Here is a 288,358-nt window from a genome sequence, read left to right as displayed (position 1 = left end):
ACTCTAGATTCCAATATGTAACTCTGGAACCTCCTCACCCATGTGTTACCTTACAGGAATGAAGACTTTTTAAAGAGTCGGCTTACTCCCAAACATGCATCCTACAAAATGCCCTGCCCAGACTAGCCTCTCTCTTTTCAGTTGGCAGAGATCTGCCCTTTCCTACTTATTTTCTGTCTAATACCAAGTGACTCAAGTGGGAGTCATGACCAAAATAAAAACTCTTAGCACATAATTCAAGATTTGAAAGTATCTTGCGCCAATAGAAGCGACCAGGATTTGTGAAATCCTCAAGTTGACGTTCAATAGGCCCCTGAATCATGTTTATCCACTAGAGATTTCTAAGTCAATTGCCCTAAGACATGCTCTGAGTTTCCTCTAGTGAGCAAAAATCTTGTTCCATTTGTCATCACTGTCTAAGGGAACGAAATATGCAAAAAAAAGCTGGTTATAAAATTGCTCTTTACATGTGCATTTCTGCATTGGAATGATTGTTTCAAGATTGATTGAATTCAGATTTCTTCCCCAAATTTGATGGAGGCTCTAAGTGGTTCAGTTCTGGAGAATGAGTTGATTCACATTTCCATCTTTTTCTCTTTCAGGATTGAGTTTTTCTTACTGAGACATTTTCTTAGGATTCAAAGAACAAGGAAGTTAATTGTTCCTTTGCACATCTAGGCAGTCTAAATACCACACGGACAAATGGCTGCTGGCACTCCTCTGTTCTTTCTGCATCTCAGAGCTGTCACCCCCAGAAGCTTCTGGTAAGATTTCCATGGAGTTTCCAAAAAAAAAAAAAAATCTGTTTGGAGCCTTCAGAGGAACTATCTGGTCTTAAATACAACCAAGAACGAGACACTGAAAATCCAGAAGCAGAATCTAGGGGTGAAGAATCCTACACAGGGCTGGCCTGTCATCCAGTGATGCCTGGCTCTCAAATTATTGCTCCTTCATTACCTGCAATTCCCCCAATTCAGCCGATGAATTCAGGGACTTGGGAATTCAGAGATAAATAGAAAAGGGCCCTTCTCCTTGAGACCTCATGGTCTATAGGGAAGGTAGGAGCTTTGAAATAAGCTAACACTGCCTGAAGGAGGTAAAAAGGTATCACTGAGGTGATCTGAGAGCTAGGTGTTGAAGGCTGAGGAGGAAATTGCCCAAAACAAAAGAGAAGGCTGACTAACCGCATTTACAAAGGTAAATGGGGCTTATCTGCTGTGGCAGGAGTGTGAGATCTGGAGAAAGGTGGGTGTTGCAATGAGGCAGGCAGGTTGTGCGGGGTCAGCAAGGCCGGTCTATTCAGAAACCGAAGGATGAAGTCCTACGAATGGCAGCAGTTTGATGGCTAGACTGGGGTAGGGAGATTTGAGACGGACAGGGACCAGATGTGAGGTTTTTGCCATATCTCAGTCAGTATTGATGACGGCCAAAACTAAGGCACTGACAGCAGGATTGGAGAAAAAAGAGCCACGTTTCAAAGACTTTTTTCTTTTTCTTTTTTTAAGGTGAAATTGACATGGTTGGACGTGGATGATGAGTGAGAAGCCCACACAAGTTTTTAGTCTGGGGGACTAGGCTGATGGACTAGTTCCAAAAGAGGTCTCTCTCCCCCCACCCCTTGCCACCCCCGCTCTCTCTCTCTCTGCCTGTTTATGTCTCTTAGTCTCTCTCTTAGTCACTGCTCTTTCTGTATACTTCTATTTTCCTCCATGAAACTCTATCTCTGTCTTTGTCTCTCACTCTCGTGTTGTCAGCTTCTCTGTACACCTCAGCTTCATTCTCCTCTTGCTAATGACCAATTTCTTCACCATCCACATTCACTCTGCTCCCTGGTAAGTTCAGATCAGATGTGTCTTTGACTTTCCTTAGCCCTCCTTCAATCCCATGAACTCCTGTTCCTCTCTATTTCACTGTTCATTCCACAATTTGTTCAATGTTCTTCACTCAAATGGCCAACAGAATCTAATTAGACCAGCTCTTCTTTCTATGTTAGTTCAGAGATTTATTCAGCCTGGTTGCATATCAGAATCATCTGAGGGACTCTGAAAAAATACCAATGAATCGGCTCATCTGAGATCATGGAATCAGAATCTTTGAGGGTGGAAAGCCCAGCACATGTATATGTCTCACAGTTCCAGTGGTGACACTGATGCACAAATGGGACTGAAACCACTGCCATATGACAAGTCATAGTTAATAGTTCACAGCCAAGACTTTGGGTCTGGCGCTTATAATTATTCCAGTGTCAGCTGCGGAGAAGGAAGATGAGGTGGGGGGGTCACACTGTGCCAAACTTGGCCGTCCAGGGGCTGTGAGTAAAGAGAGGTCCTCTTAGAACCAGCACCATGAAATGTGTTTGCTGCAATAGCCTCTTGAGGGGTAAATGCTACAGCATACAATGGCAATGCCTCCGCATCGGTTCCATGGTAGAATGCAGAGGAGGGGTCTCTAATCTAGAAGGGAGGAGGCAGTTCCTGGGGAGGTGACACTTCAACTGAACTTTAGGGGAACACAGATAAGTAGTAAGGTGAAGAAGAGAAATAGGACCATAGGCAGATGAGAATATCTGAAACATACTCAGTGACTTGGGGGCAGGATGGCATTATAAGTTCATCCATTGAACATCCTCGGCCCCATGTTGCCTAACCCCTAATAATGTCTCAAAAAAACTCCTTATTTCTTTACTCTGGAAATGATTTAAGTCTCTGCCAAAACTTGAAAGGATGTTCAAGCCAGAATATGGTGAACTGTGAGAAGATGGTGAGAGATTAGAATGGAGAGTTATGCAGAGGCTCAATTGTGAAACTTGGTGGTCAATTTATTAGAATAGTAGCTACGATGTATTAAGCAACTACATGCCGGGAACTTCATATACATCATTTCATTTCATCTTGACAGATCCAAGAGGTCATTATACTCATGTTATACATACGGAAACAGAGACGTAAGTGGCTTTTTGTGACTTGTCACAGTCACAAAGCTGGAAAACTGCACGGCTAGAATTTGAACATAACCATTCAACTTTCTTGGCCTTTAAATTTACAATAAGGGAGGGGGAAGAATGGCATATCTGGAAGTGAAAGAAAAAGACACAAGTATTTATGTGGTTGAAGATATTGCATAGTGGGATCATTTCAGCATTCAAGTGGTTTAAATTATTCTTAATTATATTCATATAGATAAATGTTATAAGTATTTGCATACTATATTTTTGTTCTTTTTAAACATTATAGTAATAAAAAGAATAATTTCATTAAACAAAACCTAGTGTGCATGCTCAGAAGGCAAATATGTGAAAGGGAGCCTCTCAGAGCACTTGGAGGCAGGAGGTTAAAGAAGCATCAGCATCCTCTCGTGTCTCAAACGTCTCCCCAGAACCCAGGAGTTCTCTAGCTCTAGACTATGGCCCCAGATAATTTTCTAGAATGCCATATATGGGTTACAGAGGTGTATCTTTGCCATGGTGGAATACCGTGGCTGTGCAAAAGGGCTCTGGCAACTTCGCAGACCTGCACCTGTGTTGCCATGGGTGTTCCTTTGACCTAGAGGAGGGCAGAACCAATCCCAGGCCTGGGTCAATGCCCATTGCCAGGGAAGCCACCTCTTTAGAGAGGCCCTGACTTTGGTCCTTGGAGGACACAGAAGCAAACCGTGAGGTTAAACCTTATTTATTGTGGATGGGAGATTGTCAACACTGTTCATGGTGAAGTCTTCAATTAGACATAGCAAATGATAATGTCACCCAGGGACAGTGCCCTATTTTCTTGTTTCAGAATTCCTTCCAAGGGAGAGGCAGGACACATCATAAAGTGATTCACACATGTTCAAGCATAAATCATTGTATTGCCAGCCCTAAATCCTTGCACTTCTCCATGGGAAGACAGCACGCTACGATTGTTACAGGACAGGGGCCTGGCCCTGAACAGGCCTGCCTAGGGCCAGCTGGTGGTAGTGTGGTCTTGATTTCACGGAGGAAAGATTTTGCAACATGACTCCACATGACTATGAGGGTACCTTTATTAAAGCCAGGGACAGTGAAACAAGGAAGGGCTTGCCACAGAAGAAGTGACAGGAGAGGTTAGGCAGGGCTGCCTTAGCTCACTGGGAAGTCAGAGAAAAGAGGGTTTGGGGACAAGATCAAGGGATTAGCCTGGGACAAGCTGCCAGCTGCACATTGCCTTAGAGTTTAGAAGACATGTACCTGTGGGAAAAGAAGTGGAGGACAAAGGGAAAGGGAATAGTGAAGGTTGATCCCCAGAGGGAGAGTGTGTTAGCTGGGTCCTTTGTCTTGAGGCTTTCATCTCTTTCTTGTAGTAGGAATCTTAGGGGAGTTTTCAGGGGAGGGTTCAGCAGAATATGCATCAGTTTTCCAGGTGTGTCCTTTTATGGTTGTGGCCTTTACTGATTGGTCGGTGACAGGGTGGGAGGTCTTTAGTCATTGCAGTTGGTCTTGACTTCACCCACTTGGTTTTGCTGCTTTTCCGGGCCTGGAGCTGGAATTGAACTGAGGCCTAGATGTTGCCTCTAGGGAGGTGACCTCCTGTATCTGGCTGTAAATTGCTCGGCCATTGTGTTCAGCTGTCTGTCTCAGTTTTTCTATTCCACTTGCCAAGGAATTTTCCTAGCTTCTTACTATCCTGTCTCATGGTGACTGCTGTCCTGATTTGCTGGGACTGAAGAACCTCTCAGGAAATAGGATTTTTAGTACTAAAACCAAGAAAGTCCTAAGAAAACCAAGATGAATTACTTACCGTACCACAACCCAACACACTACAAAACTGTAGGGTGTTAACTGACCACATTTAGGGCCAGATGCTGCTTTGGAGCTCACAGAGAAGAAATCACTTTTTCTTTTCTTAAACCACCAAGTCAAAGCATTTGTGTTGCAAATTCAACAAGTACACTCATTGTCTCAACGCAAAGAAACAACTGTGTAAACCAGTTAAACATGCTTGAATATTCATTTACCACTTATGATTGTTTTTTTATGTGTCCACTTGGCTTAACCACAGTAGCCATATATTTGGTTAAATATTATTCTAGATGTTTCTGTGAAGATATTTATTAGTTGAGATTAACACTTCTATCAGTAGACTTTGAGGAAATTAGATTAGCCTCCATAATGTGGGTCTCATCCAACTAGCTGAAGGCCTGATCGAATAAAGACCATGTCCTCCGATGACAAGGAATTCTGCCCACAAGCAGCCTTTAGACTCAGTTTGCTGCTTCTCTGAGTCTCCAACCTGGTAGCCTGCCCTGCAGAATTTGGGTGTCTATCTCCACGGTCCTGTGAGTCAATTTCAATTCTTTCAATTCCTTAAAAATAAATATAAATATCTCCCTTCCTCTCTTTCTCTCTCTCACACATACACACCCCTATTGGTTCTGTTTCCTCAGAGAACCATAATATACAACTAATACATGATTTACGTAACCTCTTCCAAAAAAATTAGTTTTATAATTACCAGGAATGATTTTTAAAAAAAGGTCTTACTAGAAATTAATAACCTGATATAGTTGTGTGTTTGAACCTTTAGGTTTAGAGGGATTTTTCAGCATTGCCCTAGAATTTGGGCAATAACTACTTTTCATTCCATAAATATTTATTGCATTCTCCTATAGCTAATCACATACTTGTTTATTTTGAATATAAAATTAATTTACTACATGAGCAGAAACTGCGGGGGTACTGGGTAGGGAGATCCTTTATAGATACCCAGCTTAGGCCATTGAATCTTCACTGGTCACAGAGACTGGATTCTTCTTGACTCTTTGGGTTCATTGTCTCTACCTTCTGAATCCCAAGTACAGCCCTTTTCTGTAGCCCCAGCAAACCTCAGTCCAGTGGCTCTCAGCGTAGAGATTCCAATAGTAAACAAAGTTCTTGTCTTCCTTTCCTCCTCTGCTTTAATTCAAATTTAAATAAACCAATATGCATTTATACTTTTCTTGGAATCTCCCCATCTTGCTTTTCTGGGTTCTTCTGAGAGATAAAGTTGAAGTTTTCTTCCTTTTATCCTGTACATTGCTGTATGCATGTTTTGTATGTGCACACATACAAGAAAATGTTTGAGTTTATATTTAACACAAACATAATGTACAAAGGTCTTCTCATTTTTTTCATTCCACATCCTCATTCTGAGGTAACTGATCTAGTTGACATGAGGTTTCTCCTCTCCTCAATAACTCTAAATTTCTTGGAGAAAACTAGGTGAGCTAAGCCTTAGCCTTGTTTCACGTCAAGAACACTTTAGATTTTTAGCTGATTTACATTCTCAGAGCAGCATGTGCGGTCTCTTCTTGCTGTTCCTAGAATCAATGTTGGAATCAGAAGAGGCTCCCAAATCACTCCACCCTCTGCCTCCTCCCCTGATCTCAGTGCAGCCCTAGTTATACTTTATAATGGCTTACTGTTTGGACTGGTTCAACAGAAAAAAACCTTGATTCTTCTCTTGATGCTTGTAAGCACCGTGACAGGGTCTGAGAGTGGGCATCATGCTGGCAACGTGATAGTTGTCGTTTCACAGGCAGCAAAACAAGAGGGGAGGAGAGGTCTGTCCTGATGCCTCCCTGGGGCTACTCAGATCTGCTATCTTGACTTTATTATCTGTATGAGAATTAGTTCTTACTTTTCCCAGAAGGAGAAGAACAAATATACTCCTTCGAGGTAATGGTCAGTTGTAATCTCTAAAAAAGCTAACAGTTAGAAAACCAAGCTATAGCCCTTGCAGCTGCAGCTGATATTCATTATTTTCTTATCACAAATTTTAGATTTTCTTTACTTCTGGCCAACATTTTGGTATGGTTTGGCTGCTTGCCTTGTGCGGTGACACAGCCTTTCATACATGAGGGGTTTCAGCCCTTAGCTGCTTTTTTTTCTTATCAAGTATTTTTTTTTTTTATGGAATTACCCTTTAAGAGATATTGTTAAACACTGAAGAACTAAGAGAAGCCCCAATAAATCCTCTGGTTCTAGAAATACTCCTGTCTGTAGCAGAAGTCCTCCTCCCCAAGGGAATCATTATCAATCATGCTTGCTAGTTAAGTAACTCCTTTATTTTGGCCCGCTGGTTCACTGGCATATGGTGCCCAAAGAGGCCAGGCGCTAGTTGTCTCTTCCAGTTCAGTGAGACCTATGGTAGAATAGTTTCCACCTGGGAGGTAGGCCCTCTAATCCAGCAAAGACTAAGGTTGTAGGGATGGGAATCTCCAATTCTGCAGGTAGCTCCCTTGGAGTTATGGTGCAAAAGTATCAGTCTTACGAGGTCTGTCCAGAAGGTATCCAACCATGTAATATGAAAAATAGAGATATGTATTAAAGAAGATACAAGATACAAGAAACATTGTACATGGGACAATGACGCCTCAGCCCCGTTCAGAGTAGGCACCTTGGGACCTCACACAGTTCTCCCAGTCGCCATCAGCTGCCCTGTTGTATTTTCCTGAATCTCATTGACGACCTGAAATCTCTTCCCTTTCAAAGGTGATTTTAGTTTTGGGAAAAGCGAGAAGTTGCAGGTCACCAAATTGGGGCTACAGGGGGGCTGAGTCACCTGGGTGATTTGATGTTTCACCAAAAACCTCTGCACAAGATATGATGCATAAGAAGGCATGTTGTCTTGATGAAGCTGTCAGTCACTGGTTGCCCACAGCTGCAGTCTTCTGCATTATCCGAACAGTTTCCATGGAGGAAGGTTCAAGTTTAACACAAAATATGATGCAGAGTCGCTGCTCTGCTAGCTCATTTTGAATGTGACAGCCACAGAGTACTCATGCTCACTCAACAGCATCTACTGCCCCCACAGTGTTCACACATGTGCATTCCAGTCCACTCTCCTTGGCTGCCAGGCTAGTCGATGTAATGCAAACTGTTCTTGTTATATTAACAATGGCTGGATTTTTTCTGGACATATTTGTATATCATTAGAGACTCTCTTTCTTTCCATCTCTCCTTCCTTCCTTCCATCGAGTCAATCACACTATAAAAGATAGCACCCCAACCCCACAATGTGTTGTCCCTTTGCTGGCACATTAGCTAAGACTTCTATAGGCCATTCCACTGTTCTGTCAAGCTAGTTACTTCTGAGTGAAAGCATACATTTTAAAACTAGTGACCTCGATAGCCACGAGCCTGTTGTTGCACTTCCTTTGCTATAAAATCTTTTGCTCTGAGGAAACATCATATGTATGATGTTGGTAGATCAGACATTCTGCAGATGCTTAGATGGTGGCGTTGGCAGAGGTAATGTGGGCAGGAAAGGCAAACTCATCTTCTACGGTATCAAGTTAGGTAAGTATGAATCACCGCCCTTGCTAAGGTGCAGGGAATCTGATGTAACTGACCTGCTGACGCCTGGCTGGCAGATCTTTTCAAGATTGGGGCCATATCAAAGGTTCAGCACCAGCCTCCGATCCTGGCAGGCAGAGAATTCAGTAGCAGTTGTACCTAAGGCAGCCTTAGAGAGAGGGAGCCTGTGTTTTTTGATCCATGCTTCGTTTCTTTCCTTGCACCATGGCTTCGTGGGCCCATTGCACAAGCATTGGGATGACTTGGTAAGAAGCTGACTGATACTCATTGTCTATTTGATTGAACTACGTATGAAATTGTTGTTTCCTGGTGGGCATTAACATGTGATAAAAGATCTGTATGCATTGTGTAAACTCCCATTAGTCTATGTACATACATTGCTGCTAAACATCCTTGTTCTGTGTCTTCGTGTCTCGTTCCTTTTGTGTCCAGTTCTGACAGTTGGAGTCTATTATTTTCCACTGCTCAGTAGTCAGTATATATATATATATATATATATATCTCCTTTCTTCAGGCCACTTCTCCAACATAAAATGGATAACCAAGTGTATTGTGCTTGAATCTGCCGAATGGGAGGATTTTTCTTAACCACTTTCCTTCAGGGTCAGCTTTCATGCAGCAGAAGTTATTTCTGGTTAGCACCAACATACTACACCAACCTTTTCATGAACCAGGCCCAAGTCCTTTCTCCCTTTCTCTGTCTGTTGGCCAGAGAGTCTGTTGGGAATCCCCTGTGACTTCATAGGTATGGATTAAATGACAGGAACTGGTTCAACAGAGATAAGAGAATTGAGCTTAGGCCACCTGTCCATGTAATTTACTCAGGTGTTCTGGACTGACTTCAGTTCAATCCCGAATGTGCCCCTACTATTATATAATAGGTTGTAGTCATACCCATCTGGCCTTCTGACTTGGTAGATACGATAACAGCTCATGATGAGCCGCTCTATTTCATAGTCACTTGATGTTCCACGATGAGGATTAAGTTTTTATTTGTGACCAGCATCATATTATTTTCCAAATAGAGAGATGTTGTCTGCCACAAAAGATAAGTCTTTACTCCAGAATCCTAAGGGTCTGGGCTATGATTTTTCTGAGAGTCTTCTAAGAGATTCCACACAGCATTCTTACCTACACATAACTTTATGAACTTCAAACAAGTGAGTCATGTGGTTCAATTAGCGGAGCCCTTCTACTGCAGTCTGGGCTTGCTACAGATCCCTTTCTTCCCCTGGGCCACATTTGAAACTGGCCTTTCTATATAAAGATACAGACACATAAAGCGAGAGAGAGAGAACCCAACCTTCTAGCTGGCTGGCTGTCCATCTCACTCATGGGGAGGTCCTGATCCATTACCCATCACCAGGGATCCCTGAGGATCAGGGCAACCCCAGCCAGGTTGGTCTGAGATGTTACATGATTGTCAGCCTGCAGGCTGTGGGGCAGATCTTGAGAACAAGTATCCTCTCACAGGGTTTCAGATAAAATCATTACACTGTCTCAGAACAAGTAGAAGTGTTTCTCCTGGGGTTTGAGGCAGGGAGGGACTGTTTTTGCTAACTGCAGAGCAGGGACATTTGGATATTCACGATGATCAGGCTTGTCCACTCAAATGTCCCCATTCCATATCTCAGATTCCTACTCTTTCTCTAGCAGAACCCTCAGTTGGACACAGAAACACTTTGAGGCTGTGCCTTTGTCTCCTTTGCAGGGTGGCCACTTTATAACATGCAATCCTGGATACGATTTTCTTCCTTCCCTGCCACACAGCTGCAGGAGACAAGAAAGTTTTTGAAAGCTGCCATAGAGGCCCTCTGGTTTTCATAACATGCTTTAAGTGGGCAATTAGCTTCTCCAAGTCTGTTATTCCTTTTTCACAAACCTTCCAATGCCATCAAAAGCAGCCTCCCCATAAACACTTTTAATTATCATTTTCCCTTTACTAATCAAGTACAGCAGCAACCTGATATGTCAATACCTTGCCGTTGACTTGTACCACATGCCAATGAAGCCCAGGTGAATGTTTTAGCAACTGTGACATCACTGCGTGCCAGGGATTTGGGACACCCAGTTTGCCACTATAAATTGGGATAAAAAATTCTGCCATGAAAGTCTGCTTTCTAAGGGTACAACCGCTGCGTCAGCCTAGGTTCTTCAGAGGCAAAATTTTATGTGCTAACACTTTGTTGCAGGGTAGAATCCCAGGGGAGGGGGGGGAATGAGTCAGGGGAGTGAATAGTAACAAACACAAAAAGGTGCAGGACCACCCAGCCAGAGCCTCACCACAAACAGTCTTGAGAGGAGAGACTGTATGAAAATAACTGCACCTTGGAACAGGCTGTGCGGGAGGAAGAACAAGCAATTTATGAACATGGGACTTCTCATTTCTTGTCTACCATTGGTCAAAGTTTACCCTATGGGGGCAACTTCCCCCTGCATCTGAATCGTCTTGACACCCCCTCTAGGTGGCCGCCAGAGCTTCTGAAGGCCCAACCCAGGCAGCATGTGGCCACAGTGGTCTGTTTTCCTTAGCTGATCGTGCATGTTGAAGCTTCTTAGCCTATGGGGACAACCCGAGCAGCAGCCAGACCTTAAGGCCATGACAATGGGAAGCCTGTGCTAGGACCTCCCTAGTTAGGGAAGAAGATTCACAGCCAGAGCCAGACTTCAGAAAACAGGCGAGGACTGAGTGGGCCTGGGTGGCATAAACTGTGCCTGGTATATTCATTTGCCTTTCAGGGAAATAGAGCTTGATGTTAAGCCCACCTCTCAAAGGTGTAGCAAGTTGGTGCTCTGCCTCGCTTAATGAGAACCTTTCCTCATTTCAGAATTTCATAGACTCAAGACTGGACAGGTCTGTGCAAATCATTTGGGTCAGCCTCCATATTTTTCAGAGGAGAAGCATGAGATTTAGAAAGCTTAAATGACACTCTCAAGTGAAAGAGTGAAAAAAAGAGGCAAGACTGACCACCTGCCTCCAATCTAGGCATCCTTCCATAATGTCACACTGATAAGGCAGGTGGAAGGGTGGGTTTGTTTGTTGGCACCCAGCTTTTGCCTTTATCAAAGTCTTTTGAAGGTATTAGTTTAGTGAGGTAATGTCTAGAAGCTGTTTAAAGAACATTGAAGGAAAGATGTTTTGTAATTTTGAAGTGCTATTGTTGGTTTTGGAACAAAAATTCTTTAAACAATACTAGCCTGCCTTGTTGGTGAATCAAAGTGAGTGTTATAAAAATCAACATTTCCAAAGGCAAGACTTCCACTTTGGTCATGAAATAGAGTATGATACAGAGAAGGAAGTGCAATAAATAAACGTGAGTGTGTCAGATGGAGTTATTGGCTCCCTTTAATTCTAAATCGATTATGGTGAGCAACTCCCAAGGACTGGTGCAGAGGTCTTCTTCCTATGTCCTTATGTTCACACCAAAGTGGAAACAGTACTCTGTCCTTTTTAGCACAGCTCTGTACAGGGTTATAGCTATAAAAAAAGGTCAATATGCACCTAGAGCAGAAACCCTGTCATTTCTTAAAAATAAACTTGTTTCTAGCAAATCTCGTTGCTTTGCCCTGATGGACTCAGTAGTGCAGCAGCATCTGGAGATCCTTGCCCTCCTGACATGTGCGCTGACGTTATAAAGGCCTGAACGCCACCTTCTGACAGCCTCAATTTCTGGAGCTACAGAAGCTGCCTAGGATGTACGGATCTTCTTTCATTTTTTGTTCCAAATCATATCCTTGGAAACTTCCTGTTTTTATTTCCTGAATGAAAAAATTTAAAAAATAATTCTTGTTAAAGTCTGTTTCCTATCATGTCTTAAATTAGCCTGGAAACAATTTGTGTGAGTGTCTGCCCAGCTCTGTGGGATGAAACCGATGAGCTGGCTTCGAAGCTCTGTGAGTGCACGCCAGCCACGGAGCACCCTGGCACTGACTTCAGATGCTTTGCCAAGGGCAGAGTTTCACTTCTGATTCCATAGCAAACCAAACCCTGAATGAGAAGACAGCTATAGACAGGAGGGAAAATGGTATCTTTTTAAACTGTTGGCTCTTCTCCTTTTATCCGTTTACACGATTGATATACAACAGGAAAAGTACAGATTAAATTCAGCAAAGTGTGAGAACAAGCACAGGTAGTTTCCAGGCAAGGCTGTCTGTTGCATCAGCAGTGCAAGCAAAGCATTTAAACTCGTGTTCTCACCGCAACTCGTGAGCACCAGAAGAGGATGCTCGCTTCCAGGGCCTGCCAGGTGCCACTCTGGGTGCCAGGAACCTCCCTTGGACTGGACATGAGAGTGCACTCACTTTTGAGCATGTTGAGTTGCCTGTTTCACCCCTTCAAGATTAGGAAAGGCTATTATGCTTCTGTGACACCATGATGCTGACGACCGAGAAATATATAATCACTCATTTCTTTTGTTGTTTCCTGAATTATGCAGGGTATTCTCTCCAGTGCATTCTACTTTGGAGCCTTTCTGAAAGGTCTGTTACCTGCTACCCAGGGAAAATCCATTACAGGCATGTGCGAGTGGAGCTGAAAAAATAAGACTTTACCCATGAAAAGATGCTGAGCAATGGCTATGCAATTGGACCCTCCCTCCAAGATTGTGCTTTTCTGGCTTTTTCTCCCCTTCTTTTTATATTGAGGGAGCTTGTTGAATGCAGAGAGGTGCAGTAAAAGCTGGAGACATCCAGGAGGGGCAATGTCCAAGTCTTTGGTAGGTACTGGAGGACTTTCTGCCTCTCCTTAAATATACGGCCTTAGTAGAATGATTTGAGAAACAGCACAAATGATATTCCTGGGTGTATCTCTGAGATTAGAATGGATATGGTAATCTATTGTCTCCAAGGGCACACTGAGGCTCTCCCCCTCCTATGTAAACCCAGGTGCAGAATAATCACCAAAACTGGGAGCAAGAGTGTTCATGAGCACTGTGCACTAGGATAGATGAACTACATCTACCCTACATGAATGTACAAATTCTACATGAATGTACAAATGCAAAACTACAGGATAATGGCATAATGAAGATATTGCCATTGTTACTAGCTCCTCACCTTATTTATATGTACAGGAATTGTATTATCAATAAAATACAAATCCTTTAAAGAATAATATTCTAAGAAACAAAAGTTCAGATATTTCTGAAAGCATATGCAAGAGAGCATTATCATAATACAAAAATTACAAAAACTAAAAATAAATTAAATTATGGCATATATCTTAAAGGCACACTATATTCAAGTTACTGTTGAATGGTGAGTTATAAGTAATCTTTATTTTATTTTCTTAGTTTTATTTCTCTATTTTATCTTATCTCCAATTCAATACTACCTCTATGATAAAAACTAAAATTGTTTAAAAAATGTTTCTTTGGGTATGATAGGAACACAACCTGAGAGTAAACATACAAATATCTGGAATGGTCAGAATTACCTTTAAAAAAGATTGGGTTAGTTTCCTGGCATGCGTTAGTTTGGGTGCTACTCCATCAACAGAATATAGGTGTACATACATATTTTTTAACTGAGGTAATTATAGATTCGCGTGCAGCCATTGTAAGAAACAAAGCAGAGATCCCTCATACAGTTCACCCAGTTTCCCCCAATGCTAACATCTTGCTAAACTATAGAATAATGTCAAAACCAGGATATTGACATTAATACAATCTATGAATCTTACTCATATTTTCCCAGTTTGCTTGTGCTCATTTATGTGTGTGCACATACACATGAACTTGCTTGTGTGCACGCATATATTAAATTCTACACAATTTTGTCCCCTGCAGGGGTCGGTGGCTGCCAACACCAAAGGATCCCTTATGGGGCCCCTTATCACCGTACCCACCTCCCTCGCACCACCTCCCCAATCTCTCATTCCTGGTGACTTCTAGCCTGTTCTCCGTTTGTAAAGGTTTGTCATTTAAAAAAGTCATAGGAATGGAATTAGAAACTATGTAACCTTTTGGGTTCAGCTTTTTTCACTCAGCACAAATCCCTGGAGATTCATTCAAGTAGTTGCAGCCCTCACAACCGCCTGTTCCTTTTTATTACTGAGTAGTATTTCATGGTCCATATGTGCCAGTTTTAACCATTCCCCTGTTGGACACCTGGATTGTGTCTCAATGTGGGCTATTACAAACAAAGCTGCCATGAACATTTGTGTATAGGTTTTTGCATGACCATATATTTTCATTTTTTCTGGGATAAATATTCAAAGTATGTAATCATATGGTAGTTGTATATATATATACTTTTTAAGAAACTTCCAGACTGTGTTCCAAAGAGACTGTATCCCTTTACATTCCCAAGAGCAATAGGTGAATCATTCAATTTCCCCACACTCTCCCCGGCGTGTGGTATTGTCACTTTTTTATTTTAGTCATTCCGATTAAGTATGTAATGAAACCTCATTGTGGTTTCAATGTGCACTTCCCTAATAGCCAAGGAAGTTGAACATCTCTTTCTGTGCTTATTTACTATCTGTCTATCCTCTTTGGTGAAATGTTTATTAACGTCTTTTTGCCCCTTTTCTAATTAGATTGTTTATTTAACTCTTGAGTTTTGAGAATTCTTTACAAATTATAGATACTAGCCCTTTGCCATATGTGTGATTTGTAAGTATTTTTCTTCCAATCTGTAGCTTGTCTTTTCATCCTCTCCACATGGCCTCTCATAGAACAAAAGTTTTAAGTTTTATGAGGTCCAATTTGTTGATTTTTTCCCCCTTTTGTAGATTGTGTTTTGGGTGCCAAGAATTCTTTACTTAGTCTTAGGTCATAAAGACTTTCCATGTTTTTTCCTAAAAGTTGTATTGTTTTATGTTTTACATTTAAGACTATGATGCATTTTGAGTTCATTTCTGCGTGAAGTGTGAAGTTTAGGTCAAGACTCTTTCTTCTTTCTTCTTTTCTTTTGTGCTTGTGTGCTTATGACGTCTGATTGCTCTAGCACCGTTTGTTGAAAAGGTTATCCTATTTCCACTGAACTGCTTTCACACCTTTGTCAAAAACCAGTCAGGTACATTTGTGTGGGTCTGTTTCTGGGTGTCAGTAGTGTTTTGACTCAACATCTACTTAACATGGAGAGATGGAGAGTGAGAGGGACTACTTCACTGTGTATGAAAAAAAGAGGAGTCTCTGTGGGATTATTAGTGTCATAGAACCAAAGGGAGAGTCATTGGGTTAGCACAGAACCTGGTGCACAGAGGAAACATCTGCATGGCAATTGCTGAAATATCAGGCCTGAGCTTAAAAAACAATCACTCTCGCTTCAGGCACACTGCAGAAGGCCGTGGTGCATCTCCTGCCTCCCTATTTTCACTGCATTATCACTTGAAGACTCCTGATTTCTCACAATTTTCTGCTACTGAGAATCAACTACTAATTTTTAGGATATCACTTTCCGGTTTCAGTGTTTGCCAGAGGCTACAATTACCACCTTCAAAGTAGTGTTTTCTGCCGTTAACCCCTTATTGCCCCTGTATTTGCAAGTGTCCAGACAGGTGGCTGAATGGGATGCCTCTCTGGGCTTTTCCATGCCAAGAGGGAACCATGAATCTAGGGGACCCTGTGACTCATTTTCTAGAAACCTAGCCCTACTCACTTTACCTCAAGCAGGCACCTCACTGTATTTTCTCTGAATCAGTATTATTTACATGAGTTTGTCTTGAACTTCTTCGCATTCTTTGTTCATCTAAAAAGATGGTTGAAGAATAAAATGACTATAATCTGGAATCTTCTCCAGCTGTAGTTGTTTTACCTTTACTCTCTTTACCTTGCTCTCAAGAATTTTCCTCCTTTTTATCAGAATATTCTATAACATGGATGGGCGCACGCAACAAACACTTAAGATTTCTTAGGGAATAGATCACTTCTTTCTCCTCCTTCTCTGTGAGACACTCATGCCACCTAGTCCTTTGACATTTCTCCGCGGGATCCTCTTGCTTTCCTGTTAATGTATCTCACAACATACATGGGGTAAAGCCTCTCCCTCTCCCTCCTTTCATGACCTCTTCCTCCTTATATTTTAATAAGATTTTTCTGGTTTTTCTTTCAGTGGGGGTGATGAGCTATAATTTTGGTAGTTTGAAATATTTATGAGGACTGAAGTACATATTTCCATTATCAGTCCTTGAGGCTGTTGGCATGGAGAAGCTGTAGGTGGACTAACAGAAGTGGAGTGTCCCGTGTAATTGGTTGGCAATGCATATTTAGTTTTCTCTGGTTGATCTTAAGTTGGAAGCGGGAGCAAAACTGATGAAAGCTGTCAGATACCAATCAAGTCCTGACCATTTGGAGTTGATTCTTGCAGGAATACTGTTTGATTTCATGGGCTGGTTGCTGGAGATAGGAATCCAAAGATCTGGCCTGGTTACTATAGGTAATAGGTGAGCTTTCTAGGCTGGTTGCTGCAGATTGTGGGTTAGACTTCTATTTTTATATATGGAATCTGACCATTGTTCATTTGTTTAGTCAGTCTCTCAAGAGTTTCAGCAACTTGGATGAACAGATAACAGAATTAAGGTTCAAACTCATGGTACAACAAGAGTATGAATTTAACCACCTCAATATGCTGTGTCCATGGAAGGATCCCCAGGGAAAGTGTGGCAGAGACAACCAAGTTGATAGATATGGTTGCATTTCAGCTAATACCTGCTGGTGTACAGTGTGAGTTGGTTACCAATCCAACCGCCTTCCTCCTTCCTAACCAAACTCTGATTTTATTCAGGTATTAAGTCCCTTTGTCATGAAGCAGGATTGCTTCTGGGAATTGATCCTTTCTCCAATTCCAGAAACCCTCATTTTCTAAGCCAAATAGTGTGTGACATCAAGGTCACCTTCTTTTCTCCCCACTCAGTCATGAACCTATGACTGAATTTGACCCAGAAAAAACAGAAGAGAGTGGGTGGATCTCTCTTTCTAGGTGGGTGGCAATCAAGGAACAGATACACACCCTTTGCCACTGGCTGTCCATGACCGTAAGCATGGCCACCCTGAGGTCAAATCAGTGCTGTGGGTAACAGACTCAAAAGGCAAAAAAACCCTGGGCTCTTTGCAACACCAATGAACCACTGACCTAACCAACCAATTCTTCAGCTGCTCTTGTGACTTCAGTTACACAAAATAATAAATTTCTTCATTGGTTAAGCCAGCTTCAGGTGGGCATTCTGCTACACAAAGCCAAAAGCATCCTAGTACACATAGCAGCCTAGCAATAAGTCTCTCCCTTCACACTCTGTCCCAGGTTCATTAGTAAAATCTCTGGACATTCACCAGAGCAAAATGTTTAACAGCCACTGCACCGGACCCAGAACGCCTGCATTGGAAGCCAGCTCCGCCTCTTTTTAACTGCTGACTTTGGGCAAGTTGCTTAACTTCTCTATGCTTCGCCTCTTTATCAGTAACCTGGAGATAATGATGATGCCTAACTCTCAGGATTGTGGTAATTATTAGAGCCAAAGTATGTCAAGTGCTCAGAACAGTGCTGGAACATTATAAGAGCCATAAAAGTGTTCTTTATTGGTACTATTGTTAAAAAGTTACCAAATATCCCTTAACCTTTCTTTCTTCCAGAATTTTAAAAATACCCTTTCTTTTTTACTGTTTAAAACATTAAATTATTTCCATTACTGCAGCCAGTGAGTCCAGCCCAACGTTTCCCTCTGCCTTAAATGCACAGCCAGGTCCCCGCGTCCTGGAGCAATCACACAAGCAGAAGCCACTCGCCTCATTTCTCTGCCTGCCTCAGGGCCTGAAGATTGATCTTTCAACTCTGCATTGAACACACTCACTTTTGCTTTCACTCTGCCTCTTCTAATGCTTTTTTAAAAATGATCCTAATAACTGTCTTGTCAACATCTTTTCTTTAAAAATTGTTGATAAGCCACCACTTGAAGACAACATGTTCTAAGGGAGCTGACACTAGTCTATTCCTGATGCCAGCACTGTTCTCGCTCCCTCTAGGTGGGGAAAAGAGAAACTTCTACCCAAGTTCTTCCTCTGTGCTGAATGTTTTCACTATTTCTTGTATGATACCTTTCTGTTATGACACATACAGAAATTGGGTGATTACTTTTTAGAGTTTTGTATCAGTCAGAATAAACTGGCTTGTATATAAATGACAAATAAGACCCCCATTTTGTATGGTTTAATGTTACAAAGGCCTGTCTTTCCCTTCTACCTACATGTCCTCCTCAAGCAAGTGGGGATGAAGGAGTGCTTCATGTCAAGAGTTAGCATACCTTTCCTTAAAGGGCCATTTGGTAAACATTTTAGGTTTCCAAGTTACATAGTCTCGGTTGCAACAACTCAATTGAAACTTGAAAGCAGGCATGCTTCGACAAATAAGTATGACTGCATTCCAATAGAACTTTACTTACAAAAACAATCAGCCAACCCAAGGCCTGTAGTTTGCTGACCTCTGCTGTATACCATCCTCACTCCAGGAACTCAGGCTGGTGGAGTCTCCATCATTTAAATGCCACTCTTCACAGGCGCAGGAGGAACAAGGATCATGGAGATCCACGCGCCAGCTCTTACATGCTTCACCTGGAAGTGACCCGTATCACTTGCTCTCACATTTTGTTGACCACAGAAAATCACACAACCACACCTAAGTTCCTCTGACGGAGGTGGGGAAGTAGTCCTCCTGCAGGCCTGGAAGGGGAGAATCAGGAACTCTGACAGCAGAAATGTCTGTCGCATATTGCGTCATTCTTTTATTCATCTCTCTGTGGCTGTATTTTGCTGAGTTTTACATTCCTGGTCGAGGAAATGAGTTATAAAGCTATCGTTTACTCTGTGTTCTTACAGACTTATTACTCAGCTTCTGTGTAAACTGGGCCTCTTTTCCTCCTTTTCTTGATTTTCTTGTCCAGCCTTTAGGCTTGTTGTTACTCAGCAACTAGAGCACTGAAGAGCCAGAGGGAAAGTGATATATAAAATGCAAATTTGTTCACCCCAGATGAGGTTCCTGGACCTTGCACCACCACCTAGGAAAGTCCCTTCTGAGGACCCATTGTCAGACTTGGGGTTATAGAAATTTGCCTATTATTGATTAGTATCTACTTGACATAGTCTATTCAAAGTAACCATTCTGTGATGGACAGCTCTGCGTATTAGAAGAGAGAGAGAGAGAGAGAGAGAGTGAGTGTGTGTGTGTGTGTGTGTGTGTGTGTGTAGGAATGAATATTAGAGAATCAATTTGGTCAACTTCTTGAACATAGTTTCATCTATATCTCATTACCACCTTCTTTCCTTCTATTTCTTCTTCACCTTTTCTTCCCCTTTCTTCTTAATGAATCCTAATGTTTTTGGAGATTCAAAGTTAGGTTGGAGAGAGTGGGAGTTAAGAGTAATTTTGGGAGGTTAAATATCCCTTGCCTGTGTGCTTAATCATACCTTCCTCCAAATTTCTTTCTCACTCATCCATTCATCTATCCATCCGACTGCTAAATGAATATGCACTGTTTGCCAGGACTTCTGCTAGGTGGGTAATGGAGATATAAGTGTGAATAGCAGCAGCAAAGCCTTTGCCCTCAAGGAGCTGAAAACTTTTGTAGGGGGAAAAAAAGATAATTGATACGAGACCCGAAGAATCCTGGAGGTTGGGGATTGCAAGAGAGCCTGTGGTGGGGCCTTCCACCTCCGGGAAGGTAAGGCGTTCCAGGGCAGAGTTCCTGTTACTCTGTATGAATGAAGGCACTATTAAGGGATTTTATTCAAATGCTCTTGTCCTTTAACCTTTGCTTCCATTGTTTATGCTACTGCTATCTTTAGCTCTGTTTGTAGAATCTACTTTCAAGCCAGCAAGTGCTCAGTAGATTTCCCATTTGTAATAGGTTTCTCATTTACCTGGGTTTGGCTTAAAGATCAAATTGCCTTTAGGCCTATTCCTGATCGTTGCCAGAAAGAGCTGGCTCTTTCTCTACCCATTTGTGTAAAGCATTGCTCAAGTGAGACTTTCACACGATTTGAATAGAAGAACTAAAACTTTCCAGGAAATAAAAGGAGCAGGAAAGGAATAATTTCTTTCTTTATTTTGTCATCTCCAAGGCCCGAGATTGAGGTTATATGTTCTCTATTATTTTGTGTTTTTCTTTTTTTAATTTTTTATTTTGTAGGGAAATACATATCCAGTTGAAATGCTGACTAAATAAAAAGAATAGAATACTTAAATGTAAAGGAATTTTAAGAAAATAATTCTTACATAAAATCAGCACAATATTCAAAACAACAGAACCTTATACAGTGTCAACTCATTTACTCTCAAGCTAGAAAAATGTGTTATTCCATAATACAGAATTTCCAGAAAACCAGCTCCTTTTGCTTGCTCTTTTGTGAACAAATTTTATTTTAAATTAAAAAAAAACTAAGATATTTGGCTTTAAAATATTTCTATGATATTTTCTAGCACTTAAACCAAGCATAATTTATTCTGTTTTGGATGATTCCAAGCATAATTATTAATTCAGATGATCCTAGTTTTCCATAGGCTATTAATGCCCTTGGAGCCTACTCTAAGAAGTCTAGGACAATTCTTCTTAATAATGCTATACTTTAAAAGTTTTACATGACAACTTCTTATAGGTTTGATTGGTTGATTGTTTTCTGGTTTCTTGGTGTCTCTTTCATTGTTAGGGGTATCAGACCTCCCTTCTCCCAGATACCATGTATCTGCTTCTGGTAACCACAAAACTAACCATTTATTACTTTTGATTAGTTGAGCATATATGTTAGTATAAACTTGGATACATATAACATTTAGAACAAAAGTAACAGTGTCCAAAACAAGAGAGTATTGTAGAACAGAAAGAGATTGTCTACCCGGCACCTGCAAAGGCAAACACTGAACACCTGCATTTGGTTTAGACCTGGGTCTTGTGCCCCTGTGCCCTTGAGTGACTTGGTTCTCTAGGTGACCTCATGGCCACTCACATACTCTTCTGATGAATTGTACAGGAAGGATTTTAACTGATTTAGCTGTACCTACAAACATGACTTTTGTCATGAAGCAAATGTGGAAACAGCCTTTAGCTCATTTCTGGGCTGATCAGCAGATACTATGTGCTGATACAGCTTTGCTGGTTGTTCACAACTGCCTTACCAGGTGTCAGATATTTTGAATATTTCCCCTCGTAAGGATTAGATAGATCTTCCTCGTTATATACCAAGGTCTCCCTAATGCAAGGTTCCCAGCCCTCCTAGGAGGACGTCCATCCCACATACCACATCCTGCGCCTCAAGCGGTGGACCGGAGCAGGGGTCAGCAATGCCCAGCCAAGCCTGCATCTGCTGGGACAGAGGATGCAAAGGTGTTTGGCTTCTACATTTGACATAATCACCATTGTTCACTCTGTTTTTACTTCAGCATCTCAGCCATTCCTGGCCTCAACATGTTCACGTGGAGTTTTAGCAGCAGGAATAATACATGTTTTCTTGATATCCCATTAGAAGTAAAAGGTGAAATAACAAACATGGCATAGGAATTTTCCTTCTGTACCCTCCGTAGGCCTCCAGTTCCACTGTGCACGCTGCTTGGACTCTCACATATTACTGCAGGAAAAAGTCTGCTAAATGCTGTGGGTGGAGTTGGGACTGTGTGGCAATGGCTGACTTTCAGTCCCTGCCTTCAGGTGCTTACAGTCCAGTGGTGGAGATGGTGAGGAGCCACGATGATGATGATGACGATGATGATGACGATGACGATGATGAATTTTGCCCTAAATCCAGCTTCTTCTGTGGAGGAACTTGAGTCGAAGTAGGCAGAGAAGAGAAAGAATGGGTGTCTTAGTCTGCTCAGGCTGACATGTCAAAGTGCCATGGATTAGGTGGCTTGAACAACAGGCATTTATTTTTTCATAATTCTGGAGGCTAGAAGTCCAAGATCAAGATTCAGATCAATTCATTTTTGTGGTGACTGTTCTCTTCTGGCTTGCAGATAGCTAGCTGCCTTCTTGCTTGTCTTCATATGGCATTCACTAAGTCTATGTTCTGCAGGGGGAAAGCTGGCAAGTTATTTGGTGTCTCTTCTTATAAGGGCATTAATCCTTATGACCTAATTTAATGTTAATTGTTTCTTTATTCCAAATACAATCACAGTTGGGGGTTAAGGCTTCAACATATGAATTTGGGGAGAGACACAAACATTTGTTCACAACAATGGATTTGAGATGAAACACCTGGAATGAGCATTGGTCTCTCAAGTTTCATTCTTGATGTCTGGAAGATTTAATCAAGCACCAATGAGTTATTCTCTTCAACTATGCCCACGGGCATCACTCCCCACCTCCTAGCTTAGATCCTCAGCCTCAGAAGCTACTTCCATGGGAGGATGGATGATACTGGGAGTCCTAGAAGGAGCCGGAGTTAATACCTAAGTAGGGAGTTGGAGTGGCGGCCTCCTAATTGTCCTAATTGACTTCTTAATTGCCTGTGCCATGTTGTTATGACCACATTTCTGGAGCTAAAACCAGGGCAGACTCTGGATTCAGATAAAAGTACTTACAACTTAAATTTCTCCAGACAATACCTAGTACAGTGTGTGGTTGCTCTCGGGTGCGTGCAGGACACAGCAGGAGAAAAAGAGAACTCTGTACAGGTAAAGAAGTAAGGGAAAAAGAAACCTGGCTGAGGAGGAAGATCTAACTTTTTTAAAATTATTTTTTATTTTCAATTACAGTTTACATACATTATTATATTAGTTTCAAGTGTACGCCCCAGTGATTAGATATTACATAACTTAGTAAGTGATCATCCCAATAAATCTTGCACCCATCTGACACCGTACATACTTATTAATCTATTATTGATGATGCTGCACTGCATATCCTCATGACTATTCTGTAACAACCAATTTGTACTGCTGAATACCTTCACCTTTTCCACCCATCCCCTACCTCCCTTCCCATTTGGCAACTGTTAAAATGTTCTCTGTACCTTGGATTCTGTTTCTTTTCTACTTGTTTGGTTTTTTTGTTTTTTAGGTTCAATTGTTGATAGATATGTACTTCTTGCCATTTTATTATCCATATTTTTGGTCATTTTCTTAAAGAAGAGCCTTTAACATTTCATATAATACTGGTTTGGTGGTGATGAACTCTTAGTTTTTTCTTGTCTGGGAAGCTCTTTATCTGGTCTTGGATTCTAAATGACAGCTTTGCTGGGTAGAGTAACCTTGGTTGTAAGTCTTTGTTTTTCATTACTTTGAATATTTTTTGCCAGTCCCTTCTGGCTTGCAAGATCTAACCTCTCTCCACGGCTGTGAGAAGGAGCTGAGGTTCACATGTATATACTCAGGCCCTGCATGCTTGCTAAAAGACATCTTTTCTATGCCTCCCCTGGCCCTCAAGTCTGCTATCAGGGTTCCCCCAACTAGATCTCCCATGTCTCTGTGTGTGTACAGATACTGTGGGAATTTCTGTTCTCCCCATCCCTCCCCTCGTGGGTCACGCAGACCCACATAGTTCCCTTGGAAACAGGAGAAGCAGGTGTGGTCAGGAGAAGCAGTGGGCTGAACTTTGACCTCTGAGGCCTACATGGTAAAGCTTTCCAGGGCCCTGTTTCTGGATAGAGGTTGCTAATGTTTCTGTAAGTCCAGAAAATGTGTAACCTTCCAGGTCTGCTCTGTAGCATGACTCCAGAGGGTACAATTCACACCAGAGTTTACATACATGGTGCTCCTGGTTTGTGTAATGCACAGCCTGAGTGACCTTTCCTCTACCCAGAGATTCCCTGGTCCCAAAGGAATCAGTTACTGCCCCATCATTGCCAGCAATAACAGGAATGAAAACAGGGCTAAAAATCTCAAGGCCAAGATTTATTCATGTGATTGTGCAAAAAGTTTAATTTTTCCATATCTTTCTTTTTTGCCCTAGTACAAACCTGGATATTGGAAGGAACTTATGTTTTCACGGATCTCCAATCATTAGATTTCTTTTAGCTTTGCCTTAGAAATGTAATTATTTATTCCAGGTAAGTGCTATTTTCACTCCCTTGAATGTCTAAATCTCCTCTGGGAAAAATAGGTTAATGATTCTTCTATTTACCAAACTGACTTGATTTAGTCTGCAGTGGACCCAACATATGCAAAATTATTTAAATTAGGGCTGAAAAGTACAAAGTGTCCCTGAAGCTCTCAAAGCAGCAAAAAATATTTTTCCTTAACTATTTAAAATCTAGCAGTGGGTGCCGCATGTTAATATTCAAGCACGTTTAAGCCAGCAGTACTCAAAACATGCCTCCTGGAGGAGCATTCTCTAGGAACTTGTTAGAAATGCAAATTCTCCATTTCTACTTCAGACCAACTAATCAGAAACTCTGGCAGTGGGGCCCAGCAGTCTGTGCTTTAACAAAATCTCCCAGTGATTCTCATCATTGCTCACTTTCGAGAAACAGGCTTCTAGGTCCAGGAAAGTGATTCTCAAGTCTCGGTTGCATATAAGAACGCCCTGGGGAGCTCTGAAAAATCTGATGCCCAGGCCACACCCCAGACAGCTCAGAATCTCTGGAGGGTGAATGCAGGCATAAGTACCCTAGGGGATTACAGTGTGCATCTAAGGTTAAAAAGCACTGCTTTAGGAGCAGTAATTCTCAAATTTTCTCCTATATAAGAATGACCGGGAGTGCTTGTTAAATACACAGGTTCACCCTAGCGATCCTGATTCAGTAGCTCCACAGTGAGACCTCCAAGAATTTATATTTTTAGTCAATTGTTCAGGTGATGCTGTTGCAGAAGGGCCATAGACCACGCCATGAGGATCATGACTATTAATCCCTGGATTGCTTAAAGGACCTTGAGGGAGGGCTATGCTTCTGGGTGGGAATTAAGAAGCCATAGCGTTGAAGATTTAAAGTTGTAGGTGAAAGGAATTCATCTTATGATTGCATGGAAGAGGTTTGGAAATAAACTGCAGAGAGGCATGAGGCTATTTCATGATAATGCCCATCGATCATTGGTGGTTTTTTTTGGTTTTGGTTTTGGTTTTTTTTTTTTGCTCTTGGAAGCTAATGAGTTCTCTTAGTAAGCAAATGATAATAGGAGACTGACCAAATAGCCTCTTCGATGGCATGGTCCTGTGTTGGGAGCTCGCACACCCTAGCAAAGCGAATCCACAAACCAGGAGCAGGGCAGCAGCATGAAAATAACATACTTTGGAGTCAAGCAGATCTGGATTGGAATCTGGGTGTCACCACTCGCTAGCGACGTGACCTTGGGCAGGTTACTTAGCTCTCTGACTCTGTATTCTGATCTGTCAAATGAGGATACTGATACTTTCCTCACCAGGTCATTATGAAGATTAACACAAAAGCCACTTGGCACCCAGTAACCTCATAACAAAGGGTAGCTATTGTTATTCTGCTAACCATTTATCTCCTCAAGGTCTGTTTTTTAATTTATTGTACCAGATGTCTGTCCTGTAGTTTTGACATCCTGAGAAATTCTTCCAGCTCCTTTGCATAGACTGCAGAATTCACAAGCAGAGACATGAAAACCTGTGATTGTCTTTAAAACTACCTAAAAGCAACTATAGATGGATAATCTAGGGAAACTTTTTAATAAGCCCTGTGCTTAAGTCCTCCAAACTATTCTCCCAGAGCCTGGTAAAAAGTTAACTTGGGGGTGTGTGTGGATCTTAAATACTTTCCCAGATGTGTTTTAATTATATGTTTATAAAGAGTGGAGTCCATTTTTCACTGTGGTAGCATCCAGGATCGATGCTGCTAAAGAAAACTTTAAGTGATTTGTATTGTTTCCTTATTCAAGAAAGCTTTTTCTAAATTTCTTCTGATAAGCCTAACAAAAATAAAAGAGAATATGGTAGATGAAAACATGAAGAATTGAAGTTGGGGAAGAATTCAAGCAGTCACCCAGTTTAGGTCTGGAGTTTTAGACAGAAAAAGTCTAGCCTGACGCCTTCGTGATGGCCTGGGGCAGACCAAGGCTCCTGGCAACCTAAATTCCTGCCTTCGGAGGAAACTGCTGCATTCCTCCCACCACAGGGTAAACCCGGTTCCTCCGCTGGGTTTGGGGTGGGGAGCAGCTGGGATATCACTCCCATCATGATTACCCCTCATAGACTTGAAGATGCCAGTTGAGTCATCCTTTTTTTCTTTCTGGGGAAAAAAAATCCAGTGCCTTAAACCTTGCCTCATAAGCTCTGTTTTCCAACCCTTTAATCATCTCCTCTCTGTGAGCCCTGGCCATGTTCCTTGCTTCCCTTCTCAGCTGTGGCTCTCAGGACTGGACCTGGTCCATGGATGAGGACCTGCCCTTCTGACAGCAATAGGAAAGCCCCTCTCTTGCTACACTCACTAATAAGCCAAGAAAGTAGTTGACAGTCATCCCCGCACACATCCCAGGCATTGTTCTACAAGGTGTGGGAAACTCTGCTGTCCCCGCGGCCAGGCAGGGACATAACGGGAGGGGAGGGGACGGTGTCCAGTGAGAGCGTGCCTGCAGCCAGGCCAAAGCAGCGGCCCAGCTTGGCTCCAGTGGGCTCTTGCCCCGCTGTTACTAGGACTTCTGAAAAAATGTTTAATTTATTTTCTTTCTTTAATTAATTATTAGATTAAGATATAAGTGACATATAACATTATATTAGTTTTGGGTATACAACATAGTGATTCAATATGTGTATACATTGTAAGATTATCACCAAAATACGTCTAGCTAATATCCATTCCCATACATAGTTACAAAAGAATAGTTTTTCCTTAGTGATGAGAACTTTTAAGATCTATTTTCTTAGCAATTTTTAATATGCAATATAGTACCATTAACCGTAGTCACCACACTGTACATTACCTCCCCATTACTTACCTATTTTATAACTGAAAATTTGTACCTTTTTTCACCCATTTTGCCCATACCGCTATTGTTTATTTCTGTTTTTATTTTATTTTTCCTTTTATTCTTATTATTTCCTTCCTTATGCTTACTTTGGGCTTAATTTACCATTCTTTTTCTAGTTTCTTAAGATAGATGCTTACATCATTGATTTAGGGCTTTAAGCATTTATACTATACATATATTTCCCTTTAAGCACTTCTTTAACTGTGTCCCACAAGTTTTGATGTTATGTTGTCATTTCAATTCAATTCTAATATTTTCTTTTTTTATTTTACATATTTATTTTTTTATTGTTCAAATACATTTGTCTCCATTTTCCTGCCACCATTTTTTCCTGTCCCACCCACCCCCACCTCCCACCCTCAATCCTTCCCCACTTTGGCTTTGTCCACGGGTCCTTTATACATGTTCCTTGACCTGAGCCTTCCCCTTCTTTTCCCCATTACCCTCTCCCTCCTTCCCTCTCGTTACTGTGGGTTTCTTTTTCTTCCAGTGTTGCTGGTTATATTTTCCTTACTTGTTCGTTTTGTTGACTAGGTTCCACTTATAGGTGAGATCGTATAGTATTTGTCTTTCACTCGCTAGCTTATTTCGCTTAGCATAATGCTCTCTAGTTCCATCCATACTGTCCTGAAATGTAGTAGCTCTTTCTTTCTGCTGCGTAGTATCCCATTGTGTAAATGTATCGTAGTTTTTTGATCAGCTCATTTATTGATGAGCTCTTAGGTTGCTTCCAGCACCTGGCTATTGTAAATTGTGCTGCTATGAACATTGGGGTGCATAGGTTCTTTTGAACTGGTAATATTTTCTAATTAACTTTTATTTTTTCTTTGATGCATGAATTATTTAGACATATGTTGCTTACTTTCCAAATATTCTGCATTTTCTAAATATTTTCTGTTAATGATTGGTAACTTAGTGTAACTGTTGCTAAAGAACATGTCTTCTTTGATTTTAGTCATTGTAAAGATGAGGCTTTTTTTGTGGCCCAGTATATGATCTTTCTTGGTGAATGTTCTGTACACACTTAAAAAGAATGTGCGTTTACTGTTTTAGAATGTATTGTTCTGTGTCAGTTTGTTTGGTGATACAGTTCAGGTCCTTTATATTTTTACTTATTTTGTGTCTACCAATCAGTTTTATCAATTACTGAAAATACAGTATTGACAAAATATATAGATTTGTCTATTTTCAGTTTGTCAGTTTTTTCACTGTATGTTTAAGTTCTCTTATTAGTTTTATACACATTTAGGATTTTTATGTTCACTTAATGAATTAATTCTTTTATTATTATGAAATTTCCCTCCTTATCCCTCATAATGTTTCTTTTTCTGCAATCTATTTCATCTGACGTTAATATCTCTACTCCAGCTTTCCTTTGAGTAGCGTTTAAATGGCGTATCTTATGTCATCTTTTCACTTTTGCCTTGCCTATGTTTTAGTATTTGAAGTGTATCAAAAACACCACAAATAAATGTTGGCAAGGATGTGGGGAAAAGGGAACCCTTGTGCACAGCAGGTGGGATTGTGAATTATTGTAGCCATATAGATAGCGGTAGAGAGGTTCCTCAAAAAATTAATAATTGAACTACCATATGACCCAGCAATTTTACTTCTGGGCATTTATTCAAAGAAAATAATAATGCTAATTTGAAATCATATATGAGGGCTGTCCAGAAAAAGTCCAGCCATTGTTAACCTAATGAGAACAGTTTACGTTAGTTACATTGATGTAAACTGGCAGCCAAGGAGAGTGGACTGGAATGCGCATGCATGAACAATGATGACTTCACTGTACTAGTCAGTGGGGGTGGTAGACACCATTGGGTGATCAAATGTACTGTGTCGCTGTTGCATTCAAAATGACTGAGCAAGTAGAGCAACATATCTGCAACAAATTTTGTGTTAAGCTTGAACATTCCTCCACAGAAACCATTCGCATGATTCAGAAGGCTTTTGGGGACAATAAAATGAGTGCAACACAAATAAAAGTGTGGCACAAATGCTTTAAAGATGGTCTAGAATCTGTTGAAAGTGATCCATGTTCTGGAAGGCCTGCAATAAGCAGAACACCCGAGAATGTTGAATGTGTACAGGCTGCAGTCAGCAAAGATAGGAGACCAACAGTGCAAGAACTAGAAGCAAGCAGATCTGGGGATTCCAAAACTACTGTGCCTGAGATTTTAAAGCTGGATCTTAACATGAACCATATCATGGCAAAACTCGTTCTGTGGCTTCTGGTACCAGAACAGAAGGAAGATCATGCTGCAGTAGCTAATGACTTGATTCAAACCACCAGCAATGAAGCAGATTTCCTCAAGAAAGTCATAACCAGAGATGAATCATGGGTGCCTACTTTGAAGGGGACTGAGGCGTCATTGTCCTATGTACAATGTTTCTTGTATCTTCTTCAATAAATGGGTCTATTTTTCATAGTACATGGCTGGATACTTTTTGGACACAGCTTTGCATGCACCCTTATGTTTATTGTAGCATTATTTACAACAGCCAAGGAATGGAAGGAACCTAAGTGTCCATCAATAGGTGAATGGATAAAGATGTGGTATATATATATCAACTATTCCAAAGACAGATTGCTGAAACCAAAGGTTCACTTAAAAGACATATAAAGTAAGAGGTTTTTGGAAATCTGCCTTCCGTGGTATCTCTAAAATGAGAAATATAAAACTGTTTGTTTAGTTTATTGATATAAATAGTTTGTATTTTGACCCGTGGGTTGGGTGCTGGTGGTTCCCTATGGTTTCCTGGGAACAGGGGATAAAGCAAACTCATACACTTTTCTTCCTAGAAGGTCTGCTCTGTGACTTTTAATGCTAAGTAAATAAAATGTGCTTTTGAGTGACGTTTAACGTGTGGTACTTTATGATCCTACTAAGCAGCTGAACCAATACTTGGATCTCAGTTTTTTCACTCCAAAAACAAGTCCTTCCTTCTAGGCCATAATGTTTTTTAATTCACCACACCCAGACTTTCCCCAAATTTGTTTTTAAACAAAAATCTCACCATCTTTTTGTAATTTGTCCATACAACATTGCTATTGTTTTCGGAGTAACTTTGTTAAAACCCAACAATTTGAGCAATACTTGAAAATTACAGTTAATTTAAGGCTGTCTTTAAGGGGAGATTTTTAACCTTAAAATAAGAAGTTGAATTAGCCAGTTTTATTGAGACTAGAGCAATTAGCTTGTAATTTGCGGTTGGCTCAAAACAGCCACTCCTTGGAAGGGGAGCCTCGGTACGGCTCAAGCCCTCACGCTGACCTGCATTAGGCAATCTGAGCAAAGCGGGATGGCTTGGGAGAAGCGTTCTCCAGCCAGGCGGCCTCTATGCTATACCAATTAGACTTGGAAACTGGTTTGACTTGCTGGATCAGAAAACAGCCATACAGCAGACGGGTTTTTTTGGTTTGTTTTTTGGTTTTTTTTTGGTAAGTGATCACACGTGAAAATATAGGTGGAATACAGTAATTGTCAGGTTAATCTAAGTCATCTTGTGAGGGTCAGTACCCCCTCCAAGTCCCTAGACATTCAATTGAACAATTTCTTTAATTTGAACCAGACTGTTTGCTCAACTAAGTGTTCAGCAGACTAGGAAACCCGGTTTGGGGGAGACAAAATATCTTGAATAAATTAGCTGTGTTTATTAGTGACACAGTTCAAATAGGTTCCAATGGTTTCTCATGCCTCTACTTGGCTGTGGTCTCTCAGGCTATTTAATTTAATTAAACTAACATTAATTTGGTGCCTATTATATAGCAGTTCTGTACGAGGCATCCTATAATGTTGGGTTAGTTCTTAACAGAATAGGCAACTTGGGAAAATCTCAAATAGGTTATAACGAGGTCTCCTGTGTTATTCTGAGAAGGAGATACTATTTGTCTCCAAAAAACTGAACAGATTAGGGAAAAGAAGGACAACGTGGGTCACTGCAAATGGAGAACTTGAGGGGAGTGGCTCTTGTTCTGACCTCCCCAGAGGAAATCTAACATTCTGGAGGCTGGAAACCTAGAGCAGAGAGAGGTGTGAGGTTTGGGGATCTAGGGAGGTAAGAATCTTAGGATCTACTGTTCGATGCTAGATGAGGGCCTGTGACTTGATCCTAACAGGATTTTATGGCCACCTTAATGGGTTGACACAGATTTATTCTGCATCCCTGTTCCCTCCACCATTGTATTTGACTATGTACTTCTATTCTGGAGTTTTCCTATTTGACTAGGAGAGTTCTGTTTTGTTTTCTTTCTTTCTTTTTTTTTTTTTTTTTTTTTACCCTCCTGATGATTGATATTGGAAAAGGGAAGAATGAGGCAGAAAGCAGGTAGATAAGCTGACAAAATGATAAAACACAATTTTAATGTTTAAATCAGAAGAACAAAAAGCTGTTTATGGGTTGTCCTATTAGTTGGCATTAAAGAGTAACACAGATGTAATGAAAATCTTTGAACCCTATATATATTTGATATTAGAGAGTGGGGGAGGGAGGGAGAAAGAGAAGGAGCGAAACATCAACGTGAGAGAGAAACATTGATTGGTTGCCTCCCCTAAGCACCCTCACCCGGGACCAAACCTGCGACCCAGGCATGTGCCCTGATCAGGAATTGAACCAGTGACCTTCCACTTTGCAGAATGACGCCCAACCAACTGGGCCACCCTGGCCAGGACTTAACCCAATATTTTATCCAAAGAGATCTTTACAGAAAGTCAGGCAGTATTTAGCTCAACATGGCCCCCCTGGTTGATGGAGCTCGTTTATATGACAACTGTTAAAACCATGCTGTCTGGACTCAGCGAAACTCCGTCCCAGTGGGAACTTCTCAACGCCCTTGGCATGAAGCAGTGAGTATGCCTACAGAGAGGGAATAATATCTTAGGTTTGCATAGTGCCCTTTTCCTCTTTCAAAGATTTTCTTATCTCTTCAATCCTGAAACTGTGTCATTTACTAGAATCCATTGTTAGTTTTTTGTTTCTAATGATCATTTGGCTACCATTCTGTAGACTGTGTTGCTGAACTAAATTTTAACTAAGAATCTTAAGGTAGAAAAGGACATTTGGTGATCTTTTAATCTGGGACTTGGACTGTGAGATCTCTAGAGTGCTTCCTTAAATGCAAATACCCCTTGGAAAGGTTATGTTACTAGGTAACAGCTTAAAATGTAATTGTTCACATCTTTACTTTGATTGGCAGTTACTTGAAAAGAGAGAGAGAGAGAGAGAGAGAGAGAGAGAGAGAGAGAGGAGTTTTAAGGTGTTGAAGGAAGTTAGCAAGGAGAGGAGGCTGCCTCCAGGCAGGGAGGGAGCCTTCACCGGGGCAAACACAGATAAATCCCACCTCTCCAACCTCTTCTCTCACCAGCCCTCCCCACAAAACTGCACGGTTTGCTGACAGGGTCCCTGCCTTCTCCTGACAGAGTGCGTATTGTGTTCAGTTTATTTGCTCAGTCACCCTACTAAGTCTGTCCCTAGACTCTAAGTGTTTTGGGTGTAAGGATTCTTGTCTCTCAGCATTGTTTTCCAGCCTTTCTCAGCCTATAGTAGAGACTCAGGAAATGCAGAACGAATGAAAACTTTAATCCATTATTTTATGCCTAGTTGTAATTCTTAAGCTTCTCTCTGATCCCATCCTTGTTTTCAAAAGGAAAGACTGGAGCATGACAGATATAGAAATGTTTATCTTTGTCTTACTCTCCTAGAAGATAAAAGTATCCAATTTCCCTGTGAGATAATAAAAATAATAGATACATAACACTTACTGAATGTTTACTCTGTGCTGGGTACTGGTCTGTCACTTTATACAGATTAGTTTATTTTATTCTCACCACAACCCTCTGAGGTAAATGCTGTTATTATCCATTTTAAATGCCATTTTAAAAATAAAGAAACCGAGGCAAGGAATTTAAGTCTCCTTGCATGTAAATCATGCCTTTCTTACTATAAAAAAAGGAAAAAAGTGCTAAATGACAATGACAAAAAAGTTTCCTCTATTTGTTTTTTATCAAACTTCAGTGTAGACTCAGTAAAAATAAATGCAATAAAAAAGGCAAAAGAATTCATCCCTGAGTGCTTACACATGGCATTGCGTAACAATCTATTAACAAGTTCCTGAAATCCACATGGATGTGGAATTATTTTAAAGGTAAACATTAAGGATCCAAGATAGCACAAAAATCTCTCCACCAGGTGGCACTAGTGCCTCTAATTGAGGGGGCGTGGGTGGGCCCGTTTCCGATTGTGCTGTCAACACCCCCACCCCTCACCCTGGTAAAGAGATTCAAACACTGTCCTGGCAGTCAGTTTCCTAGGCCCACAGCTTTGCATCCAGGGCTAATTGTGGAGCTGTTAGACACCCACCAGTGCACTCTGCCTATTTTGCTGTAAGAGGAGAAAAGTTCTCAGGTTCACAGTGTGGTGTAGTGGATAGGTGCAGGTCTGTTTCAAATCCAAATTCAAATGCAGGTTTCTTCAAATCCCAACCGTACCAGTTACTACTTGTAGGACCTTGTGCAAGTTACTTAACCTTTCTGTGTCCCAGAATCCTTGTCTGTGAAACGGGGACAATCGTTGTACCTATGTCATTCTGGATCACCTGTTGTAACAGTGCTCTGCTCAAGGAAGGCCTGAATAAGTGTTTACTGAAATGGAATTAATAATGTGAACTTACAGCAGCTGGGAACTGAAATGCAATCAATATTTTACTTGACTCAGAATATATCATCAAGGAGACAAACTTGAGTTCTAGTTTTAAATGCTAATGGGAAGCTATGGCTACTGTAAGGTGGTCATTAGAAGAAGAAATAAAGACTTAGCATCCCCAGTGAGCTAGCCACGTCTCCACGTGCTGCGGCTGAAAAGATGCGCAAGGCAGGTACTGCCCTTGCCCTCATTAAGCCTATAGTCTAGCAGGGGAGATAAACATTAAACAAATAATGACATACAAGTAAACAATTACCGATGTGCAAAGTGCCAGGTCTCACAGGATAAATTTAACCTCGACTGGGACTGAGGGAAGGCTTCAAAGAGGAAGGGGGCGTAAGAGGTAATCAGGTAATGAACCGTACTTTGCCATACATAATGCGCTCCTTTGTGTAATGCACACCCGCATTTTTGGCCCAAACTTTCAGGGGAAAAAATCTTTTGTTTTAATTTTTAATTCTTTTTTTTTTACATATTTATATTTAGATACTTTTTTGTATTATGAAGGAATTTTAGCATTTATTTTTGAACATATTATGGTTCAAGAAATTTTATGTAACAAATAATTACAAAACACAAGAACAGGTACAAGGAATTTCAGGTACTACCCATGTATAATGCACATCCTTATTTTTCCCTCAAAAATTTGGGCAAAAAGTGTGCTTTATACACGGCAAAATATGGGTAAGCAAATAAGAGGGTGGATAAGACAAACACCATATGATTTCAGTCATATGTGGAATCCAATGAACAAACTGTACTAACAAGCAAAAGACTTAGAGAGAGAGAACAGGATGACAGCAAAGGGGGAGAAGGTAGAGGGGGAGGGACTGAGCAAAAAGGAGAAAGGACTCACGGGCATGGACAACGGTGTGGGGATTGAGGGGAGGAGGGGCGTATAAGGGGACTAAATGGTAATGGGAAAAAATACAGTAAAAAGAAAGAAAGAAAGAAAGGAAAGAAGGAAGGAAGGGAGGAAGGAAGGAAGGAAGGAAGGAAGGAAGGAAGGAAGGAAGGAAGGAAGAATTCCAGAAAATGAAATAGCATTTGCATAGGTCCCTAAGTGGGAAGGAACCTGCTCAATTCAAATGACTGAGAAAATTCCAACACAGCTGAATGGAAGAAAGAGCGGGACAGAGAGGCTAGAAGCTGGAGAGGCTGCTGCCTCCAATAGGAAGACAATAGGAAGCATTAAAGATTTTAAATAGAAAAGTGACATGATCAGATGTGCATTTTTTAAAAGGTCTTTGTTGCAACTGAAATGAAGAAGCTGGATTGAGAAGGTAAGCTTGGTTTGGGGGAGACCAGTACAGAGGCTATGGTATTATTTTAGCCAAATGATGAAGGCAGCCTGAGCCAGCGTGGCTGGAAGTGAGAGACCCTGGGAGACACTTAGGGTGTGCAATTTTTGATTAGATGAGTGAGAGGGAAGAGTCAACATTTCTGGCTTAAACAAGAGGATTGAAGTGATTGCTATATCTCAAGGAAGAGAACATTGGAGATGAGGCAGTTTTGAAGGAAAGTTCACATGTTTGTTTCAGGATAGTTTAAGGCTTGTAACAAATACTCAAGAGGAGCTGTTAAGAAAGTACTTATATGTGTGGAGCCCCCGCCCCCCCAAAAAAGATTGCGGTTGTTTATGTAGTTTTAGATGTTATCAGCAGACAGATATAAATGGAAACTATGATGAGACCTTTGAAAGAGAAAGTAAAGTGTGAGAAGACAAGATGTCCTGGGACAGCACTCTAGGGAACCTGACTATTTTCTAAATTGGTAGAGATTAGGAATCAATCAGTAATGAAAACAGAGGAGCATCAGAGGTAAACCAGAAGGCCCACTGTCCCTCCCCTCCCCCAAATGATTACAACAGAGTTAGAGGTCAATGGCATTGTAAGCTACTGAGAAGTCAGGGAAGCTGAGAGCTAAAAACATGTTCTTTGGATTTAGAGACAAGGGGGTCATTGGTAACTTTGGTGGGATCAGCATCTATGGCATGTTGAAGGCTGAAGCCAGATTGCAGTTACTGAAAAGGTAAATGAGAGGTAAGAATATCATGGTAACATACACTAAAAACATTTTCTAGAAGTTTGGCTGGGAAGGCGAGGTGCAGGGGAGGGCTCTTTTTAAAAAGGGGGAAACATGAACAAATTTAAATGCTGATACAACAAAGCCTGGGGGGGGGAGGGGAGAGAGAGAGATGTCGAAAATATACCAAGAGAAAGATTCCTAAGAAGACAGCAGGAGTAGGATCTAGAACAGAGGAGGAAGAAAAACTTCCCCAACAGAGGGACAAGGGGGAGACAAACTCAAGAATGTTGGTAGAATTGGTAGAGGAGGTTAGTATAGTTTCTGTGTAATGCCTGCGATGGTCTTTCAAGTACAGAGGATGTCATCTGCCGACAATCAGGGTGGAAGCGAGGAAGAACCTGAAGTTGTCCAAGTGGAAACTATGCAAGACGAGGACTCCAGTAAGGTCGCTAATCATGGACTTAAAGTGCCACAAACAAGAAAAGGCATGTGATTTTCATGAACCAGAGGTTATGTGGAGATGGTGAACTATTGTATTAATTCACTCACACTTTTTTTAATACATCGGCTTTGGGCCAAACTCTCTGCTAGGCACAGGGTTCTGCTGGACAGATATCATGCAAGAAACACTAGAACAAAGTAGTTTTGGATATTAATAAGATAATGACTAAACGAGGGGCCACCAAATCTTAGTTTGTAGGGGAGAAAAAGCTTTGATCTCTTAGGTTCTGTGCCTGGGTCTGAGATTAAACTGACAAATGACAGATCAACAAAAGAATAGCACACAAGTTTTATTTGCCGCTTTTATTTTCACGTGGCACAGGAGCTTTCATAGAAAAGAAATGAAGACCCAAGAAGCCGGTAGGCCTGAGAGCTTATATACGATTTCAACAACGAACAAATAAATTATGGAGATGTGACAAGACAAAAGAAAAAGGGTTTGGGGCTAGGGGCAGTAAACTCTGGGTAAAATGACTAGGACAGATATAGGGGAACTAATGGATTATGACTTATAGTAGTAGGTCTGTTTGTGCAGATTCATCTTGTCTCCAGTGATAAAAATGTTCACCTTTTCCTAGTACAGAGAAAGCATCTTTCTCATAGGAACTTCATGTCCTGCTTTTAGGTAGAAAGGGGAAGGTCAGAGAGCCCTTCTTGCATCTTCTGTTTATTAAGTTGCCTTCTGCTCAAAATAATCAATGTGCAAAAGTAGTATATTTTGGGGTGTCATGTCTCATCCTCTGCAGCTAGAGAGGGAGGAAAGTGAGGGAAAGAGACCTGATGAATATGTAGACCGTTGAGTAAGAAAGCCACAACAGGGCCCAATGAAATGAAATAGTGGGTGTCCTGGGAATTTGCTACAACCAAGGAAGAGTAGGGGCTGTGGCCAGAGACTGAGATTTATGAGTCCCTGTCTTGCAGTGGTGGTGTGGCTCTAAGCACTGGTGGCTGAGGTAAAGGAGAGATGATGTCACGGCAGCCAGAGAGATCTTTTTAAAATGCAAATTTGAATGGCATACCCATAAAAACTTTTGGTTGTTTGTAGGAAGAAGATTTTTAAAAAGTTCTTAGTACAAGCTGTAAGGACCTGTTAACTCCTTCCGGTTTTGCCTCAGGGTGCCTCTTCCCAGCCACTCTGGTCTTCAATCTCGGGGCCTTTGAAAATGCTGTTTTCTTGACCTGAAATGCTATCCCCTTGTCCAGCCCTTAAATACTTCATCAAGCTAACCTTTAATCTATCGTTAATATTTATGTGTCAGCTTAATATCACTGCCTCAAAAAGAGCCTTCTTTGTTCTCAGACAAGTTCTAGGAACTTTTCCTTCACGGCAATTATTACAAGTTATCATATACCTGTAATTTTTTTAAAAATTATGTTTGTGCCTCCTCCATGAATTATAAGCCCCATGAGAGTAGCAACTATGCATGCTTTGCTTCTTATTGTATCCCAGCAACCAGCACTGTATTTAGTACATATCAGGGGCTTAATAGATATTTGTTAAATGAGGGGATAATTAAGAGATTAAGTGACTTGCCCAAAGTCATTGATTAGATTTTCTAAGAATACCAATATACTTATAAAATGTGTTCATTAAATTAAATGCCTTTGTGACATTTCCATGTATGTCACCACAGGTGAATGACACCAATACATGACTAATGGCAAAGAACACAGAAACTTAAAGAGACAGTGATATAAAGCAGGAGGTAACCCAGCAAGGACATTTGTTACCCAGAAATCCTCTCTGGAGTTTCGTGTGCAGAATGAGGGTTGTGACAGGGCAAGATGCTTGCCTTTTCATAGTCACAGGAGGTTTTATTATATTCTGATCTTGCCTTTTGCCTACCTGTTGTGGAAATTCTAGCTTCCTGTCTATTAGGAGAAAGTAGCATGTGCAAAACACCCCCGGCATGTGCCTGAGTACTAACTGCCAGACTGAGTGAGGTCAGTTTCTCAGGAGCATCCCTCAGCAGACCCCAGCCCTGTCTGAGGTCTAGACTTGCCCGTCTCCTCCTTTACTGTCTTGAGCCTTCATTTAAACAATTGGTAGCAAGATACTTTGATCTTTTACTTGAAGATTTTGTTTGCGTATTTTCTTGTAACCCTGTGGCCCTTCTGCCATTTCGCATGCAGAACATGGGCCACCCATTGGCTAAGAGAATAAAGAAGTGCACTCTTGACTTCTTTTCAAATGTATAAAACCTACAAGGAACAAGGTATTCTTGGGTGAAGTTAATGGACTTGAGAGAATACACAATAATGCGGGAAGAAGAGTTTCTGCCTCAAGGAATTGCTTGATGAGTCAAGAGTGATAAGTTTCACTGAGTGTCAAAGGTGAAACAAAGTACATGAACTGTTAGTTTGTTCCTAGAAAAATAAAAGAGACATCTCCCCTGCACCCTACTCTTGGATGAGAGACAACAGGAATTTAGGTAAATGAGGTAACTAGCCTTAGTTGCAGGTGGAGCCCGAGGAAGCTTTAAGATGTCAGCATGGACATGGCTATGGAATTTGTCTGAATTCATGGGCCTAAGGCTCACAGAGCACCTCAAGCCCAACTTGATGTGGCTCTGAGGAGGGATTCCAGTTTGTTCATGAAGCCCACAGAATTGCTGAAGGCCCTTGGACAGCCCTCAGGCCCTCGTCACCCCCACTGCCCAGTGACAGAGTGAGGCCTCACAAGGAGCTTTAGTAGCCAGGACAGTCACTGACTTAAGGGGCCCCTTGGATGGGAACGTGGTACATCCAAGCAGCCATGTGGGTAGCCCGATCCCTGAGGGCCAGATGAGACAACAGATCTCAGTGATGTCAGCTGGGGCACCTGCTGTTCCATCATTCTTCCTCCCATCCTCTTGGCCTCCTCCAACTTACAGCTGATACCGTGAACAAGGAGCAGGGGCCGTCTTTGGGTTGTCTAGGGTTACATTTCTGCTACTTGGAAGAATCTGAAGCTGATATCAATTGTAGACATTCACTATTGTGTAAATTTTTAAAATGTACCTTTTTTTTTTTTACTAAGAAATAAAACTTACATCTCTTGCACGCTTGAGTTGTGAACACAGAAGCTATTCTATGCACATATTGTTAGTTTTCCTTTCCTGTGTTGGTGTCTAGTCTGCAGAGCGTGACTGCAAGATATTGAAGGCTGGAGAGTATCCCCTTCTGCCCTCTTTTCTTTCTACTCTTTGTACATAACAGGCTCCATTGTAGAGAGAAAACCTAGGGAACAGTGTTTGCATAATTGTTTCATTAACACATTTGCTAGAGGAGAGGATCAGGTCTCTCTCAACTCTGACTTCATTTGTAAGCTGTAGAGGTTCCCCCAACATTCGTTTTCACAGTATAAGATAATGTATATTTGTCAAGCACCTACCACGTGCAAAAACATATTCTGTCTGCCTCTTCCTGGGGCTGCAGTCCTTGTCTGTAAGGAGCTTGTTGTTACCGGAGATGCAGATGAAGTGTAGCTGAGTGAACTGAGCATGCATTGACTTCAGGACAACACCGAGCAGGTTTTGTTTCCTGTTATTAAATATATGTATAATCTGATGCTAAAAGCAACAAATATTTATTTGAGAAAACCTGTAAAATTTAGAAGTAAACAGACTGATTATACGCATAAACTTGGAGCCCTTAAACTTAGAAGTAGTCAGTGTTAACCTTTTTGGTATGTATCCTTATTAATACATTGTACAAATGTATCATGATGTGTTGGAGTTTGCTTTTTAAAGAAATTACTGATATACGAGTGCGCGCGCGTGTGTGTGTGTGTGTGTGTGTGTGTGATTTTGCTTTCTCCTTAAAAGGGAATGGTGGAATTGAGAGTTTCAGTAACCAAATATATTCAGTGACAAATATAGTAATTTGAAAATGCATTGCAGATTAGAAAAAGTTGAAAATTAGGTTTTTGTTAGCTGGGTGGGGTGTAAAATAAAATGTCTACTCAAGTCTAATCCATGACATATCCATGAAAATAGCGCCGTTGCCTGAGTCGAATGTCACCGCCATCTGGAGGCCACCTCCCATCTTTCCTGGGCAGACTTATCTGGCTAGTTCCTGTGTGCTCCCAGGGTTTCGCTGTCTCTGTTTAATAATATACTCATTATTTTAATAAAACAATATATACTATTATTTCTATATTATATTTTAAGGAGGCAGAATAGCGTTGCGGTTAAGAACACAGAGTTTAGATATAAGCAGCCCAAGTAACAAATTCATTTGTTAGCTATGTGACCTGGGATGAGCTGTTTATCCTCTCAGAACCTGTGTCCTCATCACACCAACTTAATAGAACTGTTGTGCGAGGCAAGTAGGAAAACATTTGCAACACGGTGACCCATCCCAAGACACAGTCAATAAATAATAGGTATAATTATTTTTATTACAGAACTTGCCATGTTGCTTTGCAATTCCTGGTTTCAGAATGCGTTCCTCTCTGGACTGTGAACGCCTAAACAGAAGGAAGGCCTGGAGTCCCGCCTCCTGCCATCCAGCCTCTTTCCCTCCTAGCAGAGCAGCTCATGAACAGTGACCAATCCCTATGTATTTGCTGGAAGATTCATAGTTATGGAAAGTGCCAGATCAAATGATTCCCTCTTACCACAAGGAATTCTATATCTTTACTTAGATTTTTAGAACAAATTCTAACGGCAAATCATTGACTCTTATAATCAGTATTCAACGGGGTTATTTCCACTTTTAATACAAACTAACATTTAATGAACATTTACTAAGTGGCAGGTTTTGTCCTGGTGTTTTACACTGTACTTAAGACACTTTATGGGGTGGGTATTGTATCTTCGTTAACAGATGAGGAAACTGAGGATCAGAGAGGGTGCTGTGAATTCTGTAATTTCTGAGATATTGTTAGGGTCCTTTGAGCTAAGTCCTGGCTCTTCTTTCTACTACTGGAGCACCTTGGAGGTCAGGAAAAGAAACAACCATATCTTTTTTCTTTCTCTTTAGTAAAATATTTTATTTATGTTGCAATCTCTTTTTTCTTCTGGAAAAACAAACAACAGAAATTTTTGCTTTGTTCATAATTTTACCCCTGCTGAGGCCGAGGGAAGGGTCTCTCCCGGCAGAGCCCTGCTCCAGCATGCAGATGAAGGTTACAGTGCCCCGCTGAGAGTCCCAAGCAGTAATTATTTTTTTAAGAGGGATTTGAAATAGACTTTTCATACATTAAAATAATAATAACACTAATTCATATCTCATCCCTGGGTATAAAAACAATTAAATCACCTGTGAAACCATAAAACTGGCAATAAGCTAAAAAAGAATTGAGAGTGGAAGGCATTAAGAATTTTTTTTAAAAGCAGATTTCCTCAAGGAGAATATTTTATCCCACATGATCCGTGGTGTTGTGTTATGAAGCTTATCAATTATTTGTTCATGTCGCCTACATGAATGAAAGATATGTTTTAAAAATAAGAGAAACCTTGGAGTTATTTTACTTTAAGGAAGCTGATTGGAATCTTTCCAGATTCTGCATTTGTTCCTATTGACCAGAGGTCTTTTGACTTGGGAAAATATTTTTGTTTTCCTCCCCCTGTTCTAAATGTTCTACAAAGACCTGGGTTAGGATGGGAAACATTTTCTGTGTCCCAAAGGAGTCCTCCAAGTGCTTGAAAGAGAAAGCTGAGCTGAGCGCTGAGAGGAACCCTTCAAGCAGGGGATAAAGATGCCTCAGAATAACTTTTTCAAACATTCTATGCATACTTTCTTCATTCATAGTAACATTCACCATATGATAGATCAAATGTGATTCTGGAGAGCATTGTATTATTTTTTCTTCACATATATCATAAATTATGCCTAAAAGTCATATTTAAAAGAATAACGGCATGGTGCCTAGCATATTTATTCTCAGTAAACTTTTCTTAAAAATTGATTTAGGAGAGAGAGAGAGAAATACCAACTTGTTGTTCCACTCATCCACGCTTTCAGTAGTTGACTCTTGTGTGTGTCCCGACTGGCGATCGAATGGGCACCCTTGGCTATGTGATGACATTCTAACCAACTGAGCTACCTGGCCAGGGCATGTATTTATTCTTTAAAAAGTTTCTTTAGGTTTACTTTCAAAATTAGGCACAGAAATAGCAGACATCACTATATTAGATCAAAATCAATTGTTATTCTTCTCTAAGGAAGTAAATAAAAGGAAAGGGAGAAAAGGCTGGGTCTCTGAAATAAGAATTCTGCCTTATTTTTGCTAACATTTCCATAATAGTAATAACCTAAAATATGTTAAATAGAAAAACCAATTCCATCTAATGAAACTATTCTCTGATGTACTAATAAGAATTCACATGTGGAATGTGTAGTTAATTCTTAAACCAATTTAATCCTACAGGCACTTGGTACCTGCTTCAGCAGAACTTTCTGTAGTGAAACAGGCAGTCCCTTGTGGGAAAAAAATAATTTGACAAATACACGGTAATTGTGGAACTTTGTCCCGCAGTTAAGGATGGGATAGCTTCTGGACTCAACTCTTGGAAGGAGATAATATTCTGAATAAATAAAGTGAGTAATAGAGTGTATTAACAGCGGTGAGATAATGCCTTCACTCAAGGCACATAGTAGGTACTCATTAAATGCTTGATCCATAAATGATGAATTAATGTGGGAGAGTACTGCTAGTTGCTTAGGGTCATAAAAGTTGTCATTTGGGACACTCCCAAAGCAATGAGTCTCATTTCATCCCTCTTCTTTCCTTCCTTCATCATCTGTGGGTACCTGCCATGGGCTAGGGTCTGTCCTTGGGGCTGGGAGTACATCCGGGAATAGCACAGATACAGCTCTTACAGAGCTGACATCTTAAAAGACGGAGAGCAAAACAAACAGAAACCCTGCAAACAAGTTGGTAATCTCAGGCAGAACAAGTGGTTGTGCCTTCGGTCCTGCCTGCATTGCGGTTAGGCCATGCCTCGTATGAAGAGCAGCAAAGAGGGCCTCTTTTTGGAGCTCCTGTCCCTGCCCGCTGAGCTTGGGGGCTAATTGGCTCGAACTTCATCATCTGAAGCTCTTAATTAAAAAACAGAAATCAGAAGAGGGCCACTGCACCTGGGGGTGGGGTGGGGAACTTGACGGGGTAATAACCAAATCTCTTATGTCGTCTCTTTAAAAATGCTCATTTAGGCATGTTAGGCCTTAGTTTACTAGGCTGTGTCTGCCACCAAAATAATCAGACTATTTAAAGCAAACAGGTGTCTTTGGGAAAAATGAATAATATGACTGGTTCTCTAGAACAGTGATTATCATGTAATTCTCTTGTCTTTCCTCACTGCCCCTCCTCCCCACCCTTTATCACCACCTTCCTCTCTGTTTTGTCTTATGTAATTGAGTGACAAACAGGGTCTGGAGCCTACATTTTCACTATGTCTCGCTAACATCATCTTCCGATACCAATTTCCACTTCATTTGTGGCTCTGTAAAAAGGGAGCTATGTCCTTCTAACTTTCTCAGTTAAAATAGCCATAATTTGCTTCTTATGTATGAGATTTTTTTTTCCCCCTGCCATGCAGAGGGAGGGAGCTTAATTCTTGTTTCATCTATTGCCTACAATTCTGCTTCAGGCAAGGCCTTTAAAGTATGTACACATGGTGGAAGTTTCTAACCAAGAAATTGACTTCCAGCATCACATTTTAATTGCCCAGGCTGTTGAATTAAAATTCACACATAATGCTTGGATATTATCGCACAGCTAGTGTTGAATCTATCCTCAGCGGACCCATTGTTGCCAAGTATGAACGATTGTTAGCTTTCCTATGAACCGGTGTGACTGGATCCTGAAGAACAAGGCATGGAAAGGAGCCAGGCTACAGGCACAGAAGGACTGCTCATCCCCTCGTTGCTCCTCTGGGCAGGACCATGCTGAGTTGGATAACAGCCGGGAAGCCAGACAGCTGTAAGGGAGAAAGCCCAGGTGGCCCAATTCTATGCCATGAGAATGGAAGAATTGCTGTCAGAGTATCTAGAAGTACAACTCCAGGCCCTGTGGTATAGTCATGGCAGTACTGGGAACACCTAGAAGCAAGAGACTTCTCAATCAGAAGGGAGGTGGCTCTTAATGGAAGAAGGATGTTTGGTAATCTATGGATTAAAAACAGAATGTCAAGTGTTACTTACAATCAAAAGCTCTGCCACTAAATTAAGGAAGACCTTCACACATGATCATGCGGAAAGAAGCCTTTTGACCCTCGCTGAATAGCACTGTTGCCGTGTCCCCCAGAATAAAACGTGTATATACTCTGAAGAGACAACAAAATTAATTTTAAGGTTGCACCAGATATTGGTGAATGTATTCATGTGTTAATCAAAGTTTCCCCTCACCTCTTGAGTTCAGGGTTATATAGTATATGTGTTATCTATTGTTGTAAAAAAAAAATTATCCCAGCTTAAAACAACAAACTTCGCCCACAGAGTTTCTGAGGGTCAGGAATCAAGGAGCGGTTTAACTGCATGTCTCCCATGGGGCTGCAGTTGAAATCTGGGCTGGGGAGCACAGTCATCTATGCCTCACTGAACACTCCCAGGATGGCTCACTCACAGCCACAGGCAGGAGGCCTCAGCTCCTCACCACAGGGGCTTGTCTAGAAGCTGCTCAAATGCCCACCTGTCATGGCAGTGGTCTTCTCCCAGAGGGAGTAACCCAAGAACAAGGCAGAAGCCACTATGCCTTTTATTATTGATCATGAAGACACACATAATCACTCCTGTCATGTTCTACTCATTAGAAGTACGTTATTAAGTCCCGCCCATAGCCAAGTGGGAAGTGGACATGAGATTCTACCTTTCTGAGGAAGAACTGTTGAAGAACTTTAAACACCTACACGCAATGTCCCTCCAGGATGTCAGGAAATGTTGTACACTCAGGACCAGCTACAAGATTTATGGAGTCCAGTACAAAATAAAAATGCAGAACTACTTGCTTAAGGATTATTAAGAATTTCAAGACAGTGACAGCAGAACATTAAGCCAAGTGCAGGCCTCTTCCAGGTGCCATGCCCTCTGCTGCTTCCCAGGTCACACCCACGAAGCCAGTCCTGAGTACAGTGGCTAAGAGCAAGGGCTTTGAAGTCAGGAGTGTGACTCCTAGCTCACTGCTTAATGATTGTGTAACTCTTGGGAAAATTACTTAATCTCACTAAACCTCAGTTTCCGTTTCTCTAAAATGGGCATGATTAATTTACCTACCACTTAGGGATTTTGTAAGCATTAAATGAAATACAGAGCCTGGTGAACGTAGGCCCTTGAAAATGTATAGATACAATAACTACCATTTTAAGGAGCTTTGAAGGTAAAGAGAAAGGAACCATTAAACTGATAATTCAGACTGATTATTTATTTAGCTGATGATCACAAACTCCTTAAAATCAGATTAGTATCTCATACTCTCTGCAGTACCAACATCTCTCTTCCTTAACATGGACTGATATTTTCATGAGTTTGAAAAATGTAGCCTGTTAACCACAATAAGAATAGCTAAGAAAATATGTTTCCGAAATGGCATGTTTTCAGCATTTGAAAAGGTAGGACCAAAGCAATTATTTTAACAAAACCCATATAAGAAGATCAATGTTTCACTGACTCTGTTAATAGTAGGTATTTATCAGAACCTTAGAAATGGTTGCTATGAACTACTTTCTATTAATAACTCAGTTGATGAGACTGAGTATTAAATGGGAATTTTCCCACAGCAATATCTCTTTGAGAGGCTCAAAACACAAAAGCAAAAACTAAAACTATTCCTGGATAAGGTCTTAATGCTGCTGGCAAAATGATTTTGTAAGACACTTTAGAGCTTTAGGCAGGCTTTCTGCTTTCCTTCATACGCAGCTGAGCAAGGGCCAGGGAAGCAGACAAGACATCAATCAAGTGGAATTTGTGCAAACTCCAGCCCAGAGCTTAGGTGTGCTGTGCATAGCTGGTGCTCCTGCTACCCTGCACTGGAGGTTCCATTTAACACTCAACAAGTGGCCCTCTTCAAAAACTGTTAGCTGTTTCCACATGGACCTTCTTCTACTAAGCTTCTAACCAAAGCGTGCTGTTGGGCCAAGACACCTTTGCTCATCTGAAAAAAATCCCAAGTCCCAGCTCATGAAGTGGAGTCCATAGAATCCAGGAATTTAGCTCTGGAGGCTTTAATTGCTGCTGAGCAGTGCCTGAAGGAGAATCGATGCCAGGGGGACCTCTTGCTGATTCTGAAAAGACAGTCTCATCAAGGAGGTGCTGGTTCCTTATCTGCATGAGCAGATAAACAGGAAACATTAAGAAAAATAGTGCAAATTGGATTCTTTTCATAAACACATTAACACTGCAAAATAAACAAGCCAGGTGTAAGTGTGAATAGATTTTTTCCCCCCACTTGACTACAGGCAGAGCTGTGCTCTTCACAATAATGTTCCATTTCTCAAGAAACTTCTTTATTTATTCCCCAATCCAGAATTAGTTCCTTAATTTGAAACAGCCACAAACAAATATTACTGAAGAAATCCCCTGGGCTCTCTTCTCCCACACCCTCTCCCCCCACACACATTTTTTCTGCTGCTTTGTTTGTTCTCCACTCTTTTTGCCTTTGGCCTCCACACAAGGACCTGCCGTGGTGTGGCTTTTGGAAATCCATTCATAAGTCTCTTGAAAGATAGCTAAATTCTATTTTGACAGGAAAGAATTAAATTCACATTAATTTCCATCAATGATGTATTAAATCTAAACAAACTTCAATAACATCAAAGTATGGGTTTTAGCACCATACTGCTTTCTAAGGTTGCTGGCAGCTCTGCAATTCTTCTGCTGGCCTTTCTAGTGGCCACTGTACAGTAAGGATGAGTGGAGCCTCTGATCCGAGCAGCTGCTCCAGCTGACTTGGAGAGAGATCCCTTTCCTTCTCTTCTATCTCTTCTCAACTTCCAATCTTGCCACCCCTTTTTTTCTTTTCTACTTTTCTTCCTTTGACCTTTGTTCCCTCCGCTTATCATTAAGGAATTCCACAGCATGCAGCTTTCCTCTGCAGACTCATCTCAACACCATCTTTGTAAAAAAGAATGTGCTGATCATTTGTCTGATCGCTTGGGCCTTTCCTCTGCTCTGCTCTTTGTCATAGGGGACTGCATTTTCCAGCTTCCTTGTGGTCTGGCTTCCACATAGGCCGCGCTGATGGGAGGCATTGGCTTCGGTGGAAGGCGGGGGGTGAGAGGAGGAGAGAGCCAGGGAGTTTCTCCTCCTCTCTTTCTGTTGAGTGGTTTCTCTGGACATGGCTGCTTCTCTTCCATGATTCCAGCTGCTTTCAGTTAGCCCCTTCCTCTGTGGTCTCGGCGTCTGCCAGGAATCCTCCCTCTGCGCTTCTGGCTTCTCTCTGATCATCCCGTCTTCCCCGCTCTGAGAATACCACCGTCCCTCTCCAGCTCTGAGAGTAGGAGGGCAGGGGGCAGCAGGGAAGTGAATAACTTCCGACTGTTGTTAATCTTTGGGTTACCCCCACCAGCCGGACTTAACTCCTTGGTTCTGGTTCTTCCATCACATATATAACAAGTTCCTGTATTAAATTCCCTCTGTTTGAAATACCTACAGTGGTTTCTTTTTTCTTAACTGAGCCCTGACTGAAATGGGAGGCTCAAGATTATAAGAAGAACAAAAAACAAACAAACAAACAAAAAGATTATAAGAAGAACAAATGACAGGAGCTTCGGGGTTGGTGACCACGTGGAGGTGCTGGGACAGAGCCTGTGCTTGAGAAGGCATGGGAGCCCCACAGCACTTGCCACTTGCCTGGTTCTATGCAGCCCTTCACCTGGCCGTTCCGGATCCATGTCTTTCTATAATACACTAGTAATTTAAAAATCAATTTAAGAAATTATCACCTCCTCTGAGCCTCTCAAATCTCAAGTCTTATGAAGTCTTCATAAGCGAAATCCAGATGAAAACAAGTCCTCAGAGAATGGCATAGTCATAAGATGGAATGAGCCTGGGCCTCTAAACTGCCACGTCGAGGAAGGCAGCCTACTGAGCAGTGACACCGTCTTCAAACCGGCTCAAGCACAAGAAAGAAACTGTTAATTGAATTTGTGCCAGTACATTTTTGGATGGCTGTTTGTTACAACAGCTCTATTAGAGGAGAATGTGAGTTGTAGGTGAAGAGATAATCCTCAAGCAATAGTTTAAATATTGAAAGTTTAATTTACATAAATAATACTCATGTGATATATGTATTTTAATTGATTTTTGGACTGATGAGGTTATCAAATTCACATGTGGTAATGGATTCTTCCTTGTGCATAACTCATTCAGCCATGTAAACATGTTTAGACTAATGTGTTAGTAGTCCTGCCAGTGTTGAAAAAGAAGCACAAAACTCCTGGACACAAGAGGTTAATTGTAATTTAGATGAAGGAAGACAGTAATGGGAAAAGGAACAATTAAAAAACAAAAACAAGAAAGACCGGCAACAACAACAAACCGCCAGAGCAACATCCCAGTTCAACAGCTCTCCGGAGTGGAATGCTGTTATGCGTGGTCTTATTCTGTGCTTCCTTTTGGGTGTTTATTCACACATTAAGCCTTATAAAATTAACAGATATGTGGATGAAAAAGGAATTCTATGGAAAGATACCTCACAGGGGGATCTGATCATAAATTCCTAACTAGGCAGGTTGCAGTGGATAGTCACGCCCCAATTATACAACTTCTTTAGTAAAAGGTTTACCTTTGCCTTAAGCAAGCAGCATCCATTGTTCTACGAATCTAGGTTAACACAGCTTTGAACTGCCTTCTTTTAGACCCCTCCTTCTAAAGTGCGACCACCCTCCAAAGAGCACATAAACTTGTTAGCCACCCTGAAAACTAATCCCTGCCGTGCTTTCTCCCCACTTCCCATCATCTTCCTTTCCTCCCTCCTTAATTCCAAATGCATAAAAGAAGCTTGCAAACTGTCACTTCTTGGGAGCACTTATCTCAGTCAGTTGAGATCTTGCTTCTAGGCATATTCTCTGACTCAAACAAATTTTTATAAAAATTCTTTAGAGGTTTGGATGTTTCTTACGTTGGTAGCTAGCTTTCAAAACCCAATATCAAAGGTAAGTTTGGGATAGAGACACTCATATGCATATTAGGTAGCAGCCGAGGAATGAGCAGCCAGAGGAGAAATAAAGCAGGGTCCCTCATCATTACAATCTAACAAAGTACTTAAAACAGGAGGCTAGAAACAAAAGGCAGACACACCCAGCAGTCCTGAGCCTGGTCCAGTAAGATTGCCACATGTTCCAACATCACAGGCAAAACTACGATAGCAAAGGAAGAGAGGAGCCCTTGAAATTCTGTATGTATTGTCTCTTGTAGCTGGAAGAGAAAACCTTTACAACTGTGTATTGACCCCAAGGTCTGGAGGGGAAGAGGAGGGGAAACCTAAACTAAAGTATATAACCTCTGATCCCCAGTAGTTGGTGCCCTCAGATTAGCTGAGTGCCTACTTGTGCCCAAGAGTACAGAACAAACTTACAACTTTATTTCCATGTGGCCAGGTGCTCAAGTGTATAGAATAAATGTACTAACACCTTTATTTCCTCTAGACAGGGGGCATTCAGACGAGCTGGGTGCCTGCTTGTAGTTTCATGCTCAAGTATTTTTCATAAATAAACTCGCTATCTCATCTCCATGCTGTGTGTGTGTCTTTCATCTGAATTCTTCTCTTGTAAGCCAGATGAGAACTGAGGAGGGGCAGCCCCCTGACTCGGGTCTCCCCAGTGACTGAGAGCAGGCTGGCAGCTCTGGGAGTGAGGGCGTGGGGGTGGAGGTAGGGGAGGGTGTATGGGGGATAAACAGTAATGGAAAAATACAATAGAAAAAATAAACTACTTAAAAAAGGTAAGTTTGGGATGCACATGGGGGTGCACTAGGGGAACAGGAGGAGCATTTCTTCCTCTCTGCACCTGGGGCACATTGTGGCTTGCACTCTCCTAAACATGGAGAGGATTTTCTGCCCTTACCTTACTAATGTACTTTGCAGCAAAATGTTCCGTGAGAATAGTGAGTGACTTCTTCATTCCCATCTGGGTGGGCATGTCCCATCTGCTTTGTACCACTGCCTCAGGACCCCTTTCATGTGGTTTTGATCATCACTGTGTTAAATAATCTTCAATCTCACCCGAGAGTAACGCATCCTTGTTAATGCATTTGGGAAATATTTGTTATAGAGCAGTGGTTGAAACACTTTGAGAGTCAAAGTCCTTTTGGGAAAATCCCCAGGCTGGTCAGAGCCTTCTTTCCAGAGAAATATGCACCTGTGCCACAACTGTGAGCATGTGCACGTGTGTGTGCGCGTACGCCTACGCACGAGCGTGCTCACATGCACAGACGGTCCCCTACCCCTGGCCTTGCCATGTAGTCCTTGGTCACATATTATTCTTCCATCCATATCCAGGATGCCTGGGTATTGTCTATATATGTAACTATAGTTTTATAAATAATTTATTTTCTTCCTGTTTACCTCATTTTAGATGAGAAATTTAACTTCAAAATGCAACATCTGTCAGACACTCTTTGGGAAGATTCTTCCTTATTCTGGACTTATCCTAAGGCAAATAGTTCCATGTCTTACTTTTGTTAAAAGATTTCTCTATAGTGATATTAAATGTTTCTGTACATAAAACAGCAATTTCCTCCTGCTGTTTTGAGATATCTCTCTTTCTTATTGGCACCACATGAGATAAAGTTCTGTGGGACAGAGATTTATGGAGTGTTATTGTTGAATGTATGTGTATGTTGCTTTCCTGTGGTGAAAGATCCATGACAAAAGACTTCCTTTTGGGGATTGATTTGGGGCCCTAGTGTAACATGTATCCTGTAATAAGTCACAGCAGATGCTGCCTGTTCAGTACCTACCATCCCTTGTGGGTTCCAGGGTGGATAATTTTGTTCATTCCTTTGGCCTTTGCTATGGTTTGTCATGGACTGGACTCATGTTCATAACTCTGAGAAGTGTTCAGCTGTGAAATAAGTACTGAAAAGATAAAATGCAATCGATCCTGAGCCACTGTGATCTTTCAATCCAACGTAAGCAAGAAATAAATGAAGTGGCCCAATAAATCTTTTTGAGTTTAAAGGTTCACTGATTAAAAATATTTATGGATTGACTGGGCAGGAAGATTAGGAAAAACATATGTACTGACTCTGAAGTAGTGATAGAAACCCTTATGGAACATTAGTGATAAGCTGAGTGAGGTCAGTCTAATGTATTTTTTTTTAAAGAAACAAGAATTCATTAACATTAGGGTATGAGTGCCTATCCAGAAATATAAGAAATGTCAGCTCCAAGACTGATTAAGAAATTAAAAATTGGCTTTCTTTTAAACATTTGTTGCTATTTGTTGTATTTGAGCTTATTAGGAGAGGATAACACTAAAGTTCTTGAGGCTTGCTGTAATTCTTGAGTGATAGGAGCTATCCAAGTCCATGAAAGAAGATACTGAAAGTGCTTTGTACCAATTCATTTATTTATTCATTCAACATGCATTACTGAGTGCCTACTAAAATCTGGCACCTATGTTAAACATAGGGATAAGGAAATGAGTAAGACATAATTCTGCTCTCAAGATTGTCTCAGTGTAGTGAAAGAATCTGATAAACAAGCAATTTGGTTATGGTTTGATATATCTATGACCGAGAAGCAGAGAACTGAAGAAATACACCTTTTTTGTTTTGTGGGATCAGGAGACTTCAGAGTGGTGATGCTTTCCAGAATGAGAAGGCGTTGGCCAGGCATAAAAGGTATCTCAGGCAGCAGAGATAGCAAATGCAAAGGCAAAGGTAAAGTCTTAAAAGATCAGGAACTGAAATGACTTGGTGCAAAAGGCCTGGATGGGGGCATGGTGAGGGATGAGCTGAAGAGGGAGCACAGGTCACATATGTGCAGCACTGGCAATGAAGACAAGGGCTTTAGGGTAAGAAGTCAAGGGCAATGAGTATGCCGAAAAGAGCATGAGCACTTGAGGTAGCCAGGGATTAGGATAACAACAGATCTCCCAGAGAGATGGAATTCAGAAAATGACAGGGAGAGGAGTCTAGAATGGTGTCTACTTCTGGACTGGGCAACCGGATCGATGGCGGTGCCCTTCCCCATGAATAGGAATGAAGGACATGCAGTGGGGTTGGCATTGGGCAGAGATGAAGATTTCTCTTTTCATCTTATGCCTGAGACCCCTGCGAGTTTCTCTTCTGAATATATTGAGTCAGAGGCAGATGTTCAGTAGATATTTGAATATATAGAACTTAAAGTTTAAGAGATACAAATCCGGGAGTCATCAGTAGTTGAAGCCTTGTATGTGGGTGCAATTAGGAGAGGGTTGATAACAGAACCTAAGGTAACTGACATTTAGTGGGGAAAGGTAGAGACAAAGGAGCAGTAACATTGAGGAAAAGCAGAGAGAGCATTTAGAGGAAAACAGGAGAGGGCAGCAAACAAAAACCAACAAAGAGTGCTCAAGAAGGCCACTGTAAGATCACTGAGGATGTTGGCAAAATCAGTTTTAATGCTGTCATAGGAGTAAAGGGTTGAGGTATGAAAGTAGACAGAAACCATCTATTAAGTTTTCCAAAACTTGACCGTGGGAAAGAGTTTTAAGACCTGGGCTGCCTTTTCAATAAACATTAAAATGCAACCTTATTGCCTCAAAATTCTGATCAGATAGAGCCCTCTTTCCCAGAGGATCCTAGCTCAATCTTCTGAATATTTCCACCCACCAAGCAGACTTTTTTCTAACTTTTTTTAACTTGCAATTTTTTTTTCCTAAGAAGATATTTGTAGCCAAGTATAAAACAACATCCACTCCTCGGGGCATTGATGGCTTACCACCCATTGAGGCTCAATGTTGTACTAATGTAGACTGCACCTGGATACCTAAGCATAGTGATAGGGGCAAGGGTTATAATCTTTAAATTCCCAACTTAATTTTACAAGCAAGGAATCATGGATGAACTATTACTGAATGGAAACCAGGTAGAACTAAGGTGTCTGCAATAACAACTAGCCTCAGCAACAGCTAGTTTGCCGGGACTTTGAAGATTCCATGTGTAAGTTCTTACGCGTACATAGTGGGCCAGCCATTTTTGAGGGCTCTGACAGACACGTGTTCCTGGCCTCCATCTCTATAGCTCTACTCAAAAATCTTGACTTTATTCTCTCTTCAGCATTAAGACAAGGCTTTCACATTGGTCCAAGAATCTTAGATGCATTACCATTGGGAGGTTGTGCCTTCACAGCCGTCATTCTCCTTTGAGGTGGCCACCACAGCCACCCAGCAGGCTGGCGATGGAGGGACTTCACCCAGCACTCCTACTCAGCGCTTAAGCCTCTCACAGATGGCCCACTACCTGTGGGCCCAAGACTTATGAAATGGAAGGAAGATCCTCTTTCCATTAGAGTGTGCAATCAAGAAATGCAAGAGTCTCTCATTCAAAGCTAATTCTCTCTGTGGGTCTTTAGCATAAACACTCGCTCAATGGGAGCTGTTTTTCAGATTTGCTAGTTTCTAACATATCCTGATGGAAAAGATCACCAACTACTGAACTGTTCTCATGGAAAGGTATTAGAAAAAGTGTGCAAGCAATATTTATTTATTTTACTAGGGCCAATTCAGAAAAATAACCAAAATTTTTTTACTGGCTACATGTTTTGTCCAAGATAAAAACAGCTTTATTATGGTTTCCTGATTATAAAAACACGTTTATTATTATAAAAATTTGAACATTGTATGAAAAAAAGTAAGTATAACTTGACATTCTAAAGTCCATAGGAGGCCACAGTTTAAAAGACAACTCAGTTTCTTAAATGTCTCAGTTTGACATTGTTGACTGGAAAAATGTCAATCAGTGTCTTTTTGTCATTAAATTTTTGAATACTTGGAATTTCACATTTAAATGTTTGAAACTGAGGAAAATACAGGCAGCTTTTAAATCTTTTACTTAGACTTGAAATCCTGGACAGCACTGTGGCACTTGAACCCATGTTGCATGCCAGAGAGCTACACAGGTTTGGGGCAGCATGGGAAAGGCTGGGTGGGTGGGGAGCCCCAGGGGAGCCTGGGAGCAGCAGCAAGGCCCTCATGGCCTATGGGACTTGGAGGACATTTATAAAGGAAGAGGGAATTATATCCATGGGAATGTGCCAAAGACCTGAAGCTAGACCCTACATTCTAGAAAATTCCAGACCCTGACTGGCATGCTCACCTCCCATCATAGCGATGAGGCCAGCACAGGACCGAGTAGCCAATAAGTACACCTTGATGTAGTTAAAGTGTCCTTTACTTCACTGTTTGTCCCTGGGGTAGTTGTGCCTGATTATAGGCACTAAAATGGAAGGAGTCCCCAAGGCTGTGCCTTTTCCTTAGTCAATAATCTAGAGCAATTAAAGCACCAATCAAAATCACCCAGTGGGACCAAACGCATTAGGCACAGAAGAGCTCATGTGCCAGAAAATAAAAATTCTTTTTCTCATGTCCAGGCTAACTCTGAATGGTGTTGACTGCTTTAGGGTGATAAAAAATCATAAAGGAACTGAAAAGTTGTAAAACATGTTTTCCATTTTTAAAATTTTATTTATTTATTGGTTTTAGAGAGAGAGAGAGAAAGGGGAAGAGAGAGAGAGAAACATTGATTTGTTGCTCCACTTATTTATGCCCTCACTGGTTGCTTCCTGTGTGTGCCCCAACTGGGGATCAAATCCATACCCTTGGTGTATGAAGATGGTGCTCTAACTGGCTGAGCCATGCAGCCGGGGTACAAGCTTTCCATTTTGTTGGAAGTGTGGACTTGTAGAAGCCTTCAGGAGTCTGCAGGAACCCTCAGGGAGCAGAGGGAGTTTTAGATGAATTCAGAAGAGTAGAAATTTTTGAAGCAATTTACAGACCCAGTGCCCTTGAGGGGAAAACATGTGATTCCCCTGAGCTGTGTCACAGTCATCTCGGGTCCAGGCCCAAGACTGAGAGAGAATTTGTAAAGCTCCCACTTCCTGGGAGGAAGATTGGGGCAGGTGAGGGGCGGGGGTCTGGCAAGAGGACTCCAGAGAGTCTAAGAGTGAAGTATCTGCTCCCTTCTCTTAGCCATATTGGCAAGGATGGATTTCAGGAGAAACAGCCACATTTTGTCGTGTCTGATGGGAAAGAAGGTTATACATATTTTCAACAGAAGTCACACTTGCTTTGGGAGTTGGGTGGCTTTTCAATGTCCTGGCTCATGTGGTCTGCTTTTTCCTTTGCATGAGGTGAGCTGTGCCTTGGTGCTGCTCTCTCTAAAGTTTTTCCAGCTTTATTCAGAGTCGAAGTAGATCACCACTGTGACTGCATCAGCAAGGACTTGCTTTTGTTCGTCTTACTATGGAAAGGCTTTAAAATTGCTCTAAGATCCATCTAGAAATAATGACTGAGGTTATAGGGCAGTTTGATTTACCTAAAATAATAGTAATTTATGAAACTTGTTCATCGGCTCAGCAATACTTATTGAGTACCTTGTATGTTTCTAGGCTCCAGGGACACAACAGTGATCTGAGGAGACAAACATCCTGCCCTCATGGAGCTTCTCATCTTACATCGAAAATTGTCAAGATTAAAAATTTGCTGAAACAATGAGTAAACCTGCTACTAAGCCTTGGTTGATATTTCCAAGTTAAATTTTAGTTTATTTAGTCAGTAGTCCCTGAATGTGGATTTTATGCAGCTTGGTTGTTAATACATTAAAATATTTTTGAGGTACATAATTAATCTTTCTCTATCAGCATTTTCGTGCGCTGATGCCTGTGATGACTGCATACACCAGACTCAAAGAAATGAACATTTAGTTTTAGGGTTTGAAGCAGAAACAGAATATTACTTCACACATTTGCTAAATTACTCGTCATTTGGTGTAGACAGCCAGTATGTTTTTCCTTTGCCATATTTGCTTTTTCATATAGTCCTTCCTGGGTCTCCTCAAGCAACGAGATGACAAACTTCCCGGGTATCATTAAAAAAATGAAAATACTTTTCATTTATTGGAAATATTGGAAAATAACTAGTCATTGTTTAGGTTGATTTATTATTTAGCAGCAAGGTTTTGCCATAATGGCACCAACTTGCTACAGCTTGAGAGGAAATAAAGAAGACAATTATTTTACTAGCTGAAATGACAAAATGCTAAATTATAAAATGTCAGGGGGGAAAATTTTAGGCATTTTAAATTTCTTTTCAATAGGTCTATCATTTATTTGAGGGATCAGAGTGTTCTGAGCTGTAGGCAAATGCATTTTGTGAAAAAAAATTGCACTTGTGTTTCACTGCCCCATTTTAGTGTTCAATTACGTGGTTATGTTTTTATAAAGGATAGTTGTTTTTTATTTTCATGTAGTCTAGTACCAATAAAAAACCCTAATTAGTGAGCTCCTCTAATTCCTCTGTTTTTATCTTCAAAAAGATTTAGTGACTTTTCCTGCCTCAGAGAAATTCCATGTTTTTAACCTTCTAATATTTTTGTTTTCATTTATCTGCAGTTTTAATAAAATTCATTATATTTTTTATTGAGGTATAATTGCCATACCTTATATCAGTTATAGATGTACAATGTAATGATTTGATATTTGTTTATATTGCAAAATTATCACCACGATAAGTCCAGTTAACATCCATCATCATATATAGTTATAACATTTTTAATTTTTTTTCTTGTGACGAGAACTTTCAAGATCCACTCTCCTAGCTACTTCTATCTACACATTTTGAAACACTTAGAGTAAGAGTTGTGATAATGTTACTGAGTCCCGGAGGTGAAAATGGTATTGAAATTTTTTTATAATATCTAATTTGAATTTCAAACAATACTTTAAGAATTAATCATTTATTTCCAAAGCACTCTTTAAATACAGAAAAAAGACCTTCTTTTGCATGAAACTATTTAAGAAATACGAATTCAGTGGTACTACATTTGGAGCGCTATTCTAAACTAGAAGATAAATACTGAAGAAATAAGACAACACAGATGGCCCTCTGTAGTTGCACTTTTTGCATCCTTGGATTCAACCAACCATGGATTGAAAATATTCAGGGAAAAAAGTGTTATGTTGTTGCTGACATGTACTTACAGTTAGGCCTAGGATGGTTGTGTCTGCACTAAACACTTACAGACTTTCATTTCTTGTCATTTTTCTCTAAACAATACAGTACAACAAATATTTACATTTTATTAGGTACTGTAAGTGATCTAGAGATGATTTTAAGTACACAGGAGGATGCATGTAGGTTATACGCAAATAATATGCCATTTTATATAAGGACCTTGAGTTTCTGAGGGTTTTGGTACTGGAGGTAGGTCCTGGAACCAATCCCCCAGGGGATACCAAGGATGGGTGTACCTGTTTTTGAAGACAAAAGGAAGAAAAAAGAGCTCACAGATTAAATAAATGGTCGCAGATGTGAGAGGAAGTAGTGAATGTAGCCTTGAGGTAAGAGATTGGGCCTGAAGCTAGGCTGACTAGATTCACATCCTAGCTCTAATGTTATTACTGACGATCTTAGGCAAGTAACTTAACTTTGCCTGTTTCATCATCCATAACGTGGGATAACACAGTAATAATACCCTTTTCTCATTAAGCTATGGTGAGGGTTAAATAGGTTAACATACACACAGAGCATATAGCATACTTTCTAGAACACTGTAAGCTCTCTAATATTCTTATTGTCATGGACTTAGCGTTTTCAAGCTGAATTACTCCTTAATTCTAGAGATCTACCATTAGTTGGAGAGGCCAACATTTATAAGAGAATGACCAGAAAGATTTCATAAACTGGAGCAAATTAATACGGTACTGCAAGGACGTGGCATCAAGATGTTTCCATAGTAACAAAAGCAGAATGCAATTCAAGAAGACAGTCAGGAATAGGTGAGAACTGACTTTGGTCTCAAGGATAAGTGGGTGAAAATTAAATGCTTGTGTAGGTACCTAAGAAGAGAAAAAAAGGCAAAAACAAAGGCAGACTTTTTACACATTCAAGATGATGTGCAATAGCTAAGGACAAGAGAGCATGAGACTTCTGGCTAAATTTCTAAAGCTAACGGCAGACACAGCCAGTGAGAAAATATAAAACGATGACTACCAGGCATTATTTTGCTCTCTACACCAAAATGAGGCAGGAGCAGATCATGTGGTCCTTTTGTTGGTCTTTTCCCCAATGTTGAATTCTTTTTTAAAAAAGATTTTATTTATTTATTTTTAGGGAGAGGAAAAGAGAGGGAGAAAGAGAGGGAGAGAAACATCAATGTGAGAAACATTGATCAGCTGCTTCTCCTGTGCACCCTGACCTGGGATGGAACTGGAAACCCAGGCATGTGCCCTGACCAGGAATTGAACTGGTGATCCTTTGCTTTGTGAGACAACGTTCCAACCAACTGAGCCACAGCAGTCAGGGCAATGTTGAATTCTTTTAAACATTTTTTAAAAGGACTTAAGTGATATAACTAAGGGAAAAACACACCCCTACACATTTAATGGTAATCCTCTTCCTGGGACACACACAAATGTTCTATATTTCCCCACAAGGGTGGCAAGATTCCCCTTGTTTTAATTGAAATCATTGCACGTTTTCATCGAGGTAAAACACACTGCTTACATTCATCACTCCTACAGGTTGATAATTTGTTTTTTTGCCCTAAAATCTTAATAGTCTTTCTGTTTCTTCATATATACTACTTCTTCCAAACAGAGTGTAAAAGTGCTTTTGTGTTGGTGGAGTTATTATCTAGTCTTGACAATTATTAGAACAACTGTAATATACTTCTCTTAAATTTAAAAGTTGTTGATTGATTGACTTTTGAAAAGAATGGCCAGGAAGGTAAAAGTATTTAAAAACCTCATAGTATGTCTTCAGAGGTTTGGATTTTGAGATTTATGAAAAAAAGTAGGTTAATGGTACTTTTAAAAGAGAAGCATAGCTTTGGTATAGAAACATATTTGGCTTTCTAATAGCTCTTGGCTCATTTTCTCAGTGTTTATTAGGATGAGTTTAACAGTTTCTAGTATTTTCTTTTAAGACCTTGTGAAAAAACAGGGAGAAAGCCTCAGATGTCCACACTATGCTATGTCCTCTAAAGGCAGAATGGTTCCAATATAACTAACTTCCCTATGTCTTTCTTGGGGTAGGAGCTGCAAAACCTTCCAAAGACCAGCTCTATCAATAGTCTTACTCAGCACATACTTGTCCCAAATTTTTTTACTAAAACTTGGCCTTCTTCCAAGATCAAAAGGTTATAGAATTCTCCCGCTCTTTCAAACCATTTGTTTACATTTTGTATTTGTGAACCTGCCATTTGAATTTCTGCTATTTTTGTAAAGCTTGACTGTACAGCAGAAATCACAGGCTCCCTTATTGCCAAACTGCTATAAGCAGTCATTTGGAACCTGACATCAGATGGGCAAGACGGAGAAGCGAGTCTAACAGGTGTAGGCAGGTAGCAGGTCCACATACTGTCTGTTGTGAAGGCTGGAATCTCCAGGCCTTCATTAGGCTAGGTTATCAAGGTCTGAGGTAGTGGCCTTGATTGTGGTGGAGACTGTGGAATCAGACTCCCAGAGTTCAAATCCCAGCTCTGCCATTGTTCCCCGTGTCTACTGCTATGTAATGACTATCCTGAAGACCATTTCTCTTTACTGTTTCCTCTCGTTTCTGGGCACTGACTAGGCTCAACTAGCTTTTCTCCCTGGGTCCCTCGTGCAGTCTGGTCAGTCAGTGACTGCGGTGGAGTCATATCAAGGGCTAACTCACATGACTGGCAGTTCACCTGGCTGTAAGCTGGGTCCTCAGCTGGCACCAACAGGCAGAACATGTCCTTCCATGTGTTCTGAACTTTCTTATAGCATGACAGCTGGGTTCCAAGGGTGAGTGTCCCAAGAGGGAGCCAGGTAAAAGTTACAACTACTTTTACAACCTAGATCAGAAGTCATGTAGCATCACTTCTGCTCATTCTATTAGGATCAAGTCTCTAAGTCCAGACCATATTCAAGAGGAAGGCACTTATACTCTACACCTCAATGGAAGGAGTGTTAAAGAATTGGTCGACATGTCTTCTAACCACCATAGCCACTTATTCGCTGGAAGACCTCTGTACTTGGCTTTCCTGGTCTGTAAAATAAGAAGTATGAGAGCAACTTTCCTCCCAGGATTTTGTGAAGATGAAAGGAAAAGGAAAAAGTACCTGGTACTCAATGTGTCTTAGCTTAGACTATTATCCTGCGTTCTGCACATCTGAATCGATGCTTGTTGGTGCCACTGATGATAGTATAGTTCCAAACAAATACAGTCTGGGGAATTGCCACCTTTCCAAACTCTACTGGTGGCAGTTGACAAATCCCAGTGCTGGTGGTTCTTCTGCCTGTGGGAACAGAGTTACTATATATGGTCTGAATTCTTTGGTTCACCTCATTTTAGTGACTGTTTCCAGATATAGGTCAGTCCATTTAAACCTGGCCCATTTATGGCAATTTATTTCATTATAGGATAAAGTAGTTAGAACCATGAGTAATAATTACTGTGCCGACATCGCTTTTAACACCTTAGTCAAGTAATCCTCAACTCACCGAGTGAGTAAGTTTGTACAAACACCCCTCCCTCCTGGGGGTGAGGAAACCAGGACTTGGGTCATGGGGCTTGTTCTAAATTCTGCAAAGAGGCAGGAGGCCGGCTGAAGTAAGGAGCTAGAGGTCCTCATTTGCTGGCCCCTTCAACACGCCTAAATAATATTCAGATTACTACCCCATCATTGATCATTACCCAATGCCGTTAATACACTATGTTCAGATATATATGGTATTTGAAATTTCTTGAAACTTATCTTTTATTTCCTGTTGACAGAATTGGCCAATGTCTACTTACCATGTGAGATTAAGTGGGTTAATAGGTAGTAAAAACCGTGTGAGTAAAAGCACACTTTGCTGCTCAGTACACTTTTTTTCTCTTTTGATCAAATTAATATTTTATGATATTCTTGGGTATTCAAACTTTTTTATCCGGAAGAGGAAAAATTGGGATCATTCCCACTCTTCCCTGGCATTTGCCGTCCGCCACCCCCAGCCTGGCTTCTAGTTGGCATTCCCTGCCCCTGGCGCCCCAGTTACTGTATTACAGTCAATCAGGGAGTAAAAAAGGTAGGACAGTGCCTTCCGTGGGGGCTGGGACGGACGCCTCCCCTCTCTCCTTCCCGTCCCATCTAGGCTAGCCCCCGGGTGCGGAGGCTGGTCCGCGTTCACCGGGGGGCGCTGTGCAGCCGGCACGGGGAAGCCGGAGGTGAGTCGGTTGGGAGGCGGTGGCTCCGGATCCTGCCAGCGCGCAGAGGGGCGAATCCCAGACTGCAAGGTCGCCGCCCCCGCCCCTGGGCCAGCCCCTCCGCCCGCCAGGGAGAGGGGAGTGGCCGGGCGCCTCCCGCCGCAGCCGAGCACTCCGCAGCCGCCGAGCACTCTGCAGCCGTGCGCGCACCGGAGCTCTAGTCGAGGCGCCTGGAGGCGGTGACTGAGCGCGCAAAGGGCCGGCAGCTGCGGGACAGCGCCCGCCCAGCAGCCTCCGCTGAGCAGCCGCCGCGGGAGCCCCGCAGCTTAGCCGTGGGCACGCGTTCCGGAGCGCCCCCAGGGAGAGAGCACGACGAAGAGGCAGAGAGGCTCCCGGCGAGGTAGTGCGAGCTCTTTCCCTCTTTCCCCGGTCTTCTCTGTTGAGTCTGACCGCGGCCCTCGAGGGGCGGTAAAGCGTGCGCTCCGCGCCTTTGTCCCTGGGGTCCCTGTGGCTCCGCCACTACCCCCGCGGGTCAGCGGGATGTGCAGCACTTTCTCCTCCGGGAGAGGCAGCGCTGCGGCGACAATCCGCGCACAGTGGCGGTCGCGCAGGGTGGCGGTGACTCCGCAGTTGCTTCGGGGGCTGGTGGGAGAGAGAGGGCTTGTAAACTAAGTTCTTCTTCTTTGCCCCATTCCCGTCGTACCTGTGGGCAAAATGTAATCCTGATCTTCCTCGTGTCCACCCACGCCCTGTCCATCTGTCTGGCCCACAGCTGTTTCCTGGCCCCCTGGTTCTATGAAAGGGCACGGGGTAGCCTTCTCCGGGAAGGAAAGGGGAAGAACAATGGGGAGTGGGGTTCAGGTGCGGCGTGCCCCGGCGGCGGCGGCGGCGGGGAGAAGGAGCCCAGGACTCGATGGGGCTTCCTGCGCGTGCAGCTGCGCTCCTCTCCTTTGTTCCACCGCAGCGGAGGGGGTTGCCCTGGGTCTGGTTTCCTGCCCAGGACGGGATTGATTCACGGTCCCCTAGAGGGAACGGGAGGGGGCGGGGCTGGAATGGAAACCAGATTAGGAACGGGAGTCCTGGAAAGTGCTGGAGCTGAGAAGAGGGTTGGGAAGTGGGTGATGAGGGTATATTGGAGAATTAATGAGAACACACATTTTGTATAAGGGTCTTGTGGGTTTCTGGAGTTTATTTGTGATGCTTTGTTCAGGCTGCGGGTGAGCGTTTCTTGCTGCAACAAGTTGTGTGCTTCCCTGAGCTCTAGGCGCTCGCCAATGTTGGTTTGCTGAAATCAAATCTTGTTAGTTACAGTGGAAGACGACGTAAAAAAAAAAAAAAGGCAAACTATGAATCAGGGTATTTCCGTATTCTGCGTGTGCCTGTGGGTCTGCGTGTGCAGCTCTTGGATACTGGCTCGAATGGGTAGGAGGCAAATTTTAAAGAATCGATTTCGACGTGAAATAATTTTCTCCATTGTAATATAGTATAGTATAACAATTTTCCAGGAATGTTTGGGGGGAGAAACCACCAGAAAATTAGACATTGCTAAATAAATGAATCAGATTATGTAATACTGAATTGAAATACCCTTTTCCAGTCTTTTCTCAGAAAACACACCACACCAACGTTTGGGTTTTGAATTGAGGAGCCAGACTTTTGTGTTCTCTCCCAATGTGGGTCATCTGAAATAAGAAAGAGAACACTTCCTGTTTTGGAGAGTGGGAATTTTTTTGTAAGGGGAGGTAGAATTAAATGTAATATGTTGGGCATTTGTCAAGTGACCCTTTTCCTAGATTGGAATCAAAAAACCCAAGAGGATTGGCCGACCTGGGGAGGGAGCCAGGGGAGATTGAATGATGAGCGTCTTTTTGAATGGGGTATTCCAAGCAAAACTGTTTTGGGAAGAGGCTGACATTTCCAAGCATTCATGGTTTGTGCCTATGGGACACTGATGGAAGGATCCCAAAGTCAGACTGAAGGTTAGAATTACTGCGGATAATTTCGGAGACATTGAGTGATAGTCTGGCCACAGGCAGGGCTGGGAAATGACCCAATGCTACCTCCTTGGCAAGACTGAGGGTCCACCTGTAAACCACCCCATTGGCCAGTCATTTTAGGGCGAACCAAGTTTGAAAGCCTCTTAAGCCTGGAAGGCAAATTAGGAGCTTACTTTAGGGGAAAAAAATGTTTGCTTGCCCACTAAGTGGTAATGGAAAAGAGCTGTACAAGCTGTTGCTGAGGTTTTGTCTTTTTCGTGGGGGATGTGGTGAGATTTTCAGCTGAAATGCAGTGGGACTTGTCCTCAGAAGCCACTGTGATGTGAAGTTGAAGTGGGATGTTGTCCAACCAGCAAGCCGGCAAAACGTTGCGCCACTGGCAGTCAACAGAAGGAGACTTCTCTGTTATTGTCGTGTTGCCATTTCGGACTTTTCCTTATGCTGTGAATTGTTTTGTAAAATATAGCATAATTAGATTCCTCCCAAGTACTCACTGAACTTTAACAAAATACAAAGCAAACACTGTTACTATCACTGGAGACAGGAATGGGGGATCCTCTGAAATAGGTGGTCTCTGGCCGCAGGCTGTCCGATAGCTGCCCTGTTGTAGGCTGCCTCCGCTTCAAGGGATGGGATGTCATGCAAAGCAACTAAGAGCTTCTGACATCAGTGGGGAAGGAGTGGGGGTTGGGGTGGTGTTGTTTTAAGAAGGGATCCTCAGATTATAGGATCCATGTGTTTAACATTTGTCTTCCTTTTGGGTGAGAGTCTCCTTTTTTCTTTTTCCTTCTACTATTTTCAATAGCTGGACATTTGGATTTTAATTAAGTGGCTTAATAATAATTGTCGCTACCATTTAGTAAGTGTTTACTATGTACAAAGGGTTTTACAAGTTCATTACTCTATGAATCCTCACAACTTGATAGAGTGGGTATTCTCTCTCCATTTCACAGTTGAAGCCCAAGAAGTTTAGTAACTTGACTCTTCCACCCTATTATGTACATAGCTAGTAAGTGGTGGAGGAGAGATTTGAATTCCCATCTGTGATTCCAAGGTCCATTCCTTCTAAGTATACATTGTATGATATGATACCTTTTAATTATAGGGAACAATAGCTGTTTGATTAGCCCTTTGCAGGTTTCAAATCACTTTTGCATATATTATCATAATGGAGTCTTCCAAAAACCACTGTGAGATCAGTTTGGAAGGCCAGACTAGTGACATCACAACTCTTCAAACTGTGTTGTTAAAAAGCTTTGTACTGTGTTATGGCCTGTGTGAATAAGCTTTATGTGAATGAAACTTTATGTTAAAGAATTAGGCTGCCAACAGTTAAAAATAAGTTCATTTTTGGAAACATTTAAAAGTGGTGGAATTGAGTAGATCTTTTGTAGCGTTCAAGCATTTTATATTTATTGACATTCAGTTAGCCCTTTTTTATCTTACAGCCTTTATTTGAGCACCGCATTTTACTTCTTTACTGAGCTGTAATGCCAGTGTCCTTTTAGAAGAGAAATAAGGAGGGAAGGAATGTGATTATAAAGAGGAAATGGGACATCGGAATTGGAAACATACGCGGCAGCAGCAGGCCGTGGGTTTTCCCAGCACATGCTTTTTGTCCTGGCAGCCAGTCGCCTTTTACAGAAGACATTCTTCCTTAGGAAAGTGTCAGGGGTCTTTCTTTATAATATCCTCTGAGATCATCATATTTCTGAGCTCTGTGGGAACATACATTCAGCAGGATTTCTGTGCTCATCTCTTCCTCACAAGGGGAAGTGAATGAGCTTAGGCATCAATGGAATTGGTATCTGTCCTTGGGGGGAAAGGAGGGTGGTGCTGGGCAGAGGTCCCTGACCTTGAGTGACCAAGTACAGGGGCAAAATGCATCATAACTCATGGCGTCATCAATTGTTTATGGATTTCTCAGTATGTTGCTGGGCAAAGGGAAAAGTCAATATTGACTTTTTTGTTTCTAAGATAAGTTCTACCTTTACTTGTTTAATCATTTCAGGCTAGGACTCCATTTGGGGTCTTCAAGGTTGCGGGGTAGGTGCAGTAACTTTTGTCTCGTCATACCAGTACAGTACCCTCCACTGCGTATTTAGAGATGCAGAAACGAGGTCTACTGAGTTCTGATAGGGAGCACGATCCAGCTTCCCAGCTGAGAAGGATGAAGGATGCTCACCATTGTCACACTCTTCCAGCCTCTTGTCAGTTTCTTTTCAGTTGTCAGTACCTTCTTCATTAAAAAGCAATGAAGGGAATCTCTTGTGCCTCCAAGGATAGAATAGGTCAGAACGGTGCGCCCAGAAAGTAGATGCTGGTGAATGAAGAAAACAACCATGAGAGCTGTGGTGACCTACAGCTCTTCCCACGCCAGCACATGCTGCCTGCCGGCACAAACGCTGAACGCAAACAAAAGCAGGAGAGTGGGAAGAAACCCAACTCAATACTCACTCCTTCCTCATCCTTCGTTTCATTTTCCCCTACCTCTGCTGGTGCGGAAGGGCTCAGGTCTTTGAACGCTGCCTAGCTCTGAAGGTTGGATTGCCTAGGATGCTTGGGAGCCTCCTCCTGGTGTATTCGCTGCACCAGGACAGAGTGGAGGATCCTCTTTTGGACCTGGAGGATGTATGTGTAAGGTGCAGTTCCGTGGGAGAAGGTGTTGAATGATGTGGCCGGCTCTGGCGTATGGCAAGTCCTTGGAGTCTTCCCGCTTCCTCCCCTGCACACCTGCCAGTGTCCCACCCTCATCCTGTGTTCAGCGTGGCTGTTGATTCAACCCCACTAAGGCTGTTCATAGACTGCAGACATATTTGCATTGTGGACAAGAAATGCCAAGTCCCCAGAGAATGAATCATTCATATTTTTATATGACATTTATGCTACTGTCAATTAAGTATTGGGTGCTTGTGAAACTTGCCCACGGCTGGTGGAGATCAAATCCAAGACTGTGTGCTTTCCAGAACAACGCATGGTCTCATGGTGCAGTGTTCTTTGAGGCTTTGGGCCACTTTTAAGGAGTTAGATTTAAGGGGCCTCCCTCCTGCCTGGCTGGCTTCCTTTGTCACCTGGGATTCAGGGTTCTTGTGGGTTTCCTTGGCAAGGCCAGAGCTGGGAGAATTGACTGAATGCTGCTGAGTTCCTTCTTCCTTTCTGGATCTTGTGCTTGGCTCCCCCATCCTGCATCCGTCATTCCCCTTCTGCACGTCGGGGAGACTTGTGAAACTAGTTTCCACTGCGAGCAAGAGACTGAGAGCCAGGCCTGCTCAGTGATCTTCCCAACTCTCTCCTGGTCACATCTTCCTCTTCGGGATTCAGATGGTCAGATGGGAGCTTTCAAGGGGCTTGTCTGACCTTTGGTCTTCCTTCCACCTAAGTGCAGTTTGCTGCGGGGCCTGCAATTGGAGCTCAGGGTATGTGGGTGAAATGGTGCCAGAGGCATGGCAGAGCTGGGCTTAGGGAATGGGGTTTTGTACAAGGAGAAAAAAGGGTTGGTATGAATTTATACTCTTAGAAATTGAGATCTGGAGAGAAGTGAAAATTGACATTCTTCCTTCGCGTATCAAATAAAAACAACTCTGAGCTTCTAAAAATATCAGGTGCCTGACTTTCCTTGATAGCTGGGAGAGGCCAAGAGGAGGCCAGGTCTCCCTGCCTTCCCAGGACTTTCCAGCCAGTCCTGCGCCAACTCAAGAGCCTTTGACATTACATTCATTTTGCTGTGTTAAAATGAAAATACAGTTCAGAATTGTACATTACAAGTTTTTAAACTTGTTTTTAAAAAAAGGAAAGAATTCAATATCCTTGAAGAGATTTTGGAGAACTGAATTGAAAGGACAATGGAACAGATTGTTAATTATTGGCTTCGTAATAGTGTGTGTGCACATATCACTTGCCTACTCATTTTCACTGGTTTCATGAAAGCGTTTTTCACACACTTTAACCAAAAAGAAACCTCTCAAAAAAACTTAATTGCAGAATTCCTGCTGGCACTACTTACATTTTTCCAGTGTTCACCTTCTCTCTCCTCCCTTAGTGCTGCTTCCTTTTAAATTACATATTATTATTAGACCCTAGAGCTCTACTCACAATGTTCCGATTGCAAATATGCTTGGTTCCTAGCTGATCACTTTTTTCCCTTGAAAGTGCTTCTAAAGGATCGTCACTATTTTATTCATGTTAGAGTCCAACCTAAATGCTTTTAGGAAAAGCTTAATTTTTATAAACATTGGTCTCATGCCAATTCGCATGCTAGTTATTTTGCAGTCCCCTAGCAGTCTTGCAATTTGTAGAGCGCAGTTTTGATCTGCCTCTCATGTGGCGAGCCATCGAGGAAAAAGTTCTCACTTGCTGAAATCTTCAGGGTGTTGAGAGGCATTCATTAAAATATATGAACTGCCACTTTGAGTGGGATTCAGGAATCTGCTTTTTGCAGAAGCAGAATACTAAGTATTCTCTGACGTTGGGGGCGGGGGGCGGAGTAAGACTTGATAGCTATATAGGTTTCAGGGATATCTCTTTAGCATCCATAGTTATATAATCTCTTAAAAACCCCTCACCCATATATTTAAATCCATATATTCAAATTCTTGAATTGTTTATTTTTATCCTATATTCTATTCATTTTACACCTTCTTTAAAGGTAGAACTTGAGTATTCATTGGTATTTTGCTTTTTGCAGTGTAGAGTGTTCCAGTTGAAAGGGCCTTAGAAGTCACTGCTGTAACCCTTTCATTGTGTTTAAGACCTGCTCAGGCTCATAAAGCTAACTTGCCCCTAACCAAGTCTTTTAACTTTTTGCTCAGTTTTCTTTCTGGGGGAATAATTCATGGTCTTCGCAAACCCCTCTAAATCCAAGCTTGGTACCCATTACCTAAGGGTTGATCCTCTTTTGACTTCACTGTGCTGATAGCATTGCTATCATTATCATCACTTTGGATTTCAGAAGCATTGCCTACTTCCCTATTTAAAAATATTGAATAATTTTTTTTCTTTTATTGATTCTAGAGAGGGGAAGGGAAGGAGAAAGAGGGAGAGAAACATCAATTGGTCACCTCTTCTTGCACCCTGACCTGGGACAGAACCCGCCACCCAGGCATGTGCCATGGCAGGGAATCGAACCGGCAATCTTTTGGTGTACGGGATGATGCCCCAACCACCTGAGCCTGACTGGTCAGAGGACTTCTCTCTCTCTTTTTTTTTTTTTATGATCCGTGCATCCATCCAATCAGTTGTTGTGTTTGGTTGATTGTTGTGTTTTGTTTCCCAATCCTTAAGCGTGTTTCTGGTTCAGACCTCTAAAAGGCCAGGTTACTGGAAGGTAGCATTTCCCAAAGTAGGTTGTTCCATGAAAAGTTAGTAGGTTGGAAAATGCCCCATAAAATTAGTGGATGTTATGTAAAAAAGAGTTCCTTGGCCAATTAGGGGTTGGTTAAACAACATTTTAAAATAAGTTTCTTTGCAGGAGGACTTCTCACGATCTTTCCTTTGTGACTGTGCACTGTGAATCTCCAAGAAGGAGAGAGAGTATTCACACGTCCCAACTTACGTGACCATTGGGCCACTTTTTGGGGGGGATCATTATGTAGAAAATGCCGCTGAGTCACTTCATTGTACCATTTCTAGATGCAGTGCTCTCTGATTTTCTGTGGGACTCTGTATTTTATGTCGGTCACACCGAGTTCACTCTCAGATATGTCTCAGGGAGTTTCACCTCCGTGTTGTCCTGGCTTTTCCCTTCACCTGGGGGCCGCCCCCCACCTGGCACCCCCATGCACCTTCCGCAGTCCAGCTTTGCTGCCGCTGTCTCCATCTCCCCATTTCCTGCTCTTCTGAATTAGAGCACTTACCGTTTTATGACTTAAAAAAGGAGAAAATATTCGAAAGTCAAAATATTGAAAGTAACATTGTACACCCAGTATAATTAAGTTATTGCAGTTTACACAAAATGCCATTTTCTACATTTGTGTCCCTCGATGCACATCACATGCTTCTCTTCCTTCACACAGGGTCTTGCATGTGGCTTGTTTTTTTAAAATTTTGTATTACTGGAATTACTTCAACCTCTTTATGTTTTCATGGCTTCCCATCCACAACCTAATGTGCCGCCTCATGTATTTAGCCCTTTTATGTCCTTCAGTGGCATTTTATAGTTTTATGTGTAAAACATTTTACATCTTTTGTTAGATGTGTGCCAAGGTGTTCTGTAGTTTTTGTGGCCATCGCGAATGGAATTGTTTAACACATTTCTGATTGGTGTTGCTAGCATACAAGAATGGGATTGACTTTGTGTTTGCTTATAGATGATTCTTTTTTTTTCTTTTTCTTTTTATTGTTCAAATACATTTGTCTCCATTTTCCTGCCATACTTTCCCCTCTCCCACCCACCCCCACTTCCAGCCCTCAATCCTTCCCACTTTGGCTTTGTCCACGGGTCCTTTATACAAGTTCCTGGACTTGACCCTTCCCCTTCTTTTCCCCATTACCCGTCTCCCTCTTCCCGTCTTGTTACTCTTGGTTTGTTTTTTCTTTCAGTGTTGCTGGTTATATTTTTCTTGCTTGTTTGTTTTATTGATTAGATTCCACTTATAGGTGAGATCATATGGTATTTGTCTTTCACCCGCTGGCTTATTTTACTTAGCATAATGCTCTACAGTTCCATCCATGCTGTCATGAGGTAGTAGCTCTTTCATTCTTTCTGCTGTGTAGTATTCCATTGTGTAAATGTATCATAGTTTTTTGATCCACTCATTTACTGATGGGCACTTAGGTTGCTTCCAGCAATTGGCTATGTAAATTGTGCTGCTATGAACGTTGGGGTGCCTAGGTTCTTTTGAATTGGTGTTTCAGGATTCTTAGGGTATAATCTCAGCAGTGGAATTGCTGAGTCAAAAGGCAGTTCCGTTTTTAGCTTTTTGAGGAAATTCCAAACTGTTTTCCACAGTGGCTGCACCAGTCTGCATTCCCACCAACAGTGCACTAGGGTTCCCTTTTCTCCACAACCTCACCAGCACTTGTTTGTTGATTTGTTGATGGTGGCCATTCTGACCAGTGTGAAGTGGTATCTCATTGTGGTTTTAATTTGCATTTCTCTGGTGGCTAATGATGATGAGCATCCTTTCATATGTCTTGGGCCCTGTGTATGTCCTCCTTGGAGAAGTGTGTTTAATAGAAGATTCTTGATTGATGAAGTTCACATGTCAGCTTGTGTTTGTTACTGGAGCCTGAAGTTGGGTGGTTTTTCTAATAGAGCACGAACTAACAACCTGTAATGGAAATATCACAATTCAGTACACATAGGCAGGGAAGGTAACATTTAGTTGTTTAATGCATTCATTTAATCACTCATCAACTGTTTGGGTGCCTCGTGTATGCCAGGCACTGACTGTAGTAGGCACTGAGTCTTCAGTGGTGACTAGGGCAGATATGCTTTCTAGCCTCGTGGAGAATGAAGGCAGAAAAACATTGCAGAAATGAACACAGTTATGATGCACTTAGGGGTTGTGATAGATGTTATGAAGGAAAAGGACAGGAGGTTGTGAGAATAAGAAAGAAGACTTTAGACTAGGGGCAAAGAGAGGGCCTGTCTGAGGAAACCAGCGTCTGTGTTACTGTCTGAAGGATGGTTCTTGCTAGAAGAGGAGAATGGAAGAGCTTTCCAGATGGTGAAAATGGGCCCAGGATCCCTGAGGTGGGGCTTGCTTTTCATGGTAGCTTGATGGAGATTTTAGTAATCAATAACTTAAGTCATTACTTCTTACCAAATCATCCTAATAGTGGTATTTGATAGTGTTTAAATAATGATGACATGAAAATATTTATTTTTGGTCAGTACGTACCTGCTCAAATGAAACTGTCTTGAGTTAAGAGAGAGTGGCCTCTATGATGTAGCTTGAGTGGGACAACTGCTCATCCCCCAGGCCCTGCTCTGCCCTCCAAGTGCTGCCGTTGCCCCTCATACGGTGGCTGCCAGACACAACGGTGTCCTGGGCTCTGCACTACTGGGCTGGGGCCTTGCTCCCAGGTCGGGAGAAGCCCTGAGCGGGGCCGCCTTAGCACCTTCTCCCTATGGCACCTTTCTCAAACGGTCATGAGGGCTTGGGTGTGAATGGGGTGGGGTGACGGAGGGGTCCAGTCTGAGTGACACACACTGTGGTCCATGTAGAATCGCTGCTCCTTGGCTGAGGCTTTGCATCTGAGCTTGGGTCTCTCTTGTGCTATGATGAGCCCTCGTCTCAGGGGGAGGTAATGTGGTGCAGCGGTCATGGGCTGGGCTCTGGAGAGAGAGTACTGGTTTTGGAACTTGGCTATTCTGCTTAGTGGCCCATGTTCTTGGGCATGGGACTTAATCTGTCCCTGCTTCCTGTTTTTCACAGCAACATACAGGTAATAATAGAGGCTTCTTCTTTGGGTTATAATAGGGATTAAATGTGTTAACACATGTAAGTGCCTAAAATAGTATCTGGCACAGAGCAAGTGCTCAGTGTAGATGTTAGTTTCCATTCAGCCTTTCCTGAAAATGGATTTCTGGGTTCCTTCTTCCCAGTGCAAGATACTCAGACCTGTTCAAAACCACACAGTGCATATAACTTATGAGTTGATATAGCACTCCAGTTACTCCTGAAAAATATGTAGGAAGAAAGAGGGCAAAGGAATAAACCAAAATTTTAACAGCAATTGTGTTAGTATCGTAGATCGCGGTGACTTTTACAAATCTTATGAATAAAAGGCCAGGTTGGCAGTTGCCTAAGTGGCTTACTGAAGTGGGGCAGAAGCGGGTAGGGCAGCTGGGGCCTACCTGTTCTAAGTGCATGCAGAGGTGGCCTGTATGCGTATAGTTGCAGAAATGCAACCTTATTTCAAAGTTTTCAGCAGAAGTATCCCAAAATGTTAGAAGATGAGCATGTGGCTTCTTGTGAAACTCTTCTATCTTTGCATGTTTCTTTTACCGTCATTATTTTTCCTCTTTATTTCTCCCTGCTCTCCTGGAGTGGGCCGCTCTCCATCTGTTACTCAGCCTCCTTGGCTCTTCACGTACTCCCCTCCCCCTTAAAGTCCCCTCCTTTCAGTACCCCATCTTTCTCCTTTACTTGCCGCCATGCAGAAATGATGCACGGGCTTCTGCATTCAAAATAAAGAATATTTTCTTTTTAATTGTAAAAATAAATGAACTTTTTACCCTCAAAAATCTAAATTAAGTTGCCTTTTATTTAGTGACACTTGGAATGAATGAATGAAAGAATGAATGAACGAACTTAGTAAACTCTGGGGGCCTGTGACCTCCTAAAACTGCCAGGAATCCTGGGGGATTGGGAGCCTGCGACACTGAGGAGACGCTAAGGTTAAATTTTCCCTCTTACCCTATTTTGCTCAGGGTTGTCTGTATTGGTATCATTTTCTTATGTGTCAGAATTTTAAACTTTTCCAAACTAGAAGAACAGAATTCTGGAAAATTACCAAAATATGTTTTTAGAAAGAAAACTTTGCCAAATCTGACACATTTCCTCAAAAGCCCATTGATTTTAATTACTTTTTAAAAAACTTCAGAGAGCTTTCCAACTTTCCTTTTATGCACTTCCTTTTGTCTAGTTCTGAGTGAAGAAATGGACTTTCCAGCTAAGTTTATTTTATCTACAGGAACTTTTTCTTAAGCAGTGGCAATCTGTAAGTATCTCAAATTAATACTGACAAATTTCAAGGAAAGTATGACAAAGATCTTGCCTTTGTCAACAGAAGAGCCATTTACTTGGGAAAATTACTAATTTCAATGAAATTTCACAGTTGAATATAAAACGCAGTTGAAGGGATTTAAATAAGGTGATGCCTTCCTGTACCTTATTCCATAATTTATGATGTTCTTCATCTCCCACCACAAATGCCTAATTTGAACATAACAAATATTTATGAATGCTCTTTCTCTGCTGCAGTAGAATCTGGGTTTATAGAATGTATAGAACTAGGATTTAGTATTTACTGTCCAAATGGATTCATCATAGGAATCATTTAAATTATAAACAATATGCACACCACTTTTGAGTAAAGTAGCAGTTGCAGAGGGTCTGCCTACCCTAGACTGCTTTGTCAGGTTTCATCAGCAACCTACATAGGTGTGGGCATGAGATCTTGTATTACATTTGTGGCTTCTGCCTGTTTCATTTCCCATACATCGATATGTGGAGGAGGAGAAATTTATTGGATTTATCCGAGGCATGCCAAGGGTAGGGCATGAGCAGTGAAGAAATAATGGTAAAATTGTCAGCTCCACCTTAATACCCATTATTTATTGCCAATTTAAAAGACAAACAGAAAGGTATAGGTAAGAAGGTAAAGGAAACATCATTTTACATCCTCTAGAGGTGACCTAGAAACCAACTCCTGGACTCTAGGATGGCACAGTTGACAACTCCTCTCCTTCTTGGATGGAGAAAATGCCCCTCACTACCTGGCAGTCAGCAAGCCTGTTACGCATTTGATATAGAGGCCACTTCTGTGGTTCCTCTTCCAGCTTTTACGGTTGCGTTCTTGGCAGCTGCTTGTGCGTGGTGGTGTTTTCCTCCTAAAGCAGTTAGTAACTGTGGCTGATGTTGGGAACCTAGTTGCACAGTCACGCAGCTGTTTATGTGTCCAGTTGGATTTCTTGAAAAAGTTAATCCGTTTTTAGGATCTCATGCTGAGGGCTACAAATATAATAGGATTTGGGGAGGCTTTTATTTTGTGGGAGTTTGCATTGGATGTTGCAACAGGTATATCGTGGAGGTGGAGTGGCATTTGAAGGGAATTCTATAGTAAACTTCTCATTTTTCTTAAAAGCAACCAATTCAGAAAGTCCAAGATTACTAGAACTCTCTTTTGGATTGTTGGTATTAGAAAATCATTTTAAGAACATTACAGAAAGTTTGGGAAATGGAGCTAAGAAAGATACCACTTGAGCCACTACTCTAAAATGTCAACTATGGTCATTTCTAAATGTTCCTTTCTAAGTGTTTTATATGTATGGTTTAAAATGATTGTAATCATAGAGTGTATATTTTTCTTTAAATCTGATAGTTATATATTATTCCATTGAGTACCATAATTTCCTTAAACATCCCTTTATTATTGGGCATTTGGGCTGTTTCTGTCTCTTTGCTGTTGTATATAATACTGCGATGAATTTTTTTTACATATATGTTAATATATGTATACATATATCCGTTATATGTATACATATGTATATATGTATATACATACACACACACACAGTCTTTTCCATGTTTTGGATGACTTTCTTGCAATAGATTTTAAGAATGAGGTGATTGTGCCAGAGATTGCTGTGAATATTTTATGTACTCCTCTTTGATCAGGAGGTGTATATTGTGAGTGGATTGGCGGGTCAGGGAAAGTTTCTGGCCTGCGCGTGACGTCGTGATATTGAGAATGGCTGGCACAGTCAGGCCTGAAGGGGATGGGATATAAGGCCCCCAAGCAGAGAGTGAGGTTCAGCAAACCTTTGAAATGCAGGGCCTGGACCTGAGGGACAAGCCAGCACCGGAGGTCTCGAGGTTCTGAGGACAGGATCACCAGCATCTACCTGTGGTTCCAAGTTGCTGTGAATGTTGTTAGCAACGCTTATAGGGTGGAGTGAGGATGGAGGAAGGTGGATGATAGACTCCTGGGGAATGTTATTTTGTGACCAGAAGAGGAAAGAAAACTACTTAGGAAAACAAGGAGTGATGGGTGTAGGAAGCAGACAGCCAGGAAGAAGTGGCCACTTGGAAGCCAGAGCAGGAGAGAGGTTCAAGGAGGGGGTTGCAGTAGGCTGTGAACAGATAGTGACATTTTATTTGAGGTTGTTTCAGTGGCATGTGCCAAGCAAGCTGAAGGTGCCTAGGAGGGTTGGCAGCTGTTGAAGATAATTCTGTCAGAAGTCTTAGCTGTGGAGGAAGAGAGAGAAGTAGGTAGTTGGTAGAAGGGGTCGTAGATGGTATATTAGATTGCGAGGGCAGCCATGATAGAGCACCACACGCTGGGTGGCTTTAAACAATAGGAATTTATTTTCTCACACTTCTGGAGACTGAACGTCCAAGATCAGGATATCAGCAGGTTTGTTTTCTTCTAAGGCTTCTCTTCTTGGGTTGCAGGTGGCTACCTTGCTGTGTCCTCAGATGGTCATATTGGATTAGGGCCCACCCTAATGGCCTCCTTTTAACTTGATCACCTCTTTAATGGTCCTGTCTTCAAATATAGTCATATTCTGAGATACTGGGGATTAAGGTTTCAGTATATGAATTTTGGGGGGACACAGAATTTGGGGGGGGACACAATTCAGGTCCTACCAGATGGACTGTAAGCCTGTTGACCTACTTGGCTTTCTTCTTGTTTCGTGCTCCCTCATCCTTCACACTGTCAACTGTCTGCTCCTTTTTGTCACACATTTGTCCCTTGCCTTTGGTGACCTGTGCTGTTCAGGTCTCACCTCTCATCTGGTTTCTCGGCATCCAGCTTCTGCAGGGTTTGGGCCTCGGCTCTCTCCTCTTCCTGGAATCGCTCTGTCTGTCTTCCGCTCCTTGTCAACGATCATCACTCCTGTGGTAAAGTATTCTTTCCTCAGGCGTACCATTTGTGTCAGGTGAACTCTGTAGTGAATTTTATTTGATGATAAGACTGAATGGTTTTGTAATCCTGTCCTCATGGTTGCTTATCTCATAGTTTAAACATACACACATACACATACACACAACATAGTGGGAACAATGATTTAGGCCAGGGTTCAGTAAAACTTATATTTGAGTTTACCTCATTTCACAGATTAATGTTTTTCTCTCTAGAGTTTGGTTTGGGGTTCCTTTCTTTTCAAGAACCTATCTTGGTTAAAATAAGTCTGAGTGGTGGATAGCCATCCCAGTTGAGCCCCGGGGCAGAATTATTGTAGTGGGTACAGTATTACTGCCTTCCTTCTGCAGATATGTTTGTTGTTGTTGTTGTTTTTAAATTAAAGTTATGTGGAGGTTAAGGTTATCCTATTTGATGCTGAGGAAGGAACCTTTTCAAACATGGTATTGGTGAAGAGGTCAGAGTTGGCTTGCGAATATATGTTATTTAAACTACGGTTGGTTGTTTTGGGGTCTCTGGTGTATGTGTGTTTACATGGTGTTTAATAGTCTGTTGAAATATATCAGTATGATATCTACATAAAAGTTCATGTTTTTATTGAAGAGGCTATCTGATTTCTAAAAGTACATAAATTATGGATAGAGTTACTATTTGTTTACCTAAAATAGAAGCACCCAGATTTTGTTGGGCAACCTTGAGAGGAATATTTTTGTCTGTTGACAATGTTAAAGTATGTAATTTTAAAATATGAACCTCAAATTCAGTTTTTAATAGTAACTTGTATGTTTATTCTTTCTATCTTTAAGAGGCAGGTTATTGAAATAACATGTGACCTTGTACTCTTGACTATGTCTGGTTGTGGGTTTGAAGTGTTATTTTTGTGCCTTTTTAAAAATGACTTAAGCACTTCTGACTGTACATTTGGGAAAGAATAGATGTGGTAGTTGGATATAGTTTTGAAAACCAACCAGATTTTTAAGCTGGTAATATAGTACTATTCATTCTTACAGTTGTTTAGGCTCACAGCTTTAGTAAACTGTACAAGCTCTTAGTGACCTCCAGGCTTGCTGGATTAGTTGGTGTTCTTTTCCTGAGTAAAACATATCAGCTGATGCCCATAACACACTAAATGTTCAAAGTTATATGAAAGCTACCCTGTAATGTGCTCCTGAGTTTGTGTTTGCACCAGTGGAGAGCAATGCTCGCCCAGACTCAACTGGATGTAAGCCAAACCTGTTTAGAGCAGTTTTATTTATTATATTTAATATAACAATTTTAAATTTGTGTGCAAAAAATAGTAGTTTCTCTGAAAATTCACTTGAATGTTTTGGAAACCACCTGGTAAGTTTCTAAAAATGATTATAGCTGATTTAGGTGAGGCTGATTTGGGAGATCATAAAATAAAAGTATTTACACTAGTATTGTCAGTCTTTCAGGGTAGGTAGGCTAAGTTGTGGTCATGGAAAACCTGGGGATCTTAGTAGCTCAAAGCAGTAATCCACCCTTGCCCTGTGTTCACTGCAGGTCAGGTAGGGGCGTGGCTCCATGTTGCTTTTGACACTGGGAGGGAACAGCACCCTCTGGAACACTGCGGAGGGAAAGGCTGCTGTGAAGCCCCACGCGGCCCTGTGCCTGAATTCAGCAAGGCAGGGCTGTAGGGTCTTGCCAGAGAGGAGGATCAAGCATTTGTTAAGAGTTACACAGGCTACCCCTGTCGATTCCCAGTTGTCTTGATAGTCTCACCCTTCTTTAAAGACATTGGACCTGGAGGATGCCGCCATGAAGATGGTTTATAAAAGAAAGACCCCTGGGCACTACAGTCAGTGGACATGCACTTAAAGAAAAAGCCTCAGCACTACAGCACAGGAGCGGCAAGCACATGTATGTTTACAGGGTTTAATTTAAAATAATATGTGTAGGGCCCTGGCCAGTGTGGCTCTGTTGGTTAGAGTGTTGTCTCGTAGACTGAAAGGTTGTGGGTTCGATTCCTGGTCAGGGCACGTCTTAGAAGGCAACTGATAGATGTTTCTCTCTCACACTCCCCCTATCTTTCCCTTCTCTAAAAACAATAAGTGTCCTCTGGTGAGGATTAAAAAAAAAAATGTGAAGGTATGTACCATTCTTTTTATGACTTCCAAATTTATCTGGCTTTTTGAAAAACCAACCAGCTAAGCTGTCAATCCTTATGTACTTGGACAAGAGAGCCTCTTTAGTTTTCTTAACCCTCCTATCTCTCTTAGACCCTCCATCAAATTATTCCTCACTTTTTATGATAGAATCATCTGTTTTTTTCTCTTCTTTCATTTCTACTAGTCTTACTCTAGTTCGAATTCCTGAACGACTGAATTTGTGCCCCAACTGGGTTCCCTGCTGCTATCTTGTACGGTGCCTTTTACGCATTTAGAAGAAGGTGCCCTTCAGGGTAAACAGTCCTACGGCAGCTCGACTGGAGGTCAGGCCACATCCCCAGAATGCAGTTGGCCGGCCCACTGTATGCAGTGCACAGACAGAACAGCTGCACAGAGCAGTCCTCCCGGCTTCTGGTCACTCTCTCAACTAATTCAGACTGTCCCCTGGTTAAACCTCCTTCACATTTTTTGTTGTCCCTATCCTTGAACAAAAAATTTTTGCGGCGACTCCCCATTATTTATAATGCCTGTCCTCAACTTTATTTCCCATCAGATTAGCCATCACCAGTGACCCTCTGTCATATTTGTCGCCCTCCGGGCACGCTGCCGTCAGTGGTGACTGCAGCGCAGACCGAGAGATGGGCTGTGGAATGCTTCCCTCCACGCGCCTGCACTCCCACAGCTGGGCGCTCCTTGGTGTGCACCCCCAGCCTTGCCTCAGCTTACCCCTTCTGCCAGCTTCAGGGCCCGTCAGCTCCCCGCACCAGCTATCTTCTGCCACTCTGCCTCGTCACTGTCTTCTGAATATGTTTAATCTTGTTTCTTTAAAGTTCTTTTCTGCTTAACCGCCTTCTACTCATTCTCGAAAAGTTAAGAACAAGTTCCACCCGCTAATTTGGCCATCCTTATCTGATCTTCCTATATCATGATAATAGTTCTGCCTGTAGCGATAAAGCTCAGTTGCTGTTCCTCTGTTTGAGGTGAATGATCTGCCCTATGTGGGCATTTGTTTTATTAGTTACATTGCTCTTAAGTATTTTTTCTCTCCTAGGTAGATAGCTAATGCCTAGGTAGATGTGTCTCTAATTCTTTCTTCCCCCGTGCCTGTGCACAGCAGACGCACAGGTCAGAGCAGCAGTAGTCTGGGAATAGCAGAGACTTCCACGTGATTAATCACGTAATACAGTCTGGGTGGAAGCTGAGGTTGGCTTCCTGGCCACAGGTATTGATCTCCTTTCCCCTTCTTATCTGTGTGCAAATTATTTGTTGTACTTAGTGTATTCTCCCTGTCACAACGAATGTTTGTCTCTCCCTTTCACATGAACTGAATGCTGAAGTTCTAGTTAAATCAGTGGAAAACAACAATGGAGAAGAACAGTTGGTAAGCAGTTTTAATTTCTAAACTAGGGGGCCTTATAATTATGTCATTTAAAAAACTCTATGGTTTTTATGTATCTCTCTGCCTACCTACCTTACCTGCTGACAGACATGAGAAAGGGTGGATTGTACATTTTTTTATGCCGTTTAATTTTACGATTTACAATGTAATAATGTATTTTGAAAACCTTTTTGTTTTTTGATAAAGTACTTATAGAAGGAAATGAACGTTTCTTAATCAGGCATGACAATGTAGTTCAATATTGAATATTTTATTTCTTACCAAACTTTCCTTGGGGAAATTTATTGTGCGATTCTATACATGGTCAAACTGATTAACTTTAAAAATTGATTTTTTGTAGCTTTACAGGTTGTATGCTATATTCAAAGGAGAAAATGTGTGTGTGTGTGTGTGTGTGTGTGTGTGTGTGTGAGTGGCATTTGTATGTATCCTTATATAAATATAGGAAATATTGCTGTATCTTACAGAACTTTTGGAATTAGCAGAACTCTTACTCAGGTTTAGTTAACATTTCTAAATTTAACGAAGTAGACATACATCTTTGTAAACATTTTAATTTGTGACTTAAAAGGATTATTTAGTTATGGCATGCCTTATAGGCGATTTGCTGTATAGTATGTCCTCATAAATACTTTAGAATATGTTTAAAGATATGTAAGAGATATATGATAGTGCATTTGATTTTAAATTCAGTAATGCTTCCAACATTAGAAAAACTGGAAAATAATGGGCCCAGAAAATACTTCCAAATTCTGATACGATCATTGATTTTCATCAACTTGGTTGAAATAACCCACTGTGTTTAAGCTGTTTTCTTTAAAAATTCTTTTTAAGTGACAATGTAGTTTTGTCTTCTCAATTTATGTTATCAGTGCCTTTTTTGGGAACATCTTAGCTATTTTTGTTTGATCAATTCTCAGCTAATAACCATTCATGAAATCTTAATGTAAGCGTATAAGCACCTCTCTCTGATGACACATGTATTGGACCTCTGAATTTTTATTATCTGAAGAACTTTTTCTGAAACACGAGCACAGAGGCATTGCTGACGATGCACTATTGAGTAATGCATGTTTTTCTCTTCTGTGGTGTAGTTTACTTAATTTCAGGTCCCTTTCTGCTTTCATAACTAGATGAATGTATTAAAATAGCCAGCGCCATTTGCAGCTGACCATGTAGTTGTAAACACACAGAGAACACACATGTGTCTCAGTGCCCTAACTTAACTATCATTCTGTTGATTCTGTACATTTCTTTCTGTGCTGTGTATGGTTACCCTTAACAGATTGGTTTTTTCCTGATGAGGTCAGAATCGAGAGAGCTGCCTTCCTTTACCTCTGAGTAACTCATTTAGAAAGATTGTCGCGGACTGGCATTTTTGGTTTTTAACAGTTTCTATAACCAGATCCAGGCGGCATGCTCACCCCCAAATGAAGGAACTCAGTCTTTCCAGGGTTGAGCATTTTTTATTAATTCAGTAATGATTAAGGACGCTGGGACAGGATTGCAGGAGATGATGTAATTGACCTCTTTGTGAGGAAACTGAGGCTCAGAATTGGCAGTGTGCCCAGGGTCCCCCTGTAAGCGACCTGCGGAGCTGAGTCTGCAACGTGGATCTGCTGGCACTTTCTCTGGAGCCCGTGGGGTAGTCATTCCACCCTCTGTGGCCTGTTGCAGAACACAACAGCTGATGTATCCCTGAGACACACTTGCTGCCTTAGCCCAGACAACAAGGGTGTATTAAATTCATTGTATTTTCCGCCATTGTCATGGAAAAGAGCCTGAATGATTCTTCTTTTTAAAAAAGGCGGGGGGGGGGGGCAAAAGGTGACAGAATTGAGACAACTGTAATAGAATAAACATGACTTAAAAATTAAAAAAAATAAAAAACTTATCAAAAAAAAATAAAATGTAGTTCTGCTCTGGTCTATCCCAGGCTATTTTATGTGAATATCTTAGTTCAGTTAGTTGTCTTCAAAAACCAGTCCAGAGGGGCCTGCAGAACTGACAGGGACAAGAAACCGTATGTGAGTGCTTACTAGGGGAAGCCACTGTACTTGGAATTACGGGGAGTACCGTGAGAGACTGGATGGTCTGATCAAGTAGAAGACCATCGGTGTGAGCACGGGGCGGGGGCAAGGGTCAGGAAGACTTTGGTGAGGATACTCGTGGCACGAGAAGGGGACCCTCTGATTCACACATCTGTTCATTTGGAAGGAAGTCGGCTTTCCCCTGGTGGCTGGATTCAGTTTAATGATCATAGGTCGTATTTGGTGTCTGCACGCTGGCCGGGAACAGCCAGAGCTGTTGGGTGTGCCAGCTACGTTTGAGCAATTTTACATTCATCTAGGTGTTCCAGGGTCTTGGGTTTGCCAAGCTAAACACATCCGACTTCACGGAATTTTAAAAATCTGCCTTGAGGGAAGAAATTGAGGAGTCTATGGGTTATAATTAGCACATTTCATGTCCCAATTAACAGCTGAGTTTGTGTTTCTGGCTATAACAGTGGTTTATAGTTTTTGGCTACCTTGCTCTGCAGGAACTTATAGGCCTTTTCAGACATTAGCTCATTAATTCTGCCACCCAGTGTGAGTGGGACAGTGTGACCATGGGTTCTCCCTAAAGCTGGGGCTGCTTGCTGTTCACTCTAGACCTTTGAGGATTTTGGCGGGCGAAGAGTGCCCAACTGTCGCGGGGAGGGGGGGTCTCAGACCAAGTCTTGGGAGTGGGTGTCGTGCCCTGACGTTGCCCTGCACTTTGACAGTTGTTCTGCCATGACCCTGCGGAGCTTCCTCCGGGGTGATGACCGTGAGGCCGTGCTTTTGGCTGCATTTCCTCCTCAGGGCGTTGAACCCCATGGAATGTCTGTTGCACATGAGACAACTTTCTGGGTTATTTACCTGGACACATTTGTGGGGAGACAGCACACGGAGAGTCAGGGCTCTCTTCAGGACCAGATGCAGAGATGGCGTCAGAAGGGAGGGAACCAGTGAAAGCCGGAGAGGCAGGGGTTTTGCTCTCTCAGTCGGCCTGTGTAATAATCCTAATAATGGATTGGAGGTTGTCATCCCTGGGTTTTCAGGTCAGAATTCTCTTGGATTTGAGTTTGGGTCTGTGGTCCAAAGCTTTTGCTGTCCCATATCGGGGTCGATCAAAAGGGAATTCTCTCTGTAAGCTTTTGCTACAAAACTTCTATAGAAAATGACCCGTTTCCAATGTAGAAGTGAAACTTCTCTTTAAAAAACTGGGAGGTATTTTGAAAAGTTTGGTGACATAGGAATTAGATTGAAGGGTGGTGTGTATAACATAATACGTGTGAAAAACTATTCCCAGCCGGGTCAGGAAAGCTTTCTCCTTGCCCTGGCTCTTTGAGAAACCAGATGTGCAACACCTGGGTCCATTTCTCTCTGTGTTAAAAGAAGGTTTTGCCTGGGATCCTAAGATATTTTGCTCAGACACTAGAAAGGATAGTTTGTAGTTTATAATCCAAAACCTTCAATGTTGTCATAGCAGCACTGTTATTTTTGACTCAAAAATCCTTCTTACTAGTCTAGATAATGTATTTGTCATATCCACAGTTGGGAAAAACTCTTTTTACCTGTCACTTTAATGAATTGTAAAGTTCTAAATGCGATCTTTCAAATCTAATAACTGGCCTTGCCCGGGATTGAAGGCAGCCCAGCTCCTGGTCGATGGCTTTGGCTGATAAGGCCAGCCTTCCCACACCTGCACAGAACAGGCCTTGACATTGACACCGGGGGTTCCTCGCCCCTCCCGGCCCACGCAGAGACTCCCCCTGGGTAACAACCAGAATGTTGCGTAGACTGCCTTTCCTGTTCACAGAGCCTTTTAAGATTGGAGTCTGCTTTATGGCTTACGGGCTTCCATTTGCTTTTAGCTGTTTGTTTTCACTCCCAGTTCAAATCTATTCCATTTTATCATTGCCTGGTAATTTAATGCCCTGTGTATCATCCAGAGTTTGAATAACTTCCCGTATGGAACTTGCCCAGGAGTGGGCTGACTTTCCCCCGCTAATCCAAGATTCTAACAAAAGCCATCCTACCAGCAGTCTATTAAATACTCTTAACAAAAAGCTTTAGAAAGAGGGGGAGACGCTCAGTATGTAGTAGCTTTAACCATGGAATAAAGGATTGGAAAATCTGATAACTGTACTTTGTGAAGTAAATGCCATGAATAAGTTTCTCTAAGGAACTGCATGGCGGGGTCCAAGTATAAACTCTGGGGAGCCCTGCAACACCCTCTGTGTGGTTCTTTGTGGCCCGCTAGCCCCTATTCTTTTGAAACCATGTAGCTCTATTCAATTGTTCTGAAGAATGCAGTTTTGATTCCACTTGCCTTTTAATTGATAAATACTGAGAAAGTTTCTTGTCTTTTTGTTTCTAGCCTGAGCCTTTCCTGATCTTTTATGTTCTTTGTGTGTCGTCTGAGACTCTCTAATTATTCTTGGTCAGTTGTGATCTGGAGGGAAGCGTAGAGATGATGGAAACAGTCCTGGAAGGTCGAGTGGCCTGTGTTTCTAATGCGCACCCATTCATTGTTCTCCACACCAGAGTCCTGTGTGCCAACCACTCGCCTGTCGGGGGGCCTTCGCGCATGGAGAACTCAAGCCTTCTCAGGGCGGGGTGGCGGTGGCTGTGGGGGTGGGTGGAGGAGACAAGCGAACTATGTTTTGCTGGAGGTGTACTGGCTTCCTCATGCTGCCTATGAGGAGTGTCTGCTTGCTGGTTTAAGTCATGGGGTATTTGTTTAAAAGAATAGAAGCTCAGCTGAAGCTCTTGAGCACCTACAACTTGGACCCACCTCAGGACCTAACACAGCTTTTCTGTCCCACGAAGTCCCTCATCACTGCTTCTCTCTGTGCATGTGTGTTTCCCACCTCTCCTCAGACTGGCTTCCTCTCACCTGAATGATACACCCTGTCCCCTTGATCTTTGTGAACGTCCTGGTCCAGTGCTCTCAGCCATCTGACTGGTCTCTGTGTCCTTGTAGGCTGGCATTGTTTGGGCCAGTAAACACCCACAGCCCAGTTAGCTATGTCCTGGTGGAAGCAGCCATTGGTGGCCTTGGCATAATTGTGTGTCATGTGAGGTTTGCCTTAGAAGGTGGGGGGAGCTTCGCCAGGGAAAGATGAGACTGAAGAGGAAGACTTGAGTCAGGTTGTGCAGCCATGTGACCTGATAAGGAATTTTTAAAAATTGTGGTAAAGAATATATCACATAAAATTTATCATGCAATCTTTTTAAGCGTACTCTTCAGTGACATTAAGTACATTCACATTATTGTGCAACCATTACCAGCATTCATCTCCTGAACTTTTTCGTCTTCCAAAAGTGAAACTCTGTACCCATAAAACAACTTCCTGTTCCCTCCCCCTCCTGCCCCTGGTAACAACCATTCTGCCTTCTATCTGCATGAGTTGGATTACTCATATAAGTGGGGTCATCTGGTATTTGTCCATGTTTCATCCATGTTGTACATGTGTCAAGATTTCCTTCTTTTTTAAGGCTGACCAATATTCCATTGTGTATATATATCACATTTTGTTTATCCACTCACTCATTGATGGATTCTTCAGTTGCTTCCACCTTATGACTATTGCTTTGAATGTGGGTATCCAGGTATTTGTTTGAATCCCTGCTTTCGTACCCTGAAGTAGAATTGCTGGGTCCTATGGGAATTCTTTATTTCATTTTTTTGTTGCTGTTGAGAATCTGCTATGGCATTTGAATATTGTCTTAAAGGCACTGGAGAGTTATAAAAGGATTTCAAGCCAGGCTTAGCTGATCGGATTGTGATTTAGAAAGGTACCTGGGATGGTCCGGTCATGGACTGGGGAAGAGGGGCTGGCAGAGGCCGTGGGGCCAGGCAGGGCAGGGAGGCCACGGTGAAGGCTCTGGCTTCCCAGGTGAGACGAAGGCTGAGGGGTGCGGTCACACCGGGGAATACAGGGAAAGGGGGTGGAAGTGGGGTAACGAAGGTGATGGAATCAATGAAAAGATCCGCTGTGCAGGGAAGAAGCAGGAGAAAGGGAGTGGCCCAGGATGAGAAACTGGGTCAATTGTGACTTTGCGGAGGTTTTTTTTTTCTTAAATATTTTGGTATGGGATGGTAGAAGATACAAGTTTTGGACATGTTTTCAGATGTTAGATACAGCCCTGTGGTAGAGATGATTGGTGGGCAGACTGTAGATAAAATGCATTGCTGATATGGGGGAGGAGATAAAGGAAAGAATAGAGAGGCAGAGGGCCATGCAATTTGGCTGAGTTTGTAAGTGTTGGGATATCGGTGGTGTAGTTCCATAGTGTCACAGCTCCTGTGGCTCTAGTTCCCATTCCTACCTTAAGGCAGAGATATATGCATCCAAATTGATAAAAGCAGAAATCATGGCCAGTTCATTGGTTAATAAAAATCAGGTTTCATAAGGATTCTAATGAATCCAAAGGATTTTTTTTGACTAAAGCGTGGATGTGTTCAATTTGGCTTATTTTCTTTTTTTGCTACATTTGTCTGATTTTTTTTTTTTTCTATAGTGGACATGTATTTCTTTTCATCATTAAAAAGATCACTTGAAATTTCAAAAGTTGCTTATTTTGGCTTCGTGACTGTCTCAGGCCTGTGAGCCCCTGGGGGTTGGAGTGGGGTTGGGGAAGCACCCTGCTTATGCCTCTTGTGTCCCTAGCACTTAACACAGTCCCGGAGACCAACAGGACTCGCCGTAAGTGGCGGTTGAACTCAGTTGAATGGAAATTTAATCTAACTGCTCTCCAAGATGAGATTTTGTGCTGCTTTAAAAGATTTAGGAAGGAAATTCCAGTTTTTCTCAGTCACTTAGCTCATTCTATTAGGGACTGAATTGCATCCTATAGACTTGGCCCCTCTTTTGCCTTTGTTTTGTCATCAGGATTTGCCAAGATTTATTTTGTTCATGAAATCTTGCTACATTGGCCCCGTTTTCTTACTTAAATGTGTTTCTCATGTTATTCTTAAAAGCATCAGTGATCTCATCTTTGGGAGCCAAATAGCTCAATTCTGTTTCCTGTCCTTTGTTGATAATATTATGTTTTTAGAGAAATGGATCAAAGTGGCTTGGAGCTGCAGTCATTATTCTGCCTCTGGTCGGCAGTGACAGGACCAGCCCACCCCTGGCAGCTGTGAGCCTGTGCTTTATTGAATGACTCACTTGTCAATCGTAAATTTGCATGCTGGTTTTCCATTGTGTTTCTCTGAATGCCTACCTTGTGCAAAGAGGTTGTGCACTATGCCTTTGGGGAAATAAAGATGAATAAGGTGCGACTCTTGACACCAAGGAGCTGGTTCTGTAGAAAAGGGGCTCTGAGGCACACAGGACCTGCACACAGGGAGGTTAATGAGGGGAACTGCAGCAGAAAAGAACAATTGTTGGTATGCTAAGAAGTTTTCCCGAAGGTGGTATCTGATGCATCGTGTTAATGACCTTTCAATGGATGTGAAAGCGTCCTCATTTACAATTATCAAAGCAATAGTTACCTGCTTTCATTAAGTTTTCCTGCAAGGGTAGCTTTTATGACTTTGTGTTGTAAAAGTGCCTTTGAATTTAAAAGTATGGTCACAACTTAATATTGATTTTTGTAATCACTGCAACCTCATGTCTGATTTGTGAATGCTCCTTCTAATTCTACAGTAAAACTGTTACAACTTAAAAAGCCGTATCTGTTCTCATATGGGGTACCCTGAGAACTTTGAAGAACATGGGAGACCACCAGGGGCTATATTTCAGCTTAGCCCGAATGATCAATTTGGAATAGCTTTTCAGGATTGCTGTTTTGATATTAAATAATAGAATGATCTTGCACTTCACCTGGGTGTGCTGCTGTCTCATTGAGCACCTCCTGTGTGGGACTGTTGCGTTGGGAAATGCTGGTCTTAACATTCCTCAGCACAGATGACATTGATGGGGACTTGTACTTTAAGGTTGGTGACTGGGGTGGACTACTTATATTTAAAAGTTAGATTGTAGATGGCCATTTCAAGATGGTATAGGATGTTTATGTTGCATTCTTTTAGATTGTGAGCAATTTTTTAAATGATGCTTTCAATATTTTAAGTGGTATTTTTACACTTAAAAAATGCAAGTGAACAAATTGGTGTACATTGAAATATAGGTAGTAGATGGGGGAAAGACTGTTGTGATCATATATTTTGAGTTCTGTTGTTGGGACAAGCAGGTGGAAAGAGCTGGGGCAGCCATGGAGTCCTCTAGCCTCAGCTGGTGGGCTGGTGGTTGGCTGAATCAGCACCCGCAGATAAAGAGACCCTGCTTCCGGGCTCCTCTGTGGTTCTTTCTGAGGCTCCCCCAGTATTTTGCATTGCTTTCACCAAGGTTGGGAGAAAGAGGTTAGGTTGTACATAACAATGAAGATCTAACAGTGGTATAGTACTGTATATTGGGCGCTGTACTTAGTGTTTACAGCAGTTAAGGATCTTGGTTGCTTGCGGTGTAGGTACAACGTTGAGACTTGGAATTGTGGAGAGGTTGGAAGACCAGGAAGGATACAAAGTTGGAAGATAGGCAGGAACCAAGGAAAGGCTGGAGGGCTAGGCAGCAGTCTCCCTAGCAGAAGCCATGCTGCAGGAACCATCTGGTCTTCATGCTGCTGCTATCGCTGCAGTGACTACTGAGCCTCACCTCTAGCCGTCACCACTGGATTTCATATTCATCCAGGGCTCCAGGTCCCAGGACGATGTGGTTGGCTGAGTATAAGCCACGTTGCTGGGGGTGGCACGAGAACAGATCTCACTGCTTTGAATTCTGTAAATGGAGTTGGGCACTATTTCTTACTAGATTAGTTGTTATCACAAGGTTACTGGGGACTCCCGGAAAGCAAGATTAAGTGCAAATAGGAACAGAACTGTATACTGGATAATGTCCCCTTTAAAAAAAAAAAAAAAGACAAATGTCTACTATGGCTCTCCCCTTTGGCTACCCGACATTCACTTACATAACACCTTTCTTACCATACTTATGCTTATGAAAATAAAATGCCCCAGCCAATGTGATGCAGGTCTCTCTGCATGGCCGGACACATAGCCTCCCCTCTTCAGAGGTTCTATTCTTTGAGATCTCCTTTGACCATTGTCTTCTGTGCCATAACTAAGGTGAGCACAGGGAAGACGGCTTTGTCAGGGGCTGCAGTGTTTTTAGCAGTCTTTTTTTTTTTTTTTTTGTTCTAATGACTGGTAGTTCTTGGGGTTGATTGTGTTAAGGGTCAAGCAATTGTAAGTCACTCACTGTCAGCCAGACTTCTTTTTTGGCAGTATAAATCCTTTAAAAATGCTGGCTTTTAAGGTTTATTTGCTTCTATCGGCTAGTGACCCAAACCAGAGATACTGCCAACTCCTGAGCCTTTGAACCCAGAGCTTGTCTGAGAGCTCGTCTGAGAGCTTGTCCCCTGGCAGTTGGACCTGGCCTTGGGGCTCCGCAGGGCCGGCACAGTTAAGTGTAAGAAGCAGTAGAGTGGGTGACGCCTCTCCTGATGTTACATCTTCACGGATGGTGGCAATGCTTTCCCTTTCTCAGGCCACAAATAGTTGGCGTTCGGGATAGGTCACATCTGCCACCTCTGGGCAGGAGGACTTCTCTTAACAATGCCATATGTTCTCTCTGGCTTTCCAACAGGCCAGTTTGACAGCGTGCTTGTCTTTTTCTTGTAATCCTTATGAAATAGCCAGCCCATACTCTGGTATCTGAATTTGTCTGGAATTCTCTCAAATTGAAGGCACAAGGCCCACGTCATAAGACACAGCAGGTCATGGTTTAATCACCTGTTTTATTATTAAGTATCAAAAACGATCATCTTGCCAGTCCCAGATAGTAGGTCCTCATGCCCTCTCTCCGGTGGCCTTGGCTTAGTCAGTCTGTGCTCTTTAACATATTGCTTATACCATTCTACTTCTTGGTACCAGATTCTATTATTAGGTAAGATGCTTTCTGTTACAAATAGCAAACAATTCAACTCAAACAGCTTCAACTATAAGGAGAATCCATTGGCTTCCTTGACTGAAAACTTGAGAGCAGTCGGCTGGGCTTCAAGGGCAGTTTAATCCAGTGGTTGGTGAAGTCGTTAGGGCTCTAGCATGAATTCTCTCCTCGGACGTTTTCTTGCCCTGCTCTCTCCCATGTGTTGCTGTCCTCCTCCAATTAGCCCTCCCGTGACTGCAGACATGGTCCCAGCAATTCCAAGTATCATGTCTGTAAATCATGCCATCCAGAGAGAGATGGGATCTTGGTCCTAATATTCCAGGCCTCAGGCTCAGTTATGTGACCAGCCCTGAACCGATAACTGTGGCTTGGAGATAGAAATGTGTCACTTTTCTTAGTGTAGATCACGTGCTACATTCCTGAAACAAGGAATAAAGTTGGCTTCCCTAGAACAGCAAGGATTCCCATGGGGGTCTTGGGAAGGAACGGTGTTCCCATCTACGTGTCAAGCAAAAGCATCTCCAGGGCTCTACATGCCTTCTCATTTAATTTTCCCGTGTGAATTCTTCTGAGAGTTTACGGAAATCTCGAGTTAGCAAAGGATTTCTGACAGTATTCTTAGGGTAAACATTGCTCTTTCAGAGAAGAAAAGTCAATTTCTTTCACTGGAGCAAATATACCAACTAATTTCACTGAGATGTCCAAGTAAACCAAACCAAGGCTGGCGATAGTAGTCACAATAAGGAAAATAAGCCCATCTGTAGGAAGACAGAGAGCCTGTACACCAACTTCTCAGCTTCCCATTTTTACTCTGAGCGTGAGGGCGGTGCCACCATTTCTTCCCCCAGATGCTAAGAAGAGAAATGCAACAAACGAATCTGTACTTGAATGATCTAATGAACGTTGGTATCACCTTTTCAATTGGTTTGTTTTATTATATTTTGGTTTGCAACAGAGTTGTGTTCTCAGAGTTTTCTAGTTTTACTAATTGTCTGTAACTTACTTATACTGATTGCCTGTAACTCAACATTTGTTTTGCCCTCTTCCCCACTTTGGGATTGTAAAGTTGGGATAGAAGTGTAAAAATTAGTACCCATGCAGACCTGCTTGAAATTTATATTTGAAAAGATGGTGAAGCAGGTTTAATGACAGAGAAAGACTGGCTGCTTAATTATTGTTACCTGCAGTGAACTGTTGTCTTTCTGCAGCTGTTTCCATAAATAGACTTCAATGTACAGGAACTCCCCCCAGGGCAAAGAGTTCCTAGTCAGCCTGTTTGCTTAATTTAAATTGCTGGTTTGAGGTGGTTATTTTTGAAACCCATCTCAGGTTGACACCCCCCCTTAATCCCTAAGCCTTCTTCTCTCATCTGCCAAATTATATGTAATGAATCGCAGCTAGAGCGTTTTTGGCATTTCACGAGTCTGAGAACTTGAAATTTGATTTAAATGTTAATTTATTGTGACAAAGGTTGGGCACTCATGTTCCTATTCCTGTGCAAGTCTTTCCATGGACTTGGCATGGGACCAGGTCTCTCCCTGGTTTCCACTCCATCTGCAGAGAATGGCAAGGCCCCCCCCCCCGCCCCGCCCCACTTTTTGTTTTAAAATAGAGTCTGGCCTAGTTCAAAGTGCATGGAATGATTCTTAGTGCCACTGTTGTTGGGTTTTAGCTGTACCTCAGGCTATTTATTCCAGGTATAGTTGGCATGAAAGTAAAAAAAAACCCCAAAACCCTTACATTAACAAAAGAGTTAACTCTGTTTTTCTTTAATATTAAATATTATTTACTAAATTATAGTAATAATTTAATGTAACATGAATATTAAATATTATTTAATATGAATATTAAATATTATTTAATATGAATGTTAAATATTATTTACTTTATTAAATAAAGAATATTATTATTCTTACTGGGTTCTTTTTGTGTATGAGAGAGCCTCTGCTTCTTCTTGGTCTCTCTTTTTGGCTTTTCAGTGCACATGTAAAAGTTTTTTAATAGGATCAGAAATTACATGTTTGTGAATTCATATAAATCATTATTAATTAATATGAAGATTTACATAATTCCCAACCTTTCCTGGTCCTCCTAGCCCAACTGAATGTAGTTTCTGTTGTTTATCAGTGACCTAGTAGACTAGAGTAGGAGGATGTTTATTTAAATCGCTAAGTTTTAAGGAAGTGGACCAACCTTCATAAGATATAATATGCCTGGGTGACTCCATAATGGAAAGAATTATATGTACTTTTCCCTCAGTATAGGGTACATGAATATACATGAATATTCAGTGCATGCTAATTTTATTTTGCTCTTTTAGTTGTGTATCTGTTGGAATGAGAATTAAGAACATTGAGGTCATTCTTGGCAAGTTCCATTATATAGGCAACCTCTGATTTCCAAGTGGGTTGTGCACTTTTCTTTATAAGTCAGTGTTGATGCCTGAGTGAAATTTTCCCCATAGGTGCGGTGTTCTAAGTGGTGATTGAGTTCTTTAACATTAAATGTAATGCATTCTTAAGTAACCATAAGCAGTATTTCTTAATCACTTTGAGCTTTCTTATCTTGAAATGAGGATAATGATAACAATAACTATCTCACAGAGTTATTGCGATGGTTAAATTAATTAATGCATATAAAGTTCTTAATGCACTGTCTGATCTGTGGCAAGTACTCAGTAAATGTTAGGATCAGTTTTCATACATTATACCCTGTGGAAATGCATTCTGGATGTCATCACGGAACACTGGGGGATGTTCTGAGGGAAGCAGGCTCATGTACCTTTAGGTCTGACATTGGTTTGCAGGGTTTGGTGGAAAGTGATGGGTTGCGGTCTCTTGCTAGAGTTCTTAGCTTCTGACGGGGGAGAGGGGAGGGTCTAAAGAGCAAAATGAAGACCCTGGCTTCCTAGTGGCTCTTTCTGTACATGGACTTGGCCTAGGACGATGGACTAGGAGGGAAGGATATTGGTGGCAGCAGGTTGGCAAATGGGGCTTCTATTGGCGTGGCAGTGACTTTAACCACCTCAGGCTTCTCACGTAGGTTGTAGGGAGGCGAGGTTATAACATATGTGAGACAGGTGACAGCCATTTGGAACTACCAGATTTTATTTCTCCAGTGGTGCTAAGAACACATCTGAAATAGTTTTGCTCATTTAAGTTGACCGTTTTCTTATCTTTTCTGTAGTTGGAAACTATGGCCAAAATGGAGGTGAAAACATCACTGCTGGACAATATGATTGGAGTTGGAGATATGGTTCTCTTAGAACCTCTCAATGAGGAGACCTTCATCAACAACCTTAAGAAGCGCTTTGACCATAATGAAATATATGTGAGTATGCACTAAAGGTCATGTGTGGGGTTTAGACTTTGTATTTTGTGGCAGACTCTCTTTTCTTTTTTTTAATATTTATCAGAGTCCAGAGGTATTCGTTTATACCCACAGAAGGAGTTTTGTGTTTGCTCATTTTGGCACATGAGTAATACTGATTACATGAGTAATACTGACTCAAGTGAGTCTGCTTTGCATATGGTGTGTATAGAGTGCCAACTGTGTGCAGAGTATTTCACTAGATGTTGGGGGCTTTCTACAGCAAGCAAAGGATACTTACTTTCTCCTTTCTGAGGACCATATACTGAGGAGTAGTTTTAAAATCCATAAGCACCTTCTTGGATGCCTTTGTGAGATTAGCAGTGTAATATTTGAGAAGCTGCTCATTAGAATGCAAGGCAAGGAACTGTCAATAGAGATATGAACCGTCTTGACCTTTGTAGTTAGTAGAGACCGGAGCAAATGACCAAATAAACAATATGTATTTGGTCCCTGGAGGTTTGGGAATAGTCATGTATGTCCTGCTATACAAAAGTATAATGTCATATACAAAAATGAAAACATATAAATATATACAATAATAGAAATTATACATTGTTGTAAAAATTCTTTATAGAGGATTTCACACTATTACTCTATCAAGTTCCTTAAGTATATTTAAAACATGAGTAAAAAATACATTTGTATTCAATTTTTAAGGAATTTGTATAAAGCACAGAAATTTGCATCTGTTCAGGTAGAGATGTATTGTTAACTCAACCAAAGAAATGGGGCATTGGTTCCCTGTACCAACAGCTGAGAAGGAAACAGGATGGACTGGTTGGAAGTACGTAGTTGTACTAGATTTTGCCGCACTTCCAAGTTCTTCCCCTATTTACAATGTGTCTGTGTCTGGAGATGAATGGGGTTATTGGGACATGCATTATTGTTTTCTATTAATATGGGGGCAGACAGTGGGAGGAAATGTGAGTAAATAATAGGAGAGGTCATAACTGATAACAAGTGAGATTAGTTATAACTTTTGTGGAACTAATATATTTAAAATTTATGCAAAACCATATTATTTTATGTCACATAGAGCTTTCCTTTCCAGATAGGCAGTCACGTTTCAAGGATAACTTTGGATAATCTCTTAATAAAAGTCATCATCTGGGAGTTGATCTATTGAACTTTCTCACCTTTGTTGATTTATATTGTTGGAGGTAGAGGGCCACTGACAGTAACAGGAAATATGTGGATACTGCTTTTGGGACATTAATTTGATAATTGGATCGGAATCAAGTCGAGGGATGTTATGTAAAATGCTGCTGAGCAGGGGAGAGGTATTGTTTGGTTTGGCAGCGAGGCCTGGAGTCACCTTCCCTCAAAGTACAGCAGTTCAGCTTTCAGGTGGGAAAAACTTACTGTTCTGCAACTTTAATTCGAGGTATGGTCTGATATCAAATAAAAGGCAGGCTTTAAACATTGGTCTCTGAGATGGAGATAAGGGGAATCAATTATATCGTAACTAAAGTTGCTGATCGTTTTTCTTTTTGGCTCTAAGAAGCCCAATTCACTTCTAGATGAATTGAAAATAGAATGGAGAGTAGAACATTACATGCATTCAAATACCTGATTTGTTGTGCCCACTAGAAATAAAACAATCCCCTTTTTAACAAAATGCCAAGTGTTAACATTCATGAGTCTTTAGCAGACAAAATGTCTGGTTTCAGCCTTACATAATTTTATTTTCTAACTATTTTAGGAATGCCCTTTCTGGTGTAAGACAAAAGCAGAAAGTTGCTTTCTGTTTCCAGATATTCATATCGATTAACGTTTTCCATACTATGGGACTATCATTTCCATGGGATGGGCGCCTTCACTTTGTAACTTTAAAGAATCATCCTATTGGAGGGTTTGGTATTCTCTAATTTTAAGCAGGCTTGTTAAGTCAAGTATGTATTGTTTTTGTAATTAAAAAAAATACCAAACAATAAGTTTGATTATCACACCTCTGCAACCTCACATGTCATATATACCGCCCTTGGGAAATCTGTTTTTGACTCTTATTCTGACAGTAATTTCTCTTTTGTTTTCCTTTGTTCATGGGTTGCTGTAAAATTGCTTAGCCTGATGCCAAAGGCCAAGTTAGTATGATGTGCAGTATTTTACTGTCTGGTACTTCACTTTGTTTTTTAATTCTTTCTCAGAAAACAAAGGTGTAGTATTTTTTAAAATTTCTTTTATAGTCTCCTATGTTTGTTTTATTCTATAGAAGTGAGTGGTGGTCCATGATGACGCATCAGATGAACACGTTGAACAGTCATAGTTTTAGAAACGATGGTTGATAGGATGGTCAGTGAACAGAAGGGCCCTCGGCTTAGACTTCTGAACTGGCAAAGATCCATGGCCTTAGCAGCCTCCTGTGAACCAGCTCCCGGTCATGGGGTCTTTGTCCTTTCGTCCTGCCTTTTGTCACCCTACTTCCCCCATATCTAGAGATAAGAAATAGTCCCTACTCTCATAGAGTTCTCACAGGGGATTGCTTTCCCTCTCGGTATGAATTATCAGCTCTTTAGAGGATTCATAACCCTTAGTAGATCTTTAGACAACTGAACCTGGAAGTAGAATTCCCTGTGACCTTCTCATATACTAAACTTGAAGCCCTGGGTAGGCCACTTGAGCCCCATACACTCTTCAGACTACTGACTCTGGCTAGGTGACTGGAATGCGCTGAGTGGCTTAAGACAGTGATGTCTATTCCTAGCATTTGGGGAGGGCCAGGTTTCGTCCAAAGTAGATGAACTGTGTATAACGGGGTGGATACCCAACCAAATATATCTCTGAGCATATTAGGAAGAAGAAAAGAGGGATGGATGCCAGGGAGGCCGCCCCCTGTAAGCCCCTCACAGGCCTGGGGGGACTTTTGTAATGAAATGGCTTCATTGATGTTGGTACCGCCCTGCGGGATATGCCCCCTGAGGAGCATTTATCGTTTGAGTCCTAGGCTTCAAGTGCAGCCACAGGTGTGCTCCTCGCACGTGTCACTGGAGAACCCCTGATGGCAGGGATGCGTAAAGGGGCGCCTTAGGGGCTCTGGGCACCGTTGGTACTCATTCACTTTAGGAAAATTTTGTTGAAACCTTTGCTTCCAAAGTAATTCAGAATTTTATTCTCTTCTTTAATGCATATGGGTTTGTTTTAATCTAATCTACTCCTGCAGCCCTTTTTGAAGTAAGAAGTATTTTTGGTGCTGACAGGTTAATTTGGTTGCTTTCTATTGGAATTGTCAGGTTAGGGACCAGCTAGATACAGCGGTCTGAATGTGCCTAATTTTAGGATCTTAGGTTAATTGTAGTTGTAAGAGGACTGCTTTGAAAGTGTAGTTAAAATTACCTTAATTTTAGAAGTTAGTGCTGAATTTGGATCCCCGTAAGTTTGGCATCAGGTACTTTTATGGAAGATACTCAAGCGTGTGCTCCATGAATACTTTTTTTTTTTTTTTTTTTTGCACAGAGTTGGGCCACAAACTTGTTTTATAAGCCCTGAGCTGGTTCCTAACCCAGGCAGAGTCTCTAAATCTGGGGTAGTTCCAGCTGTTGACATGCTCTTTGCAGTAAGGGCTGTGCAATGGGAGACGAAGGAGGGTCAGGTGAGAATTGATGGAGGGAATGTGGACCTACGGGGTAACCGGCAGGGTCAGGACTCTGTTTGCTTTTACTCCCCGCTCTTGGCAGCAAGCAGTTCAAGCTGGGGCCAGCTGCAGGACGTGCCGTTCAGTGGAGCAGCCTCTGTGGTGGGAAATGCTCGCTGTGACATTCCCCAGTCAGCTCTGCTTTTCTGTCGTCTTTCTGTCCTTTGTCAGACCTTCTTCCGGCCTCCACCCCCACCCCAGCCAGATGGAGCGACGGCAGGATTTCATGTGAACTTGTAATGTAGGTGACCCAGCCAGACATGGTGCTGTTTTTAGGGTGGCTGGTCAGGACTGTGGTTCTGTTCAGGAACAGGAAAGCTGCAATTTAGGCGAGAATAAGGCCCATGGCAAATTTGGAAACAAAAGGACCAAGATGTCTGTTCTCTGACAAAGTATTTTTGGTGCTGCTGAGTAGATTTAGTTTGTTTTCTATCTGGTTGTCAGGTTGGAGATCATCCAGATACAGAGGTCCGAATTACTCCAATTTTAGGATCTCAAACTAATTGTAGATGTAAGAGTAACTGCTTTGAAAGTCTAGTAAAAATTGTCTTTAATTTTTTGATTTAGGATCCCTGTAAGGATGGGATTAGATGCATTTATGAAAGATACTCAAATCATGTACAATATATTCGGTTTAAAATATTGCAAAGTAAATGAAAATAATACCAGGTAACATTTATATATTTATTTGATGTTCCAAAAACACTTTGTGCATAGAAACATGAAAATTCCTACCTAATGGGTATAACATCTATTCCTGGAAATTTGGTATAAATGGTGTCTTAGTTTTCTCTAGATGCATAATAAATTGTCCCAAACTTAGCAGCTTAAAATAATGTACGTTTGTTGTCTCACTGTGTGGGTCAAGAGTTCGGGCGTGACAGAGCTGAGTCTTCTGCTCAGGGGCTTTCCATGCTGTTGTCTCGGTGTGTCCACCGGGCCTGCCGCCTCAGTGGAGACCAGCTCCTTTTCCAAGCTCTCGGGGTTGTTGGCAGAGAGCCGGGGTCCCTGCTGGCAGGGGCTGGAATACAGATGTCCAGATTAGTGCTAGTCCTGCTACCCAGATGGTCTCTGTATTTTTTTCCTTTTTAAAATTTTCTTTAAAAAGTTTTTATTTTTTTTAAATTGCAAAAGTAACAAATGTTTTTGGGAAAAAACATTCAGTTAGTAACAGGCATACAAAACATACAAATGTAATTTCCTTGCCTCACTACCTCAGACCCACTCCCAGAAGTAAGAGTTGTTTCATAGAGTGGTGGGTAATCTTCCAGATTATGGAGATTTGATTAAAATTAAACCTAAAAAAGAAAATAAACGTTTTCTTGTGGAGTTGGAAGGAGGAGGAGGTTCTGCTTTATCTGGATGGATGAGCTTTTGCCCAGAGAACCCAGACCCAGTCAGGCTGGAGTGAAACAAGAACCATCTTAACTGCTGCCTCCCATCCTCCTAGACCAAGTGGGGGAAGGAGGGGATCCCCAAGCCGGTGAACGGAAACACCGAGCCGTGATTGTGTGTGAGTGGTGTGTCAGAGCGGACTCGGCCTGCCCGGCTCATTGAAAACACAGAGCATTAAGGAGACACAGAGAACAAATTATATATGTTTTCAAGAGTGTATCTTTGGTGTTTGGAATGGAGACATAGGATTAGCAGGCTTAGATAAAGCTGGTGAAAGATAGCAAATCATGAGACTAAAGAGAAATGTTGTGTCTAATTTCTGAATACACTCTGTCTCTTGAACAGTTTTATAATATTTTACAAAACAATCATTTTTGGTGATAACTTGTCAGTTTCAACACATCTAAGCTCTCTTGAAACTTTTGGTGTTTGAAAGATTTCTTCCTCTTCGAACTTGCAAAGGGAACACACATTCATCTGTTATTTACCACGTGTAGAGTTGTTTTTATCCTGAAGGCACTTGTATTTGAAATATTTATGTAATATTTGTAATATATCAGTTTAAATGTTCTGGGTGAAGCCATATCTGAAGTTTGATGTGGAGGAAATGGAGACCCGACTTCGGGCCTGCAGAAGTGTTAAACTGCTGCCGGCATGATGGGCGCTAAGAAACAGAGACCTGAGCTCCGGGCCTGGCTCTGCCCCTCACCCTCTGTGAGACCCGGGGTAGGTGTCTTAACTCCTCCAAGACTGTTTTCTTATTGATAATGTTATAACATTAAGTCCTTATTGGTATAGTATATGTTTTTCTAAGCATTTTACATGTATTTGTTCACTTAATTTTTACCAGAGTCCTATGCACTGTAGGTTTTTGAGCTATCTTCATTTTACATGTGAGGAAACAGAAGCTCAGAAAGACTAAGAAACTTGTCCAAGGTCACACAGCACGCAGGTGATAGAGATGGTATTCACACCCAGGAAGTCTAGCCCCAGAGGTCACACTTTTAACAATAGTCCTTCTGACTTTATATGGTTGCTATGAGCAGCAAATGAATGCTACTGCTAACATGGAAGCATCCTGAGTCTACGAAGTGCTGTTCAAAATAATTGGGTATGATATTGAAGACAGTGTAGGTTTGGAATAAGGCAGTCTCAACAGCCCAGACAGATAACTGAAGTGTTCATTAGCGTTCCTGCCATATGTTGAGTTAAGCATTCAACAACGCAGTGGCTTGAACCCATGTGGCATGGAACAAGTGAGTTCATTTCTGAAGCCATAGGCACGCACTCGTCAAAAGCAGTAACTATTGTTAGGATGAGGTTCCCCTTCTGGAAGGTAGGAGAAGATCGTAGGAGAGTGGTCCCTGGATGGAGGTGATTGAGAGCTGCATGTGGTTCTTTAGGGGCACGAAGTAGAGGGGGCGAAGGGGCAGCAATTCAGCACAAGGGACGTGTGGCCACCTTTGCCCTCTTTTTTACACATGCATCGTTTCTGCTGTTAAATCTGTAGTACAGGTAAATATTTATGGTAATCCCAATTTCTAAAGAAACTCTTTTGTTCGTCACACTCTGTTTTGGAGGGAGTGGGGGGTGACTATACAGTGTGGCATAGTGGCAAATGCGTGGGCCTTTGGCACACAGACCGAAGGCGGAATCTTGGCCACTCACAAACGCTGTGACCATTGTAAATAACTGAGGGTCAGTTGTTTCCATTATAAAATAAATATCACAGTGGTTAGCATCTTCGCCTGGTGTTTGGCACTTAGTAGGAGTGAAGTATGTGGTAGGTCCATGACTATTTGAAAAACTTGGAAACTCAGAATGATTTTTCTTCAAGATTTCAGGCACAGGTTTTCTTGTAACTAGATTTGCTTTCTCTTCCCTTCCCCGACCCACTTGTCTTTCCTCTTTCTTTTTGTTTTTCCTTACCCCATCCTTCTTTGGTATTGTACAGATTTCATTTTTGTTGTGTTACCACTTTCAGTTAGTCACACAATATTATTTTCAAGACTTCTAGTTGCTAGTATAGTTTTAACACAGGACCACTCTGTACCTTAGTTACAGAGAGTTTTATTGGGTCCAGAGAATGGTACATATTGTCTCATTACAGAGTTGATCTCAACAAAGATATAGCAGTGTTGTGTTCCCCTGCTCTAAAATAAAGGCTGCCTGAGGTGCTATTTTTAGCCAGTTTTTCAGCGTGGCATAGAGCTCATATATAGTTCTTTAATTTGTAGCCCGCAATGACTGGCAGCCCAGGAACAGAGGATTATAATATAATGGTAGTTGAGGCCTGTCTCGAACTAGCCTGACAGTGACCATGCCTGACAGGCTTGCTGGCCTCCTTGGCAGCCACGGTTTGCAAGACCTGGTCCATGGGTGGGCTCTTGACCTAGGGCCAGTGATTTATGGTAGAGTGTTGATTAAAAATAAACAAAAAAAACAGTTAGATGTTTGAGTCTTTCCTCCAACTTTGAATTGAGAAATACTGAAAAAATAAAAATAAAAATATCAGTGGAAGCAGATGCTGGCCGTCATGACTTCTGAGGCCGTGGTGAGCCACATGCAAGGAGAAACTATGTATTTGTCTTTGAAGGAGACCAGCTATGGAGCAGAAAGTGAGAACACCTGTTAGGGGCAGGCCCAGGAGGAGCAGAAACACGAGCAGGGGATATGAGCACATTGATACTGGAACTGGAAGGGAAGTCTTCACACACCTGCGTGGCCTGGTCTGTAGCGCGGCCTTGCACCCATACTTTGGGTCCCAGCTCTTCCTGGAGCCCCATACTAGGTTGTTTGGGGGTTCTTGTTCATCGCTACAGTGTAACTTTCAGTATTTGATGTAACCTGAGAACATCTCTGCGCTGCGCGGCTGAAAGAGCCTGACCAAATCACACTTTTCTGGCATCGCAGGAGTTGGTGGGATACTAACTCTGCCACTAATTGTGAGACCTTGGGCAATTTCTAAAACCTTCTAGTGCCTTCCGTGTTTTCCTCTGTAAAGACAGGCAATTATTAGTTATGTGTGTGCGTTTGTGTGTGCATATATCGCATAGGTACATTTAAATATCTTAATGCTAATAATTTAGTCTAAAATGACATCAAAGAAATATTAAAGAATGTCTTAAGCCCTCCAAGTCCCAGCCTCCAAACCGTGCTACTGTCACTGGTGAAGTAACAACAGTTCGAATCCCGGGTGGTCGGGACTTGGGTAACAATAAGCCTTCCCATGGCTGTACACCTGCATTGACTGCCTTGACCGAATTTAGAAGTTATAACCATTTAACAGGCAAGCAGCACACTTTTCTAAGAGTCTTCTGTATGCGAAACATCGCCTTAGGAAATATAAGATGCTCCTGCAATCTGTACACCTGGGATGCTTATAATAGAGCTTAGGAGGTGAGATTTTTATATCGTAAAGTGTAAAAATTAGAAGTTGACTGCTCAAGCCTCAAAAACAGATGCGAGAGGACGTAAGGAATTCTGGGCTAAATGAGTCCATAGCTTTCTTCTCTTCCTGTCTAAAAGTGGGCCTGGGGTTTGAAAGCAGGAAAGGTCACTGTGAACCTCAGGGGCCCAGGAAGGTCCCAGGGAAGTTGGAGGGTTTAACACGGCTGGGAGGACGACATGGTTCAGATAATGTTCCCTGAAAGAATTGCATGTAAGATTTTAGGTTTTAGGTGATCTCTCTCTCTTTTAGAAGAAGATTTTGCTAAGACTGTTGTATCCTTCAAATGTACTTTTTTAAGCATAAATCGCCAGAGACTCTAACCAGATACGTGTACACCCAGGTTCACTGCGGCATTGTTCACAGCAGCCAGTAGGCGGAAGTAGCCTACAGAGGGCTGAATGGGTAAATAAAATGTGACATATAGACACAGTGGAGTCGTCTTCAGCCTTAAAAAGGAAGGAAATTCTGGCACATGCTACAACATGGATTCAAACACTGTTAGAGGCACAAAGGCCTACCCAGTGACATTTCAGACACCGGGGATGGAAAAGCTTTCCCAGAGAAAGGCCGCCTGTGAATAACAGCCTGGAAAATAAGAATGGGCTCAAATCGTAAAGAGCCTCCTGTGTCAGGGTGAGGAGTCTGAGCTTCAGCCTGAAGGCAGTTTTGAAATAAAAGGCAGCGTGTGGGGCAAGAGGGTTAGATGATAAAACTGACTAAACTAAGGCCAAGTCATCTGGACTTAAGAGTTTTTGAGGTCAGATTCTATGTCATAAAGTATTAAGATGCTTCACATGTTTTGAGATATCATATAAACCTTGGCTGCAAGCTGTCTGGCAAAGTTTTTCAGTTTTGCACAAACTTGGGCACATTACTTGACTTCTCCAAGTCCCTGTTTCCTCATCTGGATCAGGAGGGTGATCCTGGTTCCCCCCATGTCTAATTCTGAGGATTGAATGAGAATGTGCGTTATAGCACAAAACTCAGCCCCTGACACACAGCACACAGTCCCTAAGCATTACCTATTGTGATGATACTCACTGTGGGGCTCTCTTGGAGTCTCTTGCCCACTGTAAATAGCCAAACCAGGACTCGAAAGTCTATAATATGTTACTATCTCAGCTAAATTCATAGAGGAGTCCTGTAATGTCAGTCTTACAAAATGGTCTTTGGGTACAGGGAATTGATGAGTTATCAGATGAGCACCTGAGGTACATTTTAATGAAACTACTATTAAAAGTCTAGACTACAGAGGAAATAATAATACACAATAAGCTAGGGGAACTTCAGAAATGACAGCATATGCTGTTCACTTCAGGAGGAGGAACTCACCCTGTTCTGGGGTCTCAGAGCCTGAGAATATGATTACAAGACATCGTGTGCCATAGTGTTTTTATTAGGCATCTGTAAGATTTCTCAGATTTCCCCAAAGAGGGTTTTTAGCCTAATTGGATTTTAAAGACACAGTTTGGTCAACCAGATGCTTTGGTTGGTCTTTTAGGCACAGCTCAAAATTGTGAAAAACTGCCTAAGTGAAATTTTAGAAATGCAATGTTAATAACCCATTTAGACTCTTATCTGGGTCTTATATCTGAACAATGTATTTCAGTATGTATACCTCGCATCTCCAGTCTAAGAACATTTTTGTGGCTTTTCATATTTGTGTATGAAAAGGGGCTATGTAAATATTTAAAGGGGAAAGAAGGATAGAAAAAGATGGACCAACAGTGACGTGAGCATGCTTGCCTCATTTGAGCACAAAACCTGGCCCCTGGGAGTCCTGACGGTGAAGGCTGCAAGCAGTGGTTTTCAACTCTGATTACATGTTTCCTTGTCTGGGGAGACTTTAGATGATGTGAATGCCTAACCCCTCCCTGGATTGTTGAAATAGAATCCCTGAGGATGGGTTTGTGGAAGAACTTTCTTACAGAATAAAATGCCTGGTCTTTGGGGTATGTATCTTAGGGGCCTTTCTTCTGGGTTCTGAAATGTGGTCTGGAAACTGAGGGTTGCTGGATGCACGTTCCCCAAGAAAGACTGGTTTTCACTGTCATCATACTAGGAATACTCAAGTATTATTTGGTTAATCACAAGGCATCTGCTCTGGAATGCTAAAGATATCTGAAATATGAAGACAGAGATTGTTTTGACTTAGGAATGTTTGTACATTCTTGTTTTAATGTTTGCCCTTGAGAAGTAAAAGATAAACTTGCTAATTGAATGTGCCATTTTTCTAAGAAAGGTAGAACTTTTCCTCTCCTTCCTCCCTTTTCCTTTTCTTCCCTGTTTGTCCCCTTCCCGTCCCTTTCTCTGCCTGAATGTCATAGGGCAGTGGGAGTGAGGGGGCTTCCTTCTGTCATGGTGGTGGTGTGCCTGCGCCCGGGGACATGGGGTTGCGAGTGTGGAGGTGCTGAGCTAGGGAGGGGCAGGGATGGTTAGGAGGTGGGTTACACATTGAGTAGGAGTGAATCAGTACACTGATTTAGCAAACACGTACATACATACATACATACATACAAACGTATGTATGTTCATATGTATGTACATCAATCCCTGACAAAAGATTTAATCTGGTATTGCAGGTAACTTACATCGAGGGTAATGAGGGCCAGACCACATTTGTCTCTGTTGGAGAAGGTAGATAGGACCTAAACAGTAGGTCCTTTTTGGTGTGATCAGCTGAATGGAACAACATCTGGATTCTAGTGGGAGTTTCTCAGTGGGTCATTTAGGACTTAGAGACCAGGTACCAGAGTGAGCACAGCCACGGCATTGGCCTGGTGGGAATGAACTAAGCTGCCAGAGGCCTTCTGTGCGCTCTCTTGGTACTGGCACCATCTGAGCTCGGGAGTAGCTCATTCGTGCTGGATATGGTACATATCAGCCTCTTATTTCCAGTTGAATAACGCGTGGAACTCTTAGGGATAAGAGGTGGATTCCTTTTGCTGCTCCCTTTTGTAAAGGTTTACAATATTTTTCTTCCTGTTTTTTTTCTCTCTACATGTTCAGAATAAAAAGGACACATAATGACTAGCTCCTTTATGCATGTACTTGACTTTAGGAAGCTCTGAGTCATATCTCCAACTTTTAAATTCCAAGAGCTACTTAATGAGTTAGTTTACCACACTTTTGAGACATGATATAATTAAAAATACCTACTTTAAATACATACAGTTGCTTGTTTAAAAAATGGAGTATATCATTTATAAGTCTAAACATTAATTGATGTAAAAATGAACTGCCTGGTCACTATTTTGAACAGGAAGTTTAATCTGGTACTGCAGTTACTTACTTGAATGTACCTGCCTAAAGCTAGAATGGAACTCTATACTTCACCCAGCCGATCAGCCGCTATCAGGAATGCCTTCTGAGTCTCAGGGAAAGGAGGGCTGTGACTATGAACATTTGAATTATCAAGTGGCAGATGTGGGCATATTTAAATCTTTAATCCACAAAGAACCTTCAAGGAAGAAACTCGTAAACAGCAAGGGCAGGTATCATAATAAAAGACAAACCTGCTATAAGAGTTCAAGATTAGAGCATACATATCTGGAACATACAGTGGTATGTAGAGATAGCATGGTTTCTTTCACTGTTTGCTTATTTAGATTGATAATGGTTGTCCTGCCTGACCCCTTTTCTGACTTGTTGAGTTGTGTTGGTGTATCAGTGATGGTGCTGTGTGACCGCCACTCCCACCCCATTAACGTCTTAAAACAACAATCATTTATTTCTTCATTCTTCATTCTTTATGGCTTCATTCTTAAGTCTGACAGTTGTCAGGCTATGCGGTTCAGGGCACCTTGACTTTCTTCGTGACCTCTACAACAGGTTAGCACAAGCCCATTCATATGGTGGCCTCTAGCCACAGTAAAAAAAAAAGAGAGAGAGAAAGAGCATGAGCAAGCGCAGGATTCCTAACATACAAATGCTTTTCAAGCATCTGCTTGTTTCTTACCTTATAGTGTCCCTTTGGTTGAATCAAATTGTATAGGCAAGTCCACGTTGGTTGGTCGGGAACTAAACCTTATCTCTTGATAGGAGAGTAACAGTCACATTTCAAAGGGATATGCATAGAGGATTGGGAGGGTTTGTTCCAGCCATCTTTGCAAACGGTCTTTCACTGGACAGAGAACCAGGGGGAAAGCATATAGTTTAAGGATTTGTTGAGTGGCAACACATGGCATGCAGGTTTAATAAAATAGTAGGCACTATATTTGGTGTACTTGGAATTATATTTACTAGGAGAATAATTATATGAGAGTCAGTGGTTTGTACCACCCACTTTGTTAGTGATGAGTGTGTCCTTTGCAAGTCAGTCGTTTGGTTAAGAAACAATTATGGGTTGTCATTAATGGGTCGGACCTGTTCTAGGTGATAGGGAAATAGCTGGGGGGAAGAGTACATGTTATTCAGTATGTATAAAAGTCATGAGTAACAAAAGTGATATTGGGTTTGAGGCAACAGCTTGTTCTCTATGCAAGAATGCCACAGAGGCAGATTTTTATCAAGAATTTAAGCCACTCTGAAGTTTGGTTTTAAAGAGGAATGTGATAATTGGTTTTTCTGCTAATAGCAAATTTATATTTTGATTACTGTATTCAAGAAATTACCTAATATGGCAAATTCATGTACTTTTCCTACTAAGAGAGGCTCATCTTTTAATCAATAGATATTAAAGATAGAAGTAATCATTGTATTTTCATACCTGCCAATGTAGCTAATAATAGTAAATTAGTTAGAAGCAATTCAGTCCATTATTCAGTCTCTAGCATCTCCCATCTAGTTGCCCAGCTGGGTTGGAGTGTGAAGAAACCCAGAGGAAGTCTTGTCTAAAAGGAGTAAGTTAGGAAACTTGGAGTCGTTTTTTTGGGGAGTGGAGAGTCATTTCTTGTCAGGCCAGATTAATTGGGTGCTAGTGATAGAACGTCAGAAATAAATGCAAAAAATTGCATGGGAACTGAGGGTTTTTTTCTTCCACAGCAGCACTCTGTTCTTGATAAGTTTGTGTTCTAATAGAATAAAAGTGCATATAAAATGACCAGTTTTCTAGTTTTGGGAAAAGTTTTTTATAATTAAAATAATTGTGAATTATTGTTTAAAAAAAATCAGTGGACCATTTTCTACTTTTCTGCTTTCCATTCTGTTTCATTTTCTGGAAAGATATGACAGTCTCCTTGAATTCATGGGTGGCAATACTGGAAAAACTTGTTGCTTTAAAAATGCCACCTTTTGTTGCAAAACACTGGAAAGGTGGGGAAGATAGAAGTGACCTTATCTCTTTCTTTCACTTTTTTCTTTAAATTTTTTTTATTCTCTATTTTTGTTAGCACCCCTCCCCAAGTGACAGTTAAGTGACTTTTGCTTGTGGTGTTGTGCTAGTCTTTGTACAGAATGATGTAAACCAAAACTATTCTCACGGCCGAGTTTAATATTGAAATGGAAAGGAAGAAAAGTAGTGTTCTGTGGCGTGGGAGGGTATCTGCTAAGTTAATAGCCTTGATGCCTTCGAAAGTACATGTAAACTCTGCAGTAAATTTAAATTTGACATTAAGTGTACTCTCCTTCAGAAAGTACATTAAAATTCTGATAGCACAGCACGGTAGATATAATATGAAATTGTTTGCATGCCCGAGAGATAACTGTAGCTCTAGTAGGGAATTGTATGTGGTCTGAGCCCATTGTAGAGACTGACAGGCTTGTGTAAGGACAGTGCCAAAAGCCAAGGCCCTATGGCTGTGGGTAGGAGGAGGGGAAGCCCTGGGTTACCGTGAACTGAAACAGGAGGATGAAGCTGAGAGAAAGAAACACTGATTCTCACTGGAGTCAGAGAGTGCACAGCTCTTGCTCACACTACACAGTAGTTGGTGACCTAATTTTTGGCAAGTGTGACAGGGCTTTGGAGAGCTCTTAGCCAGGATCATAAATTAATCTAGAGATTTTGAAAAGTATTTTCACTGTATAAACCTATGCTTTCCATTTATTAGGAAAATGAATAAACATTATTGACTGTCTTCAGAGGTGTGTTCTTGAAAAATATAAAATGAATGGTCAAATAGAACTAGTATTGTTTTTTAAAAGGATGAAACTGTGCGACACTAAGATTTAAGGTGTTAAAATTCATACTGTATACTAATGGGTATGTTTACTCTTTCTTTTATAGACATACATTGGAAGTGTAGTTGTCTCCGTTAACCCATACCGGTCATTGCCCATTTATTCACCAGAGAAAGTGGAAGATTATAGGAATAGAAATTTCTATGAACTGAGCCCTCACATGTAAGTACAGTATTCAAGCATTGTTTTCCTTTCACTCCAAAGATGTGTAGTTGACAGATGTGTCCAGCTGTTTTCTCCACATCCCAGGAAAATGCTTTAGCCATTTACGTTTAATTAGATGAAGGAATGTAGAAGTGAATCGTCATGCCTGATTTAGATTTAAAAAAAACAGAGCATTTGTGTCAGGCTCTGTAAGTTCTGAAATATTTGGGTTCAGTATGTGAAATATTTTCTGTTAAAAATTCTGTGTAAGTAGCAGCTGCTGCTAATTATTTTTGCAAATAAAACAGGAATGTGCATTGTTTATTATTTTGAAGAGTCCAAGCAGCATGTTCCTACCCTTGTTGGATTAAGAAAGATCCCAAGTGTTGGACTGTGTAATGATTTTTTGAGCAAAAGGAATAAATAATACCTTCAGTTTATAATCTTCGCAGACATTGTTCATCAGATGTGTACATTAGGCCAGTGATTTTACCTTCCCTGAACTTAGTCGCTTGTTTGATTTTTTTTTTTAAAGGTCACTTGTTAGTGTAAACAATTCCTGTAAATAATAACTTACAATAATTATGTAGTGCCAAGGTTGAGAAACCCTGAACTAAAAAGTGAGATAACCTTCAGAGTTTTGTTGTGTCCTAGCAGAAAATAATTTTCTCTATATCATTGAAGATGGGCTCTATTAATTTTTATAGAAAATAAAATCCAGTAATTAAAGAACATCTATACCACAGTCCAGACATTTATTTTAGTTTCTCTTCTCAATGCAGTATACAGTGACAGTTTGAGGCGGCTTGGAACTCCAGGTTTAAGTAATTTATGAAGATGATTATTAAAAACTAAACACTATATATTTTACCCATCAAGCGGATTCTGATTATTCAGTTTACTTCTGATTTTGCAAGTGATTGTGTTTCATTTTGCCTTAACAAAAATAAAGTCTGAAATTTGTTTTACAGAGTTATTCCTATAGTTAAGTCCCTGCAATGAAATACTTTATTTGATGTCTGGATATGTATTTTAAGTTCTAGGCCTTGAAATTTCTCAAAGTAAGATGCTTGGATCACCTGTGTCTGAATACCCCAGGAGCTTATGAAAAATCTAGTTTCCTAGGCCTTACCTCTAACAAGCCAGGAATCTGCATTTTTCACAAGCTTTCCAAGTGATTCTTATGTACATGAAAATTTGAGAACATGCTGTCTTAGATACTTATTTACAAATGTTTTTCTTAACTGCATACCACATGTTGATCTTTTACAACAGTAACAGTAATGGCTTGTATTTACTGAGTACTTACTATGTGCAGGTACAACATTGAATAATTAAATGTAGTTTAGCTCCATTCTCAAAATAGTCCTGTGAAGTAGGTACTATAACAAATGGGGAAGTGGCCACAGGTTTATCCATAGCCACACAGCTCATTGGTGGGGAGCTGGGGTGTGAAAATTGTTACCTGCTGTGCCTCTCAGCTGGAGCGTGACTCCCTCATTTTCACGTTAGGGCCTCTTACTCTGTACTTCCATCCCACTGCCTTGGGTTGTGTGTGTTCTTGCACCCTGGAGCCTCCAAAATGACCTCAGCCATGCCTGAGTTTACTTCCCGAGACTGCAGTGCCATTCCTCCACGTGCAGCTTAAGTCTTCACTCTGGGGATGCTGAGACACACAATATAACAGACATCTGTTCTAGACCATGTACGTTCCCCACCCCTGAGAGATTCCTATAAGAGGCTGCATGCTACTACCACCTTAGTTCACCCTCCCCCCCAAGGAAAACAGTCAAAACCGGCAATAAAATAAATTCTCAGTGTGCTTAGGATAAAGACAAAAGCTTTTACCATGGCTGTAAAACACTGTGCACGGGGCGCAGGGGATCGTTTCACCTAACGAAGCTGAGTTTGCTGGTTTTGTATCACAGCCTCCCTGCGCATCTCACTTTGTGTTCTCAGCCCTCGCCACACTCCTTCCTGCTGCAGCATCTTTGCATGTTCTGTGCCTTCTGCCTGGAATGCGTTTCCTCTCCCTTTTTCTCCAGGCAAACCCTTCCTTTCTTTCTAACTCAGGTTGCATTAGACCTCCTAGGGGAGAAACTGTTCCTCACCCCCTCCCTGCCAAGGTCATATCTGTTGCTCTTGTTACAGTTAAAATTGAACATTTCTTTATGATATAATTTGATTCACGTCAGCTTCGCCTGCCATGCCAGCTTTTGCTCACCGTGATATTCTTAGCATCTGGAAGTAACTAAGGGTTCAAAATATATTGAACAGGACTTGGGCTGAGTCCCAGCTTTTCCATTTACAAGCTATGTAATCTAGAGCAAATTACTTGAAAAACCTTCAGCTCAGAAATTAAGTAATTTGCTCTGTTCAATGGGAAAATTATAAACTCATAGGATTTTTTGTGAGAGATAAATATCTAGTAGAGATTTAGGTGATATGGTTATCTGGTATATGTAAAGTGCTTAAGTTGGAGTCTACGATAGCCCTGTAGCAAAGGATACCTGTTGGTGTGATCTGTGATAATTATAATAATTGTAATAATGAGATATGCGGAATACATTTCAACATTCTAACATGCTAATTCTCGCCATTTTCTACTCCAGGGTGGGACATTTTCCACTTCCTTTAATGCATTTTCTGCGTCATTCTTTGTGAATGTCCCTCTTTAACAGTTTCTAAAATAGGTTCCCTGCTAACACCCAGCCCGATGTTCTCAAATAGGAGTTTTGCAGTGTAATAGGATGAGATGACTTTAGATGTTTAATGCATTCTAACCATAACTGTTTTAAGAATTTGGTTCCAATTTAAATAAAAAAGAACTTCAGCGGCTGCTCAGACCAGATACAGGGTCTGGCACAATTAGCGCCCCTTTTTTATTACAAAATCTTTTATTACAAAATCATAAGCATGTAATTCTGTAACATAACAATATCACACCCAAGCACACCATATGACATTGTAGGTGAAATGTTCAAATTAAAACTGTAAATTATTACACCCATATGTTATTACCCTACCAGCCACATTCAAGCAGGCGTTACCTCTGCCAGACCCTGTACTTTGGAAATTTTGCCAATTAATTTACTCCAGATTACATTGGGAATTTAATTTGACCTGCTATTCACTGTTAGTCTGCAAAAACATCCAGATATTTCTCTTGTAGTTCACCGTGTTTTTGAAAGTGGCCAGAAATGATTTTTCTTTAGGTTTTAGGCAATTGAAAAATATTTACATTCCACGTAAACCTGTGACTTTCAGATAGTGGATTACAAATACACATGAGTAAAATGAAAATAGACAGTGTTTTTTAAATATATTCTTTAATAGTTAAACATTGTCATACCTCTTCTGCTCGCGTCTCCCCTGAAGTCCTATATCCCTTTTATGTTTGGAGCCACACGTTGAGTGAGGTATCATTGGGTGGCATCCCCAGAGAAATGAGGGTCCGCTGGGTGGCCTGTGTGACATTGTTTGCCTTTTTAATTGTGTAAGGAATGTCTTTCCAGTGCGATCTTTAAATTCTTTACACATGAGAAACGTTTTTTATATATCCCAGGAAGACTCAGTGCCCTTCAGACGACTCAGTAACTGCATTCAGGAAGAACATCCATAGGAAAGAATGATAGGGGTGGGGAGGAGATAAGGGAAATAATTGAACTGTTTAATCTTCCTGCCCTCAGGATAACACCATGACAATACACCTTTGGATATTTTAGTTACTAAATCCGCTGGCCTTTTGTTGGATGATTGCCCTTTGACCTTGTAGCACTAGATACAGTCTACCACCATCAGATGGGTCTTCCTAAAATCAGGTCATGATACTTCCCTTCTCAGAAACCTTCAAGGGCTTCCTATTACTATTGGAGTGAGCTCGAAGTTGCTTGGCTTAGTGTCCAGGCTCCCCACAGTCCCCCTTGGCTCTCGGGCTCTCCTCTCCAGTCGCAAACACCAGTAGGCTCCTTCATGGGACCTCCTCTTGACTCATAGCCTTTCATGTCTTTTCTGCCTGTTGCACCACCTACCATCTGTACTGTTAAAATCCTGCCAGTCTCCTGGGGTCTGTCTGAAAGGCTTGATCAGCCCTAGCCTAACCCACACGTGACTTTTCCTGCCTTTGAGTTACTGGAGCCACTCCTGCGATCTTAGGTGCCATCTTTCCTACTGGTGTGGTCAAGTGTGTTTCAGTATCATCCTCTTTAACGAGGAGGAAGCTTCTACAGGTCAGAGACTTTATCTTGCACATCTCAGTGGCTCTCTCAGTTTTCTCTTAAGAGCTCAGTAACTACAGAAGAGGTTTTAAATAATTTTTTATTACTTTTTACTATTATCTCCAGCAAGTCAGTGAAATCAAATTATTATTGGTACAGACTTTATTCAAAACCTTGTGCAATATAATGAGAATTCTCTCTTTTTTATAATACAGTACGCTAAAATATTATTTTTATGGTCTTCTTTAACACGGAGTGTTCAGGATCAGTTTATTCATGATACAGAGTACTTGCCATCTAATTATATGAAGTGTCCGGAGAGAACATGCTGCTAGAAGGAAGAGAGGTGGCCTCTGCCAACAGTTCCTCCTGCTGATCACAGACCAGGAGTGCGCTGAGATGTGTTCCTTAGATTAGGATATAATGTGATGGCTTGTAGGCATTACAAGCACAATTTGAAGCAAGCAGTCTTTCCATTTTTGTAAATGAAAAACCCTGCAACAAATTTTAAAAACTGAGAAAAATTGCTTATGGCTTTGAAAAATTTCTGATTATTCTTACCTGAAAATGGGGAAGTAGCCCTGGCTGGTGTGGTTCAGTGGATTGAGTGCTGGCCTGCGAACCAAAGGGTCACTGGTTCGATTCTTAGTCAGAACACATGCCTGGGTTGCGGGCCAGGCCCTCAGTGGGTGTCACCCAAGAGGCAACCACACATTGATATTTCTCTCCCTCTCTGTCTCCCTCCCTTCCCCTCTCTAAAAATAAATAAATAAAACCTTAAAAAAAATAAACATAAGAATGGGAAAGTAATTAATGGGAGGATTTGGATGGTGCTCATGTCAGTGGTCAGGCATGAGCCTCCATCTTTAGGGGACCTCTGGCCCCTAATTTTGTGCCAAACTGATTTTGCAAGACCACATGCTGTTGGCCATAGAATGGTGTTGCTATAATTCTGGTGTGTTTTGAGTCCTTGTTAGTCCTGTTATCATTTTACTACATTCAAGGTGAACCAGAGGAATGTCATAAAGAACGTTTCTAGTTATATCTGAAAATGCACAAGAACTCTGGTTGGGTGACAGAGCTGAGGATAAGGGTCCAGGGCAGAAGATCCAGATGTTGTCCCTTTTGTGTTATCTGAATTTTTTCTACAGCAGAGTTGACGTTCATTGTATAAAATTTTATTTAATTTGAGAACTCTTATAAAAGCTAGATCCTGAATTCTCAGAGAGGTTGCTTGTATAACTGAGTATGAAGGTGCTTTCTTAAGGAGTGAGTGGGGGTGGGAGAGAGAGATGATGTGATGTGATGTCATGTCACTGAGACTTTTATATTATTTTTTCATTTCCCTTTTGGAATAGGTGAGCCTTGAATCGATTCGGTATCTCCCAAAAAACACTTGCAGAAAAGAGTTTCATGCTTTCCTATCTAGGGTTCATTCTACTCATTGCTTTAGAAAATTTACTCATTTACTGGGCAAATATTTACTGAGAGCTTACCTTATTCCAGGCTCTCTTTTAGGTGGGGACTGGGCACAGCAGTGAACAAAGCAGTTACATTTCTAGTCTTTGGGAGGGAGACAATTCTCAAACTTAACAATATAGAAACCCGTATAGTGCAGACCATCAGTTAGGAAGGAAAAGGGTAGGACAGAGGGAGGGAAGCTTTTGTGAAAGACAAAATGAATTTAAATAGTATTTTTAGACAGCATCTTTGAGCCACTCTCAGGTGGTTTAAGTCAGTAGCTACTAGGTTGTAGTGTGGAAGGACGTCTTGGCATTGGCTTCCCTTGATTCCACAGCTCCAGTCTGTCACACCACTTGTTTGCATTGATTATGAGACTCTTTGCACGCGTTGTACAGGAGAGGACGTGAGCTCTGTCTTAACTCTCCGGATTAGATACCTTCAATGAACACCTCAAATGGAATGGCACTGTCTCGAAAAGAGTTAAAGTTGCCCCTTTTTTTTTGCATGACTCTTATGGGTCAAAATGAGCAGAAGGCAAGTCACTCGTTTGCTTTCAGCCTTGGCATGCAGTTGTTTGATTCTGGACAATCGTGGATCAGAACACTTCTTGATTTAGAGAGGCTGGTTTCATAGTGGCAGTGCACTGGCAGCGCGGCGGTGAAGGACGGTTGTTCAGTTGCGCGATTCCTGAGGCTGGGCTCCTGGTGAGAAGAATTTCTGGGTCTGCTATATGCTCAGCTTTATAAAGCTCCAGGAACTAAATTTACTGCCTTTGGCTCTCACACTTCTTATCTCAGTCTATTGCTTTATTAGGACTATTTTCAAAACAATTTCAGAAAATACAGTCTTGGCAAAAAGAGACCTCAGTTTATTCTCTTTCAGATTATGAATGTTTTAAAATTAAAGTTCAGAAGTTGGTATTATGCCGCCATAATGTTTTTGTCATGAAAATCCTTGTGATGTAAGACTACATTTATTAATGGAAAATGTTTCTAGATGCCTGAGAAGTCTCATAGTCCTCATATCAAGATCCCTACTTAAAATTTATCACTTCTCACAAATTGCACATCTCAGACTTGAAAGAAGTTTATTTTGAAAGGGCTGTTTGTGAAGCCCAGCACACATTCATAGCAGCATGCGTGATTATTTCAATGATACATAATCTTGAAGGGAAAAGTTCGATTCTCAGTAAAATAGGCCACTTCCCTCCAGAAATATTACAGGTCTTTGGCAAGATCTGAGAAATTCTACAACAGTCTGGCAGAAATCCACATCATCCAAAGGCGTGGCACTAAGGGCCTCAGCCCTGAAAAGAATTAGTCTAACACTTCATCACTGACAAAGAGAACTACACTTGCAAACCGCACGGGGAGAGCCCTGACCAGAGAGAGAGGGCGTGTTCAGGGTGGATGGGGAGGGGCACCCCCTTTGTTGTTGAACTAAGACTCATTGCCGTGGTCTGTTTTGGGGGCTTGTGTGCAGTAGGACTAGGTAGGTAGGGCAGAGGGAGCCATGTAAAATTTGTCTAAACAGGCCAGCAAATAGTGGTTCTTATGCAGTCTGGGAAATCAGCAAAGCCAGGGATGATAAACACAGTGTTCAGGAGAGTTCAGGGGCCCATGATTAGGAGACTGGAGAACCGGGTTTGGGGTTGTCATGGGGCAGAAATCTATGCAAAGGGGAAAAGCCCCTCCCCGTGGTATCGGCAGCTTTTTTTTGTCGCTCTTTCATTCCTATCAACATATAAGCTATAATACTTGTCTTGATTCCACAACTCCTAGCTATCACACCATTTGTTTGTCTTGATTATAAAACTCTTTGAAAAAGTTGCTGTACCTGTTATCTCTAGTTTATCTCCTTTTCTTTAATGAACTCACCCTAATCAGATCTTTATCTCCCTACTCTGCTAAAACTGTTCTTTTCAGGATCATCTGTGCCCTCCCCGTTATCAAATCCAGTAGTCAATTTTGAATCCTCCTCTTTCTTTCATTAGTAATATTTGACAATGTGACCAATTCCTTCCTGACACCCATTTTTATATTTCGCTTTCTGGCCTCTGTATCTCCTTGCTTTCCCCCACCCACTGGCTGCTCCATCTGCAGCTTCCAAGGGATGTACCGCTTTCTTTCTATCTCTGAAGGTTCATGGGTCTCAGGACTTGGTTCTGGGGCCTTTTGTCTTCTCCTCTGGAGGAGCTACTTTCACCTGGGCTTTAAAGTCTTCTGTGTGCTGCTGCCCCCAGATTTAGGTCTCCAGCTGGACCTCTCCCCTGAGCTCCAGGCGTTTGAGCTACATCCAATGCTTCAGTATCTCCTTGAGTGTCCAAGCAGCATCTCGAACTTTAGTGTGCTTCAAACCAGCCTTCTGATCACCCCACTGCCTCTCCTCTTCCTCATCTTGGTCAGTGGGGACACCATCCATTGGCCTGCTCATGCCCCAGACCTTGTCTTCCTTTTCTTTCCCACCCGATGCTCAATTCATGAGTTGGGAGGAGAGGGGAGTGGCTACGTGAACAGTTCACTTAAAAGGAATAGCAGTAAGGTGGAAGCACAAAATATTCGTAGGTTCAGAGATTCTAACGGTGCCACCTGTGTTGAGACTTGAAGGAATCCTAGAAATAGGTGGCCCCTGAAGTGTAATAAGTACCTATATGTAGAAGATAAAGCAAAAGCCAGTTTGGGCTGTGGCCCAGTGACCTATGGTATTAGGAACGGGCTAAGATTTTTGAGGGATGTGTGGGAATTTTTTTAAAAAGAAAACATTCAAATACAGGTTTACTTGAGTCATTGGGAGGATTGAAGGATTATGAAGATTGCTCTAAAGTAATAGGAGAGTTTGGGATGAGGGCATTACTTAAAATTACAAGATTTAATGTGTCTGGAAAAACCTGCCAGTCTTGCATTTTCAGTCCCCCAACTGGAAAATATTTTCAGGCTTGGTAAATAGGTCTAAATGTGTATGTGTTTACATAATGCAATGTTTTAGTGAATAAGTGGTGAATGACTGTATGTTGAAGTGACTTGTAAGTGTAAACAGATGTTATGACAGAACCTCTAGTTGCCATTGGTGATGTTCATAATGTTACTCAGGTGGAGGAACATTTGCTATACATCATACTGATTTTCAGCCATTGTTGACTTCTACGGAGGGTGCTCCTTCTTTTGGATGTGAAGCCCTCTCCTTGGTGTTCAGTGTCTCCATGCATGGGTGGTCAGCTTGAGGTCTGAAAAGAATATCCTCAGTTACCTTAGGAACATCCTAAGACTTCTAGAGATGGGTTAGCCTAATTTCACAAAAATTTAGCAATAGACAAATAAGTTAGTGTGTACACACACACAGATACATACATACATACATACATACATACACACACCATTAATCTTTTTTCTTCAGTTCACCTCAGTAGCAGAAAATCATGAAGCACCTGGATGGAGGTAAGATTTGGCTGGTTCACACCAGAGACCTTTATCTTTTGAAAACAGGTTCAGGCATACTCCCAGGTTGTCTACTTAAGCCCTTAGATTACCACCCAATGGGTCAATTTCCACTTTTAGTTGCTATATTTTCATGAGGATGGGTCACTAAGGGCTTGTGGATTTTTCTTTAGAAATGGTTAATTTTTAAGTCATTGCTTTGATTGCTTTCAAAAGTCATATTCTGACACTCATACACTGTACCTCGCATTCCATCCTACAGTGTTGCTGCTGCTTCTGTCTACAGTTATGGTTGCCTTGGCCATTATTAACAGCAGAGGCTTATGCATAATTTGCTTATGTGAATAGCATTATGGATAAAAACAAGAATATTCAAAATGGTAGAATCCTATCTGAGGTCAGGGAAATGTAGTAATGAAAAATGTTACTGAATTATGAAGATAGACACAAGTTAAAGAATGAACACATGTAGCTATTTAAGATTATATGATAGAGGTGAGTCATTGCTCTCTGGTTACTCATTTCCTGGAATGTGGATACAAGGAAGGAGGAAGTGTGGAAACGTGTATGAATGTTTGTTGGGCATTGTTCCTAAAATGAATAGAAATGGTGGATAATGCTTTGAACATTTGCTTCCTTTTCATAATGTAACATAATTTTCGTTATGACAATACCAGCCATACCAGTGACTGTGAATGCCACACTTTATCTTGTAGGCATAGGTATGGTTGAATAAATGCATCTTAAAGCTTGAAAATCTTTCTCATTTTTTATATATAGGGACTTCAACCTTTCTTTGTTGTTTGCACATATCTGACATTGATCTTGAATAGAACTTAAAAAATTAAAATCAGTCTTAAGTGAAAATTTTGGCTGTGAAGATGAAGAGGTTGAGTTTGAATAAATTTGTTGTTAGTGATCAATTAGCCGTAAGCTCTCCTTCACTTGGCCTCTTCTACTGCTTCTTTTCTCTCTCCTTTCTAGGCTCCCTGGCCTCATCTTCTTTTACACTTATGTCATTCTTCTCCACATATTCAAATCCTACTTATTTTTCTAGATGCATCCGGGGTGCATCTGCATTTTGAAACCTCTTTCCAAAAGACCACTTGGTGGCCTTAACATGTTTTCCATAGCATGTATTATGTCACAATTATATGACACTTTACTGTATACTATCTTATATATTCTATTAATTGTTTTCTGTTTAAGTATTGGACTTATACGAGAGTAAGCATCTTTTGAGCAGGTACTATGCGTTATATCAATACTTATTTTGTTGCCTCAAAATTGGAGGTGTACCACCTAGTGAGTTTGCTCATCTGTAGTTATATTCAAGTAACATCATTCTCATGTACTGTGTACCTTATAAAACATACACAAGAATTAGAACTTTTTAAGAAATGATAAATCAAGACATACAAGTAGATGTTCTAGTATTTTATATCCATCCTGCAGTGGCTCATCATGGGCATGCCCTGGGCTGCCCACACCTTACTTCAGAGACCTGGGTTAGACAAGGGTTAGGGACGCAAGAGGTATTTAGCCTTGAACTCTTCTGTGCTGGTTGCTAACAATTTTCCACCTGTCTGAAATGAAACTCAAGGTTACAGTCTAAGTATGTCTGAGATCTAGTTAGGGACTATAAGAGATGTGATAGTCAGAGTCAGGTAGGTTACACTTGGTCAGTGAGCTGTCATATCCCAAGCTAAAACACAATGAAGGTTTGTTTCTCACTTTCGGCACAGCCTGAAGGGGGTGAGGTCAGATGGCTTTCCTTGGAGGACCTCGTCCAATTTGGGACTCAGATCCAAGCTGCCTTCTAACTTGTAGTTGTAGCAACTGGAACACATGGCTTTTAAGGCTGCTGTGGAAGGGGGAGAGAGAGCAAAGGCAGTCCTTATTCTTTGGCCAGTGTGCAGTCACATAGGCCCAACCTAATGTAACTGCAAAGGAAGCTGGGAAGTGTCTCCTTCCTGCGTCAAAAGGAGACAATGGAATGAGATTTACCGTATTTTACCGTGTGTAATGCACACTTTTTTGCCCAAATTTTTGAGAGGAAAATAAGGATGCACATTATACGCTGGTAGTACTAATTCTGTATCTATGTAAATGTTTTAGTTTTTTTATTTATGCTTACGTGTTAAAAGTGTAATTGTAGAAAGCTATAACAATATCCACATGCAAAATAATACCCTCGAACGCAATCTTCGTTTTTGTTTCTAAATATGAATAAATAGAAAACTGAATTAAAAAATTAAAATGAAAGATATTTTTCCTGAAAGTTTGGACCAAAAACGTGGGTGCACAGTATACACGGAAGTGCCTTATACGGCAAAATATGGTAGTTAGTGTGTTGCATGGCATCCTGTTTATTTTAGTTACTAGGATCATTTGTTCATTTTAGTAGGGTTGCTGACTATTTGATAACTTAACTCATGGGTACCATGTAAAGCAAGGCTCTGCATAAATTTAAACATGAGTTCAGCAGTTTAATTTAGAAAGAAAGTCTCAAATATTTTTTCCTTGTACTGACTGTTATCATTGCATTTCCACATTTCCACTTAATCTGATTAAAATGGAAATGGGGAAGTGCACGTGCAAATTGTGGACTCATTTTTCATATTTCTGTTGTAATTCTTTTTCTAGTGGCATACTGGTTTATTATGAACAAAACCTTTGAGAAGTGTCTCATTTTATTGCTGTTGTTTATAGAAGTAGTTAATGTGAATATTTGAAGATGTGTCTAAATGCTTTGATGGTTTATGGCAGTAAGTCTCTTGGTGATCCAAGTCCCATATTATTGATTTTCTTAGAACCAATATATTTATTAAGAGTTTTAGAAAATTAGATGCTGATCTCATTTATATTAATTCACATATTCCTCTATTGGGAATTATGTCAAAATGGTTCAAACCTGCTTTGAAACTTAAGCCAGGGAATGTTAATTTTTTTAGATTCAGTTCCTTCCAGGGGGATGGTAAATAAGTAAAAATCAATTTCCCCTACACTGGAGCATTTGAGTTGTGTTTAAGGACAGCTGTAATTAAAGTATTTTTTAAAAATATGGCTGTAGTTAAAGATGGAAGGTGAAGAAATATTAAAATTTTAGAAATTATTACACAAGAATTTTAATATTCCTTCTGACCAATAAATTTTAATTTTAAGGAGCAGTCTTAATTTTCATGGTGGGAAAACCAAAACCCATCCCATCACCCCCAGTAAATAATATCACTCCGTATTTTCATTTTATGTAATACAGATAATAAATTTTGACATTTACTTTCCCATTTATACCAGTCATTCTTTTGTTAAGTTTGGTCACGATCAATTACTTTGCTAAAATGCTTACAGTATATTCTCTACATAATTTTCTTGCATCCTATCAATCTGGGAAAATATACTTGTCTTTTGGTGAACACTTTCACTGCATACAAAAAGTTCCAGTTTATATATCTTTATGTGCTTCTTAAAAAGCTAATTATCTTCTTATGTGTACCTATCTTATTTTTCATACAACAGTATCTCATTTTTGGAATAGACTAAATTTTCTACTTTCTTTGAATGGCACAAGATTACCAAAATGAACATTTTGCTCTTTGTGTCACTGTTAATATTTGTGCATTGATGTACCCAAAGAAACGTATGATTAAAAATCATTGTTAACTAACTCTTTGAAGGCATTAAACAGAGCATAAAAGTAGCGTAGTTAAAATAGGATTCTGTTTAATCCTTAAGCTAGACACACACTTATATATTGGGGGTATTGTACTCATTCTCTGTTGCGGGGAGTGCTGCGCAGGGCACTGCTGCATCTGAGGGTTACTGTCCGGAGCCAGCTGAGGAGGGAGCGGGGCTCTGAGTCCCACAGAGCCGGTCCCACGGTTGTCATGGGTGAGCTGTCGCAAACACTTCTCTCTTTGCCAGGAGAGGGGCCATTGCTCTTCCCTCTAGTGGAGAAGGCCCCGCACTCCCCAGTCCAAAAGCGTTTATTGAGAACCATGTGCGCAGGAGTATACAGCAAAGCTCTTCAATCAATGTCAAAAGACTATGTTTACAGAAAACAGATAGAGATCATAGATAGCAATTGGAGGAACACAGGAGATCTGCCTCAGGTCAGGGTCTATGAATAATGTAAACCTCCTTCCCAGTAGGAGCCGGTTATCATAGATTTTGAGGGAAGAACAAAGCACAAGCTTAGAGGAACTTACTTCTAGGCCTGATGCCCTGCCCTGCTTCCCCCTCCCCCGCCAAAGCCCCCCCCTCCCCAGGCCAAGCACTTGATCCAGGTTAGGGCTGTACCTGCCTTTAGTATGTTTCAAGCCTGAGCCGGGTGGTGGGGTAGAGTCACCAAGAGATAACGAGACTTCTTTCCGATAGAATGAGGATTCCTGCCATATCCAAGCTGAGCTGAGGGATTTGGGCCTTTTTGCCCTCTCTCTGTGTCCCCCAAGTCCTTGTCTGCTGCCCATACTGGCTATGTCTGTCTTAGATCGTCCCTCCTTGTGAGGAATCTTACCCGTCTTTGACTATTAACCATCACAGGGCCAAGCAGGGTGATATGAGGGAGGCAGGGGCTGCGCCCCTGTCAGGGGGACAGGTTTCGTCTCCTCAGTGGCCTGTGTTCTCAAGGCCTCCTTGATTATTTCCAGCCTTGGGGCCCTCTTGCCTGTCTACAGTCCCTGAAACCAGATGGGGTGTTTCCCAACAGTTCTCTTCTTGGAATGCCCCTCTCCATTGTCTGCCTGTCTGTCTGTCTGTCTGTCTCTCTCTGTCTCTCTCTTCTCCCCTCCCTCTCCCCAATATGTCTCTCTCAATTTCTCTGTCTCTCCTGCCCCCTCCCCACTTGCCCCCCATGTCCTCTTCTTCACCTCCTTCAAGTTTTGCTCACATGTCACCTTCTTAGTCAGTTCCTCTGTTGTCATCCTTTCTAACGGTGCAGGCTGCTTTCCTTTTCTGTCCTGTCCACCACTCGCCTTCCCTCTTGCCCGCTTTCTTTCTTGCTCTCTTTTCACCACCTTCCAGCGTTCTATACTTGTTTATTGCCTGCCTTCCCCTTCATCCTACCCATAGAATGTCAGGTCCTGTGGTCGCTGCTGCATACCTAGTGCCTATACAGTGGCTGGCACAATACAGACAGTCTGTAGCATCAGTTAGATTCAATAAACCTTTAATTACATGTTCAAAAACATCTTATGTCCTACATTATGCTAAGTGAAATAAGCCAGTCAGAGAAAGACAAATACCATTATGATTTCACTCACATGTGGAATCTAATGAACAAACTGAACTAACAAGGAAAATGGGAACAGACTCATAGATGGAGAGCAGAATGGCAGCTAGTGGGTGGGGGAGGAGAGGGGGGAGAGAGATTGAGCAAGAAGGAAAGAGGACTCGTGGACATGGACAAAAATGTGGTGATTGCTGGGGGGAGAGGGTATAAGGGGACTAAATGGTAATAGAAAAAAATACAATAAAGATTAAATTAGAGAACGCTTTAGAGAGAGGTAGCATGTGCAGTGGCCCTGTGGTGCAAAAGAAGCAAGGGGCATTCAAAGCTACACTTGATTTCAGAGACTGCTGGAGGAGGAAAGCAAAGAGGTCAGTGAGAAAGGCTGAAGAGTCAAAGAGAAACTCAATCTTGCAGGGCCAAGTAAAGATTTAGACTTTGATCCTGAGAGCAATGGGGAAGTGTCCAATATTCTCCCGGCCCTCCCAAATCTAGGTAAGCAATCCTCTTCTCTTAGATATTTATTCCCTGACAGATTTCTACCACAGTTGGGATTAGGAAGCTTTGGACATGGTACACATTCAATACATGTTCACCGAACCAATGAATAAATAAATGAACAAGTAAAACACCCGTGGCCAGGTTTGGGGCATTTTTGGTGACTTCTAAGAAATTCTTCCTTGCACATGTCCTTCTTGAACTTATTCCTGTTTGCTCTTGGCTGAGCCTTCTTGTATAATTAACATAAAGATCTTTGGAGAGAAAGAATACAACAACAAGAACAACAACAACAACAATCTGATGTTCTAGATGTTTATATCCAAAGATGAAGCCAAATTGTAAAGCCTTTGTTTGGTATCTTAGTTTGGTATTTAGTGACTTATGCAAAAAAGAATAAAAAAGAAGAATTTCAAATGGCATAATATAATTTTTTAAATGTAGGAAACAACTTCTTTAAATATTCGTAACAGAAGTTATTCAAGTATGAGATGTAAGTGTATAGTGATATGTTGCAGCTAAATATTTACAGATTAATTTGTGCTGTCAATAGAATTATCCATGGGTGTTTATGTGAATAGCAACGAAGAATTTATGAATGGGAAATATTTAATTTTAAGGTTCCTTTCAACTCTAAAATTCTATGGAGGTATATATACATATATATGTGTGTGTATATATATATATATATATATATATATATATATATATATCATCCTCCTGTTTAAGAAATTTGTGGTATATTTTAGGAAAAAATTTATTAGAAACTTTTTCTATTGTTACTGAATGACAGGTTTGCTTCAGTTGTTCTGAACAGCTAGGTAATGGGTGTGTGTGGGGCCATTTCATTCTTTAGGGTTTCTGAAGTTGGTCTGAATTTGAGGAGTTGAGGATTAGTTTACATTTAGATTTGAAGTCTGGTTTTCTCTTTCTTCACTTCATCAACAGGGCACTTGTGACAGAAACTCTTCTTATCAATGTGGTAGTGTACCTGAGAGGCCTTATTTACAGGAAAAAGAAGGCAAATGTTTTTCAGTTTTCTTTAGAGAGAGAACTCTCAAGAAATAAGTCTTAACTCTTTTTGAGTTACGAGTGACCAAGATTGGGTTTATTCACACTGGAGACCTTAGTGAATGGAAGGAACAGTACAGTTTCCTTAGCACATGCCTCTTTTTAAGTATCTCCACAAAAGTGTGTAAGGGAAGGATCCTCTTAGAACTGACATGAAAGGACAGTTAATACTGGATTTTTACAGAGGAGGTGAGGTGTTTGGAGGTTGGTGATGGATTAGGGGATAAAGCATGGAATTGAGAATGCGTAAGTAAATACAGAATCCATGCCGACAGTCACGCATTCAGAGTTTCTATTTCCATAACACGAGGCAGGGCAGTAGCCTTTTAGTTTCTCAGTGTTGCTATAATTTCTAAATTGTAGTTTTTTTATTTTGGAAAACTTGTGTCTACCTGCTTGCGCACTGAAAATTTCTCTAGATTTGTGAATAGTTTAGAATATTACAGTTTTAAGTGAATAAATGAAAAATTTCTGGAAAATTGCTTTTCTTAGATAGATCTATCTACATACCTACCTAGCCATCTATTATCCGCCCATTGATCTTCTCTCCCAGCTCTTCCCACCCCACAAAAAGAAACAAAAAGAAGAGCTGTACATGTATGCATGGATTTTAGTCAAACCAGTTGCATTATTTGTTCTTTTATAGTTCAAAAATGTGTGAGAAATATGAATGGGAGCTAATTATTATATCTCCTCCATTGAAAATTGACTGGAGGCATGTTACTGTTTTATAGCCACTATTATAAAATAAGTAGTTTTTTTAAAATGTCAGAGCAAAGGAAGCAGAATAAATGAGACCCGAGTGAAAGTTAACACTACGATGTCCTCTATGGTTCTTGAACTTAGATTTTTCATTTCCTTGTAGTTAAAACAAAAAGGGAAATATGACCAGTTACACCATTGTTTTTGCATCTAAGATCAAAACACTTGAGTAGCTCAGGAGAAGCAAAGTTTTCCTTATCAGATAGGTTCAAAAGAGATTTCTCTTACGGGATTTATGATGCGAAGGATGTTGATCAGTACTTCCCAAAATTTCCATGCAGAAAATAGAGCAGTGAATTTAATGCAGCTGCTTCTTAGGCTACTTCGCTAAGTGGAAGCAGAGAATGTAACACCAAAGTGCGATTTAGGAAAAGCAAATCTATTCAATGTATAAGCCATCCTGGGCTGCTCAGTGATACTGCCACAGAATTTGGTCATAACCTATGCAGTATGGGGAAGAGGGAATGAGACATCAACTCCTCAGGTGATTCCAATGTGTGTCCAAGGCCAGGAACCACTGGTACAAGTACCTAGCTTATTAGTGGTTTGACTGACTCAGGAATACAAGGAAAGAGAGATTGCATTTTGTCCTTCGGGCGGTACTCTGTGACAGTTTTGTGTATTTCTTTGTTTCCTGTTTTCTCATTACTGGGCTTTGGATGAAAGGTGATCTACAAACAAGCTGAGGCTGTGCTCCCTGGAAAGAACCCAGAGTACACATACTCTGGTTTCAATAAAAGACAGAGTGTTAATTTTGAAACCCACTGAGTAATAGGTTGGGCTGTCATCATTTTACGAAAATTGAGGAAGTGAACCTCTGCTTGTTTGAATAGATGGCTCCCTCCTGTCTGTGGAGGTGTGGGCCATAAGTCATGGCAAAAAGAAGATTCCCTAGGCTGGAACTAGTTTATGATGGGGATTGGGCAACTGTGGCGGGTGTAGGCATGGTCCCAGTCTTTGAGCCTGAGGAGTTATTGCAGAAATTGGTATTTTCTGAGTCACTAGGTATTGGAAGTACCTATATTTGGAGAGAGCAGTTGTGTGTGTTCTTTATTAAAAACTCTAAACAATAAGGTTAGGAACCATAGAATATTTGTAGGAATTGGGATTCCCTATTTGAATGAGTGTTCATACAAATTGCTGGGATGTTTTTCTGCAATAAGTGTTCACAGTTCTGAAACCAAATGAAAAATGTGGCTTTGTCTCTGATTTTTGTACATTTCCTCCTCAGTCACTAAGCCTGCCATTGGCAAATAAAAAACTCTATCAAGGATTATTTAGCCTCACTTTAGGACATGTCACTAAGCTGATTGGCTTCAACAGCACGTAAGATCTCAATGGCAAAAAGACACGTGGGCGAGGGACAGAAGGTTACTATAGTGCTACGGTTTTCCTAGGCAGTCTTCTAACCAGCCTAAGTTATAAAGATTTAATGGGGAGTCTTTGAAGATTATTGGTGTATTCAACAAAAATTTTGAGTGCCGCAGCCCTGCAAGTTCCAGTGATTTTCTAGGTGCAGAAAATCTGCTCTGAGGAGCATAAATTCTAGAACAGTGAAACTCTGTGCCTTCTTCCAGGGAGGTGGTCTGTCATTGGAGAAACAGAGGGGACTGTGTTGGAGGACTCTTGAGAGGCAAGGTAGAGGGTGAGCCTTGATCTTCAGGGTCTGGAGAGCTGAGGCAGCTTTGTTTTCAACGGGATACTTGCATCAGCCAACTGTGGAAATAGCTGTAATTGCTCTTACCTCTAAGTTCAAGATCTACGAAGGTGCAAATATAATGACCGCCTTTCTAAAGCAGAAGAGTTCAGGCAATCATTTGCCTTTGTCTTCAAATAAAATCTGTATAGACTAGCCTTAGGGAGAACTGCTGAATACTTAGTAATATCCTAATGAAGAATTTCAGCTCAATGATCTAAAATAGATTCCCATTTCTTTTTAACTTTCTTCTCTGAGTATTTTAAATCCATAGAGTTTTTTCTTTTTAAATACATAATGTGCACTTACATATGCATATTTGAATAACATTTGTTTAGATTTCTTCCCTACTTGGTTATTTATAAATAGTTGGTAAACGAACATAGACTTTGAAAATGTCGTACATTATTTTTGTCAATTTTCTTGCATGAATAGGAGACAAGACTGTGTTAGGATTCATTCCACAAATTTATTCTGAGCATATACTGTATCAGGCACTGAGATGATGAATCATGACTCCTGTCCTCAAGGGAGAGAAACTGTAAGCAAAAAAAAAAAAAAAAAGTCTTCAAAAATCAAAGCACAGATTTTGTAGATATATAGGCAAGGGACTTCTACAGCAAGGGGACTCCTCGAGGGCTTTCCAGCAGAAGGTGCTGTAGGGGACAATGGACCAGAAGGGGAGCGGGCAGGGAAGGGGAGCCAGGAGCGGTGGGCCAGCTCCTGAGGGGGAAGGGCTTTGCTGGTTTTGTAATCTGTAGCACAGGCCTCCTAGAGATTGGATTCTGCAGAGTGGCTTGCCTGGCTTTGGCCTCTCTGTGTAACCAAAAACCACTCTGGATTTACATAAAGGAAGTTAGGGTCAAGATTTTGTTTGAAGATAGAAGCTTGTCTTGAGCTTGTATTATGTGAAAGAACTGAGAGAGCTTGTATTATGTGAAAGAACTGAGACCCCGCACTCTGCTTAGCCCTCCGGATTCAAGTGTTGGTGTGCAGAGCGCCTTGGGGCAGGGCCTGCTCTCCTCTGGGCCTCTCTTCCTCCCCTAAGGAGGCCTTTCAGGACTTCTTAGTTTCTCAGTTTGGTCTTTAAGGATCAAGTCTTTATCACCCTGCAGGCAGGTGGTAATAAATGCTAACTGCTAGCTTGCTGATCTGAGTGTTTCTCTCAAATATGTATGTGATCTGTGTATGTGACATTTTCAGCAAAGTCTCATCTTGTGCCCAATTTGCAGACGTTGACGTGGCTTAAGAAAACTTGAAAGCAGATGTTTGAGTGCTCAGTATTTGGGTTCACATTGGAGCTTTGCTTTCTGTGTGTGGCGGTGTGCTATGCCTTGCTTCTGACCCCTTTGTTCAGGTATCATGTTCATAAAGTATCAGGGCATTTTATGTATCAACATTAAATCCTTCTCTAGCAGTAACAGGAGCTCCCAGCATTGCTGTTTCATCATCCCCTGCCTAGCGTCCTGGGCCAGCCTCAGGGTAAGAGTAGTGTGGAGAGCCAGGGAAACTTGTCCAGGAAGGAGTGACCTGTTTGCATTTTAGAAGGAGCAGCATTTCAGGGAAGCCAGCCTGCAGGCCCAGTGGCATATGGTATTTTTGGTTTACCCATTCTTATGTGGCCACTTTGAAGCCATTTTTTAAAGGCAGACATTATAACATTTTAAAAAGGAACACAAAAATAGTAACCAGACACTGTGTAGAACAGACCTGCTGGCATCTTGAGCCTTCTTCATCTTATTGTTGAAGCTCCTTCCCTAGGTTGGGGATCAGGGAGGGGTGGGAGTGGGAAGCTTCTGGAAGACACCCCAGATAAGGAGTGGTCATGCTTTGACCTCACCAGGTCTCTCGAAGGGCGCGGTCAGTCACTCCGAACCTGGAGCCTGTGCGTTCTCTTAGGGGACTTCTGCTTGATGGTCTGATTCACAGTCCTTTGATCTCCTCCCTTCAAACACTTAGTTTCTTTTTAAAATTAAGGTATAGATATGGTTGTGTAATAACAGAAGTCAGTTGGTTTTTGTTTGGAATTCCAGAGGGAAGATTTCTGCATTTTGTCTGTGCCCTGAATTTGCAAACCTCGTGAATAGGTGCTTCTTAGACCCTGGTGTGTGGCAGTGAAGGAGCCTCTGGCCTTGTTAGGATCCCTTTCTTCAAGTCCAGACTGGCCAGGAAACCCTCAGACATGCTTCCAGCACTTCTCCGGTGCTTCAGCAAAATAATGCATTGTACTTCAATCAGAGTACGCCCTGGAACCATAATTTTGGAGCATAGGAATGACTCAAACTTGCTTTGAGTTTTAACACATTTGGGGGAAAAAACTTCATTACAGAGGCACATGAAAGCAAGAAGTTACACCTGGTTGCAACAAGGGTAGGATTAGGAGTGGCGAGTCCTGCTAATGACAAATGCCAGATTTTGACAGCATTGTATCAAGATGGCTTATGAGAGTGTCCTGCCTGGGGATGGAAAACTCCTTTATGAGGAGCTCAGGTCAGAAATGGGGAACTTGTCTAAGGCAAAAAAAACAGAAACAAACTAGTGATGGAGACAAGAGGAAGGGATGGATTCGAAAGGTGCTCGGTGCCTGGAAGAAAGAGAAGCAAATTTTAATTCACAAATACACATCCCCCAAATGTCAGTATCCCTTTCATGCTTTAGGGAAATGTTTTTTGTTGTTGTTTTGTTGCTTTTTAGTTTTTGGTAAGCTTCATAGACCAAGTGACTTGTCCTCAAATGACTCATTTATTGTCTAGTTATATAGTAAATGATTTCTGTAGACTGAGCACTTTAGGGCAGGGATGATAGCCTTTGTGTTCTATCTGCCACTCCCTGGCACATAGTATGTTTGTTGAGTTAGTGAATACTCTTAAAATTATTTCCAAAATGTTTCCTCCCTTACAACATTATGTTATGAATTCAGGTATAACCAGAAAGTGTTAATTTTATTTTGTCAATTGACTTTCTTTCCTCCACAATAATATATACAATCCCAGACATTCCATGGTATATCCACAGTGGTCTGTGCGTGTGTGCGTGCGTGCGTGCGTGCGTGTGTGTGTGTGTGTGTGTATTACACATACATAGATTTTTCTGCATCTGTTTATAATCCAGCATCTTGTTAATATTTGTTGATTTCATTGGATTTTGCATCCATTCCATGAAATGGTGGCAGATACCACTCTCTAAAATGTGGATAGATTTGCGACCTTGGTTCTATAAGACCAGCTTAGCCTTTCAATCCTTAACCGAGTGCCTGCTTCATTCAGACACCGTACAGGGTCTTTTATAAACACCCACTGCACAGTCCTGTGAGGCTGGAAGCACAGACCAAAACTTGAAGTTGATAACCTTTTACTATTGCCCACTCCCTGTTCTCTGCATTTTTAAAAAATGACCCGAAGCAGCATGTAACCTGGGGTTCCCATTCATATACCACCTCCACGCAGTGCCTTCTGTGATGACCGCCAGATTTCTCTGCACTTCTTCGGTGCCCTACAAGGCCTCCAGTGCAGCGCCTTGTAGTGTGGATGAACATCCCTGTGTCTCACCTTCTACTGGAGGGAAGCTGAGACCCTCTTTATTGCGTCCTGTGTAAGTAGCAGGCACTTGGGGGCTGTCAAAGTCAGATGATGCAAAGTGGCTTACATTTGAATGTTGTAAACACGAAAGGCTCCCTTAACTGAACAGTTTATTTGGGATGTGGAAGTGAAGTAGCTTAGATCAGAACTTGTGTTTTTAAAGTTAGACAGAGATAAAGACACCCAAAGTGGCACTCAAGGTGGCACATTTTTAGGCTCTACATCAGTAGGAAACAACATTTACCTGAAAAATCAGTTAACATTTTGAGAACTTGAAATTATTTTTTTCTTTAATGAGTAAATTAAGTCCTAAGGAAAATTATAAAGGCCTTTGGAGTAACTTCTCTTGGAAATAGATGTTTCCAGGACTTAGTTGCCGTTAATAAAGTAATAAAAACCAATTATGAAATTAATTGAAATAAGGTATATTGCCCCCCCAAATTGGAAAGAATTGTGTTACGAATTTGTTTTTAATTATATTTACTTTGAACAGAAAGGGCTACAACACTGTGTTACACTGTGTAATTATTATTCTTATGAGTCAGGTAATAAAGATGATTGTTGATATTCTTTTGTTAAAAAAGATACTAAATATACTTTACGGGCTTATTGAATTTGAATTAAGAGCCTGATTGTCTCTTTGTTCTTTTCCTCAAATCAGGTGTGTTTTTGTTAATTTCTGGACAGGGGAAATAACATAATTTCCTTCTTGCTCTTTGTGTCTTCCCTGCCTCTGCCCTTGCGCATGCCCCAGGACTCAGGTTTTGCAGCTTTCCCTGACATGCCTGCCTCAAGAAAAGTCATTTTTTCCTTTTCTGAATGTTGTTAGGAGATGGCTGGTGTGTTAGTTACCTTCTCACACTCCCTTTATTGGGGAGGGAGGTGGAACTTAAGTGTCTTTCTGTGAGATTATAAGCTTCTAGAGGACAGATTCCCTTCATCATCATCCTTAAAGCCCATGGTGGTGAGGACCTTGTCTCATAGCTCCTTGGGAACCCCGCCCTTGTGGATATTCTCCTGCAGCCTCCACAGACTGTGCCATTTTCATTATTGGGGATTAATTCAAGATAGTAGTACCATTCACACTTTGTTAATTTGTGAGATAAGACCCATAGCAGCACTCGGCCTCTTTGCTCTTGACTGCTTGCCAAGCCCAAAGCAGGACGGTGCCTCTGTGGCAGGCTTTCCCCCTGCGGTGATTTGTGCTCAGGGCACCATTTCTGGAGGAAGTTCTCAGCAGCATGGTAGTGCTACTAAATTCCAGAGAGCAGCTTCCAGGCCCTGAAGGCAGATGTTTCCTCCTTTCTGCTTTCATATCTCCTTCTTGGCATAATTTAGTCTCTCCGAGCCTCTTATCTGCTTCCTAATGCATGTCTCCAGTACCTGGCGTTTGCAGTCCACCTTTGAAAAAGAGTCACCTCTGGCCGGTCTGTCTTTCTTTCAGTCTCCAGCAGGAGGGTGTGTACGGGGCCTGGGGACTCTCAGCCAGCCGGCCCTGCGCTGGGTAGCCTTGCGGAACTCCAGCAGGGTTTTGATAATGATCAGGCCCATGAGGTTGGAAGGATTTGGGTGTGCCCCAAAGGTTCTTCCTCACAAAAGGATTATAAATAAAATTTCTAAAATCTTGAAACAAGATTACCCTTTATGGGTTCTTTGCTGTTTGTATTGGATTGTAATTGGCAAATAGTTTGGGACTTTTAGAAATAAAGAGCTTTGTAAATTCTAATTAATTATTCAGGACTTCTGTTGTTCCTCAAAACATTATAACATATGTGAGGTATTTTATCCAAAACATTCAGATAGGGGATTTTTGTCATCTTAGTGGTTACGTGCATTTGACTGTCAAGATTAAAAAATATTTTTGAGTAACCCATTAAAATATAATGAGGACCTGGTATACATTGATTGAGGTTGACTCAGACAATCTGAAATTTCACAAAAATACTGCGGAGTCTGCTTTTAGAAAACCAATCTAATTCTAAAGGAAGAAAAACATTTGTGACTTTTGGTCATGTACTCTTTTAAAACCTGACTTTTGAGCTTTATTTGATGTTTCACTGTTGTTATTTCAGAACAGATGTCACCTTAAAATGATTAATCTCTGATGAGATTATTTCTGTTTTATAGCCAATAGAAACAAACCTTTTCAATTACGGAGCCAAAAGAAATCAATGTGTAGCTACTCATGTTTAGGATAGAAGAATGTATATGAACTTAAAAAACTTAGTGTTGATAAACTATTCTTTAAAGAATGATTGTAGCTCATTTAAAAGATAACTGTGTCCTCTGCACTCTGCTATACATTATGCCACGGCATATCATCTTCCTTATGTTGAGATGGCACTAGGGACATTCTTGACTTTAGACATATAAAGAGAAAAGTACAGTGTAGGTTTTTTGGACCAATTGTTTTTGCATGGTATGTCTTTTTCTGTCTTCAGCCTATCCATGTCTTTGTATTTTAAGTGTGACTCATGCAGGCAGCGTTAATCGGCTTTTGCTTTTGTGTCCATTCTAACATCCTCTGCCTTTTTTAATTAGAGCATTTAATGTAATTATTGATGTGGTTGAATTTAGGTCTACTATTTAATAATTTACTTTCTGTTGGTCTCCTTCCGTGTCACTCTTCTGCCTTCTTTTGGATTATTTTTGTTTGTTTGTTTTTAGAATTACATTTTTATTTTTCAGTTTGTATGTTATAGCTCTGTATGTTATTCTAATGATTATTCTAGCTATTGTAATATACATTCTTAACTTTTGGGGATCTTTTTAGAGTTAATATTGTACCACTTTATGTAAAATGTAGAAACCTTGCAACCATTTAGGTCTTTTACCCTCCATCTTTCCTCAGTTCTGTTCTTTATGTTTGGTTTCATATTTTTTCCTTTTTACTTTATAGTGTATGTTTTGACCATTGCCATTTATTTTGAAGAGAGGCTCACTTTTTTTTTTTTTTTTTTAAATCTTTCCTTGCTTCAAGGCTTGGATTGTTAGGAATGCTTAGCAATGTTGTTGCTATGAGAAGATGACTGTATTGTTCTAAACATATTAATTTACCATGTTTATATTGGCATAGGACATGAATACAATAAATTCTCCAAGATAAAAAATTATAGTTTTCTGTACCAAATAACTATAAAGACTTAATTTTTTAAAGTTTTCCTTTAAGATGTGATAAGGAGAAAAATTTGGTGGAAGGGCATAAGACTAATTTATCAAGGTGATATTTTTCAAGTGGGTGAATGTTTTCTGAATTATAATAAAGACAATGTTAAATATACATACATCTACAGTAGCATTTTACAAGGAAAGCCAACATTGTGCTTCTCCTTAAAAACAAACAAGCAAGCAAAGAAAGAAAACCTGTCAAGGTTACCATGCAAAAGATACCACACGTAATTCCTTTTCTCTTTTTCTTTTTCTTTGGCATCATTCTTTTACGTCAGCCCTTGGTTGAGTTCAATATGAAGTTAGAAATGGGCGGAACACTTGGAGGTTAGGAATTTTTTTAAATACCTCTTTTTGTTACTTAGTTTTAGAAACACCCAGTTTTTAGGGCTAAACCAGAGCAGAAATGGAAAGAGATAGTGGAGATTTGTAGATCTCAATTGTGGATGAGAATTTGGAGACTGCGCTATTTTAGGAGGGTTAAATTCCGCAGCAGAATTTCCCTAGTGTGACTTGAAAGTGGTGTTTTAGGAGTCAAGATTGAAAGAAAGGGGATACCATTTTGAGTGCTTGTGAAGAAAAATACATGAAATCAAAAGGTAGAGACAGTTATCTAAATTCAGGGAAGTTTCCCGAGACAGATTTTGTTCTGTTAACTGCTTTGGCTAATGGAGATGACAGACTGCAAGTCCTCAGAATGGACGAGCCTGCTTTAGCAAATGATTTTTCCTGTAACTCATCAGGGAGAGCCAGAGAGACTGAAAAATACGGGCATGTCTGGGAGAGCATAAGCTTTAGGTCGTGGTGGTGATGTCAGATCATCTTTCCTGCTTTGCAGTGGAGGTGACATCAACCTAGTAAGACAGCGGCAGGGTGGGGGACAGAGGGTCCGGGGGAAGCAGCCCTGCTGGTGCCCTTGATGGCCATGAAAGTGGAACCACTGTGGAGATTAACATTCTGAACAGAAATAAGATGGAGGAGGAGCATAAATACCAGCTAGATAATTTTGAACGTGCAACCCAGCATTCCGCCCTGACAGAAAATAACAGATGAGCCCCGAACCAAACTTCTCAAACCTAAAAGCGATAGGTACAGCTGTTTGGAAACATGCAGTAAACATGGTGTTGGGATGGTTTGGTTCTCAATGAACAGCCGTTGAGCTGATCTGGAAATGAAGGGGAGACTTGCATTCGGTGTCAGTCTGTCTATTCTTAGAGCTCAACTATAGGACAGAAGAAGTGGATAAAACCATGCTCTTGATGTGGTAAGATAAAAACCATGCTTGCCCCTTATGTTATCATCATTATATGATAATAAACCATTCATTTTTGTGCGTGGTAAATAACAATGCTGACGTGTTCACAAAATAATGCAAAGCATATGGGTCACAACTGTTTTTAAGTAAAAACTTCTCTAAAGATTTATTTAGGTTCCTTAATTACAGAGTGGTTTGGAGGACTGGCATGTGGTTTCAGTTTATGGTTGTAAATGTTGGCCTTAGTGATGGTACACGCAGATGTTGTCAGAGAGAAAGAACAAGACTGGGACAGGGGCTTGCGTCGTTCTGGGCCCGCCCTTTCGTCATTTCTTGAAGCAGTGAACTCAAGGTCTGTGTTCACACAAAATAAGTATGAGGACATTCATGCCATGCTTAGGATGGGTATGCCAGTAGTACAAGCCAGTTTTCCCAGCGATTGAGTGCTGAAATTGGTGCATTTCTATGGCAGTTTGGAATCAGAGCTCTATAGGGTCCTGAAAGAATAACAGTCTCTGTTAGCCTTTATCTTACGTTGAAATATACTCTTCTACAGATGAGTCCAGCACAGTTTTGGGGACAACAATTAAGTATTTCTGGACAGACAAGAAAAAAAACTAAATGTTCAACTTTGGTGTTTTGACTCAAAGGACACCCATGGAAGGGTCATTGTCACCTTCTGAAGCCTATGTGTGCATATGCATGCATGTGTGTGTACACACAATCATACATGGTTATCCATGTTAGAAGTAGTTTTGCATCATCTGGGATCTAGTAACAATGTAATATGTAAAGCTGAACCGTAGTCCTAGAAGCCTTGGAAAAGGCCTGAAGTAACCAACACATGAAGAGGTTGGCGAGTGTGTGTGGTCGGGAAGTTCATTTGTATGCCCTAACGTGCTTTCCTGCGTTTCTTGCCAGTGATGATTGTGATAGTGGCATCTCCGAACCATTGTCTGGAGGTGGAAGGAGTGGGAGGGGAGGGAGGCTAACAAGAAAGCTACGCAGGGCTTTCCTTCCCTGCATGAAGGTCATAGAAGAATTAGATTTCCTGTTTATTGTACTTCATGGAGCTCACTGCAGTAGCGACTTTGGCAATACTTAGAGAGAATCCACTAATTCATTTGTTCGTAATTTGGTATTGGCGGCGTCTCCTGTTCATAGATCTGTGGATGGAAGGAAAGCTTGTGCCCGAGGAGCTTACACTCCGGGAGGGGGTCCGAGTGTGCATAACCACTTAGAATACAGAAAGATTTCAGACATTCCTGAGGGCTCTATCCCTTTATAGTACTTTCATACACTTTTATTTAATCATCTAATCTAAAGCACGTGGCTCCATTTTCCTTTTTGTACGTGAAGAAACCGAAGTTCAGCCGGGGTAAATGACGCGAGGTCATATAGTTGGTAAGTTGTGATACACAGTATTTCCAAGGGCAGGTTATGACCATCCAGAGGAGAGAATGTGGGCATCTCATGTCACCTTTCAGCCTTGGATCATTTCCTTTAAGGGGGCTAACACTGACTTCACGGAGTGATTTAAGGGTAAATCTCATTATAAATACAAGAGCACTTCGCTCAGCTCCTGCTGTATTGAAGGTTCTAGTAAGTTGTTGATGTTAAGGGCTCCACACATGTTCTGAAGGAAAGTCAGAGTCCTCGATTGAAGGGCGCTCTGTCGTCTGGTCGGCCAGAGTTAAACTCTTCCTGTACCCCCAGCCCTTCCTGCCTCCAGACAGGTTTTCCTCACGGGCGCCCAGTGGCCCGGCGATGGGCCCAGATGCAGAGGTGGTGTAGACCCACGGTCGAGAGTGGGGTGGGTTCTGGCTCCACTCGGCGACAGGGCAGTGTTATCTCACTTCTTGCTTCCATCATGTTGATGGAATTGATAATAATTTATTTTTAGTAGGTGTCATTTCTAAAAATGAGTGAATGTGAAGTGCTTGGGGGCAGTGCCGGTGCATCTGATTACTGTGCCCCTGTGCCACTCCCCTGCCCACAGCCCTGGCGTGGGGCTCCCTATCATCTCTAGTCTTCTCTTGGGCGCTTGTGTCCCTCACATATGTGTGCCTTCCGGCAACTTAAAACTGCTCTGAACCTCACTTTCATTTTCACCTAAAAGCCCATCGTGTTGCAAATGAATTCTTTCCCACCTTCTAAGATTCTTGAGGTCCCTGTCAGGTGCTGTAATATTTTGCACATAATCTTTATCGTTGCACTTGTCTTGCTGGTTGCCATTTTCTCTCTGTATCTTTCTTTACTGCTTTTGACTGAGAACTCAGGAAGGACGGGATGAGTCTTAATTATCTTTATCTTTGTAGCATGTTCTCTACACAAGGTAGACTATCAGTAAGTACTGATAAATTAAGTAGAAGAGGAATTTTACCTAATTAAATAAATACATTATCATATTATCAAAATTATTTTTCAGTTAAGCTAGAGGGAGCAAAATTCATGCTATTAGTAAACTTTGAGGAGGGAAGGGTCAACATGTGGCCTGGCCTGGCCTAACTTGATAGGAGAGGCCTTTGCCATCGTAGGGCACAGTGAGAAGCTTGAGTGGCTGGGATGGAACAAGAACCATGGCAACCCATGGTGCCATTTGCCTCTGGACCTTACAATTTCAGTCGTTTGTGAAGGCAGTAGTTCTCTGTATTTAGCTTAGTGATGGTAATATCGGCTATTTGGTATTTGATACTGTTTTTCTAATGTTGGAACAGATTTTTTTTTTTTCTCATCATTTGAAACTCCAGTGTATTGTCCTGAAAAATCTCAGTATTACCCAGTTGTGGGCATGTGATGTAATATTTTCCTCCTTGGTTCTTGGGTTGCCTAGATTTTAATAAACTCAGCTGTAAGTATAGCATGTGTGTTAAATAAAGCATTGCTTTATTTAGAGTACAATAAATCACTACCATTTTGCTTCATTGAAAATACACAGAGAAAAGGTATCACGTGCTACAAAGGATGGATGGTTTATTTACTTAAAAATTTGAAGGAAATAAATTGAGATGTCTCAGCTTTCTATCTAAAGCACCTCAGTGGCCCTTTATGGGGCCTGTAGTTACATTTGACAAATACATAACAGTGAGCTCATTCTAAGGACTTTTTCTGTTTCCTGCAGCTTTGCCCTGTCAGATGAAGCCTACCGATCCCTGCGAGATCAAGATAAAGACCAGTGTATTCTCATCACTGGGGAAAGTGGAGCAGGAAAAACAGGTAAGACCACTTCTGGACAGCCTCACTTTCTCCCCTGGAAGGTAAAGGCTGCACAGAATGACAGAATGACCACAGCAGAGCAGACAGGTGCGGCTCATCATTTTGAAGCTGCGCAGGGCCACCAGGGGCTCCTTTGAGGGAGGCCACTGAGGTCCTGGCCACTTCCCTAGAGAATGCCAGATTATTGGGGCTTTGGGAGGCCACCACCTCAGCTTCTCCCTGCTCAAAAGTGAGGGACGGCACCAGGAAAATGTGGAATTCCACTCTAGAGAAGTTTTCCTCTGAAGCCTAAAGAATTGAGATTTTTGTATATATTTTTAGATGGACTGGCACCCTCCCTGTAAACCAAACCCCCAATGGAGGGATTAAACCTTTTCCCTTGTGCTTGAGTGAGGACGTGATTTTACACCGAGTGCCCAGCTACCTGGAAAATATCTAAAGAGCCGCACTCTTCGAGCCCAAACTTTACAGGTTAGATCTGCTGCTGTCAGTGCGTTTCCTTGACAGAGCTGATGAGTCCACAAAGGAGGAGAAAGATGGTGAGGGAGATGGTATATTCGTAACTGTTTCATCTTTAAAATGTTCTTTTTTTTTTTTTTTTAATTAAAACGTGGTCGACATACAATGGTACGTTAGTTGCAGGTTTACATCACAGTTATTCTACATTTTATGTACCTTATGATGTGATTGCCTCGATATGTCTAGTCACCCTCAGTAGTGACCATAATACAGTTATTGTGGTATTATTGATTGCATCCCCTCTGCTGTACATTATATCCCTGTGACTTATTTACAAAATGTTCTTGTGTTATAGCAAAAACTCTGATAATTGGTCATTTATACTAGTTTGCCAGAGTGGGATTTAAATGTTTCCACTTTCTTGGCTAGTTAGTTATCAGATTAATAACCTTGATTTCCCAATGATCCCCTCACGGATGATTCAGTCAACTGACTGAATCCATTTTGTTTAAAATCTCACTCTTTGCTTTGAAACGGCTTTTCCTTGTACCCTGTTCCTTCCTCCTCTTTCTTAAGGAATACCTTCTCTTTACCCTCAATGTAGCTAAAGACAGAACTGTTAGATAAGCAAGTCCAGCTCCCTTCTGGGAGCCCTTTGGAGACATAGTACACTGTCTGTGCAAAGTTGTGCAGGTTCCAGGCCCTGGATGGGCAGAAATGGAGGGAAAAGACTGGCATGTGAGACTCTAAGGTATATAACAGACAGCATAGTCGCATATCGTAGGATGTGATTTTAGTTATAGACCATCTAGTGTGGGGTCCTCCCCAGGGATAGGCAAACTCCCTCTTTTGTAGTGATGGAGGGCTCGCTGCTTTGTAAGGCAGCCTGATGCATTGGTCATACAGATCATAATACGCTGGGATCATCCCAGTTTGATTTTTCTCTTTACCCTCCTATCCAGATTTGATGGTCTCAATAAACAGGGCCACCAGTCCACCTAATTTCTTGAGCTGGAAGCATAAGTCATCCTTGATTTTTTTCATTTCCTGTCTCTCGCCCATGAAATCCATTTTCTAACGTTCTCAGTCCTACCTCTAGAATATCTCCTGCCAAGTTGTTTCTTTTTTTCATTGTGCCCACATGGAGACTCTAGTCCAAGCCACCAACCATTGTTTCCCTTGAATGCTGTTTGTAGTATATCTAACTGGTCTCTCCCTTCCCCCTGATGCTACTACCTACAGGCCCTGTTCAGAGACACCAGAATGATCTGTAGACATGAGCACTGGTTGATGCCCTTGGCTTTATTGAGATATAATTGACATATAACTTTGTGTAAGTTTAAGGTGTACCATGTAATGATTTGATACATGTTTGTATCATAAAATGCTTGCCACAACAAGGTTACTTACCACATTCACCACCTCACACAGTTACCTTGTGTGTGGGTGACGTTCAAGATTTACCTCTTTGTGTTTGTATATGTGGGATCTTTTAAGATTTATTCTCTTAGCAACTTTTAATTATATATTTTTTAAAAAAGCAAAACTGAGTGGGCTTATTTCTCGAGGTTCCCCATGATCTATCTCCTGTTTCTGCACCTTCCCCTCATGCTTTTCTTTCCCTCAATAATTGCCTCTCACTTTACTTTTCATTAAAAGCCTTATTCTTTATTATATATAGGCAATGTTTCATTATTTAGAGTTGCCCATCCCTTTTTAGTCATTCATCTGAATCTCTGGATATGAGCCCTTACTTGTATTTCCTCAGAAATTTGTGATATTTTTGGCTGTTCAGAACTCTTTTTCTCCCCCACTAGGAATTTTAAGAGGACACTAGTGTCTTAGGAGAAAGTTTTTGCCCGTTTTCTGTCACTGACCAGTTCTTTCTTATGAAACAGTATTAATTCTTTGCAGCAGTACCACTACTTGTTTGTTTCCAAGTTGACCAATGAAAATGGAAACAAAGCAAGTTAAAAACTTGTGTCCCTTGACATATTGGCATTTGTATGGGTGGTGAATGTCATACCACCTACCCAATCCTTTTAACTGTTTCTACAAGCCTATTTTTTCTTTTTGTTTATGCATAAGAGAAGAGATGAAAATACTCCTAAGCCTATTGATTTTTTTAGGTTTTTACTCATTCTTCATCATAACTAAAGATATACAGCGTGGGGCAAAAATAGGTTTACCGTTGTTTGGAAAATAATAACAATAATTAATAAATAATAATACAAGAATAAACTGTGTTTCATGTACTCACGACAATAAACCTACCTTTGCCTCACCCTGTACTTTCTGAGGGTTTGATTGTATCAATTTTTTCCTAAGTGAGTCATCAGATGGGGGTTGTGGTCACTGGTTTGATTCCTCTCGGCAAGTTCTTCATCCCCTTTGGAACATGTGCTTCAGGAAGACAGCACACCCACTAATTCGCGGTGTCAGTGTGTGACCTGCTGCGGCTCAGAGAGTGGAAACCACACGCTGGCTCGTGGCATGTGGATCCGTGTCCTGGTGCGCTCCTGCACTCCTCCTGAGTGGAGGTTGCCGGTACTGTCAGAAGGTTGGCGTTCATTCCTCTGTGAGGAAAACAAAAACAAAACCACTTCATTCCTTGGTGGCAGTCTAGTGACATGGAGTTCGTTCTTTTCTGTAGCTGTTTTCCTCTCGATATTTTTCTACTTAATTACTTGTCCTATTGACTTCAGTGTCCCATTCACTACTTGAAATCCTTTTCTCCCTCTTATTTTCCCTGGAGTGAGTCCTTCCTGGGATACTCTGCCCTCTGTCGTAAGCTGGATGATGGCGAGTGGCTTCTTTGGGCCGTCCCCCTCTCCCTGGTAGAGCCGTTCTCTTAACAGCAGGCAAGGCCAGGTGCTGCTTCCGGCAGGCCGGCTGCTGGAGGAGGGCACCGAAGAACCGCACTTCCAGACTTTCCGCTGCAAAGCGCTGGGTTCTGCCTTCCCCAAATCTGTTGCTGATGCACACCAGAAAAATGAAATAAAAGAAGACAAATTCAATCTCTAATTTTTTTTGTTTTAGTTTCAACAGGCCAATTACCAAATTACTACAAAAACTTCTAAAAGCCCACTCTCATGTATAGAATATTAACAGTCTGTGGACTGACAGACTTTGAGTAGTGTGGGTCCTTGGACCATACATACATTGACTAGCACTGCCTAAAGGTCATTTGGAGTGTGGCTTAGTTTTGAGCTGCTGCCATTCCTAGAATTTGCGATGCTTCAGTTGTCCTTTGCCACTGAACCTCCTGGGGCTGGAGGTGGCCACTCCTCCTGAGAGCTGCTGTTTTTAAGTATTCACTCAACTAGACTCTTTGTAGCTGCTAAGTCCTTCTTTTTCAGTTATAGATCCCAACAGCATCTCCTCCTTCTCTGTCCCCAGGATGTTTAGCGTTTTCCTTGCTCATTCCCATCTTTTTCTACTTTTTTTTTTTCATTTTTAAAAGCAGCGGTAGAAAAGATGCTTCAAATTTTTGATGATTTTAATTGTATTTGACTGTAAATTTGAGCAAAGCATTGTATTTAGGTGTGTTTGATATCTCTGTTACATGGAGATTATTTATGGGGAAATAAAATGATGGGAGATTATATAGAGATGGCTGTGGAAGTTGGAGAGGGGGATTAATCTCATTTCTTTGGGCAAGAGGGAGGTCAGGCCATTTTTGAGATACCACATTTTCTTATTCACTAACATTGTTTTTTGAGTACATGTAGTTACTAAACTTTTGGGTTAGTAAATAAGTGATAGAAGAGAGCTAACATTTATTGAGGGCCAAGAATGTGCTGTGTACTTCACATATAATATCTCTTTTCAATAACAATCCTTACTTAATTGCTTAAATGTGGTATCAGTGGGCTTATTTTATAAGAAGTGATAATTTAACTAAGTGGTAAGTCCCTTTTGGTAGATGACAATGTTATTGGTCCTAAATATCGGAGACACTCTTATACTGCAGGGTTATGTAATGTGGATACTCGAAGAGGTGTGAACTTTTTGAATTCTTTGGGTCTCTGTTTATTTCATTGCTGCTGTGCTAAATAAAAAATTCATTATGTCTCATAATAGCACCCAAGTAGCCCTCGGCAGTGAACTCACAATTTACTGCTGTGGATACAAACAATTTGTAGAGACCCGTGTGAGCACCAATGGGGGCAGGGCAACAGGCCATGAGGGAACTCATCCGTGTGCTATTCCAGAGACATCAGAGTAAGTCTTTGAGTCTGAGAAGAGGATCCTGACAAGAGAAAACATTATAAATTATTTGGTTTCTAATTTTACAGTTACATCAGTTTCTAGGAACTCTTCAGCCATCTGCTTAAAGAGTTACGAAGCCTGCCTTGCTCATTAAGACCTTTAGTTCTGAACCCCAAGTGACCTTGTGCTGCTTCGCATGTGTGGTAGTTCTCTCACTCTGTCAGTGACAGAGATGTTGCTGACTTAATGTAGCCTCAGCATTGATGAATGTTTCAGAACGCTGAATATATCCACATTGAAGCACGATAGCTAAGCAAACTGAAGGCCAAGATGTGTGAGCTTTTGTTTTGTTTCTTCCCCATGTGAGAAAGGCTATTTTTGACCTGCATGTTTTAAATGAATTATCAGATTTTGGGGGGCCATCTTCCAGAAGCAAAGCCACTTCTATATAGGTGTATTTCAATAAAAACATTGCCATTCATGACTCCTTTTGGAATAGAGGCTGCGTTTCTCGTTGCAAGACCCATGCTCTTTGCACGATGAATGGAGCAGCTTGCAGCTGCCTGTCAGTTTAGTCTGGATGTGCTGTAGCTGGGCTATTTTGCAGCACTGCAGACTCAGGATTGCTAAAAAGGCTGTTCTTAAATGTTGCCCCGTCCTAGTTTCATTGTACACAAACGGAGCCTCGTTGATTTAGGTAGTCTCGTTCTTTAGGTCACTGGACCACCAGACCTATGTAAACTTAGTCCCTTACAAAAACTTGGGTATCTTTACCAAGGAAATAGAAAGGTGTAGATGCAGATAAATATATCATTATGTGTGTATGTGTAAATGTGTAGTTGTTGCTATATGCTGTCTGACCTAGATCATGTAAGTCTTATAAAAATATTGCATGTATCTATGAATGCATACATGGGTACCTGTTACTCCTTGGATAAATTTATGAGCAGCTCTGTGAAGAGAACTCAGAATGAGCTGTGCTTCTATTCGCACCTGTTTTGTTTTTGACATAGTAATTGAATCCATGTGAAGCTTGTTCAGGTAACGTGCACAGGTTTTGATAACCTTAGCAGTGAGATTCCCATTCTTTTGTCTTCATGGTTACAAATGACTCATTGAAATGTTCATTTTACATTTCTCATTCACCTACTGCTATTTCAAAATGCTTTTTTTCATAAAAAATATTATACAATAATATGATTATGTAATAATTACATAAGAACATATTATTCACAGCCTAATACAAAGTACCAGAAAATATAGAGTAAAATTAGTTATAATTCTACCCTTAACAGCAATTTAAAATCCCCAGAATTATAAACTATCACTATAACCCCTTTCCATCGTTTATGGAAATGAACTCTGATCTAGATATTCTAATCTAGTAATATTTTGTTACAGGACACTTGTCTGTTAGTGCAGAATATCTGTGAAACCTTACAGGTTCTACCATTTCCTAGTGAGAAGAGATTTTGACTTCAACGACTTCATATTTTGTTTGTTTGACTATTGCTGAATTTTAGGATTCAAGTTATATTTAAACATTTGTATGTAAATCTACATATGTAAAGTATCTGAGTTAGAGAAAATGATGAACTAAGAATTGATTCTGAGTGATGCTGTTACGTTTTGCCCCCTCCCCCACTTTTAACTTCCATCCCCCATGACTTATTTTATAACTGGAAGTTTGTACTTTGTAATCCCTTTCCCCTTTTGCCAATTTTAAATGTCAGTGTTATGTCTAAAATGGCAGTGCTTTTCAGATTTTTGAGCACACAAAGAGTACACTTTTTTGTCTCAAATAGAATCACTTTATACCTTTACAGTATAAGAGAAAGACATTGTCTTTGAGAATATGATTACTGGGTTAATGTAGTCACAGTCTACTCGAAAGCACTGTTTTGGAAAATGCTTACAATATTATGCTGTGATTGTCAAAGTCATGTTTAATTGGCCGATGTAATATTCAATATAATTCAAAAACTAGACTTGGAAATATGGAAGATGATAATTGATTCTCAGAAATATAATACTTTTTATTCATATATATTATTACATAAAGTATTGATCTGGATAAATACCTAAACATTTAAATAAAGGTTCCAATTTATTTGAACTTTAGTACAGAAGAACCAAAAGGAAGTAAAGCAGAAAGCTTTATAACTATTATTTCCTGTTTCCAACATGGTGAAATATCATTATGAAAACACTCCTTTAAACTATATTGGGTCTTGCAACTTATTCTTACTGGTTTACTTATTTCTCTAAAGAAATGAATATCTCACGAATTACTTAAGATAAAAAATTATGAGTTGTCTTTCAGACAACGAGACTTTTTTGGAAAAAATTACTCTTAATCCCAACTTCTAAAAATAAATTATTAAAATGAGCCCAGTATTGGAATTCTTGAAGGTAGTTCAGAATCCAAACACAGAAACTTTTTAATAACTTAGATATAAGTATTTTGACAATATTTAAAAATTATCTCAATTATTTAAATTATTTGAAGTTAATAAAAGTGATTCTTAATTTCAGTTTAAGTTAACATGTCTTTATATCTCAGTAGATATTGTGAGTTTATATTTATGTACAATTTAACAACCAGATGATACAGGTCAAATTCAAATTACAAAAGATCATTTCCTGAGGCCCTTTTTTTAAAAAAAAAAAGAAGGAAGAAAAAAACAGAGTTGACCCTGAGAGAACTTGTTTCTATTTAATACTGCCCATTAAAAAGTCTCTGAGAGGCCAATTTAATTCTAGCAGCCACCAGAAAGTTCTGATTCTTGGTTGACCCCTGCACCCCCACCCCTTGTCATTTTGTCCCTGGAGTCATCCTGGCCCAGAAGAGAATTCCAGAGAACTCAGTGTGGTTATGTATCTGAAGTTGGAAGCTCAAGGCTATAGTGAGATCTATAGTCACTGAAATAAATGAACAGCCTAACCTGGACTATTAATATTTTTTAATTTACCTAAAAGAAAACTTATTTTCTTCCCTGTGTGTGTGTATTTTCTACTATCTGGGACAGTTATTTTGCCTATAAATGCTTTCCGTCTTCTAATAGTATCATGGGAAGAAAGATAAGCCAAAAGTTCATGTAAACATAGAAGAATATATATAACCCATGTGCAGATGTAGGTGGGGATGGGGAGCAGGGAATGCTGCTGAGAAAGCAGGACAGAGAGAGAGAGAGATTCTGGAGGTTGCTTCAAAGGCCACGCTACAGATTTGGAATGTGAGGTGATTCAGGAGAGGTGGAGGCCAGCTATCAGTGGATGTTCGGAATTGACTGGGAAGGCAGCCGTACCTGACCTTGAAAGTGAGGAAGCCTAGACAGAAAAATCTTGTAACCACAAGAAGAGTTTCAGTTCAGACTAGTAGGTCCGAACTGAAACTTCTGAGGGAAAACTGAAAGTTCAGAGGGATATGTGGCATCAAGATCAAAAAAATTTAAAAAAGTGATAGACTAGAAACTCTTCATCCATAGCTGAGGTCAAATCAGCCTGAACTGAGCAACAGGATTAAGTACATATAATTTACCAGCTTTTAAATAAACCCCGAGAACAATGGAAAATGTAGTTCAGGACCTTTATACAATGGAGGTGTTAAAGGACAATGACCTTTGCAGGAAGGGCATTGCAAAGATGACAAGACTGACATTTCTTGGTTATAGACTTTTTTTTTTAAGATTTTATTTATTTTTAGAGAGAGGGCAAGGGAGGGATAAAGAGGGAGAGAAACATCAATGTGTGGTAGCCTCTTGTACACCCCCAACTGGGGACCTGGCCCGCAGCCCAGACATGTGCCCTGACTGGGAATCAAACAGGCGACCCTTTGGTTTGCAGGCCGGCGCTTAATCTGTTAAGCCACACCAGCCAGGGCTTTTCTAAAAATTATAATCAGCAACAGTTTCATTAGCAGTTTAATGAAGCCATAGGATTTATAGGATTCTCAAATGGGTACAATATAAAATCTGTCATAAAAATTAGTAAATGATGTAAGGTAGAATACATTTTAACACCAGTGGAATGGCAATAGTTAGTCTTTAAAAGTAAACAGCAGAAATCAGCCATCGCAGACCACCAGATAATCTGTTTGGACCCATTGCAGTACCCACAAAGCACATTGCAGGAAGCCCTAACTCCAGTTGTTGAAGAAGTCAGTCTCCCTCCATGGTTCTCGGGGCTCCATAAGGCTGCTTACTTCCCCTATTTGCTAGCACTCCAGAAGTGGTCAGCTTGGGCCTTGAGAACTTTATGTGACCTGAATAGATTCTTGGTGCTCATTGGCTCCTGTTGGTTACTTTGGGTTTGCTCAGAGGCCCTAAAGCAGCAATTTTCAACCGATATACCACAAGAATTTTTGAAACATGCAGTACTTGACTATTTAGTCAGGGGCACTGACCTCTTTTCTGTTAGATCATCACATAAAAAAGTGACAACAGCCAACACAACAGTAGCCATCTAGTGTGAATGCCTTGTCTTGAGCCACAAATATGTAGGTCTTATGCAGAGTTGCATCTTATTGAGCACATCATATAATGAGATTGAGTCTGATTGGTTTATTCTTGGTACCAGCAATCCTTATATACAAGTATAAGCACATAATTTCTTAAAAAGTCAAAGTCACTTTGGAGCAAAAAGGGTAGGTAATTACTATTATTATTTTGATAACTCAATCAAATTGTACCTTTTTTTTTTTTTTTTTGGTCAGATTGGCAAAAAAATGTTTTTTGTGTGCCAAAAATTTTAGTAATTGGTTTATATGTGCCATGAGATGAAAAAGGTTGAAAATCGCTGCCTAAAGCAGCTATTTAGGCAGTGTGCCCAAGGTGGCATTCCAGCTGTCCATTGATTATTTCTTTAACAGTGGGAATTGGGGCTGGAAGCCACCTGCAGGTCTTTGCAAGAGAAATGGCAGTGTTGAGATTTGCCCCCTTATACTTAAAGGTACAGGTACTGTCACTCACACCCGGCCAAGAATCCTGCTCTCAGACGGTGCTACCAGAGCAAGGACTTAAGGGAGAGTAAGATTTGGGGTGACCGGTTTCCTTTTCTTGACTGGTCAACTCAGGGCAGATGTTTTATTCCGCCAACATTTAATTAGTGGAGCATTAGAACAAGAACAGCCCAATGAGAAGCACATTCCCTTGGCAAATCAGTGTGGGAAACGCGACATTCTAGATCCTTTTCCCGAGTTCCATAATGCACACGGTCCTCCAAGAAGCCCTTTAAAAAGGAAACCTGTTTCACTTCATCTAACTTGCTGTGCCCTCCCCCCATTCATCGGATGTTAGACCTCATTTTCCCTGATTAGCTATTCACATTCCTTGGAACTCAGTATTAAAAGGATCAGGTTCTAGGAGACAGGTGCTCAGAGGGGACATGGGTTGATAAATACAGAAGGATGAAACCATGAAAAACAAATTTTGCCCACCTTGGAGCCAAGAATGTTTGGTATGCCACAGGCCGCCTGCTTTTCTTTTAGGAGGTTACCTTGCAGAGTTACGAGTGAAGCCTATATAAACAACAGAGCCCTGGAAGGGCTATATTTCTTATTACCAAATCCTTACATTTGTTGCTTAGTTTTTAAATTAAGTTGAAGAGTAATTAATTTAGTCTTCACACACCAATTTGATATCGAAAATATTTTTGAGCAGAACGATTCTTTTAAAATTTAAAAATATATTTTTGTGAAGATATGTTATCAAGTTATTTTTGGCTTGAATCATCTTGTATAATTGTATGTAGTAATTGTATGTAAATGATGACCTTAAGAAGATTGTTCCCCTGAATTTTGTTGGGGATGTTACTCAGTAAATTTTTCAGCAGCCCAGTGATAACCATTAAGCAGAATTCCTATTATATCTAAATTAATGATGTGTCATTGAGTAGAAAGGACAAATATTTTTATTTTTAAAAAAGTTTTTTAAAGTTTATTTAAGAGGGGAAAGGAAGGAGAAAGAGAGGGAGAGAAACCTCATGCGTAAGAGATGCATTGATTGGCTGCCTCTTGCATGCCCCCAATGGGGGATCTGGCCCACACGCAGGCATGTGCCCTGACTAGGAATTGAACCAGTGACCTCTTGGTTGGCACTCAGTCCACTGAGGCACATCAGCCAGGGCAGGACAAATATCTCTAAGGACTTCCAAAACATTCTTACTCTCAGGTATAAAGGCATTTGAAAACACTGTTAGTGGGTCTTATCCTCCCAATTTCTTCCCTTCAAATTAAAAAAAAAAAAAAAAATCTGCTTAATTTATTTTGTTTTCGTCCACAGAGGCCAGCAAGCTTGTTATGTCCTATGTAGCAGCTGTTTGTGGAAAAGGAGCAGAAGTTAATCAAGTCAAAGAACAGCTTTTACAGTCCAACCCAGTCCTGGAAGGTAGGATTTTCTGTGTATATTGGGTCGGTGTGACTGGAGCAGTAGATCCAGTTTTCAGAGCACTTTGGATACCTGGTGTATCCAGCCCTTGGGGACATGGGTTGGGAGGGAAGTGGAAAGAAGAGATTCAGGCCCAGGCCTGCCGAGCAAATGACCTGCATCCTAAGAACTGTTGGCTTTAGTGCTTAAAGGAGGGAACAGTTTACTCATATAAAAGGAGCTTTTCCACTTATATTATATTTTCCCTTTCAGTTATAATTTGAACCCCTCCAGTTTTACTTAAAATAATCAACTGATATTTGCATTTGTCTTGATGTCTATAAAAAACTTGGTGGCAAAGAGCAGTGGGAGCTGAGTGCTGTTTAATTATGCAGGGTAACACATGTGGCAGCTTATTTCTGTTGTCAGGGAAATCAAGGCTATGCCAGAGAAACATCTAAGGGCCAGTGTGTTCAGGGCCACAGAAAGCTTAAACCTGACTACAGAGCTCAGATTCTATGGCTGGTCCTCTGTATCATCAGCCTTGGCTGCCATAGCAAAATACCATAGACTGGATGGTTTAAACAACAGAAATTTATTTTCTCATACTTCTGGAGTCTCAGAAGTCCAAGTTCAAGGTGCTGGCCAGGTAGGTTTCCTTCTGTGGCCTCTTGGTTTGTAGGTGGCCACCATCTTGTTGCTTTGTGCTCCCATGGCCTCTTCTTTGTGCATGGAGGTGGTTGGGGGAGGAACCTGGCTGGCTTATGATATCATCCAACCCTAATTACCTCCTAGAGTCCCCATCTTCGTATATGGTCACATTGGGGTTACAGCCTCAATGCAGGAATTTTGGGGGGTGGGGGGTCGCGACATACAAACATTCAGTCCATAATGCCATCAGGAAACAATGTCTGAAGTGAGTCCCCTTAATGCTATCGGGGTTGGCATAAACCATTGGCATAAACTATCGTTTATTTCGAAAACGGCAAATCAAAGTCCTTAATGTTGCTTTAGAAACATGTCTTTATTGTCATTTAACACAGTTGTTGGGATAACGTAGGGTTTCTCAACTTTGGCACTACTGATATTTTGACTGGATAAGTCTTCGTTGTGGGGGGCTGGTCTGTTGGGGGCTGTAGGTGGTTTGGCAGCATCCGTGGCCTCTAACCCCTCCCCCCCACCCCCAACCAGGTCCCTTGTTGTTACCACTAAAAATATCTCCAGACATTGCCAGATGTAGGTTTAAAGCCACTCCTGGTTAGAATCTCTGGTCTAGGAGAGAAGTTTGGTTTAACCCTTCGTTCAAAGCCATGTAAAGTCAAGATCTCATGTAGATTAGTGCGGAGCTGCTTTGGATTGGGGTGATACCCCACAGTGTGAAGGGACAGACCTCTGCCCATCGTCAGGCCTAGTCCTCTCCTTCTAGTTTATTACAAGGAGATACCATGCACCTTTATTCCACGGATAGTGGAATAAGAGTCACAAAAGTACTTTAACTTTGTGAAAAGCAAAGACTAAGACATCTATTACATTGTTATTGATCTTTCTTTCCCTCAGCACCTTAACACATACAAAAGCTATTAAGCTATTTTAGAAAGTGCTATATATTCATTTTATTCCAGTATTTGGTTTTTTTGTTTCTGTCTTTTGCTTTTAAGTTGGGGTGCTAGCCATGTGTTGTATTTCTGCATGTGTTTATTTTAAGAATGCCCTGATCTAAAGGAGAAGTACTGTGGGATGCTGTAGTTCGCATCTGGGGTTAGAATCTGGCCCTTTATTCGATGGTATTTGAAGCTGGGCCCCAGTGCAGGAAATAGAAGAAATGTCTACTGTGGGCATGCATTATCTTTTATGGGAATGCTTTACTTTTCAACTGGAGCTGCTACTGTAAATGAACATTTAGAACAATGAACTTGAAAAAACAATTGAGGAATGTGTCTCAAGTGTTCTATAATGGAACACTTGTTTTTTGATTCTGTGGCTCACAATACAAGTCTTTAGTATTTAGAGCTAGTAATGTGCAACTCAGATTTGTTTGATGAAAAGATGGTTTATGGCCTGCAAATGGTGCGCTGAATAAAGTTTTTTTGAAGCAATTCCTTCACTTGCCCTTGACCTTCAAGCCACAACAAACTGTCTTTTATGTGTTGGCATCTCGAGTTGGACTTTGGGGTTGTGCAAGTTAGTTAACTTGGCACCCTTACATGTTCTCACCCACCAGAGAAAACTAGCCTGTGAAAATACACCCAAAAATGTCATGGTCCTAATGGTAACTAGGTCAACGCTCACCATTCTCAAGATTGCACTTATTAAAGCCCTTTACCTGGAGGTAGACATAGGATAAAAATGTGAACTTCTACAGCAAGCATCCTTTTTTGAGTATTTCCTGTGTGCAGGTTTCCTCATTCAATAGAACATCTCAATTTATTTTGATTTAAAGAGAGAATTTGGTGTCAGGGAACTACCAAACCATACCCATTCCTGGTATAAGGAACTTTCCCTATGTTGACTTAGTAAATTTTGTCTTAACTGAGGAGGAGCCAATTAGTATTTTTTTAATGAAAAACATTTAAAAAGCCAGCTAATATGAAGTATAACAAATCAGGTTTGGCTACTGAATTTACAGAGTGAACTTCAATTTAAAACACACACTTCATTGCCTGGTCTAGTGATTGCTTTCAAAGCTTGGACTAGCTTTTCGCCTTCAGTTATCACTTATGCTCTTGCTACTCTAATCATGTTCTCTTCATTTAATTTAATGAAGTTTTGGAGGCTTCCAGGGATTTGATGCCTGGTCTCTTAATCTAAAGGTTCATTCCTGTTCATCACATCATTGTGTCTTCAGTCCTTGCTAGCTGCAGTGGACCCTGGTAAACAGCCTTAGGGATTTGGCAGAAATGCAGAATTTCATGCGCATCTTTAGACCCACTGAACCAAACTCTGCACCTGAGCAAGATCTCTAGGCAATAGGTTTGCACATTGAAGCTTAAGATGCCCTGGGCTTTCAAAGCATCAAACAGGGATTCCCCTCTGTGTCCATGACTTAGATTTATTCTACTTAATCCTTTGCTACCATGGCCCAGATTAACTGCCCCTATTTTATGCACAGGCTTGGTGAAATGATTTCTTTTCCCTTATGACACTGGACTACCTGTATTAAACAGGAATGCTCTGCCTGGGTGGCATCAACGTATGGTCCTTCTGTGCCCTCATTTAAAAGGGGGTCGTGTGGGAGGTCCTGGCTCTTTAGCAGTGGGGGTTAGAGTTTAAATCGTGGGCCAATTTGGTTTTCTTTATATTCTAGAAAGTTTCACCTAGGTCTGATGGGCATAAACTGATGAAACTGCGTAGCATGTTTAGCCTATTGGCAATGATGTTAGTTTTCAAATCTCTTTTTCTGTTATATATTTAATCACATTTAAATAGCTTTACTTAAAATAATTTAAACAATTTAAAGATTCTCCGGCCTGTTTCATCTGGAAACCTCATCAAGTTCTGCAAAACTTTTAGTGATATTAAGTAGTAGTTATCTCTGAAGTAACCTTATTCACTGATGAGAATGGTGGAAGAGCATACAGGCTTTGCTTGCTAGCTACTTAAGTGACTACTGTCAAACAGTTAAAAAGTCCTGAATCAAACAAGGTTAAGTTTACAGTAATACTTGAAAAATATTCCATGAGTCATAGGAATGATTCTTTTTTTATGAACTTAACAAGACACAGAAGCTTTAGTATACTTTTGTTAAGTATGCTTCTGTGGAAATTTTAGACAGAAATGTCACTGCTACAAGTTATATTTTCTAGGATTTATAAATTCCAAATATTATATTTGTTTTATTTTTCTGCTTGAAATTATTTTCTGTCAACTTTAACTATGCATCAATTTCTTTCTTACTAGCCTTTGGAAATGCCAAGACTGTAAGGAATGACAACTCCTCTAGATTTGTAAGTATTTGTATAAGCATAAGTGTTAACACTAATATTTAGCTCATGTATGTTTAAACAACCAGTAGATGTTTAACATTTCTTAATACACACATTTTAAAAATAAGAACACCATTGCTTTTGAGACTCAGAGTTTTACATGGATTGTTTTTTTGCTTTCTGGAATTTTCCTTTTTTAATTCTTCTTGGAGTAACAAGTTTTTTTTTTATGTTTTCTCATCTAATTTCATGAGCAATTGAAATGAGCCTATTTAGAATAACTCCTCATTTATCTGAGTTTTGGTATTCGGAAATTATAATTAAGAATCAGAAATTAAGTAGAAAGAAGGATAGCTGGGTGTCAAGTTTGTATATACCACATGTTTTGTCCTTTATTCAGTGGTACCAGAAATGGAAGTATATTCTAAAACCTGAGAGAGAGAAAATCATTAGGATTGGCAGCTCACAGGGGCAGGAAGAGAGGACCGAATAAAACTGAAGCTAGTTGTCGTTTTGAGCTTGGTTGAGTTGGAAAATGCTAATTCCACTAAGACAAACTCTTCCAGCCGTATCTCCGTCACTCTCCAGCAGGACCGCGCACATCTGCCTGCAGGCATCTCCAGCTGTGCAGGCCCCTGCAGCCTCTGGTTTGTACAGAGGCACAGACACTGCCTGGAGGCAGCCGGGGAACCATGTTGATGTGATGGAATCTGTTTGGAATCTGTTCCTTTTTTCTATAATTTAACCAGTTTTATAAATTTTATAATGAAAGCTCATTTACTTCTTAAGATCTTTTCTCATACATTATTACTTGGGACCATTTTTCATGATCTTTTGTGCCTCCCTGTAGACTTTACTACCCTTTCTCTTCCAGTCTTCTCTTAGCAGCTTTTGGTTTTCCTCATTAGTTATCCAGTGCTTAAGGCAAGAGAGTGGCCTACGGTGGAGATAGGTTTGATAGCTTGGCAGTGGAAGGTTCCTAATTCCAAGGCTGTGAATTTTTTCCATTGGATTAGTTCAGTCAGTTCTAACTGACTTGAGCCTTGCCTTTTCCTGTTGTGGTAACATGGCTAATCTCATTACATAAATAGAATTAGAAGCAAAGTGTGTGCAGATAGGAGTAATTCCAATAGATCAAGCTTCTTGATGGAGATTTTATTTTTGCTGTTTCCAAATGACACACACATAATATAAAAAAATATACTTAGTCTATAGACCATAAAAATCAAGAAAACCATGTTGCTTAGAGTCATTAGTATTAGGTTGGCCACAAAGTCTGTTTACTTTTTTCCTCTAAAATAAAAGACACATTTTTCATTTTTACCAGTAACTTTATTGATTTGAATATTTTGAGTATGTCAGCTACCTCCTGCTGTTGGCTTCTAGGGGGTAGAGGCCAGGGGTGCTGCTAAACAGCTCCCAATGCCTAAGACAGCCCCACAGCAAAGAGTTATTTGGCCAAAATGTCAATAGTACTAAGAAACTTCACAAACCACTTTTGACACGTTTGATCAGTCACAGCACTTTCTCCATACACTGCACGAATCTCCTTTTGCATTTCAATTGTTTTTACCTTTCTTCAAATAAAGCACAACATGCTGAAAATGTTGAGTCTTTTCTTTCATCTTCAATATTAAAATGGCTGCACAAAAGTTCACCAATTTTGATGTTTTTTAAAAAAATACACGATGATATGAAAGCTGTCACAATGCAGTATAACAATGCAGTTTAACTTCCAGTGAAGTTAAAGATAACTAAGATAACTAAACCCATCATATGGAAAAAACCAAGTGAACTTTTTGGCCAGCCCAGTGCTTAATGACATTTGAAATCTCCTAAAAGTCTTGACAGGTGATTTGGCTTATTAAGTAACTTCAGAGAAATCCTATTATAACAGAGGTATTAGGACATGAGATTAAGACAGGATTATTGGCTAAATCATTTCATGACCAGTTTTTGGTAATTTTGCTGCTTTGTGGTCTGTGACTTGATGGGTAATATACTCAAATTCATGTTATAATGTTATAGTAAGACTCTACTGGGTTTGAAGTTATTATTGTATATAAAAGTAGTTTATGACTCCAGGGAAATTGCATTTCCTTTGACAGTGTTTGGCAGGTTAACCCATAATGAATTTCTTGACCTCTTCACGGAGATACCTGGTAGGCCCTATGGTGAGTTAGGCATGTTTGTTGCAGCTGACATTTTAGACCAGCGTTCTCATGGAGGTGCCTTACAGTGTCCCCCACTGCCTAGCACCTTTAGTTTGAGCTTCTACTAAGAAAGAGACCCACTATTTTTGAAAAAAAATTTTTTTAAAGGCTTTGTAAATCATTGTTCTCAACCAAAGATATCAGGGGAGGGGGGAGGAGTAATTTCTTAAGCATCTGCTATGTGCAGAGAGCCAGCCTAGTCTTTGGAAAGTGTAGGAGAGAACCTGGAGGGTTGGGAAAATTTCATTACCAGACCTCTCATTCAGTATGAATGAAAAGCACACAGAATTTATTCATTTGTTTAAAACCTCTGTTTTTGAAAAATATAGTTAAACATCGATCTCCCTGTATGTCATCTTGCAGCCTCCTGTCCCTCCTCTACCAGTAGCTGGTGTGATCTTTGCAAATTTAAGTCCCACCGCTGCCCTGCTGAAAGCCCTGGCTGGCTTTCCCTTGCTCCTAGAGACAGCCTTGGCTCCCCGGGGAGGCCCGACAGGACCTGGGCGGGTCCTGCTCTGCCCTTCCCTGCCCCGACTCCGCCTCAGTGCACAGGCCTTGTGACTGGCAGGCACCCCCAGCACAGAGTGCTTTGTGGCCTTCGGCTTTGCAGTTGCCATGCTTTGTCCTCACAGTTTGCATGGCCAGCGCCTTGTATCATTCACCTCAAATGTCACTTCATGATATCTTTTCTAGACTCTGACTTCATGCTGTTTTTTTCTCAGGCATTCATTAGTCTCTGGAATTATTTATGCATTTCCTCTGTTTATGGGACCACTGACCTTAGAGAGTAGGAGCCATGAGAGGAAATACCTCTATCTTCTTGCTCACTGTGGTGGCCTCAGTCCCTAGAACAGTGCCTGACGCCACACTCAGAAAACATTTAGTAATGAATGGATACCTATTATTACGAAGCTTAGAGACTAGTCAGAAAAATGGATTTGTCTAAAAGTAGTTAAAAGACAACACATAACGTAGTAAGTTCCCCAGGGAAGACACAGATCAAGTTTTATGAAGTTCAGAATAGAGAAGCTGGAGGAGTCTGGGGCCCTGGCCAGTCCTCTGGGGGCCCGTAGATTTAAATGTGCCGAAATCAAGGGGGCAGCCAGCAGGCGGAGCTGGCAGTGCAGCATGTGGAAGCCGAGGAGAGAATTTGTGTGGACCTGCCCTTGCCCTAGCCAGTGGCTGCACCAGAGGCTCTGTAAGGAGCCTGGGCCGAAGGGTTGGAAAGATGGGTTAAGGCCTCAACTAGAGGACTTGGAGTGTCAGGTTCAAGGTCTTGGACTTTAATTTGAAGGCAGTGGGAAGCCACTGGTTATTTATTTCTGCATAGATTAGTGACATGATCAGAACCAAGCTTTTGGCTGTAATCAGGATATGGCTGAATGGGAAGATTGCCATACCCGTATCATTGGGATTCTCAGTGCTGTCCAAGAGCTTATTCCTGCTTGGTTTCCTTTTTCATTTTCTCCAATGTTTATTCTACTCTCTTCAAACCTCCTAATCTTACTCTAGGCTGGTGACATTTTGCTTACTTCACAGAAATCTTTATCATCACCATCTTCCTCCTCCTCCTCCTCCTCCTCCTCCTCATCATCCAAGCCCTCAACCTTAGTGCCTCACCCATCCTTATACCTACATATATACCCTCCTGTCACTGGGAGATTTTCAAGTCTTGTCTCCCACTAATCCTAATTGCTCCACCTGTGCTCTAGAACCCGTTGCCTCCTATGCCCGGGAATCAGCTTTTATAAAATCATCCCCTCTCATGTGATCAACCTCTTACTGTTGTTGAAGCCACCCTTTCTCCCTTCATTTGTAGCTGCCTCACTTGCGTTGTCCCCTGCCATCATGGAAAGCATCATGATCCACTCCGCTGCCTAGGACACATTCCTGGACTTTTTCCTTGTTGTTCCCCTCCTCTCTTATTTTGTACATATATCCAACCAGACTTGCCCAGAGAGTTGTTGTGACTCTCTGGGTACCTCTCTACCCCATTTACTTTTGCCTTTTGCTACTCCTTCTTAAAGCTACCAACATTCCCGCCCCTAATTCTTGCCACCTCCTATCAGCTACATCAGGTCTTGCTTCTTTCTAGCCCATTCCACACTAGCCGGAGTGCTCACGTAAAGAGGCAAGTCTGATCATGGCATCCTTGTTTAGGGACTTTTAATGACTTGACTTGGCTGCCAGGAGAACGTCTCCCCTCCTTGCCTGCCTGACTTCCTGCTTTCTCTTTGTCCCTTTCCTTTGTGCATAGCACCATGACCTGCTGTAGGATGTATTCCCATACACCTACATGTTTATCTGTCTCAGCCTCCCCACTCCCCACCCCCAGACTGTACGTATCTGAGGGCAGGAGCTGCCATGCTTTGGTTTCCCTTACGACTTTCATATCTAGGAGGAGGTTTGTAGACCTTTCCCTAACGAACACTTAGTTAGTGAAGACTTTAAAAGGGCAAATGACCCATGATGATGGTGAAGGAGAAGGCAGGAGAGCATGCATAAGCTAGTAAAAATGCACAAATTGCATTGTTGACTGAGTGCCATGTGATCCTGTTTCCTCTCACTTACCATTATTTTGAAAATAAAAAAGAGTTTAAGTAATTCTTTGGGAGAATTATCTACAAACCATCTCTCTTGACTATTACTAAGGTAGAACATGAAACAAAACCAAAGACGACTACTTAGATCAACATTCCCTTTTCCAAACAAAAAACAGCTGTCAGGACTATTCTTTTATATTTGTTACTCTTTAACTAGACAAGTATAGACCAATTCTTTAAAAATTACAGTATGAAACTCCGTGTGTGCTTTTCTGTGTTTAATATACCATCTATAAAGTGTAATATGAACCTGGTTATGTATTGCTGTGTAATCTAGATCAAAGCCTGAGAGAGTAATACTGAGCAGTCTTTGATTCTGAGCTAGTCATACCACATAATCATGTATTTGATTTGAGTAGATATAAAAACAATACTTTAAGTGTTCCACTGTCCAGTATGTTTGGAGTTCCTAGCCATGGCTTAAACTCATTTTGCCTATAAAAATAATTTATCTTCCTAACTAATGTGCATATGAGGAATATTTACATGCTTCAGTTTTATTGTTGAATTGAATACACCCGCCCTTCAAAATCTGAAACATATCTGAAATGGAAAATTTACTGATGGCTGAGAAGATCTGTTCCTGAATTAGCAATGGGATATGTTAGTTTTGAGCTAATGGGGTATTTAATATGAATTATTTGTGGAGGCACATTGTTGTGCGCCATGGTTACGTAAATGGTGTCTTTCTTAATTACATTTAAACAAATGTATAATGAGCTTACACTTAGGCTATTCTCTAACATGATATGTTGACTGAATATTTTTGGGGGATCTTGAAAACTCACAAAGTCTTTCTTTGGCAGGGCAAATATATGGATATTGAATTTGATTTTAAAGGCGATCCACTGGGAGGAGTGATCAGTAACTGTGAGTATCGTACTTGAGTTCTTAAATTTTAAAGAAGTTCAGAATAGTATAACATATACTTATAATAGAATATTTGAGATACTTGGGTCTTTAAGAGATGGGTATAAGAATATGTTTTCTTACACTGCTTAGACTTTTAACCTGTGTGTTTGAGGTTGTCTTATATAATTTCTAAATGTTTTTTAAAGAATATGTACTCTTTACCTTTGAAAAACTTTTTAGGGCTCTGCTAAAGAATAGGTATTAGTCCAACTATATTTTATAGACTATGGACCTTTAAGCCAATAAAAAAGTAATAAAAAAGATTTCTCTAGTTATTTTCTCCAACAAAATTATTTTATGATTAAAGATGTATTATAAATAGCTGATTTTCATTTAATAAAGTGTTTGGGTAGCATTTATCTAACATAATGAGTGGATCTTCAAGTGTTACTGTGAAAAATTTTTGGCTTCTCATTTATTTAAATCATTGAAATGCAATAGACACATTAGGTAGAAATATAGATTTATTAGTCTCCTTTAGTCATGATTTGTGATTGTAGAAGTGAAATATTTGTCCAAAGTGAAAAACAATGTCATGTAAGATTTGCTTAACAACCCCAGGTCCAGAGTTTTGTGAAGTGGTCATAATGGTCAGTATCTATTACAAATATGGACGGCGCTGCCACCAGTGCGTAGTAGCTGCAGCTCATTGTTGACTTTGTAGTTGATTAGTTTGAAAAATTTAAGATGGTGACTCAGGGTCTGGGCACCTCTTATTGGAGCCATGGCCTGGTTATCGTCTTGAACCTTTTTTTTTTTGAGGGCCGCATGGTTGAATGTCCCACTGCCCCTGTCTCCTCACCACCCAGTGTTGCTATTAGCATTGCTAGAATGAAAATAAGCTAAGTGTAGGGAAAAAATGACATTGACCCAGGTCTCCAAAGCAATGCTCATTAGATTTGTTAGAGCTGTGGCATTCCTTCTTCAAGTGAACTCCTATGCTGAACCCCACATACGAAATAGATAGAACAAGACCTGATCTGGTTGAATAAGAGATGGGTCACTGGAACCCCCAGACCCTGAGGTGGCCCCTGAAATCTTCCTGATGAACTTTAGCACCAAAGGAATGCCACTGGAAATGTAGTGTTTGAAGTAATTTGGGCAAACAATGCAGCCGATTTAAAAAAATAATAATAAAACAATTAAATCACTATTCATAGGGCTCAAGCTTCTTCATCTTTGAATCAGTGGGATCGAGTTGAATAAATTATATGGTTCTTCCCACTTCCACCATTTTGTAGTTTTTAAATCGTTTAATTTTCCATTTTCGTTTGCCTGACTATGCAATTGATTTGCCATGAAATGGGATTATCCGTAGTTGCAGAAGTATATAGTTTTGAGAGGAGCACCTTGAACAGTAAGTTTTAATGTGAAATGAAATTGGCTAGGATAGTGCTGCTTAGGTAAAATGGTTTTATATGTCAAATAGGGAGGCAAAAGTACTTAATGCAGGCCACATGTGATGCCAAAGTCAAATGATTCGAGTCCTGCCAAGCTTGCTAGGCAAGCTCCCTTCACAGTGTGTGAGTGGAGCTGTGGAGAGCTGTGTAGAAGAAGGTCTGCCCCAGTTTTAAGACCACAGTTGTCAGGCATGATTCATTTTTATTCTGAAAAATGTTCATAAATTTTTAGCATTTACTTTGTACAACACAGCTCTAGTTATTAATTTAGTAACACACTATTTCTAAAATGAGGATAAATGTATTGTTTTCACCAAAGAACTTAATCTAAACATTCTGAAATGATTGGTTCAACATTACTTTTGAGGACGCTAGGAAAGTATTTAAGGATTACTTTATTTTAAGTATTAGAAAATAATGTGGGTTTTACATTCTGAAGTTTCAGTTCCAAACAGAAATGTTTCCCTGCCTTCTAATTCTTACGGTATCCATGGAAAATAAATATTAAACACTCAGTTCTTTTCCAATTAAGATTACTATATTATCTTGAGTGGATTTCATTTGATGTTTGTTACTATTCGTTGCCACAATGAAGTTATATTGAAAGTTGTGGTAGTGGGAACACGCTGGTATTTTGGAGTGTCCTTTGCTTTGGAGAGGAAAGGAGCACATTAGTGGTGAGGGCAGGAAGTTTCACTCTGCACAAGGGACTGACTCATAGGTGGTCACTGGCAGTTGCTGTCTGCTGGCTTAAGGGAGGGGGTATAAAGCAATGGGTAAACCCACTCTTCAAGTTCTCTCCAAACTTAGCTCCTTGGAACCTAGAAAAGAAGTCAAGATTTGCCATTTTGTAGGAAGTATATTTGCCTCCTTTTCCAGCAGCCGCCTAGATAAGTACAGATTGTTGGCTGTAATTATTACCCTGAAAAAGGCACAGGATCACTTGAACCAGTCATGTAACCAGAAAGTAGAAAAGAAAGCCCAATAACTTACTCTTTTTCTAAAAGAGGTGTGCTGTAAAGCTTGTCTTGAGCTCACTTGGAAGCTCATTATGTCTCTGAAGGTAGTATCATTAGGAGAGGTGTTTAAAAAATAGAAAGTAGCAAACATTTGCTTTATTTGAGAAGATAAAATATGGAGGCACATCCAGATGTTTGGCTGATGTGAGATAATATTTCTCCTACTATGTTACTGCTTGTTGGTCTCATAAAATTTATACATTTGTTCTTGAGTATTTTGGATCTAGTGTTATACACCAGGAACTTGGAAACCTAATGTTTTTATTAATAGTCACAGGCACTTTTTTATAGCTGTGCCTCTTGAGGGCAATTTAGATAGCAGAAAATGTGGTACAAGTCTCAAGGGCTTCTATCTCCTAAAAGTGGAATAGCACAGAGTACTCGTATATGCTGGGAAAAAGCATATACATGCTTTTTAAAGCATATATATGCCTCATGATTTCAGGTGTGCATATAGCTGCACAACTGTAAGGATAGGAGTATATCAAGTATGCCATCTGCTCTCTTTTACGGCGATAACGCGCACAGTGAATGATTTGTAAGAAATCATTCGCCCCCATCTTTTTCACTTTAAAATCTGTTGTTAGGGAAACTTCTCAGTTATCAATCTTGAGGGTTATGTTGTCTATTTCCAGAAAAGTGTAGAGTTCATTTTAGAATGTCTATTCCAAAATGTGAGCAAACATAAATTCCTAGAGAGAGTTTTCCATTGAAACTACCATCAGTTATGCTTAGTAACTCACTGGTTGCTTGACACTTCTTCTTTAGGGATGATTATCCAAGACAACGGAGACAAAGGGAGATAAATTATAGTTACTTAGATGGTAGGCCCCTGATTATTGCTAAATGTATCATTGTGCTTTAATGAAGGGGCGTAAGTTGACTGGAGGAGTCTAAATGCCACTCAGACGCTATATTCCATCATTAACTGGAGGAGCCGAAATGCCACTCACACTCTGTATTCCGTCGTGTTTATCTTGGAGTCATTGCAGAGGAGCGCAGGGAGCCGGGGGCTGGTCAGTGTTCCCATCCTGGCGTCCGTTGTCATTCGGGTCTTACCGACAAAACAAAGACAAAGCTGATTCTTCCTTAAGCCTTTTTTTTTTTTTAAAGCTAGGTAGATTACTTTTTATTTTTAATAAATATCAATAATGTCAAGATACATCACTCATATTATTGTACCACAATAATGATGATGAAATCACTTGACTCTCAAGGTATGTTCTATGGAGTATATGCTCATTTGAAGTTTTTCTCTTTCTCATGGCCATACTTAGGCATAAGAATAACTTCAAATTTTTAAGGATACATCAAGTAATTAAACTATAGAAAGATAAAGGGTAAAGTTTTTAAAAAAATGTTGATGTTATTACATATGTCGTGTGTCCCCCCCCCCCACCCCCGCTTTGCCCACCTCCACTCTTCCTCTGCCCCCACTTCCCTCTGGCCAGCACCGCACCATCGTCCCTGTCCGTGGGTCATGCATGTATGTTGTTGGCTAATCTCTTCACCTTCTTTCATCTAGCCACCCCTCTTCCTCACCTCTTAGAGCTGGCAGTCTGACCATATATCCGTGCCTCTGGTTCCATTTTGTGTGTCAGTTTATTTTGTTTATTAAGATTCCACACGTAAGTGAGATCTTTCTAAAGTCTTTATCAAGAACTTGGACCATTTCTTTTTTTCAGGAAGGGAGATTGTAACTAAAATAAAGAAACTTTGATCATATGGCCTAATCCTTTACTGTTATATTCCACACTGATGTGATTTCTTTTTTTCTTTCCAAATCCCTTTTATTCCTTTGCCTTCCTTCTCAGCGGGTGCAAACATGGACATTTTCCTTTTTTCCTATCTTGTGTATGGAGAGGTTGCCTATGACACACGGGCAATGTATACATTGTGGACTAGCTGGTAATTAGTTAAAACTGAGAAACCCTCTAAGATGGCCTGGCTCTGTGAATACATGGTCAGAAGGCACATGGTCAGATTAGTTAGATGGGGGAGTTCTGATTCCAGACTTTTTCTGTCCCTTCCCATTCATTTTCCCTCTTTGAATGGCTTAATAGGTTTCTCTCTTCCCTTAAAACTTAAACTAATTTCAAATTTAATGTGAATTTATATCTTGAGAGGGGAATATGGCTGCATTAGAATACAACCCTTTGTAGCTGCTGATTTTGCATACAGAACTAACCAACCATGGATTGAAAACAATGTTTTCATTTTGAAGTTGGTAACTCGCTCTGAGTGGCATGAGACTAACTATATGCTTTGTATTACACCATTTTATATAAATGCTGTGAGCATCAGGATTTGGCTATTCGTGGGGTCCTGAACCAGTACCCCACAGATACTGAGGGACAACTACATATGACGACTTTTATACTCCTTCCTCTACTAAATATTTGACATATCTTGTACTCCTCTGTACAAGATTTAGCAGACACTCAATCAGTGGTGGCAGAAGTATTTAAAGTAAAAGAGAAGGCTGTGCCAGTGTTTTGCTTTGACTTAATTCCTTCGTTTTTGGTTGAATTCCTTTATAGTGAATTGAATTTATGTTCTGTACTTTGAGTAATATTTGACATGGCTTTAAGCTGTTAGATTATGTTGTTGTCTGCACATTGAAAAAAGTAGAATAGGAATGGTTTTAAGCATTAGTGAATTATTTTTAGGCAGACATTTCCTTGATTGCTTTTCTATCTAGAAGCTTGTAAGTTATGAGAAAAATCATAAAGATAGAGGCTCTGGAGTAGCAGACTAAGCATTTTAGGTGTTAAAACCGTCAACTGCTTTATAATAAGAGGTTCTTTATTTTATGATTGCATTGCTTAGATGAAGTCATATCCTTTATGTAAAGTACATGTTTTCATGTATTTATGGAGTTTGTATTCTTTTTGTTGGAAAATTATAAAGAGCATAATAAGCACAATGCCTTAGTTACTGAAAGTATTGAATTCTGGCTCTATGACTTAGTAACATTGGGATGTGGAGCCTCATTTTCTCATCTATAAAATAGGGATTATAAAACCAACCTCAGAGGAGGTATTCAGGGTTGAGCATGATAAGAAATGAAAAGCACCAAATGCACAGAGGAAGGTCAGTGAAAGTTCCCTTTCTACTTCCCTTTTGCACCCTTTCTTTTAAGCACACACTGCATTGTGTTTCATATTTGAATATGATAATAATCACTGATCATATCAGTGTCAGTGGTTCAAGAAGTACATCGGCCAATATTCCTTTCCACACACTGCACAAGGGGATATTATTCTTTAACTTGGTGGCTCTGATCTGCTGAATTTTAAAGCCATTGCCATTACTAAACTCTGCACTGTCTATGAGCATTTGTTCAAAAAGTGCCAAACATCAGGTTGGACAGTGTGTTGCTGTTGCACAGTGTGGCCCTGTCACGTGCTTTGAAAGTATTATTTTGTGTCTTGAAGTACCACAGTTGACTTGTTGGAATGTGATTGGATACGTGGCACCAAGAAATTGTTTGTCATTGTTATTAAGGTGTCACTGTTAAGTGGGCTAATGCTCGTGAGGCGTGGTGGGGCTTTTAGCACTGCGGGAAGAGCCTGGGGTTTCTGGACTCTGACAGGTGAAGACCACCTGGCCACTCTGCCCTCCCTGCGCCCCTTGCGCTCTCTCCTAAGGCCTTGGCTTCCCCTTTTGGAAAGAACTGCTGCTCTCAGTTTGGGTGGCGAGGCTAAGAGTGAGCATGGGGGACTCTCGCAGGCCAAGACGAAGAAGGTCTTCATGTTTGCAGTCAGTGCTGGGCTCATGTCCAAATAGTTCGTAGCACACAGTGGGTGAGTAGTAAGTGAGTTGATTAAAGGAATTTGTGCATAAATGGGTGAAGTAAACTGTAGCATTTGTTTATCTTTTTCATGTAATCGAGTTACTTTCTTCTAGGCTTAAGGAATTTTCTATAAGGATTAGCTTCTCAATGAAGAGTCTGCCCCTGTCTTTGGGTTTTTTCTTATAACACTGTGCTAGTGCTCTTAGGACCCCAAGAGAGCTGGGCCACATGATAAGTAAAGTCAAACTCCTTTTTTATCCTTACCGGCTTATTCTGTCTTCTGTTCTGCATGTCAGTATTTACCTGCTAATTGATTGAAATAGCCAGTCCTTAGAGCTGATGAATATTACATGATCTTGCTTTTCTAAATTTTGTCTCACATGTGCTTTCAATTTCTGTTTTCTTTCTTTTCGTTAAATAGAAAGTCTTCATTATTTCAGGGCATTGGCAGTCATCCAGGCCAAATGAGAACTGGAAATGAAAATTAAAAAACTCTACAGCATCCTGTTCCAGATAATTCTTATATTTAGTTTTCTTTTAGTCAGCTTACTTTTATATTTCTTCACAACCTGTCTCCATTCTTACAATGACCTCATGTGTTTGGAGTCCCTAGGACTTCACATTCCTCACATCTACACTTGAACTCTGCCTAGGCTTCCATCACATTGCTGGCGTGGATTCCAGAAGTGCAAATTGAGAAGTTCAGTGACCATTTCCGGGGAAAGTGCACATCTCTCCCTGATGCATTTTTTGGATAATGTTTAGATTTCAGTCTGATTGGAAATCCAGTGTGTTTGTTCTCTAAAATTATTCCTGAATAATGGGATCACTAATTCAGAATTTTATAGCTAATTTGGCCTTTGCCAGAGAATCCAGACTGGCTTTTATACCACTGGTCAATGATAAGCAGGACTCCAGGCAGGAATATGCTCTGCTATTGCACTCTGCCGTCTCCTCTACACTAACTGCCACATGGCTCCTTTCTGCTTGGCTGGGCTTTTTTTTTCTTTTTTTCCCCTCTTTCTCTCATCTTTCTTTTCTCTTTTTTCTGTTCTTACTTTTCCCTCTCCTCCCCTCAACTCCCCTCCCTGCTTCCTTCATTTTCTCCCTTCCTCTCCCCCGTTCCATCCTTCCTCCCTCCCTCCCTCCTTCCCCCTCCCCTTTCTGGGTGAAAGTTTGAAAACTTTCACATTTATAGGATGAAAAGTTATCTGGAAAAAAATGAATGTATACTGCCAAATAACACTGAGTTCCATTAAATGAGAACCACTTTTATTCTCTAAGACTTCAAGATACCAAGACAGTCCGCTTCACTTACCCCAAGTAGCAGGGCTTGTGGATATAAGATGGGGCCTGCACTTGGGTCACATGCCTGATTTCTAATTGTGCTTAAACTCTTTCACTGTCATATTTTTTGGCTGTTAAATGATACCTTACAAAATGGTTGGGAGGATTCAGTGAGATAAGTCTATAGAGCACATAGTAAGATCTCAAAAATATTAACTTATAATTATTTAGTGGATTTGTAAAGCTACATTTCATTGCTTGATTTGATGTGCAATGCTACATTTGAAGTATTTAATGTCATCATAAATTGTATAAAATTAAGAGACTGTCAGTATAAAACTGTTTTATTCAGTCAGGTTGTTGACTGTATTGTTGAACTTATTTTGCATATTCACTGTTTAAAAAGATGCTGGTTTGTTTAATTTGGTGATTTTTAGTTAGAGTTCAAGCTTCTTCTGAAGGTGGAACTGAAAATGTAGCTTCTATTGTTACTTTATTAATATGAAATAGAAACAGAAAGTGAAAGGGGACAAAGAGAACCATGGTGGATTCAAGAGCAAAATTGATACTGTGCTATGATTTGATTCTCTCTTTAGATCTTTTAGAGAAATCTCGAGTTGTTAAGCAGCCAAGAGGTGAGCGAAACTTCCATGTGTTCTATCAGCTGCTCTCTGGTGCCTCTGAAGAGCTCCTCAGTAAGTCCCTGTCTCCGTGCGTTAATTTTTAACTGTCATAGCATTTTCCAAAGCATTCTTTTTAAGAGTGTCCCATATGCTTTTCCTCTTCCTTCTTAAAAATTTTCCATGACTCTGGTTGAAGTGAAGTGCGGTTGCTTTGATTATACCCCCGCATTTGTTTGATACATGTCCCTGTCCTTCACCAGACACTGTGTCCTCTGTCTCATAGGGTTTACTAAAAGGACTACATGTTGGAAGAGGGGCTAATTTTAAAGAAAAAAGTAAAATGGAAGAATATAATTATTCCTCTTGGGGAGAAGAAATTAGCAGGAAGCCGTAGATGCACTCAGTTATTTTAAAAACTTGTTCACTGAAGATTTAAAAATAGAGAGAAGACATTTGCAACTGATACTAGAGTTAAAAATATCACCTTTGGATATTTTAGAGAATTAATATAAGTGCATAAGTATACAATTCAGTAGTAATAGCCTTGTGATGAAAAATTTTAAACAAATAGTTCAAACAAGAAGAGTTTTGGCAAGTTAACAACACCGGGGGCAAAAATCATCCTCCCTAATAACAAATGACACTAGAACAACTCTGAAGTATTCACTATACATACATTAGGGGAAATTATTAAAAAGGAAAAAACTGGCAGCGTTGTCAGGCACTGATCTGCTTAGAGCTTGTGCATGTCACTTCTGAGTGCAGACTTCTTCCTTGGAGACTAATTAGCAACCCAGAGTAAGCCATAAAATGATCAGAGCCTAACCACTGAGACTCACCACTTTTGGGAATGTTTCTCAATGGAATAATTCAAAAGAACTCCCAAAATGTTTTGTGTGAAGACATTTATCACTGCCCTATATTTATTAATATAAACCGATGAGAACCCAAACGTCCTATGTCGGCAGAATTGCTAGGCAGACATTGTGTTATAATGAAACAGTACATTGGAGATGTTTTATATTATAAAAACATGGAAAGGACCATAAATATAAATATATTTATATTAAGAAGAAATATAGAAAAAGCAGAGCTTGAGATATGAACAACAGTGATAAAGGTGATTTTAGAAAAATTCTGTTGGTATTTGGGCATCAATTTTTGTTCTGTTGATTTAATACAGTATATGAAAGTCATTTTATCTAAAGCGATAAAGGAATGAGGTGTTAAAGATGATTAGAGATATTGAAGTAGCTTATCAGTTTGTATGTGTGATTTAACAGATAAACTCAAACTCGAGCGGGATTTCAGCAGATACAATTACTTGAGTCTGGACTCTGCCAAAGTTAATGGAGTGGATGATGCAGCAAATTTCAGAACTGTTAGGGTAAGATGTAATTTTTGTATTACTCTTTAAAATGGGTAACACTTTATTGCTTAATCGGAATTGGTAGCAAACGTGAGTTTTCTTTAATATGTAACTCATGCTCCCTAAAGTTTTAGAATTATAGAAGAATTTATTGTATTTTTATTAGTTTGATCTTTTTACTAGCTCAGAAATCATACAGTTTTGTCAAGGCCATGCTTTAGTGAAGCACACAGTTTTACTCTTTACGAAACGGAGCTTTCTTGTTATATTATTTGGAGTTTGACTTTTAAAGTTGTACTGAATATCTGAATAGTTGATTTTCAAGTGTGAAAACTTGACTAAACATGTGTTAGGATCATGTTAAGTCAAAACTATTTCTGAGACAGAAAGTTAGGTGTTTATATAGTTTTTTAAAAAAGATGAATACGCCAGAATGATTAGCATTTAGAAAAATTATTTTCTTTTACCTTCTATGTTTTCTGTTTATGTGGCACTTTGAAAATTACTCCTATTAGGACATGATATAGTAACTGATATTTACTTCCAAATGAGGCAGCTGTGTGGTAGGGAGGAGGGAGAGGAGGTCAGATTATAGATGGAACAAGATTGGCATCAGTTAATCTCCAAGGGTAAGTGAAAATGACTTGGGATTCTTTTTTATGCGCTCTCTTCTTTTGCATATGTTTGAAGAGATGGGTTGCCTAGTCATAAATAGACAAACAAATAAGCTAAGCTAGTCTCAAAAAGAAAGCATTTCTTAGAGTATGTCATTTTTTAAAAGGGTGTAAACATCCTCATATGGAAGACCTGTTGATTCCTGGACGCAATTTTGAGACTTGAGTTCTAGACGAACTCTATGATTACTTTGTCTGGCAAATCATTGGCACTCATTAAAAATTTGTAACTGAATGAATGTCCCTTGTTACCCTGTAGTTCCTCTGACCAGGTTTGCAAACTTCACCTTTGCAAACCACAGTTTTTCTCATATGTAAAATAAGTGAGGAGGCTTTTTTTTGCAGGGGGTTGTGAAAGCCTTTTGTTTGGTTTCATTTCTAGCAGTAGAACACCAGTATAAAAAATGATACACATATATCTTTTTATATATACACACACAAACCGGGGGTGGAGACCCAAGGCTCGCTCTCAGCTTTTTCCTCTTTATACCCGCCCCCACCTTTGCCACAGCACCTGGGGTACCTAGGGCTCCCAGAACCACAGCTTGAAACTGTTCAGCAGAATAAAGCCCCACATGGCTGCGATGTCTGTTTATTCTGGGACACTTCGTCGTGTTGTTTTTGTCATTTCCAAAACAAATCTAATAACTGATTTATTACAAATAATAATACAGAACAACAGAAAGGAATCGGGTATTTTTTCCCCTCCAGAATGCCATGCAGATTGTGGGTTTTATGGATCATGAAGCTGAGTCTGTGTTGGAGGTGGTAGCAGCGGTGTTGAAGCTGGGGAACATCGAGTTCAAGCCTGAATCTCGAGTGAATGGTTTAGATGAAAGCAAAATCAAAGATAAAAATGGTAAGTCAGTGGAGAATCAACATTGTTTAGCAAACTCTTTTGAATTTCTGCCCAGTTTTTAATCTAAAAATTAAAACTTGCTTTCGATTGGTTTGAAAAAGCTTTCTAAAGACAGTGAGCAGAAACATAATTACAGCTAAGTTTCAAGTCTTGATTTTATGCATTTTATACTATTTGGTTTAAATGTGATTTAGAAAGAATACCCTATGCAGTCACTTTTTGTGTCCATTCTCCCCAACAGAGTTGAAAGAGATCTGCGAGTTGACTGGCATTGATCAGTCAGTTCTAGAACGAGCATTCAGTTTCCGAACAGTTGAGGCCAAGCAGGAGAAAGTTTCTACTACACTGAACGTGGCTCAGGTGGGTGAAACATAACGTCCGGAAGTAAGTTTTAAAATGATTTTTGATAGTTTTATATAAGTAGAAACAAATTTTCTTTGGAGGCTACTATCTTAACTGACATCCTGTATCCCAGGCACCATTCTAGGCAGTGGGTGCACAGCAAAAAACTAAACAGAGATCCCTGCCCGTGTGGAGCTTAAAATTTTGGCAGCCAGAGCCAGATAATAGGCAATAAACCTAGAACATAAACTTGTATAGCAAGCCAGCAGGTTGTGAGTGCAGCATGCAGAGAAAAAATAGAGCAGAATAAGAGAGAGCCATAGTGCTGGGGCGGGGAAGTTGGGGCCGAACGAAGTAGAGGTAGGAAATGATTAGAGGGTTTTGAGCGTGAGTGGCATGATCTCCCTAGTATTTCAAAGGGTCATCCTGGCTGCAACGTGGAGAGTAGAGGGGAGGGGAAGGAGGAATAAAAGCTGGGGGTCTGAGTCAACTCTGGCTACTACAACAGTACACCATAGGTCGGATGGCTTAAACAGAAAATGTTTATTTCGCACAGTTCTGGAAGCTAGATGTTTGAGATCATCGTTGTGTTCCTGGTAAGGGCCCTCTTCCTGGTTTACAGATGGCCACCTTCTTGCTGTATCTTTCTAATATGGCAGAGAGAAAGAGAGAGAATGAATGGGCGTGAGCTGGAGTGCACTGTGGTGTCTCATCCCCTTAAGGGCACTCATGCTGTGCTGAGAGCTTCACTCTCATGACCACATCTAACCCTAATTGCTTCCTGAGGGCCCCACCTCCAAATACCGTCACGCTGCAGATTAGGGCTTTAACATGGATTTGGGGGTGGGGACACACAAACATTAGCTTCCTAGCACTGCCGAGCCATGAGGTGTTGTTGCGTGCCAACCCAGAGAGGAAGGTGGCTTGAGCCAGGTGTTAGCAGTAGAGTGAGAAGTGGTTACATCTGTATATATTTTAAAGGTAGAGCCAGTAAAATTTGCTAGTGACTTGCTCTGTGGTTTGAGTGAAGGATGCCTCCCAACACTTTTGGCCCCAAAGCAACTAAGAAAAATGAATTGCCATTATTGATTTAGAGAAGACAGTGGGAGAAGCCAGCCTGTAGTCAAGCGGCCAAATTGGCCTGCCTCTCTGTCTTATTGTGCCACAGTGAGGCCATGAAGTCTTTCTAAGATGCAAATCTAAGTTTCTTACAATGTCACTCTTTTGGTTTGGGTTAAATGGGTAGATGGTTGGATGCATGCACATATACCTAGGCAGCTTTCGGAGCCCCTCTCAATATAAACTGTTCTGTGGCTTAGACATTTCCCACCAGTCAGTACTGATCTAGGCTAGAATTAAATGACTAATTGAGGCTTTTCCCACTCAGGCCTACTTTGTTCAACTGTATTCTACTCCTTGTCCATAGCCTTAAACATCTGCAAGACAGTAGAGTGGATTTAGTCTTTCTGCTGCTCTGAACTAGTCTTTTCTACAAACCAAGAAAGTCTGCATGTCTTTAGCTTTCTTTCAATGTTTGTTTATTATTTTTAGGTGAGCTGTTTGACTGTGGAAAATACTATACAAATTATATATGTGTGTTTGGTTTGTACAGTCCTTTTCTACTTTTCTATTATAACTGTTGTGTCCTTCCTCAATTATTGCTTCCGCCATCATGTCTGTCTAACTCAACCTTACTAATTCAGAGTCAGATGATGAGTGACTTACTTAATCAAGAAAAACGTGATGAGAGCCCACTCAACATAAGTCCCTATGTAAACCATGCATGAGGATATAAGGGATTAAGGAAGGCTTCGTGGAGATGGTGTCAGAGCCAGTCGCGAAGGATTGAGATGTATAAACAAGGGAAGAGAGGACATTTCAAAAGGAAAACAATGAGAAAAGCCAGGTTTGGAGTACATATCAGGAAATGGATCAATCAAGCTTGGCTATAGCTTTAGGTACTTGAAGAGAATTCAAAGCAAGATGGCTGGAGAGGCTAAGTTTGGAGTCAGAGAGCAGAGAATATATAGCAGTTCTGAAACACGGGTGTATATCAGAATCACTCAGAGAGTTGGTTAAACACTGTTTGTAGACCATATCCCCCTAGTGTTTGATTCAGTAAGTCTGGAGTAGGACAGAAGAATTTGCTATTTTATTTTACTTTATTTGTATTTATTTATTTATTGTTCAAATACATTGTCTCCATTTTCCCCACCACCACTTTCCCCTTTCCCACCCACCCCCAACTCCCACCCTCAACCCTTCCCCTCTTTGGCGTTGTCCATGGGTCCTTTATTGATGTTCCTTGACCTGACCCTTCCCATTCTTTTCCCCAGTACCCTCCTTCTTCCTCCCCTTTTGTTACTGTCAGTTTGTTTTTCTTCCAATGTTGTTGGTTATATTTTTCTTGCTTGTTTGTCTTGTTGACTAGGTTCCACTTATAGGTGAGATCATATGGTATTTGTCTTTCGCCCTCTGGCTTATTTCACTTAGCGTAATTCTCTCTAGTTCCATCCATGTTGTTGCAAACCATAGTAGTTCTTTTTTTCCTTTCTGCTGTGTAGTATTCCATTGTGTAAATGTCCCATAGTTTTTTGATCTACTCATTTATTGATGGGCATTTAGGTTGTTTCTAGCTCTTGGCTATTGTAAATTGTGCTGCTATGAACATTAGAGTGCATAGGTTCTTTTGAATTGGTGTTTTGAGATTCTTAGGGTATAATCCCAGCAGTGGAATTGCTGGGTCAAAAGACAGTTCCATTTTTAGCTTTTTGAGGAAATTCCAAACTGTTTTCCACAGTGGCTGCACCAGTCTGCATTCCCACCAACAGTGCACTAGGGTTCCCTTTTCTGCACAACCTTCAGCACTTGTTTGTTGATTTGTTTATGCTGGCCATTCTGACCGGTGTGAAGTGGTATTTTGTTGTTATTTTAATTTGCATCTCTCTGATGGCTAGTGATGCTGAGCATCTTTTCATATGTCTCTGGGCCCTGTGTATGTCCTCCTTGGAGAAGTGTCTGTTCCGGTCCTTTGTCCATTTTTTGTTGGATTATTTGTTGTCCTGGAGTGGAGTCATGTGAGTTCTTTATGTATTTTGGAGATCAAACCTTTGTCCAAGGTATCACTGGCAAATATATTTTCCCATACGGTTGGTTCCCTTTTCATTTTGCTGATATTTTCTTTAGCCGTGCAGAAGCTTCTTATCTTGATGAAGCCCCATTTGTTTATTCTTTCCTTTATGTCCCTTGCTCTGGGGGACATATCGGTGAGAATATTGCTGTGTGGAATATCTGAGAGTTTCCTGCCTATGTTCTCCTCTAGGACTTTTATGGTGTCGTGACTTATATTTAAGTCTTTTATCCATCTTGAGTTTATTTTTGTGTATGGTGTAAGTTGGTAGTCGAATTTCAATTTTTTGCATGTAGCTGTGCAGCTGTCCCAACTCCATTTGCTGAAAAGGCTCTTTTTTACTTCATTTTATGCTTGTGCCCCCTTTGTCGAATATTAATTGACCATAGAGACATCGGTTTATTTCTTGGCTCTCTTCTATTCCATTGATCTATGTGTCTGTTCTTATGCCAGTACCAGACTGTTTTGATTATAGTGGCCTTGTAATATAGTTTGATGTCAGGTATTGTGATCCCTCCTACTTTGTTCTTCTTTCTCAAAATTGCTGCATCTATTTGGGGTCGTTTATGATTCTGTATAAATTTTTAAACTGTTTGCTCTGTATCTGTGAAATATGTCATTGGTATTTTAATAGGGATTTCTTTGAATCTATAAATTGCCTTGGGTAGTATGGACATTTTGATGATGTTAACTCTTCCAGTCCATGAACACGGTATATGCTTCCATTTATTTGTGTCTTCATTATTTGTGAATTTCTTTCTTCAGTGTTGTATATTTTTCTGAGTACAGGTCTCTTACCTCCTTGGTTAAGTTTATTCCTAGGCACTTTATTTTTCTTGTTGCTATAGAAAATGTGATTTTTTTCCTGGTTTCTGATTCTGATATTTCCTTGTTGGTGTACAAAAGAATTTGCATTTGTAACAATTTAGAGGTGATGCTATGCTGCTGGTCCAGGGACCACATTTTAAGAATCATTGCATTGAAGGTCATGCTGAGTTTAGACGTTTCCACTAGCCAGAGTGGGTGTTGTTATGTAGAGATGTGATTTAAAAAAGCAAGAAAACAAAACCTCTGTTATTTGGAAAAGCCCTTTAGAAATATTCATGTATGAAATATATATGGATATATTTTGATCTGTTTTTATTGTATGTTTTACTCTTGCTTATGAATCATTCTTTACAGAAACGAGGCCCAGGTGCCTCTTTATACGCTTCAGTTACCTTGCATCACTATGTAAAACTTTTCCACATTCCTTTAACCTTTGGCATGAGAGAATTTGGCTTGAGATCCTTGAATATTCAGCTCTTTATTCAAGTTTTTTTTTCAGAGTATTAGTTTCTACCGATCTTACTGCCTAGAATGTTTTGATGCCAGTGAGAAGTGATTTGTTTGGTTAACATTTCCTCATAGCTTCAATTCTTGGGCCCCGTTATCATCTTTATTGCCTCATGCCTCATTTTCCCCAAGGCATTTAGATCTCTCCCCAGATATGAGGATTAATATTGAAGTAATGGAAACTGAAGACAGAGTTATCATTCAGCTTCTGTCGCACGCTTTCTCCTTGACTTTTAAGGCCCTCGGTAAGCTGACCCTACACAGCTTATCTCAGTTGATTCCCTGCTAGTTCTCTAAATGTCATACTTATTTTTACCTGGTGCCCTTGCTCCTGCTTGCCCCATACCCCACATGTCACTGCTCATTCCTCTGCATCCCCGAATGGTCCGCCTCACCCAGGGAGCCCTCCTTGATCACAGCGGCCCCATGGCTCTCTCTTCTCTGCACTCCTTTATCTCCTGCAATGTGGCACTGCCCTTTGGTCATTTTGTTCATCTTGCTTTGATCTCCCCCACTTCACTGGAAGCCCTGGCGGTGGCCCTGTGTCCATGCATCTCTCTGTCTCCACCTTGCCTCCCCACCGTCCTGGGCCACTCCTGATGTGGGTCACTTCTGCAGCAGGTCCCACCTGGGAGTTCCTCAGTGAGCTTCACACAGGTGCGGAAACGCAGTCTATTCATACATGGTGAGAATCTGAGATGCAGAATCAGCATTCTTGGTTCCTTTGTTTCAGCCCCCCTTACTAGTGACCCTTAAATGAGACTTAACAGCCCCATACTCACTTTGGAGGCTGTTAATACAAAGATTCCGTGGCATGACTCAGACTTAGGAAGTCCCGGGTAACAAATTGGCAGCCACTGGGGCCAGATGCAGCTCAGCAGGCATATTTTATTTGACTAGAGAGTAGGTTTGTTTGTTTGTTTGTTTGTTTTTATTTCTTTGTTTGCTCGCTTTTTGAATTTTGAAGTTGAGCGCCTTTAACCTGGAATGCAGCCTCCGGCCCCTGCTGATCCCACTACTTCCTGTTCATTTCCATCATGCAGTCCCTGGAGGTATTTGAGTTTGAGACCCCTGGAATAAGTATTTGCTTGAAGGAAGCAAAGAAAATTAATTAAAACAGTTTACGGAATAAGTGGTCACTGTTCAGTTGCATATCAAAATGGTGGTTTTTTGGAAGTAGGTAGCATGCAACCTAAAAAAACTGGATGGTGTTAGAATGAAAAAGGATCTGTTTACAAATGCATACTATTGAGATTATGTGGTGTTTTAAGGTAACTGGAATTTATAAGGAGAAAAGAGAAAGATTTAAAGAATTATATAGGTTCATTAGGTAGTAATAGAGGAGGAGGATACTTCAAAAATTGAACAAACTGAACTAACAAGGGAAATGGGGACAGATTCGTAGATGGAGAGCAGGATGGCAGCTAGTTGGTGAGGGAGGTGAGGGGGGAGAGGGATTGAGCAGAAAGGAGAAAGGACTCGTGGACATGGACACCGGTGTGGGGATTGCAGGTGTGGGAAGGCGGGTGGGTGGAGGTGGAGGAAAGATACAGGGGGAATAAATGGTGATGGAAAAAATAAAATAAATGTTTGAGACCGAAAAAGAAAATAAACGAATGCCAGTATTAAAAAAGAAAAAATAAAGTGAAAACTAGAAGAAAGGAAATTGGAAAAAGGATACGTATCTAAATGTAGGGTTTTTTTAAATCTGTTTTGGCATTTTACATGCATTTTCTGATATGGAATTCCCCCTCTCCACGCACACAGCTTTGTACAGGTGGGTTTATTTATTTATGCCAATTTCTAAGTAGATTTTATTTTTTTAACTCAGATTGGAGCAGCTGCCTGAGACTTAGGGAGGAGGGTTTGGGATTAGCACGGAAATGTAAGATAAAGAGAAAAGGCCCTCTTTTTTCAGCTGCGATATGTTGCTAGGGATGTGAATGTATTATTAAAGTTGTTATATTTCAATTAGGAAGCAATGCGGAAAAAGAATTTCCATAAAACCTAATAAATTGTGTTCTTCACAAAATAAAAATGTAATGGTTTCCTTTAACAGTAATGCCCAACTTCCTGCGAAATACCACAAAAGGCACGCATTGGGCCAGAGCGCTGAGGCCCAGCGGCAGAACCTCTTGCGTTCTTCCTCTGCTGAGGCTGCTCCCGCCCTGCTCTGCGCCTGCCCGGGAGCACTGGTGTCAGAAGCTCTCGGCACCCTGTGGTCAAGGGCTGTCAGGTTCTCCCTGCCAAACCTAACTTTCTCCAGTCTTTGGATTCTCAGTCAAGGTCATAGAGACATACACGTCTTTTCCCTCTTTTTTTATCAAGCTGCTCTGAACAGCTTTGAAACAAATGAACAAATAAACAAATAAAAGCGTTTTATTATTATTATACAGCGTATTGTCCCACAACATACTATTACCCTGCTCATTACGAAAGACTTAAAAAAAATATTCAGAAGATTGAATGAAGCCGTTTTAATGCATTTCCTTCAAATTTCCTTTCCTGTGTGTGGTGGTTTAAAAAAAAAGTTGTCATTGTATTAAGTGTGTTTTTTTAGTTTCAAAGAACATAACATGTTCATGTTCATGACCTAATGTTCATCATGATCATTCTATGACTGTGGGACTTTCCTTTCTGTGGTGTTTATTTAATTATTTTACTATTCCCCTTTTTTTGGACTTCTAAATTGTCTCTGATTTTTCTCTGACAATAACATTGAGATGCATATTTCTGTGGAAAAAGCTTTTTTTGCAATACTTAGAATAAGTTTCCTGAGATGTGAAAAAGTATATCTGTGTATAAACAATTTACCTAATTCTCTTAATGGCTTCACTGTTCATCCAGAGTATAATGAAAATTGGCTCTGAAGAAATTTGAAATAAAAGAGCTGAAAATCATATTTTATTGAAGTTAAACATTGTGGTGGTTGTGGGTATTGAGGTTTTTTTTTCTTGTTTGTTTGTTTGTTTTTTAATAGGCTTATTATGCCCGTGATGCTCTGGCTAAAAACCTCTACAGCAGGTTGTTTTCGTGGTTGGTAAATCGAATTAATGAAAGCATTAAGGTAACGGAACCTCCATAACCCAGTAAATCAGTTGTAATAAATGGTATACAGAGTATAAACATTGCGCTAAAAGATTTTAATTTTATAATCAGATTATTGGTTACCCCTTATAAAGATTGTTCCTTGAAAAGAATTTGCCTTGACCAGGATTGAAATTTGCTGGGGGTTCTCTTTTGTTTTGCCGTGTAATAAGAAACCTTTGCAGAGTTACCCTGTGAGGCAGCGTCCATTGTACACACTGCCTGCAAGGTCTCTTGGCCTCTCTAACTACTAACATTCTTAAGTAAAATGCGGGGGTATTGGGCTTGGTGATTCTGAAAGACCCTACCTGTTGTAGGATTCAGTGATCCTTTTTTATAATTAAGCATTGCTGATGTCTTCTTTAAATAAGTCATCTATTATTAAAATTTCTGAAAGATTCCATACCAAAATCTTATCTTAGACATGTTTTAAAAGCCTAAATTACAGTTATTCTAGTTATGAAACACAATTCACTTGTAATATATGTTTATGTTCTTTGGTATGCTTTTAGTGTTTATTTTTCATGCCTAAATTAACCCATCCATTTGAAACTTTTGAAGGCCCAGACAAAAGTGAGAAAGAAGGTCATGGGTGTTTTGGACATTTATGGCTTTGAAATTTTTGAGGTAAGCTTTTTCTGGGTTTTTTTGTTTGTTTGTTTGTTTGTTTGTTTTGTATTATCTTCATTAATGTAGAACAGTTAGAAATTAAATATTCTATAGACAACAGTTAATATAATGAATGTAACTTTGAATCTACGAATTATCTCTGTGTGGATGTAACAAAATGTGTATATATTTGTATGTGTTTTGTGGACTAAGAGCCAGCATTTTGGAGACCCTGCTACTTAAAACAGAGCTTCTTGTATTAGTACTTGACCTTTGAAATTGCAAAGTCAAAATTCTTACCGGGAAATTTTCAGTAAGATGTTACGGACGTTATGCCTGTAGTCATCCGTTTACTTGTAGGTTGTTTGGAAAGTGAAGCAAGATGGTGCTGTGAAAAAAGCCAGGACCAGGACAGCTGAACACTGGCCATGGCCTGGCGAGCCGGTCACCTCATCTCGCTGGGTCTCACACAGAGAGGGTCTGCCTTAGATGATTTATTGGGTCTCCTCCAGCTGTGATCTTATTATATGAATTCTGCGCAGAGGTTGAAATAATATCTGCTGAAGTTTCTTATTTTTACCATGTTTACTACATATTAAATATTTAAACATTTTATGTAATACTAGAATTTCCTGTTTACCCTTAACTTTGAGAAGGCATTTTAGGACTTTTTGAACACTTATTCTCACTTTTAGGAGTGCTATTTTTAATTGGCTCAGGAAAATACCAAGAAGGTCAGCTTCTCCTTTTTTAAGTCTTCTCTCAAAGTGATGATATGTGAATTCCTTTATATAACCAGGGTCCTGCCCAGAATGATCACCCAAAGATTTCACGTGTTCCAAATAATCAGGTTCACAGGGAAAAAAAAAAATTACACCCTTCCCTACAGCTAAACCAGATCTCTCTAGCAAATACCTTTTTCTTGTAACATTCATTTTGGTGGTAGTGCATTCTCTCTGATAGCTAGCAGTAAATAATTATCGAGGACTGACTGTATACAAGCACTGTGGTGAGTGGTAGGGGTATTGTCTGCTGTGATTTGCACAGCAGAATTGGCTGCTATTGTTATTCCCATTTTCAAGATGAGAAAGTAAGCTTCAGAAGGTCAACTGACTCCCTCAAAATGACATGGCTACCAAGTGGCAGACCCAGGACCTCCTAATAAAATAATCAGAGGTCTCCCACAGGTCCTTTCTGTCACTTTTCTCCCCAAACTCACAGGGTCCTCAATATCTGGAAATAAGCGGGGGAAATCCAGCTGTTGTGCTAAGTCCCTGGCTCCCACTGATTCTGTGCCATTGTCATCACTGCAAGCTCCTCGCCAGCACGGGCGCCTTCCCTGAGTCCGTCTCTGTGCTGGTGGCAGAGCGTGGCACACTCATGCTGTGCCCTGGCTGCCACCCCTCGTGCTGCGTCCAGAATGCTGCTCTTCAGCACAATGTCTGCTCCTCTTGGCACCCCTTTAGCAGAGTCTGCAAAGGAAAGCTTCTGGTCCTTTGGAGAGAGGAATAGGAGGTTTGTGAGTCTGCAGAGTTACTTGAATATACTCAGAAATCACCGTGCTGAAATTCATTTCTTTCTAGAAAGACCTCAGGCCTCAAGTGGGCAGCACGTCAAAGTCATTCTTTGCAGTTGGCAGGGAAAAAATTTCTCACCTGGCACACTGCTGACTTAAATTTAGATGGCTTCACGAATAGGGCAAAAGCAGAGATCTCACTAGAAACTTAGAAGAAAGATAAATTCAATGATGTTTCTAACAAAGAAACTGATTTTGTTTTCCTTTTGTCAGAAATAAAAAGGATCCGATTTGTTGATCCTTAAGCTAATGGGCGGGTGCTTCATGTCATGTCACAATATAAGAAACTTTTTTATGGTAGAATAGGATTATGATGGGACATTGGCTTGGCTTCTTCCAGTGTGGCTAAGCTATAGTTAGCTGTGGGAAAAGAGACCCTCACAGCAGTCGGGGAACTGAGTTAAACCTCACGAGCAGCTTTGACCACAGGTAAGTGAGGGAGGCATTTCTCAAGCACTTTTTGAGTGCCTAATAGGAGCCAGACTCCGGGGGTGAACAAGACAGTGTTCCTTGCCTTGCCTGCGTGGAGCTTACTCCCGTGGCCCAAGGTTGTGAGTCTGTTGCTGGCTGAGGACACATCCTATCTGGTGGAGAATCTAATCAGGAAGCTCGATTACTTTTTAAAAGTGTGTTTGCTACAGACCTAATCAGAACAGAATGTTGATGTTCTGAGTGGGAAACACCTTGTAACTTGGCACGGGGTCGAGTGCCCTTAAGCAATCAATCTAGGACTGTTTTTCACTTTGGTCAGTTCAAGTTTCTCCCCAAGCCCATTTTCCTGAACAAACTTGACTTCTGCAAGTTATATCAGCATTTTTCTCAATGTAGTATAATACTGTGGACTTTAGTTGATAAAAATGTCTGTTTCTAAATGGTCTTCCTCCTCTCTTCAGAGGAATATTCCAGTTCAGTAGTTCTCAAACTCACACGTTGCGGCACGGGAGGTGGGCGGGGGCGGAGAGGTGCAGTGGCTTTTGAAAATTCAGGTGTCCAGGCTGCACCCCAGACCCATCAATCAGAATCTCTGGGTGTGGGGGCCCAGCACAGTGTTGTGTGGCTCCCAGCCGATTCCAGTGTGCAGAGTTGAGGCCGGCAGCTCGTGGAAACAGGAATCTCCAGTGAACTGTAAATTCCAGACCTATGTGCTGTTCCTGCTGTTTGACCTCTGCACAAAATACCCTTGTACAACATCCATCCTCCCCTACGGTTCATCTTACCTAAGCCTAATCTGCGTATATACATAATATTCCTAAAACCAAACAGGTTACATTTTTATTCTTTTTAAACAGAAATTTCAGTCAAGGCCAAATCCAGCCAGTCATGTGTTTATAGCAAATCTTATCATGGCCATAAAATCATTAGAAGTTAATTTCCTTCTTGCAGTAGATGTTTTGATTTTTTTCCAGTTCCTTGAGAGAATTAACATTTGTTTTTCATTATAATTAATTGTTCTCTTTATTCGCCTGTCTAAATCTTCTCAGATTAATCTTCCAAACATCTTGATTTTTAAAATTTTATTACTTATTTTATAAATAAATTTAGTTTGGGGAAAGTCAGAATAAAGATTTGGTTGTGCCTTTTTTAAAGCGCCCCCTTGATACAGAATTAGAAAGTGTTTTTTCTTGTAATGTATTCACATACGTAATGCAGATGCCATCCTACATTTTCCTGGATTCTCAGCAAAGTTAGAACACATGAATGTCAGGAAGTCCATAGGGCTGAACTCTGGGAAGCCAGGTAATTTCAGGAGTTTTAAAATACCACAAGCTGAAGTACAAGGGCTTAGAGTATGCTTTAGGTAGGAGTACTCAGAATCCATTTCAGTGCAAAAATAAAAATGTCTATGATATTTGTCTACCAATGTGAAATAAACTGATAGAGTATAGAGAAACTTCTGCCTTTGTTCAGTGAAAATTGACTGCAAGAATGAAAGGTTCTGCAATTTAGAACACCCTGGGCATCCCTTTAAAAGTTGGACAGTAAAGGTCCAGAAAAATTGTTTTCCTAAATCTGTCTCATGACCCTACTGACAGTTCCCATGAAAACTTTTTCAGCTGAGCTGGTGGAAATCGCTCATTTACTTTGGTCCTCCTCTAAACGGAAGAGGGACACCGATGCATTGAGCCATGGGGTGATGACACATCATTTGACTGCGAACATTCCCGTGCCAGCGAGTGACTAGCTCAGCCTTGCTGGATGCATGTGATCTGATGTCAGTTTGGAAAACAGATTAGTGCAATACTCATACCGAACATAATGTGAAGTGAATTGAAATTCATAGAGGAGAACAGTCCAGCTGTAAATCCTGGTAGAACATAAAAAGTCTGGTTTTGCAAAGGAAGAAAATGATAATCCAGACACGCCAGTTCTTTCTACACAGTTCAGTTTGGATTGGTCTGTAACTGAAACCATGGCTCTTCATTTATGAGAAATATTTATAGCATCTCTATAAAGTAACAAAGGCTATTCTTTAAAATAATGAAATTAAATTAAAAATAATGTTGAGCAATCTGAATTGATTCAACTTTTTCTGAGTACTTGTCTGAGAAGTATTAAAATGGGGAGGTAGTTTAATGGGGAAATTAATTTTTAGCGTCCTGTAGACCAACGTAAGTCAGCAGTGGCTGCACATTTAGCTTTCCACACAGTTGAGCTCGTTTCATACAGACAAAGCGCTACTAGCCCTTTTGAATCTGGTATTCTTCTTTCATCTTGCTCTTGAGAACCTCACTGAAAATGGCCCATGTCTAGTAAGGATATGACAGGCTATATGCAATGACTGTTCCAAATAAAACAATCTAAGAGCTAGGCAACAGTGTAACCTAGTAAGTTCCTCTCATGATTATAGAATTTCTTTCCTAAATTGTTTTGAGAAGAAAATTAATTCTGGTTACAGGCAACACCTTCTGTTCCAGTTTTCATCATTGCTCTTGCTTTTACTTCTTAAATCAAAGGCTATTTTAAAATATTTAAGAAGGGCACTATAATGCTGTTTTTCTTAAAATTGATCGTATTTGAGCATGTACCTGGAAGACAAATGTTATACTGTATTTAAAGGGAAGTTTTCTACAGCTTTAGCCAGTCATTCAATTTTGTAAATGTCTAAAAAGGATATATATTAAATCTTTGCCAGGACCAACAGCATATTTTAAAGCAGTAATATAGTCCAACTCCTCCAAAACTGCGATATTACACTCAAAGTTTCATGACTTTTATATAAATGTACTTTTATATATTACACAAGTGACTTCATTGTTTATAAAATATAGAACCCCTGCCCAACTTGATATATCCAAAATTTAACCTCAAATGAAAGTGTTGAACTATAAGAAATATCCAGTTCCTTGAGAGAATTAACATTTATTTTTCATTATAATTTAATAAGTACTATTAATTACGTATTTGTTTGAGTCTTGGTCTTTGTATTTGAATTGCTCTCCCATTTCCTACACATTATATTCATTTGCAAGGTCCTTCCTGTCCCACCATCCTAATGACAAATGTGACGGAGCTGTCTCCTTTATTTTACATCTTCTTTCAGTATTTATTGTTTCTAAGGAGGACAAGATTTAAATATCTGCTTTAAATAATATCAGATAGCATAACCTTGTTTATTACTGAGAATATACAAATACTGAAACAGGCCGATAATTTGAACCCATCTTTCAAAATTATTCCCAGTGCAAAGCTTATAGCTGGTATTTGTGAGTATAAACTTAGTTATACTCACAATGGGAGTTGTGAGCTCTCCCAGGAGTATGACTTTCTATTTCTTTCATGTTGAAAGGGTGAACTCAAACTCCAGAATACTTGAAAGAAACCCTAGAGTTTAAAATTTTGTTACATTATATATTTCTGAAGATTACTACCTTAATCTGCACTTGGTAAATTCAGTAGAAAACTCTGTGGAGCCCCAGAGACCTTGCTGTTACCTGTGTTTTCTGGAGCAGCTAGTGAGGGTGAGGTTCGTTCTGAGCTTCTTTCAAGGAGCTTGTATAATGGAAAATTCTGGATGTAGTTGTTTAAAGTGTTCCCAAAAGTTCAGTTCATCACTCAATCTTTAGGGATAAATGTGGGTTAACAGTGGAGAAAAATTCCATGCATAGAGCATGGGTCGCAAACTAGAGAGAGAGCGCGGAGTTGAATCACTCATGGGAGTAAGCTCCTGCCCACTTCCTCCTACGGAGGCTTTGATTCATGAGGCTGACTGACATGCGGGCCAGCTGGCTCAGGGATCGCTGACCTCCCTCATGGTTCTTAAAAACACAAAAATGTCTCCAAATCTCAAGTTGCTTCGGGGCCTTCATATTTGTGTGACCCAGTTTAGCTATTTTTTTTTTAAGGCATACCTGGGAATATATAATGCCTATATACATGAAGAACTGCATTAGACCTATGCAAGTTTCAACTATATAAACTGTTAACCAGGCTGTTCCTTAATTTTCTGCAAATAACAAATTTTTGCAAGTTACTTTTAAGGATTTGTAAAGTCTCCTTGACCCCCTCAAATTTGGACAATGTCAACAACTTAAACTTAGATCACAAGAAATTTGATTGCCTTCATTTTCAGCAATAATGATTGCCCTGGCGGTTCATGGCATGTTTTGGAGGCTGTGAGGTATGTTTGCGACAGATGCGGAGCTATTTCTGTGGGGAAGTACCGTAAGCTGGTTTCTGCCGTGATGATTGTGCTGTTCTCTATTTGTTTTTATTCTGTAAGCAACAGGATAAGGTCAGAGAGTCAAGTTTTTGTTCTTCAGCCGACTTCAGAACACTCCCCTTATCACTAGTTTGTGTTTGAGGAGGAGACACTCACGTATAGCACCGGGGTAGGGTGCACAGGGGTGGGTCACAGGGGTGGGCAAGGGGAGGTGCTCTGGATCTCGCTGAGCCTCTTCACTCTTTTTGTGACCTGCCAACTGCCTCTGTCCCTGGCTGTTGGGGTGGATGTGTAACACATTTTATTTTCCCTGGTAACAGAATTAGAAGCTTTAGATTCTGAAGCCTTAGGACTTCAAGCAAGTCACATGGTATCATTATTTTAGTCAAATAATTTTTATCCTGAAGAGGTCTCACCTAGCAGAACCACAATTCAGATCCCATATGTAGGTATTGTGGTCTTGTCTTATGAATTGATCGGACACGTGTCTTGATCTAAAGCGTTACGCCAATCAGAACTCTTGCCTGAATGGTAAAATCTTTCATTTGCACCCAGTGAATAATGATCAATAAGTGTTTACTTTTAGCAGTTTATTGCAAATTAAGAACTGACTGCATTTTATGTAATCTGTCCCTTTTTGCACCAGAATGCAGTAAGTATGAACTGTTTGCAGTGATGATCTGTTGCATGCTCCTGTGTTAGTAGCTTTTCCAGCTGTGTGAATTTTGCAGTAAATGGCCATTGATTAACTGTGTGAATATGAAACATAGAATTCTTACAGGAATTTTTTAAAATTTAGTTTAGCTCTAACTTGCTCTTTAAGTTGCGTTGTAGTTGTGAAGCTTTGCCTCTGGTTTCTAATCTGCTTGTGTGTATTTCATAGTCTTGTTCTTAAAGTGTACTTGAAGCTGTTCATAGCCACTTAATATGTCCAAAAGCACTTAGCTGCCCTTCCCTTTATTCTCCTCATTAGTTGCCATTGGAAGATTTAGCATATTAAAAAAAAAATAAATAACTCCATGGGCACAGGCTTATTAAGTTACTAGAAAGGATTTATTCATGAATTTGTTTTCTAAAAAAAAAGAAAACTGCTCATATAAACCATTAATATTTTAATTTTATTTGTAAGTTTTTCATTTGTGGAAAGTAGCATTATATAAGGATATATTTTACCAAGTCAGGAAAATCAGACTTTCTCATGTGTGAAATGTCCTTATACTGATTATAATAGTAATCATAATCTTAAGGCACCTCTATCAGATTGACTTCAGCTTCTGATCAAAATTGTTCATCTCTGAGAGTTAGAACACATGGTTTTTTAAGTTTTTGTGTGGAACTCAGTACTGAGGAATGCCTTTGTGTCTAAGACTATTTGTTGACAGTATTGAACATAAATGTGTGACCTTTAGTAAGAACCTTCAGGATTTAAAAAAATAAAAAACAACAAAACTTTATCCTTGATTACATTTAACATTAAAAGGTCAGTCATGAGCCCTGGCAGGGTGTTTCAGTTTGTTGGAGCATTGTCCTGTACACCAAAAGGTTGCTGGTTCAATCAGTCGGAGGTGCAAATGGAAGGTAGCTGATCAGTATTTCTCTCCCACACTGATGTGTATATGTCTCTCTGCTCTCCTTTTCTCTCTTTAAAATCAATGAACATATTCTCAGGTGAGGATTTAAAAAAAAGAAATCAGTCAGTGATAGTGTAGATGCGTCATTTATGGTTAAGGGTAAAAATTTCCCTCTGATTAGTTGGTTCATCACTGGTGATTAAAAGTCCTTAGCTGACTTCCAGGAAAGAAGTGGTCACTTTAACACTTTGTAAGTATCATTTTCAAACTCATCCTCAGTAGGACCAAAGTTGATTTGGAAAGATCAAGTTCCAAAAAACTCAGTGACTGCTTTTATTGTTTGTGGAGAGATTTGGAGGCCAGGAGTTCTGAGTACGCACAGGGCAGGGTGGGCTCCAGTCCTGCTGTTAACGTGTAGATCCTCAGCTCATTCCTTAGTCGGGGACTGGGTGAAGAGGAGAGCGGGACTTATCAGTGGGGCGGTCCTACCATCCGTCGCTCCTGATGCCACCATCACTCTTCTTGCAAAGAGGAGGGATGAAGTTGAAAATAACTAGTATTATTACCAGATCTACCTTTTCCTGGACCAGGAGGTACTTGGTGAAGTGTATTCATTCAACAGACGTGCATTTTGTGCCCTCAGCAGGTATAGCAATACAGTAGGTCCTGTGGACTGTTCAGTGATTTAGGCATGGCTCGCCCCTCAGATTTCATAGGAGATGACTCTTATATAAAGGAGAAGCAACTGAGAATCACGAGTAATAAATATGCGAGCCTTCTGAGAAGAGATTGATTCTAACTAGGGAGATGATTTGATGTGCTCATTCCTGTGGGTCTCTATTTTGTAGACAGTTATAGAAATGTACAGTCTAGTGCCCTAAGAAATGTACAGTCTAGTGAGACAGATAAATAAGAAACTAATCAATACAAGGTGGGGCATAAGAGGTCAGGTCAGGAAGACTTTCTTGAGCTCCAAAGATGCACCTGAGAATGAAGATTGAGAACCTAGGTGATAGAGATTGTAAATGTTTTTTTTCTCCTGAACCTGCAGGTGAAAATGTATTTATTTATTTATTTTTTTACTGTGTGTGGGGTGCTTCTTTGTCAACTAAAAATCCTCATCCCTCCAAGACTGCATAGCTTGTGTATACTTCATTCATTCACTTCCTCTGTGAATCATTTCTTGAGTGCCTTGATATGCAAGCCTCTGTCCCAGGAGCTGTGTGCTGGGCCCCCGTTAAATTTGAGGGAACGTATGTGGTGGTTCTCACAGGTTGAGATGTTAGACGTCACTGTTATGCTAGAGCTAATGGCGTGGTCCATTTTTTTCCGTACAGGACAACAGCTTTGAGCAATTCATTATTAATTATTGTAATGAAAAGCTGCAACAAATCTTCATTGAACTTACTCTTAAAGAAGAGCAGGAGGAGTATATACGGGAGGTAATGTTGAAATATAGTTTTTAAAATGTTCCTTTTATGACTCATAAATTCTGAATTACTGTATAAACATGACCCTAAAATCAGATTTATCCAAGTTTAGTTACTTTGTGTCTTTTGAACATTTGGTATGACATCTGAGCTAACTAGGGTTTTCTTTGCTGCTATGCTGCTGGTGCCTGGAAAAATGGGTGACACATAGTAGGCACTCAGTGAATGTCAGCTTAGTAACTGGAGTCTTACTGGATTTTAATGCGGTGATTTGCAATGATACTGTGTTAAGCAAAGTCTGGAGTGAGTGGACAAAGAACTGTGGAATAGGACCATACAAGGGCACACTACCCAGTAATAAAAAAGAACAAACAGTTGATACACATGAATGAATCTCATGCATTAAGTGAAAGAAGCCAGACCCAAAAAGCTACATATTGTATGATTCTGTTCTAGAAAAGGCAAAGCTATAGAGGCAAAGTGATAAACACAGAGACCGGTGGTTGCCAGGGATGGGGGCCTGAGAGAGTGTGACTGCAAAGGGGTGAGCGTGAGGAAACCTAGGGGCTGACTGTGGTCGTAATCACATGACACTATGGATTTGCCAAAACTTAGAGAACTGTGTACCAAAACAGCCAGTATTGCTATTCAGTCTTGAAAAGCATTGATTTTTCTAAAACCTTATATTAAAGATAAGTAACATTTGTTGAGTGTTTACTATATGCCAGGTGTTGTACTAGTGCTACATATGGACTCTCTCTCTTAATGTAATTAAAAAATAAAAAGTCCCGTTACAAAATCCTTTTATCCTTAATTGTAAAACACATACTTAGTTTTCACCCATTCATTTCTTAAAAATATTCAATCTTTAAGTGTAAAATTATTTCAAAAACAGAAGACAATTATGTTTTTTACTTTTGTTTACTTTTATTTGCCTTAATATTTTAGTAATGATATTATGTATTTTTCATTTTTATAGTGTCATTTTAAGTCATTAAAGACACTGAATCCTCTTTTTTTTTTTTTTTTTGGTTTCTCAGTATAGCTTTTTCTAATGTGATTGTTATCCCCAGTGACTTAGTAAAATAACCCATTTACTTGAAAGCTAAATCATGAATATTTTATTTTTCTTTTAGAATGGTCATAATTCTTTAGAAACTTTTATATTTGTCTGATACCTTTTAGTAACATAAACATCCTAAAAGCCAGATTAATTCTCTTCCTGTCTTCTCATCATAAAGAGAATCTTCAAACTTTGATCTGTAACTTAAAACAGCTTGTACATATTGTCTGCAACACCTCTAAGATTATATACGAAGATCCCCAGCTTGCTTTATGAATCAACTTTTTTCCCCTTAAAAGAAAAATAAATGTTTACACTTATGGGCAGAATGTAAGCAAATACAGAATGATTACACTGAGCCTCAGATTTGGCTTTGTAGCCAGCATTACAGCCAGCGGATAGAGTCTTGGGTCTTTCCTTATGTTGAAAATATTTAGGCTTAGCACTTAACTGTTTTTACACATGAAATAGTTAACTGCCCTACATGACATTGACTCTAAAATTAATTTTTTCCCTGTGATTACAAATTAAGAACAGAAAAATCTAGGCCTTACATTCTTGGGATCAAGTTCTGGCTCATTTCCTCATAAACATTGTAAACATACACAAAGTAATATTGACCCAAGGGCCAGTTGAGTAAATGTTTGGCCCAGGGCCAGTGAAGTGCCTGGGAAATCGCCACAGATGGAGAGTAGAATGGGAGGCCGTCTCAGAACAGGTCAAGGGTGTTCATTTCAATCACATCATGTCCGTGGTGGACTGCTGCACTTGGAAAGTTTGGGGGACTGGAAGATGACATTTGCAGCACTGATTTTATAAAGGAAATGTTCAGAAAGGAAGTGAAATACAGTAAGATGGGCAAAGGTGATTTGATTTGATGTCTGGTAGTGTTGCAGCATCATTATATGGAATTTGATTTTGTTCTCTTTTGTTTTTCAGGACATAGAATGGACTCACATTGACTACTTCAATAATGCTATCATTTGTGACCTAATAGAAAATGTGAGTATTAGGTATACAGTTTTCTGAAGAATTTCTTAGTAATATAATTTACTATTTACGAATGATCTCACTACCTTCAGTGTTAAGCTTTATTTAGTATTTTCACTATTTTAAAACTTTTCTTCAGGGAACTACTAATGTTCTATAGACATTATCATAGCCCTAAGGGATCATACACAGTTCTTGAACATATACAGGCAGCTAGACATTTTCATATGCTGGCCTGGATCCGCTATGCTCATCCTGTTGCCATGCTACAGAGCCCATTCATGATGTTCACACACCACGATGCGCACATGTCATGCCCTTAGACACACCAGCCTTTCTTGTGTGTCAGGAGTCCAAGTCCAGTCCATGGCTCCTGGGAAAGTGAAAGCTGATCAGAGGAGGCTCAGAGCAACCATAAAGGTTTTTGCCAAATCAAAATATCGATATCATTTCTAAAACTCTAGTGACTTCTTCACATACCATTCATTGGTTATTATCAAAGAGATAATTTTCAGCGAGGACACAGAGGAAAGGGAACCCCTGTGCGCTGTTGCTGGGAAAGTGAATTGGTGCAGCTGCTATGGAAAACACTATAGAGTTTCCTCAAAAAACTAAAAATAGAGCAATCATAAGATCCAGCAATTCCACTTCTGGGTTTATATCCAAAGGAAATGGAATCAGAATCTTGAAGAGCTATCTGCACTCCATGTTCATTGCAGCGCTATTTACAATGGCCAAGATACGGAAACAATCTAAGTCTTCACCTACAGATGAGGAGTTAAAGAAGATGTGATATAAATATACAGATATTATTCAGCTGTGAGAAAAGAAGGAAATCCTGCCATTTATAACATGGGTAGACCTTGAGGACATTATGCTAAATGAGATAACCAGGGAGAGAAAGACAGAAATACTGTATGATATCATTAATATTTGGAATCTAAAAAGCCAAATTCATAGAAACAGAGTACAGTGGTGGCTGCCAGGGTATAGGGAGGAAATAGGGAATGTGGGGCAAAGGGCATAAACTTCCTGTTGTAAGAGGATTAAGTTCTGAGGATGTACTGTAGTTAACAATTCTATATTATGTACTTGAAAGTTGCTAAGTGAGTAGATCTTAAATGTCCTAGAAATGCTAATTGTTTTAGTTGATAAAGATGTTAGCTAACTGCTATGGCTATGTGGGTAATCATTTTGTAATATATGTATATCAAATCAACAAATTGTACACCTTAAACTTAATGTTGTATGTCAATTATGTGTCAAACTGGAAAAATTTTTATTAAAATATTTTTTAAAAACATGCTCTTTCAGGATAAAGGGACAAGCTTGGGAGCTGAGTTAGTAGGACTGCAAGAGTGGTTCATGTGTAGACCCAGTATTCAGACAATGTGTACAAAGGATGTTGCGTGTGAGACTTAACAGGTGGCCAGAGGCCATGGGATTTTTTGGGTGACCCAAGTATGTGTGTTTGTATTGGAAAAGGCTTAAAGTGTGAAAAATTACTGGACAATATTTAGTAAGCTTTCTGAAACTAAGATTTTTGTTTTTACATAGTAGTCTGTGGCTTATTGTAAATAATTTGATTGCAGAAAACTGATATGTTTGTGAAAACCTGGAAACTCTTGTTTTAAGTTTAGGATTACCAATAGCCCTGGCCTTGATAACAAAGTAATTTGAAACAATCCATAAACTTTATTGTTCTATAGTCTATTCTGTGAGTGGTAGGTGAATGCTGTGTTTCAGGAATGTAGTTGCAGGCTTTAAATGTCCAGCAATCACTTTCTACTCATCTTTAACAAGTCCTTTTAGAACTTATGTAATTAACTAGTATTTCTTTTCTCAGTAATTCATGAAAGATATATCTTTGATTAAATTGAACATTAAAAACAACATTCTAAAACATCACTAGTTTTCATTTGAAAAGTAAACTTTGTTTTGAAAATCTGAACAGTGTTGGAATGTGAATACTAATATCCTTCTAAGCAATTCAAAACTCTAGTCTACAATCCAGAAAACCAATAGCTTTTTCTGAAAATTTTTTCAGGTAACTTCGTGGCCAAGGTGATTTGTTGTGGGGAGTTTAACTTTTACAAGTCATGACCATGTTTTTCCCTCACAAGTATAATAACATTGAACTTAATTATTTCTCTTTTAGAAGGACAAAGAAGAACAGTGGTGATACACTTAATTTAACTAGATTTTCTCAGCCAAAATTCCCCTTGCTTATGTGACGGAAGGAATTCCTATGAGTTCACGTAGGAGCCTGGGCAGTTAACGGACCTGTTTCCTTCCTGCGTCACCTAACAATAATGTTTATGCTGGTGCTGTTATGAACATACATGATTCTTGAAAGTCCACACCTCCCTGGGGTTTTGTGTGGGTTGACTAAATGCTGGTTGGAGGATGTTATGGCCTTGTGAGGAGAAGGTAGACCAACGGGGGACTTCCCTGTAGGAAGTGGGTGGGGTCAGTGGTCAGTGAAGTAGATTGTACTCTTGGAAGGGAGACATATGGCCATAAGGAAGGAATAGCCGACTTTATTTAGCAAAGTAGAAGATTCCTGATTTTTGATTCTGTTTAATGGGGCTGACTGCTCTTGGTATACATTTGATCACAGGGTCTGATACACAACAAATGCTCACTCATGTTTAACACCCATTTCGAAATTTTATATGGAAACAGAATTTTATTCTAAACAGATACTCTTGAAACCCAGCTTGATTGCATCGATCGTTAAAAGCAGCATCTGAACTCACATTTTTTTCGTAGAAAGTAAACTTTGTTTTGAACACATGGACAATCTGGAAACATCTGACACCAATTTTCTTCTTGAACTATGAATCAAATAATGGTCTCAGAAGATCGTGCTTTCTGATTTATGACCACATGTTATAGAGACTGTATTGTCAAATTCTTTTCCAACTTTTAACTTTGTTTTTGAATCTTTGAGGTCTAACTTGCCTTTTTCCAACAATATGAATTTCAGTCATTAGCCAGTGATGGTCACTAAGGTGACTTCTAAGTCTTGTTCTGTGCGGGGAGCAGCGTGGGCATGAGTGAGGCTGATACAGTGCCCTCCCCCCACATACAAGCACACATGCACCTGGGATACTTGGAGAGAGGGCAGACTTCTGTGACTGTGTTATTTGTTTTGTTTCCCTGCTTTTTGTTATAAGTGAACGGAATTTTCTTGTGGCTAAGTTGATTGTGTTTGATGGTATTATCAGGAATAATTGTTAACACAATACAGTGAGGAAGGAAGGAAACCTTTTTTATTTCCTTTCTCCCAGAACACAAATGGAATCTTGGCCATGCTGGATGAAGAGTGCTTGAGGCCTGGCACGGTCACCGACGAGACCTTCTTAGAAAAGCTGAACCAAGTCTGCGCCACCCACCAGCACTTTGAGAGCAGGATGAGCAAGTGCTCTCGGTTTCTCAATGACACATCCTTGCCTCACAGCTGCTTCAGGATTCAGCATTATGCTGGCAAGGTATGGGGCTGCTGTGAGTACACACCCAGTCGGGCCTGTAGTTGTTATTCCCTTGAGACTGTGCCTCACAGTTGGCATTCTGACCATTGCCAAACTGTGAGGATAAAATGAGCTGCTAAAATGGTAGAATTGGGAGAGTATAGTCAATAATATTGTAATAACTACATATGGTGTCAGATGGATACTAGACTTAATGGGGGATCACTTCCTAAGCTATATAGATGTCTAACCACTATGCTGCACATCTGAAATTAATATAATATTGAATGTCAACTCTAATAAAAAAATTTTAAATAGTGAAATCAGTAAATGTTCAATAGGAGTAGAAACTGCACCATGTTGAACAATATCTTATTAAAGCTTATAGCTGAAAGGAAAGCCAGTGAACTTAATGAAAAAGTGTGAAAGTATTTTAAAAATCGATTTTATTATTTTCAAGCTCTTAGCTATCCTATTAAGAAAAGATCTATCAACACTAATAGAGGGAATTTGCCAGTAAAAATTAAGAGTCTCTGCAGACTTATAATAAGGTTTTAGAAGCACAAACCATTTAGCAAAAAAACCAAAAAACAAAAAACCTCAAAAATTAGATTTAGATTTTGAAACAACATGGGGGAAAATAACTACTTTAAAAAAAGACACTTATTCATTTGCTTATTATTTGGAGGAAGTAATTTTATGTTTTATATATATAAAGATAATGTTAAAAGCAGTTTTGACAATGGATTAATTCTTAGAATCCTAAAACATTATTGCTTGGAGTTATACGTCCTTTGTTATAAATAAGGTTGCAAACTTCAAAGGTTACAAAATTCTTATTTATATATTTATATTTAGTAAAAACGAAGTATATAGTCCCTGACTTATATTTAATTTCAAAATGTTAAAACTTGGTACTTTATTTTTTTTCATTAGCCTGTGTTGTTAAAAGATATTTTCTGGTCAGTTTTGCTGCTTGCTTGGGAGGTCTATAAAAATGTAGTGCTATCCCTACTTTATTTCCTCTTATCTGCTTCATAACACATTAGAATTGGCACGTGTGAACTGAAAAATAAAAGTAAAACCTCAAAACTTTGCTCAAACACCAAAAAAAGAAATAAAGAAAGAAAATCCTTTGAAAATGTTATGATAACATTTTTGGAGTTTATTCTTGCAGATCCTGAATGGTAATAGAATTTTAAACTTTTCTGTGATTTAGATAGATGGAATTTAAACTTGGAGGTTAATTCAGTATTAGAGTGTGACTAACGTGTTGGGGCTTTGATGGAAAAAGAAGAGGCTGCAATAGAGATAGCCTCTGAATACATTTAACAGTTGTTTGATGATCTGTCACTCAGTGTGTCAGTTGCTGAGTCTCATGTTGCTTGTAGGTGCTGTACCAGGTGGAAGGATTTGTTGACAAAAACAACGACCTTCTCTACCGAGACCTGTCCCAAGCCATGTGGAAGGCTGGCCACACCCTCATCAAGTCCTTGTTCCCTGAAGGGAACCCTGCCAAGATCAACCTGAAGAGGCCTCCTACAGCGGGCTCACAATTCAAGGCCTCCGTGGCCACGCTGATGAAAAACCTGCAGACCAAGAATCCCAACTACATTAGGTATTTCTGGCACTAAGATTTTCTGACGGGTCAGATGTGAAGGCACTCTCAAAGAGATCATTTTCCTCTTTGCTTAAATCCGAATGTAGCCCAAACAGAGGGTAACTAAAGTACTTACAGATCAAATAATATAGTGCTCCTTCCTCCTCCCAAATAAGGACTTTTAAAAGAGGGGGAAGTGTGGGGGAGGATAGGAAGAGATACTTAATGAGATGCCATTGAAATTGGGTTGTTGGCATGAGGTTCTCAACTTTCTGTATTTTTAAAATAAGTTATTTAAATATATTAAATAAAATATTTTTGATTTTTAATAAGTTAGAAACAAAACAATTTTTATTAGGGTTTTGCACAAAACTTGTTGGATTCATTTTAGGCTTTTTTAAATATTAACTTAGAGCATTAAAGTAAGTAGGGCTTTAGTATAACTCTGGTGTTGGGAAGTGGCATGTCACGTTCTTTCCTGTTACAGTCACAGGCCCAGAGGAAGTTATGATTTCTAAAACAACCTGAATTTTTCTCAAAGCAATAAAATAACTCTCAAAAAGCATCCGGTCTCCTTTTTCTGCTCCTAGGGCATGTTAGATCTCAAGTTCAGTAAAGACCAACTAGGAGTAGAGTTAGCTGTATGTGTAATAGATGAAGTAGATAATAGAAGGTGTGTGTCTGACGGGTTAGATTTCATATAGCACGTGAACGCCCATACATACCTTCTATAGTTGTCTTTGAAAAGTCAGTTATGAGGAAACTAGAGTTGAGAACATTTTTGTGTTTGGCTTATTTACCTAATGTTATATTAGTAACAAATGTAAATAGGCAAAATTCCTTGGTTTGATTGCAGTCAGGTTACAACATATTAGCTAGGTAAAAATTGTAATTTCAAAAAAAGATAACCAGGAAACTTATGCTCAAGTGTTTTTTTTCTGATTTTCTCAGTTGAGTAGATGTCACTTTCTAAAATTTTTTTTTTAAACTCAATTTTATATAAGTATAATTTATATGAAGTGACACGCACAGATCCTACATTAATGGCTCAATAAGTTTTTCACCATTGTGTAGAGTTTGGTTACCAACACCTAGGCCAAGATAATATTTTGTTACCCCAGAAAGTGCCTTCATTCCCCTTTCCTTTTAGTGGTTTTAATGTATTTCTAAAATATCTTAGTATACTCTGGGGTTGTGAATATATTTTTTCTAGAATCTTTATAGTGTCAGATGTCATACCAAGCTCTATATTTTTGCATATTGATAACCTGTTGCTCTGGTACTTTGTATTGAAAAGTAAAAAAATCTTTTATTTTTTCATTCATTTGCCTTGAGGACTTATTTGAAAAATCAACTGAACGTATGTGTAGAAGTCTAGACCCAAACTCACCTATCTGTTCCATTGATTTCTTTGTCTATCCTTAAGACAGAGTGGGAATTATTTTTATAAATGAAAAAGGAAAAGCATAAAAAACACTTAAGGCCAAACCAGACAAGATTTCATTGTCCCCATATTATATATGTGTGTGGCGTTTATTTGATATAACCATAAATGTTTATCAGTGTGTCAAGTAGAATACAGAGATTGCTGCAACAAGTTCCAAGATTGATGTTCATTTCTTACATAACTTCTAAATAGAAGGACTTAGGCTTTATAGATCAGCTGCTTCCATTTGTGACTGTGCGCTTCCCAGGGTGTTCCATCACCCACGTGGTCCAAGGTGGCTCTTCGCCGCATCTACATTACCAGCCAGCACTTACTTAGCAGAGGAACAAGGGGAGAACAAGTCCTTCCTAATAAGGGCGTACCCAGAAGTGGAACACATTACTTCCACTCTGATCCTAGTGGCCAGAATTTTGGTCACAGGGCCACACCTACTTACAAAGGAGTCTGGGAAATTCGGTCTTTCTTTGGGCAGCAAAATACCCTGTTAAAAAGGAAGGAAATACAGGGGGCTAGAAACAACCATGTTTTTAACCTTCTCATTGAGGTATATCCATAAGTAAAATATGGAAAAGCGCATGATTTTAATTGTACAACTTGTTGAAATTTCACATATGTTTATACCTGTATAACCCATCCAGACCAGGGAATAAAACATTTCCATTGTCCCAGAAGGTTCCCTTATGCCCCTTCCCTGTCAATCTTCAATCTTATTCCTCCCCAAAGGTAACAGCAGTATTGATTTCTGGTCATGGATTAATGTTGCTTGAACTTTATGTAGTTTTGCTTGAACTTCATAAAGTGGAATCATAAAATATGTACTCTTAATTGTCAGATATCTTTCACTCCGCAAAAGGTCAATGATGCTCGTCTATGTTATTGTATGTGTTATGTATGGTTCATTTTTTATTGCTGTGTAGTATCTTCATTTTTAGGTTTTTGTAAAGTGATTTGAAATAATTTCAAAAGAAATGACTAGGTTTCCCAAGAAAAATAAAAAAATTATGTCACATTGAAATAATTATGTATGATACTTTGTAAAACGTGGACAAATGATTATTGGTAAGAGACAGAGTTTAAAACCTAAAATCTTTGTTATCATTTAGGTGTATCAAACCAAATGATAAAAAAGCAGCGCACATCTTCAATGAGGCTCTCGTGTGCCATCAGATCAGGTACCTGGGCCTTCTGGAGAATGTCCGAGTGAGGAGGGCTGGCTATGCCTTCAGGCAGGCCTATGAGCCTTGCCTGGAAAGATACAAAATGCTTTGTAAACAAACGTGGCCTCATTGGAAGGGTCCAGCCAGGTAAGAAATTCATTGATTACATTTCATCATGAAGTTTTAAAGCATACAGATAACATGTTTTTTGTCACATGCTGTTACTCCAAACAGTTCCATGAAAAGTTGGATGTTTTGCCTCCTCTTGCATCAGGATACCATTTTGTGCTAATTCTTAATTAAGTATAGAAGTCTTGGTGTTCTTCAGGTTCAAAACGGGGCTCATCAAATCCCCATTTGAAACTTAGATGTCAGTAGACTTTAAAATATGCTATGGTGAGGTAGGAAGGATTTATAATTGATAAGTATACTTGTATAGAATCATAAAAGGGTACAGCTAGAGGAGCATGTTGGATCACTCCTCTCAGCTTTTTGCCTTTCTCTCAGCTTCCCTCTCCCCAGCCTTGGGGGAATTAACCCCAGAGACAGCCCATGGGTGAGGATGAGGGCCCCACTTTTGACCCAGGTCTGCACCAGGTGAGAAGTAGATATAGGAGCAGATATGGTCCAAAGTATCAGTGTTATTGCTGGTAGACCTGGCTTGGAGAATATGGTAGAACCTGGAGCCACGTGGCCTTCAGCTCACCTGCCCTGAATCGCATTCACCCATCTAGTCCCGGACGGAGCACTGGACCGATGCAGGCCCGTTCCATGGAGCAGCCCTTGCAGCTTCCCCATGCAGAGAGAGCCTGTGTGCTGGTGGGTGGGCCGCTGCCAAAGAGACACCAGGCCTTCTCTGTGTAATGACCGCCTCCTTTTACCAGTCAGAGCAGTTGCCCCTTTCCTGCATGCTATAGACACTCTCCCGACTACTGCAGGGAGGCCAGCATGCCTGTTTTATGGGGCTAGGCAGGAACTTGGGGACTGTCAGTTCTCTGTATTGGTGTTGCCTTTACATTCTCACTGGACCTGGCCCCAGGCCTTTCATGGGAACATTAACAGTGTTAGACACTGACCTTGTATTATAGAAGATAAACTCCAGACATATGGTGTGGTCTCTGCTGTATAATTTAATACCCAAGTAATGTGGGATCTGGGTACTGTGTTAGTTCTCACTACTAATTTCCAGGGTATTATGGTCAATACGTATCATAGATTACGAGACCATCGATTACAAGTACGTATCATAGATTACAAGTATCATAGTACACAAAACAGGTGTTTGATCCTTGCGTGGCACTTGGTCCACAGGTTGGTGGGGTGAAGTTGAGTTTCAAAGACTGATGTTGAAACCAGGGTCCAGGATAGAGAGGTCAGAGCCAGGTCCAGGCCATCCGTGTCGTGCTTCGCACTCCATCTTGGGCTTTGTTCACACACTGATAGGCAGAAGCAGTGTTTCAAATGTCTTTAGGAAGTAACTGACTAAATTCAAAATAGGTCTGAGTTTCTTACACGCCGTTTTGGCCCTTGCTGGTACATCGTTAGGGGTATATTTGATACAAGTATTGCCTCTGCTAATGAAATCAAGAAATTGGCTCTGATACCACATTTTCTTAGAATATAGTTCTGAAACCAAAGTTACTTTTTTTTTAGCACTTGCTGGATTTGGTCTGATTTGTGGAGTTCAGTCTTAATTACTTGATAGAAGGATGCTTACTGAAAGAGCAATTATTCTTGGAAATGAAACTATTTTTTTATACCACTAAGAATCTGATATCATGATTTTGAGATAAGATAAACTATTTTTGTAACTCTTATTTTTATTGATTTTTATAGGGCTGGTGTGGAGGTTCTGTTTAATGAATTAGAGATTCCTGTGGAAGAGTATTCCTTTGGTAGATCAAAGATATTCATCCGAAACCCAAGAACAGTATGTAATCAAAACCTTTACACTCTCAACTTGTGTTATAATCTTATGGGCAAGTTATGAAAGGATGTTTAACTTTAGAACACTACCCAACATGCTTCCAAGATTGCCACAGTCTTGTATTTATCTGCAAATGTCCAAGAAGATGTGCAACTAAGGGGTCATGGAAGAACATGTGTATTTTTTATGAAACATCAAAGTCTTTGATATAGTAGGTTGTACAAGAAAGAAATCATAAAGAAACTGTCTATACAGCAACAAAAATATCTCTAATTCATAGGAATTGGAGGTAAATTCAGTCTGTATTTGTAATACCTGAATTATACAATAATTTCAGGAAAGATAACCCTGTTGTTTAGAAGTACATGAAGGAGCTCAAATTCAATTTTTTTTTTAAGTTAAAGAGAACCCTTAAAATCCTACTTAGTAAAACTCTAAGGTAGTCTTTTTATAAATGAATAGACTAGAATGAAGTATAATTAGTGTAGCAGTTGATTGGTAATTTGAAAATTTAGAGAATTTGGAAAGTGTTTAAATAGTTTAAGAGTAACTTTGCCAGCTTCTTTTTTTCATTAATAATAGCATCCTCATACATAGTGTGAAGGAACACCTAAGCTAAGTTCAGCCCTTCTCTGATTTTTTCATAAGTGCTGAATCACTTGAGTCTAAATTGTGAATTTTGTATGAATTCATCCAAATAGTTTTCATATGGGCTGTTATCCATATTCTATATAATTAAGACAGTTATTCATTTTTTTTCTCAATGTGGTTGACTCCAATATCATGACATCTTACCTCCTGAGAATATCTTTCTTATATGCCAGGAGTATTTGGTGGATTTTTGATAAACCCATCTATTGTTTCTTTTTAGTTATTCAAATTAGAAGACCTGAGGAAGCAAAGGCTCGAGGACCTGGCCACTCTCATTCAGAAGATTTACAGGGGGTGGAAGTGCCGCACACACTTCCTACTGATGAGAAAAAGCCAAATCGTGATCGCGGCCTGGTACAGGAGATATGCCGTAAGTCCCCTGACATTTTTAATCTGTAGTAACAATGCTTGCAAATATTTGTTATGCATTTACTGTGTATGTCATTTTTATGTTTAATTCTTTCAACAACCTGATGAAATGAGTGCTCTCATGGATCTTTTTCAAAGATGAGAAAACTAAGGCGTGAACCCATGACCGCGCAGCTACTAAGTGGCAGGGGTGGGGTTTGAATGCAGGTCATCTTCAGAGCCCAAGTTCAGTATCTCTCACTGCCTTCCACTGATGTAGAAACAGTGAGAAGTCCACATCTTGAATTTGGTCATCAGACTAAGAGACAATGTCCTCTAACTCTTTTGACTGTGTGGCAGGGTCCGTTTTTCAGAATAATGACTTGTTCTCAACTTACTGTAGCAGCACTAAAAATGGCTTTAATTCCAGAAAGTGAAGGCCACATTTTAGTAGAATTTGGGGTTTGCCTAAAGGGTTGAATTTCCTTTAGTCTTCAGATATTGGGGCCTATTAGCTATCGGAAGAGATTCAATAATAAAGTGCGTCTACTTAACTGATTTGGAATTTCCTTTCCAATTTCATTATATTAATAGATGTTTTGGTGGAGTCACACCACAGGTTTGAAGACATCCTGAAGGGCTCTCTCTAGGCTAGCATGAACTTGGGTTGTGTTCTCACAAAATGAATTTTTCCAAATGCTTTTTTACTCTGTGCTTTTTCACTAGAGGGTAAGTTGGAAAATGAATTAAATTTGCAGTCAAATCTCCTTTAGAGTTATTCTTCCTCCTTTTCAGCCATAGAGAAATTTTGTTGTAAGGCAGTGTATAATCAGGACATAGTTTCAGTTGACCTTTGCTCATGTAACACATTTAGTGTATTATTTCCCAGTTTTAGAAATTGAGATTCTTAAATGATTAAGCTAAAGGAAATTCACTTGAGCTCTTAAAAGTGTATCTTTAAAATTGCTTCCTCTAGTTAAAAGAGTATAATCAACAATACAGGTGTTAAGGTATGAACCTGTCTGACCATGTTAATGATAGATTCATTCATAGGCATCCAGCAAAGGCACAGAGGATTGTTGTCACTGTGTCTGGCTGCATGTGGCAGTAACACCTGGCTCTCCTACAGGTTCATGATGCTCTATTTTCTGTTTACCTGAGAAAAGGAGACCAATAAATAGCCAGGCCTCAAGGAACCCTTTTTATCATATCTTATTTTGAGATAATTAAGAAAACCCAATTTGGAAGTGTACTGAGTTCATCTATCTTGAATTCTACAAACACTTTGTAACGCTTATTCTGCAGGCTCTGGGCTTAGCAAGGTGAACAAGACAAACTAATTTCTGACCTCCCAGAGTTTATGTTATTTGAGGGACAGATGCATTTAAGCAAACAAATAATTTCAATAATTACAAATTGTGGTAAGTGCTAAGAAGGAAATAGGAATCTGAGATAAAGAATAATGGGGATTCAAGATATAACTTTAGGCAGGATGGGTCAAGGATGACCTTCTCAAAGAGGCCGTTTCATCTGGAGAGTGAGAAGAAACAGCCAAAGCAAAGAACCAAGAATAGCAAATGCTATTTGCATCCTCCCTCTTAATATAGAGCTTTTGTGTCTCTAGGTGGAAAAAAAAAGTCACCATATGTATCATTAATTCATGATGGTGAGAGTTACAAGCAATACTAATTTGTAGAATGAAAAATACTAGCTCAATTTTTAAAGTATTAATTTTGCTCTAGTGTTACATCTGTTTCAGAATTTGAACTAAATGCTTCACTCAACCAGTTAACTAGCATGTTATCTAAGCCAGTGAATAACTTCATATTTTCCTCAACCATATAACTCAAAGATGTTCTAAAAGCCCGTTTTCAGTTACTGATTCTTTTAAAACTCATATTTGGTGATATTTCATTGTTCCTTGAAGTTCAATGGATTTTAAAGTGAGATAAAGTTATTTTCAAGCCATTTAGGAATTAAAAAAACGAACAAACGTGGAAGTACCAAATGAATGTCGGAAGTGATAGTGAGATATCATAGGTATAGTTTGTTCCCACAGCCATGGAATATTACTCAGGGAGGAATCTTAGAGATTTTCCAGCTCCTCATTTGACATATAAGGAAACCGAGGTCCAGAGAAGGTAATGACATGTTTGAGGTTCTCTTTGCCCTTCTCTCTGACATCCTCTTCTGTTTTTGTGTTGATAACATCATCCCCCTAATTGCTGCTCTTTCAAAATGTAGCTTACAGTCTCAGAAGGCAGCTCTTCCCCCTCCGAGAAAGGGAGCCGAGCCGCCCAGCATTTCCAAAGTGGAAGAGCCTCAGCATGACTTCAGTACGTTGGAAAGCTGTGAAATTTCATGGCACATGCCCATGTTGCCGTGAATATACCACCCTGTACAGGAAGAACTCACTTTTCTTGAGATGGAATTCCAGGAGCTTCCACTCTCTGAGGCATCAGCCCTAGCAGTTAGAAGGGTCTGTGGGCCCTGAGCTTGCTGGAGCAATGCATGGCCGGCAGCCTTCTGCCCGGAGCCTCACTGGGTCTTTAGCCTTCCCCATCTAGGAGGAACCTCCACGGCATCTGAGCCTGGCTCTCTCTCTCCCAGGACACACTGTATTTTCACTGCTCACTTGTGCCCACTGCAAGTCTTTGAATGCAGGGGTGCAGTCGGGTTCATGTTTATATCCTCATGGTTCTATTAAAGGACTTTATACAGAATAGAGACCCAATAAAGTTGAGTCAATTGATAGACATTTACTTGAATTTGCTAGCTGATTTCCCAGCTTGAGGCAGAGTGAAAGTAGAAAACCTAAAAGGAACCGGAGATGTTAGAAACTGGCCCAGTCAGTAGAATGGTGGGAAATGGCACCAAGAAGAGAGAATGCAGAAACTCAGTGTGTGTTCATTCAGTGTGCATTGACGGAGTAGCGGCTGTGTATATTGGACCTGTGTTATATAACAGCGTGATAGAAAAAAGAGATGTTAATGATGGTGGGCCCTGAGCCATTTAGAAATTATTTAGTAACACTTAGCACCCTTAAAGCATACTTTGGATTAACTGTACAGCATACCAAGATATTATGGGGTTGGTTCCAAACTACTACAGTGAAGCCAATATTAAACAAAGTGAGTTGGTTTCCCAGTGCATACAAAGTTATGTTTACACTGTACTGTAGTCTGTTAAGTATGCAATGGCATTATGTCTACAAAAGAACTGTACATACCTTGATTAAGAAATACTTAATTAAAACATGCTAACCATCATCTGAACCTTCAGCTGTTCATAATCTTGTTGCCGGTGGAAGGTCTTGCCTCCATGTTGATGAAAACACAGTATCTGTGAAGAACAGTAAAAACAAAGCTCAATAAAATGAAGTGTGAATGTAATGATTTTGAGTTGTTTGATATTTTGGTTTCTTACATACTACTTTCTGGGAGGAATGTGCGTGATCAGGAGGTAATTGCACTAAGTGAGCAAAATATTCTTTCCCAGTCTTTACAGTATATGGGGTGGGCACAAGTAGGTTTACAGTTGTAACACAGATAATACAATAATTAATAAATGACAATACAAGAGTAGAATGTACTCACAGCTGTAAACCTACTTGTGCCCACCCCTGTTTGTGTTTCAGACGTGTAAATAGAGCTGCTAATATCTTTCCCTTTCATCCTACAGCAACAGAAGAGATATCAACAGATAAAGAGCTCTGCTTTGGTAATTCAGTCTTACATCCGGGGTTGGAAGGTGAGTTTGCAAGAAGGGAGCCTTCACAAAGGATGATGCCTTTAGGTTCCCCCAGCAGCGGGGAGTTCCTTGTCTCCTTCCTACTCTGTCAACAGTCTCAGGTGGAAAGAATAAATACTGTGGACCATGTCTTGGCTGCTTCCTTCTAACTGGCTTTCTTTTCAAGAGCTTTGTTCTCTGAGCAGGATGTCCTTAAAATAATTCCATACATGATTTCAATATCCTCTTGCCCAGTTTGTGAGGGAAGCTGTAGTCTGGACGACTGCCGCACACTGTTGCCCCGACACCTGTGAGTCCTGCTAGACCTCAGCTCTCCTGGCCCAGTGCCTTCTCTGACTTCCTGGCAATCATCTTTGAGGCTGCACTGTATGGTCAAAAGATCCTGAGCTCTGGCCATTCTAGTGGAGGGCCTCAGCGGGTTACCTGCAGGTCCTTTCTGCCAGGGCTTCGTTTGGAGGTCAGCAAAATACACAGCCCAGGGGCTGCATTTACTCTAGCTTTTGTTTTCACACAGCCTGAAAGCTAAGAATTAATGGCGTTTATATTTCTTAAACATTGTTTAAAAAAAAAAAAGACAAAGAGGACCCTTTCAAGACATGTAAAAGTTATATGAATACAAATTTCATAGGAATATATGAAATACAGAGATCATACACATAAAGTGTTATTGCTAAACAACCACACTCATTTATTTTACATCTTGCCTGTGGCCACTTTAGTGCTCCAGCAGCAGAGTTGATTAGTTATGACAGAGAACATGTGACCTGCAAAGCCAAAAATTCTTACCATCTGGCCTTCAGCAGAGAAAGTTTACTGACCCCCGTTCTGGGTCAGAGATAATTGAGGGCCTGTTCTGACCACTGTCCTGTTGGGTGGTTTTGTGGAGTGGGCTGAGTCCACAGCAGCTATGTTCAGACGGCAGGATGTCCTGGGCCAGGAGTTGAGTGCAATCAGTTGACCTTTGTCTAGGGCCATGGGCAGCCCAAGGGCTTGGTAGTCGCCCCACGGCAAATGCCAAAGCACAAATCCGAGCATGTAGAGTAAGTGCAGTTGCTTCCTGAAGATGCTTCTGTGGCCCGATTACTGAGTCCTGGGTCCGGGCCTCCAGCCTAGTGCCTTCAGAGGCAGGACTGAGAGGCCACCTCCCACCCGGGCATTCTCCTGGCCACAACAGAATCACTGTCCTGCAGTGCCTGGAAAGAAGCTCCTGCTTGTGCACCTGTGAGAATTTTATTTTAGCAAATTTTTAAACATCTCTTGAATTAAAAATATGGCTACAGTTATAGCCTCAGACAAAAATAAAAGTGATAAAACAGATTTTGGTGGATTATCGGAGATCTTCCAACCTCATTCTGAGAACTGTTCCTTTTATCTGATGTGCACCAGTTTATGTTGCTGTGGTCAGATTTTTCTCCTGTCACGTATCAGGCCATGGAAGGCTGCTGTCCCAGCGTGAGTGGGGGCCATACTGCCAGGCTTGGTGACGTCTTCCCTTCCCACCTTCACATAGTCCATTTTGGGTTAGTCAGCAACTTTCCCTTTTCCTTTCTGTAAGCTATGATTTTTCACTTCAGAATGGGTATCACGACTCTCTATTCAGGTTTGTTTTTTTTTTAAGTCACTATAGATTACACTTCTTTGGTTAACTTTGTATTTTTCTGGGTGATTCTATACCTTAGGCCCGAAAAATCCTGCGAGAACTGAAGCATCAAAAGCGCTGTGAGGAAGCGGCCACCACCATTGCCGCGTATTGGCATGGGACCCAGGTAGGCCAGAGACGGCACCCAGGAAGGCAGGGGGTTGCAAGTAACATGGGAAACAAGGGACCCTCTCTTGGGGGCAGAAGATGTTTCACTGGCTTACGCTACTGAGCACGCATTTGCCTCTTGCTCTCTCCGACATTTTGGTGTGGGTGGTGGCACATGCTTTCGTGTTTATTATTTGATGGTGAGCGGTGTCTTTCTTCTTTCTCCATTGAAAATCAGCAGTAACCTTCCCTGCCTTAAACTTTTCTGTAACTCCTTTTCAAATGCATCACAGGCGCGAAGGGAACTGAGCCGGCTGAAGGAGGAGGCTAGGAATAAACATGCTATTGCAGTTATTTGGGCTTACTGGCTTGGATCTAAGGTACTTGATACGCACATCTCATCACTCCTTTCTGGAATCTGCAGTAACCCATCCGTAGTGCTAGCATATCAGGAAATGAATGACTACACTTAACAGTGGCTCGAGGTGGTGCATGTCCTAACAGCTGGATTTAACAAACCTGGAGATGCTGGTGTCATTAGTGCACGGTAGGAAGCTTCAGCATGAATAGGCAAAAAAGACTAATTGCTTGCTAATGAGGTACTAGTGTAGTTGCTGGGTTGTTGTTTTTTTTTTTTTTTAATTCTCAAAGAGCATGCATGTTTTAGTTTTTCCTTTTTTTCCCCCATTTCCCCTTGTGCCCTGACATATGCCAGAAGTCTTCTCGAGGTGTTTCAGGGTGGGGAGCATGTTGAGAATGTTCAGATTTGGGCCTCCATTGGTCTTCTGCAACTGTCGATGACAGAAATGCTTTGAACGCATGCCTTAAAAAAATATTAATCCATGAATGAAACTATTTTTTTAAGGTTACTGTGGCAGGTATGGATTATTATAAGCAAAATATTATATGTGAAGAGAATTGCTGTCTGTGATTTAACAGAAAACTACGTTCAGGCAAAAACTAGCTCTAATTGCCACTGAAGAATCCCAGGAATGTCAGCGTCAGCTGTTTGTTTTGCGGAAACAAAGGCCTCCTGAAATGCTCTCACTAGTCCCCAGGCAGAGTCGTGGGCTCTGTGAACATTTCGCATACCCCAAGGGACTGAGAGTTTTAGATGTTTTTGTTACTTAGAAAAACCAAAGGTCATCCTGGCTAAAAATGTGTATTCCAGTTATAAACACTTATCAACACAGTCTTGTGTTTTTGAGTCTACCTTGTCAGCATTACAAGCCCATCTTGTGAGAAAAATGAGAAAAGATAACATTTGTCTGCATAAAGATATTAATTCGCCAAAACCTCACCAGAGTGGTTCATTTGCCTTTTCCCAAGAAAATCAGTGAAGAAGAAACTAGTCCCTTTAGCAGATGGGGACAGTGTCCCAGCAGAGGTGGGTGGGGGGTGTAAGGGGACACTTAGACAGTTAACTCTGGGATTTATGCACTGGTGAGCTCATTTCCAGGCTGTACTACATGGTAATGGAAAATCAATACCTGATTATTCCTGTCTTTTAAAATAACATGCCTCCGATGAATCTCTCCCTAAGATTAATTTTGAAACCTACAAGTTGTTTCACTTTTTATTTTGCTTCAGTATATTTCCCCGTTTGGGGCCTTTGCTAATAATTGAATTTTGATACATGCTACTTCCAGTTTTCTAACTGGAAAGAATTTTGACTTTTGTGTTTTTGTTTGAACTCCAGAGAAATAACCTATATTCTTTCCAGTTTTTGAAATGGCTGTTCACAAGAGATATCTTTTTGTACGTCCGAATGAATGAACTCAGGGATTCATTCCTTTTTATTCCCCCATGCGCTGGCAGCAAAGGGAAGTCTGCTGGAATTATTAGGAGCCACTCGTAGTTCCAAGGTTTTGAGGAGGGAGGGAGAACAGAGTGGGTAAAGGCAAAGAATGGGAGGAAGGGGGCAGAAGAGCGTTGACACAGATTGCCCTCCTCGGGAACAGAGTCTGTACGCACTAAAAATACAAGGGACTACACCAGCCTGCCACTGATTCTTTGGGTTTAAATGATTGTGCAATGCACCTCTATAGTTCTGAAATCCTTATTCATAAATTGGCTTGTCTATGTGGTGGGGTGTCTTTTTCTGGTCATTGTGCTGTCTGCCTTGGGCTGTCTCCTTTATTCACCATCTAAAACATTCTAGGCTCGAAGGGAGTTGAAACGCTTGAAGGAGGAGGCTAGGCGTAAGCATGCAGTTGCTGTCATTTGGGCTTACTGGCTTGGACTGAAGGTACTTCCTCAATCCCTCCTTTCTGTCCAGGGTGAACTCAATAAAGCCTAGCACTTACTAACCCTGAGGAAATGGTTGGTTTTGCTTGCTGATGATCTGCACAGTCTTTGACAATGGCATCTCGCCTAATATTGTTTCTTTTTGAAAACAAACCTGTACACTAATATGTTCTGGTTTTATTGTGTATATTTCTTTAAATAATAGGTTTAAAGTAATAGCAGTGTAGCATATTTTATTCAAGACACTTTGTTATTCAAGTTCTGTTTTATGTTCTTTTTAGGAGGATGAATTTTTTTTTTAAATTCATGAGACAGAATTACAATAGCTGAGCTAAAAGCTGACGCACCATCTGCAGTGACCAGCTAGGGATATCAGGCTTTGTCTCCCTTTATCGACCTATTCTGCTCTAATGGTGGTTCCTGGAATGGCGCTTTCTTTAAAGTGACCATCATTCTAATCGTTCAGCCTAGAAACCAAAGAATTTGCCTTAAATATGAAAAGATTTTGATGAATAAGACCAACAATTGATCATTCTGGTTGAAAAGAACTGTACATTCAAATGGCTTCTTATTTATTTCAGAGTGGTGCTTACTACTTTAGGCAAGGACGCACATAAGTAAATAGGACTGAGTTCTGGAAAACTTGAGAGAACGTTTAGACACAGGATTTTGTCTTCCTAATATTCAACAACTCATCACTGCAGGGAGCAATCCATACTGTCTTTTGGGGATAAATAGGTTCCTTTTGGATGCTATTCCTCTTAGATATTTTATTTTAATATGATCACAATTCATCTTTTTCTAAGTACATGAATATCATCCAGAAACCATTGACCTTGGTTAGGAACAGCATTAGCAGTATCCATAAACTCTGCTTTGAATAAGCTGTATTCTTTCCCTGAAAGTTTAGCATATGAACTTTTGGTAAATTAACCTTTTGATTATACTGAGTATCTAGTAATTTTTAAAGTAAATAAGAAGTAACTTAAATATGAATTTAAGATGTGCTATTTCAAGAATTCTGAACAAATTCTATAGCTACTTCTTAAAAAACCAAACTAAGGATATTTTTCCCATTTTATTCACATGTTCTAATTTGCATTCTAATTTTCATAAGGAAAGGAACAAACAACATTAGGGAGGATTTTTACTGTCTATTGATTTCTACCAGCAACATCATATTTCTCTTCAGTTTTCTGGATTTAACTAACTGCATATGATTTCAAAAATACTTTCATATTAGGAATATGTGCTAGCAACCTATAAACCAAAAGCAGTTTGTAGGTAAATGCTGTTTTAGATGAAGTTAACTGAGCTAACTGGACATAACTGTCTTTTTTTTTTTCAGTTTCCAACAGAACTATTTTAATGTTACTATTATTAAACAGTTAAGCTTCTTTGAAGTCCAAGAGCATTTAAATGACTTGATTCTTGTGGAATTTATTCCAAAGGCCACTGGACCCTTTTAGGATTCCGGGGACCCACGAGTAGAACCTATTATATATGTCAGCACATTGTCACCAGGCTTCTTCCATAGGTAGCTGTTATTCCAGGAGAAAGGGCCTGTCCTGTGAATACCAAAAAGCATGTTGCAGTAAACTCAGTTACAGTGACGTCTAGTATATTTCTAAGGACGTGTTTTCATGAAACTTGGCTCTAACTTTAAATTCTCTGCTTTCCTGTGCTATAATAATTTCATGAGCCAATTAATAGGTGCCATTTTTCTTGTCTTTGTCCCTTCTCACCTTGTAAGTTTGAGATTTGAAATGGTTATGAACCTAACAATTCTATGGCTAAAAGAGAAGTGATAATCAGTAACAAAGAATATGAATAAAAGGAGGAACTGCCTGTGTGGTGTATGGGAAAATGCTTAAACCTCAATAGCAGGAGGGTGTAGAGAATCGATCTGGTGTTCAAATGTCCAGAGGGACCAGGCTGCCCATGTGGATGAGAGAAGCAGCAGATGGAAGGTGGGTGAGAACAACGGGCCTCATGCAGTTTGGGGCTTGCCTTTCTCTTCTGATGGCAGCAATAGCTATTGTGGTCTCCTCGGTCCTTCACATGTGGGCTGTTGCTAGATCTTAGAAAATTTTGAGCGAGACTTGTAATCTGAATTCCTGTGTGAAGTTTTTAATTTAAAATATGCACGTAAACCGTTTTCCTACAAACTGAATTTGGTTAGTAGGTTGCTAGTTTACCACCCCTGGTGTAGGAGTATTTTAAATATTTGCAGTTAAACCCAGAAAACTGAAGACAAAAGAAAAGGGTATATAATGTCTGAGTTATTCAGGTAGGCTAGTATTTTGCTAAATTCTAACTTTCCCATTTATAGTTGGATGATAAGGAATATTTTAAGCATTTTCCCCTCAATTTCCAAATTTAACTATCACTTACGCATTCAGCATTCTTGCTGTTATTTTAGACATTCGTATACAATGTAAATACAACAGTGTGGCAGGGAAGGAACAGGTAAACTAAAGCTATAACATGATGTCTTAAGCACAGTGACAGTATTCAGTAGCAAGATTGGTAGGAGTAGGGGTGAGAGGAAAATCAATGCAATTAGATGGAAGACAATGGTAGTTCAGCTCTTCTAATTAAATCTTATTTTAGTAACATTCAGTTCTCAGTGTGCAGTACTGAAGTTTCATCCTCATATGCAAGGTTTTTGGAAACTGCAATGTAGTCCTTCAGGCCTTTTAAGTGAAAATTGCCTTATATAATTTTTTCTGAAGTATATTTTGATCTGTGACAAGTGTGCAGCTACGCCCTAGAGTGTTTCTCACCAAATCATCAGGTTTCTGAAAAACTAGTTAAAAGGATTTAAAATATCAAAACATTCTGGTATTATCGCGTTGCATCTCTTAATGTCTTATTCTTTGACTTAAAATCCACAGTCTCAGTATGGTTCAGTCGTTTTACTACATCCAGAAAGGCACTTAGAAGTTCACGTGTCCCACCTGTTTTCATTTTTAATAGAGGTGTGTCGTCTCGTGGGCGTGTGCAGGCCTCACGTTAACCCTTGTGTTCTGCTTCTTTTTAAAGGTCCGTAGGGAGTACAGGAAATTCTTCAGAGCCAATGCTGGAAAGAAAATTTATGAGTTTACCATTCAGAGAATTGTAAGTTTACATTGTACATGTGGCTCATTATCGTTATTGGATTAACTAGTGAACAGCTCCAACTCAACAACGTGTGACTTGTTTGGCAACAATTAAACCATAACTGTGACCTTGAGAGATTGTGACTTTTTTTTTATCATCTCCCCTCATTCAGGCAGAACTGTCTCAGAAAGAGTTATTTGTGGCCCATATATAATTAATAAAATGTTCCTTTTTTTTTTTTTTTTAATAAAATGTTTTTATTTGACAGAGAGAACATACTCTGGGGGACCATGAGGCAACTTTTGCCTGTCTTTTCTTAATAGGGGTAATATTAAGAAAATATTATTTTCTTATTATTCATGGGCGCTCCACTCTTGTGACTTCATCGAAACTTCATTGCATCCCAAAAGTCCCATCTCCTGATGCGATCCCATTGGGGGTTAGGGTTTCAACATGGGATTCTGGGGAATACTAAGGTCTTGCCCTGCTGAACTGCCATGAGCTGCTTCAGGGCGAGATTGACAAATGAGTGAGTGGGTCGAGGGGCGAAGGAGAGCAAGGCTGTGCTGGCCTGCCAGAGGGATTCTGAAAGCCCCCTGTGCCTTTCAGAGAAGTATCTGTAGTGCTGAATAGTGCACACTCTGGAGTCGGCTCGCTCTGCCACTTAGATTTGTGACTTGAGCGAGTCCCTTAATTCCTGTGAGCCTCATTTCACTGTCTGTGCAATGGGAATAATAGCACTAAGCTCATGGAGTTGTTGTAAGGATTAAAGTACAATAGTGCTATAAAGCCCTCCCAGGGCCCGCCCACATTAAGTACTGCAGAGCAAGTCCAATAGGACTTTGTGGAATGGGGAAAATGTTTTATGTCTTTGCAGTGCCTCAGAAAAGCCACTCACCACACAGGGCTCTTGAGCACTTGAAATACATGTGACTGATGAAATGGATTTTTTATTTTACTGAATTTTAATTACTTAACATTTAAATATAAATAGCCACATATGACTAGTACAGCTCTGTAGTGTTAGCTGGTATTAGAATTCGTATTAATATTAGTATTAGTGTTAGTGTTTTTCTTTCGTCTTAGCCATTTGGTAGAGCTCAGATTCCCATAACCAGTATAAAGAGTGGAATAGAGACTTTCTGGAGGAGTTGGGGACAAAGTCTTATGGACTAAAACTTGCTAAATCCCGCTAAACACCGCTTTGGTTAATGGAAAACAATGACTTCTCTGATATTTTACTCATCTGGTATTTTCTGTCAAACCCAATGCAGGTGCAAAAATACTTCTTAGAAATGAAAAATAAGATGCCGTCCTTATCACCAATAGACAAGAATTGGCCATCAAGACCTTACCTATTTTTGGATTCTACTCATAAGGAGCTAAAAAGGATTTTCCACTTGTGGAGGGTAAAAAAATATCTTGTTACATTTTTTGGAGACTTATCATGTATTCTGAATGTTTGAGAAGTGTTAAATAGAAGCGAGGTTTTACCACATTGTAGCTCTAGCCTGGAGGAGAATGATTTGAGGACTTGGGTATTTTTGAGTCACGTACCGTACTCAGCTTCCTGTGAGAAATCCCAGAGCAGCCAGGTGTCCCCTGGTTTCCTCTCATTCATGGTTGGAAAGGGGTGTGCGTGGCTGTGTCGTCTTTCCTTTTCAGATACCACTTGCTTTCAAGTAGTTCAGATTTTGTTTGTTTTTTTCATCCTATCTGAAGGAATGATACTGTAGGAGATAGAAATAATAAAATTTGAACAGCTTTACACGATGTAGTTAAGTCCTGTAAATTATCAATATGTGAGTTTACTTTTATAAGATTTCTTGAACACAGGCACACATGTGAACAAATAAATTGATGGACTGGAATTTTAAAGTCCCCTCAAAGACATAAAGAGTTTAAAATTTTCCCTCTATCTGAAGTAAAGGGAAGCTGAAAATCTGTTTGATGTTGCCTTATATTTTGGCTCACCTACTTGAATATGAGAATATAACATGCAGTTTAGGTGTTTCCCAGTGTGGTGTATGTGGGGCACTTGTATAGATGTTGACTTTATTTCAATAACTTAGTTGATAAATGGAATCTTAAATTAAATATGTACAGGTATCAGATATAATAAGATCATTAGATCGAAGGCCTGTATTTAATAAGTGAATGCTTGATGGATACATCTTCTGGGAAACTCCTGTGCAGTGATGTAGGTTGTTCCTTACTAGAATCACATAGAAATAGTGACCTCATCACCGATTAGTATAATGATTGATACCAGCACAACATATGAAACTGTATTCTGTGTTCCGGTTCCTAACTTAGTTACTCGGTTTGGAGAGATTCACCAGCATGTCAACGTTCAGTGTTTGAGTGTGGCATAGGAAGCCGTTCAGAAATAACACCGGGGGCTGCTCGTGGCGGGAGTCCGCTCTGCCCTGCTCTCCCCCGGCTCCGACTCGCGCCCTCCTCTCCCTTGAGCAGGTGTGGAGATGGAGGGGGCTGTGTGGGCCGCAGTGCTAAGCTTCCGTTACACAGTTATGCGGGTGGTTCTCAGCCACACCTGCAACAGAATCCCTGGGAGTTCATCGAAAAAACCCTGGCCCTGCTCCTCCCACCAGCCCTATCTCCTTTCCATAAAATCTTACAATCCGGGTGAAGAGATTTCTCAGGGCTCATGTCCACATTGGAAAGTGATAGTGGGGGATTTGCAACAGTGTTTATCAAACAATATGTCATAGTGTATTTGTGAGTTATGAAATCAATTTAATAGGCTATTACATACATGTAAATGAAATAGAATGGAAAAGAAGAGGGTACATGACGTATAGAAAGGATGAGTACTTTTGAGTCAACTGACTGGATGTGTGTGTGTAAATGTGGTAGATGTGTGTACTGGTTTGTGCTGTCTGATGTTTTTTCTTCCCGTGATTCTGTAAAGGATGTCACGGCCTCAGGACCGATGGACGCCCGGGGCTGACCTCAGAGGGCCGGAGATCGTGCTCCGGGGAGGCCCGTGCCAGCAGGACCCTATACGCAATAAAACCAACAAAGAACAAACACTTTGGGCCTTTCATATGAATATGTCATACACACTTACTCTTGCTGCTATTAAATTGTCTTATTATATATAAGAATGAGTAAAGGTTTATTTATATAAGTGATGTCTTTTTATTCTTTCTTTCATATCTCACAGTGTAAAAAATACAGGGATCAATTCACAGACCAGAAGAAACTTATTTATGAAGAGAAACTAGAAGCCAGTGAACTCTTCAAAGACAAGAAGGCTTTATATCCATCTAGGTATTATGGCTTTGCTTTATTCATAAAAGTCAGTATTTTCTAGTAAAGTTTGATTTCAGTAATACTTGAAAGATTTTTAATTTTATGAATTATTTTATGAGCAGCTGGATCTAAATACCATAAATACTTTGGAGCAATGGCTTATTAATACCGTAAATACTTCGTTGGCTTATTCCATTGGCTTTAGCTCCAACACTTCCCTAAATAATTAGAAGTCACCTTTAAAAAAAAGGTTTTATTTATTTATTTTTTGAGAGGGGGAAGGGAGGGAGAAAGAAAAGGAGAGAAACATCAATGTATGAGAGATGCATTGATTGGTTGCCTCTCCTATGCTCCCTCACCAGGACCAAACTCTCAAACCAGGCATGTGCCCAGGCTGGGAATTGAACCAGTAACCTTTCACTTTGTGGAGTAACACCCAACCAACTTAAGATAAATTTACATTGTAAATTCCTGTTAGTTTTCCAAGACTAGCCCAATTTCTGTTGGCCATATACTGTAATCACCATTCCAATCTTCCTGCTTTATTTAATAAGCTGGGTCAGAATCTTATTTTTCAGATAAATGAAGAGTGAGCCAGCGTATATATCACTTTTCTAGTTGTGCTTGAGCACTGGTCTGTGGTGGCCTTTGGTCTGCTAACTCATTGGGTGTGACTTCAGTGGCCTGTGCTGCAAGTTCAGTTCCTTTATCGTGAACACCAAATATTCAGTAGAAGAAGGAATACTAATTACAAGCTTGCCAAGTTAAGTCCTTGGTAAAGACTGTCCAAATATTCTTACATCTTCCAAGTTCATCATTCCTCAATTCTTATCCCTTTTTCATCTGGTAATGATAAAAAAAAGTAGATTGTACAATTTCAGGCCAAATCTATAACAGCTTTTAGTTTCTCCCAAAGAATGGCCTAGAAATAAAAATGCATTATATGCTAAGTATATTCACATGTTATTACATATGGTACATTTATATTCTCTGTCTTCAACACACATTTGAAAGCTTTTCCTTTTAAAGGATTAAAAGAACGTAAGTTGCCAGACTCATTTGGTTTAAATATTTTAAATGATCCAGCTTCCTTGGTCAGCTGATGTGGGTGCTTGAAGAGGTATATACTCTCCTAAGTCAAGCATACTGTCTAAATCCAAAGTCGTCCAAAGTGCCTGTTATACACAGCATATTCAGACAGGAAATTTGCCTATGTGCTTTCTCTAGACACTAATTTTATTCAGCTTTTTCTTTATATATTTTTAACATGTAGAGTAACCTTCTTAACTGACATTCCCTGTGGATGACTGTTCAAGACACTGGTGGGAGAAAACTGCATTTTTGAAGAAATCAATTCAAAGGCTCTTAGCACTTTCTATTATTAAAAACGCATTTGAATATGAACAACAACAAAAAATGTTAACCCCAAGCCAAGTGTTTCGGTGGGGGGTTTATCAGTTTCCAGGGCCGGTGCCACGCTCACCCTGCAGCAGCCCGGGCGCAGTAATTCACCCTCCCACCGTGGTGTGAAGCCCAGCTCTGGCTGGCCGGCTGGCCGGCGGCCTTTTCAGGCCTGGGAGCTGAGAAACTCTGGCCACCTACAGGGATTTTTCTTCCTCCACCCTCCACCCACAACACAAGCTTTTAAAGTTGTATTTGCAGATTGCTAGAACGTTCCAACTCAAAATGAAGCTGCAGGGTTTTTTGTTTTGTTTCTGTGTTTCTGTTTTGTGTGTGTGTGAGCGAAGAAGCTGACTGAGCGTGCCCCTGCCCCCGCCCCACCCAATCTTTAGGGAAATTGGTATCTTAGTGCTATGCTCTCGATTATGCCTCTTGTAAGAAGTTTGAAAGAAAACTGCTGTGATTCTAAATGTTTACTCGGCCACTTATGTCCACTTGGGAGCACATCTTAGGAGGAGAGGCCCAACTTTTCTTTCAGGTATTGCCTCTTTAGAGCCGGAATTACATAATATTGTGTTCTGCAGTTTTCTCCTAAAGTGGTTGCCTTTTCCAGTCTTATTGATTTTCTTACTTTATGCAAGGAAATGAAATTTTTCTTTGGGTCAGGTGATGGTAATGGTTTGTGCTCTTTGTTCCATCGCTACATATTGTTTAAGGCATTAATAAATCCTTTGTGAGCAGCTATTAACTTTATATTTATAGATTAGAAGGAATTGCCTTTTTCTTCATGTGAGACCCTGCCCTTGGGTCTCGGCTGTCATTCGTTGACGCGATTTCTGTTTTGATTGTTCCATGTGAAGATTTTTACCGAAGTCCTGCTTACCACATGCCATGATCACATCAAAAATATATTTGAAATAGGTTTAAGGTTCTATTTTCAACTTATATTTAGGACAGATGCAAATATAATGTATAAAATATATAAAATAAATTTACTTTTTATGAAACTGTCAGACAGTCTTTGAATCAACTGATTTATCTTTTGCCAATAGTACCATTATGTGAAACCTTTACTAATGTGATGGATTTTTGTTTCTTTAGTGTTGGCCAGCCATTCCAAGGGGCTTACCTGGAAATCAATAAGAACCCCAAGTATAAGAAACTCAAAGATGCCATTGAAGAAAAGATTATCATTGCTGAAGTTGTTAACAAAATTAACCGTGCAAATGGAAAGGTAAAACTGCTAACCCTGGAGACTCATAAGAAGTATTTATCAGTTGGGATGGTTATCTTTAATTTTATGGTTATTAAAACTTGTATTTCACATTCTCACCAGAATTACCATGAAGGGAGTTATTTCTCCCTACCTTTAAGGTTAGGAGAAATTCTACTCGTTTTATGAAATATTTATGAATTAAAATATATGACATGTTTAATATGTTCTCGGTTTATATAGGTAGTTTATCCTTGCATACTGAAGGATATTGGAATAAAATGTGCACTTCTGCTGATAACTAATGCTTTAAACTCATGGACTGTAGAGAGTATTTTTGATCATTGGTTTTACATCCTTATTTTGTTTTGTTTTGTTTTAGAGTACATCCCGGATTTTCCTCTTAACAAATAATAATCTCCTTCTTGCTGATCAAAAGTCTGGACAAATCAAGTCAGAGGTTCCCCTGGTGGATGTGACCAAAGTCTCAATGAGCTCACAGAATGATGGCTTCTTCGCCATCCACCTCAAAGAGGTAAAAGATTCAACTCTTGAATTGACTGAAAGGTTTCTGCATTTGTCCAATCTCTCAGCCATCAATTTAAAATTTTCCAAAGATGAATAATCTTATTACTTAAAGATGATATGTTTTTCTTACGATTTGAAAATTTTGTCTATATTCCCACCTATGTAAAATCTCAGTGGCTTTTCAATAATTGAATAAAATTAACTGCTTACTGACTTGTTCCCTTGAGTTATAATTTCACTGGATTTCAGTAGTTGCACCCACTGTGATATATATTATTTTGAGAATAAATGCATAGGAATATGAAGATGTTTTAAACTATGCTTCCTCCTGTTGTTTCATCTGTATACCAACTTAGTCTTGGTTATCTTACCATGCTAACTGTCTTCATCATCTTTAATATTGGGCTTTTTAATTACAGAAGGCAACTACAGTCAACTGCCTAATAATTAAAACATATTTTTTATGTTCTGCGCTTTTAACTTACCCAGGACCTTCTGACTTGAATCTCTGGAGTTGGTCTCACTAACTTCATAGTGACCTTGGCTAAACTGTTTAACTCTTCATGTGCCTAACTTATTTTTCTCCTCTTTAAAATGAGGAGAATAATAGTACCTATTTCATAGGGTTATTTTAAGGATTAAATGTAAAGTGTTTCACATAGTGCTTGTCACCTAGTAAACAGTTACTGAATAGACATGTCAGCAAATAGTAATCATATTTAGGGATATGTGTCTAGCAAATAGTGTCTTTACCTAGCTGATTGTAAATTTAAGAAAATCCCATAAGCTTAGTTCAGCCTGTTTTCTCAACTGTGAATCTTAACCTAAAGGGAGCAAGTCAAATCCTAAGACAGTGATTCTGAATCTTGATTACATATTAAAATAATGCTAATGCTCAGGCCATATCCCCAGTGCAACCAAATCAGTTTCTCGGGATGGGGTAGGAGCATCCTGTTCTTCCAAAGCTCTCTAGATGAGTCCCTTGTGCAGCTGAGTTTGAGAGCCACTGCCTGAAATATGTGTTGGAATTGTTATTGTTCTTATTTTTTCAACCAAATCACCAAGGAGTTCTTTAAGCAGCTCTGTCAGGATCGGTTGCGGGTTTGGTCAGTGCTTGTCGAGCCTGAATCCGTACCCAGATCACCCAGGGACCTGGCTGGGAGTTCGCCTGCAGCAGGGCCTGCAAGCCTGCTTTTCTAACAAGCTCCCAGGTGATGCTGACGGTGCTCTGGTCCATTGAATAATGTTGGGTAACAAGGAGCTTAGGTAACCTTATTAAAGTGCTCTGAGCAAGTGGGAAGAAATACTGCTTTTGTAATTACTGTTTATTATGGAAGAATGGTCTCCAGTAGTTGATGTTATAAAGAGACTGTAAATACTTTTTCAGCCAATCCAGTAAACATGTGCCTCTTGAGCTGTCGTTACTTGTGATAGTCTGACTCTTGACTTGTTCTAGCAGGGCTCGGAAGCAGCCAGTAAAGGAGACTTTCTCTTCAGCAGTGAGCACCTGATTGAAATGGCCACCAAGCTCTATCGGACGACTCTCAGCCAAACCAAACAGAAGCTCAACATTGAAATTTCCGATGAGTATGTTCATGAATTACTTGAATATACCTTTTAACTTTCAGCTTTGTTGTTTTAGTTGAATCATCTGGTCTCATTCATTTATACAACCACAGCTTATTAAGTCCTGAGTATGTGTCTTTCCTTTGTTCTAGATGATGGATGGGCAGTGAATGACCAAGGGTCTGCCTTCCTAGTATGTCTGTACCTGACATCCTAGTGGAGGAGAAAAGTACACACAAACAGAATAATAGGTGACATGACTTTCGTTGGTGGCAGGTGCTTATGGAGGGGGGAACATAGGCCGAGGGTCAGAGGGCGTTATTTTTGATGCAGAGGTCAGGAAGGCCTCTTTTTAGTGACATTTGTGTTGAGACTGGAATCAGGGGAGCAAGCCAGGCAACAGTCTGGGGTGATGCCTTCTGGGGCAGGGAGACAGCAGGTGCAAAGGCCCTGAGACAGGAGTCAACTTTGACAAAGTCAAATGGTTGAAAAAGACCCTGGGAGGGGCAGGGGCCGGCTGAGTGGAGTTTGGTAGCTGAGGTAAGGAGTTGAGACTTTACTGAAGATAAGGGAAAGCAGCGATAGGTTTTGAGCAAGGGCGTGGCACGATCTGATGGAATCGTTTTCAAAGATCGCTTTGGTTGCAATGGGGAGGCAAGAGTGGAAGCAGAGAAAATAGGAGCTTTTCCAAGTGGTCTACAGTAAGGATGATGTGGATTAGGCGAGGCTGTGGATGGGAGCTGGTGAGAAATAGTCAGGTTCCGAACGTAGTCTGAAGGAAAAGAAGAGACCTTATTAACAGACTGGGTGCGAGGTTTGGGGCCTGAGCCCAGATGGTGATACCATTTACTGCAATAGTTGACACTGAGAAAAGAGGGGTTTGGGGTGACTGGGGAGGGGCTGTATTTGAGATGCCTTTATTTTCCCACATTGATACATAGTGCTACAGAACAAGCATTCCACGTTGACAAGGGTTTAGTAGTGTTAAGACTGCGTAGATTGGAAATTTGCATTGTCTCCTTCACATGAGGGCTCTGATGACAGAGGCATTATTTGCATGCAGGCTGGAGCGTGTGTCCCCCCCCCCCCGCCTCCCCGGTTCGTTCAGTCTATCAGTATGAGACCGTCCGAATGAATTTGAGTTATCATGTTGTTTGACACTTAATTACTTTTCAGCAGATTGTTTACTATTTGCTTAAGTACTTTTTTAAAAATTATATTTATTGATTATGCTATTAAAGTTGTCCTGATTTTTCCCCCTTTGCCTCTTTCTACCCAGCACCCCCCACTTCCTCAGGACATCCCCCCACGATTGTTCATGTTCCTGGGTCATGAGTATAAGTTCTTTGGCTACTCCATTCCCTATGCTGTACTTTACATCCCCAAGGCTATTCTGTAACTACCTATTTGTACTTCTCAATCCCCTCACCTCCTCACCCGTTCTTCCCTGTCCCCTCCCATCTGGTAACCAACTTCTTTTGCTTTTAAGACTCTCTGTTTATCTTTACTCTTCGGCCTTTTAATAATGATGTGTCTCAGAGTGGGCCTCTTGTTGCATTTATAGTAAAGATTTGCATAACTAGATTGTTCAGGAAATGATTTTATTGTCTAATTAAGATTTTGCCATCCTATTCTATTTTAACTCTTTCTCAAAGTCTTTCTAAATTTATACCCATTCCTACCCCATTGTGAGTCAACATACTCTCCTTGATGTATCAGGATGTACAGAACCTTAGTTCATTGTCTATTCTCCAACTACACTAAGAATGGTATTTAGATTGAGTGGGAGATTAATGCCTTATGTGTACTCTGCATTGGAAATTACAGTTTGGACTTTTCTGTTATTGAGTCCTTTCTCATAAAACAAAGACTATTAGGAAAAAAGATAATAGCTAATTGGGTTCTAGTTAATTATAGTTTTTAACTTGATAGAGCCTGTTAGAGCTTTAAACTCCCTTTAGCTGAAATTTTTCATAACTTGGGCTGCTGGGCCTCTGTTTTGGTAGGACTGCTAAATCCCACCATTGCGGAAGATTGTCTGTGTCCCAGATGCAGAAGCTCCTCTGTGTAGGGGTGAAGCAGCCCTCGGGCGGCTGGCTGGGTTAACTAGGCCGTATTTACAGAGCAGATCACACCAGCAACCGGGCCCCAAAGGATTGCTGCTTTTAAGCATTTCCCAAACTGGTATTCTAAGAACACTGCCTTTGCAAGATGTTAATAATGAAGAAAGTGTTCTCTGGTGCACATTTACCATCTTTTGGACCGCAGCCCTCCTGAGGGCCTTCAGGGGAGAGCATGTTTCTCAAAGGGAATCAGCCACAGAACCCCTCCAGTGGCTCTCCCAGCTTGTGTTTGAGGTACACGGTCGCGGAACGGTGAAGGGGATGGTTTGCCTCTGGGCGCCAGGGACCCTGCCTTGTCCCAGAGATGGTACGATGTTCTGGATGTGTAAGCATGTAGTAAACATGCTTATCTGAGGAAAGATATGCACTGTGGCCACATGAAGAAAACAACATGGAGTAGCATTATAAACCAGCCCATAACACCGTTCCTTCTCCAATTTCTAATTATTGGCTGGTCTCATAAAAATAAAACAGCTGATGCAAACAGTCATAGCAGCCATGGCCGCTTGCTTAGGCAGTGCAGACGCCACGCGGCAGAGCACAGCTCCTGTGGAGCCTCTGTTTCATAACCTGTGGGCCCTCTTAAGCAGGGAGTGTGTAATTGTTTTGGAAAGCATTTTAAATTTAAACAAAATTTTACAGAGTCATGGGCAAGGGTACTTGTGATGTATAGTTCCCAGCCCTAAATGGCATTGCTTCATTTTATTGCTGGCTATACATTCTAAGCGCTATAAACAGCATGTGATTCAGTGACCAGACCTTCCTCCGTGCAGCCTGTTCAGAAGCAGAAGTCGGTATTCCGACAAACCCAGTGTCCGTAGTCATTATGGAAAACTGGATGTCAGTTTTCAGGAGCAGTGTCAAAGTCCTCCTTACCCCTTTGAAGGGTTTTAAAATGCATACTTAGAGCGAGCTTTGAATTCATTGACTCAACTGCTCTGTAAGTCCCAGGTCTTAAACTTCCCAGTTCTTAAACTTAAATAAGAGGTGTAGTATTTCTACAAAATATCGTTATTTCTATGAATCATGATCATAGATTATGAACATGGAGATAGTTACATGCTAAAATTATTGGGAAAAAGAACTCCCTGTACATTTGTTATACTGCAGGTGGTCTTGAAAATTAAAATGTAAAAATATTTGATTTTTTAAATGTGTGTGTATTTGTGTTAAGCATGAAAGATTTTTTTTTTTCTTTCCCACACATAGATAGAAGTATACATGCCAGAGAGATCTCAGAGAGATGAATTTGGAACTATAGCTCTTTTCAGTGTTTTCAAGTTGGAAAAAAAACAATTCATGTAAAAGCTAAGAAATACTATCATTTTAAAACAACCGATGAATCAGAAGCTCATGTGTCACATTTTACCTCAGTAGATATTTGCCAAACGGGGGCTGCTTAAACCTTGAAACTGAGACTCCTGTGTGCAGAGCAGACCTGTTTCCATCTTTGCCGTTGTCATGGATGCCAGTGAGCGTGTGATGTCACATGGTTGTTAGAGCAACTCATGTAATTATATTCCAGTAAACCAGAAAAGTCTTCCCTGAGAAACATACTGAAAACGTGGTGACATTATACTGATTCTGAGGGCAGGGAGGAAAGAGCACCGGCTTTGCGGCGGGAACCGTGGGGTTCTGGTTCAGCATGACACTCTCAAACATCCCCAGCGATGCCATTTTGAGGGCAGGGACCTTGTGTTACACATCTGGTGTCACTCACAGCAACCAGCCCGGGGGCAGCTGGTGGTGTGTTTGTGTAGGAAGGTGTGACAAATAATTGTGTGGACAGGCACTTGACCCTTGATGAACCTGTGAGAGGGAAGATTTGGCTGGAACACTGTTTCCCACAGGGAGCTATATGTACCACTGGTGGGATAAGAAGTGGCTTTCGGTGTATGCTGATGGATTTTGAAAAATTTCATCATTTACGTATATTTTGAATGGGTATTAAAAATATAAGTGGCACATCAGACTCGTGATTCTATCATTATTATTTTGTAGGACACCACTACTTTCTAGCATGCACATTTAGGCTAGAAATAACGATTAGCATAATGTGTAGATATGACCCAAATTGTGTAGGAAATGTGTGAATAACCAGAGTTTAGAAACCATAGTTTGTAGGCATGCCAGACTGTTTCTTCTTCTGAAACTCTTCGTTTTCTCAGTGTGTTGATCATTTAATAGAACCCCTTTGCCAGTTTATATCTTTTGCCATGCAAAAATGGAGAAAAATGGAAAAATAGCATATGGGTCTTCCATTTGAAATGCGGAAACAAGTACTCTAAACCCTTCTTACCTGATAGGAATGTGAGGAGTTAATAAGCTTCAGATTACTTAAAGCTAAATGATGACTGCTGTAAGTTAAACACCTGATGATATAATCCAGGCATAGAATTGCTAATGGAAAGGGAGAGGACTTGTCAAGATCAGTATCCACTAAAAAACAAGAGCTAGTTGTTATATAATCATCAGCTGTTCTGTGTGTACTTTAATATGTCTTGTTCTCTTCTCCTAGGTTCCTGGTGCAATTCAGACAGGACAAAGTATGTGTGAAGTTTATTCAGGGCAACCAGAAAAATGGGAGTGTCCCAACGTGCAAACGAAAAAACAACCGTCTCCTTGAAGTCGCTGTTCCTTAACCGGTGCCTCCCTCCTCTCTGCTTCCATGGACTTGTTTCTTTGTAATAGTGCAATTTGGTTTGGTTTTGTTTGGGGTTCACCGTATGTTTGGGAATTGTCAAAGGCTAATACCATCAGGGTCCCTTGGCAAAATAAAAATATTTGACTAATCAATTTTTATTATTGGAATAGTTTTAACCCTTCAAGTGCACATTCTGTGCACAGTCCTGAGAGAGGATGACAGAAACTAACAGTGTCTGCCCTGCCGTATTGTTCTTTGTTTAGTCATCGTGTTAGAGCTGTGTACCCTAAATCACATATTACTCATAAATCATTAATACATCTAAGTATCGAAAACAGTCTTAAAAGATCATGCATTCACTCATCAGATATTTATTGAATGCCTACTCTGTGCTAGGCGCTGTGCTAGATAGTATGAAAAGTTATTAGGAATTCTTTTTTTTTTTTATTGTTTGTAAGGCCATGGCATTCTGGCTGGTTTGTGCTGGCTTTGCGGGGCTAAGAGAGTTTGAGAATGTTGAGGCCAGAACAGTACCTGTTGATGACTGACAGCGTGGCCAGGGATCCTGCAGCGTGGCTTCAGCAACACGTACTTCCAGAAGGGCTGGGCCTCGGAAGTAGAAATACCCAACTGGGTAAAATGCCTCTACATGTGATTCCTATTTGAAAAGAGAAAGTTGACATTTAAATAGGACTTTTAACATGTTTAGATCTCTTGTGATTCCTTAGAAAACAGAGTCATTCTTATTTTAGAAAAAATGACAGAAGCTGTCCAGTAAGATTATATTTTCTGTTTCTGATAAGCATCATATATGATCCTGCATATGCTAATATCTGCAGTGTTGTTTTCACACAAATTTGAGTAAATATTTTAAACAGCTAATACAGTGGAAGGCTGAAAGCCTTTCAGATAATGGCAAATATTCTATATGATGTGCAATAAACATCCAAGACCTTTTTTGAAAATTTTATTTATAATATACATTTTGTATGAGAGAGGTGATTGGTACAGGCTGCATATTTTAATCAGCGATCAAAATGGTGTTGATTTGCAGGAACATTTGTTTCAAATTTACAATAAGGATTCATTTTGGAAGCCACATTTTAAACTTTGAAATCAGATTGTTTCTTATTTGGGAGGATAATGTATATACAATGGTATGATAAACAATAAAACTGTTCTAATTTGGTGCCATTTCCTGGATCACAACTGTATTTTTGTATTTAGAGGTATTTTCCTATGTTGTGTGTCAATATATTTTCACACAGAAAGGCTTTACAATCCAAACATTTTATGTTCTCTGTGTAATTGAATTTCATTTCTCTTTTATAAACCAGAAACATTCATTGAAAGTATTTTCTGGTGATTTTCTTTTCATTTTTGTACTTAAAAATATTGCTTCCATAAAGAAATTCTCAGAAGCCTTTGTGTTCATTGGTGCCTGTAGAAGAAAGAATTACATCCCCTCAGTCTTCCCCAACATGTACGTACAGTGGTCGATCGATGATTCCTGAAATTGGTGAGGAGAAATTTGGACCTGAGAGATACTTTACATTTCATTTTATTTTTGTTGAATTTATTGGGGTGACATTGGTTAATAAAATTATATGTTTCAGGTGTACAGTTCTAGAATACGTCACCTGTATATTGTATTGTGCGTTCACCACCCCAAGTCAAGTCTCCTTCCGTCACCATTTACCCCACTTTACCCACTTGTACCTTCCCCCACTCCCTCGCCCTGGTAATTACCATACTGCTGCTTGTGTCAGTGAGCTTTTGTTTGTTTGTTGTTTTTGCTTAATCTCTTCCCCTTTTGCACCCAGCCCCCAACCCCCCTCTGACACCTGTTAGTCTGTTCTCTGTATCTATGAATCTTATTTTGTTAGTTAATTTATTTTCTTCATTAGATGCCACATTTAAAAAAAAAAAGTTTTAAAAAATATTTAAAACATTCACATTGTTCAAAATACAAGTAATTATAAAAAGATACCTAAGCTCTCCATGTCATCAGTCACCCATTTGGTCAGTTCTTGTGTCCCCCCAAAAGTTAACCATTGGTTTTAGTTGCTTTTGCATTACTTTATGCATATGTTTGTATGAGGAAATAAAAATAGAGATTGTTCTCTCTCTTCTGTTTAGTAGATCAAAGCTAATGAATTATAGGCATTGTTCATTACTTTGCCTTTTTCAGTCTTCATTCTTTTTGCAGGGGCATAGTGCTCTGTTGTGTGGGTGCCCTATAATGTATTTATCCAGTCTCCAGTGGTCATCGTTGGGTTGTTCCTGAATGGAAGTTTAAGTCCAGGATGGAGAGGACCGATGTCCCAGGGGTCTGCTCCTTAAATTTCCCAAATACTTTATTTGCAGATTGTGCATTGTGATGATTAGCAATAATAGAAGTTACAATAATGTGTATCTTTATACAGTAGTTTTAAAAGAGAATGTTTTGCATATACATGCATTACTAAAGTATTCAGTAATTTCTGGTCATGAAATTCATTCTAGGCGGGTTATGACTGGACTCGGTGGAAAAGGTTTTCTGAACTTTAGGCAAGAAAACCTCCTTATCTGGTGAAATCTGCCTCCTTAGAGCTCCCTGAACTAAGCCAGCCAGTGAGGGAGAGCACCCTTAATGCATTTGGAAGTGAGAATTCCTGGTGTTTTGAATGTGTGTAGTGATGCCTCCTTTTTTTTCCTCGGGGAGCAACCTATTAACCTAGCAGTTAAGGAACATGTAATTGCTGAGAGCAACTATTTAAGAGATTTTTGGCTTAGAGATGGAATATTAAACCCTGGTTTTCAGTCCTCGGTTTAGAGTTGACTGTCCTTCAGAGGAACGCCGATCACGTTTTAGCTGGAAGCCTTTGCGGTCACCATTGGGGAAAGCAGTGGTGACTCGGCCTCGCCGGAAGTGAGGAGAGAGCCTCACCTGCCGGGCGACCCCCTGTAAGGGCAACATTTCCCAAATGTCACCAAGGCAACCTAGATCTAAATCACAAAGAAAACTTGTTTTAACAAAACAAAAAACTGTGCACATTCCTAAGCCTGTATTTCTTCTCTGCTTCCGGAGAATCAGAATCTCTGGAGTAGAGCTTGAGAATAGGCACTTTAAAAGAAAAACGTCAGAATTTCTCTGCAGATACACACAGCCAGCTGTCTGAACAAGTCTTCTAGAAGGCGATTCTGATGCATCCCCAAGTGTGGTACCCACTGGCCTCGAGCCTCTCGAGCTGCACGTGGCATTGTTGGCTTCCCCCCCACCCACACTGCCTGACCAGAGGTTACTGATAAACTGTGTCATTGCTCTACTTTAGCAGGTGTGCAACCTGTACTTCTTAATCTTTGAATTTCTGTCACTGTCCTGCAAGGAAGAATTAAAATATTTGTGGCTCTTCAGTACACACAGTTACTCTTGATTTTGACTTCATCTCCTACTACTGGGCAAAAAAGGAACATGGAAAAGTTACTCTCTAAGACTGGTTATAGTTTTGTGTTTCAGTGATATCTTGGACCCAATACTGACACCTTCAGCTCAAATTTAAATACCTTTGCTGATACCCCCAAGCACCAGGCCATGAATTCTGAAAATCACAGGCACAATCCTCAATATTGAGGATCTGGCTGAAATCTAAGAAAATCGATGTCTTTGTTATCATGCCATTTGAATCAATAGGCTGAGTGAGAACTCTCGAGTTCATGTAATTGAGTATAATTATGATTAAGTAGAGAACAGTTTAAAATTCAGTCTGACAATGGACAACAGTGCTTTGGTCTTTTTATATGCCTTTTTTTTTTTTTTTTGGTAGGTAAGGCAGTTAGGCTCTAACATACTCAAATAACACTCTAAAATGATGCATGTTGCTAGGGAAGTAGTTAGTAAATTTCTTAATGTGTCTATTATTTTTTCGAGAAGTCATGGTAGTAAGCACCTTTGTTTTTAAGCTCGGCATTGTTTTCCAGTTATACAGCAGTGCTCACATTCAGTTAGGTGAAGCAGGGTAGAAGAGAACCAAGAGCAGTGTTGCTTTTCCTGGTGAGAAAAACAGCTGTGAGTTTTCATTGTCCACTGAAAGAGTTCCTGTTGAGTTAATATGTTATCATTGGAGGGGTAATTTCGGATCATTTTGACCATCTCCTCATGTGCTCTCTCGCTCCCAGCTTCTGGTTAGCTGATTTTTGGTAAGCTATGGCCTTGACGGGCTGGCACTTGCTTTCTGGTCTCATCAGCTTCTATTCCAATAGCCACTTAGTAGAAAATTAATTGTTTTTGAGTTGGTTTCCTCCAGATCTTGGAATTGTTTGCCTCCCTCTCTTTGGTTTAGAGATCATTTTCAGAATCTGGAGTTCATTATAGTGTAGCATAAGCCACAGCCTCTTCCTCATTAACTTTTTTTTATTGCTGGCAAGATGGCCAGATCCTCTCTGCTCAGTTTCATAGAATTCAACAAAAGTCAACTTTGTAGCTAAGGAAAATAGTCTCAGCTTCTCAGCAGTTAAGGAGGAAACTGGGAACAAAATTTAATACCCTGTTTACCAAAAGGCCTTGTGGTACTGAGATAAAGAAAACAGATCAACCAGCCACTTTATCATTTAACTTATTTTTAAATGTTTTTTTGATCCAGTTTTGAGATACAATTGACATATAACGTATTAGTTTTAGGTGTACAACAGTCATATATGTGTATATTATTAAACGATTACCACAATAAGTAGTTAATATCCATCACCTCACATAATTACAATTTTTTGTGATGAGAACTTTTAAGATTACTCTAGATCATTTCTCTTATTCTATATTCACCCCAACTTTCCTTTTCTTCCTTCTCATTCTTCCTGTAGTTCAGTTTACCAATTCTTTCTAATGGTTAGTACTTTGTATTTCCTGTTTCAGAAGTTGTTTACCCAGCTTATGAAGATATTTTTAGAAGCTTTATTTTAGCTCTTTAGTCCACAGGAATTGATTTTGGTGGTTTTTTTTGTTTTTTTTGTTTTTGGAATGATGTAGGAAGTCAAAATCCACTTTTTCCATATGGATATCTGGTGGACTCAGAACCTTTTATTGAAAAGGTACTTGCCCCACTGCACTGTTTCTAGATTCTGTTCTATTAAACTATTTATCTGTGTGATTACTAAACTGTTAATTATTGTAGCTTTTTAAAATGTTGACGTAGTCATTTAGAAGAGACACTTACAACTCTTAGAGCTCCTACACTCTTGTGAGAGGAGGGGGAAAGCATTAAAACTAATAAGTACACATTTTTTGGTATTTGGAATAGTGATAGTTCATCAGAGTTCAAAAAATACGAACATAATCGGCCCTTTCCTTTTGCCTTGGGGACTTGGGCACAGGGGTTCCGATGGGATCATGTGGGGGGAAATATTAAATGTTTCTTTGAAATAAATTTACAGCTTCTAATTTTATGTGATATTTTGGTTTTTCCATTGACTCAATGGTTTCTATATTAGTAATTATCCCCATTTTAAGTTTTCCCTTAAGTCTTTTATAATGACTTTTATATGAGTGCTTGTGAATATTTTGTTTTTAGGTAAGACTGTTTCCCTCTAAGATTCAGTTTCTTTGGTGGTGAGGAAATTCTGATGACTCTCCTAATTCTTTCACAGTCTTTAACAATATTTTTACAATCTTTTACAACTAGTTATCTTGTGCAATGATAAGAGTTTATAGATAAGGCCAGATGGTGCTAAAAGTGGAGTCCGCATCTTTTGCTTCTCTAGTACTCCCATACTTTCTTTTTAATTTAAAAAGAAAAAAAGATTTTTCTAAAGCATTTCCGGTAATCACCCAATCCATTCTCTTGTGTGCAGTTCTGAGCTAGTTAAATCCAGAATTGCCGTTTCTAAAATGATCACTGCAGACTCAGCTTTCCTAAAGCTGAAATTTTAATTTGAGAGAACAGTACTACGAAGGCATTTAATCGCAAATTTTCAGTAGCATTAAACGCAAACACTTTTTTTCACGAGAAGAGCAAATTGTAGGCAAAGGAAAACATTTAACATTTATTTTTTATGCAACAATAATAATTGCCTGGAAAAGTACACGTGTTTTTAAGTCAAATAGAAAATAAGCTTGCATCAGTCTGAGCTCATAGACAGCAGGGAGAGGGCTAGAGTTGTTAAGACATTTCATGGCAGAAAATAAAGATTTTCCTCCACTTAGAAATGTTAAAGTAGCCCTTCAGTTACAAACTCACCTTTTCCTTTTTTTCAATAAGGATGTATCTTGTGAGATACTGCCATCCCGTTGGTCCTTAAATCCTAACTCCTAAAAGGGGGTAGCGTTATATTTAAGCAGAGTAATCATCAAGACTGCTTCTACTTGTTATAACCCCTAAAAATGACTTGAAAATGAATTTGCTAAAGTTTAAAAAGAGCTTTTAAAATAGAAGCTCATAGAAGTTAGGACTATCTATTAGGTAGTACTCAGCACTGTTTTATTCAACTGAAAATTCCTCATACTTTCTGATGAGAGAAAATCAGTAAGTTTCTATTCAGATGACCAACCCAGCATTTTTTTTTAATCCTCACATAAGGACATTTTTTTTCATTGCTTTGTAAAGAGAGGAAGGGAGGGAGAGAAACAGTGATGTGAGAGAGAAGCATCGATTGGTTGCCTCCCAGAGAGGGGATTACTGGCGTGGGAACCTAGGACCAACCCCAAAACCTATGTATGTGCCCAGACTGGGAATTGAACTCACAGTCTTTAGGTTATGGGACAATGCTCCAACCCAATGAACCATACCAGCCAGGGCCAACCCAGCATTTTTGAGAATCAAGTTAAAAAAAGGTTTGTGAGTTTAATCATTATTTTGTAATGCTTCGGTAACTAAACAAAAATGAAAAGGAAGATGTTCATAGGTATCTTGGTGTTTATTTTTGTTGGAAAACACCTTCACTTTATGGTAGCCTTGAATGTAGACAGGACAAAAGTTTTTGTGTCTGGGAATTGTTGTGGACAGACTTGGCACAAGGTAAAGCAGAGAGCCAGGAAATGGCAATAGTTGGATTATAGCCTTTCTGATCATTTTGGAGGCTGTTTCATAACAGCTGTCTACTTCCTTGCAAAAGTTGGACTTGAATCTGAAAAATAAATGGGATCTGGTAACATTAAATGAAAAGCACTTGGAGACTATAACTGAAAAATTATAAAAGGGGAAGGAAATCCACCCACCAATTTGTTCCTTCTACTACAGGGGGAAAAAAAATAAAACCCTTGCAGATGAAGAGGCCATGTGTGGTGTCTTGAACTGCCCCAAACCATACCAGATACACAAAGTTTGTTTGAAAGAATTTATTTCACAAATATGGTTTGATACGTATAGAAACAGACACACCTCTTCTCTCCCCGTCTAAAAATGCCATTTCTGATGGGTACATGTGGCTAATCAGGACAATGGGTACAGATCTGCTCTCCTCATCCTTAACTGCTCAGAAGTCATTTGTCACATGGCAGCCACTTACACTTCAGACAGGCCCATTTTGAAAACTTGATCTTTGGGGCAATCACTTTAGTACTTCAGTATATTTTCTGTTGAGATGGGGGACATCTAGTAATGGGAACTGCTTTATATTGAGGGTAGAAGTTTAAATTCTTCCAGTTTGCCATTGAGTCCTATTATGATATAATTAAGTCATGTATTTTTCAATTTTTCAATAACTGCATCACCATTTGTTCTTTTCCTGGAGCTAGTAAAATGCCTTTAAACCAAAATCAGATCCCAAGTTTGCTCTTAGACTTTACCTCAACTAGCCTTGCCAAATCTTATCATTAGACAAAAATGCCAGTCGATGGCTTGGCAGACACCCTACCCTGCCATTCAAAAGAAAGTATACATAGGGCATGCCTCAGAGGTTGCCAAATGAAGATGCTGAGGATTGAAAGTGTTAGCAAAGGAAAAACAATTTCTACTCTTGCCTAAAAAGAAGAGAATTTTCCCTTTACACAATGATATTTCAGGAGTATCAATGAAATAATATTAAGAGATTGTCTGTCTCTGTCATCTAATTGAGTGGTTCCAAACATTCTCTAATAAGAAGACCCTTGTTAATTTGTTTAACAACTGCATGATTGTGGTTATACTTGTAGCATCTTTTGATTGGGCAAATACATAATCTTTATAAGTTCATGACATGAGTAAATTTGCATTTTCTTAACCAGCACGTCTCAACACATTTGCAAAATGGAATTATACATGCCTGTAATCATTAATACAGTCAGTGAGGCTCGGTTTATGTGGACTAATGGAACTTTGCAAAAATCCCAAAGTTTGGAAATCGTCAATGTGTATCCTCTCATTTCTTCACTTCATAGATAAGAAAAATCGGGACCCAGAGAGATTCAGTGGTTGGTCCAAGGTTTCATGGTCTGTGGCAGAACTAGAATGCAATCCATGTTCTCTGATTGTTCTCTGATTTTCCACTCTCCACCACAGGCTCCCTTAGGAGGATTAGGAGAAAAATCTACAAACTTGAACTTTCATTTGTGAATTTATAGTGGTATATATTAATGGAAGATGCCACAATGCAGAAAAAACAAAAAAACTGAAGGAAAGATGAGACCCCAATATAAAAGTTAAAATTGGCAGTGCCCAGCACTTAGTAATTGTTCAATAAATAGAGCAGTTAGAAGCACAACTTCCCCATATTTAACCCTCTTCTCTCCTTGAGCATTCTAGTTCCCTTAAATATGAAGGTTTCATTGTCCTTGTTCACTTGAGTTACACAATTGAATGTTTAAACCTGCTTTTCCCAAATATAGTTATTTACAATAATTCAATTCCCTCCTCCGTCCATTCTCCACACCACTCATAAGTATAATAACTTTATGGGACTGACCCATACCTGTGGATCTTCCCTCTTGCAGTAAATGGGCAGAAGCAGATGGAGTATTCTCATTTTCCAGGCAAAAATTTCAGGCAGAAAATTTCTCTCTTGCAGTCCTAAGGAAAGTAACGTTGAGATGAACAATTCAGTAAGTTTTCCCCGGTCTTCAGTCATTCTTTCTGACACTAAAAGAGCAATCTCTAAGCTAATTAAGGTAGTGTAGATTCCAAAACCAAATTAAAACTTTAATATCATTAGTATAAACTATCCCTGCAGCCAGAACACAGATTTTGGAAACAAATTTGCACCCTGTCTCCATGAAATGACTACATGACTCCCATTGAATTTGCTTTTTGTGGAAGAGCTGATAGAGATGTCCAAAGAAGAATGCTTTATGTCAGGTAGAGCTGAGCATTAATTCAGACGGTTCTTTCCTGGATTCGGTGATCTTTTAGACAAGTTGAGGCTCACTCTTGGTTCCCCCCAAAGGTAAGAGAAGAGAACAGATACCCTCAGCTGCCGGGAAAAAAAACAGGCAAACGAAAAAAATCCCAGGGCACTTAGGTATTATATCTCTTAGGAAAAATTGTTTTAAATTTTTTTGATAGTGACCATGTATAAAGTAATAGCATTTACCATATAATTACCATTATAATGTGTACCTTTTTGCCCAAATTTTTGAGAGGAAAATAAGGATGCACATTATACATGGGTATAATAATTACATGTCATGGATGTAATAATCCTGTGTATAATGCACACAAAAACATGGGTGCGCATTATACATGGCAAAATATGGTAAGTCTATATGAGACTAGGCACTGGGGGGGGTTGTTTTGTTTTTTTCTTTTAAGAACAATTGTGTCTGCTTGCAACACACCATTTATTTAATAGGAAGAATCAGGAAAGCAGATTGAGTTTCATGACGCTCAAGTAAGCCAATGCCTGCAACCTCTGATAAAGTAATAACAGGTATTTGTACCGATTTGCACTGCTTAGCCTTGGGGGCCCTAACATCTTTTATCTTTTAGGAAGAGCATTTGAGAGCAGATCGGAGGTTTCTTTTAGAGTCAGCTTTGATAGATCTTAATCCTGGTTTATAAACACACACAGTCCAGGGCTTCTGCCACACACACTGACTCCTGTTTGTTTCCTAATGACAGACCTTCCCTCACACTCACTTTACCCTGTTATTCTTCTTGCTTGTCTCAACTTTCTAACTCCTACGTCTCTCAACCTCCTCAGGACAAGAGCAAAGCAGAAGCCCAAATTATTTGCACTGGAGTTTGGCCCTGAAGCAATACTGGGACATCTGAGGATTGCTCACCATTTTCTCGTAAGAAATTAATAAGTCAAAGTTAATAATTTTTGAGAAGTGGATAATAAATGGATGAAGATTAAAGAGCACAGAACAAAATGTGTTTATAGATGAACATTTGATTGGAGAGCTACTGCATGGAAATTTCAACCATAACTTCACCTTGGCTCCCTTCTGAAGCAGCTCTGGCGAAGTCTATGCTCTTCAACATGACAACAGCACTGTGCCCTCATTGCAAAAGTAGAGCACTGGTACCCCGTGTTTCTTCACCTGTGTGCGGCACAATCTGGCCCTCGGTACCCTGCCTGTAAGGTGGACAGCAGCGCTCTGAAAATGCAGCCCCAGCGCCACGCCCCACACTCTTCAACGCAACAGTCTGGTGTTCTCCACTTCGGCAGGAGCTGGTGTGTTTGAAGCCACTCCGAGTGAGAGACAAATCAAGAACACAAGCTATTGGAAAGATTTTAAAGTAAAATGATGAGAAACAAAATTTACAAAAATGCTAAACTTTTCAGAACACGCCTAAGACATATGTTTGTATTATCCCATGGGGGATGGATTTTGTTGTTAACTATATTCTGTTTAGCACATGTTTTCTTTGAAAAAGAAGTAGACTATCACTTCCTCTGCTGCCTCCGTCTTCTAGACCCTTCAGTTAAATAATTGATACAGAAGAAAATTAGAATTATATGGTCAGATATGTTTTCTACAAACAAAAATAGCTACAGCTTTCAAAATATTTTTTTCCAACGACCGAAGTAGGGATTAAGAGAACAGTGGTTTCAGCATCTTAAACATGTCCTTCAGCACTTGGCGTGAGTGACAGCTAATAGAGTAGAGACAGACTGGCAGACTGCTGCCTGAGCTCCAAATGGCTCTTGAACCTACACAGCTGGTGCTTTGGACCATAAAGAAGAGTAATTGCATCTGCAGAGTTTAATTTATGCTTCATTTAAGATTTGTAGGCAATAGCTTACTACTGTTTCCCTTTAAATCCTTGGGGCTCAGATGCTAAAGCAGCTAACTATATACACTCCTACTCCTTCTATTTCTGACACTTATTCAATATGAGAAGCCTTATTTGCATTTAAATTTTAGATATGGGGCCTTTGACTTAGCAGTACTCTTCATAAAGCTTCCATGTGCTTGTGACTGACAAATGGATATTTAAAACAATCAAATGCACACTATTATTTGAAACCATATGATTAAGTCTCATGGCTAAATTGTTTTCCAAAATAAAACGTGTCCAGAATCCTCAGCTCTGAAGATGGTTGTGTGTGCATGCACGTGCATGTGCACGTGGTTATGCGTTACAAAAAAAGAAGGAAAAAAGCCTCACTATGTGATTGCTTCTTTAAACTTTAACCTCGTCTTGCAAACAGGCAGACCTCCTCATCTGTGATGCATCTAATCAGGAAGTACTGCAGATTTTTTTGAAACTATTTTGCAACATAATGCTATATCTTTCTGTCTCCCTTAAAAACAACATGCCCTATCCCTCAAAGATCATAACACTTGGGTTAAAATTTTAAAAAGCAAACCAACAAAATAGAATTCCATGATGTTGGCTTGGACAATATCCACCATACTCAGCCGAGTCCCTAGAGGTCACCGTAAATTTTTCCCTGTTGTAAGAAAAATGTAGCTCTCTTTCACGCGGTCGGGCAACAGGCCGCTCTCTGCAGGGTGCACTGGTGCGCTGGCCTGTGCTAGGCCATTCTGATAGACTGTTGGGGAAGAAGGGTGAGAGAGACGGGAAAACAGATGGTGACCCCATGGAGTCACGGACATGGCCAAGCTGTCTGAACAGCAGCAGGTAAGACACAGCTACCAGGGCTAAGAAAGGGGGCTTGGGCTGGTGATAAGTGGGAGGGGATCCTGCTGTGATGGTAGAAGCAGTTCCAGGTAGACGCCTCACCATACTCTTTAATTAATAAAGAGTGTTCTGTTGCATCCTTAAATTTCTCCTTCCAATGAGTCTTCTAGAACTCGATTATAAAAAATGATTTTATTAAATCTGAAGTTATTTGTTTAAATCATAAAATTAACTTTACAGAAAGACTCAACATGGGAACTTTCCAAGAGTGGAAACATCCTGTGTATCGGAAAGAACTTGCCGTCGGTCATCCCATCCCCCACCGTTCTACTCCCACCGACCCACTCTGGACAGCACAGCTCTGCGCTCTGGGAGGGCATCTCCTCACACTTCCTTTCTCCCCACCCCCACCTATGAGTGTTTGTACCATTGTGGTCAGCACTTTGGCTCTGTCTTTTCGTCCTCTCATCTTTGGGAAGTTTATTCTCTTCTGCTTGCACACACTCATAATCGTCTTCCTTCTTGCCCCTTAGCCTTTCAGTTTTCTCAGGAGAATTATATTTCTTCTTCATCTTTATGGCATTTTTGAGTCAAAAGTGTGTGCTAATTATGGCAAAGTAATTCTTTCCTTTAGAGTACTTAGCTAACTTTACCTCATTCATTAGTGAGATTCTTTTGTGAGCTTTTTTCTTTCCTGTGTGAGAGTAACTCCACAAAGGTAGAAACTTTGGTTTTTCTCACTTCTTTCTTTTTTTTTTTTTAATATTTCCAGTTTCTATGTAGTGGCAGGCACATGGCAGACATTCAATGAATATTTGTTGAATTACTGAATGAATGAGCAAAATGTTTATTGAACACCTACAATATGTCAGATACTGTTGTAGGTTCTGGCAATGTAATGACAAATGAAATTGACAAGTCCCTGGGCACCTGGAGCTTACATTCTAATTGGCAAATACACCAAAAAGTAGCTCTCATAAAAACCCAGCATGATCTAGCTGGAAAATCCTTGAAAATAATGTTCTGTCTCCCTGTTTTTTTCTAATTAATACATCTCCTTAAGTGCCAGTTTTCAAGTGGAAATACTTTATTTTGCCTGATTATTTTTCTCTCAATAATTAATATGATAAAGTATTACTGTTAACTTTGTGTTCATTATGAATAGGCTTTGGATATGTTCATGGGAACCCAACTATTTTTCAACATAATTTTTATGGGAAAATTTTATGTGTCTAATATTGAACTTAATTAACTCTTGAAATAAAGGCCTGTTTGCATAGTTAAAGGGGATTTCAGCATGCACAAAATCCAATGAAATGTTGAAAGAAGGATTGCAGGTGTTAACGACCTGGCTTTAAAAAGAAATAGATGAAAATATTTTATCTACTCATTGACCGCACAACATCATTACTAAGAAAAAGAGCTTGTTTATGGCCCTACAACGTGGGTATTAGTGCTGTGCCACCTTCCCAAACTGTGGACTCTCCATCTCTCAGACTTTGCTTCTGAAGGGAAAAAACAAACAAAACAACTGCCACCTCTGTTGATCTGGAAGACCATTTACCAACTGGAAATGGTGGGTGAATCTTTCCAGCAAGTCACATGAACGCTCATTAGGTATTAAAATGAAGAGGCATATTGTGGGAAATTCCTCTCAATGAAAATTCTATTTTGATTTTTGCAGAATTTATTTCTTCTTTATTTTCCTGTATTATTGCTTCCTTTTCATTTATTCATTCACCCACCAAATACAGAGAATAATATTTTGAAGACTATGTACAACATAAAAAGTGTATAATGCTCCTAATAAAAACCAGTAAATAAAAATTGTGTCCTAGGTACAAAATACATACCTATGTTATTGCAATACATCTTATGCTGTCATTGCGGTTAACAGACTGAATTTAAAAGTTATGGTAACAGTGACTTTAAATTGAGCCTAACTCAAGTTGAAACTTTCACTGTCTTCTCTGTCATTTATTTCATGAGTGTGGCAAAAAGCAACAAGCATATTAATAATCAATATTTAATGATTAAGGAATAGCATATGTGTATTCAAGCACTTAATCTTATGGTAATTTTGCATTCATATCAATATGCTTGAATATTTCCAAATATTTTGATAATGGCCCTTTTAAAAATGAAATCTTAAAAAAAAGAAATGAAATCTGTTTCCTGATGAGGCGAATGCTTTCTTACAAGTCTTGTTATCATTGCTGAGAACACGTGTGTATTTTCTCATGCGAATCATAGTGTAAAGAGAGGTGTAGTGTGCCTACCTATTGACTGTGGGTGAGTCAAAGTGTCAAACCAGTATTTACTTATAAATACGTGCTATTCTGAAGACACTAGTTCTTACATGAACTAGAATCTTCTACATGTGCTCCTCATTTCAAGAAAAACTGGTATGGAGGCCTGTACTTGGAAAACATAATTTAGGGATAGCTTTGCTTAAATATTTCTTCCCTTTAGGAAAGAACTGACTTACCATGGTGCTTATTTTGACAGCCAACAACATCAAAGAACTTTTAGTGCTGAGTTTCTGACTTTTCAGAAAGACTGACAACTGCGTGAAGGGGAGAAAAGATTTTTGAGTTTCCTTTACATAATTCTCATGTCCTTCTAAACCATGCTCTTTTGGTGTCTCTCCTTGCTTTCACCCCCTTGACTGAATGAGCACATTTTCTTTCTTCTTTTTCCCAGTCATGAGCTGTTCCTTCATTACTGAAGACGTAGTCAACACAGCTGCCCTCTACCTCTCATGAATTTGTACCTCCTGCTTGAAGTATTCTGCATTCTGCTCAGGGCAGGTATTAAGATCTCTTTAGTTAAGAGTGGCTGAATTTTTTCTAGACCAAAGCTTTCATCTTGACCCATTAAGGAAAATGCAACATAAATCATTGTGTCAGCGATATCCCTGGAATGCAGCACATGCCTCCATCAGAAAGGGCCTGCAGTCTTACGAGAGGAAATAGAAGTCTAGGACTGAGATTTGCTGAAGGTTGGCCCCTTGAAGATAGTTTTCACTCTATCTCATTTCCAGTGTGGGAAGTGGGACAAAGGATTTTAGGAGTGCTTAAGCATCCAGTCAGACTGGCCCTTGCCTGATGTGGACAGGGACTCGAGCAGGCCAGATGTTCCAAGTTACATGTGCAGAAGTGTTTGTGGTTGATTCTGTTTGAAATTGATTGTTGATAGTCTCATGGGACAGCCTGTGACAAATAGTATAATAAAAATGTTAAAAATAGTATATTCCTTGGAAAATCTGAGTTCCCACAATTCAGTGAGCTGGGAAAATTGCTAAACTTTTTGGACACAAAGTGCTGGTTCTCTCTCTGTTCTTATAATCCTTTCATTGCACATAAGATTTTTCTTTATAATTTTTGGTTTTCTAAATTCTGAACAATGCTTCAGCTGGCCCTTTAAAAAAAAATATATATATAAAACAAAATAAAATTTGAATAAAAAATTTAAAATGCAAATAGCCCTAGCTGCTGTGGCTCAGTTGGTTGGAGTGTTGTCCCATACACCAAAATGTTGTGAACCCGGTTCCCAGTCAGCACATACCAAGGTTGCAAGTTCGATTCCTGGTCAGGGTGTGTATAGGCAGGAACCAATTGATATTTCTCTCTCACATTGATGTTTCTCTCTTTTTCTCCCTCTCTCTCTAAAATCACTAAACATTTAAAAAAATTTAAAAAAAAATAAAATCCAAATAAGATGTGTATGCAATATTGATAAAATAGTTACAAAGATTACAGTGAATTCTTTAGAAATTTCTCTCTAGGTATATACCAGCCCTGCCCAATGGAAATATAATGTGAGCCACACATGCAATTCACATAAGGAAGTTAAAATTTTCTAGTAACCTCATTAAAAAAGGAAAAAGAATTAAGTGAAATTAATTTTAATACTATATTTAATATATTTAGTTTGACCTCGTACATCCAAAATCTTTTCATTTCAACATGAAATTAAAGTAAAATGGTGAGATATTTTACATTCTTTTCTTTAATTAAAGGTTCAAAATCCATGTGTATTTTATACTTACAGCATACCTCAATTCAAACAACTCATATTTCAGGTGCTCAGTTGCCATGTGGCTAGTGGTCACCATATTAGATATCACAGGTCTATACTGTAACAAACATTTGAAAAAAAATGAGAAAAAATAATCCTCTGTCTAAAAATATATAGATAGTTATCAGTGTTTCCTAGGGCCTTTGAAATACAATGGAATATGATTTTCAGAGCTATAGATCTTGATTGATAATGTAGGAGATGTAAAATAAGTAAATAAAGCAAGGAAATACCTTGTGTGGATGTGGTTGAGGTCAACTAGGATCAAAAAATGTTTGGCATATCTGAGTAGATTTCAAATCGCACTATGTATCAGGAATGCTTTTGGCTGCAAGTAGCACAAACCTGAATTATAGTGATTATGACAGTTAATTTTATGCATCAACTTGGCTAGATTATGATACTTGTATTTGCTCAAATATTATTCTGGATGTTTCTGTGAGGGTGTTTTTGGATGAGATTAACAATTATATTGGTGGACAATCAGCTCTTTTCTGGATCTTCAGCCCGCTAGACACCCCTGCAGATTTTGGACTTCCAAGCCTCTATAATCATTTAAACCCATTTCTTAAAATAAATCTCTCTCTATATAAATACCCTATTGTTTCTGTTTCTATGTGCAGTAAATTAAGCCCAAAAGAGTTTACTTTGTCACAGAAGATATCTGGAGGCAGGTAAGTGCTGAGTTTGGTTTACCAGCCTGATGACGTCATGGTACTGTTTCTGTGATTTTCTTGGCCTTTCCCTCATGCTTACTACCACATGGTTGCAAAGTGGATGCTGCATCTCCAGACACCACATCTGCATTCAAGACAGGAAAAAAAAACCTTGGATGATGTTATAAAAACAAAAACTTCCAAAATTCTCCCCTGTAATATTCTACTTATGTCACATTTTATTACAAAGTCTATGTATGTACCAGCCCTGTCCAATGGAAATATGTGAGCCACAAATGTAATTCATGTAAGTAATTTAAAATCACAAAGACAACAGGAAAATCAAATGCTTTGCTTTTCCAACATCTATAGTAGAAAGGAGCAAAGAAGAAGAGATTAAAAATTACTGTTGGATCAACGGATCCATGCTGTCGAACACTAAGTAGAAGTTGGTACAATCCTTTTGGAAGAGAGTATATAAATATAAATATTATAAACCATAACAATTCCAAACTTTCTATAAGCAATAAGCATTAAGATATTCCTTTCATCATAATCTGTAATTCTGGATCATGCACTTTGCCATTTTGGCTGCCCAGGCAGGACCCACCACAGAAGGTAAAGACATCAGATACTTTTCCCTCCCTGGGAGCTCTGTTGTGGTCATGGAACCTTCACAGTCACTCAGACACTCATGGAATTTCGAGTCTTTGAGGAGTGATGCAAGGCTCAGGGTCCATTAGAGATTATTTGAAGCTGGTGCTACGGGGGGTCTAAAGGCCAGGACAATGGGGCAAACCTCAGAGGCAACTGTGTGTGGCGAGGCTGCTGTTAGTACTGACCTCACAGGTTTCTTGGGAAGGGTGGGTGAGAGGTGCTTGGCAGAGCACCAGGTGCACAGTGATCCCTCCATGCACATTTCCTCTATGTGTTATGTGATGTCACAGATCTGTCTTCCTTGCACCTGAGCTGTAGCACCTCCCTTCTCTTAAAATGACCCTCTCTCCCTGTGCTCACTCCCCCTGCTGGATAGTGTGAGGTTGCCTTCCCTGCCCCCAGCCTTCAAACCTCAGGCCACCTCAGAGCATGTGTCTTATTTGCAGGCCTGATCGCCTGGCTCCTGGCATTGTTTTTTTTTTTTTTTAAATGACTCTTACCACTGTCACCTACTGAATAAAATCCAAACCCCACAGCCTGACAGCAGGGCAGTTCCCGAATCCCCACCTGAGAGAGTCTTGAGTGCAGCAGCCTGTTGGATGGGATTGAGAAATTGTCTCTCTTTTTTTTTTTTACTTAGGTTGCATTTTATTCATCAATAAAATTAACAAAGTTTTTAAAAAAGCCAACTTCCAGGGGATCCCAATGACCCTATAAGGGCAACAAAATGAATAAAATTAGACTACATGAGTCCATCCTGATATAAATAATTGAAAAAATAAGTGGAGGAAAGGGGAAAACTCTGTTAAAGTAGGAGTAATGTAGAAGTAAATGTTGACAAAAACTGCAGCAATAATTGCTTTAGACAAAAGTCATCAATGGACATCAAAGTTAGTAGGTGAAATATGATGAGAAACACTATGTTTGCATGACCTTACATGACACATTTTATTTATTAAGGAAAAAAATTCACCAAATTTATAGTGGAGAATTCTGGCAGAGCCACCTAAACAAAGTAACAGAAGTTAACATTACCAGTAATGGAAAAAATCGTGCTCCCTGTTATGATGCCATGAAAATGACACCTATAGCTTCTGGAGCATCCTTGTCAAAAATACTTAGCCTACATGAGTGGTCCTCGGCTGGAACTGGTTCCCTCTCACACTCAAGGGACCTTGGACAATGTCTGGAGGAATTTTTGATGGTCAAGAAAGGAAGCTTGCTATTGACATTGAGTGGGCCAAAGCCAAGGGTGCTGTTAAACATAAAACAGAGAATCATCCGGCCCAAAGTGTTAATGGTGCCAAAACTGAGAAAACCTGACCTAAATTTAATTGGGAAGAAACATTAGATAAACCCAAATAGGGGCACAGTCTATAAAATAACTGCCCATATTTGTCAAAAATATGAAAGGCAAGGAAAGATGGAGGAACTGTTCAAAGTTACAGGATACTAAAGAAACAAACATCTAAATGCAATATGTGATGCTGAACTGATTCCTGAATGAGAAAAGGAAACACTAGTGGAGGGATTTAAGAAATTTAAATAAGGTCTGTAGATTAGATAACAGAGTTATATCAGTGTAAATTTCCTGATTTTGATCATTGTACAATGGATAAGCGAATAGTAGACAAGAATTTGTACTAGTTTTACTTTTTCTTGTCAGCCTGAACTCATTTCAAAATGAAAAATTAACATATTGATAATTTGGGAAACTTCTGGAGTTTTATTTTTAAAAAAGATTTGAAAAGGAAAAAGAAAAAGGACTCGTGGACTTGGACAACAATGTGGTGATTGTGGGGGAAGGGGGGATGGGAGGATAAAAGGGATAAATGGTAATGGAAAAATTGTAATTAAAAAAAAGAGCACACCATCTACCCTGAGAATATTGACTCATAATGACCAACACTAAGACATATTCTAGTAAAATCACTCAAATTTAAAGAAAAAAAAAATCCCTTGACTATCTAGAAACAAAAAGTACATGAATAAGGAAAATAAAATTAAATTATTACAATTTTTGATGCTATGCTCTATAGAGAAAGACAGATCCTCAAGGAAATGAATGTGAATCAAAAAAATTTTTTCCAGTATTACTTTCAAGTGTAATGGGCACAGATAGAATTCAGGGAATATTGTTCTCATGAGCTCTCCCTGTGCAATCTTTTAGAAAATTCGCTTCAGATATTGGCTGATTTAAGGGCTACTGGTGAGCATTAAGTACAGAGGTCCCCTAGAATTAAGATGACTAACTTAATGCTAAAAGATAATACTTTCAGCATTATTTTTTAGAATAAAAGGAGAAAATATTTTTAATAATCATATTGGTATTAATCTTATACTGGCAATCCTGAGATTGATATGTGTATAATATGGGATAAAACAAATGAGTAATTATGGGATATTCAATTCTATCATCTCTTTTGTCCCTGAGAACAATTCTATTATCTCCTTTGTCCCTGGTTCCCTGAGAATCAGGATTCTTGTTATGGAAGGAAGAAGATACTAAAATAGCAGAGAAGAGGTTAAAAACTCTGTGATCTCTACCCTGTCTCTGGACTCAGCTTCCAATTTGCTGCATTTCCAGTTTATGTGAAATAAACTTTCAAGATACAGTCATACCTCGGTAACCCTGTACTCCTCATATTTTTGAGAGAAAAACACTAGACGTTTGTTTGCTTGGGACTCGTACTTGCTAAAACTTGTATGAGTCACGACGCCACCCCGCGAGAGAAAGTTTCATTGTTCGGTACGCGTCTGTTTCCATACTCGTCACAAGTTCTGGGATGAATTAACGATGAGTACTGAGATATTGTACTGTGAACAGAGAAAAAGTGAGGATACTGATTGTTTATGGGAAATGGAGGACTTGTGATTGGATTGGGGCACATTGAAGGGCTTCTGGAGCAACTGGAGAAATTCTGTTTCATGATGTTGGAGGTGTTGACTTTATAGTAATTCAGGAAGCCATACATTTGGTTTGTGTTTTTCGGTGTTATTGTTTTATATTACAATAAAATTAAAAAGAAGTGAAGAAAAAGAAAGAAGACAAAACAACCAAAAGATTGAGTGAATTTTTCCACGACTGTTTGTTTGGAAAGGCAAAGCCTCACAAAGGTCATGGGTTTATTTAATCTAGAAAACTTACTTCAAGAGGACTTTGGGTTGTTTTCTCCAATTTCTTGTAACCTTTCATGAGCAGATTTATTTTTAAAAAATAAGTAAACAAAACAGTGATAAGCTTTGTCCTTTGCTCTCCCAGAAGTAGTGAGAAAATGGAGTTATGTGTTTTCTCTTGCAAAAACACTGCTTAATATTACCTAAAACATCTTCGTAATTTATCAGGACAATAAATTTCTATGAATCAGCTAGACAGCATGGCAAGATAAACAACTCTGGATTGTTTATTTATGCTACCTATTAATTTATATCACCTTGGTGGAATCTTTTAGACATGTTGGTTCTTGCTCTATAGACCCATAGAGACAGTGCATTGTACTAAAGATATTCGATAAATGCTGGTTTTAGAAAATTTACATGAATAAATTAGATAAAAGAACATATTAAACGGCACCATGAGTATGTGAATAGCTAAATCCAGACTGTGAACTTAACGTGTCGTTTATAGATTTAGAGCAGGAAGTTCTCCCAGCAGGAATGTTCCAGGATTCCGCCTTCTATGTTAATTCTTTACATCATCTCATGGCTTTAAATAAAATGATGACTATCAAATTCATATTTCAAACTTATGTCCCAGACCAAAGTCCTGATTTTCACCTCCACAAAGTCTCTTCCCATAGTTTTCCCATCTCAATAAATGGCTATTTCGGAGGAAGGAGTTCCAATTTGCCGTAGTCCCAAATCTTGGCGTCATCCTTGATACCTCTGTCTTTCATACCCCACAGCCAATCCATCACCAAATCTTTTCAACTGTACTTCTGAATATATTCAGAAATCTGACTCTTTTGACATGACTAGCATAGCACTGTGGTTCAAGATGCCCTCCTTTCCTTTTATTTCAATATAATTTCAAGCACATAAAAAATTGCCAAAACTGTATAAAGAACTCTCATATACATATGACCCAGATTCAACAATGCTTTACATTTTTCTTCAATTGCTTTATCATTCATTCATCTCTTCCCTCTCTGAAACACACACACACACACGCTTACTTTATTCTGAACTTTGATCACTTGCTTAAAGTTGTGTCTACTGTCATTAACTACCTATCAGTGTTGTTATAATTAACATTAATAAATAATATATCCCTTCATAATTAAATAATTTGTGGGGAGATGCTTCAAGATGGTATGTAAAGATACTATTCCTCATCAGATTTTCAACCACTAATTTTAGTTTTCATTGATGATTTTCAAAGTTCATTATTCTTGCTACATAAATTAGTTGCCATTTTTCCATATAGATATTTCACATCCAGCTGCTATTTATGTATTATGTATTTGCATCAGTATGAACTTATGGACACATCTTATTCAATGTATAATATTCCAGTACTTTTATAATACATTTTGATGCTAAACCAGATTATCCTTCTTATGTATTTTATGTCTACATGTTATAAATCCCATAACACAGTAATATAACATTATAGTCTTTGCTTTCAAAAGTGAGCAATCTTTAACATAAAGAGTGAAAAAGTCTTTTATTTTTACCCACATATTACCATTTCAGTGAGTTTTATTCCTTCCTGTAAATTTGTGCTTCCATCTGGCTCTTTCTCTTCATTTTGGAGAAAAAAAAAATCTTCTCATCATTTTAGTAGTGTAGGTCTGTTTTTCTATACTCTCTCTCTTCTCTTGGAACTCCAAGTACATAGATATTCCACCAGTTGATATTGTCCCACAGATCATTTAAACTCTATTCCTTTTGTAAAAAACTCTTTTCTTTCTGTTCTCTGGAGTAGATAATTCTTATTATTTATCTTGAAAGTCACAGGCTCTTTTTTCTGCTAGCAAACAATTCACTTGGCTGAACTTAAACTCCAAACCCTGCCTCACCTTCTGTGAGCAGTACTTAAAACCTCTGTTCAGTTCTTGTGATCTTCTTATTGTTTTCCCCTGGGCTTTTTTGCCATGTGTGCAGTTCAGGGGTCATCCAAAGAGTTGAATGCAATATATGTGTGAGTTTTGGGGCTCCTCGCTCTGTGAAATCTTTCTTTTCTGAGATTTCTCTGCTCAATTTCCAACTGCTTTCACAGTCTTTAAATTTTGACTTCTGACTTTTCAAACCAGTAAGACAATACTCTCTGAGTGAGTTAGCTACGCCGTGTTATATGGACTGGAGCTTGCTGTCCAATGGAAACCCACAATATCACTTAGCCTGATTCCTTACTTTTAAGGGTTGACTTCTCTCCAATTTCTGCCTGCTTTTGATCACTTGACAGTCTCTTAAACATTTTTAAAGCACATTTTGTCCTGAGTTTATAGTTATTACTTATAAGAGTTTTCATCTGATACGTGTTACTGTCATTTCTGGAACCAGCACCTGCCATCATTTCTTACCTAGGGTACATCAGTGGTCCCCTAACTGGTCTCCTGCTCCAACTCTTGCCCTTTCTATCTGTTTTCTACCCAGCAGTCCAAAGTACCTTTTCAGTTTTTAAGTCATGTCTTTCAATTTTCTGGCCAGAACCTACTATATCTCATGTTATTTATAATAAAACCCAAATTCTTGACAATGATCTACAAGGCCCTCTAGCATCTGGCTCCCTTGCTGTCTCTATCACTATATCCCTTGGTCTACTGTAAGCATACTTCCTTCTTTGCTGTGCTAATATACAGTGGATACACTCCTGTGTCAGGGCCTTAGCTCTGGCTATTCCACTACATAAAATGCTTTTCTTTCAGATATCCACCTTGTTGACTCTTACTTATTTCAAGACTGGCTCGAATGTCACCTTCTCAGCGAGGCCTTCCCTGACCATTCTATTTAAAATATAACCGTCCCTTTTCTTCTCTCCTTGCCAACACCACCAACATTCTTTATCTCCTTTCCTTGCTGTATGAAGTTTTCTTCATAATGCCACCATCTAAAATATTATCATTTTACTTCTTTTATCATCTACTTCCACTAAAAAAACACAAGCTCCATCAAGGCAAGACTGTCTCCTTTGTTCAGTGCTGGTTTTCCCAGTGCCATAACAGTGCCTGGCTGTTAGGAGATGCTCACTAACATTTGTTCAAAAAAAACAAAAAAACAAAAAAACAAAAAACTTAATAAATTGGGATCATCCCACTTTGTCAGGCAAGCCTATACTGAAAACATAGATACAAACTCAACAATGGAGTTTGACTTTTCCTAACTAGGGATCATGCAATAACATAGGTCTACCAAACTCTTACTCCAAGAAAAACTGATGTTCTTTCTGTCTCAGATATGGAGATCATTAACAATAAGCTTCCTTCTATCTAAAGACCTAATTCTAAATTTTTAAGGTGGTTTAAACATGGTATAATACAGAGCACTTAAGCTTTGGCATTGAACAAAGAGCTCTCTGAACTTTATTACCTGTATGGCTTTAGGTTATTTAACACTTCCGAGTCTCAGTTTCTTCATTTGGAAAGAAGGATAATGACCATTATCTAGGTTTATTAGTTAAGATTAGGTCAAGCTGGAGTGACAGAAACATCCCAACTAATAAATAAACAAACAACAGAGAAGGTTCTCTCTCATGCATACGTCTGGAGGTTGGTCCAGAGTTGGCATGGCACTCCATGTCCTTAGGGATGCAGGCTCTTTTCATCTTGTGGTTCCGTCCATAGTAGCCTTCACTACCATGTTCACCTGAAGTTCTAAGAGGGTTGCTTCCATTTCAGCTACTGTGTCTACTCCCTGGCCAGCAGCAAGGAGGAAAGCAGCAGAGTCTCAAAGTCTGCCACAAAACACTCATCCCACTAATCAGAGCTTAGATAAATAGCCACAAAGAAGACGACGGGCGAGGTTGTGTTTATTTTGGAGAGCTATCAACAGAGTTGAAAATGTCATTACCATGGGAGAAGGAAAGAATGAATATTAGGGGGCAAATGGTAGCCTTCCACTCTAGTTTATTGTAACGATTAAATGACGCTAAGATTCATGATATCTAAAAAACACTTAAACTGTTAACTTTCTTCTTCTCTTTTCTGCATTAAATCATGCATTGGCCTTGCCCTTTCAAGAAACCTAGCATCCTTTAATTCTTTTTATCTGGTTCTTATTTCTTACACATTTCTGCTGTACTTTCTTAACCCATCTCAGTCTTCCCCGTGGAGAAGAAATCTAATTGCATCAAACGAAAAAGGGCTGTTTCAGGTGGTGTTAGGCCATTGATGCTCATCCTTGGATGAGCCTGTCATCATTATAAAGGTTCCCATAACAACAAAGCCATCTTGACTGCTGGTTTTCGAAATTTCAATTGCTGAAATTTCAAAATTTCAGAAGTCCTTGGGATAACATGTAATATGGCAGAAGCGTGGTCTTTTATCTGTGTTTGCTCTGATACCTTTTGGCCCGTTTCCTAGCATAGCATGCAAAATGAGCATCTAGGATGTCAGTTATAGCCTCTAAATGGCCAATGTTTTCATTTTAAGTGGGGGTAGTTTTTTCTTCACATAAAATCTTACGAGTACACAGCCGGCAGATTAAAGCGCTGTATTACTGATGGAAGCGAGGGTGGGCTGTAGACAAAGTAACTTCTCTAGATCGTCTCTTAACTTGTTGAGAATCAGTTAGTAGGGGAGGATGAGCGCCACTGATTACAAAAGGGATCTGGCAAGGAAGTCAAAATTTTTCTTCGCTTTAGTAACTCCAGCTATAAACTGAGGCCTGGTTGCCTAGCAACTCAAACCCATCCAGGACAAGTTCTGTCGATATTCTCCCTAGAATCTGCCACTAAAAGAAGGAGAAATAATGATTAGAAGTCAAGAAATGGATCCACAAAGTTATAAATTAAACATAAGTGAACCAACAGCCACGAGGCCCTCAGGGTGTTGGGAGCCTCAGGGCAGAGGTGGCAGAATGGGCAAGGCCAACCACTCTCTAGAAATAAATAAATAGATCTGATTTCCCAGCCATTCAACCATTCCAGTGTCCCCGCATAACATTGCCTCTGCACTCCACTTTTTCCACTACTGTCTTCTGCACTTCTTAGTCTTCCCTTTAAAAATCGTCTGTCCTGCCTTTTGTCCAAAAAGTTGACAGATCTTCTTGTTTACATGTCTAATGCAGTAGTTCTCAAATGGGGGCAATTTTGTCCCCCAGGTGACATTCGACAACATTTGCAGATGGGTTTGGTTGTCGCACTCAGGCAGGGGAGTGAGGAGCTATTAGCATCTAGTGGGTAGAGCTAGAGATGCCCTAAACATCCGGCTGTGAACATCCTCCTAGGTGGGGCCAGCTCCCCCCAGTAGGCTAATCTGGCCCCAGGTGCCAAGAGTGCCAAAACTGAGAAGGTCTGTCTAATGCATATATTCCCAACAAAGACATAAATTAAATATCGCATTGGCTCAGCCCCACCTGACAAACTCTTCTTAGTTCCTTAGTATTTAATTTCCTGGGGAGGGAAATGGAAATGAAAAATAATGTCTTAAAAGGCCTCTGTGGATTCCTAACCAGGAAGGTCATGGTGGGCAGTCATGCCCCTGGCATATAACTTCTTTACTAAAAGGCTTATCTTTGCCTTGAGCAGCTCTCTCCATTGTTTCTGTGCATCTAAGTTAACACAGCTTTGAAATGCCCCTTTTCAGACTCCTCCTTCTAATACCTTGCCACCCTTTCAGACCCCTTAAGAGAACACATAATCTTAGCTACCCTGTGATCTGATCCCGTTCCCTGCCTGGCTTTCTCCTACCTCCATGTAATCTTGTTTCTTTCAAATGCATAAAAGAAACTGTGAAACTGTCATTCTCTGGAGCATTTGAGAACTTGCTCTCCAGAATATGTCGTCACTTTGGTTCAAATAAACATAAAAATTCTCTGCAGGTTTGGATGTTCTTATGTTGATGTCCCTATGGGAGTAATGATGGAAAAAGCATTGAGAAACACTGGTCTAATGTGAGGAATCCTTCAAAGTTAAGAATTAGTTTAATCTGGCCCTTATACAAAGCATTCAGTTGAAATTCAGCAAAAGCTGGTTCCTGGCATTGATAGATATCAAACTCCTGGAATTAAGTATGAGTTTTAAATGGACTGGTCCTGATTTTGGGGGAAGAAGAGCAGGGAGGCCAACCATCACTGATCTATCTAGTCTTTCTTTGGAAAAAGCACGTATTCTTTCGGGCCTCAAAGGCACCTTAAAATGTTTAGGGTCAGGAATTGACTTAATGACACCTAGAAGAATTAATGTGCCTTTAAGTGATGAGTTTTTATGGCTTCTCCAAAGGCCCTAATTATTTTGGTAGTTGAACACTGTAGTTTAGAAAATAAAGGTAAGAGTTTTAAGGGCATCCCATTTCCACCACTGAGAAAATTCTGCTGTCTCAGCTTAATGTGTGTGTGTGTGTGTGTGTGTATTTTGCTTTGCGGTATTTCTCTTATTGAAAAGGCTTAAAAACATATTTCTTCTCTGAAGGTCAAAAGCAAACATATCTTGCTGGGACAGTTTATCCTGCCCAAGGTATTAGAAAAACCATGTTATAAAATGGCTAATATATATAACTCCAGTCACCGGACCAATAACTCCCATTTCTTCTAACGAGTTAACTTTTTTTATTAATACAAATTTTTATTGAATTTGGCTAGTATCCCCTGAGATATTTACACTTTTACTAGGAGAAAATAGAGGACATTACGAATATATGAATTTTGGGAAACTTTCAGTTTGATATTCTTTATTCTAAGGCTGTTTGGTTTTATGAAGCTCTTCTACCCTGGGCCTGGGAAGAGTCCCAGGAAATGGTTTACTCATGGAGAAGAGGCTCCAAGGTGCTTCCGGAGGTGGAACCCACAGCAGTGCCCGGACTCGAAGGCAGAAGGAGTCAAAGCTTCTTTTAAACTCAGAAAATGCTCTTACAACTTTGAGGACAAAGTTTGGGGCTTTGTTGGTCAGAGTAATTAAGCGAAGGTCACTCCAAGAATGTGGCCTCCTTTATCCACACAGCTGCAGAAGACTCTGGGAAGAAAGATTCCTCACTTCCTGTAACTGTGGGTTGTCCCACTGGGACCTCCTGTCACAGGCTGTCCTCAGGGCTCCAACCATTTTGCTCCTAAATTTTTCCTCCTACCGGTTTCCATCATCTTTAAACAGAAGAATAAGGGGGGATGTCAGTTCATTGAAATTGATGCCAAAAAGATATTTTACAGCAAAACTACTTTCAAAATGAATTAACATGTCTCAAAACATTTTTCTGCTAAGTAATTTTAGTTGTAGCTTAAAAAATAAAATGATGCTGGGAGAGAAAAGAGAGAAAGGACTTTATGAAGCTAAAATAAAAGTTTTATTGGATTCAGTTTCAAAAATAGATTTCCTGGGTTCAGCTCTTATTATGGCACTATAGGGCAAAACCACTTAGTTTTACGTGTATACAGTACATTCATTTTTAAACCTGGTCTTGTGTTCCAACAGAGGAAATTATTTTGGCGTTGTGAAAGTTTTTTGCTTTCCAAAGTCCTTTGAGAAGAATTTGAGTTTTATGCTACTTTACACTTTTAATTTTAGTGTCGTAATTATCAATGTTTATTTAATAGTGCATAGAACATGTACTGTCTTTGTTAAATAAATAAGTGACCTAAGGACCTAGAATGATAATTCTAGAAGCCAAATGCAATGACATAAATAAAGTGCACATGCAGTTTTGTAGACTTAGCTTTTCTCACTTCCAGAGAAAGTTCAAGAGAAATTTAATGTTTTACATTGATCACACGTATTGTAAGAGATGTTCTGACCCAGAAGCTCAATGATGTAATAATGCCTTAAGCTTGTATGATTTCACAGGTTTTCAAACACTTTAATATATATTATCTTCTCTGATTTTCTTAGCAATCCATCAAGTAAGACTAGCAAACATTAAAAAGCGGATATGGATCTCATCCACAATTCAGGTGTGTAAGACTAGAAGCTTATCTAAAACTCACTGATTTCTGACTCTGGGTTGGTGGAAGTAGTTAACTCTCAAGTCCTCACTAGCACCTAATTTTCCCAAAGCATTTCTTCCAGGTAGTAGAATCATAAAATGCAACCAGATTGGTCAAATCACAAAAAGCCTCTCCTTCTAGGTATAGGGCCAAGGGTGTAGAGCAAATTTCTCCCATCCTGCTCCCCTACCCCTTATCCAGGAACTGTGGTGTAGGACACAACCAACACATGAGTGTGCAGCAAGCCTGGCAAACTCTGCCTTTCCGGGCTTCTCTCCCATCCTGTTAGGGCAGGCGCCAGAGTTCTTGGACTCTACAAGTTTCCAAGACCTTGGGAAGAGGACGTCTGAGAGCTGGGGAACAATTTTTAGTTGTCCAGACATTTTGCTACTGTGATGTCCATTCTTTGTGTTTCACCTGCAGGCCTGGTGGCTCTCTGCTGTTTCCATTACACACTTGGGGCATAGAGATGTCTAATCAGAAGCCTGTGGCGTTGTCCCAGATGTACCATGCAGCCATTTTTCCTCAAAGTTAGTGGCTCTCCTCATGGCTCTTCCTGTCTCATACCTCAACTCTGTCTCCATCTCTTACCCTCAGTTGCCTTCTTTCTCACCTTTTCCTCTCCTTCCCCAAAAGCAGGCCAAGAGGTCCTCCTCTAGTCTGGGGAGAAGAAAGAAAGAACTGTTCTTGGAGACTCAGATATTTATGAGACCAAGCCAGAACTTCCTCTATACTTCTATTCCAGCCCTGCTACAAACTTACCCAGAGACCAAGAGAGCAAGGCTGACCACCTCCTTGAGTAGAAGGAAGAAAAAAAGAAAGAATGTAAGTTGGAGAAAATTATACACCCACAACTACTATTTTTGAAATAGAAAAACTACTGTAAATGTCGGAACCAGGATAAACTGAGGGCAGACTCTGCTGGATATTTTTTAAAGATTTTATTTTATTTATTTTTAGAGAGAGGGGAGGGGAGGGAGAGAGAGGGCAAGAAACCTTGATGTGAGAGAGAAACATCAATCAGTTGCCTCTGGAATGCGCCTGGACTGGGGACCGAACCCACGACTCAGGCATGTACCCTGACTGGGAATCGAAGTGTCAACCATTAACTGCGGGATGATGCCCAACCCACTGAGCCACACCGGTCAGGGCTCTGCTGGATATTTTGCATCACAGTATGATAATGGGAGCTAGGTATCTTACAAATTACCGGGAAAAAAAGGATGGGCCAAGCCAGGCTGTGTTTTGAATTGACTTGGGTCAATGTGCTAAAGGATAACTAAGTTGTTGCGTTTTGTTCCCCACGCATATCTTGGGAATAATGGAATACAGCACTTCCTATGATCTCTGACAGGCTGTCAGGCAGTGTGGTTTCCTGGGGAAGACCAAAGCTACATAGCTGGCCTGGATGTGTACTCCTTGCTTCCTCACTGAGCTTTTCCCACGTGGTGAGCATACTGAAAAGCATGGCATTCTCAAAAGGGCCCCTTGGATGTGTTATTTTTCTTATGGAAAGTCACACATGCTTTGTAACACACAGGTAGGCTTTAGAGTTGGAAAAGAAGTGGGCTGGTGCTTGTGGGAGGGGCCAGAAAGGTGACCTCTCCAAGGAAGAAGAGAGAGAGGAAATAGAAGGAAGGCCATATAAGAGGCCTGTGGTTTGTTGAAGGAACTGAAAGTAGTTTGCTACTGCTGGACCAGAAAGTGTCAGGGCAGGATGAGGCAGTGTGATGGAGGTGGGAAGGGGATTAGAAAATTGAGGGAAGTTAGCAGAGATGAATTGGTGTATATAACAGAAAAACCAAATAACAGTGGCTTTAACAAAACAAGCATTAATTTTTCTCATGTAACAAGTGAGAGGTGGGTAGATATTTGCTGATGTTGGTTAAATAGCTCAAAATCATCAAGCCCAAGGTCTTAGTAAATCTCACCCTTTTTAAGTGGCTCCGATCAACACTTCCACTTTTCAGGAATTAAGGAAAAAGCAAAAAAGGCAAAAATGATTCATGCTTATTGAGTTTGGATCTTTAAAGGAGTTTTTCCTGGAAACCCCACTCCAAAATTTCTACCTCTATCTCATTGTTCAGAACTGTTTCGTAACAGAGGCCTATTTGTCTTCCAGACATCACACAAAAGTGTTGGACTTTCCTTTGAATGAATGCATTTGATACGTACTTTTACTTTCTTAAACCGATGCACTGATTGGCCCAATCCAGGCCCTTGTTATGTTATTCCTGAATGACAGCAGGGATTTTTTACTTAACTTCATCCTGCTGGGCCCCTGCTCAAGAGACTTTAATGACTTTCCATAACCCCTAGGCTGGCATTCAAGACTCTGCTCCTATGTGCTGTTTATTAAACTCAACAAAAATATATTAGGCGCTTAGCACATGCAGATAGGCTGCACTAGTGCATGCTACCTAAACAGGCACGGTCTTGTCCGTGTCTGTCGGACAGGACCCTTATTCATCCTGTGCACGTCACATACTTGATTCTAACGTATTCTTCAAGACCCTGTTCGAATCCTAGCTCGCCCTGGATATTACCCGGGGCATTAATTTGTAAGGATTTCCTCCCCCTTTTAATTTACAACACTCATTGTCCAACACTATTTAACTAATGATGAGAAATGGACTGCGCTGTTGCTATTTGGTTTTTATCATGCTGTTGAGCTTTTATTCTGAGTTTCCATACAAGCATGTGCTATCTCATCTTTACATCTTCCACATAAAACTTTCAGATATGTTTATTGTTGAAGGAATACACCAGTGGATGAATAAAAGATTATAACTGTTCCAAAAACACTCAATTACAGTTTTAAGATCATTATGAAGCTTTCTTGGATTGGATTTGTCAATTATCCTTGAAACTATGTGGTCAAATTTCCACTGAGACGTGAATCCAAATACAGATATTCCTGTTTCTCAAAACCCTTCCTTATGCCACTTTGCTTTTAGGAAAGCCTTACATTACTAGGATTTTTTTGCCCCAAAAATAAATCTGAAGAGGATTTTTGCTTTTATGAAGAAAGACAAAAAGCAAAAATAGTGCACCCCAAGCAGGGAGAGTGGCTCCACCAAGCTCCTTCCCTGAGAACAACACCCAGCACCTCAGCATCAAGCTGCCACAGCTTTGAACTGTGTCTGTGAGCATCTGTGCTTTATCTCGATTTATTCCGTGCATCTGTTAGCAAGATGTATCCCAGGATATCAGAAAAGCCTAAGAGAGCTCATAAGGATGTTCGGCTTAGCATAAAACTGGACCTAAATTATTTTGAAAATGGTGAACAAAATAAACACATTGTGTATGAGTTAAATTTTGGGTCTGAGGAAGCTAAAACGTTTTTCCAATAATTATTAATAGTAACTGCTTCTTTGCTTTACACTATGTTGGCTTATCAGGGGCTTCATAGAAACACTCTACTTTCAGATAGTTGGGGAAACCTGTACACTGAGGGGACTTACTTATAACTCCAGATCATTTTACATGTTTATGACAGTCACTTTCTTCTGTACATAAAGACATGGATTTCATAGAACCTTAAACAAATATTAACGAGGACACTAATATCTGGATAAGTGTTAATAATATAGGAGGCTCATCATATTAGTATCTGTCCAAGCAAATGGAACATAAGTGATTGCTAAATTGTTTGTTGAAATAAAAGAAATCTAGTTGTTATTTAATTCTGATGTGTGCAAATGGATGTCTTCCAAAAAGTAGCAGTTGAGCTCCGGCTAGTGTGGCTCAGTGGACTAGCAAACCAAAGTGTCTCCAGTTCTATTCCCAATCAGGGCACATGCTTGGGTTGTGGGCCAGGTCCCCAGTAGGGGGCACGCAAGAGGCAACCTCACATTGATGTTTCTTTCTTCTTTCTCATCCCTTCCCCTCTAAAAAAAAAAAAAAAAAAAGGAAGAGTTGATTGCTAAGTATAATTATATTTAAGTAACAAATTGTCTAATATCGCCTCATAAAGCTCTGGAGAATTAATCTTGAATATAGCAAAAAATTCAAGTTATGCTTATATTGTATCAGTAAAAAATCAATAATTTTCTGAATATAAAGTGGGCCTTTGACTTTTCAGTAAAAGTGAAGAGGACTTTAAAGCCCCTGACTGTATTTGATTTATCTGAGGAGACAATGATTAAGTACATGGTAGGGCTGGGAGGTTTGCTTTTTTGACGTGGCACTTGAAGAGGAATTAAAATTCTTTCTAGGCCTGCTGGCACTGAGTATATGTGAACTTGTCTTTCAGTACAGAAAAATCTCAGCATGAATAACACCTGAAAAAACTTTTCCAAAATAGAGAATATTTTGCTTTCCCACTTTAAATAATTTTCTTCAACAAGACTAGCCCAAATACTAACAATTAATGTAAAAATTTTCACAGTGTGAGTTAATCTCAGCACCTCTAGGTCTTTCTCAAATTAGGTCAAGATTCACCTTGTGGCTCTTTTATATCCTTCTGGCTCTGGAGAGTAACTGGAGGCCCAGGGTTTCCAGGGCCCATGAGCAGCATAAAATGGAGCAGACAGCAAAAAGTCTCTCTTCTAGGTCAGTACAGTGCTCATCTCCTCTGCTGCTTGTTGCTTGCCTGACTGTGAGTCCTGACGCAAGACTGATCTGCCTGTTTTATCGCCTCCCATGCCCGGAAACACGTATTTTCCTGCTGTAACATAAATCTCTACAACTTGTTTTCCTTTCCACTTAAATATACCGGGGCATCAAGGAATGTTCTCCCAACACCAATTTAAGCTGGATTCCTGATCAGACCTTGATCAAAGTCCCTACTCCCCAGTCAATGCCTGTTCTTGCACCTATTCATTTAATAAAACCCTCCACTGTCTACATTTTGCTTCCTAGTGACTTTGGAACATGCACCTATTAAAAGCTGCTGTATAATTCTTATTCTATGGGAGCAAGATTAGGAGTTAGTAGGAAAATTAAGAAGTTGATTAAAGTATAAAATTATAAAAATTACATGTATGTATCTTAAACACTCTATTCTAACCTAAAACATTTTAATGTCTATTTATTCACCGGTTTTTGATGAAGGGCCAGGTTCTTTCAGATTAGAATTCTGAATTGTCTTTCCTGCATAAACCATGTCAGGGTGTATTAGCTGTCATTTCTAGTTTTGGTCTCTTCACAGTGGAAGGGGAACTTAAAGATGCTTTTAAATCTCAATTTTTACGATTCTTTCAATCTTTTAAAGTTTTCTTGCCCAGACTTAAATTGATATCAACTATATTCTGTGTAGTGCTTTGCTTTTAACAGGTCTTTCCAAAGGATTTTACTTTTTCATGGGCACAACTCTTCCTACACACTCACATATCATTGAGGTACACAGCATCCATTATGTCCTGTAATTATAATAAAGAATGGGTGTTATAAGCAGGTTTGGGAACAAATGCAATTGATTTTTGGTAAGTATATAACTCAACTGGTGAGGAAGGGATGAGAAAACAAGAGAGTACCCTAGAAACAGTGAGTATTGAAAGTGCTCACTAGGGAAGGAATGGAAACATCAGTTGGAGATGCATCAGGAATCAGCTGAAAGCATCTACTGCACAATAATATAGAACACCTCCCATCTTAGGCAACCAAGAGAAAGACAGTTCCTCATTCTCTTTCAACTCTACATAGCAATATAGGGAAGGAATCTACCATGAGACTGACTACAGTTTCCAGGAACACGGGGCACTATGATAGCTCAACCTGGGACACACTGAACATGAATAACGCCCCTGGGGTTGCATGCACAGTCAGCCTAGCGGCCCTAGTGTAAGTGATCAAGTTAAAAGCGGGCCTTGTAGTAGGAAATGGTAATGGAGAATTCTTATAAGGAGGTGAGATTCATTCGACTTTAAGTCCCCTCCCTCTTATTAATATTGCTTAAATTTTCTTAAGAGTAAGGAGTGTGAAATAATAATAACAACAACAACACAACGCTACTAATGATTGAACTACAATGATGTGCTAGGCAATATTCCAAGCATTTTATATGATTGTTACTTCATTTGTCCTTTCATGAACACCAGTCTCCACTGGACCACTTACGGCTGTGCAGCCATCTTGCTACATTTCCGGAATTTATTCCCACCTCTTAGAAAGGTGTTGTATACCTTTACAGCTTTCTTTCGTTCACCACCCCACCCCTCACCTTCACTCAGTTCATGAGCTTGCTTCTCATTTTGCTGAGAAAAAAGAAGCTATGAGAAGAGCATCTGCCCTCTCAGGAACATACCTCCACCTGCACCTATGTTCTCTTGTTACCAGGGTCCACTCCCCATCTGCCGCAAACCCCAGAACCCATCCGTCCCCTCTCCTAGCCCAAAGGACTTCCCTCCCTCAACTGTTTTCTCTCCTTATGGCATCATCGATTTTCCCCTAGCTCTTACCAATTCCATTAGTATGCAAGTCTGCTACAATTTCTCTTATCTTTGAAAAAAATATTAAAAAATCTTTTTGACCTCACACCCCATATCAGTCATTGCCTCAATTCTCTGCTCTCCTTAATGGAGCCAAACTCTTGACAGGTATCTATACTTGTCTCCAATTTCTTTCCTTTCATTCAACCTCCTGCAATCAAGCTTCTGCACATACCACTCCAACCATGATTAACTGTCCATCCTTGTTTGATTTACCAGCAGAATCGGACAACACTGATTATTTTCTTCTCCTGGAAACACAATTCTCCCCTTTGTTTCTAGCACAATCTTCAGTTGTACCCCTGCATCACAAACTGCTCTTTATTAGACTCCTTCGCTAGTTGCTCCTCACTTAATCCCTAAATGGTGGGGTCCCTCAGCCTGAGTCTTCTAGCTCTACTCAATCCCTGGATGACCTCATGGATTTAAATATTAAATATATATGTAATAAACTCATGGGTCTTTAATTTATATATTCATCTTTTATCTTTTCCTTAAATACTACATAAATTTCTATTCAGTATCTCAACTTGCATGACAATAGGTATCTCAATATAGTCAGTTCTGCCCTAGCACTTATTTTGAAATTGTGAATTTGTTCCAACAGGACTGATACATCAGAGAATAATTTGCGTGTGGCACTAATTGCATCTTTGCTTATGCGCAATGCGGAAAACAGTCTCATAAGAACACACAAAGTGCCCATAAGCACCGAGCATCTGCCAGCACTTCACACCGTGTGTTATCCTGCAAGGTTTTGTTTGGCTACTCTTTCATCTCTGTGAACTTTTCTACATTAAAAAACACTCATTCAATGTTCCAGACATATCCAAGTGTTCCGGCTTGAAAACACCAAACAATGCACACATAAGGAGAGGTATTTGAGTATTGAGGAGAAGCTTGAAATAATACTTTTTTTCAAATGAAAGAATACAATCAGTCTTTGCATCGTTTAACTGAAATGTATGCAGGTAGTAAGGGACCATGTGCTTCTTTTGAATGGTTCTGTGGTAACTGGCATATCTTAGCAAGGACACAGACCTGATGTGCATGAGTTTTATGCATATAATACAGTGTCATGCAAAGCAAGCATGGCCTATTTGTGACATCTTGAGCAAGGAATATAGTGCAGACCATGACAGACAATGCCACAAAAATAAAGTTTTAAAAATTCCCTTGTTGGAACAATTTTGGGTAGTGTGGAGTCAACAGGAACAAGGTCTAAACACATAGGAGAAATGGAAAGATAGACATATGGAATAAAGACCAAAGAGGGAAAGTATCAAGAACAGCATTTCTTATAATCAAAGAGCACAATCTGTCTATACAACGAACACCTCAAATGGAAATCTCCAATCACTAAATCCTACAAAAGTGACTTCTTTTCATGCTATTAATGATTAGTGTAGTGACTTCAAACATTACCCCAGTTTTCAAACCCTTCAGCTGTTGGGGCATATGAAAAAGGTGCAGAAAATATTCCAGAAAGGCAGAAGTTAATGAAAATGGTTATACATTGGACCAAATTAGCAATTTTGATGAAACAGGTATCTATTATAAATGTGCACCTTGAAAGACATATATCTCAAAGGAGGAAAAACCTGCCCCAAGATTCAAGACAGAAAAATCACTTAACTGCAATGTTCAGTACCCATGTGAATGGAGGGCTGTGAGGCCACACCCATCCACATCTGACGGTAGGACTTTCTGTCCTGTTTCAGATAGGGCTACTGTATTAAGTTCTCCAAGAAACAGAACTAATAAGAGATGAGAGATAGATAGGTAGATAGATAAGGTAAGGTAAGATAAGAGAACATGGAAGTCCAAATTGAAGAAGAGAAAGCAAGAATTTGCTCACAAAGCTCACTAAAAGTGTAAAAACGGGGTCCTCACTGTGTGGATTTTAATACATTGCAAATGATAACATAGTCCTTGCGATAAAGGACTCACAGGTGCAAATCCTCTGTACAATTCCAGGCATACCCTGTCAGTTACTCTCTGGCCGAGGACTCCCTGATTTTAATTTAAGTATGGGATTGAATCTGAAACTCCAAATCAGGCAGTCTCCCTTTATAAAGAATTGTAGAAGTCACTCTGAATTAGATTGTTCAGGACAGTTTCTATGTGCTCTGGAGGAAAAGGCCCTTGGATGCAGCAACAGTGGAGTGGAAAACACAGTAAGAAGCAGGAGCCCACATTTTTCATTGGTCCTGATTGTCTTTTTCATCCTGACGCTGTGCCCAGCCTCCCAAGGTCAATCCCAATGAACTCCGAGCCTTCCCCTCCCCCTGAGCAGATGGAGGGGGATGAAGAGGTAGAATCTAGAGAGACAAAGGGCTCTGATGATTGCATTTTCTGGCAATTTTTTTTTTTTTTAATTCTGTGCTTTTCAAAAACTGCAGGAGTGACTGCACGGAAATAGGCCTGTCTGGTGGATGTCTGATTAGCATTGACTTTTTTCAGGTTTAAATCATTAAGCATCTTCCATAGACAAAGGACACAATGCCCCGCAATGCAGAGGGTCAACCATTAAAAATAGAACTCAACCTGAATGGGGCAGAGCAAGAAGAGAACTCCAAATAGCCTCAGATGGTAAAGGGCTCTTTGTTGTTGTTGTTGTTGTTGTTGTTGTTATTATTATTTTTCAGAAGGGCAACTAAACAGGAGCCTGATGGCTTGCACTAATTTTTCTTTCCTTTTTTTCCCTCTTCCCTTAGGAAGGAAGCCATTCAGGCGACAAGCAGGCTCTTAGCCCTGGCTTCTTATCACGAACCAGAGGAGCCCGCACTGGAAATGAGATTCAGAGCTAGGACCCGGAAAGGCTGTTTCCTTCATTGCGTGCCTCCCTTTTGAAGTCCTGTCTCCTTGGCGGAGCCTGGAGCTGGCTGGTCCCCCTGGCCAAGATCACTCGTGTGTAATCTCCCTCACGCCAGAAGCAGATGCTCCGCGGCAGGGAGCTTTTCTGCCAGGCCTTTAATAAGATGTCTCAGTTCTCCATGTGTTGGGCAGGTGGAGGGAGGAACAGTTTTCAGAAAAGCCACTGATCAAAGGGATCAAGAGCTTAGGTGTTTGGGGCTTTCCTGACACAGGCACCTCCGTCAAGAACCTGCAGTTCTGGGAGACGCTCAGCACCTTGGCGGCGCTCCCCGTCGTGTCCCTTCCCATGCTGTCCCCATGGGTGCAAGAACCACTTCCAGTTTCTTCAATTTGAAGAAATTAAATTCGTGTTCTTTGAGATTTCTTGATCTGCTCTGGGTTATTTGGAGAGGCACAAGGTTGCCAGGAACTCCCCTACATTGTTCAGTAGATGAAGTAAATACCCCATTTGGAGTTGATTTGGGGGAAGGGGCTATTTTCAAAAATCAGCCAAGCTCACGTGATATTGGAGTTAATGAAACTCTGAGTCCAAATGCCCTCTGTAAAAGAGGGTAATGCCAGATCTAAGGGTAAGATGGTCATGGAAATTAGCTGATGTGAAATGTGAGAAGCCCTAGCACAAATGTTCTGAAGAGCTCAGAGATGTTTATTATTAGATTATTATTTTATTGTTACCCTGGTGGGGAGGAAAGCCCTTAACTGAAGGCTCGGCTATCTAAGCCTAACACAGTGACAACGCTAAAGCACAAAAGAGTGAAGCCTTTGTCAGCTGTTGCAAAACAATCACACCTGGGTGGAGAAACGACGTGATTTTCAATCATATTAGTGCTCTCCCCGTGTGCCGTCACCCCTCGTCCCCGGCTGCACCTCTTTCCCCACTTCCTACTCTGTGGTCTCCATGTCCATCAGCCCTTCCCTCCTTTCCCTTTTCCCGTTTTGACATTGTCTCCCACACGCAGCAAATTCCCCAGACCAGGTTCATACAAGTCTGTGGAGTCTTTCTCTTCTACCCTGGCTGCTGAGCTTTACCGGGAAATTTCCACTGCTCAGACTGATGCCACCACAGCGTCGTGGATTCCTGCTTCTATAGGGCCCCAGTTCACACGTGCTCCTCGGATCCTATCTCACTTCCTCCTGCCTTCTCAGCAGACGACTGGGTCTGTCCAGTGACTGGGAAAGTGGAGGTTCTTGGGCAGAGATCCCTCCGCCCGCTTGCTGCCCCTTGTCTATACACTTACCTGCCCACAGACTCATCCCTCCCCACTTTCTGTCTGAGGTGCTAGCGTCACCTTTCCCCCTTATCCTCAATGTTCCATCTCCTCCTTGTCTGCAGTCTTTACTAGGCTTTCTAAATGCATTTAACCCCATCCCTCAGCCCTCCCCCTTCACACCTCCCTCCATATTCCTTTGGTTCCAGCTTCTGCCTTTACCTTCTCTTCTTCCCTCAATGCCCAAGCTTCCTGAAAGTCTTTGTACATCGTTTGCATTCTCACTGCATGTTCAGTCCTTCAGTCTGGCTTCATCCTCTACCCCTCCCCGCTCTGAACCCCCCTGCTGCTGGGTTGAATGGGCCCTCACCAAGCCGTGTGTTATTGGATCTGTCTGCAGCATTTCCTGTTAACTCTCCTGAAAAATGGTTTCCGTGACAGCACTCTCTACTGGCCCTCCCACCTCTTCTATCGCTCCTTCTCAGCCTCCTAATTCACCTGCCCTTAGACATTAACTGTCTGCCCTGGGTTTTGGCCTCAGCCACCCCTCACTCCACACATTCTCCCTAGTAACCCTATCCTCACCCATGGCTATAACCACCACCTCATTCCAACCTAGACCGCTCTCCAAAGCTCTAAATCCATACAGCTTCTGTCTGGACATGCCTGCTTGGATGTCCCATAGGCACCTCAAAAATTATGATCCTGTGAATAGGTTCTCATATCCTCTTATCTCCCATATCAAATCAGCCACCAGAGATAGTTGATCCTACCTCTTAATTTTCTCTGAAATCCTTCTTCAGCTGTCTATCCCATAGCCACTGCTTAGTTCAGGAGCCTGTCTTTCCTTCCCTAGCTCCCTGCAACAGCCCCCGGTTCATCCTCCTGTCTCCGGTCCCATTGTACACCAGTCCATCCCCACGCTGCCTTCAGGGAGAACCTTTCCAACTCAGACAGCGTGGACTTCCCTGGGGTCCTCGATGACCTCCTCTAAAAACCCACAGGGGTGCGTCCCTGCAGTTCTTATAGGACCCTAGCCCTCCTCAGGTGATTGGGTTGAAGGACACTGGAGATCCAAGCTGATCTGATCAGATTCCCCTAAGAATTTAGAGTAAGGACTCAGAAGATTCTAAACAGTCATGTCAGGACTTAAGCTACATGAGTATTCTCTAGGTGCTTTAAATTTTCTTCTTTTTCTTCTCTGTGTTTTCAAAACTAAATAAAAGCAATACTTTTATAGGAAAGAAACTTAAAGACCTTTTTTCAGGTTTCAGAATAAAAACTCTCAGATTTGATCTCTATTCTGTCAAGTCAGTTCTCATTTGATTGCTTACTTATGCTAAGGAAGAAAAACAACTAGACTATAAGCAATAATATTTACTCAATGTTGTCAAAACATTCTCAGGTCATAGGCATTGAGGAATTCTTTCTGTTAAATGTCTTTTCTGCTTTCCTTCTTTTCCTCCTCTTTTTTCTGGTAGGTCTTATGTTAAACCTTTGTGTTTCTAGGGGGTGGTAATAATGTTTCGTTGAAAGTCCGGGTTTTGGAGCCAAATAGATGTAAATTAGAATCCTAGCTTTACCACTAACGGGGTGACCATGGACAAATTACTTAACTTCTTTGTGTCTGTTTCTCTCTGTGTAAAATGGGATATTAATGCCTACGTCACAGGATTACGGTCAAGTTTAAATGGCATTGTGTATATAAAGGCCTTGACACAGATAAGGGTGCAGTAGCTAATATTACAATAAATGTACTCTATCTCGGCTTGCTGGGGCCCTGTCATTTTTAGTGATCACTGCTGATCCCTAACCCAGGGCTCCCCCTCCTCCTGCTCCCCAGTCAATTGGGCATCACGCAGCTCTAGCAGGCCTGGGTTTCGAGAGCAGGGGCTCTGGGGAATGAGGTAGGACTTGAGCATTTGAGGAAGTGGCTTGTACTGCTGGATTAACGTCCCAGGGAGAGACAAGGCACACCAATATGGCCCTACATGGCAGAGGCCTCCACCACCCCTCCAGCCCGACCTCTCACCTTTTTCCTACCAATCCACTGCTCTTTAGTCTCACTGCTCTATTCGCTTTGATCTAGACCCCACCTGCCACAGGGCCTCCCCTCTGTTGCTTTTCCTGTCGGGAAAGTCCTTTCTATATGTCCCTACCTGGCTGGCTTCCTGTCTACATCCAGTTCTCTGCTTAGATGTCAGCCAGGCCTTCCCTGGACACTACCTGAAACACTCTCCTCCCCAGCCAGCCCCTGCTACCCTGCTTTACATTCACGTAGCACCCATTGCTATCTAAAAGGATACTCTTTATTTGCTTACTTGTGTGTAGGCTCGTGAGGGCAGGTCTTCATCTTGTTCATTGGCAGTGTTAAGTAGGATGCTTAAAACATCATAGGCATTCAATAAATATTTGTCAGATATCTACATAAAATAATAGAGTAATTACAAAAAACATTTAAGCAATATATGTAATTAGATAAGAATACGTGGGCTTGGGAGAAATGATGGATGTTTACACATAAAAACAAACCACAAACAAACAGGAGGGTGATCCAAGAAGAGGAGACGCCGAGGGGAATGACAGGTGCCAGAAAGACTAAGACGAGTTTAGGCGCTGGCTTCGGAGGCTGGCCTGACGGCAGTGGGGCTGCTCTTCTGAAGAAGGAAAGGGGGCGAAGCGAGGGTGACGGGGGTGGTGGCTGTCGTGGTGAGCTCGGGCTGCCCTGCACAGGTTGTGTGTCACACAAAAAACATCGCGTCTAAGGTGTCATCATTCACAATGGGGAGTTTTCAGCAAATGCAGGGAAAAGGCAGAGCTCCTTGGCGAGTTACAGTGGAGACAGAAAGAAAGAAAAGCAAAGAACAAGAAGAATAAAATATTACCGTAGTACGTGTGGGTAAGTTAGAGAGTTGAGGGAGATGATAAAAATAATAAAAATGAGAATGACTATTTGCACCTTAGGTTTATTAAATGTTTTCCGGATGAGGGCAACAAGGTCTTAACAACTTAATGAATATTAACTTGATTATCCTCCCTTGACTTTGTATAACATACCTCGTTATCGTGGTTTTACAGGTGAGGAAGCAGAGGCACAGAGAGCTCCCGTTACTTGTCCAGGGTCACATAGGGAGCACGTTAGTGAGTCACTGCGCTGAGATTCAATTCCATAGCCTGAACCCTGCTGCCCCTGAAGGTGCGTAGGAAGTGGTGAGGGGCCGGGGAACAGTATTTCTACATCAGCTCTCCCAGTTTATGTCTATACCAGGTGCCCACTAAGATGACCATAATTAACTTCTTGTTTCCGTATTTACCACATCCTTTCCCACCTCTGACTAGAATGCCCTCACTTTTCTTGCTCACATAGCAACAGCAACAACAACAACAACAAAAACAACCACAACAGTAACGATAATAATAATCACATGTTGAGTATCCTTTATTTGCTGTCACTGTTTTATGTGCTTGACATGTGTTTGCTCCTTAATCTTCATGATAGCCCCCTAATAATAACTATTATTATTCTCTTCCACTTAAAGGTAAGCTCCAGGACCCTTGCCAGGTGACTCAGTTGGTTGCAGCATCATCCCGTACATCAGAAGGCTGAGTGTTCAATCCCTTGTCAGTGCGCATACCTAGGTTGCAGGTTCTATCTCTAGTTGGGTTGTATACAGGAGGCAACCAATCCATGTTTCTCTCTTAATCGATGTTCTTCTCTCTCGCTCTCTCTTTCCTTTCCTCTCTCTCTCAAATCAATAAAAATATCCTTGAACGAGGATTTAAAAAGAAAAACAGGTAAGCTTCAGGGAGCAGGGGTTTCTGTCTACTTTATTCACTAGAGTGCTATCTAGTACGTTGCATTGCTCAGCAAAGATTTATTGAAGGAATGAACTTTACGTGTGAGGAAACTGAGGCACAGCTAGGCCTAACATGATGCAACCATTACACAGGCCAGGCTGGAGTCCTGTGGTCTGACTTCCTAGTCTGTGTGGTATCGCTAACTCATTTCAACTTAGTCTTTAAGACCAGCGCAGATGTTACCGCCCCTCGGAAGCTGGAAGGGAAATTGATCTTCTGGGAAAAACTTCCAACCCTTCTCTCCTTCCCATGGGATGTCTTAGAAGAAACAGTGCGTCACAGGCTTTGAGCAAGAGCACCAATGATATAGCAGCTTGCTCGATCTCTAAATCCTGCCCTGCTTCTTCATGCTCCTCCTTACTTCTCTTGACCTCTTCCCTCATTCTCTTCTGTGCTTCTGCCCTCCCAAGTACTCATGTTGGATTCCCAGGCTCACACTCCCATCCTCGGCCTTGCCCTTTGTCTCCCTGGGCCAGACCCCGGCAGCAACACTGTCCATGCGGCCACTCCCCCCAGCCCCTGGGGCCCATCGTGCTGGCTCTGCAGGAGACACCACTTGGGTGTCCATTTCTATCCAACCTTTGATCCTCTCCAAAGCCCTTTTAGAGTCTGCAAATTGCATTTCCTGTTTTTCTCAAACTTTGAAATTAGGCAGTGTTGGCTGACCTGGGCGTGGCACTCTAAAAATACAGCTGGCATCACCTTCTTCCTGACTTATATAGTAGCAGCAGGGAGAGGACTATCCAAGAGTACTTATTAGACACCCAGTAGAAGCCAAGCAAGGAGCTGAGGTGGGCATACCTGTGGGGGGAGTATGGCCTTAGAGGAGCACTGCTATGGCAAAGCCTTACTTTGAACCCATGCCCAAAATTTTGCAAAGGGGAAATACCAAAAGGACAAGTAGCCTCGACAGACTTCCCAGACAGGAGAGGATTACATCAATGATTGTATTCTGCTCAGCACTGCATTTGCTATGACCTAATACCCCATGACAGAGCTGTGAATCCAACAGCTGATACTAATAACCAAAACCAAAATCTGGATTTTTCCAGTTGGAGGATTAGAATTCATTTCTGAAGCCATGGGTTTAGGAGGAAATATAACATGGTATTTTCATAAACCACAAGTAGTATTTTCTCTTTCGGGAAGAAATCGGTTCTCAGGAAGCCGGTTATGGAAGGCAAATTGCCTTTTGTGGTCTCATTTCAATTCCTAGCTGTACAAGTTGGTGACTCATGACCGCAGACTTCAGCCTGAGCCTGGGCAGCAGCTTGGAGCTGGGAATGGAGGTTATTACTGGAGGTGACTAAAGAGCATCCAGCTGAGGTAGCGGAATCTGGTGCTGCTAATGAGGAAAGATGACTACTGCCTTTGCTTTTCCACGAGCTGGAGGTTTTCTTTGGCAGATTTTCATCCTCTGCATGGAGTGGCAGACTCGCCTCTGGAACTCCCATGATGTTTTCCACAGATGTAAAATTAAGAATTCTAGAACCAGAAAGTTCTTTAGGGATCATCTCCTCCATCTTCTCAAGTTATATAGAGAGAAACTAGGGCAGAGAGACCAAGTAAGTAACAGAAAAGCCTGGACTGACATCTGAGTCCAGGGTTACTGCCATGGGATCTCTAAGGGTGTCACTATCAGCCATCTGGTAGTGTGGAGTGGAGTAGTTGGAGAGGCAGAATATTCTTTTATGAATGACACTTGGTTGAGTGTCCCTTTTATTGACACTTTTGAGGTTTGTTAATACGTTGATAATCATTGACGTGGAGGAAAGACAATGTCTTCAGTGCCATCCTACAAAAAATAAGGGCACAAAGACCCGTGAACAGGGGAGCTGGTGGAGCTACACAGAGCTTGGCATTGACCTAGCCGAGAGGGGGCTCGTGCATAGTTCATGCCTTCACCCTGCCAGGTGGACAGGCTCCTCGTGCTGCGCAGGGCCGTGTCAATTTATCACAGCTGGGAGCTCTGTTTCTTCAAATCCCCTTCCTTGCCTGAGACAGGTTAGACAGCTGGCCGGAAGCAGAACCTGTGTGAGATATGAAAGGCAGAAGGGAGGCAGTGGCCATTACTTTCTGAAGGTCTTTCAGGGTCATTGTGACAGATGGACAAAGTTTGTCATTGTTCTGCAGCCAGTCCTTCCAGACCGTGGCCCTGCTGAGCGACAGCAGCCCTGGGCCCACTGCCAGATGCCAGCGATGGGCCCGCAGGGGGCGCAGAGGCGCGGGCTCCCGACGGCCTCTGCGCAGCCCCACCCCCGGGCCCCTTGAGTCCCTGGCACTGATTAACTCCTCTGTCTGACCAGTTGCTGACCCCTCATCCTCCAACTCACCTGTCACACCTTACCTTCCCCAGCCCCTCCCACACTTGTGTAAACTCAATTACTTGTGTAATTCCTGTAAGGGGTGTCCAAACTTTTGGTGTCTCCAGGCCACACTGGAAGAAGAAGAGCTGTCCTGGGCCGCACATTTAAATACACAAACACTAACAAAAACTGATGAGCAAGAAAAAGGTTTTAAGTAAATTAACAATTTTGTGTTGGGCCACATTCATAGCCATCCTGTGCTGTGTGTGGCCTGCTTGGTTTGGACACCCTGCTTGTTAGAGGTCCTTTGCCCTGCGGCACACAGATCAACTGCTCCAGCGACTGGACCCTGCGTGACTCACACTGGGTCTCCAGGAAAGATGGGCCTGGGGCATCCAGTGTGCTCTCTTCTCCCTGCATTTGGTGATCCACAAGGCAACTCACATGGCAAAGGAGGAAGCAGACAGTGCTGTCCCTGTGTTCAGGTAAATAGATGTTGTCTGTACCTTCCCATGAGACTCCCCACGTGAAGAAAGAATGTCCCTAACTCTGTCAGCAAGGCTGGTTGAGAAGGAGGGGGAAGGCTGAGAGTCATGCCTTCTAGTGGCCTCTCCCAAGGACAGCGATTCTGTCATTCAAAAGCCTTTGCAACCCCTCCAACCCTTCCCTCCTACCTCTCCCCAAAGAACTCAGCTCTGTTACAAGATTTTTTGATATCCTTGCTGTCTAATTAATCTACAGAGCTAGAGACTGGTTTCCTTAATTTATTTTGACAGTTCCTATTCCCAGACCCTTCCAGGACCAAATCAATTGTGGAAATCCATCTTGAAAGGACCACGGTGAACTGAACTGTCCCAACCCCTATGAACTATATAATTTGTAGCTTCTCAGATGATTTTTTTTGCCTTGTCATTTAAAAATATGAAATGTCAGTGGCGAAAAAGTCAGAATAGCCTGTGAATGAACTTCCTGATGCCTAAGAGAAAAAGTCCCCAAATTTGAAAACTGTTAAACTCACACTTTAGTTGAACTCTAAGCAGTGGTGAAGGATGTGACCACATCTGAAGTAGGATGTCATGTGATTTTTTTTGGTAAAAATTTTCCTCTTCTCTTCTTTATTGCGCAATGAAAATTTTACTTTTAAATTTGTGTACTGACTTTTATTTTCTTCAATAACTAAATTAACAGTTCCCGAGAACACTGATACGCAGGTTGTTAAACAGATGTTTAGAGAAGAAAGGATTCTCTGGTCAAATTAAATGTGAGAAATATTGGCTTCATTCAAAAAAAGAAGAAGGAGAAGAAGAAGAAGAAGAAGAAGAAGAAGAAAAAGACAGAGTGCCTCCTTGTCTCAGGAGCTATTCTGGACACTGAGCAAAGCATACATGGTCCCAGTGCAGTTAAACAAACTTCCTTGCTGGAAGTTTCCTGAGGGCCTCTAACACACTGATAGGCATCGTGCATACACCAAGGCAAAATGCTTCTTCGCATTTTCCCAACTGATTTAACCACTTCTTTTTCTCTGTTTTTTTTTTTAAGCTTACAGAGTAAAACTATTTATCTTTAGGGTATTTGTTTGTGAAAAGTTGACCTAAGTCAAATAAAATTCTGAGCCTAAGTAAGAGTATTTCTAAAGAGCAGCATTGAACTCTTGTCCGAAGTTGAACTTTATATCATTAAAAAAATAAAATGAAAAGATGCTAGTCACTTTCCATAAAATGAGCTGAGAGCATTGACATATTTGTCAACAATACAAAGACAGATTTTGACATTTTTATAACTGTAAGTGGAACAAATATTTAATGTATCTGCTTTAGTGGTGGTACTTCACAAAGCATAAAAACAAATATTTTTGAATTAGGGCTGTGTTTATACTTCTGTTGTAAAAGATTAATTCAGTACAGCTTGATGGCATGTAGTAGAGGAAAAACTTTGAGTCTGGATTGTGTTTTGGGGAATTACAATCCAAGTGCCTGACTTGTGTCCAGTCAACGTTTTTATTTCTCTGGTACCTTTGGAGATCAGGAGAGTTTGTCTCATTTTTGCTCCAGAGTCAGTCAAGACCAGCCCACTTCTCCGGTGTGCCCTGGCTGCCCCTCCCCCTGGGCCCCCCTCAGAATCCCAGTCCCTGTGATTCTGTCACCCTCCTCGATACTGAGCTGCTGCAATATCATGCTGCTGGCCTCAGCTGAGTGGGCGTTGCAGGCACACTTGATTTCACCGTTCTGCTCCTCCATTTCTTACTATGTTGTTGAGGGTAAAAGACTTCTTTTCCTTAAGGTTTGGTGGAACTGAGCATGAAAATGAAATGTGAATATTACTCTTAAAATTTTTTTGCCATTTCATCGTAAGAATTCTGTAACCTCCTTGAAGCCTTAGCTGACCTCTATTTTGTCTGTCCTCTTTCTACCTTTCGCATGCGTTTTTTTAAAGTTGACTATATTGAGATATAGTTTATAAGTGGTAAAATGTTGCCCTTTTTAGTGCACAGCAGTTTTGTAACTTTTGACAAATGCTGCAGTGGTACGACCACCACCACAGTCAAGATACAAAACATCTCCGTCGCCTCCAAAATTCCCTTGTGCTCACTCACTCACATTTCCCCTAGCCCTTGGCTACCACTGCTCTGTTTTCTGTCTGTATATCTGCTTTTTTGAGATTATCATAAAACAGGAATTTAAAAGAAATCATTCACTATATAGCTTTATTTACTTAGCATAATGCATTTGATATTCATTCATGTTTTTGCATGCATCAGTGGTTGGCTCATTCGTATTGCTGAGTAGTAGCCATTGGCTGACTGTGCCACAGGGTTGTTGTTGTTGTTGTTTTTAATCCATTTGCCAGTTGAAAGACACTTGAGCCATTTCCCGCCTTTGATATTTATGAATAAAACCATGATAAGCATATGCATACAGGTTTTCATGTGAATGTAAGTCTTCATTTCCTTTAGGTAAGTACTTTGGAATGAGACAACTGAGTCCTGGGGTAAATGTATGTTTATGAGAACCTGACAGTTTTCAATAGTGGCTGTATCATTGGATTTCCACCCATGATGTATAAAATTTCTAGATGATCTGCCTCCTCAACAGCACTTGGTATTGTCAGGTTTTCTATATGTAATTCTAATAGATGTGTAGTGGTATCTCATATAGTTTTAATGTTTTTTTCCCCAATAATCAATGGTGTTGCATATTTTTATATGTGCTTATGTGCCACCCATGTTTTCTTTGGTGAAATCTCTGTTTAAATAATTAACCCATTTTAAAAAATGGAGTTGTTTTTTTTTTTCTATTGAGTTTGAAGGTTGTTTATGAATTTTGGATGTAAGTGCTTCATCAGATGTGTCTTTTGCAAATATTTCAAATGTTAAACCAACATTGTTTTTGTGGGATAAAGCCCTCTTGATATGATGTATTACTCCTAGAATGGATTCAACTTTCTACTATTGTTTTGAGGATTTTTATTTCTATGTTCAGATGGAATATTGGCCTATAACCTCCTTTTCTTATGATGTTTTTGTCTGGTTTTGGTATCACGCAATGCCTTCCTCAAAAAGTTATTTGGTGGTTATTCTGTCCTTCTCTATTTTCTTGAAGAGTTTGGAATCATTGGAATGATTTCTTCTTTAAGTATTTGGTAGAATTTGACAGTGAAACCAGATGGGCCCAAAGTTATCTTTGGTAGAAGGTGCTTAACTATGAATTAAATTTCTTTAATGATACAGGATTATTCAGGTTATCTGTATTGCCCCGAGCAAGCTTTGATCAATATCATCGAAGCTGTCAAATTTATGGACATTGCATTGTTGGTAACATTCCCTAGTATCCTTATAGTATCTGCAGGATCTGTAGCAAGGTCTTTTATTTTATTCCAGATGTTGGTAAATTTTATTTATTCTTTTTTCTTGATCTTTATTGATTTTTTTAAAAACCCAGTTTTTTGTTTCATTGATTCTCTTTATTGTTTTTTTAACATTTTTTTAGAGCCTGTTTATTTTCTGCCAAACTTATTTCCATTTTGTTTGAGTTTTTGAAAGAACAGCTTAAGAACACTCAGTGGCTATTCCTACCCATTCCACAACCTGAGAATTGGGGGCTACAGATCAGTCTTTAATGGCAGCTGGGCATTCCAGTCTTCATTAAAAAACTGACAAACAGGTACAGAGGGCACCTTCATGCCTTCAGACCAGTCAGCAACCTGATGTTGTGTAGCAGTGAACTTGGAAGCTGGAGCAGTCCATTCACCCTGACATGTCTCTTTGGTCTCTTTAACATTTTTTGTGGGCAGAGCTAGTAGTAATCAATTTTCTAAGCTTTCTGTTTATCTGAAAAGTTTTTATTTCACTTTCATTTTTCATTGAGTGTAGATTGTGTAGGGCCTGTGGTCATTTTAAGGAATCTAGTTTCCAGAATGAGTGAAATGGAGGCTTTTGAGCAGAGGAGGAAACATAGTAAAAGGGTCACCCTGACTACTGGGTTGAGAAGAGACTGTTGGGGGCAAGAGGAGAAGCAGAGGTACCTGTTAGGAGACAAAGGTGATAGAACCAGGGCCACACAGTGGAGGGTGGTAGCAAGGGTCCAGCTTGGCATGCCAGTGTGATTTGCTGAGGGGTGGGGTATGAAATGGGGAAGAAAGAGCACAGTAAGTGTTCCAAGGTTTTCATTCTGGGCCGCTGGGAAGATGGAGCTGTCATCAACGGGATGGGAAGGCTGTGGGTGGATTGGCTTGGGGGCCAGGGGAACAAGGGTCGGAAGTTGGATTTTGGAAAGGCAAGTTCAAGATGCCTTTTAGACATCAAAAGGAGTTATCTCTCTGGCTGTTGGGTGTGTGAGCCTATAATCTGGGTGAAAAGTATGAGTTACAGATACGAGTATTCTCTAGAGGAAGCAGCAGTTGGCAACAGCTTTTACTTTTAATAAGAATATTTTTCTTCCCTCTTGGTACGAGGATTCCAAATGAATAAAATCTGAAGGTTTCCAAAAGCAAATGTGCTTTCAGACATTAAAACACACTTTTTTCTTAAGAGATTTAATCAAGGTAAAATAGCTAATTTAAGACAAAGAATTGTTAACAGAATTAAGAATCCTTAATACATTTGTTCATTATTCTTCCATCTTTCTGTCTGAGTTTTAAAGGGAGGTGGGATGTTGAAATACTAAGAGTGTGAGCTCTGGAATGACATAGATCAGGGTTTGAATCTACTTTTCACCATGTAGTAGCTTTGTGGAACTGGCAAATCATATAAACTTCTGAATCTCAAGGTCAGGAGTAATTATAGCACCTACTGTCATTACATTTTTGAAATAATACTTTTACCTAGCACCTATCAGAATGCCTGGCACTTCATTCATTCATTCACTCATTCATTCAGAAAATAATTAAGGCTACCTATTATGTGCTAGCTAATGACTATGTAACCATGAATAATATAGACTGTTCTTGCCTTTTTGGAAATTTCACTATAAGAAGCAGGCAGTTAATTTAAAAAAGAAGCTAGAATGTCCAGAAACTTGCAAAAGTCTGCTCAATCTCACTGATGGGGGAAAATGTAAATTACACTCACAAGGAGATATCCCTTCACACTCATGAGATTGAAAAAAAAAAAAGTAGGAATACCCAAGTTTGATGAGGGCAATGCTGGAAATGAAAGGTCTTTTTTCCTTGAAGGTGGGAATTCAAATTGTACAAATACTTTGGAGATTAACCTGATAATGTCCACTGAGGGGAAAAATATCCTCTACAACCCAAAAGTTCCACCACGAGGGCTGTGCACCAGAGAAACTCTCGGGACGACATGCTCAGGACACGCACTGCAGCACTTGTCTTGATAGCAAAAAAGTGGACGCAACCTAAATGTCCATCAGTGGAGGATTCAAAAATGGAATAATATTTAAATAGGATTTAAAAATGAATGGACTATATAGGTCGATGTGTGTAAATCTCCTAAGAAAATGGGTAAAAAAAAGCAGATAAGCCATGTGTGTTCGTGTGTATTGTGTTTCACAGTGGAGGAGGATCCGCTTTGTCATTCACGGGGCACAGGGGTGGACAATTCACACCCGCAACTGCTTCCCCTCCCTCTACCAGAGGCAGGGCTGGCTGGGGGCAGCTGCTGCGCTCTGCAATCCGCCTTCTGCATCTGTCTCTCCGAGAGCTGCTTGCAGATTCTCTGCTACATGTGATGTTCTAGCTCAATGCAGATTCCTTCTTGTTGATGCTGGCACCAGCCAAGAAACAAAACAGTCCCAGGCAATTGGCAAGTGGTCAGCATTCAGACCGAGAAGTGCTCTGAACTCCCGAGCTAGCAACTGATTGCGGGACCCACCCAATACTTGCTCGCAGCCCCCATGGCTTTTGGGGATCACATCCCCTCACGGCAGCCCATCTGAGCGGTTCCAGATGCCCTTCACCAGGGGCTTCGGGGGTGGTTTGAAAGCACTGGACTGCTTCCTCCCCACCAATGCTACCCAGAATTGCATCACATCACACAAGACAGATGAAAGTGGAGCTGCCCTGTCTGGTTAAGGGATGGAGGTAGGGTAGATATGAACCTGGGGGTGCAGCCTCAGGGAAGCCCACTTTGAAAATGCTGCATAAGACTAGTGATTAGAAACTGCAGCCTGAAAGCCCGTTGGCAAAGGCAGACACAGAAAGGAAGAGGAGGATTCCAATCCAGAAAGGGTCAAACTTTTGTATGTAAGGTCGAGCACCTCTTCTGGCGGCTGTGCATGTGTGCTCCTGAGTGTGCATGCGTGTGTAATAGGGTGGGCTCTGATTGCGGAGCCCCCTCCACATTGCCAGAGTGGCCTCTCACATATGTCCTCCAGACCCTGAGGGCTCCTTAGGGTGCAATTTGAAAATCCCTGACTTGTCTGATGTCACTTAACTCTTAAAACACTCTGTAGCCTAACTGTCATTGTTCTCACAGAACAAAGGGTAAAAGGGAGGCCCAGTCCCACCGGTCAGAAGTGGCGGAGCTCGAAAGGCTCTTCTGAAGACCCGAATTTATTGTTCTTCAGCAGAGACACGTACACTGCAGCAGCTTGAAGGGCGGAGGTTTCTGGGAATTGAGGAGGCTACCCCAGAAGGAGCCATCCTCCGTGTTGGGGAAGTCCACTCTGGCACACAGAAACAAAGCAAATTATAGCCGCAGGGGAAGCAGGCCAAGTGTGGCGAGGCAGAGCCAGACTGGGATTGTTGCTCATCTCCTGAGGAATCCTGTGCCTTCAGGTCTCTTGTCCTCCATCTCCTGATCTCCCAGGCTCCTCACCCCCTTCCAGCGGGGAGACACACAGGCTGCCCAGCGTCTGGTAAAAACACACAACAAACAGCCTATGGCTGAGCTGAGCACTGCAGCCTCTCTTCCCCAACTCCCTTCCTGGTGCCTGGCTGAGCTCGGGGCCCCAGGGTGAAGGAGGAGGGGCTGGTGTGAGTGCTAAGGAAGGGGCTGAAGAGCAGGGACAGAGTGAGAGAAATGGGAGCAAGGTCGTAGCAGGAGGAGGAGGGTTGATGCACTGGTGGTGTCATGGTGGAGGATGAAAGGCCATGTTAGGAGGAGGTCATGGTTTTTATTAAAAGGTCTGCTTGGGAACAGGTTTTAATATATGTCTCTTTCTAGGCAGGAGCCGTTTCTCACGTCGCCAACGGAAAAGTGATTTATAAAGGAGACACACAACTGCCCCTAAGGGTAGGGGACCAGAAAGAAAAGTAGGAACTATCTCAGACCCAGAGAGGGCTGTCTCCACCTTGGGTGGGTAGAAACAGATGGTGATAGGACAGCAGAAGAAACTCCAGTTCTTGGGGCAGGGAGGCCCTGCAAAGTAACCCAGGGAAGATAGAGAAGAGAAAGGAAGACCAGGAGCTCTGGCATCTCCTAAGCACAAGCCCATTAAAGGAGGCACTCGCAGGGCTCACTGCCAGCTAGGGCTCAGAAGCCTGCCAGGCTGCAGGGTCTGCGGAGCAGGGCGGAGGCAACATGCACCCTGGGACTACAGCTCGTTAACCCTGCAGATGGTTTTTTTTAAAAAAATTTTCAGTTACAGTTGGCATTCAACATTTTTTTGTATTAGTTTCGGGTGTATAGCACAGCAAGCAGATAGACATTTATATAGGTTACAAAGTATTTCCTCCAGTAAAGTACTTGACCTCTTCTGATCCTTTCTCCTCTTTCTTTTTTTATTTATTTCCTTCTTCCTTCCCACCTTCCCTCTTCCCTCCTTCCCTCCCTCCCTCCCTCCCTCCCTTCCCTCCTTCTTTCCTTCCTTCCTTCCTTCCTTCCTTCCTTCCTTCCTTCCTTCCTTCCTTCCTTCCTTCCTTCCTTCCTTCCTTCCTTCCTTCCTTCCGCCTTACTTTCTGTCTGTAAATTGAACGACCAAGAGACCGAGCGGACCTTTGAGTGTGTAGACATCTACACACTCAAAGGTTTGCTAAGTTGTCCTAAGATGCTATTTTATTTAATAGAATAGAAAACTGATATACTTCTAAAATGACTAAACCTAAGTTGTCTTGGAAATTTCAAGAAGTTCTTGAACAAAATCATAGTTTCATTCTTTATTTTTTCCCCCTGAGGAAATTTAGCATGAGACTGTCTCCCCCTTGTGGATTTACTCTTATCTCTTGGTTGCACAGTATAAAGTAAAATAAAAATGAAACCAGGGACTTGTTGCCTTGCTGCTCCGATGCTTTTCTTTGCACAGGAAAAAAACAAAGCATTTTTATAACTATAGAAGAAAAAGTTCCAGTTTTCTGAACTTTGAATAAGAGTTTTGATATAAACTTTTAATCTAATACTTTATAGTGCCAAAATTCTGCCTGTAAAATCTGATGCTTAAAGATTTAGTATTAGTTTAAAATTGCTTAATTCTTCAATATTATGCAGAATTTCAATTTGTTTTCTAAAGCAAACTCTAGAATTCTTATCCGAATTGTTAGTAACAATGACACATTACAACAATACTTAATATTTATTCATCATTTGCTCCTTGCCAATCCTTAGGTCAAGCACTTCACCTAAATTATATCACTTGCTCTTGGCAATAAAAGTATTAGCCTAATTTTACTAGGAAACTGAGGCGTAATGAGGTTAAATACTTGCTTAAGATCTCACAACCAGTTGCTGAGGTTTAAATTAGATTTATATCAATGGAGACTGAGAAACTAAGAACAACAGAAACACACATTAAATAGCTCTCCCAAGTTTTGGCCTTTGGAAGGTGAGCTGAATGATATTTAAATAACCCTGGGTTTTTTTTCTTTTTCTGAATTATTCTGAAGGATAATGAGCTTGTAAATAATATGGGTTATTCATATCCTTATTTGCAAAGTTAAATTAAATTACTGGAATACTTATGATTAATAATAGAGAGATAGCACACAAGTCAAAAAGGGGAGTTGGGACCCAGATGTCAAGAGGTGAAGATGGTTGCCTCATGTCATTATTGATCCATTAGTGCTTCTAGCCACACCCACCCCAGTGACTGTGTGAGACAGATATAACAAACCAGTGTGAACATGACATGACAAAGCTGCATTGCTGATTTGGAAATCCCTGGGGCTGGACAGCAAGAAAGCGGAGGGTAACAGAGACTCTTTTGAAACAAGTCAGTCTTTTAAATATTCACTGTGTAGTCTTTGTCATTTTCTGTGAAATGTCATCCTACTACCTTTAAACGGGATTCAGGTCTCCATACATGAGACAATAAATAGACGCTTTTAGTGGCCTTCATCAAATTATGGAACCCTGATTGCCTTGGTGACTACTTTTCTCATAAATTTGTCTGTGAGTCAAAATTGATGTGACTAACCTTTTACATTTATAGCACCCTTCTCCTTTCTAAGACCATCTGGTGAAATGGAGGGGAAAAACGTGGGTCCAGTCGTCATTTTGGTGAGCAGCAACAGCTGGTACTGATTGCTAAGAAGGCAATGTAAACACAGAGCAATTCTAGAGTGGCTGGTGAACCAGGCCAGCCATCTTCACACATGAAGAAATGACAGCCCTTGAGGTGGCAGCTCACATTGACTTAGTGTAAATTTTCCCCTCAGAGGAACTTAGTTTTAGTCATTGTACTTGCACACAGCATTTATCAGGGTGCTTTCTGAACAAGAAGTCAAAAGAACCCAACTTTAAATGACTAAATAAAGAGCAAATTATTTTCTCTCAGGAAACATAAGTGATGAGAAAGGTCCAAGGTTGGTTAATTCAGAGAAAAAAGATGTTATGGAAGAATCAGATTCTTTTTGTGTTTTCAGTCTGCCATATGATCTTGTCAGACTCATCCTCTAGCTTAGTGTACTCATAGCCACAGTATGGCTGCTGCAGCTCCAAGTATTACATACAGACATAAAAACATCCAGTAGAAGAAGAGAATATCTTTTCCTTTTTTTTTTTTTAAGAATGAAGGAAATACTTTTCAACATCCCCAAATAATTATTTACTCATAGCTTATTGACCAGAACTAGATCACATGTCTATGCTTAAAATAATCACTGGCAAGAGGACCAACCAAGATTTATTACTGAGTCATATGGGAGAGGAAGAGCCTATGGAATAAAATAGCAGTCTGCCATTACAAAGAAGGAGGAGGAGGAGTAAGGTGGGGGGGAGAGCAGGAGGGGGAGGGGGAGAATGACTGTTGTTTTAGCAACCAAGAGAGTCTGCTACATATGGTTTGAAATATGTGAGTACGTGTACATATGTTTTCTTTTTGAAAACCATTTCTTTTAAGGAATCTATTTATAGTCCAGACCCCATCTCAACCATTTGGAATGTAACTTGGCAGAAATAGCCACACCCAATACCTTTAGGAGCTTTGAGTGAAACACCTCTAGTTAGAAGAGACAAAAGAAAGACAGAAAAGAAAGAAAGAAGGAAAGAAAGAAAGAAAGAAAGAAAGAAAGAAAGAAAGAAAGAAAGAAAGAAAGAAAGAAAGAAAGTTATGAGTTCAAGTCTTTTAACATTAAGGAATTATAAAGAATAAACAGAGTTTAGTACTGTCACTTTACATTTCAGTCTAACAGTGGGCATTCCCCAGGCAACCCTGCCAGCAGTTTCAAGACCAACAGAGAGAAAAGAACCTATGAAGTCTTTGTTTCAAAATATATGTTTGTATGTTTTAAATCATGTTTTCTGACTGTGAAAGTAATTTTATATAATAAAAATTTTAATATTTACCCCTACTACCTCTGTGTGTGTGTCAGGAGGGAGAGGGTAGAGGGGGAGGGGGTGGTAGAATGAAATTGGATTGTAGTTGTTAAGGAAAAGTGCTTAATAAGTCTCCTGCATACAGCAAATGAGGCTCCAGGGCATGTTTAGAGGGAAATAGCAAAGAGACAGTGAAATTGCCCTGCATGTGAAATGAACAGGAGTGTAGTTATAGAAGAGAAGAGAGAGAAGGAAAGAGGAAATGAGAAGTGAGCAGGGCAGCAAGGCCGGAAGCTACAGCTTGAATTAAAAATAAGGAATTCCTAAAGCAGGACGATCAAAGGACTTTTACAAACAAGGATGTCTAAGACTCCATTTGAACTTGTTTGATATATGATGTTCTTTGGTCACCCCGAATCTGTGCTTTTCTTGCTTCACATCCTAATGCCTTGTGTGCGTGCTGGGGCCAGGGCAGGCGGTGGGGGTGGGTTGTAAAGACGACTGAACTCCACTCTGCATCGGCCTGGAGGCAGGGGCAGAGACACCCTGCAGCGGTGACGTGTGCATGGCAGCCAGAGTTTTTAGGAGGAAAGCCCTGGCAGCACATGTGAATGAGAAACTGGAGTCCAGAAGGCACAGAAACTTTGGAGATGGCCCCCAACTCCCACTGGAATTTAGAAAGGGGACAAAAAACAATTTTATTTAAATCTGAAAGGGAGGATGATGTCAGCTGACATTTGTGTTGCCTTGATAGAATGAAAAACAATTGCAATGACACTGAGCATAATTTTAGGTACTGTTTTCCCCTCTATACATTATAAACATTTCCATGTATTTCAAAATATAACATATCTATTTTAATTCTTAAAAACTTTATTATGAGTTGTATCTTGTTCCAGTACAAAAACACATGACAAAATTTTATAGGCCCATTACTCCAGATATTTGTAGAGTCTTTATAAATTCATTTTTGTAAGATTTGGACAAGTATTTAATTTTATTGTATACCTACAAATAACTAAATTTTATTGAGCTGAGTTTAATGGGTCTGACCAATTAAAACAGATTTGTGTGGTTGCTTTTTTTTTCTTTAAAATATGTTTTCCTCTTAACATCATTCTGTTTGCAATGAAGAGCTAAGGCACAGGTTGAGACTCTGCCTATGCTTGGAGGCTAGTTTACCCTTCTTTTTTTTTTTACTGGATATAGATGGATTTTCCTGGTAGATGCAAACTCTTTAATATTTTTTAATGCAGAGTATTGATCTTGAATATCAGCTGTAACACTGACCCGTGGGCCCATGAGAACACACATGGAAGTACAGAGCGCTTGGCTCCTGACTAGAGCTTAAGCCTTGCTTCCCTCTTTTCCTTCCTTCGGATGCCTGACCTCTTCTCTGATGAGCTCCATTTGAAACTGTGATTTCTAACAATGAGGTTTAAAGGTTCTTCTTAACATGACATAAAACAAATATATACTGACAGCAGATTGATGCTTGCCTTTTGTTTTAAGGGGCCAATAATGCTGTAGTTCTAAAATCTGAGGAAATGTTAATGCCACCTTTCTGTGCCTATTCCTGGAACATCCTCTCCAGATAAATGCTGTAACTAAACCTTTTCCCACCTGTGGGCCAGAGACCCCCCTTCCCCGGCTATGGGCCTCTGTAAGTTCACAAGACATTCATATATCATAAAGGCACTGAATAGTTTTTTTACATGTGTGCATGTATGACTACTTGTTAAATGTGCATAGCTACTATTGTGATTAATAAACTACAAATTCATTGAAAGTACTGATAAATTAATAGTAGCCTTTTGTTTCTAGAAATTTCATCAGTTAGTGAGGTACTAGAAGTATGACTATTGTCGTGTGTTTCAGTAGTAATTTCTTTTTATGTTTAAGAAAGGGTTTGCATAAGAGGGAAAAAAAAGAATACCTAAAAGCCCAACACCAGTTAAATACAAAAATGGTACATTCTTAAAAGTGGAATATTAGGCACCATTGAAAATGATGTTGTAAAATATTGACTGACAAGGAAAATGCTCGTATATTAGCAGAATATTATTATATGGCAGTTTATAAACCAATATAATGGTATGATACTGCCATTAAATGATAAATAGAAGATAGAATAGAAGGATATCATTATAAGGTTATTATTGTCTCTGGGTGATGAAATTACAGGGTTTTTTAAAAAACATTTTCTAAATATTCTATAACCATTTATAAAAGAAAATTTACATTTATTTTTAAGGGTCTTCTTATTAAAGGGTTTACTATTGTCCCATAAGTAAATAGTGTTGATGACCCTTCGACTCTCAGCCCACTGGAAATGCTCGAGTTGTTTAATGTTTGGGGTGTGGGAGACAATGCCAACCAGCTTTTGCTGGCAGCCCTCTCCCTCACCCCGTGGTCTGCGGCAGCCCTGCTAATGATGTGACTTGATGTCTGTCACCATTACTTGAAGAGAAAGTGCAGCTGGGCACCTCTTTCTCAGGGAGCAAGAGAGGCCTTCCACTACGGCCGTGATACAATAGGGAGTCATTTAAAAGACATGCTGGAATCATAAAACAATCCTCCCTTCTCTCTAAATAAAAATGTATGTACGGATGGATGTGTGTAGCATAGATGTATATAGTGTTTTTCAATAAGAGAAAATTGTAATTAAGACCCAGTGTTGCTCTGGGCTATAGTGGGTCGTTAACGACCCTTTTTGCTGAGCTGCAGATGGACAGAATTATATTGCCTTAATAGTGTGACTCTTAAGTGCCAGCTGTCATGCAGTATGACAGTCCTCCACGCTAACAAAGCCCTCATTACAAGGTTTGTGGGACTAATGTGCCTGCTCTCCCTGCTTGTCTGGTAACTGACACCGCCAGCCCTCCCCCACTTTCCCAGGCCTTCGGTGGACACCCTGAGCCACTGAAACAGAAATCTGTGCTGCATGTGAAGGGATGGTAATTTTTTTAATACTTCATGTCTTCATATTATTTTTATGCCCTGTTTCAGAAGTTTTAAAATGAGGGTGGTAGCTAACATCCTGTGCTATCATTCATTCCATGCCAAAATAATAATTGCTAATTTTCTTCTTCAGAGAACCAGAGCTTTATCAGGAATAACATTATGCAAATGATTATGCAAATATCAACCAGAGGAGTAGCTGGGAAAAAAAAAGTTCAGATAAACCCTTCTGAACACATCCAAAGCTTGCTGGGGAAAAAGAAAACAAACCAAAACTGAACATTTTAAACTATAAGGTCACTGTGGTAGCAAAAGAAATTTCTTGCTATTAAAAATTCTGCTAGAAAGGTCTGCACTCAAAATAAAAGAGGTAGGACATACATTAGTATTTATTCTAGCTTAATTTGTTATTGATATTGTGGTTGTCCCTGTCAATTGTTAAGTGTCCTTGGAGTGGGTCTCTTCATACTTTGCATGACATCTAACAATCCAAAGTGCTTAATGTTCAACCTTATATTAGCATTAAAAATTAATTTTTTATCTTCTCTACTATCAATATATTTTTCTTATTATCAGTATTTTTAGCTTTTTTTGTTGTGACTATTAATGGAAGACAGTACATAGAAATGAAGAGAAAAATGCTCAATTTTTTCAAAACGTAACATTTAGGGTGTTGGTGAAGAAAATATATCTTTAAGAACTCCACATTATTTCTTAGGATATACCCTTTGGAGCACAGAGGGAAGAAACTTGATTAAAAGGAAAGATAATATTGAAAAATTAAAAATAAATAAAAAACGAATTTAAGAAAGACATTTAAAAAGTTAGGTGAACTCCAACACTGTTTATTTCACATGTGGTGTGTTTATATATTTAATGATCAAAAAGGTAATAAACCTGAGGTTTTATTTTGTTCTTATTTTTAAAGACCAATTCTTGGAATTTAATACAAGAAAAGAGTATTTGAAAGGCCCTTGCTTTAAAATATACATAAATAAAATCTATAGCCAAGACCGACCCATGTGAGAGTGGGAAAAAAAAAACAACACAAAGGCCTTTCTCCACTCCAACATCTCACCCTCTCAGGCCTGAAATTCCCGCTGGAAAGTCCCTTTCAAAGATGCAAATCTGTTGCCAGAAGGTAATGACATGCTGGACTAGCGCACATGGAGCGGGGGTGCCTGCGTCTGAAGCATGGGATGCTTACTGAGAATGCCACCCCTGGTCCCCTCCAGTTCCACCCTATCTCACTCACCCGAAACCACCGAGTTTGGGCCTGGGATTTGCGTTTTCAGCAGATTCCGCACTCTAAAGTGATAATAGACTGTAAAAAGTTAGAACGGGATAAATGATTTATGAGTTCTGTCATAGACCGCCACTGCCCCCCTCCACCCCAACCCGCAAAGGAGGCAAAAGAGAGAGTAGTTTCCTGATAAAGGGCTGAGAGTGAGGGCAAGGGGGAGATGGGAGCAGTGAGAGTTGAGAGATGGAAGAAACAGGATAGAGAATGCAGAAGTGAGAAGGTGGTAGCTCTTCGAGAACACGTCAATGAGTGGATACCTTTTTCCCAAGGCCACACACCCACTGAGGTTTCTGGGGTAAGAGAGCTCTGTGTCCAAGAGCCAAGGCTTTGGCATCCTATGGATCTGAGGAGGACCCCACATACTACATACATTATTTAATGACTCTGAATCTCAGTTTCCTCATCTGTGAACTGGGTATAAAAGTAGAGTTGTTACAAGGATTAAAAATGGCTGAACAAAGATGATAAAATAATATGATACTTAAGGTATTGCTGCTGAATCTTCCAGATGCCAGGTACCAGCTCCAGCACTTACTACTTGGGTGACATTGGCAGGTTATTTAATCTGTTTGTGCCTCAGTCTCCTCATACACCCACTGATGTTAAAAAGTTGGTATCTAACTCATAGGGCAGTTATGGGAGATTGAATGAGAAAATCTGTATAAAGAATCTGCGACAAGACCTAGCATATAATAAGCAACTTAGTATCTATTACCTCTCATCATTACTTCATATATAAAGCAGCTGGCACCTGGGAGAAATTTAATAAATGATAGATATTATTAGTAGTAATAATCACTCCTGGCTTCAAGATAGGGTCTATTGCCAAATTCCTCTTGTGCAATCCTGGCTGAATCCCGTGTCTTGTACCTGGTCTATCATAATAGTGCTATTGAGGATGTTCACAGTAACATCTGGTTAGGAGAGTGATTATTGCAATAGAAGGATATGCACATATAATTGAGCAGAGAAATATCTGAATATTTTATGAAGGTGAATGGGTGGAGGGGCTGATTATCTGAGTCTTTGAGAAGACTCCTTTGTTCCTGCTGTAGGGAAAGAACAGCAGCTGTGTCAACAGCAACAGCGTCAGCTCATCGGCTGGGTAAGAGCTGGTCTCTTGGAAGGTAATGGATGCCCTTTAAAGAAATATACATTTGAAAATCCAAAAATTGTACTTAGTTGATTAAAAGCCTATCACAGTCCCTCAGGTTCTGTTGTTTGCCACACTGACTTGAGCTGCCCAGAGCAAACCCTACAGCAATGGCTACTTCTTTTTTTTCATGGCTGGAAACAGTTGTAATAATTTTTTTTTCTGGTGAATATTGTTTTTTAATTTATTATCTCAACATTTTCAAATTTGGAATTGGTGCCCGGTTTGCTATCCCTTGTTGCCTTTTAAACTCTGTAATGTCTATAGAAAAATAAAAAATAGAGAAGAGCTGTTTGACTTGTGCTTCCTGCTGGGCATTGATGCAGTTTGTTGTTAAATAGAAAAGGAATTTGGACTGGGGGCAGTGCGGTACTCATTGACGAGAGGGGTTGGGGAGAGGGACAGGGAGAGAGATAGAGGAGTGAAGATTATTATTACAAGAATTTCAAGTCACGGATTTACTGCGGGCGAATGTAACACTGGCAGTCCTTCGTGCGGAGCTCTAAAAGGCACTCAGGTGAGAGAAATCTCTGGTGTAATCATTACAGGCTTGGCCACCATGGGTCCACTAATTGGGTTTTGCAAAATGAAAATGATTGAATGCTAGTTAACTTGCGTCTATTACATTTAAGGCTTTATTATTATTTTTTTATTTTTTTAGGTTGCAAGTCCTGTCTGGTTTATTTATAAAGCAATAAATATTAGAAGCACAAAAAAATTGCACGTGTATAAACAAACTGTAAATGATTGATGAGAGATGTGGGAGGGTGGGTTGGAAGACTCTAAGAAGCATAACACTGTCATCCTGAATGTAAGGTAGACTAAGAGAAAAGGCACCTCAGAAGCATTTGCGGTGGATGATGGATGGACCTGCCTCATCACACCCCTGCTTGCTGATCCACGTCTGCTGGAAGGTGGACATAAGAGGCCTGGGTGGAGCCCCCGATCCACTCAGGGTTTGGGTGCCCACGGGGAGTAATGATCTTAATCTTCATGGTGTTGGGGGCCAGGGTAGTGATTTCTTTTTGCATACGATCAGCAATCCCAGGGTACATGGTTGTTCCTCCAGATAAGACGTTGTTGGCATACTGGTCCTTGCGGATGTCAATGTCACACTTCATGATGCTATTATAAGTGGTTTCATGGATGCCAGCAGATTCCATGGCGATGAAGGAGGGCTGGAGGAGTCTCAGGGCAGCGGAAGCACTCATTGCCAACAACGATGACTTGGCCATCAGGCAGTTCATAGCTCTTCTCCAGGGAGGATGAGGAAGCAGCTGCGGCCATCGCATTCTCAAAATCCAGAGCAACGTAGCACAGCTTCTCTTCAATGTCACGGACAATTTCATGTTCATCAGTGGTGACAAAAGAGTAGCCACACTCAGTGAGGATCTTCATGAGCTAGTCAGTGAGATCTTGACCTGCTAGATCCAGATGACATGGGGCAAAGTATAGCCCTCACAGATAGGAACATTGTGAGTTACATCATCCCCAGGATCCAGAACAATGCCTGTGGTATAGCCAGAAGCATATAGGGACAGCACCGCCTGGATAGCCATACTCATGCTGGGGACACTGAAGGTCTCAAACATGATCTGGGTCATCTTCTCACGGTTGGCCTTGGGATTCATTGGGGCTTCAGTGAGCAGAATGGGGAGCTCAGAGCAAACGGAGCTCATTGTAAGGTATGGTGCAATCTTCTCCATATCATCCCAGTTGGTGATGATGCTGTGCCCAATGGTGTATTTCAGAGTCAGGTTACCTTACTTGCTCTGGGCCTCATTACCTGCATAGAAATCTTCCTGACCTATACTCACCATGACGCCCTGGTGATGGGAAAGACTGCGCAGGCGCATTATTTTCCCGAATGCCGGCCCTCACCAGCCCAGAGCCATTGTCAGACATCAGGGCTGTGGTCTCCTCATCATTGCACATCTGGCACAGCTTCAGCGGGGTCGTCCATGGGTCAGACTTGGCTTGGCTCGAGCAGCGGCAGGCGCTCACATGTAAGGCTTTAAAAAGAAGTCATGGATGACGTTATTGGCTAGAGACTCTTAAGGATGCAGATAAATTCCTCTCATGGCTCAAGCTGAGTTCTGCTGTCGGTAGAAATATATGCCTGTAGCTGAAAAGCATCTCTCAGTGTTCTTATTGCCTAACCGTTTGTTTACTGGGAAGTGAGGCTGGGGGTCCATCCAGAAACCTCCCAGGCATGATTTTGTTTTTTTAAATTAAAATTGACAGGTTGGCCCTGACCAGTGTGGCTCAGTTGGCTGGATGTCAGTTCTGGCAAAACAAATTGATTCCCAGTCGGGGCACATGTCTGGGTTGCACGTTTGGTCCCCAGTTGGGGGTGTAGGAGAGGCAACTGATGGATGTTTCTCTCACACATCAATGATTCTCTCCCTCTCTTTCTCCCTCTCTTCCCCTCTCTCTAAAAATAAATAAATAAATACATACAACTTTAAAAAATCTTTAAAATTGACAGCCTGCTTTTTCTCATGGAATGCATGAAAAAAGCAAATATGAAAATGCACAGCATAAGCAGAAGAAATCTAATTAAGGTATTGAAAGAAGAAATAAGAAGGATCATTATTTCTATGTAAATAATCTAAAAACAGTTATTCTTTGGGTCAGGATGAAATTAATGTCATGACTAAAGTTTCAGACAATTGAGCACCTACTGTGTGTTTGGATGCAGAATGAAGGACAAAGAGAGAGAAGCTGCCTCCAAGGGCTTTACAGTCCACTGGTTAAGATGTTTTTAAAAACCCCCAAACCTGTGCAAACACGAGACCTATAATGTCACTTTGTGGACCATCTACTAATAGCTACAGAGGATATGTAAGATATTTTTTTACAGAATGGGTGATCATGGTGATCATTTGAAGATGCATTTGAGTAGAACCTTAAAGGAAACCTAATACATAACAAAGATGTGGAGGGAAAGTTCTCAAATATGGCACAGCAATGCCAGTGGCTCAGCTTAGGTGGACTGCTGGGTTTGTGTACGAGATGAGGTGTCAGCTGGTGTCACATATGGGAGTTTGGATGTAATGGAGAAAGAGTGAAATGTCTGAGCAGGAAAGCAACAGAATCAAAGCGGCCGCTGAGGAAGGATGGTGTAGGAGGCTAAGTAGGAGGTGTTTCAGTCCAGAGCTAGGATACAATCCAAAGACACAGGAAAGAAAAAGAAATATAAATTGCTAAATTTTATGATTTAGAAACTAACAGATTAATAAAAAAAGTATTTGAGTACCAGCTAGAAAGCACTTAAGTGCCTTTGCTAGAGTTGGGGGTGTCAAACTAGTTGCTTCAATCAACACAGTAAAAACAACACCATGCTCAGTATTTTTATAGTTCAACTAGTTCCTTTGGGACAGCTTCTAGGCACAGCATAAACTAAAACTTAAAAATATATGCATACCATTAAGTGAGTTTGTATGCACGTTTCTGTGTTTTATATCTGTGTTCATCCATTCACTTCTGGGTCAGGAGA

The 288,358-nt window shown here is 40.4% G+C and overlaps 1 protein-coding gene and 1 pseudogene across 7 annotated transcripts; one reads left to right on the top strand and one right to left on the bottom strand.

The window, feature by feature from the left end:
- Positions 1 to 61,835: 61,835 nt before the first annotated feature.
- MYO1B (myosin IB) lies at positions 61,836 to 225,099 on the top strand. Of its 7 annotated transcripts, none has more exons than XM_054566712.1 (31): positions 61,836 to 62,071; positions 92,956 to 93,099; positions 107,782 to 107,897; positions 137,371 to 137,465; positions 148,418 to 148,522; positions 152,399 to 152,445; positions 158,047 to 158,110; positions 166,251 to 166,349; positions 167,561 to 167,664; positions 169,032 to 169,179; positions 169,421 to 169,539; positions 176,967 to 177,053; positions 177,635 to 177,700; positions 186,827 to 186,931; positions 188,922 to 188,984; positions 192,266 to 192,466; positions 193,837 to 194,063; positions 196,596 to 196,796; positions 198,486 to 198,579; positions 199,448 to 199,597; positions 203,257 to 203,325; positions 205,005 to 205,091; positions 205,366 to 205,452; positions 207,234 to 207,320; positions 210,365 to 210,439; positions 211,696 to 211,830; positions 213,609 to 213,715; positions 216,200 to 216,332; positions 216,694 to 216,846; positions 218,296 to 218,426; positions 223,047 to 225,099. In XM_054566712.1, the coding sequence occupies exons 2-31, from the start codon at positions 92,965 to 92,967 to the stop codon at positions 223,168 to 223,170; spliced, it is 3,414 nt and encodes a 1,137-aa protein (XP_054422687.1). In that variant the 5' UTR covers positions 61,836 to 62,071; positions 92,956 to 92,964; the 3' UTR covers positions 223,171 to 225,099. The 7 variants fall into 7 exon arrangements, with proteins under 7 accessions (XP_054422687.1, XP_054422686.1, XP_054422688.1 ...); XM_054566711.1 differs by lacking the exon at positions 61,836 to 62,071 and adding an exon at positions 79,621 to 79,772; XM_054566713.1 differs by lacking the exon at positions 61,836 to 62,071 and adding an exon at positions 79,621 to 79,772 and having other exon boundaries at positions 218,299 to 218,426; positions 223,047 to 225,098.
- A 60,519-nt stretch (positions 225,100 to 285,618) lies between these two features.
- On the bottom strand, positions 285,619 to 286,794 carry LOC129065441 (actin, alpha cardiac muscle 1-like; annotated as a pseudogene).
- Between the last annotated feature and the right edge of the window lie 1,564 nt (positions 286,795 to 288,358).

The sequence above is a fragment of the Pteronotus mesoamericanus genome, unplaced genomic scaffold (assembly GCF_021234165.1).
Source record: "Pteronotus mesoamericanus isolate MK-2021 breed Mesoamerican mustached bat unplaced genomic scaffold, CSHL_Meso_final contig_179, whole genome shotgun sequence".
In the NCBI taxonomy this organism is placed as follows: domain Eukaryota; kingdom Metazoa; phylum Chordata; class Mammalia; order Chiroptera; family Mormoopidae; genus Pteronotus; species Pteronotus mesoamericanus.
The sequence above is the reverse complement of the archived record's forward strand: the minus strand, read 5'-3'. Positions and strand labels throughout refer to the sequence as shown.

Coding starts and splice junctions, on each gene's coding strand:
- MYO1B (XM_054566712.1), top strand. CDS start 92,965: ATGGCCAAAATGGAGGTGAAAACATCACTGCTGGACAATATGATTGGA. Junction 152,446..158,046: donor ATGACAACTCCTCTAGATTT/GTAAGTATTTGT, acceptor TTTCTTTGGCAG/GGCAAATATATGGATATTGA. Junction 216,333..216,693: donor TTAACCGTGCAAATGGAAAG/GTAAAACTGCTA, acceptor GTTTTGTTTTAG/AGTACATCCCGGATTTTCCT.